This window comes from Thamnophis elegans, chromosome 1 (genome assembly GCF_009769535.1).
Source record: "Thamnophis elegans isolate rThaEle1 chromosome 1, rThaEle1.pri, whole genome shotgun sequence".
NCBI classification, from domain to species: Eukaryota; Metazoa; Chordata; class Lepidosauria; order Squamata; family Colubridae; genus Thamnophis; species Thamnophis elegans.
The window spans coordinates 64663561-64911614 of NC_045541.1; the positions used below are offsets into that span (position 1 = coordinate 64663561).

The window sequence follows — 248054 nt, forward strand, 5'->3', positions numbered from 1 at the left end:
AGACTGCTCCACGGAAGAGAGAATGAACAAAAATGTTTCTACTGCTGAGGTTTTTTTTTTCTTTTCTTTTAGAAGATTGCCCTAAGGAACTCTTTTCTTAAGCTTAATTAGTCCATTAAGCAGAACAAAGCGGCGTACTTAATCCCCATTGGACTGCCTTAGAAAGTTTTTCACTCTTGCTTGTAATCTTTTGTGGATTGAGTGATCATAACGCTTCTGTTTTTTTCCGCTTGAGGTGAAGGGATCTCTTTTTTCCTTATTTTCCTTTACCACTTTAACTTTTTGGCTTAAATTAAAACTCTTTTTACTTCAATAAATTTCTTCTTCTACTTGTTGCAATATTATATTGGAGATACTTAAGGAAAGAGGTTTTAAAAGGATCGAATCTGCCACTTGAAAGCCCAAATCTGAAGCTTTTTTTCTTTTGCTGCTGTAACAACTGTTTTCTTTGTTCACTCTTATCTGACTATACTGACTGTAACTGCGCAACAAAAGAACTTGGAACATCTCTTTAAAAACCTGATAAGTCTCAGGTTACAAATAGTGGTGTATGGAAATACCTTGACAAGAATTGGAAAAGGAAAGAAAAATTTTAGAACCCTTTTTCTTTGAAAACCATAAAAGAACATTCGTCTAAAATAAAAATAGATATATTCTTCAAAATCTGTGATAGGCTAGGGTGGCAGGATTGTACCTAACCCTCTTCTTGCTCTTTTCCTATATTATTCCTTATTCTAAAAATGGAGCAATACTCGGATGAAGAAAACTTGTTAATTCAAAACATTTTGGCTGGACTTCAAAACATCACAGAAGGATTCAAGAGATTCTACAAGAAATGGGACAGGCTATGGGATGTCACAGAAAAAGATGATGGGGTTATAGCCCCAGAAATTAAGAAGTGAATGGAAATATAGAAAACAAAGATAAGAACTTTGATGAACTTATAAATGGAGTAAAGGTGAGTGAAAGTGGAAAGAAGGGAAGCTGGAAAAGTGACTTTGATAATTTGGTGTTCCACCCCAATCTTCAAGATGTAGGAGAAAAAGAAAGAGCAAAAACGATGGAGGTAATAAGACAAATCTATTCAGAAACAAACCTGACAACTAAAGTTAAGCTTACATTAATAACAACTCAAGGGCAACAAAACTACATGACAGATCGTTTAAGCTTCAATGTGCAGAGAGAAGTTTTAAACCCTGGAAAGGTTTGGATATAGAATTGACACAAAAACTGGTGAGAGATGAAAGGCTATTTGTTACTGGAAAGATACTGGTTAATAATGCCAATTGATGGAAAAAAGCTAGTTAATATTTGACTGATTATTAAGTAGAGATGATCGTATCTTTTAGAATGTTTTAAATTACCACTGAATGTTTATCCATTAACATAAACTTACTATGATACTAATAGAGAAATATAACTCTAGTTAGGATAAATAACCAGACTACAGAAATACTAACCTACACTCTGGTTGATTGTCAAGTAGAAATGTTAATATTTCTTAGATTGTTTAGATGTCTAATGTTTATTTTCTTAGCCCTTAATTAACTAATTTGGGATTGAGGGAAAAGTCTTATAAATCTTGTTAATAAATAATTGTTTAAAGACAGTTATAAAGTTATAATATTGTGTGTGCCTGGAGAGGAGAGGTGAGATAAGTAGTACATAACTGTCAGGTGCTGCTTCATTTAATAATCAGGAAAGAAACCACTCAACTCATTCTTAGAATTAAGTGTACTTTTACTAATTACAAACAATGAGTAGCAAAGCAAAGCTGAGTCTGAGTAAATTGGTGTGAAAGCAATGGATATCATGTATAATTCAATCCCCTCCCCTTGGCACCCCATTTCATAGTCCAATAATATTTCACCCAACTGTCAGGTGGAGATATCTTCAAAAAGCATCATCAGGCTGGAATGCTGGACAGTTGGCCTTGGCAGGAAACTCCCTTCTTCCACGTGCACAGAGAGATGGTCAGGACATCTTCTAATAACAATCCTCCAGCACATAATAATTCCCCTCCAAATACATGCCCCCCTCCCCATTTCAATGGCAGCCGAAGCAGCAGCGAAGCAGAGGCTGACATCCTACCCCCCTCCAGAAAGGGCAGTCACACCTGCAGAAATGAAAGAACACAGACAAACAGACGGACAACATGACACAGAAGAGAGAAAGGGGAAGGGGGAAAGGAAAATTAGCAGTCCATATAGAAATCAGGGCTTGTCAGGGTAAGTAGAGTAGAACTTGCAGAGCAGACGAGGAGCTCGAATATGGGACTTGTCAACCCATTCAGTGTGAGATGGGGGAAAATGTTTCCAAGCCACAAGGTACTGAATACGGTTCCTCCGTTTACGAGAGTCCAAATCTCCCGGACTCAAAATGCTGCTCTATCTCTATCAAAGCGGGGTGGGCGAAGGCGGAAGAGGAGTCCTCAACAGAGAAGTATGTTCAGGTTTCAGGAGATTAACATGAAAAAAAAGGATAAACCCGGCTGAGATGCTTAGGCAATTGGAGGCAGATGGAAACAGGGTTGATGATCTTGATAATTGGAAACAGGCCAACATATTTTGGGCCCAAGTTCTTTGACTTTTGAGTTGTTTGAAGAAACTTAGTGGATAAATAAACCCGATTACCAACCTTATAGTCATGGGGGTTAGACCGTTTCCTATCAGCCTGCCTCTTATGTGCGTGGTGTGCGGCATCCAGTGCTCGGTGCGTCAAAGGCCACATCTCCCAAAGGCGATCACTCCACTCGGAGAGTGAGGACACTTGTGGTTTCTCGCGAGGAATCTCCGGAATGGGCACAAAATCTTGCTCGTATACAACACGGAAAGGGGTAAAGCCCGTGCTACTGTGCACGGAATTGTTGTAAGCCACTTCAGCATGAGGCAACAATTCCACCCATCATCTTGCTGGTAGTTGATGAACAACGAAGATATTGCTCCAGCACAGAATTAGTCCTCTCGCAGGCCCCATTAGTCTGAGGATGGTGGGAGGAGCTTAAGCCCTGGGTGGAGCCAATCAGTTTCAGGAACTCTTTCCAAAATAGGGAGGTGAACTGAACACCCCTATCTGAAATGAGGCAGTCGGGCACCCCATGCAAGCGATATATATGTGAGATGAACATCTTAGCCAGAGATTTGGTGGAAGGGATCTTGGAGCAAGGAATGAAATGAACTTGCTTGGAGAATAAGTCAGTAACAACCCAGATTACTGTGTTTCCTTGACTCTCCGGAAGTTCAACAAGGAAATCCATAGAGATATCCTTCCACAGGGCTTCCAGGTGAGCTACTGCCTGGAGCAATCCTTGGGGTTTTCCCGGAGGGCGTTTTGCAGCGGCACAAATGAGACAACTAGCCACATAAGACTCAATGTCTTTTTTCAACGAGGGCCACCAAAATTGTCTCTTAACCAGGTGCAAGGTTTTGACGAATCCAAAGTGTCCAGCCATGCGAGAGTCATGAGCCCGTTGGAGGATGATGGTTCTAATGGACGCAGGGATGTATAATTTTGCACCAATCCAAGCCAATCCATCTTTCATGGTGCATTCATTCATATGTTGCTGGAACCATTCATCCTTTGTAAGGGCCCCCTTTAGTTCAGAGATAAAGTCTTTGTGACCTCTAGCTTAGAAGTTGTCTGACTTCTAGTGACAACAGGAGCAGCCAGACTTCTTGTGGGAATGACAGGTTGGACCACACTGAGCTTTGAACATTTGTACTGCGGAAGCCTGGACAAAGCATCAGCCATAAAATTCTTCCCTCCCGGAATGTATTTAAAAGTAAAATTGAACCTATTGAAATGTTGAGCCCAGCACATCTGTTTGCGAGACAGCTTCCTGGGGGTTTTCAACGCCAGGTCGTCAAAGTCCAACGAACAGCAAAAGCCTAGTTTTCCCAAATAGCCCAATGTCTCTCAGTGTTGGTCAACTTGCGAGAGGTGTAAGCGCAGGGCTGTAATTTACCTTGGGCATTTGCTTGAAGTAGTACTGCCCCCACCGCCACATCACTGGCATCAGCCTGGACCACAAAAGGTGTGTCCATGTCTGGTGTTTCAGGACCGGTTCCTCTGCAAACAGGCGTTTCAACTTTTCGAAGCAGCCTGACACTCCATAGTCCAGTTCAACGGTTTGCTAGGTTTTGGCTTAGCTCCTCCTTTCGATTTAAGGAGGTTATGATAGGGAGAGCTATCTTAGCGAATGAGGGAATAAATTGACGATAGAAGTTAGCAGACCCCCAAAACCTCTGCAATTGCTTACGTGTGCGTGGGGCCTCCCATTCGGTGACAGCCTTGACCTTTGCTGGTCCATTTCTATTCCTTGTGAGAGATCCGATAGCCCAGGTAATCAACCCTCTCCTAATGAAATTCGCACTTGGACAATTTGGCATAAAGTTCTGCAGCGCAGAGTTTCTTCAGAACAGTGCGAACAAGCTTTACGTGTTCTTCACGTGTTTCTGTGTAAATAAGGATATCGTCTAAATAGACCATCACACCTTTGTAAAGATGGTCATGCAAAACCTCATTAATTAGTTGCATGAAGACTGCTGGTGCCCCCTGGGGGCCAAATGGCATCACTCGAAACTGGAAACAACCAAGGGGGCAGTTGAAAGCAGTCTTCCATTCGTCTCCCTCCTTAATTCTGACCTGATAGTATGCTTCCCATAGATCCAATTTAGTGAAAATTTTCCCCTTCCCTAGTTGGGCTAGCATGTCCTTCATTAGTGGTAAAGGGTAGAGGTTTTGGGCAGAGATGCAGTTCACGTTTTTGAAATTCACACATAATCTGAAGGAGCCATCTTTCTTTTCTCTGAACAACACTGTGGCAGCTACCTTGGGCCTTGCTGGTTCAATGAAGCCCCTTTCCAAGTTTTTATCAATGAATTTCCTCATTTCGTCCATCTCCCTCCCTTGAATATATTTGGGGTTTTGGGAGCTTCACCCCAGGTAAAATATCAATGGTGCAATCTGTGGCTCTATGTGGGGGCAACTTATCAGAAGATTTTTCACTGAAAACATCTTTCAGGTCCCAATATTCCTTCGGAATTCTTTCCTCCCCCTCAATTTTTTCCTGCCCTCTGGCCGCCAGTTTGGGGACAGTTTCATCAGACTCTGGAGCCTCCATCTTCCCCTCAGGGGGTGTGGCAGACCGCATCCACAACCACCCATCTCTCCAGTTAATGCGTGGGTTCCATCTACGGAGCCAGGGGAGTCCTAAAATAAGGGACTCGGTGAGAGGGTCGTCAAAGTGTCTCCTCATTGCTGCCATAAAGTCATCAAAATTCCTCAGGAGAGGGAGTCACTATTATGTAATCCGACCATCCAGTCAGCTGCTTTCTTCTCTAGGGCCATTAACACTATTCTTACTTTAGCTTCATCAGAGTCCAGATCAGGCCCATATATTTGCATATAATTCCAGACCTGAATTATAAACAACCCCAAACCACTGGGTTCTCCATCATACTTTACGCTTAAGGGTGGGACCTTAGCCATCCGGCGTCGCCTGCCCCCCCTGCTCTCGGAATGTCTCTAGTTGCAGGGGGAGAGGTCGGTGCTGGGTTTTCTTGTGCACATCCCCCTTCGCCCCCCGCCCCAGTCTCCCGTAAGCTAAGCAATGGGTACCTTCTCTCTAGTTCCTCCGCTGGTCCCCTTTCCACAGCACTCTCTCGAGCCCGGCGTTCACCCCACGCCTCTTCGAGGAGTTTCATGGCTTGGGACATCTTGTAGTCTTCATCCTTAGAGCCACGCCAGTCAGCAGCTGGTTTCCTGGGCCGCCTCCTCGTGACTCCAGTTAGTGGTTCATCAGGTTCCTCTTTCTGTCCTACTCCCCAAGTCCACCTGGGTCGAACTCTCAGATCGGCCAGCATTTCTGTTAATGATGGTGCTGCCGTTGCACCCATTTCTTCTTCCTGGCTGTCATGTAAAGAGATCTTTTTTTTTCTTCTGTGAGGGCACCCCCTCGGAAGGTGTTCGCTCCAGTTGGGTGCAAGGTGAGACTCAGCTTAATGTCAGGTGCTACTTCATTTAATAATCAGGAAAGAAAACCACTCAACTCCATTCTTAGAATTAAGTGTACTTTTACTAATTACAAACAATGAGTAGCAAAGCAAAGCTGAGTCTGAGTAAATTGGCGCGAAAGCAATGGATATCAATGTATAATTCATCCCCTCCCCTGGGCACCACATTTCATAGTCCAATAATATTTCACCCAACTGTCAGGGGGAGATATCTTCAAAAAGTATCATCAGGCTGGAATGCTGGACAGTTGGCCTTCGCGGGAAACTCCCTCTGCCACATGCGCAGAGAGATGGTCAGGACATCTAATAACAATCCTCCAGCACATAATAATCCCCCTCCCAAATACCATGCCTCCCCTCCCCATTTCAATGGCAGCTGAAGCAACAGCGAAGCCGAGAGTTAACTACAATAATAACAATGAAATGTTAATGGACAATATTTAATGATACATGCAGATGTGTTACCGGGGGAGGGGGATGGGGATGCTCAGATATCCTACTTAACCGAATTAATTTAGAACATGTCATAATGGTACTGGAGACTCTATTGAAATTGCAAATGAACGCCAGTAGGTGGTTGTGTCTTCTAATATAAATGATTCTAGATAAAAACATGTTTAGACACTGGTAATCAAATGAGAATTATGGTATAGGGATAGTAAAATATATAACTTTTCTTTCTTGATTTAAAATGTATGATTTGAATGAAGTATATGTAAGGACTGGTGGAAGAAACGCACGAAATATATTTGTAACCAATCGATACGTTTTCAACAAGAAAGATGATTTTTTAAAAAAATTTCTTTCTGTTAATTAAAACAATAAAAAAAAATTCTCAAAAAAAAAGAACATCCATGTAACAGCAATTCCTCCCGTCATAACAAATTTCACTGTAAACAAATGCTTCACTAGTTTATTGAAATAGCAATGGCACTTAGACTTATATATCACTTGACAGGGTTTTACAGCTCTCCTAAGTGCGTTACAGATATCAGCATGTTGCCCCCAACAATCTGGGTTCTTATTTTACCAACCTCAGAAGGATGCAAGCTGAGTCAACCTTGAACCAGTGAGATTTGAACTGCCGAACTGCTGGCAATCAGTAGTCAGCAGAATTAGCCTGCAATACTGCATTTTTACCACTGCACCACCATGACTCTTCGAAATCCCCCCGATTTTAATTCTATCATTTTCATATCTTTATATATCTACATAGATTATTAGAGTAGTGGTTTCTTTTGTTTTTCGTTTCTAATACTTTTCTCATAACTTTCTCACCTACCCACTTAATGATTTTTCCTCTTAATATACAAACCATTTTGTTCATTTACTGTGCATGGAACTGTAGCACTAATAGCTGATGGAACCAAGAGTTAAAGAGACTAAATTTAATGCATATTTAAATAAGAGACTTGTTTTAACAAACATTATTTTTAAACAAAGTGGGAATGCCTGAAGTCCAGGCTACTCCAGGTTTCAATATGGGATTGTTCCTAAGATTTTCCATTTTCCTTCTTTTATAGCAATAGGAGTTATTTGCTTTGAGAAAAAAGAAAAAGAAGATATTCTTTAGTGTAAGTGTTACTAAACATACAGCTCTCTTAAGAAGGCACTTCTCCCTCTGAAAAATAGGACACAAGATACTTGGAAACTGCTTCTGGATTTTGTGCTTGAGATGGAAAAAAATGAAATTTTGAATTGGGATTTTGCTGATTAGATAAATTAAATAAACAGCACATATTAAGAATGTAAAATTAAAAAACTGAGACTGCAATGATGTTATTCGACTATTGCACTAAAAAGAGTCAAGAAGTCAATGCTTTTTTTCCCCTTTCACCTTTACTCTGCACCTATCTATCTCCCCCTTTCATTTTCCCCACTATTTTCATGTTTATTTGTATTAAACTTTGATAAGTGCAAGAAGATTATTTAAAAAATAGAACACACAGGCATTCACTTCATGATAGTTCAGATGTATGGCTCTTCTACTAGCAGACATCCTCTTTTATTCAGGGAATAATTTTAGGGAGGCCACAAGGCCAATGCTACTTCAGACTGAGCCCTCATGTTGGGTTAGACCAGTGGTTCCCAAACTTGGCAACTTTAAGGCTTGTGGACTTCAACTCCCAGAATTCTCCAGCCAGCAGAGCTCTGCTGGCTGGAGAATTCTGGGAGTTGAAGTCCACAAGCCTTAAAGTTGCCAAGTTTGGGAACCACTGGGTTAGACTGCCAAGCTAACTGAAATAATCACATGTGGTGATAAAAAAGGTAAAACAGCAGTACTTTTCCTCTTCCTAGCATTGGGATATTCAATGGGTGTCAAATTGGTGGCCTGTGGGCCAGATGCATCCCGTGTAAGCCACGCCCACTCCAGCTCTGTGAAGGGGGGGAAAAATGCCACAATACATCACGTGACAGCACACGACGCCACGAGTTTGACATCTGTGGGATATTGTTTATCCAGCAGCTCTGAATTAGTCAATTCTCTCTAGGGAAGAACCAACATCAAGAGCCTCTACCTAGGGACTGTGATCAACTTCTGCAACATTTGTGTTGAAAAATGCCCTCTGGAACTCATTCCACACGCCCTCCCAATAAATTGGCTATGTCGAAAAGAGCATTGAAAACCTGGCTGTTTTTCCCAGATTGTGGGTTAAAATGGGTTAGTTAATACTCTGTGACTGATAGTTTGTTTCGTGATTGTCTTTCTCTAGGATTTGGAGTTTTATTTATCTTTTATGATTGTTTTTGCCGTGTGCCAGTTGTAGTCATTGTACAGTTGGACAACCTATTAAATTTCTAACAAAGAAACAAAAATAAGTTCATGCTCCCTATGTTGTTCTCCAAGCAAAGATAACCATCAGGTTTTTAAAAAAAACAGAGTTAACCTCACAGCTCAGTCCGAAGTCAGTGTGAAGTAGGCTGAGGATAATTAGATTTCTCCAGAACTAGAGGAAGCCCTGCTGAGTTCAGTGAGACATAACTCTTGTAATTAATTAAAGTTGAATGAAATAGAAGCAATACGGGCCTTAACACATTTTTCTTCTCACTTTCCCCTGCCTTGAGATCTATGGTTAGTTTATAATGTCCCCATATGAAAAATACAAAGAGGTGACATCATAATCAGGTCAAACTTCCCATTGGTTCTTGTGTTGCTACTGCTGTTTTGCAAAAGAAAAGGAATTGAGTGATTGGCTATTGCTGAATTCCTTTCCCTTTACCTTCTGATCAGTCAGCAACTGTGTGTGTGTGCAGGTGTGAGCTGACACCTGCAAGATCTCAGAACTGGGCCCAACATGCAGCCAGGACAGTTTTTTTCCTCTACAATAAGGTACCCAAGTGCTTTGGGTTTTGATAGGTGGATAGCAAATGCAAAACTAGCCCATAAGAGAAAAAGGAAATCCAGTGCAGGGCCTGTATAGAGAATTGTACATGTACTCAGCTTGTGTGGATTTTTACTTTTCTCAAGTGAAAGTAATTGTGAGAAATTTACTTTCCTCAAAGTGTTCATCCTCTTCCTTATAGAGACTAGTAGAAATGTGCCCCCTGTATTGAGATCCGAGTGACAGTTCTTTCTAGATGACTTTATAGAACATTGTATTAAGTAGGAGCTAGGTACTTTTACAATATATTATTGTTAAATGAAGTAAATAAATCAATATTAGTACGCAGACTTGAAAAAGAAAAAAAAAAACGATAATCCAAATTCTCCTTTTCTTGGAGATGGTTGCTAGCATGATAAAGATTATCCTGGTTTGTTTCATGGACAGCTTAGATTCTATATTCAAATCGCGTTGACTTCGTTGTATTGTGTGACCCCAGGGAATCAATTTAGAAGCCAAGTTGTGCGACCTCAGCTCCGGTGTGACTGTGCAGATTAAGCAACGAAAATCTTAACGTGCTTTGTCCAACTGTTAATTATCCCCTTTTTTCTCAGCCACACAAAACATGAAAATCTGAAGCAGCAAATTCCAATTAGGCACTGTTCTTATCTGAATTAATAGCTTCAAAATGGGCAGAAGGACCAATAGTAATCGAACTGAACTGCTGATAGGTACAAGAGAATGAAGGGTGTTAAAACGTTAATGGTTTTTTTTAAAAAAAGTTTAATGTCCTAATAAAGACTCACAGAAAGAGAGTGAAATGGCAGAAGATCCAGTTCATGCTGGAAATAGAAACACCACCCTACATTGTGATAGGGACCTTTGTTTTCTTCAAATGTATCTTGATTCCCCCCCCCCCCCCTCAATCTTCCCTTAGTATCTAAGACTAGTGTTACTCAACCTTGGCAACTTGAAGAGATGTGACTTCAACTCCTAGAATTCCCCAGCCATCCGTGTTGGCAGTGGAATTCTGGGAGTTGAAGTCCATACATCTTCAATTTGCTATGGTTGAGAAACACTGATCTAGAGATTAGCTCAAGGGATAGGTGTGGTATCAGCAGTTTTATAATTACCTTGCTCCATCTGCAAACGTTCTGTCTTTCTATCTGATAATAAAAATGCTAACATTAATAGGGGACACGTAGGTTCATTCCCCACCCCCCATGTCTTTGGAAAAGCTAAATATATATTTGAAGTCGCGTGACACTTCTTCTCTGTGTTGTAGGATCAACTATCCAACCATTTGCGTCTCCCTATGAGCCTGCCCAACCTGGTGAATGGCCATGACCACCTGTAACTTTCAGTGAAACTCAAAGATTTTGGTTGAACATCTAGAGACTTCTAATACATATCTGTTTGACTGTGTTTGACTCACCGGGTTCTGCAGAAAACATCTCTTCAACATGGTGGAGTACTATGAAGCCCTGGGCCTTCCAAGACTGCTTCCTAGATGATATTAAAAAGCGTAAGTACTTTTGATTTAAATCAAAAATTGATTTCATCAATAACCTTGTGGTTACCTTATTCCTAAGGTGATGTTATCCTCCAGCCAATCGACTAATGTAGGTACTTTGACAAGGAAGAAATTAGTTTTTAGTGAACCTCTTCTTGTAACCGATATTTCACTATTTAAGCAAGAAGAGATAGGCAGTGATGTGCAGGTGAGCTTCATGGCCGGGGAGGCAAGCGCGAAGCCCCGGTGAAGCCCCGGCACAGCTTTAAGATTTGTGGACTTCAATTCCCAGAATCCTCCTCCAGTCATGTTGTGATGACGTCATCTGCATGGATCTGCTCCACTTCGCTTTATTCACGGGTGGGGAGGGCTGCCGCTGAAGATGCCGACGAGCCCCCGCCGCCCCCAGAATAACTTGCTGCTGCCTCCTCCTCCTCCTCCTCCTCCAACAGCACCACCACATTTTCTGCCAGGCGCTGCGGCCTTTTTTCCTGCTCCCAGCTCCCTCCCGCAGACTCATGGCTCCTCAAAAGCATGGCAGAGGAGGAGGGGCAGGAGTAACCGCGGAGCCCAGCTCAGGTGCTCCGAGTGAAGGGGAGACTGCCGCTGCCATGGGCGGGGGCACCGGTGGGACCTTTGCAGCTTCACCTCAGCCACAGCATCAGGCAGCAAATCCGGCAGTGCTGTTGAGGAGGATGATGTGGCAGCAGAATATTCCGGTGGCAGCGGGGGCTTTGGGGCTTCACTTCAGCCGCAAGTGCCCGGGAGCAAGCGGCTAAGACTGGCCACCCACAAAGGACCTCCCCGGGCTTGCTTTGTTGAACACGGGGCGACTGAGGCTTAGTTTGAGGCTACTTTGAGCAGGCGCGGCTGGCGCACACTACCCGTCAGTCACCCCGCACTCATTCAAAACAAGTCTGGGAGATCCTTTGCAGGCGGCCAGTCCTTAGCCACCTGCAAAGGACTTCCCCGCGCTTGCTTTGCTGAACACGGGGCGACTGATGGTAATGAGCGGCGCAGCCAGCACCTAGGAGGTCCTAGGAGACCTGCTGTGCCACGGTAAGCGCCTGCTGCCATCCCCGCGCCCGTGCTTAGTAGATTTTCTGAGGCCCCTCAGCTTCTGGAGCCTGTGACCGCCCCTCATCTCCCAGGCTGGCTCAGTTGCCCAAGCAGCCTCGCTTTGCCGCCCACCCGTCACCTCCAGTCCTCCCTCGCCCTCTCCGCCCGCCGGGATGGAGCACATCAAGCATGTCCGGCTGAATGGCCGGCCCGGAAGGCATGCACTTTAAAGTGCATGCTGCCTCGGCCCGCCATAGAGTGAAACATGTCCTGGTTTGTGGCCGGGAGGCACACTGGTACTTTAAAATGCATGCTGCCACCCCGGCCATACAGCAGGGCAGCGGCATGCACTTTAAAGTGCTAGCGTGCTTCCCGGCCACAAACCAGGACATGTTTCACTCTATGGTGGGCCGAAAAATGAAAAATAAAAATAAATGTGCCAGCCCGCGCTCCAGCAGAGGCGGGTTAAACACACACACACACACAACACCACCACACACCACACCAACACACACACACTAAAACAAATTACAATTACTTACATTACAAATAATTCTGACATTCCTCCCCCCTGCCCCCTCCCTCTGACCCACATACCTTCCAGCTGCGTCAAAAATGCAAGATTTGGTCTAGCCAGGGCCAGGCAGGCTAGGATAGTTGCTGCTAGAGTCACCACGTGGATGGACTCTCTGCTTAAATGTTTAAAAAAAGCCTCCAAACAAAGTGCCCTCTGCAGAAGGAAGCGAGATAATCACGGCTTCATTTGCATAAGGAATTTTTCGCTTTTTTAACTCTTGCTTAACTCTTAAAATGCGAAAAAATTCCTTGTGCAAAGGAGGCCCATAGTTCTCTCGCCTCCCCGACAGTTAGCACTTAAGCAGATTCAGAGTCACCTGTGACTTGGAGTCTGGCAGCAACTACCTTGGCCTTTTAATTATTTTAAAATTCTTTCCTTTTTCTCATGAGACTGGTGAGGCCCCGCCTCCCCTGCCTCCAGTGACTGCGTTCCCTGGAGATAGGTGTGCTTTAACACTGTAGAGTTTAATTACTTTTTTGAAACTATTTCAGATATACATTTAAGAACACTGTAGCAAGTCCAGGAATCTTATTAATCACACTAATCACCTTAAAAAATTGATCCACTAAAAATATATCCTAGTTTGTTAGATGGCAGATATGGGGTGTTAATAGGCAATTATTTTTTTTAAAAAATCTCTAAAGAAATACAATGCCCATACCCATTCAGTTACGTTATCTTAATTGTATAGTCCTTGTGTGTAGGGTAAAGGGAAGAAAGGCAATATCTCTGGGTTTGTAAAGCTAATTTCAGATAGTTTGGTGCCATAAGCAAAGTATGAGATAAACTCTCCTTCCATAGGAGTCAACAAAATAGCAGGTAGAATTTTACTTCTAGGCAAAATTAGTATTTGGGGAGCACTTCAATCACATCCTAGAGCAAGCAGGCTAATTTAGGAGAAACACACAACTCTGTCCTAAAGGATGGCCAACAAGCCCCAAGGAAGGCTTGAATTTTGTTATGCATGTCATCCACTGTTAGCAACTTTACTCTGAAGCAGCTCCTAATTGTGCCCTGCGCAGGTAGTCCTTGATTTACGACCAGGTGTTAATGTCCATTCCAAGTACAATGGGTGCTCAAAAAAGTGATTTTCATTTGGTCCTCACACCTACAACAATTGCACTGTCCCAAAGTCATTCTGATCAACTTAAAAATCACGGCAAACAAAGGTAGAAAAATCAGACAGGATTTAACAACCACATTGCTTAATCACAGATGTTTACAACCCAATTATGGTCATAAGTCAGCACTACCTGTAGAGGCCACCCTTAATTTGCCATACTATCATTGTGTCACCAGAAGAGCTTGCAAATCTATGCAGGAGATTTCTTTCCTCCTTTTACTTTCTGCTGCAGATCTATTTAAGGCCTGACGTGTATAGAGATGTTACTACCTTATTATAATAAAATGCTTACTAATAGCCTGCTGCAAATTTCAAAATTATATTTGTAAATCTGATAATGCATTTGCTTAATGCACTGTAATAATACTCAACATACCCTCTAACTGTAACCTCTCTCCACTGGAGAGAGATAGCTTCAAATAGTCCGAAGTAAGTCTACCTACTTGACTACTTCTCATCTAGTAAGGTCAGACTAGTGGAGAGGTTGTTGAAGCCTACTTAAAAGAATGGGGGGGGGATTCCCGTGGAGCAGTAATCGTTCCCTTCTCTTGTCCCAAACACGAGGTGACAGGATTGCACAAATCCTTTGTACTTAAGAACTGCTGCCCACATTAGCAACTTTGTAATTTATTCTCTCTCTCTCTCTGTCTTTACCTACCTACCTTCCTACCGTTCCTACCTTCCTACCTTCCTACATTACTACCTACCTACTACCTACCTACCTACCTACCTACCTACCTACCGTGTGTGTGTATGTGTGTGTGCCGGAACACATACACGGATGCTAACTGATTTTGTATCTGTATCTCTGTGTGTGCATGCACATTAAAGGTACAGGAAGAAAGCTCTCAGGTGGCACCCAGATAAAAACCCAGAAACAAACAATTTGCAGAACAGAGATTCAAGGAGATTGCAGAAGCATATGAAGTACTTTCAGATAGTAAGTATTCAAGCTCTCTTTTCATGACTGAAACAGTGCCTCTTGTGGCCTCTTGTATATTTATCTCCCCCCCACAACCCCAACCCCCCCTCTGCAATGTTGGCATGTTTTACTGTTCAATCAAATTCATTTAGTGCCTTTAATGTATTGTCTGAACAATGAAGGGGGGGGGCATTGTGACATGTTGCCATAGTTACTTGTAAGTAGGTGCCTCAAGACTTTATTTCTTGTAATACTAGTGCCTTGAATCCTTAAAGAAGGGTTCATTTTCTCCCACTGCAATCTGGAAGATAATTCCGTCAGTATCGGCAACTGGGAGGTACAATTTGATATTTGTTGCACAACCTGAGTTTCTTAAACGTAGTTGTTTAAGATTTCTTTAAAAGTTCCTGATCAAGAGACAAACCTCTAATAATAGAAAGATGGTGAAATTTTACAGTGAGAATCTTATATGCGCAAAGATAGATAATACCCACAGTGGAAGAATGTAATGAAAAGGTGAGTTAGTGGGGATGGCAAAATGATTGCTTTAATTAAAGAAAATAATTTATTTTTTTTCTGCTTGTAAATTGTTTCTGGACTTTTTACTCAAAATTAAAAAAATGAAATGTTGATTTTAGGTTTGGATAATTAGAATGATTTCATAATTATAGAAATAGCTTGAATATTATGAAAAGTAAAATAAATATTGCGATTGTATTCTTTTTGCATTCTACTGCACCAAAGAAAGTCAGAAGTCATTACTTTTTCCTCTCTTATTTTTCTAACTTTACCTTATAATGAAACTTCATAAAAAAAACTATTTTAAAATTGGAATGTTGTTCTCCCTTTCTCTTTCATGTACCCCCATCAGTTCTTGTGGAACCTTTTTGAAATGCCCTTTTTTCATCTTAGATCTTACACTGTTTCTCCTTAGTACACTTACACAAGACCTATAGGAGAGGTTTCCAAATGCATATAATCACATGGCCTTTGTATCTCCATACCTGGAATTTAAGCAGTGACATTTTCAGATTCTTTCTTGGATTCCATCCATTTGGCACATCAGTCTCCACCTTCTTTATATGTGGGAAGCCAATGATAGCTAATCCTATCATTTATTCTACATCTTTCAATACTTGTTCATTTCATAGAAGCTGGTGCCATTTACCCACATTCTGGAAGGTCATTCATTCATTCACTGATCCCTGCACTGAACTCCATTGGATCAGATTCTTTATTTTTTCCTTAAGACTAAGCCTCTGAGCTCAGCATGCAGGCAGCGGTTGCATTCTTTGTAGCAAAGGTAGTCTGTTCAATGGTCGTTGCCCTGCACATTATTCTTGTGTGCTTATTTATCTTGGTTCTTATGGTACTTATCAATTCTCAAGTTTAGCTGAGGTTGGTGGAATACTAACAGAAAGGCGGTCTTTCTGCATTCATTTACTATTCCTCATAGGTATGGTGGTAAGGGATACGGGGCTCAGTGGCTAAGATGCTGAGCTTGTCGATGGCAGTTCAGTGGTTCAAATCCCTAGCACCATGTAACGGAGTGAGCTCCTGTTACTTGTCCCAGCTTCTGCCAACCTAGCACTCGAAAAGCATGTAAACATGCAAGTAGAAAAACAGGAACCACATTTGGTGGGAAGGTAACAGTGTTCCTGCGCCTTCGTCATTTAGTCATGCTGGCCACATGACCATGGAGAAGTGTTTGGAAAGTGCTGGCTCCTCGGCTTTGAAACAGAGAGGAGCACCACCCCCTAGAATCCAGGAACGACTAGCACATATGTGTGAGGGGAACCTTTACTTATAAGTATGGTGACTAGATGAGACTGTGAAATAAAGCAAGCCAACAAAAAACAGGGTTTCTGAAAACAGATGAAGAGCTAGATAAGGTCCTACTTTTCAACATGATTGCACAATGCTAAGCCATATATAGTTTGGATGAATTTAATTTAGCATGGAGCAAGAATCAAGCTAGGGTTATTTGCAAACCACAGTCAATGTTATATAAACCCAATTCAGCAATCTAGCTTAGTGTATATGTTAAGCAAAGCTTTTCTTTTTTACAGAGAACAACGTGATGTCTATGACCTCTATGGTAAGGATGGACTCATGGAAGAGGTAAGTGATATTTCAACAAAAACAAATGCAGTTACAATTCTAAAAGACAATACATTGGGAGATGAATTTCTTTCTCAACCTTAGGAGTGTTGTGGCCCCAAGCAACCAGCGGAGCTGGCAGCAGATTCAGACAGTGAGGAGGCTGGGAGGAACATGGGCCAGTCCTGGAGTCTGGGGAAGGCTCTGACAAGGGCTCTGTATCGGAGGCAGAGAGGGGTCAGAGCCGTATGCCAGTTATCAGGTGCCTTCAGAGTCAGACATCGATGAGGCAGACAAACAGCTAGAGCCTGTTCCCAGTGTGCACATGTGCAAAGCTGCTACATGAAGAAAACAGCTAAAGGACAGGGCTTGACTTGGGAGTAAGGCCAAGGTGGACGATGAATGGCCCTTTTAGAGGAAATAAAAGAAGAGCAAAAGGGGACTGGAGTTTGCAGGAGACAATTAGTTTGCTTAATTGGTTTGTGACTCTCCGAGACTATTTTGCAGATATTGGCCTGTGAGCTCTCCAGGCCAGATAAGGTCTGTGACTGTAAATCCTCCCTTGAAACACTCTGCAGGATGTGAATGAGAAAAATTCACAGTAAATTAATAAAAGGGTTTTTTGTCAGGATAAGGAGTTTGCTGCATGCTCTTGGGAAGCCTAGGTCAGAACAAAGAGTGCCCAGGAGACATGAACTTGAGAAGGGCATGGAAGTAATGATTTTAAGGCCAAATATCCATTAGAGATGTAAAGGATCCACTGTCCAAAGAGGGGAAGGGGAGGAAACTACAAAGCACCAACTGTGAACTCCACAGAGTTTCAATTTTGCAGCCAGAAAGATTGGTGGGGTTTTTTTAGTGTTGGAATACACTGCAGCTGAATCAGAAATAAACAACGTAAACCAGGGGTGTTCAAACTTGGGAACTTTAAGACTTGTGGACTTCAATTCAGCATGGCTGGCTGGGGAAGTCTGGGAGTTGAAGTCCATAAGTCTTAAATTTCCCAATTTTGGACACCCCTGACTTAAACTGTCAGAGTCACCCACATAGAAGTCTGGAGTTGATTCTGGAGTGATATGATATGAAAAACATGTGCAGAAATGCCTTTAAAAAGAGTTTCAAGAGACAGATATTCTAGTACAGCACTGGATTTCATTTTACCTGGGTCAATTAATATTCAGAACTTTGTTTTTAAAAAAGAGAGCCTCCCCTGCCTTGTGTTCCCTATCCATCACTTCTTATAGCCTAGACATCTTTTTTAAAATACAAGTTTATTAAATTTCAAGAAAATGTAAAGCACAAGATAACTACAAAAAAGGGAAGGAAGTTCAAAGGGGGAAAAGGTTAAAAAAAAGGGGGGAAGAGGACGGGAAGGGGAAATGCCTCAAATTTTCCTCAGTAGAGACAGAAATATTAACCAGGTAATCTCTTATTTTAAGTTAAATATAATATAACTTATATCTCTAAATTTAATTATTCTGAATATCTTTTCTGGGATGGAACATGTCTCAAACATGTTTCGGAATGTGCACCTCAGTATCACAGACCTGGCAGTCCTCTGCTGTTCATTAAAACATGCCATCTTTTACTCGGGTCACCGAGACTTTGAGCACGATTATCCCTTTTTCCAGGTTTGTGCAGAAAAGTAAGATGGCTTTAATGAACAGCAAAGAGGCACTCTGGAGCACTTCTAAATTATTTTTGAAGTCTGCACCGCCCTGATCTTTTCGTTCTTTAACATCTTTCAGGTAGGCCAGGAGGATCTGCTGGGAGCAATATTAGTTCTGAATATATGTTCCATTTCCGCAGTGCCCATGATGTCTTTCGGGAATTTTTTGGGGGAAGGGACCCTTTTTTTGGTAAGTAGTAATCCTGTTTAGCATTCAGAGAAACTCAAAGCCATTTTATCTATTTGTGTAGATAGATGATAGATAATAGATAGATAGATAGATAGATAGATAGATAGATAGATAGAAGATAGATAATAAGAATCTGCAATCTTAAACACTCAAGAGCCATTTGGACCCGTTTCCCACAGAAAGGAAATACTGGGAGCCACAAAACTTGGGTATGTGTGGTCAACTTGACATCACTCACTCCCACCTAGTCACATGACCCCCCCAGGCCACGCCTACCCAGGTTTTGTGGCTCCCGGTGTTTTCTGTGGGAAACAGGTATCTGTTTATGTGTGTGTGTCTGTCTGTCTGTCTTTTTCTCTTTCTATTTGTCTATGTGTCTGTCTGTCTGTCTGTCTGTCTCTCTCTCTCTCTCATCTCTCTCAGGCCAGGCGAGGAGTGACTGGAAGGAGAGGGTGAGGGGCAGGGCCAACCAGTGGTGGGTTCAGCCCACAGGGAGCCAAAGCAGGGGGACAAAAGAGTCGCATGCGGCTCCGGAACTGTTGGTTGCTGACACCTGATACAGATGTATATCCAATTATACATATGTGTATAGTTCATATACAGATAGTCCTTGACTTACAACCACAACTGAGTCAAAATTCTGACAAGACAGTTGTTAAGTGAGTTCTGCCCCATTTTATGACATTTCTTGCCACAAATATTAAGTCAATCACTGTAGTGTTAAGTTAGTAACATGGTTGTTAACTGAATATGGCTTCCCCATTGGCTTTGCTTGTTAGAAGCTTGCAAAAGGGGATCACGTGACTCTAGGACACTGCAGCCATCATAAATATGGGTCAATTGCCAAACATCTGGATTTTGATCAACATGACCATGGGGATGCTGCAACAGTTATGTGTAAAATAGTCACAAGTCACTTTTTTCAGTAACTTTGAAAACATTGTAACTTTGAATGGTCACTAAATGAATTGTGGTAAGTTGAGGACTACTTGTAAAATGCCTGTCCAACAATATACCAGAAACAAGAATGTGCTGTAATTTAGAGAAAACTTTTGGAAAAAATATATTGGAATTGGCACGGGGGAACTGTTATTATAATAACTCTTAAAAAAAACAGTGTCTTTCTTATGTTTCTGTGGTGGCTGTGCAGTCCCAGGAAAAAACAGATTTGGTGGATTGGACTTCTTCAAAGAAATAAAGGAGCAGGCACAACATTGGAATTGGAATGCTGAGGCTTGACTTTCGGAGACCAAACCCCCACTGTAGGGAGGAGGAACCGACCAGGTGGTTCCGCCCCAGGCGACTTATGGACCCCTTGAGGTTCCAGAAGGAGCTTGGGGTTATTCCTGATACGCTCGCCCACAGTCCGGTGGAGACTCTGGTTGCTGCCTGGAACTCAGCAGCAACGGAGTCTCTTGACCGGATTGTGCCACTACGGCCGCTCCGAGGCAGCGGATTCCGGAGGCCGCCTTGGTTCACCGAGGAGCTCCGGGAGAGGGAAGCGCCGGGAAGCGACGCCTAGAGCACCTATGGAGGTCCAACAAGTCCGAATCGAACCGAGCAATTTTGACATCTTGCATCAAGGAGTACATCAGGGCAATTAGGACGGCCAAAAAGATCTTACATGCCACCTTGATTGCGTCCGCTGAGTCCCGCCCAGCGACCCTGTTTAGGATAACCCGCCCCCCTCCTAAATAGGAGGGAGCCGGGGAACCCCCTTGCAGGGTAGGGCTGAGGAATACGTCCAGTTCTTAGCAGACAAAGTTGCTCGGTTCGATCGGACTTTGACTCCGACTTTGCAGATCCAGCCGAGGCACAGGGGGATAATCTGGAATACCATCGCTGGTGAGTTTCAGGATGTTGCCCCTGGGGATGGGACAAGGCCATGAGAGCTGTGAGTGCCTCCCCCTGTGTACTGGACCCGTGCCCCTCCTGGCTGGTTGCTAACAGCAGGGAGGTGACACGGGGCTGGATCCAGGCGGTGTTACCGCCCTCCCTTCGGGAGGGGGTCTTTCCCTCCGCACTTAAAGCGGCGGTGGTGAGACCCCTCCTGAAGAAACCATCTCTGGATCCAGCCGTTCTTAACAATTACGTCCAGTCTCCAACCTCCCTTTGTGGGGAAGGTTGTGAGAAGGTGGTGGCCTACCAGCTCCAGCGGTCCTTGGAGGAAGCTAGCTATCTTGACCCCTTCCAGTCCGGTTTCAGGCCTGGTTACAGCACAGAAACCGCTTCGGTCGCATTGACCGATGATCTCTGGAGAGCCAGAGATGGAGGCCATACCTCCATCCTGGTTCTCCTTGACCTCTCAGCGGCTTTCGATACCATTGACCATGGTATCCTTCTGCGACGACTGCGGGAGGTGGGGGTGGGAGGCACTGTTTTGCAGTGGTTCTCCTCCTACCTCTCGGACAGGTCGCAGTCGGTGTTAGTTGGAGGGCAGAGATTGACCCCTAGGCCCCTAACATATGGGGTGCCGCAGGGTTCGGTCTTATCCCCCCTACTTTTCAACATCTACATGAAACCGCTGGGCGAGATCATTCGGCGGCACGGGATAAGATACCATCAATATGCGGACGATACCCAGCTGTATCTGTCCGCCCGTGCCAACTCAATGAAGCGGTGGACGTGATGAACCGGGGCCTTGAAGCTGTTAGGGACTGGATGAGGGCTAACAAGCTTGTGCTCAACCCGGATAAGACCGAGGGCTGTTGTGTTTCCCTCCCACTACTTGGTTAGTGTTCCATCTCTCAGGCTGGGGGGGTCAAACATTACACTCCTCAGACAGGGTTCGCAACCTGGGAGTCCTCCTGGACCCACAGCTGACCTTCGACCATCATTATCAGCTGTGACCAGGGGGGCATTTGCACAGGTTCGCCTGGTGCGTCAGTTGCAACCCTACCTGAACCGGGAGGCTCTCACAACAGTCACTCGTGCCCTTGTGACCTCTAGGCTGGAATACTGCAACGTGCTCTACATGGGGCTGCCCTTGAAGAGCATCCGGCGACTTCAGCTAGTCCAGAATGCGGCCCGCGCGAGCGATCGTGGGTGCACCTCGGTACACCCACATAACACCTATCCTCCGCGAGCTGTGCTGGCTACCTGTCGATCTCGGGTGCGCTTCAAGGTGCTACTTACCACCCATAAAGCCCTTCATGGTAGTGGATCTGGATACTTGAGAGACCGCCTCCTGCCAATCACCTCCTCGCGACCCATTAGATCACATAGATTAGGCCTCCTCCGGTTCCATCTGCCAGTCAGTGTCGACTGGCAACTACGCGGAGGAGAGCCTTCTCGGTAGTAGCTCCGACCCTTTGGAACGATCTCCCCGTGGAGATTCGCACCCTCACCACCCTCCAGACCTTCCGCACAGCCCTTTAAAATCTGGCTATCCCGTCAGGCCTGGTGGTTTAAAGAATGTAACTCACCCCCACCCGAATGGTATGAATGTTGTGTTCTATTTTTAATTATGTATTGTCCTTATGTGTTATTGTTTGTATCCCCCTCCCTTTGAGTTGTAAGCAGCCCTGAGTCCCCCCAGGGAAAAGGGCGGCCCTATAAATAAATTTTTCAAATACTCAAATACTCAATTGCCAAAACAGGGTCAAATCAACTACAGTTTGTGAAGGGGGATGACAAATCTCTATGAATTATGTTGATATTTCGTTGTATTTAAGTACAATGACAATAAAGATTATACTTATATAAATTTCTGCTGCGTGCTGTTCTACTGTGGATCAGCCCTATTCTAACTACTGCTTTCCAATGAGTAGTTGGTTTCAGAGACTGACATAAGCATTTATTTATTTAACCAAGATTTTTTTTTCACTAAGCCACAATTGGCTGGGTTGACACGGAACAATAAGTTTCAGATTTCAATATAACAGTTAATAAAAATGGTATAAATCTCAAACAACCAACTACATATGGCTTTCATAGTATATTCAACCCAGCTCCTATCTGCTTAGTATGGCAGACCATATCACATTGAAGGCCTATCACTGTATAAACAGCCAGAACCTATGATCACATTTTTATTGATATAAAGTACTTCAGTAGGCTTTTCTGCTTGAGATGCTAAATAATTTGGTCCTTCCTTCCTCCTTTCCCTTCCTCCTTCCTTCCTTCCTTCCTCCTTCCCTTCCTTCCTCCTTTACCTTCCTTCCTCCCTTCTTCCTTCCTTCCTTCCTTCCTTCCTCATGTCAAGTATACAAGACCTAAATTTACTAATTTATATTTTAGGAGATCCTATGGCTTTCACTAGCTGCGTTGGAGGAAAAGGATTCAGTTTTTATTCTTCCTCAACTAACTTCTTCAATGGCAAACAAATCACTACCAAAGGTGAGGAAGGGATTATTTGAAGAACTAACCAGAAGCTCCAAATGTGCTATAACTATTACTTTTCCTCAAATAGCTTTCAGTAGTACACAGTGATTATAAACGATTTGATTATGTGACCAGAAAACCTGGTAAAAACCATTTCCCCAAAACTTTCTGTTATGGCTACCACAGCTCAGCAGACTTGGGGTGCAGCAGGAAAACCCCCCACTCCACTTGTTTCTGATTTTGCTTCTTAACACTTTGTTTAAAGTGAAAGCAACTACTTTTCTCAAAACAAGGTGTTATTTACAAGCTGTTAAAAAAAGCTAGAACGGAGAATCTGATTGTCATCTCTGAAAAAGTATTATTTATTTCCCAGAATTATTAAGGACGGGCAGGAGCGAGTGGAAGTTGAAGAAAATGGACATCTTAAATCTGTTGTTGTTAATGGTAAGAAACTGAAACATAGAATCTTGCTTTGATCCAGCAGGACTTTTAAAAGGAGCTGTAGTCTAGCCTAGACAGTTGAAAATTTTATGCAGTTTGGAGAAGAGCTGCTGTTACTTTGAGTAATGGAGTTTATTTCAGATTACAGTATTGAAATTCTACTTCTACTCATAAATTAAATTAAATTCTATGTATCCACACCAAGAAGATATTCCCACCAGTGTTGGGTTGCCAATTTTTTATTATCGGTTCGGGTGTGCGCACACCACTTCTGTGTATGTGCAGAAGTGTCTGTGCGGGTGGGTGGAGCCTCCCGCCACTGCTACTACTGGTTCGCCCGATCCAGGCCGAACTGGGAGCAACCCACCTCCTAGTTCCACATATTTATTGCTTGCATACTGTCCAACATTTAGGAAGTACTGCATTCCATGAAACTATACCATGATCCACTTAGTTCATTTTTGCATTAATTCACAACAGATTGCCAAGATTTTAGGCTTAGACCTGGAGAGGTTGAAGGTTGAAGCTGATGTGCTTTCATTGAGCTATGTTCTATTCCCCACATGGACAAACATCTCATATATTGATTCCATTTAGTGTATAAGAAATATGTTATCTTAAAGACATGAGTGTAATACATACTGTATGAATGGGCAAAAAGAAGAGTTCTGACATAGAAATTCCAAGATGCAGGATTGGCCCAGTGGAAAATACTCCAGAGTGTTTTAGCACAAAGATTATTTAATTGAGCTGTTTGGGTTTTTCATATGCTTGGAATAAATATTCATGAATGTATACCTGAATCATAGAAGATTTCTCCTAAAATAGTAGCCTACAATGTTAAAAAAATATTAAACTTACTTTTTGGGGAACTGCCAAGTTAAAAAAGAACAATAACCCCATGATTAAAGTAAAATAAATATATCTAAATTAAAGCTAAAGTCAGTAATGGCGACCATAACAGAATAACAAAGTTGGAAGAGACCTAGGAGGTCTTCTAGTCCAACCCGTTGCTTAGGCAGGAAACCCTATACCATTTCAAACAAATGGTTGTCCCATCAATCTTCTTAAAAACGTCCAATGTTGGGGCATTCACAACTTCTGGAGGCAATTCGTTCCACTGATTAATTGTTCTAACTGTCAAGAGATGTCTCCTTAGTTATAGGTTGCCTCCCTCCTTGATTAGTTCCCATCCATTACTTTTTGTCCTGCCTTCAAGTGCTTTGGAGAATAGCTCGACTCCCTTTTTTTTGTGCCATAATAAACCACATGCTCTCTAATGCTGCAACCTGACTTGGGGGTGGGTGGTTCGATTCCTGGCATTACTAGAAAAAAATAGAGTTTTGGGAAACAGTAGACTGTTTTATACCAGAAGACTCAATAGTCTGGCTCAGGCCAAGGCAAGTAACTGTGTTCCAACTGACATTTTAAAAAATGGGGCATTTGAACGTAATGTCAGAACTCCCTTCCTTTTTGCAGGTGTGCCAGCTGACAGAACACCCATTAGGGAAACTGGAGGGCATTTTATTCGTAGGTAAGCCCACCAGGTACAGGTCTTTACCTCAGTTTACTTATGACGACTATGACTCCAATCCTAACCGTAAGGTTCTTAAGGTGAGGCGCATCTTCCCTATTAAAAATACAAACAACACAGGGAGAAGTGAATCTCCTGAAGAGGACAGTAATTCTCACACAGACAGTGAGTCTCACCAAGACGATGAGTTCCAGTCTGAGGATGATGAATCCCATATTGATGAATTCTAGCAGTAACCTCCATATAAATCAGATCTCGTATGCTGGCGGTTAGTCAGGAGGAACATATCGTTGCGCCTGATGTGAATACTGAGAAGACCCAGATGAGAAGAACTAATCAACCAGAAGATATCACGTGGACTCCAGGTGAAAATAGGCACCAGTGTGCTGGGGGAGACTGGCTAGTAAGAAGATGGTCCTTAAAAGAGAGGGGGAAAGAAGAAGAAGAAGAGGAGAAATACTGAAGGATTAATAAAACCCTTAATCAGAGAAAAGAGTTCTTTGCAAAGGGAACATGATCACCCTCACATGTAACAAATCAACTCCACTATGGCTGATGAAGATTCTTGGGCAAAATCAAGTTCCTCTAAGTTTACTTAGCTACCAGTATAGGGAGAACATAAAATTATGGGATCCATTAGGAAGGAGACAAGCAAGGGCAATGGGCTGTTTAATAAAGGTTGGGAACAGTGATTTTGTTTTCAGTATTCTTAATTAGTTCATGTTGGAAGAGATACCTATGTTTTTTCAGAAGAAAAAAAGAATGTAATCATGATATTTGAGTGGGAAGTTTCTTATAATATCAAAATAATGTCAATAAAGCAAAAATATTGTATTTGCTTGTAAGGTAAGCCTCTAGATCAGGGTCCCCAACCTCCCCAAATGGTTTGTGGACCAGCACCACTCTGTGGCTGTCAGGAAGCAGGCCACAAGCAAGCAAAGCTCATTTGTTTACATGCGGGATCCATGCAGCTCACAAACCACACACAGCCCTGATCTGAGGAAAACCCACCCTCCACAGAACTGGTCGCCAGTGCCCAAAAGGTTGGGAGCACTGTTCTAGATTAAAGATTAGGACTGCATGAGCATGCTTGAGATAAAAACTGTCCATAATGTGCTTGTGGCATACTTGCCAAAATATGCCAAACTGACTGGGACTGCCTTCTTCATAAGCAGGAGATGCTGCATGTGCATGGCATAATCAAGCTTGATAATTTAGTTTACTCCTTAATATTAAAAATGTTATATGAAAGTTTTGATTGATTAAAGCTAGATAAGTGGTGGAAGTCAATACCTTATGGACCCTATTGATGTCAGTCATGGCATATGGAAGATTGCAATCTGGAATGTAAGAGGAGTAAATGTTAAAGTGTTAACAAATGAAATAAAAAGAAAAGTAATCTCATTGTATATTTATGGTGTGTATGTGTGTGTATACAACATATATATGTATATGTATATGCGTATATATATGTATATGTGTATTATATGTATGTGTATATATGTATGTATGTTATGTGTGTATGTATGTATGTATGTAGTGTGTATATATATATATATGCATGTATGTATGTGTATATGTGTGTATACATGCATGCATGCATGCATGCATGCATGCATACATACATACATACATACATACATACATACATACATATATATATATATATGATGGTCTTGTATTCGAGTCTTTTTCCATGTAAGATCAATCTTACATGGAAAAAGACCCGAATATAACAAGACCAGCATACCTACACCGGTGATGGAATGATGAAGTGGAACAGCGGTGGATGATAAAAATATAAGAAATTACTACTGTGAAAAGAAATGACCGAAAGCTATTGTATAATATATATGTATAGAAAAATATATTCTAAAGAAAGAAGCAGAACACTTCCAGGTTCTTTGTTTCCATGAAGCTGAACTATCTATTCTTGCTTGCTACAAATTTTCCATGGAGCTGCAAGACTGGAGATTCATAGAATAACTTCTCTAGTGCTTTGGATAGTGTAACATCAAAGCAATGACCATACTAGAAGCGAAAAAAATTAAAAGAATGGATCTGTGTTAGTGTGAAAAGAGATAAAGCAGATAGGGTTGATGGGGGAGAGAGTGAAGACATCCATTCCTGCAAACATCTGGAAAAGCACAGGTAGGCACAGGGATTAATGAGAAGAATAAAGCCCTAAAAGGGGGAAAATCAGCCTTGATGTCCACACAGGAACTAGCTAGCAAGCCTACTCTTCCTCACATGGACGGAAAAGAAAGAAGCAGGGGAATAATGATCCATCAGGTCTCATCATAGCCATAGTTTGGACTGAGTCCCAGTCCAACTTCATTGGCAGTCTGGGGCAATGCAGAGTGGACTTTCTGAAGCTGGCTTAAAAAACAGGTAGGAGCAGGACAGGAGATGATCAATTGTGTGGAATTTCCCTTACACTGTGTTTATTACTTGTGGACACCAATCACAAAACCTGAATGCGAGTGATAGTGCCCCTGACATCACAATTAACCACTCCCTGTCATACCCCAGGTAAGAAGCCTTCAGAGATTATAACTCTGCCTACATGGGAAAAAAGATACTACACAGGAAAATCTTTTTAGCACCCCAAGGTAGGACACAAGCTTCATCAGTTTGGTTGTGTAGTTTTTGGAACTATCTAAAAAGGTCAGTCCTAGATTTATTACATCACCTTGAATTGGCTGAATCGTTTTGGGGGTATTTAAAATACTTGCCTTTTAATAAGACTATAATCACTGTTTCTGTGGAGGAGGCCTTAATACTCATTTGAAGCAAGGCAAGCTTCATTTACAAAATATGCAGGGCTGTGAGGTTCTCTGTTCAGCTTTTCTATGGATTAAAGTGGGAAATGGATCACTGATTCCTATTGCCATTAATGGTTAGAAATCAAGTAAACTGATCTCCACCAGGAAGTCGGTCACCTGATTAGGAACAGATCCTTAGTTTCTCTTTGACTATTGCATTCTATCTGCTTTGCAGTCACTCTGAGTATGGATCAGCTGCAGCTAAATGAATGAGCCAAGCTGATTCAAGAAGTTCAGAATTTTGATAAGTCTTTGAGCTTTGTCGTCCTATACCTAACATGGCACAGATATGTCCTTATAATAATACTTTTTTGTATCTTCCTGATTTTTTTAAATTTGCAGGATTGCTCATCTTAAACACCTCTGGGTGGCTCACAACGATACATCCAAAATCATAAAATTATAAAAACCTACAAAAACCTGGTGCCTCCATCATCCCTTTGAGATGTCTCACAACAAGCCTCAATTATTCTCGTTCTATCCAGCATCTGGTTTCTATGGTCTTCAGAAAGGTTAAGAGCAGTGGTGAAATTCAATTTTTGTTACTACCGGTTCTATGGGTGTGGCTCGGTGGATGTGGCAGGGGAAGGATACTGCACAATCTCCATTCCCACCTCACTCTGGGGCCAGTCAGAGGTAGTATTTGCCGGTTCTCCAAACTACTCAAATTTCTGCTACCGATTCTTCAAACCTGTCAGAACCTGCTGAATTTCACCTCTGGTTAAGAGAGTGGGGACCAGCTGGATCACCAGAAAGTGGTTGTTCCATAAGATAAAAGCAGCTACATAAAAGGCACACTTCTAAGGTCCTACTAAGATTCTCCCTTATGATTTCAGGAATAGGACTTGGAATGTGCCTACCTCTCCAATTTGGTAGGAAGGGCAGATATTCTCAGAGGCAGATAGTCCCACAGATAACCTTGCTTCATGCCATGTAGGGCTTAAAAGGTGATAACTAGTACCTTGCATTCACCTGGGAAGAAACTGGGACCATGAACAGGAGAGGGGTAACTGTATTCTGCTGTATTTTGAATCAGTTGTAGCTTCCGAGTGATCTTCAAGGTCACTCCCATGTAAAGCACTCGGCAGTAATCCAAGCAGATTGGATTTTGCCTTTATCTTGTCCCAGTCTGTCAATGTGACAAGCTTAAATCTTTCTTAACTGTACAGGTATTAATACTTTAGAAATAAAAAAAAATGTTCTGTTTTGAGCCAGGACTTAAAGAATGCATAAAGTAGACAGTCACTTAAAACAGACTTTATTTCTTAGAGCAATCAGCTGTCAAAAGTGGCCACAAGTCAATTTTCTAGGATGGATTATTTTGTAGGAAAATCTTTCCTTTGTTCCTCAAAAGACCACCCTCTAGGAACTTTTTGGAGCTTCAATTGGCTGGACAACCAAGAGGGAGCACTCTGAGGTTGGGCACCTTGAAACATAGAATAATAGAGTTGGAAGGGACCTTGGATAGCTTCTAGTCCAACCTCCTGCTCAAGTGGGAGATCCTACACCGTTTCAGACAAATGGTTGTCCAATCTCTGTTTTAAAAGTCTATAGTGATGGAGCACCCACAACTTCTGAAGGCACTGGATTCCTTTGGCTGGTTGCTATCACCATTAGGCATGTTCTCCTTAGTTCTAGGTGTTTCTCTTTTTAGTAGTTCCCATCAATTGTTTCTTGTCTTGCCTTTTGGTGCTTTGGAAAATAGTTTGATCCCCCTTGTTTTTGTAAAAACTGCTCAAATATGATATCATATCACCTCTAGTCCTTCTTTTCATTAAACTAGACATACTGAATTCCTGTAACCATTTCATGTTTTATCCTCCAGACCCCAATCACTCTGTTGCTGTTCTCTGCACTCTTTCCAGAGTGTCAACATTTTTTTTTATATTGTGGAAAACTGGATGCAGTATTCAAGTGTGATCTTACTAAGCAGTATAATAAAGCTATACTAGAACTTCACGTGATCTTGATTTTATCCCTCTATTAATGCACCCTAGAATTTGTGCTCTCTCCCCCTCTTATTTACCATTTCACCTGGCTTCCTGTTTACTTAACATTGCAGATAAAGTGGCAGTCAGCGTAGGAACTATAAATTAACAATGTCAACGGCATGCAAAGAAAATTTGTACAAGTTGTTTTATAGATGGCATTTTGCACCAGTGAGGTTGGCTAGGATTGTTTAAAGATAAGTTGGTGAAATGCTGGAAGTGCCACCAGATACCTGGGTCATATTATCATATGTGGTGGACATGCTCAAAGCAAAAAAAAAGGACAAAAATACATATGTGGCTGGGGAAAAAAAGCTAAGCAGCATATTGATTTAAAGCCAGAAATTGTTCTTGTGGGATTTTTACCCCAAAATATAGTAAGGGGAATGCATATCTAATTATTCATATATTAACTGCAGCAAGAATTGTATTTGCACCAAAATGGAAAAGTAAAGAGGTCCCAATCAAGGAGAAAGAACAAACTGAATATCATATGACATGGGACTTATTTTATCAATGATTAGATAATAAATATGGAAGTTAGAAATAGGGAAACAAAAGAAAAGATTGTGAAATAAAGAAGATATCTTAAGAGAAAGAAGCAATATTATGATTATTATGTTCGATATTATCATTTTAAATTAATGCTAATGTAATGAATATGTTGTAAATATTTATTATTATTTTACAAATATATTTGTACCCAAATGACACACAGTTTAATTGAAGATGGAATTATTATATTAAAAATTAAAATTAAAAAATGGCAGTCATATAGAAGGAAGAATCATCTGTTCATTAAGGGTGAAATCTCTATAAGGAACGTTTACCTGAATGGGTTGCTGCTTTTGGCCAATTTCCAACCTTTTTGTCAAGTTTATTACTTTTGTTTTAGTTTAAATTCTCACCCTTTTGCCCTGGAAATGGCTATGGGGTTGAAATGTGAGGACCAAGGCAAGATTGAGTGGCAGGGAAAGTTGGATTTCCTTTTCACATTAAATTTGTTGCCCATTGCCTTGAAACAAGGCAGTAACCACATTAACTTGAGGCAGAGACGATAGGAACAAATACACCATATTATATAATGTTATATTTACTTCAGGATAGGTGGATATCACTTAAAGTTCAGCAGTGGGAAAAGGCCTTGTGGTTTAACAGATGCAAAGTGTGCCCATTCATTCAAAGATAGCTAACTGTTATTTTCTTTTTCTTTTTTAGGGCCAGGTATTTCCAGCCACTACCTGTTCCCAGCTTGCATGAGTTTGCCAAGACATTCCAGGGTGCCTTCTGTCCTCTTCACAGGATGGATAAAAGATGGAATAGACTATTACAAGATCCTGGGGTCACTCCAAATGCCTCCCATGATGAAATTAAAATGGCGTAAGTCGGTCTTCCACATGCTCAGCCTTCCAGCTTTTAGTGCCTACTGTGAGCCTGTGGACGATTCCCAAAGCCACCAAGTTTCACTATGTGGGCAGGTAGAATTTCTCTGTACTTTCTGGATATTCTGTTTTTTATCAAGAAATTAATCAAGTATGTTCAATTTAATTTGTTTCAATTTCAGTAGGCATAAATTTTCTATACCTTTTAATAGCTACTATTCTCTGGGTTTTTTTTTCCCTTCTTTAAATTAAAATTAGAGGGTGGGAAGGAAATTAATTTGAGGATTAAGCTTCTTAATCCAAATCAGACAAAAGTCTGAAACATCCTTTTAAAAAGGATCAGCAAACTTGATTTGCCATATACTGTCAACCAACACCCATTATTCCTTATCAAAATGGCCATTGGTGAGACATTTGGGAATTACAAGCAGTAAATCCAGAAAACGAAGTCTTATGAATCCTTGTTTTTAAAACTTCAGTTTAGCAAGATTCTTGGCAAGATTATCTTGTTAAATTATTCATTGAAGCTGATTAAGAATTAGGTTTTTTTTTTCTCAAGTGTACATCATCACTATTAAATAGTAGGGTACAATAGTAGCAATCCACTAGCACAGGGGACATCATGGAAAAATCTACATAGTTTCTAAGAATCAATAATGATTTGATGGCAGATAATCAAACTACAGAGGAAAGGATAAAATTAAACAGGAAACACTGGTAGGTTTTGAGAAACATAACTATGGTTTTTAAACAATGCTAAACCCAAATAACCAACACCCCCAAAAAACCAGTCTTGAAGTGACAATGTTTATGACACCTTGTTTAGTATGTTTAGTGTAGGTAGTCCTTGTTTAGCCACCACATTTCGATCTGGCATCTCAGTTGTTAAATGAGATGGACCCTAAATGAAACCATGACTGTGTTTATAATTTTACTTCAGCTTTTCTTTACACATCTGTGAAGGTCATAAATGGAAGGATTGGTTAAGTTAACCATTGCAATGACAAATGGTTTCTATAATGAGGCAATCACTAAGCAACTACCTAGACCCTGATGACGAACCTATGGCACGCATGCTTTACCACACATATGCGCATGCCTCACACCTGTCAGCTGGTTTTTGGGTCTTCCATGTGCAGGGGGAGCATGTGGGAGATCCCATTTTTGGTCCCAGGAGGCTGCAGGGTGGCCTGCTAGGCCAAAAACAGGGTGCGGGGGGGGGGGGACACGGGGATGTCACGCACACATTGCATTATGGGTACAGGCATGTGGGCACATGCGCTGTCATGCACATACACGCTTTCAGCACGCTATGATAAAAAGGTTAGCCATAGCTGACCTATACTGTCCTTGGTACTAGTGAGTACCAGTATCTGTCCAATATGCTTGCTTCTGATTCTTTGAGAAATATTCCAGAATGAAAGAAAGCTTAGAATGGAATTTATAATTTGCTCAAAAGACTTATTATTTGCAGCCTTCCCTCTAACTGCATAGGTACAGAATGCAGCTGAAGAAGTGGCATCCTGACAAAAACCCAGATAACAAAAAAGAGGCTGAAGAGAAGTCAAAGGAGATAATGGAAGCATACAAAGTGCTGTCAAATGGTAAAGATCCAGCATTTTCATCCTTCCTAGATTAAACTCCCTTCAGGGGTGCCCTTGCTTAGCATTATCAACACATTGATTCAACATCATATCTCTTCCAACTTATGTCTATAACCATGTTGCTTGTATCTTTCAATTTATATTGTTTTTATTTGTTTCCTAATACGTTTTGATAGCTTATTGTAACCTTGACTATCACTAAGTGTTGTATCTTTTTATTCTTGATGAATGTATTTTATTCTCTTATGTACACTGAGAGCCTATGCACCAAAGACAAATTCCTTGTGTGTCCAATCATACTTGGCCAGTAAAAAATTCCATTCTATTCTATTCTATCATTCCAAATGGATGACTGCAATAACTGCAATGACACCTTTTACATGTAATGAGGTTCCCCCCCCCCCAATGGAAATGAGAAAGATAGAACTTTTAGGAAAATGCAAAGGCTTGCAAAGACGTTATGTTTGCATGCACATAAGATGACAGGATGAGAATATGATAGTGTGTTACTGTCCTCCATTTCTTCATAATGCTGTTCATGGATTAGAGTGGGGAAGATATTCTTTTTTATCCTATGATATGCCTTGGCCACTCACTTCAGTTGCCTTCATTTAAAAAATAATAATTCCTAAATTCCTCCTTAATTGCAGTTTTCTCTCACCATGTACATGTATACATCCAAATTAGACTGTGTTGTTTCTCCATGTCATATATTATATGTGGGTACATGCATAATTATGTATATATGTATGTATATATGTATGTACGTATTCATGCATTCATGCATTCAATCATTCATTTTGTCATGTTTATTTAGTGTATATTAGAGATGGTGATCCTTTGAGAGCTGTATGCAATAAAATTTCATTTTAATGTATGCTGATTAGTGTACATTCAAAGTGACAAATTATTGTAAGTTCTAAGTGCTAAATTATCTCCATTTTGGCCGGTATTATTTTTCTTGATATACAGTAAACTTCTATATTTTTCTAGGGTGTATGTGTTACTTTAATAATATAGTTTAAAAATCTTGTAAGAGAACTGAAGTTTTATTCACATGAACTTTTAGGGAGACTCATGGTAGACCTGGATTGCCCTTTTGGGCTGTGTGTTTTGAGTTTTCGTTTTGATTTTAGTCTTTTCAGTGGATATTTATGGGATGATATCATAGAGCATATTCAGTTTGATGTTTTAGGGATTTTTATTGTATTTTATTATCTCGTAGCATGCAAATGTATGAATTAAACATATGACATTTGACAATACACTGAAATACATGGTTTGCCTGTAATATAAGTGAAACAATGAAACCCTTGTAGTTTGCTAGACAATAAGCAGCTTAGCACGATATCACTCTATTATCCAAGAATAGAAAGGAGGATTGTGGGAAAAAGGAACAGAAGCAGGAAGAGCTCTGAGAACATCCGTCTAATCCAGTGTTTCTCCACCTTGGCAACTTTAAGTCCTGTGGACTTCAACTCCCTGGGAGTCGAAGTCCACAGGACTTAAAGTTGCCAAGGTGGAGAAACACTGGTCTAATCACATAAGAGGCATGCTAGGAAGAAGGAATGAGGAGTCAAAACAGGGAAGCAGATTTTTCATCACATGTGCTTATTAATTTATCTAACTCAAAATTAAGAGTGCAAATGAAATGGAAAGTATGCTTTGTTTTGAAACTGGAAAAAAAATTCCATTCCAGAATTTCTGCTGATTCAGATTGGCAAAACAAATCTGAATGTTTTGGCAGTTCTGGATTTTGAATGAAGTTACACGCAGGGAGATCCCTGAAGGACCCTGGAATGAATAGGGTGAATCTAATGCACATCTCCCCCTCTCTCCTGCCCTCCTCAGTGCAGTCTCCCCAATTGGCCGGCTTCCTAATTTTTTAGCATCTTCTCTTCCTTCCCTTTTCTTGGCTGCTATGGCTGTTCATGTGTGACATCTCTGTACTTAAAATCCTAGTTCAGTGATGGCAAACCTTTTAGACACCGAGTGCCCAAACTGCGCATGTGCACATGCCCAACCCAAATGGTGTGTGTGTGCACAAACCTGTGCATGTGTGGACATGCGTGCATGTGCAACAGAGACCCGAAGACCAGCTGGCCGGCGGGGGGCAGGGCATCCCAACACCGGCAGCGTTGCAAAAGGGGTAAGATCTTTTTCTTTCATGAGCTTCTGTTTCATCATTTGCAGGGAAACAGAAGCTCACTAAAGAAACGCCATGGAGATCTGATCTGGGGCGACAGCTCATGTGCCAGCAGAGAGGGCTCTGTGTGCCACCTCTGGCACGCGTGTCATAGGTTGCCATCACGGTCCTCGTTCATTCAAGAAAGAATACTATTAAATCACTATACCTTCTCTAATTCCAAACACAAACAAATAAAATACTTCACTGAAATATAACTGTTACTCATGTATGACAGTGGCTAAGTCATTTTGGTGCCATATGTTTATGTGTTGCTAACTTTCTTAGCTAGTATTGTGTTTAACTATCACAGCCGGTGATTCTCCCTATTTGTCATTAATTCTACTGAAGAATTATCCTGTAGATTGTATCAATTTCATATCCTTGGTTTTTTTTTCCTGCACAAAGCTCCCTAATTCAAGAATGTGGAACAACCTGCCCAGTTGCTACAATTTAGCAATTCAATTACATTCCATTCTGCTAGCCATTATTATTACAACAATTACTGTATTCTACTGTATTACTATTCAATCATTATTATGATTACAATGCCATACTCCATAGTAATATTAGTTAGCAATGTTTTCTTTATGTGAACATTGTATTGTCTTAATTCCTCTCCCTGGAATTTCTTCTTTTTGTTACTCTCCAGCATGTACAGTACTTATAACTTTCCACACTGAGCTTTTTATATTTGCACTTTTCCTTGCTGTCCCTCTATACTGCTTTTCCTTTGGACCATTTACTCAATTGAAGGAAATATACCTTATTTTATTAGGCTGCTTTACTCGGTTTGTTGGTGGCTCTAAGAACAATGTCGTCTCTATTGTCCTCTTATGCCTGTTTCAAAATTGCAGCCTTATTGGCAATTCTGCCCTGCTAATTCTGGGGAGAAAGTTCAAATACAGGTAGTCCTTCACTTACGACCACAAGTGAGCCCAAAATTTATGTTCTTAAGTGAGACATTTGTTAAGTGAGTTTTGCTGCATTTTACAACTTTTCTTGCCACAGTTGCTAAGTGAATCACTGCAGTTAATAAGTTAGTAATAAAGTTATTAAAGGAATCCAGCTTCTCAAATGATTTTGCTTGTGAGAAAGTCGCAAAAGATGATCATGTGACCTTGGGACACAGCAACCGTCATAAACTGCCAAGCATATGAATTTTGATCAGATGGTCATGGGGATGCTGCAAAGGTCGTGATTGTAAAAAATTGTCATAAGTCACATTTTTCAGTACCAGTGTAACTTTGAATGGTCACTAAATGAACTGAAATAAATGGAGAACCTGTAGGAGGGGAAGAAGGCTGCAGTTTTTCCAAACAGCCTGTTCTTCTACATTCCGATCTTCAAAAAAAAAAGAGGAAAAAAGAGGATGCAAGGAATTAGAGCCCAGTGAGTATCTGAGAAGCTTCCAGAGAAACTCTTAAAGTTCATAAACATCTTGAAGACAATGTTTTCAATTACCAGGTGGCAAAGTCAGCATAGTTTTATGAAAAACAAGTCTCGTCAGGGTAATTTTTTGAGAGGATAATTTCCATAATGGATTGTGGGGAGGCTGTCAACATAATGTATCCTGACCAGCAAAACATTTGACAAAGTATCTCATGATCTGCTAATTAGCAAGCCTGTTAAATATGGGCTGAACAGCATCACAATGAAGTAGAGGCATTGTTGTTGTTTGAAATGTGGTTCTCATCAAATTGGAGGGAGGCATTGAGTTGAAAGCCATAACATTCAAACCTGAGTTTTCTACTCTTCTATAAATTTAATAATGATGGGTGAAGAGGTTGAGAAAATAATGTATTAAGTTTGCAGATGACAGAAACCTAGATGGCTCACTGGGAATTGAGCAGCATATAAATTTAATACACTACGGCTGGTCAGGCAGTCAGCCAGATGTTTACACTGGAATTGGCATTTTGATCCATTGAGTCCTTCCTAAGGACCTGGAATAGGCAGGTGTTGTTGTTTAATAATATTAAAGATATTAAAGATATTGTGCAGGATATAAGGTGTTCCAAGTAAAACTGGCTTTTGTAATTGCTTGATGGTGATTTTATTGATGCTGATAGTGTTCAAGTGTTGCTTCAGATTTTTTGGGATTGCACCCAAGGTGGCTATTACTGTTAATACTATCTTTGCTTTCTTTTGCCACAGTTGTTCTACTTCTGTTTGCAAGTCTTTATATCTTACTATTTTCTCCAGTTCTTTCTATTTTCTTCTGCTGTCTCCAGATATTGTAGTGTTCACTATCCACACTTTTTTGTCTGGATTGTTAAATTTGGGGTGCTATGAGGCAGGTGCTTGTCTGTTTGAATTCTAAAGTCCCAGGGCATTGTAGATTCATTTTCTATTACTTTGTATACATATTTTGTGGCCTCACAATTCTTGCTTCAGGTAGTGAAACTATCAAAATTGGTACTAGTGATATTGAAAATTGTGTTCCTGTTCACTAGGTGTGTTCAAGAAGAAGCCAGCTGTTGGGATACTTGAATTTGGATTTCTTTACTGAGCAGGGAGCTGGACTTGATGGCTTAAAAATACTTCTTTCAGTTTTACAAGTTTGTGCTTAAATTGATAAAAGATTCAAATTGCTTGTCTTTTGGCAATCAATAAGAGATCTATTAATTAATTAAAACTAGTTTTATTCTGTAAATAATTAATTTAATATTCAGTATATCTCACACATTTCTGCTTAATGAATTTAAATCTAATCTAAAACTAATAAATATTGTTGCTTCTTATATTCAAATTAATCTATCACAACTTTAAACCAAGAGCTCAACAAATTCTTTATAGATGAGTTAGATTTAGATTTCATTGTCTCTCTTTGTGATGCCAACAGACCCTTATACAATTGTTTCTTTTTTGATTGATATCAGAGTAATAAATGACAGTGTGAGCATACCATTAACATTGTTAAATAATTAACTGACCCTCAGGAATGCACTGCAGATATATCCTTTGCTCAAAGAATAATTTTCTCATGTTATATCTGAAGTATAACTTCTATTACATCTGTTATAAACCTCTTGTACATACTTTCTCCTATGATCACATTATATCCTGAAAAATCTTGTCCATTTTGTTGAGATATTTGCTCCAACAACTGATCATGAGCTGGAATTAATATATTCCGTTCATACACATGAGTCTGATTTTTTTTTTTGTCAGTAACACCACTACCTCTAAAGAATGGTGAGAACAGAGTATCATCTATGATTAACTTTTCATTCATTGACCAATAAGCGTGCAATCAATAAAATAAACAACACAAAACCATTCTCTAAGAGCAAGAACTATTAACAATCATTTATTGGCAAAGCTTTCACATAGTATAGCCAAGTTTTGTTACTTGATTTTGATTATTTAACAGTGCAAACAAATGTTATTCTTGGAAATTTAAATAAAAGAGGAGTAATCAACCGTTGGTGAATGACCCTGTAGACTGGCAATACAGAAGAACATGACCTGTAGTTTCTATGGCATCCATCAGAGATGGACCAAACCGCTAGTGGAATTCAGGCCTGGGTCACAGAACCAGCAGCGACCCAGGCCTGCCACACCCCCGAATCAGTTCTCTCCCACTGCTGGGCCACCGCCAAGAGCCAAGGTGGCGCAGTGGTTAAATGCAGCACTGCAGGCTACTGCTAGATCAGCAGGTCAGCGGTTCAAATCTCACCGGCTCAGGGTTGACTCAGCCTTCCATCCTTCCGAGGTGGGTAAAATGAGGACCCAGATTGTTGGGGGCAATATGCTGACTCTCTGTAAACCGCTTAGAGAGGCCTGAAAGGCCTATGAAGCGGTATATAAGTCTACTGCTATTGCTATTGCTATTGCTATTTTGGTTTTTAGTGACTGCATGTGCGCAATTCACTGTAAATTGTTCTGCACACATGCAAAGAACAATTTACATTGAACAGTGCACGTATGGGTTTCACGCAGGTTGCGAACCGATAGTAAAACTGGCAGCAACCCACCCCTGGTAGCCATATCACAGGAGCGGGGCAGTCTCAGGTTTCATATGAGGTTTTCTTATATTTCCCTTCCAAGAGAGCTATGAAGAGGACATTAACTGGAGCTAAAGAAAAGGCTAAAGAAAAGGATTTGGTTATTTGGTTATAGTCTTTGTGAACATAGAAGCACATATATGAATTGGGTCTTCTTTAAACACCAGCCTGAAGCTTATGATTAATTTCTGCAGCAACCAACTAGAAACATGTGCAGCGTATTCTTTATATTTTATGGCAATATTGTTCCGAACTGAATCAGAATTAGAACAGAGTTGGACAGGCCTTGGAGATCTTCTAGTCCAGCCCGCTGTTCAAGCAGGAGATCCTATACTATTTTTCCCATCGTGTGCCAAAAACGGGAGGAGCGCAGGGGGGTTGTGTGCAAGCGTGCCCACACCCACAATGCTAAGTGCACGCAACCCTGTGTACATGCATGTGCGCATAACCCCCGCCCTCCCCTCCGCTTTTGGTGCACGATGGACCTGTTTTTCACCCTCCCCACGCTCCAGCGGCTTTCTAGGAGCCTGGGGAAGGTGAAAACAGCCTCCCCCGGCCTCCCGGAGGCTTCAGGAGGCTTCCCTGAAACCTCTGGAGGGTGAAAAACAGCTGAAAAAGAAGGCCGAAGTCAGTTGGCCAGCACGTGCATGAGCGCTGGAGCTGACAGGGCAACGCCTCACATGCCCTAACAAATGGCTCCGCGTGACACCTGTGGCACGCATGCTATAGGTTCGCCATCACGGTCCTATACCATTTCAAACAAGTGACTGTCCAGTCTCTTCTTAAAAATCTCCAGTGATGCAGCACCCACAACATCTGAAGGCAAGCTGTTCCACTGGTTCACTGTCCTCACTGTTAGGAACTTCTCCTTAATTCCAGGTTGCTTCTCTCCTTGATTAGTTTCCATCCATTGTTTCTTGTCCTGCCTTCTGGTGCTTTAGAAAATAAATTGACCCCCTCTTCTTTGTGGCAGCCTCTCAAATACTGGAATACTACTATCATGTCCCCCCAGTGATGGGTTCCGGATCTCATTACAACTGGCATCCCCCTTTCAACGATGCCTTCGTGATGCTCCAGCTGCTCGGCAGAGTGTTGCGCAGGCACCGTGTGCTCCATGTGCGGGTGCCGTGCGCTCCATGCACAAGTGCCGTGTGCGCTATGTGCATGCACGGAAGTGCCGAAGAGCTCAAATACAGGTAAGGAGCTCAACTGGGTGGGCCCTCCGGAGCACCGTACCGGAATGGTACCCAGTGCTCCCGGCAGGCACCCCTACACCCATAATGGGGTATACCGTCTGCAACCCACCACTGGGTCCCCCCAGTCCTTCTTTATATCAAATGATGTTGATGCGTTTGATATTGATACAACTGATATTTGATATTGATATAACTATATCATTTAGTTATCAGTTCGATGTGAGTATTGATATAACTGATTTGATATTCTTTGCATTTAATAAGTTTTGCAGCATCAATGTGTTTGAACATTTAAATAATTACTGTTTCTTTGTATAAACACATGGTATTGTTCAGAATCTTGAATAACTCTACTAACTTTACCATTTTTGCATCAGATAACGTCACGGTACATTTTTCCTTTCAGAGAACAAACGTAACCTTCCCTGTTCCCTCAGCGATAAACAGAATGAAACTGGTGAGTAATTTAGCAACTGAGCTGCCTGTTGTCCAAGTCCCACTGGAGGAACACTAAACTCATAAGTGTCTCTGTGGCACATCTCCTGATTTACAGAGTCATACCTGAGAATAAATATCAGAGGATACTTATGAGGAACAGCTGATCACCAAAGAGATATGTTTCCTTATCACAACATGGTATAGCGACATTTAGTTAAAGAAGATATGAATGATATCATTCTGGTCAGTTTTACAATCCCCATTCCACTCTGTTGTCTTCTTTTAGGAATTTTGAAGAATGCAATAACAATACACACTACCCATCATTAAAAAAAAAATATTGTGAGGGAGATGCAGGTCAGTGTCTGATAGTTTATCTTCATAGCCAACATATTAGCCCTGAAGCAGAACTGAAATGGCAAAGTAGCTTTCATGCTTGGATCCAGCCTTGTCTTAACTCCCTTGAGGATTTGAGGCATTGATAGACTGTGGCATCCTGGATCATCAAGCCAACAGCAAAACAATTAAAATACAGATGTGTTTTGCTTTCAAGTGACCTGGCAGATATTGATAAAAAGAAAAAGTGGTATGTTAATATTTTAAGCATATCAGTTTGACTAGAGCAGTGATTGTTTATAATCCGAGTATTCCAAAAGTTCCTACTTAATAAACTGTGCCCCCTGTGTCGTATTTGTGATGATTTCATGACTATGAGCTATAATATCTAATGAAGTTGTACACACAATATCATTCCTGATCCTCCAGACTGTAAACAATTCCTTCTGAATCCTTAAAATTTTAAGGCGTTATCTTGACTCTGAATATTTTTGTGAGGGCATTTATATTTGATTTTAGAAGCAACAGGAAGAAATTGTGGTACATATGGTTCTCGACTTACAACATTTCATTTAGTGACCATTCAACGTTACAATGGCCCTGACAAAAGGGACTTAAGACAGTTTTTCACACTTACAACTGTTGCAACACCCCCATGGTGACCAAAGTTTGTATTCTTGGCAACTGGTTCATAGTTATGACGGTTGCAGTGTCCTTGGGTCACATGATTACCTTTTCACTTTTTATGAATGGGGAAGCCAAATTTACTTAACAACCATGTTACTAACTTAACATTTGAAAATGAGATCACTTAACAAGCAGATTGCTAATTTATCAACTGATTCATTTAACAATTGTGGCAAGAAAGGATGTAAAATGAGACAAAACTCAACAACTGTTTCACTTAGCATCAGAAATTTTGGGCTCAATTGCCATAAGTTGAGCTTTATCTGCATTATCCGCAATGTATATTTATCTAGCTAGCCTGTTTCCTACACTGAACCTCCAAAGTAAAACATAATAAATGAAATGCCTTGAATTATCCTAATGTACTTGTGCAATACTATACTTTCCCACTTAGGCCTTTAGGTATGGAATTCCTTCAGGGGTACATGAGTAGGTAGACAGCTGTGGTCAGGAAGAACACCACAAATATTTGCACCTGGATGGCAGGAATTTAAATGTCCTGAATTGCCCAATTTGTTCTTTAATTAGATTAAAAATCTAGTTTCTTTCAGGTGTGCTGCCTGTTCATGAGAAACCCAAGAACAGTAGCCCAAGAAAAGAGGAATCCCACAAAAAATTGGATAAACAAAGCATTCAAGGAACTGAGTCCGCTTCAGAGAATGACAGCGGTTCCTGTTATGATTATGAAGATTCAACCTTTGAATCTACCAATGTGTCATCCCATTCAGAGGATAATCTCAGTGTTGAATCTGAGGAGGAGTCACATAGTGAATCAAAATCTGAATCCAGTTCTGAAATTAGTGAGTCCAGTGAACTTAGCGCAGACTCAGAATCTGAGTTTCACTATTCAGAACCTTCCAAGTCCCTTCTTATATCTGTGCGGGAGAAGTCCCAGCTAATGACAAACCAAAATACATTATCTATCAAAGAAATAGATTTTCAGGCCAGGAATTATCTCAACCAGAGGCCTGATAGAAGAAATGGATCACAGACTGAGGTGAAAACAGGGCCTGGTGTGAAAAGCGAGCTGCATACTAAGAACAGGAAGTTCAGCCGAGAGCCTCTTAGTGAGAATAGTGAGAATTGCAATGGGAAGAGGAAGGCTCAGGCAGAAAAAAATAGGCCGTATCAAACAAAAATTAAACAGGATGAACACCTAGCGATCCAGATTGGGAGCCCCACGCTACAAGAATTAGAAACTGAAGAATACAGTGGGGAGAGAAAGAGACTTGCCATTAAGAAAAAAGAGCAAAATGAGAAATTTGAACATCACAGCAAGAAAAAAATTCAGAAAGGGAAGACTGACCGTCTTCCTGGTAAGCTGCAAATTAGGAAGCCTCCAACACAGAAGAGCAGATCTTGCCCCAAAGAGGAGCTGGACACCAGAACTGGGCATCCAAATGGACAGAAACAAAGATTTGACCAACCTGATTCATGTCCTGGATATATGAGACCTCTCAGAAAGAATACTGTTTCATTGTCCCCGCAAAGGGGAGGCCGGAATGGGAAGGCAGATGTAGGGCAATCACAAAAAAGTGAGCTGAAAGTTGGTAAGGCAAGATATCCTCAAAATAAAGAGATTCAGACAAGGAGAAGCAAGTTGCATGCCGGGAAGAGCAAGGTCAACATCCAGAAAAATGATTTACATGCTATAAAGATCGGCCAAAAAAGAGAACCACCAGCTGGGAAGAACAAGATAAATGTAGGAAAAAGTGGATGGCCTGATGGGAGAGTGAAAAACCCAGACCCTGAGGCCAGAGAGGGAGATGTGGAGAACAGCAGACCTGCTTACACATGGAAAGTACCAGCTACTGTCTGGTTTGGCCCAGCAGAAAATGCAAGCAGCTTTCCATTCAGCGGGATGACTGAATTACTGTATGGCCAAACAGTTTTATCAGATAAAAGAAAACCATATGGGGCAAATCCAACTTTGCGTAGTAACCAGGGGCCAAACATCCAGTCATGGAGTAAAATAAACCCATTACATCTGAAGAAGAACTACCTTCCACACATTGGTGTCTCATTTCAGGAGAGGAAGACTTGGCCACCACATATAACCAATCCCGCTGAAATATGTACATCAGATGTCTCATCTTCCTGCCCAAGATGTACCCAGTGCTGGTGCAAGTGGTTTCACCATAGTCTGTGAAAATATGCCCAAGTGCTGGACACTTGTTGCAGAGAAGTTTCCACGTACAGCAGCTTTTCAATAAAGAATGGTTTGAAAGTCAAGTTTGGTTTCTATTACAGGTTCCTACTCCACGAGATAGAACAGATGCAGCAAGGGAGCTTCTGGTACTTAGGATAATGTGAAGGAGAGTGAATGAATGCCATGTTTGAGTGTCTCTGTTTTCCTTGCTACTTAAACTAAGATTAAAACAATGCTGCATTTTTTAGACGTGGGGTTCACACAGAATGCTTATGTCTTTAATTCTAGAAACTTACCAGCAAGTATATGCTTGTATAAAAAGAACTAGAGAAAGGGTTGGGTTGATGGGCCTGGATCTTCTCATTCTCTATCACCAATCAGAAATCCCCAGCCAAGTCTCCTGTTTCCCCATCTCTATTCATTGTATTACAGACTGCCTTTGAATGTAGGTTAAAGATTTAGTTCTGAGTGGATATATTTCATATCACGTTAGAAATGTGCATTTCACTATATTTCCTGAGACTTTGAATGGGGGTAATGGAACAGAGCAGAAATGATTGTTCAAATTAATAATAAGAGCTCCCTCAAGATCTATTAGGTTCTCATACAGAAGGGAATGATATCCTACCTTCAGAAATAACTCATGTGATCCAATAGGTTCACAGTATTTCTAGTCTTCTCAATTGTATTCTGCTTTGAAAATGAACATTTTACCAAAATTTTTATTTCTTTTCCAAATGTTACCTATACTTAAAAAAGATGCGAACCTTTTAGAATGGCAGAAGGGTATCAACAAATTTGTATGGGCAGGAAAGAAGCCGAGGGTAAAGATGAAAATAATGCAAGATGTACGTGAGAGAGGAGGATTGAAACTACCTAATTTAAAACTATATTATGATGCAGTGGCATTATCTGTAATTAGTGATTGGACTCATTTAACCAATGATAGAATATTGAATATTGAGGGACACGATCTGGTATTTGGTTGGCATGCTTACCTGTTATTCAACAAAAAATTGGATAAGAATTTTAAAAGTCATATTTTAAGAAATGCTTTACTGCGGGTTTGGAAAAAATACCAATATAAATTAAATGACAAGATACCCATGTGGGCAATTCCTAGACACGCAATTGAAAATATGAATATAGCACAAAAACAGGACAGAATTACTTACAGACAGCTTCTTACCTCGGAAAGGGGGGTATTACAATTAAAATCTTTAGAGGTATTAAAAGAGGAGAAGGTAGTTCAAACATGGTTCCAGTATGGGCAATTACAGGCTAGGTGGAAAATAGATCAAAAAATTGGTTTTATCCAAGTTGAGGATAACTTGTTTAAACAAATAAGAGATCAAAGCTTAATGCATATAAAGAGGATATATAATGTATTAATACAGATGGATTTGGAAACAGAATTAGTTAAAGATTGTATGATAAAATGGGCTCAAAATATTGAAGAACCAATAATGTTGGATACCTGGGAAAGAATCTGGGTAAGAAATGTGAAATTTACACAAGCTCAAAATCTGAGAGAAAATTTTTACAAGATGTTCTATAGATGGCATTTAGATCCTAAAAAGTTGGCTTCTATGTATCCGAATGTACAGCCTAAATGTTGGAGGTGTGGTTCTCTCGATGCTACATATTATCATATATGGTGGACCTGCCAAAAGGTTAAGGCATTCTGGATAAAAATATGGTGGGTTATGCAAAATATTTTTAAAAGAAGGATAAAGTTGACTCCTCAGTTATTTTTACTAGGTATATGTACTGACTTTACAGTGGCAGAGACTAACTTGATTCTGCACCTAATAACTGCAGCAAGACTGTTGGTGGCACAATACTGGAAGAAGGAAGACTTGCCTACAATCCAAGAATGGACATTGAAAGTCACAAACTTAGCCAAGATGGCTAAAATATCAGCATATCTTAAAGATCACTCAAATGAGAGATATAAACGAGACTGGAAAAAATGGATTGACTATATACAAAATAAATACGGGACCAAGAAATTCCAGTTAGCCTATGCTTAAGATCAGAAATGATTTAAACTGTTTAAAGTTAGTTCAGTAAGAAGAAGCTAAGGTCAATGTAGAATGTTATTAATTTCTTTATTTCTTTTTTCTCAATAGATTTTAGACTGTGTTAGTTAAAAATCCATACCATGTACGGGTTCTGGGAAGTCGGGGGGGGGGGAGGAGGAGGGGGGCTGGGAGGTGGTGGAGGGAGGGAGGGGCATACAAAAAAAATTGTACTTCAATGTTTTAATGATTGACGAATGATGAAATATTTGTGTTTTTTAAAAGAAATAAAACCTTTAAAAAAAAGGAAATGTGCATTTCGCTATATTTCCTGAGACTTTGAATGGGGGTAATGGAACAGAGCAGAAATGATTGTTCAAATTAATAATAAGAGCTCCCTCAAGATCTATTAGGTTCTCATACAGAAGGAAATGATATCCTGCCTTCAGAAATAACTCATGTGATCCAATAGGTTCACAGTATATTCTGTCTTTCTAGTCTTCTAAATTGTATTCTGCTTTGAGAGGCAATAGCTCTGAAAAACATTCATAATGCATTCATTTTGGTCTGAGAATAAGCCCAACATTGGGCAGAATGCTTATTTGCATTTTAAATCTGTCTTCTGCTAAGTATCTTTTTGGTGATCCAAGATCAGCATATTTTGCATAAGAAAGGTTGAATGGTTAATTTAATTCCCCACCTGGAAATGATGTAAGACAAATTAATAAATGCTATACAGGTAGGTCACAATTAGTGCAAGTTTGAATAGTGTGGTATTCAATTTAGTACAAATTATAAATTGATAGGTTGTGTTTAATGTGAACCCAAATTCAGTTAACATGAGGTGCAGTTGAGGCTCATACATGTGTAGATGTTATTGGGGTTCTAATCATTGTGATGCAATATGGAGAAAAGGTTCTTTTTGAGGAAAGCTCCAAAAAGAAGTTCATTTTTAAGAACTACAGCAGAATATAGGAGATAGTAGGTATTTTTATTTATTTATTAATTAAATTTATACACCACCCATCCCACTATCCAAAGTTACTTTTGGCAGTTTACGAAAAGTATGCTTTGGATATGAGTTTATTCTCTTTTGTTGTTTTAAAGAATATATTAATAAACTTATTAAAATTATGTTTAAAGAGCGTAATTGCCTATTTTCATCAAGCTGGAGCCAATTACCCCATAGTCCATTCAAATATCATTCAATAGTGCAAAATTGAATAGTGCAGCCATTTTGTGGGATTCATTAACCACTCTAACAGAGACGTACCTGCGTATTAGTCTTACATTCTGAGTAAAAGCAAGAGATGCTTTAAGTATTGTACTTGACAGGAAACATGCAATTCAGCAACATGAAAAATTAAAAGAAACAACTATTAGTTTAATCCACAAGGATGGTGCAGCTATATTTTTCATAAGACAAGCAATGAGAATTAGGTCCTTTAATTTTGTAATTAATGCTTAGAAGTACCATTTGTATTCATTCTTGTGTCTCATTTAGTATTAGACTAATTCTGAGTTCAACAGAAATATTGTCCACCTGGTCATAAAATCCTTTCAACCACTGAGCAACATTTTGAGCAAGTTGATTTTGCCATGCTGGAGAAAGGACTGACATATTTAGTGCACGTTCGGAAGGGAAGTAGAAAAACTCAAATAAAAAAGAAAACAATCGTGCAAAAATCAGACAAGTAGACACTACGTCTGAAATTTGTGCCATAACTTAATAATCAAGTAATTACTGTCATATTCCCACCCTATAATCATGCACATGGATAGAATATATAGTCATGGTGTATGCCTCTGGCATTGCTACTTAGATAATATCTATGACTACACTCTAGCAATGACCAAAACCAAAATAACACAACATAAAGTAACACATGTCAAGAAAAGAAAACATTCAATGCATTGCCCATTTTACTTAGCTGATACTCTTGCCAAGTGCTTGCAGAATACACACAGCTCTCTTTTGATAGAAATTCAAGACTTATTCAGGAAGGAGAAGATTCTTGATAAGCAGCCGAAGAAAGGGAAGGCACTGAAACATGTGATATATGCAGGGGTGGGCTGCTGAGGGGCTGCAGGGCTTTGGGAGAACCTCTAGCTAAGATTCTGTGCAGTTTGGACAACCCCCAAATCCCACTCCTGGCTGGCCTCGCCCACCCCTCCCCTCCCAGGAGTCCCCATGTGGCCCGTTTTATATGTAGGTAAGTGAGGGACACGCACGGAGGCTTGGGGAGAGTACAAAATGGGCCTACCGGAAATTATTCTCCCCTTCACTAAACTGGACGTGAGTGTGGCCAGTGCGTGATGCATCCGGGCTGCGGGTCGCGAGTTTGAAGTCCAGACCTACAGAAACACACAAGGGTGCTTTGTCCCTGCTTTGACCACAACAGTACCTCATTTCAGCCATTTTACTACAATTCAGAGCCAGTGGATATGGTATGCCAAGGGTTTGCTTGAAGAATGCTGCTCTTACTGGAATGGGGCTTCTGCTAAATCCTAAACCTCTTTACTGCATGCAGTATTAAGTATAATTTTGTATCCCCTACTTTACATGTGAATATTTTTGCTTAACATTGTTTTTTTTTTTTTAAATTGACTTTTTATGATATTAGAACCATAATTTCAATGGACTGTAAGTTAAGAGCATTGTTTCTAATTTTTGCAGTAACCTCTATTTTTAAAGAAAAGTTGAACATTATTCTCTTATCACAATATCATTTTTTCTTAGTCTATTGTTCCATTAGTTTACTTCTGTCATGTTTACACTTCTTTTCATTTCTCCGTTTTTGTTGCAAGCTGCCTAGAGTAACTTCATGGCGAGATAGGTGGTAAATAAACTTAACAAATAAATAAAATAAATAACATATTTTGTGGATCCAATAAAGCAGGGGTATCAAACTCAAGACCCAGAGGACAGATCCGGCCCACAGGGTACTTAGATCTGGCCCACGGGGTCACCCTGGAAATAATGAAGGACCAGCCTGCAGTGTCTCTGCCAGCTAAAACACGGCTCTGCTGTTTTTACTGGCAGAGGGTTGCAGGAGGATGTACCAGTCGAAAACAGAGCTCAGGAGCCTGTTTTCTCTGGCAGAGCACTTGGACCACAGGCGCCCCCAACATGAGTGATGTCAAGCTGGCCACACCCACCCTGGCTACACCCACCCCGGCTCCCAAGGTCAAACACAACCCTGATACTGCCCTCAATGAAATCAAGTTTGACACCCCTGCAATAGAGTATATAAACTGAGTGAATAAACTCAGAGTGTCCATGTGTTATTTTGCTGCAGAAACTAAGCAGGGCATCTTTAGGATATCTTTGTTAATTATAATACTTATACCTTCACTACAGAAATTAGTAGACAAGACTCACACTACCTTTTCATTATATCCTTCTATTCATTACATGATAATCATCACTTATTAACATCTAAATCTACAATTTGGCTTATGAATATTTATGTATTATCAAGACATGAACAAGAAGAGAAAAGAACTGTGTTTTGCTCTTTCTTAATTTGTTGTTACATCAGCTGTTACCCACACAAACAGGAAAGACTTGTCTGATTCCTATCCAAACTTAGTTCTCTGTAGCTCACATTGATTCAATGTCTATATACTCATTTTGGAAGACAGACATTCCTAAAGGAAGGACTATTACTGCTGCTTCTGTTTCTGTTTCTACTATTTTCCCAAAGCATCACCTTTTGGCAAATTTATTAATTTATGAATGAAACTCTCCAGCTTTTGTGTTATAGCAGTAGACTTATATACCGCTTCATAGGCCTTTCAGGCCTCTCTAAGCGGTTTACAGAGAGTCAGCATATTGCCCCCAACAATCTGGGTCCTCATTTTACCCACCTCGGAAGGATGGAAGGCTGAGTCAACCCTGAGCCGGTGAGATTTGAACCGCTGACCTGCTGATCTAGCAGTAGCCTGCAGTGCTGCATTTAACCACTGCGCCACCTTGGCTCTCTGCGCCACCTTGGCTGTTATATCAGAGCATGCATAAAATATTCATATAAAAATCCAGAGGGCAGGGATCAGATCTGGCCTTGAAGCTGCTTACTGAAAAGACTTGCCCCATAATTCCAAATGGTTGTACCTCAATTCAAAGAAAATACTAGACAGTGCAGGCTGCAAGACAGCTTAAGTCCAGGCCAGGTCTAAGCCCCCTGAATCCTAGCAAACAATGCCCAAAATTGCATCTCTCAATGGCATATAATAAATATTCCAGTTTTGAATATTTTACAGTTTCATTCATTCTTTTGTTGTTGTTACAGAGCATCACCTATTTCTAGTTACACTTCTAAGAGAGTTATTAACTCCTGAATGTAAACTTTAATGAATGCAAGTTTGGGTAATGCAATATTAAATATATAGCAAACTGTAAATCGATACCGGGTCATATTAAGTGCAATTCAAAGTTCACTTAATGAGAATCTAGTTTGTACACTGTTGTAGTTGGGGATTTAGATGCTGCTATTCTTGGACAACAGGAAGATTCCGTCAGAGGAAAACAATACAAGCTCAAAAAACAAGAGGCTCATTACTAATCAGAGCAAAAATGTGATGTAAATAAATGACATGAAGGTGCTCAAAGCAAAGGTAAAATAGGACAAGATCTCGGAGTGCCTGAATTTATGATGTGCCATGTTATACAACTCAGAGAGGAAATAAAGAAACAAGTAACGTTACATCACCTTTTTGTTGCTTTGCAAACATCTTCAAGATGTTTTTGTTTGTGTGAGTTTATCATTAGGACAAACTCTGTCCTTTGTAAACAATAAATGTAAACAGTAAGTATATTCTTTTTGTCCCTTATTGTAATATTTCATTAATCTACATATACAAATTTATATTTAAATTTTTTCATAGGGGTGTCACAGTGGTGGGATTCAAATAATTTACCAACCAGTTCTCTGTCCTAATGTCCAGCTGGATAGGCGAGGCTCAATGGCCATGTGATCATGTGGGTGTGGCCAAGTCAATGTCACTCAGGTCGATGGGCACTTCACCTTAGTTGTTACAATGGTAATAAGGATTAACTGGAGAGGCAGTTTCTGCAAGCAGGGTAATAAAGATTAGGCTAGAAACAACACCAGAATGTTTCCTTCCTGCCTTCCTTACAGGATTAGCCCTGTAAAGTGGGAAAAAACAAAAGATTTCTTCCAACAACCTGTTCTCTGAACTGCTTAGAAAGTTACCAACCGGTTCTCCCGAATAAGTGCGAACTGGCTGAATCCCACCACTGGGGTGTTAAGCTCTATTTCAGTGAGGACCACATCAGGGTTGTGTTTAACCTGAGGGGGCCAGGGTGGGCCTGGCCAGGGTGATCGTGGCCAGCTTGAAGTCATTTGTCTCGGGGGCACCTGTGGAGCGCGCACTGCCAGTGAAAACAGGTTCCTGAGCTCCATTTTCTGGTGTGGCGGCTTCCTACAACCCTCAGCCAGAGAAAATGTTGCTCAGAAGGGCCGCGGGTGGCACCGCAGGCCAGTCCTTTGCTGTTTCCAGAGCCATATCTAAGCACCCCAGGGCCCAGATCCAGCCCCTGGGTCTTGAGTTTGACATCCCTGGCCTATTGGCTCCCTCAAGTTGGGACCCCATTTTCTATGGATATATTATGATGAATTTGAATAATGTGACCATTTTGTGAGATTCATTAACTGTACTTGCTGACCTGGAGATCCCCCCTCTACTCCCATCTCCCTGGACCATGACCAGAAACCCTGGCTCACACCCCTGACATCATAATCTGCACAAACTTGTCATTGGCTGTAGCACCTGCTGATCAAAAGAGAATAAAGGTAGAAGGATGATGGAGGGCTCCCACTGTCCTTTCCTGTATTCAAGGCAGTCAAGAGGCAGAAACAGAGGCCTTTACAGGTATGAAGAGCCCAATGCATATGGCACAATTTCATTTGTTATTGCTTTCCTGAAACAATAAATACATTGAATGTGGGTGTCCATAGAAATAAGTTCAGCCATTTTTAAGCCATGGCTTAAATATCTGGGGCAATAAATGGGAAAAAAGTAAGAATTAGAGACATTAGAAGGCAGAGTGGAAAAGGAAGTTTTAGTTTGGTTTGATTCTTAACAACTGCATTATTTCACTTTATATTTAGCAGTGCTGTGATGAATGGCTGTGGCTAACAAATCCAGATGTTTGTGAATTGTACAGATCTACAAGGCATATCTTTGATATTTTATAACTCAGCTTGCACACATTTATGTAAAAGAAAACCTCACTGATTTAAATGAAATTTACTTCACCGAAAAGAATATGTGTAGTCAGTGCATTAATTTCTAAGAACTCCTAGCTGACTGCAGAGATTCTAAACCTATTGTAATACAATATCCTACTCTCTCTTTGACTCAGTTCTTTTAGCACAAACCTATAGGGCAAATGATCTAGCTCATTGATAGATCTCATGTTTTATTAGAAAATCCCAGTCCTCAGTATTTCCAGGTGGGATTGGAAAATTTCCTGCCCCTGCAACCAGTCAGTGTTTATAATACAGCATTAGTTGAATCAACCTGATTCAGTGTGAGACACCTTCCTATGGTGCATGAATTATTATTGCCAATTATGGACCTGTGACAGAGGTAGGATAGACATGTGCTACATGACTACTACCAGCAAAATAAAATATAGAGATCAGCAATGATATTTCCCCTACTTTGCAAAAGGTGGCAGGTCTCTTCATCCAGCTCTCATGAGATTGCAGTGGGTTTTCTGGCCATTGTTTTGAATTCAGAACGGGCTTTCCTACAAACGAAGAACTCTTGCAGAATAGCTTGTTTTGAACTCAAAGTAACTGTTTCAAACTCAAAACTAAGAATTTTTAAATGTTTCCAATTCAAAATGTTTTCTCCACCTCTAGTGGAGCTTCAAGATAGTGGTGTCGTGCTTCAAGAAGGAAGGGTCGAAGGTGGTGGTGCTTGTCCTAATTTTTAAGCTAAAAGGAGTGCGGAGGTTCAGGTGGTTAGAACGCTGGGCTGACAATTAGTAGAGACCCAGTTGCTGCCTCATGGCAGGGTGAGCTCCCATCACTTGCTCTAACTCCTGCTGGTCCATCAGTTCAAAAGCGGACAACCAGGAGTAGATAGATGGGTACTACTTTGGTGGGCAACTTAACAGGGACACGAAAAGAGTCCTCAACTGGATACCCCCCCCCCCAGTCAACAATGATGTCACTGTTCAATCCTTTCAACCTGGAAGCACTTTAGTGCAGCAGTCACCAACCTTTCGGATCTCAGTGACCACTAAATTCACAATTTTAAATCCCATGGACCACCATCTCCCAGTCACGCAGCACCAACAAGGGCCGGGAGAATCACCCGCGAGATCCACCAAAAGATGAAGCTTTGCTCCCGCTCTAGAATTTGGAGCAAGTCTCCTTCCCCACCCCTCCCTTCTCAAACCAGGTGAGGAGTGACTGGGAGAGGAGGGTGAGAGGCAGGGCTCAGCCGACAGGAAGCAACGGGATGAAAGAGTCGTGGATTGCTGACACCTGTTGCTTCGGCCTGCCTGCGCCACAAACACCCCCCAAGCCACAACAGCAACATTACCTCATTACAGCAGGCGAGGGCTACACTACTCCTTGCACGTTGGCACTCCTGCAAAGTTGCAAGTTGCCTGTACCTCCCTGTATGGGGGAGATTTCCAGCCTCACCACGAGCTGCCTGGCCGGTCCTATATTTCAGAGAGAGAAAGAGAGTCATCCCAGAACAGCTCCTCCACCCGAGTGACCTCTGCTTTAGTGCTCCCAACACAACAGTACTACTACTACTAGTAAATGAAAAGTAGTGCCATATTTTGAGTGTCTTTGCTGCAGAATTCTTTTACATCTGGTGACTTATCTGTTCTTCTGCAAGTTCAGCTTCCCTCTCATCTTCCTCAGGAAAGGAACTGATATTTTTGGTATAGTCTCCCAGTACTGAGACCTATTTATTTAGAGCATAAGTGAATACTTGTGTACCTGAATGGCCAGACAGCAGTGCAAATCTATAGCGTATATCACAATCAACTCATTTTCTCACTTGATTTTCAGCCGGCCTCACCGAAAAGAAATAACACCATGGTGGATTACTACCAAGCACTCAATGTCCCACAAACTGCTTCTTCAAATGATATTAAAAAAGCGTAAGTAGCCCTTGCTTAGCGATCCCTTTGCCTAGCTGTAAAGCTAAAACTACCTTCCATTTGTGTTTGGCTGCACAGTTACAGCTTTCATGACTTAAAGTCAATGCATATCACCAGTGGTGGGATTCAAATAATTTAACAACCAGTTCACTGTCCTAATGACCATCTAGGAAGGCGTGGCTCGGTGGTCATGTCACTGGGTGAGCGTGGTCAACTCAATGTCACTCAGATTGATGGGTGCTTCCCTTAGCTGTTATAATGTAACAAGAGTGACAGTTTCTGTAAACAGGGCAATAAAGATTAGGCTAGAAACAACACCAGAGTGTTTCCTTCCTGCCTTCCTTACAGGATTAGCCCTGTAAAGTGTAAAAAACAAAGTAAGATTTCTTCCAACAACCGGTTCTCCTAACTGCTTAGCAAGTTAACAACCGGTTCTCCCGGATAGGTGCGGACTGGCTGAATCCCACCACTTCATATCACTGTTTGTACTGTGTATGTTAAAGGTGGTTGGAATTCAACACCTTTGGGAGAGTTCCAGTTTGGAAAAAATTTGTCATTTCTAAACATTCTGAACTGAAAGCTTGAATATACACCCATTTTGAATGTTTGACTGTGCATCCATTTCAACTGTGTAATAGGTATCTTTGAATTTTTTGGAAGTGTTTTGAGATTAAAATGGGGATGTTTCAACATCAAACACTTTGAAAATGCTCTAAATGGCTGGTCAGGCATACAAACTAGCACTCCAAGTAAGGTGTAGTGTTTCAAATTCCAAAATGTTCAGATTCAAAACAGTTTGTGCACTCCTACTACATGTTGTATGAGACAGGATCTACAGCATACAGTTAAGCATTCTTTAGTGTTCTTACTGACATTTTGACTGAGCTCAGCGGTGAAATCCTCTGAAGTCTGTCTGTTCAGTGAGTCTGCTACCAAATGTGCGGTTTGTGCCGGAGGTGCACCCGCGCAGCACCAAAAAAGGAACATTTTGAAGACTTCCAAGTCTGCAAAGGTAAGTAAAACAGTGGGGGGGGGGAATCCATTGTGCCATGCGATTTAGATTAGCTAGAAAGCAGGCAATCCAACGATTCTAGCTAATATAAATTGCATGTCTTACTTAGCTGATTGTCGTGCAGCTGATTGTTGGAAATACTGAACCGGTCGCATTTTTTACTACCAGTTTGGGTGAACCAGTCTGAATTGGTAGCATTTCTCCCCTGAGTGAGATGCAAGGGAGGCTAATGTTTGACTTTTTGTGAGAAGGCAGAGAACTTGGCTTGTAAGCACCAAGAAACACTGTTTAGCCATACATATGAAATAATAGGTACAATGTGATTACCTTTTGTAGGGATTCTGCTTTCTGTATTGCAATAGTAAGCACCTTTAACAAACATATACATTCAGTTAAAGTGACAATTAAAATAGATGTAGTTGTGAGCCATTAGTACCTTCTGGGGAAAATTATTATCAGAGAGGCTTTTCAAATTTCATTTATTTGGCTGTCAATTGATGGTTATCACACTGTCTGAGATTAGAGATGTCATTGTTGGTTTAGCATGAAATGGTTTATCATAATCAGCGCTCTCTCCCTGGAATGTTCTAGGTACAGGAGAAATGCACTGAAATGGCACCCGGATAAGAACCCAGGGAAGAAGGAATATGCTGAAAGAAAATTCAAAGAGATAGCAGAAGCATATGAGGTGCTGTCAGATGGTAAGAGATCAGGAACCTTCTATGTGCTCCATCTTATTTTCAAGAGAGCTCTTCTCTGAATTACTTTACTTTAGTTTTCCTTCCTTGTGTGACACAATAGTAGAACAGTACTCCATATACACAGTAATTTATTATGTACTAGCCATAGCCCAGTATTGTCCGGGTATTTATTTATAGGGGGGAAATATCCAGACCAAACATAATTTCTAATGTTGGATTTTTCCCCCTTACCAGAGGGAGCACCTTGTGGAGTACTGTGAAGCTGTTACCATGGCAACTCCACTGCACTGTACAGTAGAAGCCATTTTACAGCGTACAGTAGAAGCCATTGTAAGACACAATAGGCTGTATCTTAACAGAACACACACCCTGAGGGTTTTTAGGGGTGTCTTACCCCACAGTATTTTTCTGCAGAGGGTAAGTCATCTGTGTACCAAGTTTGGTTGAAATTGCTCGAGGCATTCCAGAGGTATGCTGGAACACACACATGCACGCGCACACACGCGCGCACACACACACACACACACACACACACAACAACCCACGGAGCTTTCCTTAGGTTTCCTGTCTACCCTTTTGGCTGTTTGGCTAAGGAAGAACCAGAGAACAATATCAAGGAACTAAAAGTTATGTTGAATGTTAGCTTCCGTCTACAGTCATTGAGCCTCAGTGTTGAAGGGTTGTAGAAAGGTTAGATATTCAGATGGAATTGTATGACTAGTGAAGTGAAAGGTGAATGTGCTTAAAATAGGAATTTTGACCCCTTCCATTGTCTTTGTTCCAGATTATAAGCGTGACCTTTATGACCTCTATGGAGTTGAGGGTCTTCTAAATCTAAGTACAGGTAAGCATCCTATTCTGAATGAAAGTGGGAAAGAGACCATATTCTCTGTGCATGTATTAAAGTCTTTGGTGCTTTAGTCATGGTGCTTGTCGCACAATTAGCCTCTTATGGAACCTAGTCTTCCCCATGCCACCCTTTAAGAATGGGAGTCCATTTAGCACCCCAGGACAATATCCATCCTGTACATGACATTCTATGTTTGCATCCAGGCAGTTTCTATTCTATCAGGAAATAGAATTTGAGTATGTAGTTTCATGAACATTCCTGTGTCAAAAAGGCCAAGCTGTTCAAAATGAAGAGGGATTTAATATTTAATCAGTACTTCTACAATTGCCCCCTTTGTTTCTCCCCCCCCCATGTGTGTGTGCATGTGTATGCCTGCGTGTGTGTGCGCGCTTGCAGGCACATGTGATGCCCTTATTTTACAGCATCTTAAAGATGTACTCCTTTGTAGTTAGGGTTTTTCTTCCCATCCTCCAACTCAGCATAGAATTCTCTCCGTGCTTATTCTGGCTCTGTGTTCTGACCTAGGCTTTCCCAGCAGCACAAAACCGAGTCCAATAAACCCCTTTCATTTAATTTATAGTGAATTCCTCTCCAGCAAAGTCCCGGCCCACAGTCTTTCAAGATAGTTCACAATTACGAAACCTTTATCAGGCTTGGAGACTGGCTAGGCCAATATTTTTCAGACGCCACAATACTTGGCAAGAATGCAGGAATGAACTAATTGTCTCCTGCAAACACCCCTCCCTTTTCGCTCCTCTTTTATTCCCTATTGGAAGCGCCATTCACCGGCCACCTGTAGCCTTACTCCCAAGTTGACCTTTGTTCCTTAGCCGTTCCCTTCATCTGGCAACTCTGGGAAGAGGCTTCAACTGTTCGTCTGCCTCACTGATGTCTGACTCCAAAGGCAGCTGATAACTGTCAGATGGACCTGGCGCCATCTCTGTCTTCAATGCAGAACACTTATCAGAGCCTTCCCCAGACTCCAGGACTGGCCCACATTCTTCCCCAACCTCCTCACTGTCTGAATCTGCTGCCAGATCTGCTGGCCACTGGTGCGCCACAACACTCTGCTTGCAACCTGCTATGGGCAAAGGGACCATTCCCAGCCCCAGCTGTCTTTAGCAAATCATCTCCTTCCTTTCTTCCTTTGGGAAAGTTGGAATTTATAATGGGTGGGTATCTGATTTGTTTTCTGCAAGGAACGGGAGCATGCCCCAGCTCAACAGGGACCCCTGATCTGTTCACATTTCGAGATGCGGATGAGGTCTTCAGAGAATTTTTTGAAGGACAAGATCCCTTCACTGACATCCTAGGTAAGTACAGCGAGTGCATAGCGGATGTGACATTGAAACCGGCTGTCTTGAAAATTGCACTTCTAGCTCAGTATTGTCATTGTTGATGGGCACCAGATCTCCAAATTTCAGTGGTGAGGTCTTGGCCAGCCCTAGCAGCACACAGGCATCCAAGGTGTGTATAGGTAATGGATAACTTGTGCATAATGATGTTATCATGCAAATGCCACTCCTTAGATAATTGTATTAGATGTCATGACATAAGTAGATAAATATAGCATTTGTGTGATGTCATCATCATATATTTGTCATTTTGATGTCACAAATTTGTTATGGGTGCCCTTGATTATCTTAAACAAGCAGGAATTATTCTAAACTTTAAATATTCTTCATCCAATGCCCCATATTTACCAAAGGAAGAGGTTTAAAAGTGGACATGCAAAATGAAGTTAATTAGGCAAAAGTCTTACTAACTACAAATAGTCACATACTAAGTACAAGAACAAGTCTCATTAGTTAGAAAATAGCTTTGAATGAGCAATTGCTGGGGTGGGCAGGAGGGGATTTGTGGTATGAGTATCCCATAACCTACTTTCCACTCAAGGCAAAATTCTGTTGGGAAGGGTACCTTGCCATCAATTTTTAAGCAGGAATCAGTGTGGTATGGTGGCAACCTTGGTGCTTCCTTCAACCTTGGTGCCAGAGGTAGGTTCCTAATGGTTCCGAACCGGTAATGATATGGTGGCCTGGGTTGCCAGAACTGGCAGCGACCCAGGCCTGCCATGCCCCGAAAACAGTTCCCTGGTCGTCACCACCATCATCTTGTTTTTGAGTTCTGCAAATGCACAGAACAATTTTAATTGAATTGCACATGTGCGTGCAGTGTGCATCCAGTGCATGCAGCACGCATCCAGCGTGTACACACAAAGTGCACGCATGAGCAAACCAGCAGTAAAGCTGGCCAGAACCCACCCCTGCTTGGTGCCACTCAAATACAGTATGTGATTTTCAATTTCCAGAACTCTTAGTAATAATCATGCTGACTAGGAAGCCTGGAAGTCAAAAACCACATTGAAAAAGTATTGGACTAACCCTGAAGAAACCTAGCTTAAAATCCAGGTATAGCCAGAGAAGGTCATGATCCTGGAGCACAATATCTTCCACAATACTGTTAGCATAAAAATTAATGACTGTTGTATGGGCCCTGAGCTTGAAAGAAAGATGGAGTATAAATATAACCATTGAATAATAAACATATCAACAATCAGTCCAGTCTACCTATGCATATGGGTGGGAAATGGGAAGCTCCAATTTGCCTCTGGCAACAAAAGATTTAGAGCTGCTTCCGGACTCAAGCACATAACAATCAACAGACAAGTTGGAATTTTAGTTAAAATTAATCACATAGCAGGAAATCTCCCTGCTGAACAGAACTGGAGGATGGTATTCTTTTGCTTCAGAAAACCTTTGGACAGTGTCCAGCCGCTGCAAGTGATTTACAGCCTGGGACTCAATAAAATTATTTAAAACATTAAAACACAAAGAAAAATCAAACAGGAGATAATGCGGTGGCATTCCTCCCTCAGTTATGTTCTTTTCCTAAAGTAAAGAAAAGGAGGAAAAATCGCTGCTTCTTCTCTACTGCAGGAAAAAGGGAAAAGGAGCCAGAATAATGACAGAAGAGTAGGGGTGTCAAACTCAAGGCCCAGGGGTCGGATTCAGCCCACGGGGTGCTTAGATCTGGCCTGCGGGGCCGCCCTGGAAGCAGTGAAGGACTGGCTCGTGGCGCCTCTACCAGCAAAATGGAGCTCGGGAGGGCCATGTGTTTTCACTGGCAGTGGTTGCAGGAGGCCGTCACAGCTGAAAACGGAACTCAGGATCCTGTTTTTGCTGGCGGAACGCTCAGGCCACCCTAGATGCCCCCAACAAGAGTGACATTGAGCTGGCCATGCCCATCCTAGTCATGCCCACCCTGGCTCCCTGAGGTCAAACACAACCCAGATGCAGCCCTCAATGAAATTGAGTTTGACACCCCTGATGTAGAGACTCAGGAACAAGAGCAACAAAAAATCTGGCCATTGAAGCAACAAACCTTTCTCATTACAGCATGGTTGCCCAAAGCTGTCAATATCCATGGTTGTTGTTGTCACTGTTGTTATTCATAGTTCTATTAGTCAAAATAGCAGTTATTAAATTATTTTCGTATAATAAATATTTGAGCCTTAACAAACATTCAGAAACTTAATGAAGGCATCAATGAGTTGAAGAATTCAGGGGGTCCTGGATACAACCTATTATTTTGTAGAAGTTACAATGAAGGTAGCGCTAATAATTAAAATACAATACAAATTGTTGTTTACACATTAATGAAAAACACAAGACAAGGTTGAAGATAAGCAAGTTTCAATTGCAGCCAGCTATTAATAAAAAAATCCAAACTGTGCCAAGTGCAGGAAATTACAACCACATTATTTCCAGCTGCCAATGTATCAGGTGCTAGATACAGAATACCATATATAGACATTATGTATTGCACTAAACCACATGAACAGAGGTGGGTTGCTCCCGGTTCGGCCGAACCGGTAGTGGTGATTTGACCTGGGTCGCAAAACCGGCAGCAACCCAGGCTGGCCACACCCCCGAATCAGTTCCCTGGTCTCTTCTGCCATTGCCGGCATGTTTCTGCATATGCACAGAACAATTTACAGTCAACTGCGCATGTGCAAGCAATGCACGACAGGGGCGCACGCATGCAAACCGAACCGGTACCAACTAATACAGGAAATCACCCCTGCACACAAAAGTTTACAATTAATATTTTGTTAATCCAAGGAGTTATTTTGTAAATCATGTTGTGTGAACTCACCCAAATTCTAAATTATTTCCTAGACCACGTGTGAACATAGTCATGTTTGGGCCATTCCCAAATAGAAGCTCACCTGAATAGGCTTTTACAACCAACCAGGCCCCACCTTATCTGGAGTTCCATCAGGCCTCCGTTTAATTAACAGACATTCCAATGTTAGAAAAAGGCTTATTGTATTGCAACGTATGTTGCAACTAGCATCTGCAAACAAGATCTTTGAAGTATGTGATGTCATGCACTCTTGTAACAGTCAACATTGCCCTATGATAGCTGAGCAACAAAAGCTTAGCGAAGGTGTCTTGCCTAGAAGCTGTACTCACCTTTAGTATGTAAGCTTAAAACCAGGTCTTTCATTTAGTAGGCTAAAGTTCAACTTTCTATTACCAGATATCTCTTTTCATTGCAATGTATCTATTAAAGAAATTGTTAAAGAATGAGGACCGCGAGCCCTGAGGATTCTTTTTTCTAATGTGACTTTTCAATTTGTGCCAAATTGTGTATGGGTTACTTTGCACAAACTGTATTTGTGTTTCAGAACACGCCCCAATAGTCTTTAGAAGTTAGGTAGGCTGCAGTTGTAGCCCAATTAAAAACAGACAAACTGTTGGGCCGTTTGATTAACTTTTGGGCTCTACTGCTTGTGTGAATGCAGATAGTGACATGTCATCCAAATAGTTCCAGATAGTCAAGAGCTGGAAAAAAAGTGAACCTTTCTGGAAAGATCCTTGATCAGTTCTTGCAAATATAGGAGTGCCTCTCTTACAAAAGTCAACCTCCTGGATTCAAGGTTGTTAAATTTTGACATTGTCTGTCATGGGTATTTTCCTTCTAAATAAAAGTCCTCAAGAGGCATGTGGGAACCAAAAAGGTAGCATACAAAATACCTGATACTGAATAGCTGAAACCTATTTTTCCTCTTTCAGCATTGTTAATCACAACTTAATTTACTTTGAGTACAGTATTTGATCTCCTAGCTATAGGCTTTTTATCTGAATCTCAAGCCTTCATTGAAGGATGCATTTTGTCAATAACAACTTTCATTATCTGTTCAAGCTTATTTAATATAATTGCAGATTTTTATTATTTATACATCATCCAGAATCCTTGAGAGCTAGATGGAATACAGTCATAGTAATAGTATAAATCTACTGCTTGAAACAACCACATCTACCATGTCCTCATGATATCTTCAATTTATTAATTTTCTTTCTTTCTTTCTAGAAGACTTTTCATCCTATACTGATGGACCTGGAGGAATATCTACCTGGACCATGCCAGGAAGTGCTACTTTCTCCTATTGCTCCTATAATGCTCCAGGCCAGACAGGTAAGGCTCTGCATTCTCCCTTCCCTTGTTTTCTCAATCACAGAATAGTCTTTGTGCCCCAGTTGTTGTGTATGATAATTGCACAGTTTTCATTGGAGGATGGCTTCATACTGTATATTGTACCAGGCTAGAGTTTGCTCAACATGGGTTGTGGAAATATAGCTGATTAAATTTATACATCACAGTAATCCACGAACTATTATTTCAAAACCACAATGGCCGGGTTTATATAATAGTTTGAGTCAAGGCTGAGAAACCACATTATGGCTTTGAAAACCAGTTTCTGCTTTTTTAAAAGCTTGGTCTGGCTCCATCTATCCTTAGGGACTTGTGCTATTTTTTCAAATGCTTGAGTTTTTTAAATAAATTAAATTAATAAATAAATCTAATTCCCCCATTACATTTGTATTCCTCTTTGTCTTGTTCCTTGTTCAGCAAAATATATTTCCCATTGACCTGGGAAAACTTCTATCATCTCTTAGGGGATTATTCAACATTTTTATTACTGACCTGGATGAAGGGATTGATGAATTAATCAGGTTATGCAGAGTAAAAAAGTGAGAGGTTTGGGCAACACCCCAAATAACAAAACAAGATGTTGTTTAATAGAAAGAATTGTAAAGTGTTACATTTAGGAGGGGAAATGTAGGGTACACCTACAGGATGGGGAATATATGGCTATGAAACACTACATTTAACAACTTGGGTATGATTACTGACAATAAGCTGAACATGAATCAAAAATATGAAGCATCTGCTAGTTGGGCTAACATAGTTCTGGAGTACACCAGAAGATGAATCATATCAAAGACAGATAAAGTCATTACCCCTCGGTACTCTATTCAGATATACATGGAAAACTTTGAGATTCTAGGCACCACATTTCCAGAAGGATTTCGGCAGATAGGAGAAAGTACAGAGTAAGGTAGCAAGAATGATCCAGGGAACTGAAGCTTTATGTAATGAGAATAAGCTGAAGAAACTTAGGATGTTCAACCTGCAGAAAAGACCAAATGGGGTCATTATGACCATTTTCAGCACAGTGGTGGGTTGCTGCTAATCCTGACCAGTTCAGCCGTACCTGTAGTGGCCTGGAGAAGCTGAGATCGTACTGGTACAGTGGCTCGTTTGTCTCACCCGCCCACCCGCACTCTATAGCTGTATTTATGCCAAAAGGCACACTGCGCACACACGCACAGTGTGCGGACCTTGCGCACCCCGAAAAGCAGCTGGGTGTCGCAGGGGTGGTGGATTGCGCATTCATGCACAGTGCACATCAGGCTTGTGCACGGACAGACCGCAATCAGCGTACCAATAACGACGTTAAGAGCAACCCACCACTGGTTCAGCAGGTACATAAAGAAAAGATAAACAAGAATATTTTCCAGGGCCCAAAAAGCTTGAACCAGAAATAACAAATAAAAAGTGCAACTATCTATATTTTGTTTAGGTTTATTTCATTTAAAAATATGTTTAGTAATAAGAGTGGAACAGTTTATCCTTGGAGGCCATAGGTTCTCCAGCTCTGAATATTTTAAAGAAGCGGCTGGACAGGATGGTTTAATTGGCTGTCCTGCACCTTGCAGAGAGCTGGACTAGATGATGTTTGTGGTGCCATTGTGACAATTCTGTGATTCTGTATCTTCTATCTTGCTGTCTGTTTCTGTCTCTCTTCTCAGCAATAAATGTTGACTTTCCTCCTCCTCCGCCTCCTCCTCCTTCTCCTATTTTTCACTTTTCAGATTTCTATACTACTTTTGGCCCTGGTGCTGAATTCGGAATAGGATTTCGCTCCATCTCCACTTCTACAAAGTATGTCAATGGCAAACGGATAACCACCAAAAGGTGAGGTGATGAGGATGATCATGTAATTCTTGGGGATAGCTAGTTCCCTCAATCATTTCCACTAAAGCCAAGGAACTTTCCCAAAAAATAGTAGTAGATATAATGCTAGGGATTAGAAGCACCAAAATACTTCCTGCTTACAGGGAAGACATTAATGCTACTGTTTAACTTAAAGCAGCTTTCTTCCAAAAGATCACTACTTTTGCCTTGCTTATACCCATATCTTTTTTTTTAAATGATATGTTTTGTAAAAAAAATATTGAAGTTATCCAGGAAGCTTTTCTAAATGAATATTAAAATAATGAAATGAAGATTTCTGGATGTTGATCTGTTTATTTATTAATAGCCAAAAGGAGTTTTTCAGATGTTTAGTTTTATCCTTGTTCATTTTCATGTTTTTCAGTTAGGGATGAATAGATACTATTTATTATATTCTTTTCCCACAATCAAATTATGTGTTTAGATTAAAGTTCATCCATCAATTCTTGGAAATTTTATATAATTGTAAGCTATAGACATGAATTAAAACCTATTTATATGTGATTATGAATACATTAAAGCCTTATACACTGGACCATATTACTATAGCCAAATCAAACTAATAAGTTGAACCAGTTGTGGGATTCAAATTTTTTCCCTACCAGTTCAATTTTTTTCCCTACCAGTTCCACACCTTGGTGGGTGTGGCTTGGTGGGCATGGGGGTCATGTGGCTGAGTGGATGTGGCCAACTCAACATCACTTATGGAAAGGTGGGGCGGTACCACCCCACGAAGTCACGCCTACCCAACACCATTCCCACAGAACCCACAGAAAAGTTCGCCCAAGTCTTCTAGCATTCAACCTGGCTGCTTCTCACCTCCTTCTCATGCTTGCTCTGTTTGTATGAGCCTGAGAAGGAGGAGAGAAGCAGCCACATTGAATGCTGCAGAGAGAAGCCAAACTTTTCTGCCTCCCTTTGTAGCAGAGCTCCTCGGAAGGCAGCTCCTCTGGCTGCCTGTCCCTTTATGGTCTCCCCCCACCTGCAGTGAAGTACCTTAAAGGCTGCAGCTGGTGGCTTTCTTCCAAGCAGCTCTGCTGCGACGCCATCTCTCCGGTGCAGCAGGCCGTTCTCCTGGCTGTGTCCGGCAGCTGGCGGAAAGTGGCACTGGCAGATCATGGGGGGCACATGCATGGCTGACGTGAACAGGGCGGCAATGGCAGCGACGGTCATGGGACTTGTCACTGCCGTCCTTTGTGCTGGCTGCACAAGTGCACCCCATTGCCTGCCAGTGCCGCTTGCAACTGGACCCATCCAGGAGAATGGCCTGCTACGCCGGAGGCACAGTGTCTCAGTGAAGCTGTTCAGAAGGCAGCCGAAAACAACCGGCAGCTGGAGGCTTCCCGCGAAAGTGTCCCTTCCCACCAAAGCAACTGGAACAAAAGCTAGGTGAGCGAGATGGAGGGTGAGTGGGTGACAAGCAGGTGGTGGCTCCAAGGCAAGACTGAAGCCAGGGAATGGCATGTTCCCCTGCCGAGGCGGGCAGTGAGCGGGTGGTGGCTCCAGGGCCAGCTCCCGACCAAAGGCAAAGGGTGATCAGGTGACATGCTTACTTACCTTTGGTGAGCTGAGCAGAGTGAGCGAGGTGCGAAGGCTACTGGCAAAGCACATACCTGGGTTGCATGGTGAAACAAAGGTAACATATATAGGGCTGGGATGGGCGACTTGAGTATTGAGTGGGTGGGTAGGGTGAGTGAGCATCAAGTGAGCAGGCGAGTGGCGACCAGGCGACCAGGTGGGGGGTGAGACCATCCAACAGTTGCTACTGGTTCAGCAATCCAGGCCAAATTTCCTCTACCGGTTCATGTGAACTGGTGCGAACCGGCTGAATACCACCTTTAAGCTGAACATTTCTGAAGAATGTGATGCATTGGCTGATAGTTCTTAGATGGAGAAAGCTACAGATGAAATCACCAATGTTGCTCCTCTGCAAGGAGAGACTCAGGGGTGGGGGCAGGACTGATGGTAAGTGGCCAAAATATTCTGGGGTTGATGTTTCAGTTCCTACAAAAAAAGGAAACTGGGCTATTTTGCAGGATTCTTGAACATGGACAGGAGAAATTAGAAATTGATGAGAATGGTTTGCTCAAAGTGGAAGACGCCCAAGGTAAGATATCTGATCTGGAGAAAACCATTGAATATATATGTACTAGGAAGAAAGATGAAAGGGTTTTGGTGCAAATACTTGCAACAGAGGGAAAGAAGTTACATAACTCACTCTAGTTAAGGACATTTATGGAGACAAGAGGGTACATCACCTCATGATCCAGTGGCATCTATGCAAGCACTAGATAAAAAATGGGCCATATTCTAAATCTGGGGCTCCATATTCTCCTGCCTTTCTCTCTCTGAATCATCATATTTGTTAAATTTTCATATCTCTGCCTGAATCTGGATACACACACACACGTGGCTCAATCCTCATATTTCCCCCACATACTGGAAGTGTAGGAAATGTTGAAATCTAACAAATAGACTTGAAAATCAGAGGCTACACATTTCTGGATTAGACTGCCACAAGCCAGCTTTCCTTTATACATTTCTTTCTTGCCACCAGCATCAAGACATCCTGTAACGGGTGTTATAGGCTTCCCAAGAGCATGAAGCAACTTCTTGTCCTGACAAAAACCCCTTTTATTAATTTACTGTGAATTCTTTTCATTCATATTCAACAAAGTCTTTCAAGGGAGGGTTTACAGTCACAGGCCTTATCTGGCTTGGAGAGCTGCCAGGCCGATATCTGCAAAATTTGGCAAGGAATCTCGGAGAGTCACAAACCAATTAAGGGAACTAATTGTCTCCTGCAAACTTCACTCCCCTTTCGCTTCTCTTTTATTGCCTATGGGAGGGGACATTCATCATCCACCTGTGGTCTTACTCCCAAGTCTGCCCTTGTTTTTAGCTGTTCCTTTTGTCTGGCAACTCTGCGCATGCACACACTGGGAACAGGCTGCAGCTGTTCATCTGCCTCACTGATGTCTAATTCTGAAGGCAGCTGATAACTGGCATACAGCCCTGGCCCTCTCTCTGCCTCCGACACGGAGCCCCCATCAGTGCCTTTCCCAGACTCCAAGACTGGCCCATGTTCCTCCCCAACCTCCTCACTGTCCAAAGAGAGAGCCCCTTCCTAGTTCTGTTCCTACCCAGTTCTGAATAGTATATTTATTTGCAAGGTAGGCCAGCCTTCAATGTTGTTCAGCCAAACTATAGAGTAGATGGGCAAGCTAGGAATCTCAATCTCACACATTTTTATACAAATGCTATTTCTCCAATCCCCTGTGGCTCAGGAAATCTTTCCCCTCCCCCCTCATTTAATACTGTATTGGGGAGTCAGTGTTAGGGGGAAGGGCTTTATGAACCACATAGGGTGACATTAAAGGGAATATGAAGGGATATTGTTCTTTGCGTCCTCTTATTTTTCTCTTTCAGATCCCAGCAGCAACCTGACAGCCACCATTGAACCTATCCAGCAGGAGCAACCTGAGATCTTGAGCTCTGCAGCAGACATGTGGGCTTTACCACGATCGCAGAGTGCTGACTTCTCTTATGCCTACCCTAGCAACGAAGACAAACAATTGCATCGGGCCATGGCCTCTAGTCTGTCTGAAATGGAGAATGTGGGGCAGTACTTAGCACTTGCCCAGGGCTCAAAGAAGAGACGGAGTACCACTCGGCGACCACACACAAGAACTCTGGGACCCGGTGAAGAAGTGGCATCTGCTCCATTGGCCATCAGAGCCAAGAGTCCAGGTGCAGGAGACAACATTGAGAAACAGAGGAAGCACAAGCCACCTGAAGCGCCAAAAGTAGAAGTCGTTGTTGATGTACCAAAGAGCCCAGCAGTGAAAGACTGTGCTGCCCCTAATGACGTGCAGTATGTCTTTCCTGAAATTATTCCTTCCCGCAGAGAGAGGGAATCAATCATGTGCGCCATTCTCTGAATTCAAGAATGCAGGAGGGGAACAACTTATGTCCATTAAATGTAACAATCTGGCTATTGGTATCCATAATTTCATTATACCCTGGAGATGTTCTCCAGATGTTCCTCTGCTAAGGTCCTTCTAATTGGGAGCTACAAGAAATGTCCACAATCAGTGAAATGTATAAATTGAATCTGCGTAATTTGTCCATAGCATAGATTTTAGCATTTCACAATGTACATATCTAAAGAATTCTCAAAAAAAATGTTTTAGAGAAAATTAAGTTAAATCATGGAAGAGTCTGGTTTCCTGAAAAAAAACCCTTCTACAAAAAACAAAAGAATGACACAACACCCTTCTGCTGGATGAAACCAAAAGCCTGCCATATCTAGCATTTTAATCTGCCCCAATTTATAAAAGGAGAGACATAATTCCCAAGTATTAGCATTTACCCCAAAGTAGAGTTTTCCACCAATATTTTAAATAGACAGGTTGTTTTAGATCCGCAGAGACTATGGTAGTGAAACCGAGCAATTAGTTTTCTGTTTGATGTCCCCTTTGCAGAGGTCTTAAATTCAGGCTTACCATCTTTTTTCATGTAAATGCTGTAATTAAATGATGGCGCAGAAGGTGTGCCTGTGACTAGAAACAGGCTGAATAAAAATTCAATAAAACTAAGGAAGCTAGATGAGCTTCTAAGCTAGAGTCTGGCCTTCCACCATCAAATTCTTTCACAAATAAGTATTGACAGAGTTTATGGACCACCACAGACAGCAAGTGTACAATTGGGCACATTTCTGCTTTTTTAAAATAGTTGGTTAGAAAAGAAGTAAATTAAGATACGATACTGTAACCATGCACGTGGAACTTGTTCTACACAATCATTGAAAATGCAGACTCGTTTTTATTCTAGTCATCCTAGAAACATACAGGATGAGTAATTTCAAATTCTCATACAGGTGAAACTCGAAAAATTAGAATATTGTGTAAAAGTTCATTTATTTCAGTAATGCAACTTAAAAGGTAAAACTAATATATGAGATAAGACTCATTACATGCAAAGCAAGATAGTTCATGTCGCATTGAGGCAGTAATTGCTGCAAAAGGGGCCCAAACCAAGTACTGAGTACATATGCATGCTTACACTTTTCAGAGGTCCGATATTGTTCTATGTACAATCCTTGTTTTATTGATTGCATGTAATATTCTAATTTTCTGAGATGGTGGATTTGGGGTTTTCATGAGCCATAATCATCACAATTATGACAAATCACGGCTTGAACTATTTTGCTTTGCATGTAATGAGTCTTATCTCATATATTAGTTTCACCTTTTAAGTTGCATTACTGAAATAAATGAACTTTTGCACAATATTCTAATTTTTCGAGTTTCACCTGTATAAGAAATTCCACTGTAGAACATAAGTTAATACTGTAGATGCAGACTAAAGCCAAAAAAAAAAAATCTGTGTAGAGTGTATAAACTACAAAGTGTGGTTTCTATTGTGCTATGCATTATAAAAGGGAAATCTGATACTTTATTCATCTGCTTAAAAGGCAATAGGAACCCATTTCCATATTATCAAAAACCCAGAAGTTGAACTCACCTTCAGGAAACACTTTTTATCCACTTGTAAGAGACACCATAGTTTATTTAGAAAAGAACCACAAATAAGGGCCAAGAACATTTATCTTGAAAACCATAAGATTTGTTTTAGAGATTGTTCTAAAAAATGAAAAGAGGAGTATACGTTTATATGCTACTGAACGTCACATTCTTTTACTAGGTTCATGGAAAAATTGTCAGTGATACAAAGCTTGATCCTGTACATGTGCAATTACTTTTCCATTCAAATTATTAATTCAAAGGAAGTTGTCCCTATTGACATATGATACATTGGATCAGTGAAAGATATATCTGATGAATGAGCTGATACTTAATTTCTGTATTCCATTATATTCTGGAACGAAAAAACAACTATGAAGGCAGTAGTCCAGCAGACTTGAGAGTTTCCAATTATCTGTAGTAACCATACAAGGCAATTGTGCATTGGGAGTGATCTATAATTTATGAGAGACTTTCCAATTGTCTCAACATGCAGGTCAGACTGCTGATTGAATAAAGCACAATTGACACAATTGACATGTAAAGCCATAGCTGTTTTCACAGAACACATTAAACTGTCAACAACCAAATTATCTTATAGTTCTGTGAATCCAGGCACTTTTTTCCCCTCAACTCCCCAGATATCTGGGGCACCACAATTTAGCCCTCGTATTGCTGATATCTATCTTTCTGCTGCACAAACTCCCCATTTTTTTTTAACCTTTTAAGATTGGGAACTCTGAAGTGTTTGGTCTGACAATACTATAATCATTAAGAATCAGTTTGGTGTTCTGGTGAAAATGCTGTCTGAGAAACTGGAAACCAGGAAACTGACTTCTACTCCCATCTTAGGCATGAAAGCCAGTTGGATGACCTTGGGCAACTCATCTCTCTCTCTAGTCCAGGCCAACCCACCTCACAGTTATAGTGGTGAAGGGAAACAAAAAGAGGAGGATTTTTTTTGGTCGTTTTTTTATTTTATATTGCTTATACATATCAATGCATGAACAGTCTGATACCTGGGTATCATACATTTTAGTACACATAAACATAGTATTACTTATAGTTATTACATTTCATTTTCATTTCATATTGTTTAAACATATCTAATACTACCACCATTCAATTTCTAAATCTCCCTTATTACATATATGTCTGTCTGTCTGTCTGTCTGTCTATCTATCTATCTATCTATCTATCTATCTATCTATCTATCTATCTATCTATCTATCTATCTATCTATCTATCTATCTATCTATCTATCTATCTATCTATCTATCTATCTATCTATCTATCTATCTATCTATCTATCTATCATCTATCGTTCCCTCTTATTTCTATTCCAACTTTTATTCATGTCACCGTTGTATTTAAAGTCATTTTTTTCCTGTCTTCCATCTTTCACCTGCTTTATTATTCATAATAGAGGAGGGAGATTAGGTATGATTGTCACTTTGAGTTGTATATGAAAAAAAGGCAGGATACAAATTTAAAAACAACAGTAACAGCAGCGGCAGGAACCCAAAAAGGTGACTCACTGTTGCCTATTTCTGCCATCCAAATCCACCAGTGTATTCATATTTATTTATTTATTTATTTATTTATTAATAAAATTTATAGGCCGCCCAATCCCGAAGGACTCCGGGCGGCTTACAAAAAGAATAGGAAAAAGAAATAATAAAAAATAAATTAAAATAAAAGACAGATTTAAAATCACAACACATGCACTCGTGTGTATACTATGCAAGCAGACCTGCAAATTTTCATACAACTCTATTTATACTCATAAGATAAAATCTTTTAAGGAAACAGTTTAAGGACTCCGTTAAAAACGTCACTCTCTTGAGTCAGTGTAGGAGATTATACTGCAGGGCTGTTTTGAGTGCTATAAACGCGCTCTAAACCCTTCTTCCTATTCCTACTTCGCATTAATGAAATCCAGTGGGCAGCAAAATATTCAGGGGAGCAAAAAAAGAAAAAAGAAAAAAAGCTAAAATCGAGATCCGTGACCGCACCCCATCAATTTGAAAAAAATGGGAGGGGATGGGGCGACCTAATCAAATCTTGACCATTGGGCAGACATTTCAATCGTGCTCCCATCCCCCTCCCCCCCCCCCCCCAAAAAAAAAAGAGGCACGGCAGCTTCTGGCTGCAAATGCTTAGACACGGTGATGCAGCAAGGATGCCCGCGTGCGGCGCTAGGTGGGGCTCCGCGTGCCCAGCCCGGAGAGGGATCTTAACCAGTTGTTTGTCTGGGTCGGGTTGTCTTTACCTCACCAGTTCAAAGGGCGACGCTCTGACGTTACAATGGGGCTGCGCGCGTTCTATTGGTGGCGGGCCCCGCCAATCATCGGGCGGGCCCAGGCAGGAGCCGGCCTCCCTTTTCACTCACTTGACAGCAGCAGACCGACCGAGGCCGGAGCGTGGGGTGGGGGAAGGAGAAAAAAAAAAACCGCGTTGGGCCGCGCGTAAGAGCTGCTGGTGGCCATGGTGGAATCCGGACGGAGCCTCCTCCGGTGGTAAGGTACGTCCCCGGCATTGGTGAAAGATGGGCTTAGCAACCCACCCGCTGCATCCCTCTGTCCCCCGCACGGTTGGCCGTGCGGCGGCATTAGACGGGGCGCCCTCGGCATCTTAGCGGCACGGAGATCCCTGGAAATGCAGATCTGCTTCCCCCCCGCCCCAAGAAAGGAAAGCAATCGCAGCAGCACTCACTCGTCCAGAGATCGGGAGAAACAGTGGCTCCTACTTGCAAATCTATTGGCGATGTGAATCCCTCCTCCCCAAATCATAGATTCTTGGTGACTGAAATGTTGATGATGGTGATGACTCGCCTTCCTCCCCTTTCGGAACAAGTAGTCTTAGGGATGGCTCGATTCGGCCCCATTCGATATGCGCGCCCAGGGATGGTTACTATTCCCGGTACACTAAAACGCGCCTCGTCCTCCTGGCCGTACTAAGGGGACCGTTCTGAGCTGAGGGAAAGAAAAGGGGTTGCGGGCCCAAGACAGACGCTGCCTGGGGCTGCACTGATTTCCAAATGCATCGATGAGAAACCTCGGCAGCCCCAAAGTAAATGATGGGATGGTTGTTTATTTTGCAATCGGGTGCACGGCGCCCGGCCTGGCTAGCGAGGAGATTCCATTGGAATCCATTAGAATCCTCGAGAAGCTGAAACGCGATCCGCCTCTAAGGCCGGATGTTATCTCTCGGTCCGCTGAAGCAAACAAAACCAAAACAAAAGCAGAGCGAGATCCGCACCCCCCCTTGGTTTTTTTTAAAAAGCAAAATATGCATTTGTCACGCGGGAAAGCGATGCAAGTTCCCCGCGGCAGAGCGCAGGCAGTCCGGGCTCTTTCCATCTCGCACGCAGCAGGTTGCTACTCCGTGTTGTAAACTGGCCTGAGCACGATGGAGCTGCTGCGGAGTATTGGGGTTAAAAAACAACAACACACATCCCTGAAATGAAGAGTTAATTAGAAAAAATAACCGGGAGAAATTGGGGCATGCTTACATGATTTGGAACATAGGCTTGGTGAGATTGGTAGAAGGATTTAATTTCCAGAATAGTAATCTGATAAAATTTGATTAGATCATGATGACTGGTGAAAAGTGACATTTTAAAATTGATATACCATGGGCTGGCCGTTATTATCATGCCTTTCTGGGAAGGCAAGGTTAGAGAAGCTGACAGTTCAGCATTTCCACATATTTCACCCAGAAAAGTATGACTAGATTTTTTCTTTCTTTTTCTTTTTTCTTTTCCGCTATAATTTTGCACCAGTGAGGCTAACACCAATTTCGTTGTATTTATTTTGTACAATGACAATAAAGACTATACTATATTTGAGCCTGGGAAACCATTCTTAGAGCAAAGTATGTGTCTGGCATGTCATTAGAGCTAAAATATCTATGGACAGAGACAAGACAGATCCTAATAGCATTTATTTGCACGCTGCAGGGAACTGGTCATGAGTTCTGAAGGTCCAATTTAATTAGAGTAGACCATTGATGTGTTTGTGGGGGGAGGCATCATCAAGAATTTACAGTGCATAGGGATGCTGAAGGAGCAATAAAGGATGGGATTATTTCTGCTTCTTTTCCAGAGGAGGAAGTCCCCTTTCTGTTGTTGAAGCTGTTTCTGCCTCTGTTACTTCATCACAACAGAGACAAGAAGGTAAGGAAGGAAGCAAAATTTTTGGGAAAGATTGTTTGGTTATTGATTACAGGTATCGCCATCAGATAACAAAAGACTTCTACATCTTTATATGTGATGGGAAAGAAAAGAGTCACATTCCTTTTTTCCCCAGATAGTTAAAAGTCCCGGAGTGCAATCTGCTTTAAACTATTCTATGAGGCAGAGTGAATGCAAAATCTAGGACTAGACTGAAATGTAGGATGGGAGCATTTTTGCTTGTTGCCCCATCTATCCAATCTTTGCTTATTTTGTAGATGAGACATGGATGGAAGAGTGGGAAATCATAAAGGAAATACCAGCAAAGAGGAAACAACGTATCTTGTGTCGGATGTATTAACAAAGATGCAAATGAACTAACTCTGGTCATTTTGTTAAGTCCAAGAAACCATCTTAGTATCTGTACTGCAAGGAGTATGAAGTGAATATTCTGAATTCAGGAGCAATCAGTTGGGTCCATGTGACATTTCATTGTAGGGTGTAACTTCTTTGCAGTCTTCTGATTGTGAGTTTGAATGAGGTAGAAGAGTTTAAACTGAGCTGAACTCCAGAACAAGGCTGCAACATTGCTGGGTCAATAGAGATAGTTCTCATTTAGTGACTGCAATTTCGACCTGCAACTTGGTTGGCAAGCACAGCATTTGCTAAGTGAAATTGCAGCTGTGCTTATGACCTTCAACTTTTCTTACAGATCCGCGGAAGGCCATAAATATGAGGATTGGTCCTAAAATTACTTTTTCATCACTGCAAAATGTTGCTAAATGAGGCAGTTGCTAAACAAGGACTACCTGTATTCTCCTCCCCAAAGCAAGTTTTGGTCTAGTATTGTCAGAGCAGCTGTTCTTGCTCTTCCTGCAACCTTCTATCTCTTAAAGATCTAGGCATACTTCTCATGTCTTTATGGACACATCCAGGTAGTATTTTTTTCCAGGAGTTTTGACTTCCCAATTTAGCCTGCAGCCCTGGGATTTCCTGAAAGCCTTCTATCCCAAGTATTAAAAAAGCCCAGCCCTGCTTAGCTCACAAGGTCAGCCAGGTGCTGCCATCTGTTGAGACATAATAATTGTTAAACTACTTAATGATACTTAGTGCAGAAGATCTGAGCCAACGGCAACCTTTGAGTGATGGGGACTGGGTCATCTTGCGTGCTTCCCTGTTCTGCCTTTGAGTTGGAATGGGTCACAGTGGGATCTGAGATTACCCATCTCTGAGACTCAGGGCAAAATTTGATCATGAAACGTGGATGATTTTTTTGAAAGGAGCTCCCCATTAGTTGAAATACTAATTCTGTGGAATAGATGGTGGCAGTGGCTGAACTAAACAGAAGCAGCTCCCCAGATGGTGCTAAGTAACCCCATGTTGTTGGGTGTAAAGGAGTAAATGATTGCATGTCTGAATTGGGCTCAAGGGGCCAAATTGCAGGTAGAAAAAAACCAGGTGCTAAACACAGGAAGTTGTAAGTGCTTCCAGAGGGATCAGAGAGGATTGTTATAGAAACAAAAGGTAGATTTAGAACCTGAGGTGGGCTTAGCCGAACCATTCAAAAGTCCTGTGTGATATACATCATTTTGCCAATACAGGTAGCCCTCAACTTACAACAGTTCATTTAGTGACTGTTCAACATTAGAACAGAACTGGAAAAAGTGACTTACGACTGCTTTTCACACTTACGAACTGTTGCTGCATCCTCATGGTCACATGATCAAAATTAAGATCCTTGGCAACTGGTTCATACTTATGATGTTTGTAGTGTCCCAGGTTCATGTGATCACCTTTTGGGACCTTCTCACAAGCAACGTCAATGGAGAAGCCAGATTCACTTAACAACTGTGTTACTAACTTAGCAACTGCAGTGATTCACTTAACAACAAGAAAAGTCATAACATGGGACAAAATTCACTTAACAAATGCCTCACTTAGCAATAGAAATTTTGGGCTCAATTGTGGTCGTAAGTTGAGGACTGCCTGTATTAATTTGCACAGGTTTGCCAGAGCCATTTGTTCTGCAAATTAGGGCTGATCTGCACTTCCTCCTTGCCACACATAAGGCCAAGCCACCTATTATTTAAGGAGGGAAAGACAGGTGATGTGGTCTCAGCCTTCCCCTTAGGGGAAACCTTTTCTGCATGTCAGAAGTGGTGTTTCCTCCTCCTGCTCATGTGAGCTTCCTACTGTCCTACACAAATCCCTCCATTCCTGTTGGCATACCCCCCACCCCAGCCCACCCTTCCTTTCCCACTGTCTGCCTTTGACATCCATTGCTTGCCTGTTTTAAAAGACTAGTTGGTTGCTCAACGGTGTTTTTCCCTTTCTTTGACCTGATGGAAATTGACAAGAGTTCTACCAGGTTTCCCTTTCTAGGGAAAGGAAGAACTGAAAAATTGTGGTATTTGTTCCATTCTAATGATACAGTATATGCATAGATTTCAAGCACCTGAAGGCTGCAGAATGGAAAAAACCCATCTTTTTTTAAAAAAAAGAGGAAACGTTACATTAACCAGGGGCAGAGTTATATATTTTTCCTTTAGAAAAGCAACAACGTTTAGGCCTCTGTAATTGAAGATATCATGTTATCCTCTCCCTAAGCCATTAATCCCTTGTAAAGTAGATCTTGGCCCTATAAGAAATAATATTTCTTTCCGTTTACTGGCCAGATCCAGATGGCAAAGGAAGGGATATAGGAAAGGAGTTGGCTCAGGTTTAGTTTCATTGATGCATTTAGGGTGTTGTATGAGAAATAGTTACTTACGAGTGCTATATAATGTATTCAGTGAAGGTCAGCTCTGTAGATAGTTATGGCTGATATAGGCAATTGAATACAGGTGGTCCTCGCCTTACAACCACAATTCAGCCCAACATTTCTGTTGCTAAACGAAAGCGTTAATTTTGCCCCATTTTACAACCTTTCTTGCCACAGCTGTTAAATGAACCACCGCAGCTGTTAAGTTCCTACCACAGTTGTTAAGTGAATCCGGCTTCTCCCTTGACTTTGCTTGACAGAAGGTCCCAAAAAGTGATCACATGATCTTGGGACACTGCAACCATCATAAATATGAGTCAATTGCCAAGGGTCTGAATTTTGATCAAATGACCATGGGGATGCTGCAACGGTTATAAATGTGAAAAAAAGGTCGTAAGTTGCTTTTTTCAATGACATTGTGACTTCACTAAATGAACTGTTGTAAGTTGAGGACTACTAATGTTAAGTATGGGTTGCATCTGAACCATTGAGTTTTCTGAAGGGTTTCATGGCAGGGGTGAAATGCTACCGGTTTAGACTGGTTTGCTCGAACCGGAAGTATAAAATGCTACAGGTTTGCTCGAACTGGAAGTAAAAAAAAATGCTACTGGTTCGGGTGAAACAGTATTTCCGACGATCAGCTATGACGCACGATTTATATTACCGTATATACTCGAGTATAGGCCGACCCGAATATAAGCCGAGGCACCTAATTTTACCACAAAAAAACTGGAAAAGTTATTGACTCGAGTATAAGCCTAGGGTGGGAAATGCAGCAGCTACCGGTAAATTTCAAAAATAAAAATAGATACCAATAATGTTTTTGAATATTTATTTCAAAGAAAAACAGTAAACTAGCGGTGTATTCAATGAAATACTTCACTCACCTCATGATGCTGATGTCCCGCTGTGATGATGATGTCCCGTGCAGCCGCGGGAGCGATGTCCCGCCTCCTATGACACACGGCACAGTGATTCCTATCATTGGATCACTGTACCAGAGGAGGTGGGACATCGCTATGTGGCTGCTTGCCATAACAAGGAGGAGGTGGGACATCGTTGCAGAGCGGCAGGAGGGGGAGGAAGGGGAATCGTAAGACAGCCCTGCATTACATTAGAACGTGAGGAGGGAGGATGGTGCGGTGCGCGCTGCGCGGCAAACTGACACAGAGGGAGGGGAAACTCACAGGGGCACCGGGCCATTCACGAGTGTCACCCAGCGGCATGGCCCCGCCCCTTTTTCTCCTCCATTTCGGGCAAATTTTTCACTGACTCGAGTATAAGCCGAGGCGGCTTTTTTCAGCCCAAAAAGTGGGCTGAAAAACTAGGCTTATACTCGAGTATATACAGTAGCTAGAATTGTCAGATGTCCTGCTTTCTACCTAATCTAAATTGGGTGGCACAGCGGATTCCCCCTCTCTCCCGCTGTTCTACTTACCTTTGCAGACTTGGAAGACTTCAAAATGCTCCTTTTTTTAGCGTTGCGCATGCACTCACCAAACCAGTAGCAGACTTCAGAGGATTTCACCACTGCTTCACAGGCCATCTGGTGACTCTGGACGATCACCCCAAAAATGGTGTGGCTGACATTTCAAAACTTTTGTGGCAGTTCTGAGAGGGTGGGGATTGGAGTGTACTTGCTTTGCCCTTTAAAGCCACCCCTGAGCCACAAACTGCTTTTCAGCTTCTGGGTGAGTTTTATGGGGATAATGGAAACCGGTGGCATGCCAGAGGCAAATTGTTCTCGTTCCCAAGTTTGGGATTCCTGTCCTCTTGTATCTCATCATCTTATTTCACATGTGACAAGTCATTCACTATTGAGGCGTTCTCTTTGATTCTACTTATAATGTGAAAGGAAGTGAAAGAGAAACATTGATACAGAAATAAACATCTCAGATACATGGGTTTCATTTTTACTTTGCGAATGGTTGAACTATTTTCTTTTTAAATAAAGCTCCCTGTGAAAATAGCTAAATATTGCTGGCTGATTTAATGGTTTTGGAACTGATCCGTTGGCCTGTGTTGTCTTCTCCATATCTGGTCATCAGCATTAGGCTTGTTAGACTACAGCTTTTGTCACCCATGAGATTTATGAGAGTTGTGACACTCACATCTGGTAGCTGTGGGCTGGGGAATGCTAGCCCAAAAGGAAAGAGTGCCGTCCCTGGGACAACAGATCCTGCTTAACTTGCTAGTGCTGAATTGCTAACTTAAAATGGATGCATTACAGTCCAGTGTATTGAAGACTACAATATTTCATTTAGGTTGATTAACACTTCTTAATATTTAAGAACCATTTTGGTAGAGGAAGAGATAATGCCTATTATATCCTGTTAGAGTAGAGTTGAGAGTAATAGAGACATGTAAGAGTTTGAATTATTTGAAATTCTAATATAAAAAACTTCAATTTATAAAGCATTTTTAGGAGGATCTCAAGTTTTTAGTTTAGAACAAAATGTTTACTTTAGAACAATCCTGCAAACAGACTGAATTATTTTTTTCCACATAGTGGATAACTTATGAAATTCAGTATAATTTTAAAAATTCCTTTTAGATTAAAAGTTTAAATAACCTTGAAATGTAGGTTTATCCCACAGTTTTTTGCAATACACTAATTTTATGAAAATTACATACAATTATAGTGCACAATAATTAAAATATACAATAAAATAAATAAATAATCTGAGCCAGATGGGTGGTTAGGAAATACAAAATATAAATAAATAAAAATAAAAGCAGTCTGTATGGTAATTAAAATGCTTCTAAGTACCATAACTTAATACATCAATTGATTAAGATTACTGAAACAATATAGTAATCCTCACTTATGGACTGCCTCATTTAGTGACCATTCAAAATTATGATGGTATAAAAGATAGCTTTGTGACCACTCTTCAAATTTGTAACCATCGCAGCATCATGTGGTCGCGTGATTGCCATTTACATGCTTCCCAATTTACTTGTGACAAGCACAGTTAATGCAGAACATGGAAGTAAAATCGTAAGTTGTGGTCACAAATTATTTCACATAATGATCCTGATAATGTGTAATTGACTGGCCTGTTGCGCTCAAGTCATTTTTTCTGCTTAGTGGCCATGGTGCTTAACAATAGAGTTACCAATCCTAATTTTAGTTGTTAAGCAAGGGGTACCTGTAGAAAGATCTGAACTCGAAAAGCCAACATAATTCACAAATAGCAAGGTTTCTTGAGAAGGTTAGAATTGGCAAGAGGGCAGATAAAACGTTGCAGTACAAGCCCCACCCAGTTTGAAGGCAGATACAATGCACATGCAAAAGGGAAGGGGAAAGCCTGCATTGTAATTCCCTGTTCTCCATTTCCCTAATTTGGATACAACCATGCATCCCAGTACTGCCATTGCTCAGAGAGAAGGCATTCCAATACGGAGGGGGGGAATCCCATGGAAAAGGTCTGTTTCCAAGCAGCCACTCTCTACAATGCATAATATGAGAGGACCTGGTGCAGGGCTTCCAAATATGATTTTAGGTGAGAACATCTGGGGAAAGAAGCTTTACTAGTTCCATGTTGTCTTGGGCCATCAAAGATTTTATAAATTGAATTCAGATTGGATGCAAATTAGCCAGTCACTGAAAAAAAAAACAGGCTGAAAAGAGACCTGGTATTTCAGCAAGTCCAAAACATACTTTACTGGAAAGAAAGATAAAGGTTTTATAAAGCCTTCACAATTCCTAGATGTGAATTTTACTGAAAACCAGTAAGGAGATCTCAAACATGCACTGCATGCAAGGAAATCTAAGACGGTTTCTAAGCTAGAAAGGTACTGCAAGGAAGAGTAGGGAAAAATTCAGGACTCTTAGCTGGATATAGGATACATTGGACAGTTTTCATTTTTGCCAAAGGAGGAGTTTCAAATAGTCCCACCAGCCATAGCCACTGTTTTCGTATTTGAATTGTAAGCAAATCCAGATAAATAATACATACGCTTTCATGTTTCCAGAAAGAGGTTATCTTTGTTTCACGAATTCTCCAGCCAGCTATTCTGGGAATTGAAGTCCACAAGTCTTAAAGTTGCCAAGCTTGGAGACCCCTGGCCTAAACTTTTGCATAACACTGTATGTGATGGGTGTACATAAAATGGGAATAAGAGCACAGCAGATAGCACAGGAGAGAAGCCCTTATTCTAAGGTGACCAGATGTCCCGATTTCAGCGGGACAGTCATGATTTATAACAATTTGTCCTGTGTCCCGGGGCGTTTTTAAAAAGTCCTGATTTTCTGGCTTCATGTTGAAAGCCCAGTGGATTTGCTTAAGAAATCCTAACCGGGGCAGACAAAAGACACTCTGTCTAAACCCTCTCTCTGTCTCAGTACTTTCATTGAAGATATTAAAACATTAAAGCAACAAAACGGACCCCCCCCACACCCCTTTTACCTCATTTTATAAGAAAAAATGACACATTACCATAGAGCTGCAGGAAATACTTGGCTAGAGAGGGAAGCGACTGTTACTTCCTGGATTTTCCGGAGGGGAGGGGCACGGAGGTTGGAGGTCGGCTCGTGTTGGAAAAATGGTGACAAAGTTTTTTTGAAAAATATTTCCCTAAGTAATTTCACCATTTTAGTTTGCTCAGTTCTTTGTATTAACATCTATATCATTCTGGATTGACTTGGAGTGCTCACTTGTGCCTGCTGGTAAGTGAGCTGGGTTTTTTTTCTTTTATTTTTTAATGTATTTTAAAATAATATTTTATTTATTGTGCATAGGATTTTTTAAAAGTTTTATTCTGTGTGGATTCTTTGTTTAAATTGTCTTAGACTGTTTAAAAAAAGATTCTATCCAAAATACAAAATACCAGCTGCAGTTATTCACTTAAAAACTGGCAAGAAAGGTGGTATAGTGACCAAAGTTACAATGGCATTGAAAAAAATGACTGATGACCATTTTTCACACTTAACGACCATTTTCACACTTAACGACCGTTGCAGCATCCTCATGGTCACGTGAAAATTTTTTGATGTTTGGCAACAGTTACAATTTATATTTGTAAATTGTAGTTATGTTGAAATAAAAAAAAATTACAATACTATTTTTGCGTTATATGAAAATTTTTGTTGCTCCGTATAAAGTTTTTAATCAAGCCCCCCCCCCCCCTCTTCAGGGTCAAAGGTGTCCCTCTTTACCAATCTGAAAATCTGGTTACGTTACCTTATTCCCATTTTAAGTGTATGTACAAACATGGCATAATTGATATATACATACTACCAACCTATTTTTTAACTTGTGAAGAAGCTCTGAGATAAGTTGGTTAGAGAAACAAATTGCAGTGCCAAAATGAGTATAATTCCATATGCTGCTTTTAGGTTATTCACAGAATTTCCTCTTGTATGGCTTTCTGGTCTTTGGTGGGATAGTTGTCAATTAGTCTGTATGGAGTGCAGAATGGGTTGTGAGCTACATTGGGTGATATTGTGTTAGAAGAGAGAGATAATATTGTTTGGTGTGTTTCACTGACTTGGCGTGTTTCTGAAAAACTCTGATGTGATAACTCATTCTCCTTAGCTTGTTACAAATTATGAAAGTTATTCTCTCGGTTATCCTACTGCACACTGTTAAGAAATGCCTTGTATTCTTGTATTCTCAGTGCCTAGAGACTGTTAGGGGATGGATGGGGAGCAACGGGTTGAAACTAAACCCTTGCAAGACCGAGTGATTCTGGGTTTCGGGTTCGTTGGCTCACAAAGAATTGCCACCTTTGGTCTTGGATGGGGGTAGCCCTGTGCGTAATCTAGGGGTTCTCTTGGACTCACAACTCCTGCTTGAAGAGCAGGTGGTGGTCATGGCCAGGAGGAACTTTGCGCAACTGCGGGTTATGTGCTGTGGTGGGATTCAAATAATTTAACATTCAGTTCTCTGCCCTAATAACAACCAGTTCACCAAACTTCTCAGCAAGTTAACAACCGGTTCTCCTGAAGTGGTGCGAACTGCCTGAATCCCGCCACTGGTTGTGTGCCAGTTACGCCCTTTCCTGGACCAACAGTCTCTATTCACAGTCACTCATGCCCTAGTCCAGCGATTGAGAACCTTTTTTGGCTCACATGCCATAAGTGGGGGGAGTGCAGTGGGGTTGTGCGCGGGCGTGGCACACCCATAATGCAATGCGCAATCCCCCAGTGTGCATGTATGATTGACAGGCGCTCCGTCCCATTTTTTGTATGCTTTTTTCGCCGTCCCCCAGGCTCCAGAGGCTTTATAGGAACCTGAGGAGGGTGAAAACAGCCTTCCCCTCCCCCTGGAGGCCCTCTGGAGGCTTCAGGAGCTTCCCTGAAGCCTCAGGAGCACAAAAAACTGGCCCTATGGGCAAACCGGAAGTTCGGGAATGGACTTCCTGTTTGCTCGTAGGGCCGGTTTAAGCCCTCCGTAGCCTTCAGGGGCCTTCCAAAGGCTTCCCTGAAGGCTCTGGAGGACTAAAAATGGCCCTACGAGCAAACCAGAAGTGACTCAGGGAAGCTCCTGAAGCCTCCAGGGAGCCTTCGGGGGGAGGGAAAGGCTGTTTTCGCCCTCTCCAGGCTCCTATAAAGCCTCTGGAACCTGAGGAGGGCGAAAAATGGCTTTAAAAAAGGCTGAGCTCAGCTGGCCAGCGCGCATATGTGCACTGGCCAGCTGACATGGCAACGCCTCGCGTGCCCTGACAAATGGCTCCGCGTGCCACCTGTGGCATGCGTGCCATAGGTTCGCCATCCTGGCCCTAGTTATTTCCCATTTTGACTATTGCAACACGCTGTACATGGGACTGCCCTTGAAGAGCATCCGGAAGCTCCAATTGGTGCAAAATGCAGCGACCCGCATGGTTTTATGCAGATTCCGGAGTACACATGCACACACCTCTCCTGCCAGAGCTGCATTGGTTGCCGATTTGCTTCCGGGTGCTATTCAAGGTGCTGGTTCTCACCTTTAAAGCCCTTCATGGCTTGGGACCAGGTTATCTAACGGACCATGTCTTGCTGGTCACATCTATCCGACCCATCAGAGCAGGAAGGCAGTGAATGTTGTGGGTCCCATCCCTGAGGGAGATATACTTGGCAGGACCCAGAAAAAGGGCCTTCTCCATGGTGGCTCCCTCTCTCTGGAACATCATTTCCCCAGAGATTAGAATGTCCCCCACTCTAACCCTCTTCCAGAAGGCGCTGAAGACCTGGTTCTGCCAGTGGGCTTGGGGAACCCAGAGTGGGATGGAGCCCATTAAATGGCTCATGTGATCTGCTGAAGGGGGGGGGGAGGAAGAGGGGGGATGATTTTGTTATATTGTACCATATTAATTTATTTGATTCTTTTTGTTAGTTTATATTGTTTTAAATGTGATTTTGTATTCTGCAAGCCGCACTGAGTCGCAATGGGCAAATAAGTGGCAATATAAATTAAATAAAAACAAACAAACAAATAAATAAATTCTCCTCTGTTTTCTAATGTAGTTTCCCTGCATAACGTAGGTGGACAGAATGGTGGATTACTATGAAGCGCTCGGGGTGCCCCGCAATGCCTCTCCAGATGACATAAAAAAGGCGTGAGTTGCATTCTTTCTATTTCTACCAGAGACCATCCACATGCGTGCCAAGATAACACTTTTCACAATCTTGTGCCTAGCGGGTTCCATCATAGACCAGAATCTCATGGAATGGGATCCCGCACAGATATATACTACCCTCTGTGTTGTTATCCACAGGTACAGAAAGAAAGCCCTGCAATGGCACCCAGATAAAAACCCAGATAACAAGGAACATGCTGAGCAGAAGTTTAAGGAGATAGCAGAGGCCTACGAGGTTCTGTCTGACAGTAAGCAAATGCTTTGGCTTTTTTCCCTCATCCCTCAGCCATTTTGACTGTTCTGGTCTCTATCGAAGATACTGACCAAGTAGGTGGGACTATTTACTTACTTATTTGACTTTTATGCTGCCTTTATAGTTTTTATAAATAACTTAAAAGAGCCACCTTACCTATTTCCTCCTCCTATTTTCCCCACAACAACCTTGTAAGTTGGGCTGACAGAGAATTATCTAATCGGGACCTGGTTTTTAGGCTGCTGCCTTAACTACCAGACCAAACTGGCCCTCATTTCTGCAGCATAAGGAGATCTCTTCTTAATGTTAATTTTATCCAGGAAAAGCAAGTTAGAAGGGAATACAGTGTGTTCCCACATCCAGTTTGGGGACTTAACAGTTAAATGAAAGAAGCAAGTGTACTGAGGTTTTGAAGGAGAAAAATTCCCCATGACTCAATTTACAAGTGGAGCACACAAATCTACTTACCATATTTTTCGGAGTATAAGACTCACTGAAGTATAAGATGCACCAAGATTTCCCAGCCCCTAGGAGTACTCTGGAAGCCTCCTAAAGGCTATGCACAGCCATTTTTGCAAAGGGGACTGGGTTTCGGGATGCCAAAAATGCTGTATTCAGTGTATAAGATGCACCCAGATTTCCACCCTATTTTTTTGAGGGAAAAAGGTGCGTTTTATACTCCGAAAAATACGGTAAGTCAAGTTTATTTGAACAGCACTGGGGACAACCATAGGATTTCCGCTCCCCAAAGGAGGGTACAGACAACTTTAAATAATTGTATAGTAAATGCTGATCAGTAATTATGTCAAATGCCAATCAAAACATGGCTTAGATTTTCTGCTTATAGAGGGATAAGCTTATAGAGGGATAAATGGAGGTCGGCACCAGTTAATTTTTGTAGTTACTTTCTAGTTCCTGTTGCAAGTGCTGATTTAAGATAACTTATGAGCCAGGATCTGCAAAGCCTACGCATGCAACCGTTAGAGAGGCTTATTTTCGTTCAGGGACTTTCGTTTGGAGATCTTGGTCCAGGTATTTGTTTTACGCCTTCATATGTGCTCATATTCTAGAACAGTGGTCTCCAACCTTGGCAACTTTAAGACCTGTGGACTTCAACTCCCAGAGTTCCTCAGCCAGCTTTGCTCTGGGCGTTGAAGTCCACAAGTCTTAAAGTTGCCAAGGTTGGAGACCACTGTTCTAGAAGACCTCTGTCTTCAGGGCAAGTTGTTTAAACAAATTTTTAATTTGTTTAAAAATGTAAACAAGTTTTTAAATGGAGTTCTTTTAAGATTAAAATTCCATTTGACCAATTTCTCCCAATTTCATTTCTCAGCTGCACTATGGTTCTAACTTGGGCTGGATGAAATGATGCAAACATTAAGGCAGTATCAATTATCTGAGCACTTTGTGAAAAAATCACGATTACTTAAAACAACTTGGCTTTTTACTACAGCTAGTCCTCAAGTTAAAGGGACATGGTGGCTCAGTGGCTGTTGCTGAGCCTGTCGATCAGAAAGGTCGGCAGTTCAGCGGTTTGAATCCCTAGTGCCGTGTAACAGAGTGAGCTTCCGTTGCTTGTCCCAGCTTCTGCCAACCTATCAGTTCGAAAGCATGTAAAAATGCAAGTAGAAAAATAGGAACCACTTTGGTGGGAAGGTAACAGGGTTCTGTTCGCCTTTGGCGTTTAGTCATGCCGGCCACATGACCATGGAGACGTCTTCAGACAGTGCTGGCTCTTTGGTTTGGAAATGGAGATGAACACTGCCCTCTAGAGTCAGGAACAACCAGCATATATGTGAGGGGAACCTTTACCTTTATCTAGTCCTCAAGTTATGACCACAATTGAGGCCAACATTTATGTTGTCAAGTGAGAAATTTATTAAGTGAGTTTTGCCCCTTTTAGGATTTTTCTTGCTACATTTGATAAATGAATCGCTGCAGTTGTTAAGTTAGTAACACGATTGTTAAGTGAATCAAGTTTCCCCATTAACTTTGCTTGTCGGAGGGTTGCAAATGTTTCACGTGACCTTGGGACATTGCAACTGTCATAAATGTGAGTCAGTTGTCAAGCATCTGAATGTAAATCATGTGACCATGGGATGCTGCAGTGGTCATAAGTGTGAAAAACGGTCATGTCACTTTTTCAGTGCCGTTGTAACTTTGAAACAGTCACTAAGTGAACTGTTTTAAGTTGAGGACTACCTGTATTTCTTGAATGGATATCTGGGCTTTAGCAAGCGCTCAGACCCATTTAATCTCAATAATACTTCTTGTGTTGAAATTGATGCGTTTGACCAATGCTCCTGTTAAAAGAAGAAATGCTTGTTTCAGAGCCACACATTTCTAAAGGGGTAATTATTAATTCAAGTGGTTTCTTCTTTCAGAGGGCAAGCGCGAAGTCTACGACCGATATGGCAAAGAAGGGCTCGTTGGTGCAGGTGAGGATTAGGGTTTTGTTGAACTAACTTGAAGGTAAACTGGGTGCTTCAAGCTGGGTGATTAAAGGAAACATAATAATCTGTACTGCCAAGAAGGGTGGGGACTGATGGGATGAGTGCTCAACAAATGTTGAAAGAAGGAAGTCATTAGCCTCTACTAGTGTACAAAATGTTTCAAATCCAGAATGTTTGGAACTCAAAACATTGTGTTTTAAGTTTGAAATGACTGTTTGGATCTTACTGAAAGGGGACAAATGTTGTTCTGACAATTTTGGGATGCCTATTTCACACACACAGACACACAGAGGGAGAGAGGAGAGAGGTGGGGAGAGAGAATAGACATATGACAAACAGTTATTCATGGGCAGATATGTGGAGACAACTGGGGAAAATCTTGAAAGCAGTTGCACACACCTTTCAAATGCCTTGCATAGTGCAGAGATGGGTTGTCAATTTTTCTATTACTGGTTCGGGCATGCTTGCTTGCCGCTTCTGCACCTGCGTCGAAGCATCTGGGCAGATGGGTGGAGCCTCCCGCCACTGCTACTACCAGTTTGCCCGATCTGGGCCGAACCAGGAGCAACCCACCTCTGGCATAGTGGTTCTACACAGACCTAGCAAGGTGGAGAACAATTGTCTAATTTGTGTGTGAATTTGAGACTTGAAAAGAGAACATGAGAGGGGTCTTCTTTAGTTGTGGAACAAAGCCATCGGATCTTCTGTGCAAATCCAGCTTTGACTAACTAAAATCTCATTGTGTCCAGGAGGTTGCTCTGATTTATTAGCTCTCCATTTTTTTTTGTAAATGGGTTTACCAAAATATTAGGCTTTTGCCTTGTTTTTGGCTTACCAGCTACAAGTCAGTGTTTTTACAATTTGCCTGGGCCTGAAAAAATGGCTAGCTGCGTTCCACTGCTACGTAGCAAATTTATGAGCCACGGTGTAATTTTCCAATATTTCAGCATCTTTGCTTTCTTACACCTACAATACATATCACAGCTTTGTCACATTTTTTCTTTGCTTTTTAAGCAGACATGTTAATACTGTTTTTCACTTGTCCTAGCTGGTTCTGCTGGTTCCAGGCCTCATCCAGGACCGGAATTCACTTTCACTTTCCGTAGTGCCCATGATGTCTTCCGAGAGTTTTTTGGAGGGCGAGATCCATTTGCTGACTTTTTTGGTAAGTGGCTATTTGTAATATTCAAGCTAGGGTTTTTTTTCCCCCCTGGGAGAAGAATGAGAAAGAAAAAGGCTCAGATGTAATTTTCTTTTGATGCAAAACAGCCAGTTCTGAAAGAAGATAAGCGATAGCACTTAGACTTCTATACCGCTTCACAGTGCTTTATAGCCCCTCTCTAAGTAGTTTACAGAGTCAGCATGTTGCCCCCAACAATCTGGGTCCTCATTTTACCTACCTTGGAAGGATGGGAGGCTGACTCAACCTTGAGCCAAGGAAGATCGAACTCTTGGCATTAAGCTGAATTAGCCTGCAATACCCCTGCACCACCACAGCTCATCAAGAAAAGAAAAAAGGAATTGACTAAGATTAGACCAAAAGCATTGAGAATATTTTTCTTGTTTTCCTTCTTGGAAACTCTAATCATTTAGATTACTTTTTCCTATAATGTGGAGGAATCTTCTCACTCACCTTCACTCTCATAAGGACTGAGCAGTTAATTCCAGGAAACACAGGTTAGACCTGGATACAACTTGAGGAGGTTGCTCTGTGGTGGAATATCTTGAGATCTACGGATGTTTCCACCTCTTTGTTTCATTCCAGATGATCCATTTGCAGACTTACGTGGACCTGTACCCCGGCATCCTGCAGCAGGGCCTTTCTTCTCCCCTTTTCCTGCATCATCGGGTAAGAAAAGAACAGTTGGAACATAGATAGTCCCCAATGCATGATCACCTATCAAGATTTCCATTGCTAAACAAGTCAGTTGTTAAACGAATGGCATCCAATTTTGTGACCCTTTTTGCCACTGTTGTTAAGTGAATCATTTGACACGACTTCGTACACAGCTTCTCCCACTGATTTTGCTTGTCAGAAGTCAACTGGGAAGATCACAAATGGTGGTCACATGACCATGGGACACTACAACTGTTGTAAATACATGCCAGTCGTCAAGCACTCAAATTTTGATCATGTGACAGCGGGGGATGGTACATCAATCATCAGTGCGAGAAGCAGTCATAAGTCACAATTTGAGTGCCATGGTAACTTCAAATGGTCACTCAATGAATGGTTGTAAGTCAAGGATCATTGGTAGTTTCTTCCTCCTTTTTGTCTCATGGGTTTGGCCAATTGTTACTTAATGGTTTTAAGTCCTCTTTTGTCTTTGTAACAGCTCCAACCTTCCTGTTTGCCTGGAATCTCAAAATAAAGCTTTGTGTATCAAGTAACAATTCCCTTGCTGGAGTACTTCCTTTTTCCTGGTCCCAGGGATGGCTATGCCATCCCTTGCAAATTATTCTGGTCAGGGGTGGGCTTTGCCCGGTTGCTGGATGGGTGTGGCCATGTTAGGCGTGGCCTGGTCGGCCTCCTGGACCATGGCGGAGGGGGGGAGCATTTTCTCCTTCCCCAGGCTCCAGAGGCTTTCCTCCAACCTCTGGGAGGGCGAAAACTGCCTTCCCCGGGCTCCTGAGGCCCCCTGGAGGCCGGAAACGGGCCTGTTTCTGGCCTTCTGGAACTTCCAGGAGGCCTGTTTTTCCCCCTCCCCAAGCCTCCGTGCAGGCCCTACACTTACCTTGCATCCAAAACGGACCACATGGAAATTCCTGGGAGGGGCGGGATGGGGCAAGGTGGGGTGGGTGGGGCCAGCCAGGGGTGGGATTTGGAGGTTCTCAGAACTGGCCATAATATTCGCTATGGGTTCTCCCGAACCTGGGCAAACCGGTAGCAGCCCACCCTTGATTCTGGTTCTCTCTCTTGTAGAGTTCTTTGCATCTTCACTTGGTCCGGGGCTCAATGCAGGAATGGGCTTCCGCTCCGTCTCCACTTCAACAAGGTTCATCAATGGCAAGCGCATCACTACCAAGAGGTAAGTTTAACTTACTATTTATTTATTTGTCACGTTGGTCACCTATTCTGGACAGTGAATCTCTTTGTGTCTTAGTGTTCGATCTGATTTGTTCTTTGTTCACCTTTCTGTCAATTTGTAAGTCTTGTAGGACAGATTTGGGATCCTCTTCAAGGATGTTCAGGCCCATTCCTTCACCATGTTTCTGGAGCCTGACCAATTTTTGCTTCATTTCTACTGTTTTATTTTTGCTTCTTCTTAAATGAGCCTCATATTATGTAACTTATAGGTGTCAAACTCACGGTGTCACGTAGCTGTCATGTGATGTATTATGACTTCCCCCCCTTCGCGGAACGGGTGGGTGTGGCCTGTGCATGATGCATTCAGCCTGCGGGCCGCCAGTTTGACACCCCTGATACAACTCATGCCTAGTGGAGGCTTGTTGCCATCCAGTATAAAAAACCTGCAGTGAGATGCAGACTTGTTCACTCATTCCAGTAAAAAAAAAAAACAATGTGGTTTGTTTTATTTGGGGCTCAAACAATTTAAGTTTAGGATGCTTTGTGCTCTCAGCCAACCATACTCTACATTTTAAGTAATGATTAAATTGGCAGTTGGTCTTACCTGAACTGCATGTTTAGAAGAAGGCATGGGAGGAGTAATACATGGGCCCTTTCGCCCTGGAGACTGAAGTAAATCTTGAGGCCATACCTCTGTTCCTCCTTCTGACCTCCCAGATTAACCGATGGATCGTAGCAGAGCACCTGGAAGGAAAGGACAGAGACAGCACAAGCACACATCCTTCCTGCCTGGCCCTGCCTGACCACTGAATTAATTCAGGCCCGTGGTGCAGTGCGCCCTAAAAAGGGGGGGGGAGGGACTCCTCCCACACCTTCTTCTAAACATGCAGTTCAGGTAAGACTAACTGCCAGTTTCCGAAGTGAGGCGTGGGAGGAGTAACACATGGGACATACCAAAGCTAGATGTCCTTGGGAGGGATTAATGGGCCTGAGCCCCTTGAGAGTCTAGGACTCCCTGCAGAACCCTCCTGCCAAAGGCTGCTTCCGTGGAGGCGTAAGCATCTAACCGGTAGTGCCTGATGAAAGGCGATGGAGAAGACCAGGCGGCAGCCCGGCAGATCTCCTCTATGGGAGCCTGGGTGGCCCAGGCTGCTGATGTGGCCACACTTCTGGTGGAGTGCGCTGTGATGCCCTCTGGGACCTGAAGTCCTCGAGTCTTGTAGGCTTGTGAGATGGCCGCTCTGATCCACCTGCTAATGGTGGCCGGGGAAACCTTGGCTCCCCGGGTGGATGGCTGAAAGGACACGAAGAGGGCTTCTGAACGCCTAAAGGGCGCCGTGCACATTAGATAGATGCACAAGGCTCTTCTGATGTCCAGCCTGTGCCAAGATCTTTCCCTATCCCTGGAGGGCTACGGACAGAAGTCCGGCAGAACTATTTCTAAAGCCCTGTGGAAGGGAGAATTGACCTTGGGCATGAACGCGGGATCCAGTCTGAGGATGACCCGGTTCTCTAGAAAGGTACAGAAGTCTGCTCTGCTGGAAAGAGCGTTGATCTCGGATACTCTCCTGGCTGAGGTGATGGCAATCAGGAAGACGACCTTAAGGGTCAGGAATTGAAGGGAAACTTCCCTCAAGGGTTCGAATGGTGCCTTCGTCAATGCCTGGAGGACCATGGGTAGGGTCCCAGATGGGGAATCGATGGACCACTGGGGGTTTCAGATTCACCGCTCCCTTAAGGAAGCACCTTAGGACCGGATGTTGGGACAAGGGTGGTGCATCCACCACCACCCCCAGGACCGTGGAGAGAGCAGAGACTTGTCTCCTAAGTGTGCTGGAGGCCAGACCTTTTTCTAGACCTTCCTGTAGGAAGTCCAGAACCTGGGGCACAGAGCCGAAGCTGGGATGATGTCCCTTGCTTGACACCAGTCCGCGAAAGCAACCCAGGAGGCGTTGTAGATGCAAGTTGTGGACTGCCTCCTGGACGCCTCGACGGTCCTAATGACCTTTGCGGAAAAATGTGTCCCTCTCAGCTGTTCCCGCTCAATCGCCAGATGGTCAGATGGAGCCACTCCGGATCCGGATGCTCCAGAGACCCCTGATGCAGGGACACCTCCCCCGGGGGAATCCTCCAGTGGGGAGCTGAGGACAGCTCCATCAGGTCTGCTAGCCAGGGATGGCATGGACAGAGGGGGGCTACTAGAATCATCTCTGCTCCCTCTGACACTAACTTCCTTAGGACCCCGGGAATGAGGGGAAGGGAAGGAAAGGCGTAGGGAAGACCTGGTGGCCATCTGCATCGAAGGGCGTCCGTGTCCATGGCTCCCTTGGACGGGAATCTCGATACAAATCTCAGCATCTGGGTGTTCGCTGGGGTTGCGAGGAGATCCACCGTCGGGTGCCTGAACCTATCGCATATCTGCAGGAAGATGCTGGGATGGAGCTGCCACTCTCCGTTGTCGACCGTCTCCCTGCTGAGCCAATCCGCTTGCTGGTTCTCTGTCCCGGAGATGTGTTCCGCTCTGATGGACTGGAGATGCCTCTCTGCCCAGTTCCCCAATCGGAGGGCCTTGTCGCGAAGGGCCTTGGCTGTTCACGTGGGCCTTGGCTGCCACGTTGTCCATCAGGACCAGGACGTGATGACCGGTCACCATGGTCTTGAAGTGATGTAGGGCCAGATGGATGGCCCTGAGCTCCAACCAGTTTATGTTGTTGCGCAAGTCTGTTGGAGTCCAGCGGCCCTGGGCTATCTGGGCCTCCAGGTGTGCTCCCCAGCCAAACAGGCTCGCATCCGTCGTGAGTACCTTCCTTGCTGGTTCCTTGAAGAGGGACCCCTTGTCTAACACTGGGGTCAGCCACCAATGGAGCGAGAGCAGCACCTGGGGTGACACTTGAACTTTGAAGTTGGCGTCGCTTGTTCCGGCTCTCTGGTATGGGAGCAGGAACCACTGAAGCTCCCTGGCGTGTAGGCGGGCTCAAGGCACAATCCCTATACAAGAAATGAATTTCTCAAGGAGCCTGGAAAGAAGAACTACAGGGACAGAGCGTAATTTGCGAATTTCATGGATGAGCTGCACAATGCTGTCCTTTCGGTCCTGGGAAAGGAAAACCTCCCCAGACACCGAATTTATAATGGATCCTAGGTGTTGGAGACTGGTAGATGGGACCAGTTGGCTCTTCTCTAGGTTGATAGAGAATCCCAGGGACCTGAGAGTGTCGATGGTGATCCCCAGTTCCTGCTTGGCAGTGTCTGGGGACCTGGCTAGGACGAGGATGTCATCCAGGTAACAAAACAGTCGGACTGGGAAGGACCGCAGATGATCCGCGGCCGCGGCCAGCACCTTGGTAAAGGTCCTGGGGGCTGAAGCCAGCCCAAAGGGAAGGGCTCTATATTGAAAATGATTGCCCTCGTGGGAAAATCTGAGGAACCTACAATGTTCCGGGGCGATTCTGATGTGAAGGTAGGCCTCCATGAGCTCGATGGAGGCCAAGAAGATGGATTTCAGGGAAGCCATCTTGAACCTATGGTAGACCACCCTGGAATTGAGCAGTTTAAGATCCAGGATGGCTCTCCACCCTCCTCAGCTTTTGGGGACCAGAAACAGGTTCGAGTAGAATCCAGAACCCTTCTCCTCCTCTGGAACCCTCTCAATGGCCCTGATATCTAACAGGTGCTTGATGGCCTTTGCCTTGGGCAAAGGTAGAATTGAGATTATAGAGCCTCCGCTCATTACCCCCCGGGTTGGGAAATGATCCTGGCTTAACCCACTGGGATTTAAGCACCTCCAGGAACAGCTCCTCCTCCTCCACCGGTGGTCTATGGAAGGGCCCCTTCTTGTTACCCCCGCTAGTGCTAGGCGTGGTAGTCACAGGGCTGGGATCTGGAGGTGTATCCAGGTCTGCTGTGGCCCTGGCCTTGCGAAGTAAAGAACTAAATAAGGAGGGAGGAAAGAGGCCAGCGATGTTGGGGGCCTCTGTTGCCTGGGCATCCTCATCCTCAGAAAACCCCACCTCCTTTAACTCACCCTCCTCTAACTCAGAGGCCTCATTGGCAGTGGAGGGGGAGGGAGACCTGGGCCCTCTGGAAACAGAGGCCCTGGAGCAATCCTGGTGACCCCTGGCCTGGTCCTGGGCAGACCCACTCCTGGAGTTCTGGGGCTGGCGTTTCATCCCAGAAGCAATCCCCTGGGCTATGGCTCTGGCTAACACCTCCTGGAAGCTTGTAGGAAGCTCAGGCAGGGAAGGCTGGAACTCTGGGGGCTGCAGATAATCCCTAGGTTCAGGGGATTGTGGTGCCAACAGCTGCCTGGCCGGACTGGGTGCCCTGCGCCCAAAGGGGTTGCTCCTCACCTCGGATGGATGTGCAGGCGAGGGGGGGGGCGATAGGGAGCTGTGCCCTCTGCCTCAGCCTCTAGGGGAATCTGGGGATGCCACACGGGTCTCTTCGAGGGCCGGAAGCCTGTGGGGGGAGCGAGATCTGGAAGGGGAAGGGCTGATGGTGGCCCTGAACCTTCTAGCGGAGGCCCTGGTGACCCGCACTTCCTTCTCAGAAGTTCCCTTCTTATGGGGCCTGGGGGTGCCTCTCTTGGCGGGGGACCTCCCTCTGGTGACTGGGGGAGCCCTCCTGGAGGTCCCCTCATCCGGATCGGAATCTACCTGTGCTCTGGGCCTGGCACCCCTGTTCCTCACCGCCTCCGCCATTGTACTCACGGTTACGCTGCTCACCACCTCCCTTCTTCTGGCCAGCTTCGCTTAGAAAGCGTGTTGGCTGCTGGGCTTTGCTCTACAGCGTTCCCTGCCGCTGATCTGCGGCCCGAATGCCGGCGCACCGCTTGGATTGGGCGCTCCCCAGAGAGCCAGCGGACTTGGGGCCTTCGAAGCCTCTTCTGGCTTCAGCGGTGTTCTCAGCGCTTTCGGCGTCCATAGAAGGAACACCGGTCACGCGCTCACTCATGTGCTCCTAAGATGGCGGAGGACCAAGATGTCGGTCGCCGATCTGCAACCCAAATCCCTGAAGCTTGGGAGCGTTGGGGGAGGAATCTGCCGGCTCCCCGGTCCTTTGATGGCCTCCTGCATGCGTAGAGTCTCCAAATGCTTTGCGTGGCCTTTTTCCCGCTTACGCAACCGTCCGGTCGCTTGGGATCGCGCTAGCCAGCGGCTTGGCTTGGCTAGCAACGCTGAGCACATCAAGGAAGGGTGAGACGATCTTCAGTAATCTTGCTAAAAAATCTGTAAAAAAGACTCTTGGAGCCTGTAGAATCCTGAAGGATTAGTAAAAAAGGCTGAACACTCCTGAAAAAAAAAAATCCTGGAAAAACCCTTGGTCTTCAAAGTGAGGGAAAGTCAGGAAAAACACTCCTTCTGGGCTGGAGACTGAGGTTAATCTGGGAGGTCAGAAGGAGGAACGGAGGTGTGGCCTCAAGATTTATCTCAATCTCCAGGGCAAAAAGGCTGGGTTAATACCCATGTTTTACTCCTCCCACGCCTCACTTCGGAAATAAACTATGGTTTAGTGCAGTATGGCATCAGGTATCAGAGTTTGTTGCAGAAATCAAATCCAGAAAGCACACACAGATAATTGATTCAACTGCATTCATTAACTTCTCTTTATATATAATATAACACATCAGTGGTGGGTTCTTACCAGTTTGGCCCCGTTTGGCCGAACCAGTAGTGGCATGCTGGCCTGGATTGCAGAACCAGCAGCAACCCAGACTGGCCACGCCTCCAAACCAGTTCCCCAGTTCCCATCTTGTCTTTGGGTTCTGTGCATGCGCAGAACAATTTCTATTAAACTGCGCATGCGCATGAAACGTGGCCATGAGCGAACCAGCAATAACACCGGCTAATACCCACCCCTGGTAAGTAAATATACAATACCAACAAGCAGAGGAGAAAACAGTTTCAGTTCAGAGAGCAGGCCAGTTTAGTTTTGTTTCTCAGCACAGACTTGCAGTTTTAGTACAGAACAGTTGGTCTAAGCCACACCCAAGCACCAAGCCATCTGGCATGGCTCTCAATCACCAAATAGTTCCCATTGGCTGACCCAGTTGCCTGGCCTATACATTGGTTGTCCTTGTTACCATGTCCTGTTCCAGCCAGTCCCCAATGGCTGACCTGTTGCTGTGTCTTATTCCAGTTCATGAATATTCTGAAATCAGGTCCAGTAGTGGGTTTCTACTGGTTCGGTGCGCTTCGGCTGAACCGGTAGTGGCATGGCGGCCTGGGTAACCGGCAGTGACCCAGGCTGGCCACACCTCCGAACTGGTTCCCCGGCAGTCGCATCTTGATTTTGATTTCTGCGTGCAGAACAATTTCTATTGAATTGTGCATGGGCATGTAGCATACATCTAGCGCATGTGCACATGAAGTGCGCCCACAAGATAACTTGCAATAACGCCGTCTAGAACCCACTCCTGATCAGGTCATACTGTACATATTGATTTGCACCAATATCTATCTAGCCCAATCCTGTTAGATACTGGGATACAGCTGTATTTCAGAGTTGGGTGGGACAATTGCCTTGAGCAAGGGCTGTCCTGCAAATATTTTACTTTTTTAATGCCAATATTTTGGCAATTAAACCTTATGGAGTGTAGGGAATGGAGAAACAAGAAAAACGATGGGAGACCTGAATTGCGCAGAGCTTCTTTCGTAGGTGCATCCATTTATATATAATGTTTACTTAGAGGTGTGCAGCATTCAAATTCAACATACCAAGTGTTTGGATGTGGAATGGTCTGCTCCTGTGAGTTGCTCCATAAAGGAGCCATGCTCAAAACACAGCTGCATGGGCTCAGGAAGAAGTGCACTTGAGTTGAGACCCTTGTCCTGTTTTAGATCTGAATACTGCATGTCTCTAACACAAGTGTGATGTGCTGTAACAGTTTCCACACGGTGCCTTGGAATTCCGTTTTGTATTGGGCTGCAATTGCTCTTGGAAAAAAAACATTACATTTACAGTTCAGGTGTGCTTCTGAATGCTGACATGACAGATTTTCTGCCCCGCCCACCTTTTCTTATGGCATTATTGGGTTTTTCCCCTCCTTTTTTCAATAACCACTGTAGGGCTCATTAGATCAGAAAGCAGGAGGTAAGTTTACAAATGATTACACGCATTCTAAGCTTCTGAGTTTTTCAATTAAGGTAATTGACCCTAGTAGCTAGCATTACAAAGCAACAAAGAAACTATTTTCCAGTGTTTTGGCATTGATCACATTTTTAACCAACAATTAGAAGTTTTTGAATCTTGAGGGGCGGAGCTGTCAAACCTGCAGCCCACAAGCAGGATGCGTCACATGCTGACCACGTCCATGCCCGGTTTAGCGAAGGAGGAAAAAAGCCCCGATATGTCACGTGACAATGCAGATTTGGCACCCCTGTGGTAGGGTTTCAATGGTATGCTGTGCCACTGGTGTTAGAGTTGCTTCTTTAATCTGAGCAGAGAGAAAGGAGTAATCCCTTTGAATGATTGGTAAATCAAGATCTATTGCATTTTTATTTTTATATTGGATACCTTGCATGTTTTTTTCTGTGTAAGCTGCTGAGAGTCCATTCAATTGCAGTGACACAGATGCATTTTATTTAACTTTATTACCAGTTTTACTCTTTACTAGTTTAATCATTACAAATGAAGTTACTTCATGAAGATTGCACAACAACCAGCTTTGTGCCATGCTGAGTTGATTTTATTTATTACATGGACTCAAAGTAAGCAGATATGCTGTCCCATGAAATAACGTCCGATTTTAACCTTTCTCTTTTTTATTAGGATCATTGAAAATGGACAAGAGAGGGTAGAAGTGGAAGAAGATGGAGAGCTGAAATCCATTCAGATTAATGGTGAGTAGCTTAGGAGGAAGAGAACTCGGAATACCTTAATAACTTCTTTATAGAAGTGCAGAATATTTTTGGCCTCCTGAGTAACAGAGTGTTGATGGATATATTTAAAAGGTTTCCATGACTACCCATATCACAGCAGTGATTCTGGGCTGTGTAGAAAGTTAAAATAAAACAACCCCAATAATAAATGTCTGAACTTATAAACAACTTGCATTAAAACAAATAGCTGGCTCAGCAAACTTAACCTCTTTTTAAAATATATATATATTTTTTATTCTTTTTAAAGAAAACAACACATACAAAACAAAGCAAGAAAAAAACAACTTTCCTCCATTTCATCAAGCATGTCGTTTGGTTACAAGTTTTTGTGCATCAATTCTTTTTTTTAAAAAAATAATTTTTTTATTTATTTATTTTCAAAACAAACATATATTGTAAAAAGTATATCAGCTGGTTATAAAAAGTTTTTGTGCATCTCTTCCACCGTCATCAAATATAATTCATATTAATTCAAATATCTTAACTCAAATATTTACTATATTGACATCATCATACCTCCGCTTTTATTTGACTACAGTTATTTAAACATCCTTCATCCTTAAGTAACCAAGATTCAATCCATAACCACATGCTGGCATTTCATTTACTTATTTATAAAATCCTCCATTAACATTAAGTCCTCATATCCTGTTTTAGCTAAACATCCATAATATACCAAAGTTTTCTAATCCTCCATGTATATAATTTATTATCATTATCCTTTCTTTATTTAACTATATCCTATATCATAGCATTTCCCCCATTAGATAAAATTTGACTGTATATAGTTTTGTTTTTTTATTATAATTATTATTATTAATAATCTTTATATATAGTCCAAAATATGTCTAACCTTCCCTTCTCATATCCAATTATTACTTATCATAACAGCTCAACATTGTATACATTACTATCATTATCAATTTTTATTTAATTATACCTATTACCAATGGATTTAACTAAGTTTAGCTAATTTTGAATTATACTCTTCCATCTATCAACCTGTATCTCTCCAATAACAGAACAGTTTTATATCTGCTGCCATTTGTGGATCCAATTCTCCAAACATCTTTTTGAACGAGTCTTTGCACCTTCTTGTTAGTGGTATCTCTCATATAATGTTGACACCCTCTTTTTGTTTCCTTTATCAGCTTGTCTTTGATTCTCAGCAGTGATATCAAATATTTTACAAATAGTATTTCATAGTCCCAAAATTCTTTGATATTTTCTTCTCCTTCTATGCCCTGTCCTTTGAAGTAAATTTTCTTTCCATTTAATTCCTCTTCAAATATTCCATTCTTTTTTCCCTCAGAAATAAACCAATTGTCACAAATATCAACAAGCTCAAATTCTTTATCTCCGTTTTCCATTTCAATTTTTTGAATTTCCATCTTATAAACGTCCTCAGTTTTTTCCTCACACTTTGTTGCCAAAAACACCAAATAATCCAATTTTTTCTGAATTCTGTCCTCTGTATCAAACACCCTCTTCAAAGCTGAAAATATAGTCTGGAAAGACGCTTGAAGAGATGCCATGTTTATACGCAGTTGTATTTTTTCTTAAAAGCTCTGAAACATTCACAAGGGAAAGCAGACCACAAAGGGAACAGCTGTACAATCTTATCAGATCTTAAGCTAGAACAGCCAAGCAATAAAAGTGTCAGGATGTAAACAGTCTAATTGTAGTCAATTAGCTTACAGCCAGTTTACAGAGAGTCAGAAGAAATGTTTGAGTAATCTATCCGTTTGAAAAGGTTTACTTAGAATCAATCCATGTGAATAACATTTAAAAAGTAAGATAACCACTGTCCAAAACCATTAGAAAGATCAAAATCGCCGCTAAGTTCTTCTGTTCTTTAATTTAAATTAGTTTAAAAAATTTTTAGGCAGTCCATTTTTCTTTAAACAATAAAATTTTCTTACCAGCTAAAAAACTTTTTCCTTCAAATTGCCCTGACTTTGTCAGCCTTAAAAGACTGGAATTTTTACTGCCAGACGAAGACTTTAAACCTGATTCTCTCGGAGATTTTGCGATATCCCCGAGATCAGCAAGATGTAATTTTCCTGTTCACCATCTCTTCGGGATGATTTAGGTCCGTTAGAACCCCCCAGCAATAAAAGTATCGAGTGCGATCTCAGAGCTTTGAGATCGCACGTCGTCTCGTTACGGCATCCAGGCTCCGCCCCCAATTCTTAAGATTAAGAATAACATCGCTGGTTTTGCATTAAACATAACTGAATATTTTGCTGTCATTGAGCATTATGTGCTCAATGTGCTCTACATGGGGCTGCCCTTGAAGAGCATCCGGCGACTTCAGCTAGTGCAGAACGCAGCCGCGCGAGTGATTGCGGGTGCACCTCGATTCACCCGCATAACACCTATCCTCCGCGAGCTGCGCTGGCTGCCTGTCGATCTCCAGATGCGCTTCAAGGTGCTATTAATCACCCATAAAGCCCTACATGGCAGTGGATCTGGATACTTGAGAGACCGCCTTCTGCCAATTACATCCCTGCGACCAATAAGATCCCATAGACTAGGCCTCCTCCGTATCCCATCGGCCAGCCAGTGTCGGCTGGCAACTACAAGGAGGAGGGCCTTCTCAGCAGTAGCCCCGACCCTTTGGAACGAGCTCCCCGTGGAGATTCGTACCCTCTCCACCGTCCAGGCCTTCCGCATAGCCCTGAAGAACTGGCTCGCCCGTCAGGCCTGGGGATAAGGATAGTTACCCCTCCCGAATGATGAATGTATGTTGCCTATTATTTTATTATATGTTTCTATCTTGATGTCTGTATTCCCCCTTCCCGGTTTTATGTGAGCCGCCCTGAGTCCCCTCAGGGAAAAGGGCGGCCTACAAATACTAATAAAACTCAAAAACTTAATAAAACTCAAAACTCAAATTATGTGTTCAAATTACTATTAATATTCTTTCATTTGTGACAATCCTTATTTCCTTGAATTCATAATTATCTATCGAATAATAGTGTGTCTTTAAAGTATTATAATATCACCTATCTCCAAGGAGAAAAAGCGGAGATTAGAACAAAGAATTCCCATTAATTTATAATATACGTTCATATTTTCAATTGACCATAATGTCACCGATCATCCAGAGTTCCAAAAATAGTTTTCCATTATTAATTATTAATCCATATAGTAGTTAAGTATTTCAAATCATATGATTTGAAATAGCAAACCTAACCTCTTGATTGGCCCAAATGCCTGGGGGAACAGCCACCACATCACCAAAGTGAGCAGGACTGGAATTGGTCTTTTGGGATAATTTGCATGGGGCAGAAAGCATGCATAAAACTTTTAAGTTAATGTGCCTGTTTTGCCCCTTATAGTAGCCCCCTCTAAAATCAATCCTTTTTATTTGTTTATTTATAACCCTGCCTTTTTTATTTTTATGTACAGTATAACTCAGTATCACATCCAGCTTCTATTTTCCCGACAACAACCCTGTGAGATGAGTTGGGTTGAGAGAAAGAGAGAATGGCTGGGCCAAAGTCACTCAGCTGGTTTCATGGTTAAGGCAGGACTTGAACCCAGTGTCTCTTGCTGTCTAGCCTGGTGCCTTAACTGCTAGATCAGAGGTGTCAAACTCCTGTCATCATGGCAGCATCATGTGATGTATCACAACTTTTTCTCCCTTTGCTAAACTGGGCGTGGCCATGGCCACTGCGTGACGCATGTGGCCTGCGGGCTGGGAGTTTGACACCCCTGCACTAGATCAAATTTTTTGCCTATGAATTTGGGACTGTGTGCTAGAGGACACCTGGGGAGCATAGCACATGTGCTGGGAAACTACCTGAGTAGCCACCTGTACTGGGGGTGGGTGGGTGTTGCTGCCAGTTTTACTACCCATTCACAATCCATGCGCAATGTGTGTGCATGTGCGCTGTTCAGTGTAAATTGTTTTTCGGGCATGCGCAGAACAGTTTTCAGTGAACTGCGCAAATGCAGTTACTAAAAACCAAAATGGTGGTGGCGAGGGAACTGGTTTGGGGGCGTGGCAGGCCTGGGTCGCTGCTGGTTCTGCAACCCAGGCCTGAATTCCACTGCCAGTTCAGCCGAATCGGGAGCAACCTGCCTCTGACCCATACAGCTGCCACAGCTGATTCTGCAGATCATATAATCCAAGCCTGCCTGCTACCTGCAGAAATCTGGGGTCTGACAGATTGGATGTCAACACACATCACCTCACATAGCTATACTTGCTGGGGAATTTCAGGCATTGTAATCCAGCAAAGGTTTCCTGGGCTGCTTACTTTCTGGTTAATGCTGTGTCAAGGTGGATGTATGCACATATGCGGTCATATATGCTGGAGGGGGTGGGGGGAAGGGATACTGGAGGATTACTTCCCAGCTATTGGCTGAAACATGCTCCTTGCAGGGATCCCAGACGACTTGGCATTAGGCTTGGAACTGAGCCGGCGTGAGCAGCAAGCGCTACCAAACCACGGGCCAGCAGCATCTCCTCCAGTAACATCACCTCAACGCCCAGCACCCAAGCGCCCATCCCCGAGCTCCTCCCCAGTGATCCTGTACACAGACAGCGATGATGAGGACGAGGATCTTCAGCTTGCTATGGCCTATAGCCTATCTGAGATGGAGGCCAAGAGCCAACACAGAGCAGGTGCGAGAAGCCCCACGAAAAAGCAATCCAAAGGAAAGCCACACTTGCCACAAGGGAATCTTGTCATGGACAGCCAAGCGGGTGGCCCATCCAAAAACCCAGCAGGGTCCCAGGGAGGGGAGGGAAAGGGGAGGGGTAAAACCAGAGACCCTTCACCTAAGAAGAAGGACACTCAGTGCAACCTCCTGTGAGCCCACCAAGACTGTGTTTCATTGGCTGGTACGTTCCGGACCTTGGCCAATGGAGGGTGGGACCTTGAGCATGGCTCTGATTGGTTACTAAGAGGATAGCCTGCAAGTCCATCCAGTCGTTGAGCTGGTACCACCGAGTAAAGGGCAGGAGCAGATTCTGTAACTTGGTATGTGTAATTTGGCACGAAGGGGGTGGGTGGGGTTGTGTAGGCATCTCCTGGGCTATAGAGCCCTGGTTCCTTGTACAAATTCAGGTTGCACCCTCTATTTTGCTGTTTTATTGCATGGCTTAACTGCATGGTCTGACTGTGTGGCCTGCTGTACCAGAGAGATTGTCCTGGGGACTTGTTATTGGCTGCTGCTCCTTGATTACCTTGATTAGTTGAGCCTTGGGTAATATGAGAAGAAAATGTGATATTTAAAACCCAGGGATTTAAAAAAATATTTGGTGGAAGTGACTCAGTTTGGGCCCGTCCTATATGAGGATGATTCTAAGGCACACTTAGGGGTTGGGGCCTTTTACTACCAACACTGTGCCTTCCTTAGCTAATAACTGTCTGATTATCTTTGCACAAAATGCTTAACCAGATCAGTTAAGGACCTAGTGGCTGCAGTAGCATACAATAGACTCGATTAATTCTAATTGTGGTTTTTTTTAAGTGTGTTATTTGTGAGCCCAGCACATTTCACTAGCTCATTATGTGAATCCTAAAAATGGATTAAATTTCTCATCAAGTTAAGCATATTGTGCAGAGTTGTAATGTACAGTATAGTGGAGATTTAAAAACTCAACAGGATTTTCCTTCAAAGACGGTCCAGGATGTTATGAAATCAGAGCAGCTGTTCTCTATGGACAGTTTTCAGTCTTCCAATAGCCCAGTTTGTGAATGTTTTGTCGTGAACGACCGAAAGGGGGGGGGGGGGGAACCAAAGCAAGAAATTTGCCATGCAGATCCATTCGTTACTGGTATCTCCTATTGTGGGTCACAGTCCCATATTTTATCTGTACGGGGGGCAAGGAATCATAGATAATTACATTGCTTACACAACCCTTGTCCTCAAATTGTGGTCTTCAAATCAAATCACTAGTTGAAGAGGCTGTACTACATCTTTTTATTTATTGGCATGGCACTTTTTCCTAGACGCCACTCACTCACTATAACTATTGCTTGTGGGTTTCCTTTCCCCGCCCCCTCCTCCTCCGGTCTTCTTCTGCCTAAGGGTCAGGGTTGGGGGGGGGGGTTTGAGGGCATGGGATCTGGTGGGTTTGCAGTCCTTTGCCTTTCTTTTTCCTTTTGTCTACCCTTGGTGGCAGGCCCTGGAAAAGGCTTCGGTGGATGCTTGATGTAGGAATGTAACTTGTTGGTGCCCTCTTTCTTTCTCTACTGCTGCTGCCGCTTGTCTGCTCACCTGCCCATCCCTCCCTTCCGTGCTTCCCATGCCACAGACCCTGAAGGACAGGCATATTCTGTCTGACACCCCTCCATGCTGCCTCCCTGCAGGTAACCCTCAAATGTTTATTTTAGCTGATCAGTTGAAACAGCATTCATCAGCAGGGCTGTGTATATTTCTAATACTCTTGGCTTTGACTATCCACAAAGGCCAAGATGATCCATTCCTCTCAAAACATTTAAAGAAACAGTACCTCTATCAGCTTTTCTTCCACTTTTGTTTTATTTACCTCCATTTATGATTTTAAAGTTTATTTTTAAAAATGCCTTGTAAAGGCAAGAACAAAGAACATTTACAACTATCTGTATTATTCTGGTTGCAGATACATGTATTTTCTTGGGGAAAATATAAGAATATACACAACCTTGGTCTTTTTGATTGATGGGCCTCAGCCTGCCATTTAACTTGCTTGTTTCTGTGTAATTACCCTATGCTTGCGTTCCTATTTTCTTTGCTTTCCACCCTGACCAAGAGGCAAGAGATTGGGGGAGGATGACAGAGAAAGAAAAAAGTGTTCATGAGGGATCTATTGGCTGGGTTATCCTTTCCTATGTTAGGCCAATTCACAAAATCCAGACAGTATTATATGAAGGCAAGACTAGAATGTATGAGGGTAGCAAAGTGCAGGCAAAATAAACATTTCATTAAATGTTGCTGATACCATCCACGGATGCACAGAAAGTAAATCAGGATTTAGCAAGTGAAGACATTTGCTGTAAATTGGGGAAGATTTTTGACACCTCTTCCAAAATGTCAATAATGGCATTACTAAATTATATAGCCAAGATTGGGTGGGTGGGGAGGGAAGCTTGAGATGAATAGTGAGTAGGTGGTGTGTGTGTGTGCGTCCAAGTGTGCAGGCAAATTGTGAGCGCTATGCAAAGGCAGTAGATCAATATGGGTGAGGTGGAGTGAATGTATTTCACTGGTACGCTCATTACAAGGCTCCTCTCCACAAAAGCTCTTATCTCTATTTTGCATCTAAATGTAAACTGCGTCTCTAATTTTCTTCTTCATTTGGAGAAAGCCAATTTGCAGAATTTGGAGGCCTTAGTTTAGTTAGTTTAGTTTATTTATCTTGTATGCCGCCCACTCCCGAAGGACTCTGGGCGGCTCACAGTAGACAAGGGAAGGGGGGATAAATAGACAAAGACAACACTTTTAAAAAAAACGCAACATTCACAGTTTCCGTGGGGCTGGATGTTTCACAAGCCCCCCGGCCTGCTGGAGCAGCCAGGACTTGGTGGCTTTGCGGAAGGCTGGGAGGGTAGTAAGGGTCCGGATCTCCACAGGGAGGTCATTCCAGAGGGCTAGAGCTGCAACAGAGAAGGCTCTCCCCCGGGGAGTCGCCAGCCGACATTGGCTGGCAGATGGAATCCAGAGGAGACCTAATCTGTGAGATCTAATCAGTCTATGGGAGGTAATCGGCTGGAGGCGGTCTCTCAGGTACCCAGGTCCGATGCCATGTAGGGCTTTATAGGTAACGACCAGCACCTTGAAGCGGGTCCGGAGACTAATGGGTAGCCAGTGCAGCTCGCGGAGGATAGGTGTGACATGGGTGTACCTGGGTGCACCCACAATCGCTCGCATGGCTGCGTTCTGGACTAACTGAAGTCTTCGGACACTCTTCAAGGGCAGTCCCATGTAGAGCGCGTTACAGTAATCCAGTCTTGAGGTCACAAGGGCGTGAGTGACTGTCTGAAGGGCCTCCCGATCCAGGTAGGGTCACAATTGGTGCACCAGGCAAACCTGGGCAAAGGTCCCCCTGGTCACAGCCGACAAATGGTGTTCTAAAGTCAGCTGGGGATCCAGGAGGACTCCCAAATTGCGGACTCTCTCTGAGGGGCGTATAATTTCACCCCCCAGCCTGAGAGATGGAATAATTGGCCAATCTTTGGGAGGGAACATCAGAAGCCACTCGGTCTTGTCTGGATTGAGTGCCTACTTGTTTGCTCCCATCCAGACCCTAACAGCCTCCAGGCACTGGCACATCACTTCTACTGCTTCGCTGAGTTGGCACGGGGCGGGCAGATACAACTGCGTATCATCCGCGTATTGGTGGTACTTAATCCCGTGCCGGCGTATGATCTCACCCAGCGGCTTCATGTAGATGTTAAATAGGAGGAGGCCTTGCTGTCTTCTTTCCACCACCACCCCCACTCCCTTTGCAATAGTGTCTTGGTGGAATAAATATTATGATCAATAAGAAACAAGGGTTACTAGAAAGAGGTGGGAATCTTCTTTACCACAAGTAGTTCATTAATAGCAACTCTTCTGGGGCTCACGTTCCTTATTTTGCATGCTCCAATGCATTCTTCCCTTGCCACACCAAGGTTGAAACAGAGTGGTTCTTGCATGATCTCAGGGGTTTGCAACAACTGCCTTGATGCTAAAGTACTCGCCCTCCCTTTCTTTGGGGAATATGTCATAGCTAAGACACTGCCGGCTGCTGCCCACTTTTCACTGTCGTCTAATTCACTTGGTATCTGTATTTTTCTCTCCCTTCCCCTCCTGCTGTCTCCTTGCTTCTTTCCCCAGGTGTGTTCTGAGTCTGGAAGAGCCATGGGGATTGCCTTTCCAGCATTCGCTCTCGTTGAAGGCTGCTCAGGCCTGGACTTCACTTTCTGTTCTCTCCCTGAATCTGCGGGGGGGACTGGCAAGTGCCGAGTGTGTTTCCCCCCCCCTTCGTTCTTTCTGCTGCATAACATGTAGCACTCACTGACTCAGGCAGGCTATAGCCTGTTTGCTGTAGAAGTAGCTATCTTGCTGCTCCATAGAGCCAAGGCCTTTTATACTTGTGAGCCCTCTTCACTGGTGCTCATTGCCCTCTTAAGAGTGCCTGGCTGAAGAGCGGTGGGTAGTCTTAAATGGTCTGTCCAGAGAGGCAGTGGTGGGTCGAGAAAGCCAGAAACTCTTCATAGGCATGGGCTGCAGCATCATCTTCAGCTGCCCAGGGAAACACGGATTTCAAGACAAACACCATTTGTGTTTGGAGAGTCACATGAATGGGAACAAACAAAGTTTTGTTCGAGCACCAGGGTAGACTCTCATGTTGTGCAAAAGGCAGCCTTAGCACCTTCCCTAACCCGCAATCATATACCGAATGATAACTGAACTCCCAGAATTCCTAGCTAGCACGATGGCCCTGCTATGAGAGAACTGTGGGAGTTGCAGTCCCAGCACATGGCAATGCTGTTCTAAAGACATCAAGTTTCTCCCTTAGAGCAGCAAGGTCTCTTCCAAACCAGTCACTGCAAAGAGAGGAATTCGGACTCTCTTGGTAGCAAGGAAAGGGCTAGGTCTGTGGCTCATCCTGCCCCCAATCCCCCTCCGGCCCTTTTAAGCAAAATTCTCATGAAATAATGGCTACAGATAACACAACCCCGTTCAACATGTCTGTAACTTGGAGTGGATCTGATCTCTTTTGTAATGCAGAGTGCTGGCCTGGTATAAAATGGACGACATTTATCAATAAACTTATTTGCAATTAATGCTGTCTCAAAAATGTTTGCAAAGAGGTTAGGGAGGAATTATTTTGCCCTTTCTGGAATTCGATAAAAAGGCTATAAACGACAGGTAATTCAAAGAACAATTTCTCCCATTTGGTGTCCTGCCTGCTTCCACACAGGATGAGCATAGTATTTCATCGAATTGCAGTAGTATTTAGGCCTTTTTTTTAAACCTCTTCTAATTTATTATCCTCTTAACAGAAGATAAAATCAAGCCTGGGTTGGGTACTTTAAAAGATTGCTTCCATGGTGTTTTAAGGTTATTGTCTCCTATACACTTACCTTTAGATACACTTTAAGAGCTACTTACAGCTTCATAGTTAAAGAATAAAACTAGGTGGAGGAATTAACTTGTGAAAATATATGAAATAGCTTAAATATATATATTTTTAAAAATCAACTGATAATATCCAGAATGCTCATAAAACAAAGTGGTATCCTTGAAACACATGGCTTGCTATGGCAAAAAAGGGCTCGAAGGGAGCCTGGCAGTTAAGGGTCAGAGCCAATCCACCTATTTCACAAAAGGCCATCCGCCATCTCCCACCCGCCCACCCAGATTCCTCCCCACAGGTATCTTCCCCAAGGTTATAATCCTATGGTTGCATATGGGATGGTGGCGATGAGTTTGTTAACAACTTTCTCATTGGATCTACTTGAAACAGTGGTGCACTTTTTCCTGTAGACGCAAGATAACATGACTATTCAGATCATGGGTGTCCCTGCCTATGTATTTCAGGGGTGTGGGGAATCAAGCCAAGGAGGCAGGAAAAGATGGTAAGGCTAGTGCTTAGGTGGGATAAAGTGTGAGCAGAAAAGGCTTAAGTATAGACAGAACCTACTTGGTGTTCCTTCTGCGTGTGAAAGGGCAGCAGACAGAAAGGCAGGAAATATTGTATTTTTAAGAATTTCAAAATTAGATACGTGTTTGTACATATGCCCACCCCCATTGCCAGGCGCACACATAACAAGGATTGGGATAGCACTGTACCATTTGACACCACGTGGGCAAGTCACTGACTCCTTTACATGCCATCCCTTTGGAGCTAATTCTTCTACCTCCAGGAAAATACCTGACACTCCGAGTTGTTATCTATAAAGCTTTTGGCATGAGGAGACAATGCATTTTCCTGCCTGGTTATACACAAGATGGGGAGGCTGGGCTGCAGCTGCACAAACGCGACACAAAACCTTTATTCACATCAAATACAAAATTAGATTCTCTAGAAATGTCTCTTTGTGATAAGTAACACCCAGGAGAAAGTAGGGAGACAACACAGCAATTAGCAGCTGTGGGCCATCTCCCTTAATGTTCCCTTCCTCCATTTAGGGAAGGGAGCAAATGGCCGTGACTAGGCTTGGCTCCAGGCCTGCAGGAAACGGAGAAGGACGACAACAATGGGACAACAATGAGCGCAGAAGCAGTGTTAGGTTCTTTCCCTGCTGTGGGCACAGGATCAGGCGGTAAAATTTAGAGAGAGAAGAATGGAAGAAGGATGAAAACTGGCAATAGACGTAACCTAGCTTCTGCTAAGGCATTACCATTTCTACTCATTCATGTGGGCATTAGGGCTAAGCAGGACACTGAATAGAAAATAGAAATGGGCCCACAGCCCTCCCATTGCAAATCTACTTGCTTTGACCAATGCCCGTAAACATAAAGTAGGCACTTCAGAAAACTGGTCTTTAATGCATCTCACAAGGAGGGGCTAACTCTCCTTTGGACTGCAGCCCCTGTATTGCTCCATGGCACATCCTCTCATACTAGAGGTGTCCTGGCTGTCTAGAAAGGGGACCCAACTCTTCTATCCACCAAGGGCTGCTTCCAGAGAGACCAGGGTGGAATAGGCCTTAGCAGCATGAGGAAGGTTATAAAATGTTGGATGGATGAGACCCAATTGGGCAGGTAGGCAAGGGGCCAACATTTCCACAGGGCAATTAAATGCAGCCATGGTGAACCACATGGAGATGACACATGGTAAAGGGAAAACACCCCAGGCAAGAACACGGCAACAGCAGAGGCAAAGAGTCAGGTTGGGGAATCACCAAGTTGGGCTATGCTGAATAGAGGCTTCATTGGGGCAGAGCCTTCAGGATGGCATTCACTTCCTCTGCCACGGCTGTCAGTGCAAATTCAAACTGGTCCTGGGAACACAAAAGCCAAGTTTATAAAGTAGCATGGGCATAGTCAAGAGTACCAAGAATTTGGGTCCCCTTTTTTTTCCTTTTCTGTACTCCCTTCTTAGAAGGGAGAAGCACTACCATCTCTAATAATATAACTATATAACTATGCTAAAATAAAAAGCAGTTTCTTTTTAACTTTAGTTTGAATCCTTCAAACATAAGTACACTCTCTCTTAATGTCTATGGAGATTCTCAGTCATCCAGGTGATGGTTGTCCCAAATGTGCTTTTTTCAAGAAGCAACTGGACTTTCTGGTTTTTCTTTGAAGATGTTTCGCTTCTCATCCAAGAAGCTTCTTCAGCTCTGACCTTCCATTCCCCACCATCCAATCCGAGCTGAAGAAGCTTCTGGGATGAAAAGTGATGTGTTTTCATAGGAAAACCAGAAAGTCCAGTTGCCTCTTGGAAAAAGCACCTTTTCTCTTCTTTTTTTGATTGAGAGCCTCCTTTTTCCCCCAGACTAGTATGATACACTTAAAGATAATATTTGATATTTACAAATAGCCAGGACATTGATTTGTTATCTTGGACTACATTCACTTAAATACTCAGCTCTTCCATCAAGAGGACTGCATAGAATTCTTGTGAGCAAGGAAGCATTGAGACGTACCTTAGTCTGTACCACACCTGGTCTCTGGTCCCTCACGTGCTCCAAAGTGGCTGCAATATCTATCTCCTTCACACCTAGGATAGAGGTGAAGAGGTGAAAATCAGAAATTGGTGAATAAGGAATATTCTAGGGGGGCATTGGGGATATTTGTATCTGTGCATTGACCCCACATTCAAAATATGTGAGTAGACACAGAAAAAGTTAAAACAAATGTAGGGTAGATGACAGAAAAGATGTGGCCTTCAAAGCATAATTTGAAGGGATCTGATCATTTAATGAGGGCGATGTACAGTATTATATTTGCACTCTTGTGGAATTGGCATGATAAACTCTAGGGAAAAAGAATCACAGTAACAAGAACTTCAGCTAATATATAACTTCATATATTTACTAAGTAGGTAGTAAGTAACTTTGATTTAATAGTAAATTTAATAATTAGTAAATAATCAGTTACATAAATCAATAAATACCTACTAGATAGTAAAGAGGGTACAGCAGCTATCCAGTATATGGAATGGGGCATTATTTTGTCTGCTGGACAAAATGTATGCATAATCTCTAAAAGAATGAATTCATTTCCTCAAGTTTGTTTGACAGCAAAAAGTTGAAAGATGCAGAGAGGCTTTTGACAGATCCCTTCTAAGATCTTTAGAAAGTTAACTTGCGGTTACACAGAATTAGCCTCTTGTGGAAAAAAAGATATTAGTTGGAGGAAAAGGAAAATAAACAATATGGAAGGAATCAACATCATGGGAAACGAGCTATGAAAGGAATATTAAAGAACATGTTTCTATTTCAAGAGCATTATATCAAAATATACATTTTTAAAAAGGGCAGATTCTTCCCAGGAAGAAATCTGATGTGGACTCCAAAAAATCATTGCTGTTACTGCTCAGGTTGCTCTTTTATTTATTTTATGTATTTATTAATATTAGAAATTTTTAAGGACAATGAAAAGAAAATGTTCTTCAGAGACACATGCTTAAGAGGTGTTTTCAAGTATTTTCAAATAGACTGAAAAAGCTATTCTGATTGTGACAAGTTGTATTGCTGAATATCCTAAATACAAAAATTGTACAATTTTCTTTGGGTTGAGAGTTTGGATTTGACCTTAAATAGTACATCAGGAGCTGCAAAAAGGGATGGAGTTAAGAAAAATGATTAAATTCATGAAATATGAATACAGTAATATTTTCCATGCAGTATGACAATTTTCTAATTCTGTCAAATTAAAAAAGCCAGATTTTGAAGGGCCAAAATTTTCACTGAGACATTCATTGTGTGGCTAACTGGACATAGAATCAATTAATGGGAATGTAATCTTTTCTTGTCAAAATAATACCTCTACTGAGGCATTAGAACATAGTATTATGAATGTTTTAGACTTTATATGACTAATGCTTGGTATTAAAAAGAATTTAAGAGGATTCAGAAATGTTTTGCATAGCTACCCAAACCCTAATCCAACTGAACATCTGTTTGATAGTATGCATTATTAAATAAAATATTATTTGAGAGTTCTTTCACAGTGTATATAAATAGGGAGGAAAAACTTATTAATTGAATTTTCAAATGTTGACTTTTCATTTTTGATTTTTGCTAATATTCCTCACTAGCAATTAAAGAATAAGGGGATGGTCAGTTATGGATGAGCAACTGGGCGTGCAACATAAACATAGACTAAGAATAATGACCAGTCTTTGTGATTCAAGGATCTCAAAGGATCTAGGGTGGAGTTCATGCCGATTGGTTAATCTTAAATAACCAAATGTAAAATAATGAGCAGTGAGGTTGTACATTTTTAAATAACAGATTATTCAGGATGACTGAGAGAAAAGAAAGCTCTGGAATAATATACTGTATTTATGATGTCAGTAAAGGAAGATTTTAAGCTTAGAAAAATGGAAAGCATGATGGAAACATACATACATATATTATGTGAAGGAAAATACAGAGGGAAAGCTTTTTGACTCTTATAATAACTAGAATCTGGGGTCATCACTGAACTGAAGTTAAGTAATGGGTGGATAAGTAAATAGAAACATTTCTTTACATAGTTAAACTATCCACTACAGCAGGATGCAGTAACTCCATTAACTGGAGTAGCTTTAAGAAGGCAGGATACGGCTATCAACAGCAGGAATTAGTAATTTCGCTTCAGATTTCTCTAAGGCCTGTTGCTATGGGAACACTAGCTAGGACATTTGCCTGCTGCACCAGACTGGATTTTCTTATGTTGAATTGACAGACTATTTGCAGAAAATGGGTTTATGTAAGTCTCTTCCTTCCACCGTCTCACCTTTTGCCATTCGGTTTAAAACCATGTCAATAAGAATGTATGTTCCAGTCCTTCCTGCGCCATCACTGTAAAAGATAAGGAAACACACTTGTGGCTTCAAACAGCAGCAGGGTACATAATGTTCACCGTTCAATGTGAGGAAGGTCTGGCTCACAGAAATCTTCTGATCTGCTGTAATGTCAATGATCAGCCTTCAGTTTTGACAGTGCTATTTAGTTCTTGGAAGGAGGTCTATGAATCTGAATGGCAGGTTAACCTGCTATCCTTTTCCCGACCAGATTTTTAAACTTGTGGAATGCCTTGGTTATGAGGGACAAGATGCTGGCTCTTTGTCCTGCTTTGCCACACTGATTTTCATAACTTATTTATTTGAATGCATTAGCTCCCAACTCTCATACTCTCATGTACTCATATTCTTGTCACACACCCCCGGCAAAAGATCTCACATTCCTTGTCTGCTTGAAAAGGCCACCAAAGGGGAGCATTTATTTTTTCATGACATTTGTTCAATCCTCTTCAGTTTCTCCTAGTTGCTCTCCCCCATTATTCCCCCTGACCAGGTCATTACCTGCAGTGCACGACGATTGGACATGAGCGCCCCCGGTAGCATTTGTTCACCTTCCTGCCGGAATAATGAAAGGATGGGATCAGATAGATGAACTCTCAGGGAGAAGTCATGTGGATTAAGTCACCCCCTTTTATCCCTGAACAACCAAGCAGGAACAAGCATCAAGGAAAACATTCAGGAGATGAATAGTATTTCACTTACAGCTGGTAGGTTGCAATCTAACATGAAAATTGCATGTGTGTGGAACATTATAAAATCACCTGGAAAACATTCACGCATCTCCTAGAGCAACCGTAACAATACCTAAAATGGCCAAATTATGTGTAGGGATGAAATCCAACAGGAGGCTCAGGAACTAAGGCAAAATATACCATATACTAGTGTTCAGTTTATTTTCAACTAAACCAAGTGTGGATTTTCAGTTGAGTTCACAGGCACCCATTTTTGTTTTACGCATTGGAAATACTTGAAAATGCCAAATTGTTAACTGAATCAAGAGTAAATAATCTGTGGTGAGCCAATCTTATTTTTATGAAGCCTCTGAAACAAGACAAATGGATTTGTGACTTCCCATTCATTCTCGAAGGAAAACAAAACATTCATAGGAAAAATATGTGTGTGCTTCTTTGTATGACTATCTAGTGGAGAGAAAAGGTTGATGATACGGATGTCTTCCCTTATGATGATACCATTATGTTACATCTTGTTTGCAGGCTTTAGTTACCAATCATATTAGAAAGAAAATATCAATGTGTAATTTGCTCCTGTACTAAATGACACAATCTACAGTAAAATACAGTGTTACTTGGTCCACCTGTCATTCTATCCACCAATCATCTTTTGTTATAAATTCCTATTTTGGGGCAGGGCACTATAATATCCCCTAAATAATCCAGCAAACTGACTTCATGCCAAAAAGTCTAAAAAGACAGAAGTCATCCATTATTTCCCTGAAATCTGATATGTTTAATCCTTTCCATTCAATAGCCTAACTAGTGAAACCTGACAATGCCTTCCATGGGGTGGGGAGGTGTTAACCCATGGAATATTTATCTTGGTTTAACTGTTGTATTGGTCCATGTTCCAAACAAACCATCCATGTTCTATAATATTGGAAGGCAAAAGAGGCAAAGAAGAAAAACCTGCCAAATGACATTCAAACAGAAACCTATTTTATTTTAGCTGGAATTTGGTTATCTGGCTGCTTGTTTCCCTTATTTTTCCTGTACTCCCTCGCCCTAAATAACCTCCTTTTCCTATCTGGAGAGTTGGCTTCTTTGGTGAAAAGGTTTGACTGTGTCTTATTAAAAGCTTTCTTTAATGGAAGACTGCCTGGGTGAATAATTCTATCTGATTTTCATAATGTTCTCACAATTCAGATCTGAACTAAACCTGTTTCCCTGGAGCTGGGCTGAATGGAGGCCTTTGGAGGAAGAGCTAAGAACTTCCCTATTGAATGGACTACAAATGCATGCATCAGAAAGGATTTAATCTAATAGATGACAGCTTATTGCACTTTTTGTGTGCGCAAAACATGATGTAATTATTTTGGAAGAGGTTTATTCACCATTCCTCCTAACATACAGTATGTAACAAGTAAAAACTAATACATACAAATTGTTCAGAAGACCAGTGAGGTTGTTGGCATGAAATTCGCTAAATGTTTTCTTTATTATGAACACAATTTAAGTGAGTGGTGTTCCATTTCAATATCAGAGTGCTGATGACGGTGCTAATGATTTATTTGTGGACTACTCCGCAGGCTGTCAGAATATCTAAAAGCTCAGTGGGTGTAATCAGGCGTATGTAAAACCTTTTACAGTTGAATCACTTCCAGAATGCTCAACATTGCTTGTTCCAAGACCAGAAGGGCCCATTGTGAAGTCAGAACATTCTCTGACAGAACATTCTGCTCACCCCCGGGTGACTCTGCTGATACCATACACCCTATATTTCTATTGTGTTCTCTGCTAGCAGGCTGAAATAATTCTTTACCTACTCAGGTGTATTCCCTGGCTATTGTCCGTTCACCCATATCAAGTCATGTGATAGATATTAAATGGAGCTCTAAAAAAATATTTGAAAGTGATATTTAAGTTGTTTGGCTGCTGGTTATTCTAGGACAGTGGGGTCTAGGATGAGAAAGGGAGGCTTAGTTCTACTGTACATTGTTCAAGTGTTGCGACATCTTTTAGGCACTGTGATGTAGAAATACTTAAATTCTGGTGCAGCATGCCAATTTCAGATTCAAAGATGGTCTTTTGAGTGATTTGTAGACCTACCATCCAAATAAGCAGTGAATAGCTGGAAATATATGCATGTTTTTGAAATACCCATGCTGCTGATTGGTAGGTTATAAGAGCAATCAACCAACTCCACTTTTATAGAGATTGACAGCTGGGTTGGTGGAGACTTAAGGATTCTTTGCCCACACAAACCCATTTAAGGCTTTCAGGGTACCCCTTGCTCTATGGCTTTGAACCTTCATTCATCCCTAACTATTATCCAGTGAAAATCTGTATAAGGGGAGAGTACCAGGCTCTCCCCTTTAGGCCCAGTAGGACAAGAGAGCAGGTAATGGACACAACAGCAACCCAGGTTCTCTCCTGTTCCATGCCGCTGGCACAGCAGCCAATGATCACTTTTGTGACTATGCAACTGGGCCAGGATTACTAGCTGCAAATCACAAAAATGACACTGGCAGCTGTGAGGAAGAGAGGAAAGAGAGAGGAAGAGGAGGAGGAGAGGTGGAGAAAGGAAGAGAGCATGGTACAATGCAGTCAGAAAGACCTACGACTGCTCCGTAGTGTATGTTCCACGAACCAAGACTTAAGAGGAAGAGGTACCAAGAGCGATAAACAGGAGTTAAATGAAGATCCTCTGGTTTTAATTTGCCGAGTATGTGTCCTGGACTCCTCAAATGCTCAGGAGGCGGCGTTCTACCTCCATGCCGTGAGGTCCTTGCCTGCCCATTGATTTCCAAGCCTTGGAAGTCACATACACACAGAACGGCACATTTTTAAGCGTCGCAATGCACAGATGTGACGTTATGTTCCAGAGTTCTTCTTTTAACCGCTGCCTGACAGAACAACCCTAAACCTCACCCAATCCCAACTCCCCCCTGCATAGGTACTGAGCCAATTGCTGGCAGAGGGGGGAGGGGGGGAACAGGTGAATCCAAGAAGAGAAGGAGCTTATGAGAGTACCTGGAAAGGACAAGATAGGGAATAAAAGAGATTAGAATAGTGTTGAAAACAGGAAATTAATGAGAGACCAATCACGCCATCATTTTGTTCTAGGTTAAAAAAAAAGGAATAAACCAATTCTCTGATTCCTGATCATGTTTTTTTCAGCTTCTTTTGTATGTTTTTCAAAGTTAGCATAATCTGAGGTTTTTGGAGCAATTGGGAAAACTATTGCTACTTTATTGATCATGCAGGAATGGTATTGCAACCTACTATCTCTACCTTACTGTTCCCTGTCCTCAGAATCTTCTAAATAACGTTCAAATTATGCCTCCCCATATGAAGATTTTTCTGAGGTTATATTATTGTGGTGGTATAGCATCCTACATCACATAGAGCACTTTCAGTTGTTTTACTGAGTCTTATTATGTAGTGCCTTTGTTTAGTATGGTGCTTTGTGATGTGTAACAGCAGTAGTGTAAACACTATACAACTGAGTAGTGAAAAGTTCTTCATCTGTGAAAAGCAACAACAGCACCAGCTTTATCCTCTACCTCCATCTCCCTAGCATGGGGGCCATACATTTATCCAGCCTGTAGGGCTCCAGGCTGGATTTTGCTCAGCTCTACAGCAATTGCCACTTCCAAGCAGAACTGAATGAACCGCAATATGCATAGTTCTCAGAGGGCCTAAATGTCCTAGCTATTGCAGGGGCTTCCAGCAGAACTAGTGCCCAGCTACTCAAAAGCCTTTTTTTTACAGCAAGGATCAGGTTATTGTTTCAGCTGCTGATAGTTAAAAGGAAATCCCACGCAGAGCTTCCATGGCAATCTGTGATTGAATGAGACGTCAGCGATGGGAGTGAGGTCTTTCATGGCTCTAGAAAGATTACTAAAAGGGCCTTTGATGGAGGTCTCTGGGAAGCAAGCAATAGAGGGTGTGTGTGTGTGAAGCAAAATAAGCATCAAACTATGGTAATATTGTGGGCGCGGAGAGAACAAACCTTCACCTTATATTAGGTGAAGAGAGCCCCAAATCCATATCACCATACTCTTTCCAAAGCTCAGTGAAGCATGCCTGCCTCAAAAGAAAGGACTCAGCTTCTTTTTCTGGTTAAAGGTAAAGGTTCCCCTCACACATTTGTGCTAATTGTTCCCGACTCTAGGGGGTGGTGCACTGTCTGAAGATGTCTCTGTGGTCATATGGCCAGCTGCTGCATGACTAAACGCTGAAGGCGCATAAAACACTGTTACCTTCCCTCCAAAAGTGGTCCTATTTTTCTACTTGCATTTTTTACGTGCTTTCGAACTGCTAGGTTGGCAGTTACTTCCTGGTTACTTGTTTTCAATTAGTCAGAATACACAGGCCTCATTGCTGCCTATTGTGTGCCAACCCTTGGATTTTCTGTCTCTGCAGCCCGCTTTCATTTTATAGCAAGACTCCTAATACTGCCCAGGACCCTTTCCCTGACTGTGTTTTGCAAAAGGAAATAAGTGATGAGGTCTGGAGTATCTTCTGAAACTCAGCCAAATCCCCCCCACAAATCATGTCCCCCGCCCTCAGTTCCCAATAGGAAGACAATATTCCCTACCTGCGGAAGTCAAGAAGAGGCCTAGTGGTGGTAGGGATGCCCTCTGCTGGCCAGCTCAGGAAGTGAAATTGCGTTAGAGTCCGTGTCTCCTGTGACTGCACATTCTTCAAGTAGAAACTGCGCACCAGGAAATCCTCACACCAGATGTGCTCTGAGACAAGGTTCACCTGAATGGAGATATCAGGATTTTGAAAGGGAGAGAAGCAGCATGGGATACTTGCAGCCAGCAGTCTCCTTTACATAATAAGTCCTGCCATTTATATACAACCTATTAATTCCCCAACTTCTTTTCCTGTTTTCCTCCAAATACTTGATAATGTATTGGGTCTGTTAAAATGCCTTTTTCTGCCTTTCTTTTCATAAGCAAAATAGAGCAAAATAGATGCAACATGTGCCCATAATTTTGCTGCCCACAATCAGAATTCACTATGGCTTATCTATATCATTATCCAGATGCTGTCTTTCAATTAGTGGTGGGCCATTCAGTGTGCCATTTTGAATCAATCCCCCTCGTCTACAGAATGGGAATTCCAGTCACTGCGATTCGATAATCACATAATGTCAAATATTATAAACATTGTCCTGCTTTCTTCATATCACGAGTAGCACTTTCACAATTCGATACATTATCCCACTTCCGGCTCCCAACACTGTATTGCTCAGGAAAGCTTCACAGTTTGCATAGATGGCTGAGGGGCCCAGGGAGAAAGAGAAAGAAAGGATATTTCCATGTTTTTTTGTGGACTGCCTGAAAATAAAGTATTCACAAGAATGAGGAGATTTCATTAATCTTCCACAGGAGTTTAATTTGCACACCCAGCTGTGTTTAGCCCAACTGCAGAATGCTCATATTGCTTAGGGATGCATCAGAAAAGGACATCATTGCCACCTCAGCTATGACCCTCTTCTCAGTGACTTCCTCACAGCGGAAGAGGAACAACACTTGCCACTTTTTGCTCAGCATTCCAAAGACATAATTGGTCAGCCTTACCTCATAGATGTGGTAAAGTGAGGATCCCTCATCGGGCCAATAGCGGTCACATTGCTTGACGCCATCTTCCACGAGTGGGGTGAGCATGACAATGACTGTGCAACCATTTTCCCATACCATCTACATAGACGGGATAGGCAGGAGATTCAGCAATTATAATACTGTACATTCCGACTTCTCCACATTGAAAGAAGTACAAATGCCATCCCACATGTGAAAAGAGGCAAATGGGGAGAATGTGAAGAGACTAGTTCATGGAATGTCTCTGCCTCCAATTAAAACAAAGCAAAAACAGACATTTAAATTTGCCTGGGCTGCAAAGTCAGCGTGGAAATGTATTGGGTAATAGAGAAGGACTCACTAGAGTATTGGGTAGGTCTAATAAAGGAGGACTCACTAGAGAAGAGCCTAATGCTGGGAAAGATTGTGACGACAGAGAATGAGGTGGCTGGATGGAGACACTGAAGCAGTCGGTGTGAGCTTAAATGGACTCTGGGGAATGGTAGAGGACAGGAAGTCCTGGAGGAGAATTGTCCATCGGATCGCGATGGGTTGGACATGACTTCGCAACTAACAACAACAAGATCTAATGAAATTCTAAATAGGAAGAGGAACTCAGCAGCTTCTCAGCATCAAGTGTGACAATCTATCTTTCTGATGCCTTGCTTGTTATTCATTCATAACATAATTCAAATAAAACTGTATATTTATACATTCATGCTTTGAGGAGTTTGCCACTGGAGATGTTGCTATGGCACACAAACCTGCCCTTGTTTCAGAATGGGAAGAGGGACTCCATGCTCTCTATCGTCTATCTGCCTCTCTTCTAAAGGCTTTGAATATATTGCCAGGGATTATAGAAACCGCCCCCCCCTGTGCCAAAGAAATATCAGTCCAAATGTCTATGGAGATTCTCAGTCATCCAAGTCATTGTTCTCCCAAAGGTGCTTTTTTCAAAAGACAACTGGACATTGTTCTGAAGCTTCTTGGATGAGAAGCAAAATATCTTCAAGGAAAAACAAAGTCCAGTTGCCTTTGGAAAAAAAAGCCAAATTTCAGTCCAAATACCCTATCAGGCAGCATAGGAATGCAATCCCTTTAGAATAAACATCTCCACGGCCCTCTTACCTGCCAAAAATCAGCAATGGTGTGGGACAATGGACCTTGCGTTGCAATGTATGCTGGCATCCGTGGATCATGGTCAATCTGCAAAGAAACAGAGTATGAAGTAAAACAGCTTTCCTCCTCCCCAGTGTTCTGTGAATGAGTACGGACTCCAATTCCTAGTTCTTCTATGCTAGCTGGGGATTCTAAAAGGGGAGGGATAGAAGAGAATTAGACTTGATAATGTAGGCTCAAGAGGATGAGTTGTAAATGAATCTACATTAAAGATCTGTTATCACCATGTAGGTGTTTGGGCACACACCCAGTACTCTCTTGAGCTATAGAAGGTGATGTGGAACACATCTGGTTAGTAGTTATGTTCTGACCGAGGCTTCCCAAGAGCATGAAACAAACTCCTTGTCCTGACAAAAAACCCTTTTATTAATTTACTGTGAATTCTGCTCATTCACAGCTGGCAAAGTCTTTTAAAGGAGGATTTACAGTCACAGACCTTATCTGGCTTGGAGAGCTGACAGGCCGATATTTGCAAAACTTTGCAAGGAGTCTTGGAGAGTCATGAGCCAATTGGGCGAACAAATTGTCTCCTGCAAACTCCACTCCCCTTTCGCTCCTCTTTTATTTCCTCTCGGAGGGGCCATTCATTGTCTGGCCTTATTCCCAAGTCGACCCCTGTTCTTTAGTTGTTCCCTTCATCTGGCAACTCTGCGCATGCACATACTGGGAACAAGCTCCAGCTATTTGTCTGCCTCCCCGATGTCTGATTCTGAAGGCAGTTGATAGCTGGTGTACGGCCCTGGTCCCATCTCTGCCTCTGACACAGAGCCCTCATCAGAGCCTTCTCCAGACTCCAGGCCTGGCCCATGTTCCTCCCCAACCTCCTCACTGTCTGAATCTGGTGGACCACAACAAGTTATTTGATTTTGCTCATTCTGGATAAAGATACTGCAATGGATTCACAGAGCAATCAAACTTGACTTTATTAGAAGTGCAATGTATTACTATGAAATGGTATTTTACAGTTAAATTATCCGCAGGCAGCAAACTAGATGATCAAGATGAACTTGAATGAATTAGACTGAAGAATAAATAATCATGGCCAGCTTGGAGAGGATAAAGAGAGAGAAAAACATCACATCCAGAGAAAAAGATGCTGTCCTATAGCACCCACCTATTGCCCTTAACAGAACACTGCTTTTAGAGAGACATTGTTTAAATATTATATCCTTGATGGAAAGTAGGAAGAATGAGACACAGAATATCTTTCTAAAGTGAGAAAATATGCAGACAGATTGAAAAAGGAGAGACTAGCTTAATGGAACAGTTGTCCAATTGGGAACCGCAAGACTTCACACCAAGAAGTGAGAAAGTCTATCTGCTTCTAAAAGGCAGGTGAGAGACAATTTTGAGGCCTGGCTAACAAATACATCCTGGGAACAGAAGGTAGAGCTGATGGCTGAAGAACAGATGGCATTACACCTTCAAAAAAATGATGTGGCACATTTAATCCAAAGTGGCAGGGCTGAGGGGGCTTTGGGAGTGTCCTTTCTAGCTGAGCAATGGCTGCTCTTCAACTTGGTGAGAAAGGTGGCACAGGCAGCCTCTTAAAAATGGGCCAGTGAGGCAGCATTTGCTTGGATATGGAGTGCAATAGCAAGGGGAGGAACATGGGTGTCTGTCACTCACAATGGGGCTGGCATTAATGAAGTCACTCCGCGATGGGTTGCATTCCATTTTCAACTTGATGCGTGTGTGATCATCTGGGAACAATAGAAAAAGAAACAAGGAGCTGATGGTCTAGTCTGGCCGGAGTAGGAGGAAGCTGGAATTCATGTGAAGCTACAGTGCCATCTCCCCAACACTGAATTGCTGATGCATCTCTAGACCAGCGGTAGGGAATCCATAACCCTAGAATTGCATGTGATTTGCAAATTCTTTCCAAAATAATATTGAATTTCTGGGTTGGGATTTCTTTAAAAAATCAGGCTGCGGCTTCCCTCTATTTGTAGATTGGAAGCTTATGAAAAGAGCATTATTACCCTTTAAATAGGTTGAATATATTTAAGGGGAAAAAAACAACCCACCCCAAGTCAAAGAATGTCAGAAAATATGCCTCTATCTGCTCTTTGATATGACCCTACTCACTTAATGTACTGCCCTTTTTATACTGGTGTCCCATACACCATAGTCTTGCTACACTTCCCTCCCCAATGCCCAGTTAAGCGTGGACCGATAGCCACCGCAGTAGAACCATGCACTGGCTACACTCCAAGCCTTCTGCTAAGCTAGCAAGGAGCAGGAATAAAATGGGACAATCACATCCCTTAGTGCCCATAGGCAGTGCTAGTAGGGACTCACAGGGCACATAATCTGGGTTGCGGTTCTTCTTGACATTGGCTTCACGCTGGGCAGCATCACAAGTGTTTGGTTCTGCTTGGTATGCACACAGTGCTTGCCACTCTTTAGCCAGCCTATCACGATTACGTAGATGGTCCTCCATATATGCCTGTGGGGGCAACAGAACAGTTGTCACATCCTGGACTTAAAAATATACCTCTCCTTCTCCCTCACTCCAAAGAGATTACTAAGATCTATTGAAAGCATTCTCTGACTTGATACCTTCAAGATGTTTGGGAACTGAATTCTCAGAATCGACAATCTCAATACATCTTATGACTGTCACATTGCTGTCAAAATCTAGAGCACTGTTTTTTAACTCACCATCTTTAAGATGTTTGGGCTTCAACTCCCAGAATTCCCCAGCCAGCCATGTTGACTTGACTATAAGTTTACTTACCAGGTTTTAATTTCATTTTAAAAAAAGGAAATAAGTAAAGCCTCTGAAAGTAAAATTTAATTCCTGATGATCTCACGTATACAACTATGCAATCACCAGGCAGCAATATGGAACTATTTTGTTCTGGCCATCGTCTCCTCTCTCTAGAATTCCCTCATGGTCTCCAATCAAATCTATCCTCAGATCCAATCTTGTTTAGCTTTTGAGGTCAGCCGTGGTTGATTAAGTGGGGCCATTTGGTGTTTCATTTCAAAAAATGACACCTAGTATCTATGCCTTCTGTAAAGCTCTATCTGGCAAGCTTGCAAACCCCGTCAAGCTGTCCAAACAGCACAAATATGTAGGGTGTGGGTGCTCCTCACCAGAATCATGTGCCCAGTGGAGATATCCATATTGGACTGCACAGGCTCTTCACACCAAGATGGTGTGCTGCTGTGGGAGCTGGGACTGGCCTGGGGTGCATCGCTGAATTGTGAGGAGACACTGCTGACGCGAGAATTTTCGGCAGGAGCAGGGGGTGGAGGGGTTTCTGCACGGCCAAAGAGGGACTTGGTAGCCATGTGCTGTCGGCAGAGCTCCTGTGGGAAAGAGGACCCAGCTACAACAACCATGCACAGTGGTCACTTAGAGCAGACAAAAGGTAGGAAAAGCAGAGAGTTTGACAGAGCCAAAAGCATTCCAACCATCCAAATATCCTTAATTCTTCCACTCAAGAGATGCAAAAACAGTAGGAAAATAAAGATATAACTGAGTTCACCTCAGTCCAATCCTCCCCAAGGAGCTAGGAGCCATGCCTAGCAGCCATCTGTCCAGGAAGCTTGCATTTGTATTCTGGCACTCAACGAGAGGCTGGAGCTTTTCAGTTTTAGGAATGTGCTTGCCCAACACTCTTAATCACACCAGTTAAAGCCTTCGTAGCTACCGCTGCATATTATGCTAAGCTGGGGCCCTTTGGGGCCCTTGTGCAATCTCGCACAATTTGGAGGAACTCCAAAAATGGCTTCAGTAACTAAATGGAAGGTGCTGGGCATCCCAGCCTATGATTTCTGGTGAACAATGGTGCTCCATATCGCGTGGTCTTGGCAGACTCAGGGATGTCAGAGTTCTCCCCTGCCGTCAATCCCACTGGTACCTGGTATTCATAGGTGCTGTCGGTCGCTCCCTCTGGCCCCAGCCCTGCCAACCGCTCTTTCTCCCGCTGCTTGGCATGCTGGCGCAGACAGAAGACCACAACAGCAGCAATGACGATGCCGGCCACACAGGCCAGTGACACAAAGGTGAGCAGCACCGAGCGGAAAGTGTTGCCAAAATGGGCAGGATGGGGGTAGGTTGCAGCCTCATTGCGCTGTGGAAAGACAGGCATAGAACAGGTGAGCTTGGGGATAAATAAGGAAGCACCTCAGTGGTGGGTTTCAATTTTTTTTAGAACCTCTTCTGTAGGTGTGGTCTGCTTTGTGGGAGTGGCTTGCCAGCCATGGGACCGGGTGGGAGTGGCTTGCCGGCCATGTTACTGGATGTGCGTGACCAACTTGTAAAATGTGGTGAAACTCACTTAACAACTCTCTTGCTTAGCAACCAAAATGTTGGCTCAGAAACCCTGGCATTTGAAGCATGCAAGTTTTAAAGCTGTCAAGTTACAAGACCTTTGCACCCCTAACCCTTTAGAAAAAAAAACCTCAGGGGTGTTCAAACTTGACAGCTTTAAGACTTGTGGACTTCAACTCCCAGAATTCCTCCTCTAGCTCTTCATCTTGATGATGTGCGGACGGGCGGGGGGAGGGAGCTGGAACCGGTTCTAAACAGCACTGTGGATTTGTGGAATCTCTTCTATAGAAGAGGTTAGAACTGACAGGAACTCACCCCTGGCGCACCTCCACCAAAGGAAGATGGTACACAGGGTCTAGTCCAAGATGGGAGATTGGAGCCCTTCAAATGTTGCTAGTGTCTAGTTCTCAGTTCTGTCTCTGCCACAACATGGCCAAGGGCAACAGTAGAGTGGCTGTTGTAGTTCCATCCCATCTGAATAGTCACAGCCATCACTGGTTTAAGCTATTAGTTGCCATTCCATCATCCTGGCATTGTGGAGCCTTATCAAAATTGCTACTGCTCACTGCTGTCCTGCTCTCCTCAGGCTCTGTGCCACCCCCATGACTAAACCTGGAACCTTTGCTGAAGTCTCATTCTATTCTTTCCATATTATGCAGCCAATGTCTTTCTTCTTCTTTCATGCTAGGAGCTGAACAATTTATTTAGGCCCATCTTTTCTCCTGGTTCCATGTCTTTCTTAACTCAAAAGCAGACTTTCCAAACAGGCAACTTGAAGGTTTGGCGTATGAGTCAGAATCCAAAGAACTCTCTCTTGGCCAAACACTATCCAAGCTTTAAAATGCTATGAGGTCAATCACAGGCAAGTCTTACCTGTCCTACACCCATCTGTAGGATCTTTACTCCCACCTCTGATTCCAACTCAGACTTCACCAGGGCTAGAGGAAGGATAGAAATGAACAAGCCATACTAGAGGTCAGAACCTGGGCAATTGAGTGAAGCAGCAATTGAGTGAAGAATAGGAACTGGGAGAAACTGAGTGAACAGAAGCTATGGGATTGTGACTTTGAGATTGGTCTGTTTCTGTTTGGCATGGTAGGATTATTGCATGAGTAGAAAGGATAATACTATGATAGAAGGAGGTCCTTTGCTCTTTTATGGACCCCAAAGTCATCTTTCAAAAGCATATTGATTTTTATTGGGGGGGGGGGAATCACCATAACAAACAAAGTAAAGCAAAACAACCAAGCAAGCCTTCTGCTAAGCTGAATATACCTTTCCTGAAAAAGAGAACATTCTAAAATAATAATATTTACAGTGATACTGATATTAAAAGTAATAGAAATAATAATGTCGTGGCTCCAAGTTCCAAAAAAAGCATACTAATGCCCACTTTGGCATAGAAGGTATCCTGCACCTATTAAACAGGATATTTTAGTGTCCTGATAAGTCTAGGACACAGAATTGGTATAATTGTGACTGCTGATTTGCTCTCAACTTACCTGCCCTATTGGCGACATCATTCAGAGACAAATTTTGATGGTTTTGACGGATGCGGAATGTGAGAGCTGGACCCAACACACTGCATAAGGAGAGATTTGAATTTAGGATTCTGCTTTCACTAACCACATCCTTCTTTCAACAAGCGTGCCTTCTTTGACCATTTCTACTGGATGTCTCTCTTATATAGCAGCTACCCATCCTAATTCTTTACAATGCCCTTTACGTAAGGATATCTTAGTTTTCTTTTCATTTGTGTTTCTGCTAATGAGCCAGGGGACCCAACCCAAAGCCCATCAAGTGGTTTGTCTGATTGCTGTTGCCAGGGAGATGGGGGATGTTCAGTGGTGGGATTCAAATAATTTAACAACCGGTTCTTTGCCCTAATGATTTCTTCCAACAACCAGTTCACCAAACTCCTCAGAAATTTAACTTCGGTTTTCCCGAAGTTGTGCAAATTGGCTGAATCCCACCATTGGGGAGGTTATTGCTTTTTGTGTTATTTTTCTTTTGGGGTTTTATCCTACTAAGATGCCCTGCGTCACCAAGAGTGAGTTGGGAGGCCACATAATATTTTTAGGTAAATAAATAACTCAAGAGTTTGATCGTTTTCACTGAATGTGAAAGATCCCAAGTTGTGCTTTAAAGCCCAGACTATGGTAGTTAAAAATACAGTGCAAATACAGTTGCTAAAAACGGTCCCTGTTCATATGAACAAGGGTTCATTACTTAAGAAAATAATCTGTCCAATTCTGTTCAGATGTAATGAAGAAAAGTTTTTGTGTTAGCCACCCAATAATGAGAACTCACCAGAATAGGAGATATAGCGTAGGAGATTGTATAATTCATTCCAAAGCAATATGGGGACCTACAAGTATGTTGGGATAGCCAACTGGCTACATATTCTGGAAGTTACAGTCCTAATGTATTGAGGAGCACTAAATTGGGGGATCCAGATCCTGAAGATGAAACTCAAATACTTTGGCCACCTAATAAGAAGGAAGGATTCACTGGAGAAGATCCTAATGCTGGGAAAGATTGAGGGCAAAAGAAGGAGTGGACGACAGAGGTAGCTGGATGGAGTCACCAAAGCAGTCAGCGTGAGCTTAAATGGACTCCAGAGGATGGTAGAGGACAGGAAGGCCTGGAGGAACATTGTCCATGGGGTCACGATGGGTCGGACACGACTCCGCAACTAACAACAACAAATTGAGGGAAGTTACCTCAAGAGTAAAAGGAAGTCCTTGTAGACTGTTCATTATGAGAACTGCATCACACTCTGGCTACCTATGTCACCAGTACTTCCTCTGGTTGTTTCTCATTAGATTCCTTCCTTTCCAGAGCAATTCCAAATAATGGCAGACTTGTGGATTCTTGTGGATCCCTAGGTCTCAGCTAAGCTACATCACTTACCTGATATTGATGAAGCTGGCAGTAGATAAGTGAACACGTTCAGCCAGCGTCTCAAGGAGATGAATGCCAACAGCAAGACTTAATGGCCTGCAGGTGGTAGAAATGCAGTAGGTCAAGACTTAATGGCACAGCATGTAGAGAAGAGTTAATAAACAGGAGATAAACAATATCTTTAAGTAATTAATTTTAAGATGTGTGAACTTCAACTCCCAAAATTCCTCAGCCAGCCATGCCAGCTGGGAAATCCTGGAAGTGAAGTCTACATATCTTAAATTTGCCATGGTTGGGAATCCTTGCTTTGGATGTTCCATCTTGGATATTAACCATCACCTGGCACAAACTTTACATAGTCATAGATCTTCTGCTGGTAAAAGTACCTCAACCATGTTAGCCATTTTTGGGGGTTCATATCTGATTTATCCAAGTACCACAATAAACAAAAGAAAAATCTGTATACTTGTGAATCAAACATAACTGGGTCACCCATTAACCTCTACAACCTTCAATTCTATCATAGCACTTCCCTGTAGGTAGAGAGTAAGGAAGATAATCTTGCAGGAATTGTTACTGAAACGAGAGAGGCTGAAACACTGTTTTAAATCCAGAAAAATGAGACAACATTTGGAAGTGGCTCAGACAAAGACCTCCCTAATTCACTGAAGGGGTGGAGGTACAGTACAATCAGACTTCCAAGGGTCTGATATCACAGCCCATCTCAGTCAAAGTAGATTTATCCATCATGTGGATTTGATTTTGTAGCGCAGTCTACCTGGTAGGGCTAACATCCTGGCTTCCAAGACCCACTATTCCACCTTATTTGCTTGACTTCTCCCAACTATATCAATTATATATATTCAGCATCACAATAATTGCATTCAGGTATCACACTGAGCCAGGCTTTATTTTAACCATTATTTGTTAGACAAGCTACAAATGATCAGAGAAAGTTTTTTTTTTAGTAATTTTAATTAATCAAGGCATGCTCATCCAGTTCCTACATTTGGTTTCTCTTCTTTTTCAAACAGTCTTTTTGAGTATCTTTTTGAAATAGGTAAAGGTTTGAGTGGAACTAAAACGCTAGCCAAGAATAAGCCAGAAAACCCAACAAAGATTAATAGGTTATATTAATTCACAGTTGCAATTAAACCCAATATGCAACCAGACTTTGATATTGCAGAAAACTACAAACTATAATTTATTCATTGATTCTATTTTCCACGCCATACCAAGTGAAAAATAAACCAACTGTAGTATGGCTAAACATGGTGCATGTATCCAATCATTGTGCAGAGGCAAATGAGAATAATGAATGTAAGTATCACCCTATTATCTGCTGGAACTTGTCAATGGGCAGCTCAGGTTTCTCCAACCTAGCCCACTCCAGATACATTCATTTTTAATTAGGCTCAGACAGCCTGGGCTAGCAGCCAGCCTAGCCTAGCATGGCTTTGGGGTGATGTAGGATGCACTTGTCTGATCCGAATCCAAGTCATACATGTATGAGTCAAATGCATCCACACCTTGAATAAACCAAGCCATACAGATAGTCCTCAACTTATGACCATAATGGAACTTGCCCACTGTGGTTGTAAGTCATCATCGCAGTTGTAGAGGTGGTCATTCACATGATCAATCCAGTTTTTATGACCTTTTTTGGCATAGTCCTCCTGAAAAAAACACAAGTAAATGCCAGTTTGCCCACAAAAAATGCCACAAAACATGGTGACGTGATTGCGGGATGCGGCAAATGGCTGTGAATGCAGGCCAGATGCCGAGAGCTCAAAATACAGTCACATGGCCATGGGGAGGGGAGGAGGAGATAGCCATTGGAATTTCAGACCTGGGTAATCTGTAGTAACTCTGAATGGTGGCTAAGTGATAGGTCATATGTTGAGGACCCACTGGTACAACTTGCCTCTCTGGATTCGCCCATTTATTTTGCCCCTCCCTCATTTCCCCGGACACACTCTTTCTCTCACTTCTGGTCTGTGACGACGTAGCCATATTCCTCTGCCGCCAATGGTGTCTCTGGCTGTTCCACATCCTTACTGAGTACACCTACTACCATGCGACTCTTCTTCATCATTGCCATCTGCTCCTCAGGGCTGCTGGTATCACTTTCTGCGGGGCTTAAGGGCTTGTGTGAGTCTGGGGGAGATGTTGTCATTGACATAGGGGCCCCAGTTGAGCCAAATGTCTCCCCATGTGCCTGAATTTGCCCCTCTGTGGGAATGACACTGACAGAGTCTTCTTGAGATGGGACTGGCTCCGGCTCTTCCCCATGTTGCATTTCTGCTTCTGTCACCTAAATGAAGACAGAAAGGTCACTCATCGGCACTCAACACTTTAACCAACAACCCACAGCTATCTTGATAACTCCTGCTTGTTACTACAGCCAGCAGTAGAAATTCCCTTCTCAAACCCTGCCTCCGGTTGCTGGTTCCATCCTCAAGTTTGAATTTGTAACAATCTGTTTTCTTCCTCTTCACAAGAGCCACCTATGTTAGAATTGGCTGGGCATGGTTGGTCTCTGAGGGTGTGGGCAAACTATAGTCTAAACGCAGCCCCAGTAAATCTCTTGGGTCCCTTCAAGTGGCCTTTTTTTTGGGGGGGGGGCTTATTTCAGGTGGAGAGAATGAATAGAGGATTTAGGAAAATGTATAGATCACAAATATCAGTTGATCTCTTTATACTCTTGTTAGGAATATAATTCTAACAGTTGGGTTGGCAATATATAAATCATATAGCAAAGCTATACCTGTTTCTTTAAATCATACTGTAAAATGTGATTGGTTGCTGTTTTCCTCAATAAGAGGAAGTCAGAACGACTGTTAGCTCTCTCTGTTTCGTTAAATGCTGGGCTGATCTGATCTGATCTGTTTTGGAAGCTGACTGTTAGAAAGTTCCATGAGCTATTGTAAGTTTTGCAACTGCTAGCAAACTTTGCGTACCGGACTGATTATATGATACTGGATTATATGTTATTTGGATTATCCCTTAACTGAAAGACATTGATGACTGACTGTCTTAACTATGTATGACTTGAACTGTTTGATGGACTCTGACATCTCTATTTCCACAAAAGTAAAAGCCTATTTAAACTGCAGTGTCTCTGTATGCTGGTTTGTGTGTTCTCCAACACAACTCTCACAATGCTTCGCTGAACATACTCGCTCTCCCAACGTGGAGCTTACCTAACACTCTTCCTCAACCTCCTACTAAATTGGGCAGGTCACCCATTCTGGCTATGTTCAGAAACAATTTCCATCACTCTCCACATTTCCTGTGGCCTTTGGAGACTAACAGCTCCTCCCCCAAGTCACAAAAACAAAAGTGACTCCGCCCACATGTAAGTTGCCCAGTTGGGTGCTATGACAGGAGAAAAAAAAATCAAGGGCGACTTAGCGGGATCTACTTCTCTTATCCAGATGTTGGCTCAAGTACAGTGTGTTCATCCAGTGACTAATCAGAAAGCACATTTCAATGTTGTGGGAGGAGGGATTGTAGAGACCCAGAGATTTCCAGGTATATCAAGAAGCCGGAATAATTGAATAACATGGAATAATTGAATGATGATTGACTATAACCTAATATAAATAGCAATAGCAGTAGACTTATATACCGCTTCATAGGGCTTTCAGCCCTCTCTAAGCGGTTTACAGAGAGTCAGCATATTGCCCCCAACAATCTGGGTCCTCATTTTACCCACCTCGGAAGGATGGAAGGCTGAGTCAACCCTGAGCCGGTGAGATTTGAACCGCTGAACTGCTGATCTAGCAGTAGCGTGCAGTGCTGCATTTTAACCACTGCGCCACCTTGGCTCTTCCTATATAATTATTGGAAATGTGTATTATTCAGTCAATATAAGTTGACTGAATGTAATACTTATGATTAATTTTATTAGTTTTATTTGGATTAGAATGTATGATACCCAGGGGCCACACTGTTCACACATTGATTTGATTTTTTTTAAAAAAAAAAAAATAGAAAACCTGGGGGAGGGGGGAAGAAGCTGGTGAACTAACCCGCTTGGATTCCAGAGCCTCCTGTTCAAGTCTTCCAGCTAAGAAAAGAATTAGAGAAGGAAAGTGCTTATTTTCTAAGGTGAGAGGGGAAAAAAAACACTATAATGTGCTTATTTTCAAAGTAGTGAAATAGAAATTAACAATCTATAACTTTCTTCATGTTGTCAAAGTCCCATCATCCCCAGCCAGCTTGGCCAATGGTCATGGCAGTCACAGTCCACCATTAGAGAGTTACTAGTTTCCTACCCTTGCACTTAAGGGAAGACATTCTGCGGAGGTTCAAGCATGTTCTCTGATTGCCATGTCATAGGCTCCAGAGCTAAAATACCAACAGAGGAAAAACAAATTCTGAGGTGAAGCCAGCACAAATTTAAGCCTGGATTGCATGAGCTAGCACAGGGACAGCACAGAATCTCCTCTCTTCAGATTCAGCCCACAGAGTTCCTATTTTACACCCAGACACACAACCTTCCTCCAATCTCTCTCCTCCAGCTACAAAACCATCCCTCCTGCCTCTTTTCTGTTCCAAGTCCCCATCCCTACTCACCGTGTTTATTGGGACTGTGGAGGAACTGAATTACATCCTGTGGTTTAATCCCATAGTTGGCAAATATTGCTGTAAGCCTCTGCACAAGTCTATCTGTGGATAGAAAGGAGGGGAAGGTGTTTTGCTTCTGTTGCCTAATCATCATCAAGGCTTTCAAACCGAGATAAATAAGCTAGATGATTCTTAGAAGGTCACTGAAAAATAAGAAAAGTCTCACCTGGCTCTGTTGGGTGTGCTTGAGACTCTGCTCTGTTTTCAAGGTTGTTACGATTGTCATGAAGAGCATAATCTATCTTGGGATCTTGCTTGTTTTCAGCCCTGTTTCTGGATTTACCTGTCTGTTCCTGGGTTAAATAAAGTGCCCCCAAGTCTTGGAAAAGTTGACTTCCATCCAACCCTTGCTGTTCCCTATAGAAAGGAGCCGTGCTGGCGCTCATGAAGGCCTTGGAAGGAGCAGCTTGGTCTAAGAAAATGGGAGGCTTTGGGTTGTGACCACCAGAACTGCCCTGGAAAGTGCCATCTGGATAGCTGAACTGAAGCAAGAGTACACAGAAAGGCAATTTAGAAACAAATGAAGTCAGTTGTCTTAAACTGAGTCACAATCCTGGTCAATATAACTCATTGGTTCATTTGCAATACTGCAACGTGCTCTACATGGGGCTGCCCTTGAGGAGTATTCGGCGACTTCAGCTAGTCCAGAATGCAGCCGCGCGAGCGATTGTGGGTGCACCTCGTTTCACCCACATAACACCTATCCTCCGCGAGCTGCACTGGCTACCTGTCGATCTCCGGATACGCTTCAAGGTGCTACTTGTCACTCATAAAGCCCTCCATGGTAGTGGATCTGGGTACTTGAGAGACCGCCTACTGCCAATTACCTCCACACGACCTATTAGATCTCACCGATTGGGCCTCCTCTGGGTTCCATCTGCGGGTCAATGCCGACTGGCGACCACGCAGAGGAGGGCCTTCTCGGTGGCAGCTCCGACCCTATGGAACGATCTCCCCGTGGAGATTCGTACCCTCACCACTCTCCAGACCTTCCGCACAGCCATTAGAACCTGGCTATCCCGCCAGGCCTGGGGCTAAGATTGTACCCTCCCGAATGGTATGAATGTTGTGTTTTCTTTTAATTATGTGTTGTCGTATATGTAAAAGTCTGTTTCCCCTTTCCCTTTCAGATGTGAGCCACCCTGAGTCCCCCCAGGGAAAAGGGCGGCATACAAATAAACTTCTGAATCTGAATCTGAATCTGCAAGGGCTCTCCAGGTTTCTGATATGAAGCTTCCCCAAATTTTCTTGGAGGTAGCAAGAGCTATGTTGTCACTGAATTTTTCAAATCGCCAATAAACCCTATTGGCATAACACTGCCACTCTATTCTTTCTCTAAAGTGTCGGCTCTGGCATTCTCCTAGAACAGTGTTTCTCAACCTTGGTCACCTGAAGATGCGGGGACTTCAACTCCTGCTGGCTGGGGGATTCTGGGAGTTGAAGTCCATGCATCTTCAGGTAGGCCAAGGTTGAGAAGCACTGTCCTAGAGGGTGGTATACTGATTTAGCTGTGCAGGATATGTTAAGCAAAGTCACTGGAAAAACCCTCTGGTTTTGCTCCTCTCTCCTTTTTCAGTGTCACCACCCAGGAGGAAACCATCTGCCAATCACACTGTGATTGGTAAATGAATTTGACAGATAGCTAGACTTTAGCCATCTGTCAAAATCTGGTACTGAGACAGATGATCTATAAGGTGACAGAGGCTGCCTGTTAAAACAGGAGAGGCTTCCCTGGGCAGCCCCCACAGCTGCAGGGTGGCACAGGCTGACACACTTTTCCTGCCTTCCTTGTCAGCCATAGTTAGATGCAAACAGGGAAAGGACCTGACACTGGTTTTTTTCGGGCTTCAGACAGGAATCTTTCTGAGTTTTCCTTGAGAATCTTAGAAACTGAAGTTGGTTTATTGGCGCACCATAATTTAGTTACAGAGTGCCTTGCATTTATAGGCCCCATAATCAATTCTATGTTATAAAAGGGGATCTTAGATAATATTAAATTAGAGTATAGGACAGAACAATAAGAGACATGGTGGTACAGTGGTTAGAATGTAGTATTACCAGCTAACTCTGCTTACATTGCCAGGAGTTCAATTCCCTCAATCCTGACCAGCTCAAGGTTGACTCTGCCTTCCATTCTTCCGAAGTCAGGAAAATGAGGATTCAGATTGTTGGGGGCAATATGCTGGCTTTGTAAACTGCTTAGAGAGGGCTATAAAGCACTGTGAAGTGGTATGTAAGTCTGTGGTACATGCTATTGCTACAAAGAACCATGAGACGGTCCAATCAATAGCTTGACTCTTTGTTCCTGCATTCTTCTGGGAAAGAGCTATTATCTTAATTAATGGAACTGTTTTTAAAAAGAAAAAAAGTGGGCGGGGAACCCATCATCTTCTAAGATGCTGTTCATTTCCAAATCTTATCAACCCCACCCAGCCTGATGATGTGATTACGTGATTAGGGGAATGATAGTCCAATAACATCTGGAGGGCCACAGGGTTCCAACCAATTTGAAATTAATAAGCCCTACAGCATCATTCCCTATGCTTTTCATGTGCATTGAATCCAATTCATTCACATCCAGTAAGCAGGCTGAGCAGTGGTGGGATTCAAAAGTTTTTACTACCAGTTCTGTGGGTGTGGCATGGCTTGGTGGACGTGGCTTAGTGGGCGTGGCAGGGGAAGATTACTGCAAAATCCCCATTCCCTCCAGATCAGCTGGGACTTGGGAGGCAGAGAATAGATGGGGACGGGGCCAGTCAGAGGTGGTAATTACTGGTTCTCCGAACTACTCAAAATTTCGGCTACCGGTTCCCCAGAACTGATCAGAACCTGCTGAATGTCATTTCTGGGGCATTCCCCTAGATTCTCAGTAGGTTTATCAAAATACACACACCTGGTAATGAGGGTAAGGAGACAGGAACACATTCTTGTGACCTAGCTCAGGCTGAGAGGCCAGAAGCAATTCCAGATACCTCTGCAGGAGTGCTGGGGGCAGAGGAGGCTGGTGAGCTCCCTGAGTGGAGGAAGGCTGAGATGACAAAGAGGGTCTCCGGGGAACTAGGTGAAGAGGTGGCAACCTGTAAAGGGAACATTTCAGGGTAAAATGTCTGTCCATCCACCTACCCATCCATTAACAGCCTTATATGTCCATCCATTTGGGAAGATTCTGAGTAATCTGTTGTGTTTAGATGAAAACTGGGGGCCAAAAGTTCCCTATTTCTAGTTCAATAATTTGTGCATGGTAACATATGGCCATATCCAATGCCCTGCTCTGCCAGTGTATCTTTCATACAATCAGAGCCAAATTATAACAGGGCCCGTGGAATCCTTCTATCTAGAGGGCACAATTTCGTTCTGCTGTTTAAGTAGCCAACAAAATGTCTTTGATGCAAGTGTGGGAATTTGAATTGCAAAAGCTGTGCTCCTCCCTCACTGTAATACTGATTAGATTGTGGTCCAGGCACCAGCAGTGCGTACTGCAAACATTGGCTGAACAAAAAGATTATTTTCTGGCAGGTGTGGAAGTGGATCACAATAGGGAACAGAATAGAAACTTCCTCTTCTTTCAATCAAATCCTCAACTTGGTAATTAAGAACAAAAGCGAAAAGAATGGCTTCCCAGGGGAGATCCTCCCGCCTCCGAAATTGTCTGTCTTCTGGAAAAGTCTGAAGACAGAGCTCGATGCCACATACAGGCAGTCCTCAATTTACGACCACAACAAAGCCCAAAATTTCCATTGCTAAGCAAAACAATAAAGTGAATTTTGCTTCATTTTATGACCTTTCTTGCCACACTTGTTAAGTGAATCACTGCAATTGTTAGGTTAGTAAGACATTTGTTAAGTCAATCTGGTTCCCTCATTAACTCTGCTCATCAGAAGGTTGCAAAAAGTGATCACATGACCCTGGGACATGGCAACCATCATAAATACATGCTGGTAGCCGTGTCCAAATTTTGATCACATGACTATACAGCTGCTGCAATGGTTGTAGGTGTGAAAAGTGGTCATAAATCCCTTTTTTCTCTGCCATTGTAAGTTCAAATGGTCATTAAACAAATGGCTGTAAGTCAAGGACTACTGTATTTTGTTTAGGGTTTATCTGTGTCAACTTCCATATTCATTGTATTTTTATATCTTATTGTCTGCCAAGAATCTCTAACTGAAGCAGCATATAAATTTGATAAATAAATAAAAAGGAAAAATGTGCACTAAGGCATGATATAAGGTGATTCTCTCTCTCTCTCTCACACACACACACACACAATTCACATAAACACAACACACACACATACACAGAGAGAGAGAGATTTGATTGAGAGAGAGAGATTAAATTAGATAAGATAGACAGATAGGTAGATAGACAGACAGACAGACAGACACTTCTTGGATAAGTAAAAAGAACATGAAGAGGGACCTTTCATTTACAACCCTTATTCATTCTATACTGTGTTTTGGTATGTTTTTTCTTTGTTCCATTTTTAAAAAATATTATATCCTCTCCCTCTTATGTCCACTTGATATTTGATTCACATTTTGGTTGTCTTAAGAGTACCATCCAGTACACTCCTACTTTCCTTCAACAGTAAACTCTACTCACTTCATTGGAACCTTCTCCCAATTAGGTATCCAGCAGCTTATTCTAAACTAGATGCCTTCAGACTTTCAACTCCCAGAATTCCCCAGCCAGCACTGATGGCCATTGATGAGAATTCTAAGGTTTGAAGTCCAAGCGTCTGAAGGGCATATTGGTGAAGGAAGGGCATGGAGATGATTGGTTCTTGGCTTGATGATCAATACACTTACAGCAGCTTTTCAAACAATATTCGCATCTCATTTACACATCATTACACATCATTCTGCTGACCAGGCAGATGGTTGTACTAACGAAAACAAGGGAGATGGTTTATTGTTGAGTGCAACCTAACACTAAACAGCAGATATTTGCTAAGAAGCAGCAGCAGCTACATCCCAAACTATTCTTCCTACCTATCCTCAGCTGCAGAATTCCATGACGATGGAAGGTAAAGCCTAGGGATGTGCTCCATCTCCTGGGCAATCACATACTGTGTTAGGTCATCCTGCCATGATAAACCTGATATGGAAAATAGAAAGTTAAAATAAGTTAGTAGATGGCTACAAAAACTCGAATATTGACTCGAATGCTGAAAAGATACATGTCCTCTGATTCAGGAGCAGGCAGTCCAATAACCTTGAAATGTTTTGTCTTATACCTCTGATCTCTTATGGTTCTCCATGCAGGCCAAGAGTTCAAAACATCTGAGAGAAACTAAATTGTCTATTCCTACTCTAATCACTGAAGAAAGGTGAACTCTAGATATGGTAGATTCTAGCAGCTTGGAATAAACATTTTAATCAATGGCAGACATTCATACACAAGGTTTAAAATAAGAGAGCTTTCCCCCCAAAAATGGTAAAAGAGGCACAGTTTGAATATATCTCTGTAGAGAACTGCAGCTCATAAAAATTAATGCTTTTCATAATCTTTGTTAGCTTGAAAAGATGCCACTAGATTCCTCCTGGACTTTGTATTATGAATCTGACACAGAGAAAAGAAATATTTCTGACTATAGTATTAAGGATGGAAGGAGGCACCCAAAATCTTGCCTGATGCAGGGATAATTCCCTTCCCTATCCTATCCTTAGCTCTTCTCCTCTAACTGCTGATATTCACCTTGTGCCATAAGATGCCGTAGAATATCTTGCAAACGCTGGAGCACTGGTGTGGTGACTTGAAAGTAGGGCTGGTCTCGCAATGAACTTTCTTGGCACTGGCCAAATAAACCATCTGGAAAGATAACAAATTCACGGGATAGTTGTCTATGTGTACCAGAACAACAGAGGTGGAGTGGGGAGAAAGAGAAAGGAAGCACCCAATAATCCCAGGCAAACTAAATACAATTTGCATGGTGAGCTGTATATGGATTTTATACAATGGATCTGTATATGAGCCACTAAAACCCAAAAAGGTTTGAACACATTATACACTTCTTCAAGCTCTGAGGACTTGAGACTGCAGGCGTTTCCAGAAGTAAGCCCTCTTGCACTCAAAGGGACAAGCATTTAGATCAATGTGCACAATAATGGATAATTAACAATGGGGGGGGGGGGGGGTTGTCTCAAATTTAATTGCAACTCAAAGGAATGCTGGGATACGTAGCCTAGCAATGTGGAGATTGCACCCCCAGTATCTGGTGAAATAGGATAAAGAAAATCATTATGCTTTCAATAGTTAAGCAGGCACTCTTGAACTCTCCTTCATTTAATATCAGGAAGACTGATATTTCTATATAGCTGTAATATATAGGTATGTAATATATGTAAAATAATAATGCTAATAACAACTGCCTATATACTCAAGACGTTACCTTAATAGCTCTTAGGTTCTTGATTAGGATTTGAACTGTTTGTTTTTAGTCCATGATTGTGAATTGAATTGAAGATTAAGTCTTAAATATTATTATTATTATTATTATTATTAATAATAATAATAATAATAATAAATATGCAACACAAAGGACAGATTTAATATCAAAGGCATACAGTGACACTGAAAGAAGTTGTCTCAATGAATGAGGGGAGGAACAGACCCTACTGTTGACTTCCCCTCTCCCTGCATAACAGCTCGCAGTTTTCCCCAGCAACAGGCAGGAGTTACCTTCCCTCCCGCTATTTTAACACTTTTGATTGTCTACTAGCCACAAACCCCCTGTGCTATATTAATTTACCTTGCACACAGACTTCCTGCTGAGAGCATAGCCTCCTGTCAAATAAGCAGCCTGCGGGGGGAAAAACACAGAGAGATAGAAAGGGAAAAAAAGATAAGAGATTTTCTCTAAAACGTGGATAGTTCGTTTAGAAATGAGGTTATCTCAGATGACTACCATATCTTCAGTAAAGGCTGAATTTGGTTAAGCAAGTATCAATTCTAAGCATTAGAATTAACAGTAAAATAGGTTTTTTTGCCTTGTTTTTGGCACCACTGGTAACTTAGAAATTCAATTATGCAGTTTTCTGCAGTATTGTGATAGAAGTACACAAAAAAATATAGAGTAACCCTAAAATCCCTCAATGTTTTCAAGGCTCTTCGTACCAATCTATTATTTAATTTTTAGAAATACCCACCGTGGCAGCTAATCTGCACATCCTTGTGATAGCTATGGTCTTTGAGTATCCACATGTTTTCAAAATGTCAAAAGAGCTATTGTCTATTGGCCCTCCCAAAATAGGAACCAACATATAAGTTCTAAATAAGTTGAACTGAATTTTTAAAAATTGTAAAAAAAGTGCAAGCAATTCTTAAATCCTGGAAAGACCTGGCTTGCCAATAAACAGAACATAGCACCATCAACCTTGGACAATTCCTGGGGAGGTTGTGATTGTATGAAAGCTATCAAAAGTTTCCCTAGCCTTACTTGAACCAATGAAGATCCCAGAACATATATGAACCTAAACAGCATTCTTTTCAATTGTGGAAATGCCTCCATTGTAAAAATCTCTGAGCATTTCTCCAATAAGAAAAGTCAGTTTCAAGCTATTCTGACCGTTTTACATTGAAGTACCTGAATTGCGTTCATTGAGGGATAGATAAAAAGATGCTTCGGCAAAATCTCAACAATCATTCAGAAAAAGGATAGGAATTCACACATTAATATCTACTGCAAACTAAGTACCAAACACCACAGAAACTGACAGATGAAGCAAGCAGAAGAAATGGACTTGCACTCTCATTTGATGGAAATATATTTTAATGGGAGAATAATGAAACAAAAATAAATAAATGTCCACATATGCATACTTACATTTAATTTTTTCTATCTGTTTGATTTCTTGTCCATACAGTACAAAGGCAATGATGTATCTATCAACCCACACAGGGTTGAAGCACCTCTAGTTAGTCATGTATATTATTAGTATAACAAACAACTGACTAGAAAAAAAACTATTGCTCATATGTATAAACTTCTTGAGATTTAAAATAGAAGAACGAGTTAAAGAGTAAATAGGTTGAGAATTTTGGTTATAATATACAGATGGATCAATGGGAAAGAATGTGGTTAAAAACACTGAATTTCATATTGAGCTAAAATTTAAGAGAAAATTTCTATGAAATGATGTTCCACTGGTATATAATACCAGAGAAATTATGTAAGTCTTAAATTCTAAAATGTATAATTCTAATCATTGTTGAAAATATGGAAAGCATGAAGGGATATTTTACCATTCATGGCAGACTTGTGAAAGACTGAAAAAAACTGCAAATACATATTATGAGGCTATTGGAGTAGAATTCACATCTTAATACAGAGGATTCTCAAAGTGAATTTAAAGATAAAACCAGAAATTTTTCTTCTGGATTTAATGGAAAAAGACGTGGAGAAAAATGGGAATTTTGATGTTATGTACGTTGACTGCAGCAGGATTACTTGACACACAAAAATGGAAGGACATTTTGATTCCTACAATGGATGAATGTTTGCAAAAGTTGATGGAGTTAGCAGATGGCCAAATTGACTGCTTTGATCAATGAAAAAAATACTATCACTTTCGTTTCTACGTACTTGGAAATTGCTTCTAGGCTTTATGCTTAAGGTGGAAAAAAATGTAACTTTGATTTTTGGTTTTACTGATTAATAGGTTATAAAAGTTATAGAAATGGTTAGTTTATAATATTATGTAAAAGTAAAATGTTGAGGTTTGATGTTATTATCTTATTCTACTGCACCAAAAGGAGTCGGAAATCAATGCCTTTTCTTTCTTTCCCCCCCTTGCTCCACACTTTTCTCTTCCCTTTTTCCTCCGCTACTTTCCTTTGTAGTTTTTATTATATATTATAAACCAATAAATAAATTAGCAAATACATATGATGATGCAAAGAAATTTAAAAAGTAAAATACTGATGAAACCAGATTTTTTTTCCTATTAGCACTTAAGGGTAGTCAATTATAAAAGGTGTATGAAAGATTGGTTTTATACATGGTAACTGCAGAGGGGTGACCATATACTGCAAAGTGGGGGAAATACAATAATATAATAATAACCCATTATGGAGGCTTGGACTGTGATGACAAAATAAGGAGAAATGGCAAGAGTGTCCTGTTTGATCAGAGATGAAACAATAAACACTTTCTTAAAATACTAGAAATCCTTTAGTGGCTTTTTGCTGAAAGCAGACAAAAACAATTTGAAAAAATTGACTTGATGATTTATTGAAAAGGGTTGTTGAAAAGGGTTGAATATAGGAAGAATATAGGAAGAATATAGGAAGAAAAATATAATCTTGATGGGGGAGAAGTGACAATCAGTATACTATGGGAGGGAAAATCAGAAGTTGCTTCTTTAAAAATAATTCATTTTCTTCTCTTATCTACTGCACTTTTTATTTTTTAATTTCATTTCTATTTTTTTGATGTTTACCTTCTTTTTTTTTTAAATCCAATAAAAATAAACAGCAAGTAATTGCTTATTATTAATTTAAAGAATATATCCTCAGTCCAAATATTCTTTTGTTGTTGTTGTTGTTGTTGTTGTTGTTGTTGTTACTGAAAACAGCAACTTCCAATCCTTAAAAAAATTCCTTATTCAAGGGTTGGGAGAACTAATCTTGCAGAAAAAGGAATGTTGGCATGGAAGCATCTGAAATAGTGTATTAAAAATGATAGAAACTGAAACTAAGTTTTGAGGTTTTGAGTTTTAAGTAATTTTAAAGGAAAGAACTAGCACAGAATCTATTTATAGTTCCTAATAAGGTATTGAATTACAAGATGAGTCCACAAATACTTGGCAATCAGAAACCAAAAACAACTTTGCTTTCAAGCTAAAGAAGATGGATAAGTAAGAACTATTCAGGTTTGTCTTCCTGTTATTAAACCTGGAAAACAATATAAATCAATTTTAGTAAACAGGTTTCTAAAAATGGCCTTAATCACATGAGAGATCAGATAGAACTTGGCTTGGTACTGGACAAATTACACAATAATTAAAATGACAAAATATTATTTTCCCTTCCTTAATAGCATATACGTACATCTCATCCCATGTTGGTCAAAAGGAACTTGATCCTAACCTCCACTGAACTACATTGCCACTGCAAGTAACCAGGATCAGCAGTTTAGTTCTGCATTTCAAGTTTATTACATGCTACCTAAACACAAGGATCTGATCTATTAACTGCTAAGGCAAATTGGCTGTTTATGGGACTAGAGTGAATCAAAACTGAAGGATGCATTTTACCCAGCCCTCGGGCTCAGATCTAGTCATCTCCTATAGTGTGGACTATAACTCAATTATACTTCTAAATACTCCTGATTTGGATTTTACTTGAAAAGGTTGTCCTGGCTCTCAAATGTGAAATTTAAACCATTTTTTTTCAAACTGGGATCTGTCCAGATGTGTTTGGATTTCAATTTTAGAGGGATATATTATAGCAGGAAGATATACTTTTGGAGAAGAATGTTTATGAATCCAGCAAATTACATATGGCAACTGGATCACTTTTAACCCATTAGGCATCTGAGGGAAGAAAAATGTACTTAGGTATCAGAGATTTCCAACACAGGAGTCCAAAGCAATCAGCCAAATACAAATGTAACACTGGCTCCTTGTGAGTTAGCTGTCTCAAAGCAGCACTAAAGGGTTTTGATTTTTTGGGGGCGAGGGATATAATCCATTTAAATCAGTGTTTCTCCAACTTGGCAACTTGGGGAAAGAGCCAGTTTTTTAAAGGGCAGCTTGTATGAGGCTGGGGCCATATAAACTTTTGGAAAGATGCTGATCTTATTGCACGATAGAGAGAGGGAGACTTCTGCTAAAATATCCTTAAAATATATTGGATTAAAATTCTCAGAAGCTTCAACCAGTGATGATAAAGGATGGGGAGAGATAGAAACAAACTCTCCTGGAAACTTTATGTCGAGACTGATCTACCTGTTAATTACTTGGTTCATGAAGATGACATTAAATATGGATCCTCTATTACTGAGAAGCTCTTCTTAAGTCCAACCTTTGCAGTCTCAAGCAAACTGCTTCCACAATAGAAGACTTCCACATTTCTGAACGCAGAATTAAGATGATTACCACACATTTGTTAACGTAGCCTTTGATCAAAAGGTGGTAAACTCTTTTTTCTCTTTCCTCCTCCCTGCCCATAAGAATCCATAATAAATAACTGGGTATTCATCCTAGTCCCTCCTGCAAATATCTTCCAATTTGTACTTTCCCCCCTTTCCGCCTCCCCCCCCTTTAAATAAAGTAATTGATTCTTATTTGAGTGATGTGGATATACTGGGTTGTCCTTAGTTGGTTTTTATTCCCCTTAGGGACAAGAGAGGAGATTATAATTACTGTTTTCCTGTCTTCAACCAAAACATTGCTTTGCCTTGTGGGATCCTTGCAGAATCACCGTTTGCAATCTCATAAATATAATAAAAATAATTTGTAGAAATTGTTCAGGTTTATGTAAGAATAGCTAAAATGTTAGATCCCCTGCTTGCAGGAAACAGGATCAAATTAATTAAAAGCAATTAACAGATATCACAGCAGCAATCACTAAAACCAAACATGAATTATTTATTACCTTTGTTTCTTTTTAAGGGGAATGAGTAGAAATTGGTGTTCTTAAGACAAATAAACATTTGCATAATAGGAAAAAAACCTCACCTAAGAATGAAATTGCCTTGAATGCAACATTTTGGCATACTTCCTTTTAATACTGAGCAGGGGATAAGAACTTACTCTAAGCTTAATTAACCATACAGTTAAACAAAGCCAGTCACAAGATGACTGCCAGGAGCTAACCATAGTGCTGAAATGCACCGCAGCCAATCTCTAAAAATTGGAGCTGGCAAAGGATGCTCAGTTACAAAAAAAGAGCAGATCCTCCATTCCTAATGATGTAAGAATGAGTCGGAGGTTAGTAAACCTAAGGCAACACTGACATCTTAGCTGGGCCCTATCACTTTTCTTCAAAAGAAAGAAGAAAATGATAAGGAAGTGTTCACACATCAAAACATCTCTGCAAATTTTCTTGCAAACCCCGCAGAGGAGATGCATCAAGCCCAGGCTCAAATACTTTTCAAAGGGATGGAGAAAACACCTTTTTGTGAAAGTAAAGCCAGATGTAAGGGAGCATTGCAGTGTTGGCTGCTGTGTCCTTTTCTTAGGCTAACCTGGCAGTTTCCTACTTCTCTTTCCAAAAGGGCAACACACTGTTCTATCTATAAAATGTAATGCATGTGAATGGTGATCATGAGAGAAAAGTGGAAGAACACTGAGAAACACGGGGAAAATTCATTTAAGAGTAGATGGATATTTCATAGAACAAATAATTGCCAAGTGTGCTATGATGTCTTTTAAATATATCATAAAATGTAAATAATTCCATCCATCTATCCATCTCCTATTTGTAGCACAGTTTCACATTATCTTCAGTTTATTGCACTTAGAAGGGGAAAACATGCAATATAACTGAGCTACACATTTGCTGTTTAAAATGTGGACTACTCCCACAGAGGTTTCTGTGTATGATACTGGGTCTGGGAGAAACTGCCACATATACATCAGTCACCCATCAAAGATGTTCTCAAATACTAGTACTCCATAATCAAAAACTAACAGCTATAACCATTTAGCCTAGATTGGAAATTTACTGTAATTCTTGCCACTTTTATTTACTCTTTTTGGTTGAAAGGACATAATTGCTCCAAAGCAATTGCTCCATTTTACTCCTTATATTTCCATCACTGTTGAAAACCTTGTTAATTCTAAAGGTACCTGGAGATGTATGTGTGTATGTGTGTGTGTGTGTGTGTGTGTTTGTATACACAAACATATATACAAATATATATATGGTTCAATCAATTACTGCTTGTGGTTTTGTTCTGTGGCATCTTGCTGTTGTGTGTAATCTTTTTTCTTTTAATTAGTTTCCTTTTTTATTAATATACTTATGCCTTTTAAATTTTGTAAGTTGCCTTCCTTTTACTAAAAAAACAAAAATGCTTTAAAACATGAACATTCACAAGATGAGAGACATGGTCAATGTAGAAAATAGAATCCAATTCAATTGTAATACAAAAAATAATGAACCCAAAAACAAATGAATCAAGGATAACAACTAAAAAAGAAAATCAAAATTGTTTCAACTATCAAAAAAGCCACTTCTTGGAAATGCCAGCAAAACCATGGGAACAATATAGATAGTCTTCTACAGAATGCATGGAGAAATATACTAAAACATATTTATAGCATCAGGGTAGAATAATACCATGTCTGCTCCTATTGTAGTTGCAGGAGAGGTTTTTCCTTGCTTTATCCATCAAATTAAATAAAAAAGATGAGGGACAAGAATCAGGGTCCAGGAACCAAAATAAAGTTTAGAACTACAAACAAACATATTCAGATTCATGTATTCTCTTTCTCCAGAGGGCAGGGAATAAAACTAGTAAGTGGAAACTTCAGAAGCATATTTCAACCAGAGTAACACTAAACGATACAGAACACTGGGTCATCTCATCTTAAAAGTTGGTAAAGAATTCTGTCTTGTTGCAGGAATGTAATAATAGGTCAGTCTGCTTTCTCTTGGGATGTGGTAGTTGCAATAATTCTTGCACTGAATGGGATATTTAAGAGTGAAGAGGCTACACAGGGTTTCCCTTCATGGATAGATCCTCCTTTTCTCAACTGACATGAATGGGAAAGGAATCCACACTGCTCCAAGCGCCTTGCTCTTATATCTCAGACTTCAAAATATCTATTTATTTCTGAGATTTAGAGACAACCATAGTTCAAAAAGATTCTAAGCAGCTTGCACCAAATAATACATAAAAATTTAAACATAGCAATAAAATAAAATAAGTGGATCCAGACAAACCCAGTCCCTCTAAGAAGCATTACCTACAATGTCCACAAGCCATAAAAGGGCCATAGTTCTCCTATTATACATCATTTGTACATCATTCTTACTTGAACCAGTGGTGGGATTCAGCCAGTTTGCACCCCTTCGGAAGAACCAGTTGTTAAGTTTCTAAGCAGTTTGGTGAACTGGTTGTTGGAAGAAATCATTAGGGCAGAGAACCAGTTGTTAAATTATTTGAATCCCACCACTGACTCGAACGCAGCTTTGCCAAGCTTAGTCTACAGAAAAATCAAACAGTATCTAAATGGCCAGCTACAACAAAGAAACTCCCATTCCACCAAACTTTTTCATAGTATTCCAAGTGTTATTCTTCACACTGCAAACATTAAGAGGGAATAATGCAAATATATGACATATCTTGGCTAATAAAGGATAATCTTGGAAAAAAGCCAGCAATGTACATTAATCTAAAATCCTGGACATTTTTAGTTAAGATGATTATTTCCCCAATAAAATGTAAACATCCAACTTATCAGATGGTAAATAAAAAAAGTTTTCCTATACTAAAAAAGCAGCCCGACAGTAACATGGATTCGTTAAGGATGACTTTGTAATGTGCTGTCCTCACTGTTGCTCCACCCTAGCTATTGTGTTGCTACGCAATGCAGGCCTTTGCTGCCTGAATCCCTATCCAGAAATATAATTGTGAATTCATGTTATGTAATTATAACACTTTATTCATACTGATGTCTTCCAAGCAGGTTCTGACAATAGTTTCTTCCTCTCCACAGCATTTTTTCCTTTTAAGAAAACTTACCTTTTTTCTTTTAAAGCTTCTGCTGTTTTTAAGTCTTTGACCCACCTTTTGTGTATTATTTTAGATTATCGATGGCTGTTTTGAGGAAAGTGTAAAGATCACCAGCTCCATTGTGAATTCAAATATAATGCAGGCATAGCTTCTTGTGATTGCTACTTTCTTCTTTTTTTTTGAAAATAAGAAAGAGTTTTAAATACAATTATAAATTTACCCCTTTCTGTAAAGTTACATACTGCATTGAAAAACATGGTGGTATGCTCATGCACACATTTGCAGATACATGAAAACATACTTAGGGGGCTAAATATGCTCTAAAATATTCTAATCTTGATTTCCCTCTTTCACTTCCTCATCACGTAACTTCAGATTATGAATATGGAAGATGTATGTATGTATGTATGCATGCATGCATGCATGTATGTATGTATGTATAATTAAAGGACTACTTCTTTTAGCCTAGCTTTTTCAGTTACTTTAGTAAGACACTTTGTAAAAGCTTGGCAGGGGAGAAACAATTAAAAGGAAAGAATAAGCCATGGTCCCAGAGGTGCTGCCTCAGACTATTCCCATTTATATTAAAAGCTATCTCAAAGGGAAACTGAAAACTATAGGCAATGTGATTTTATTCATGTTTTTTTTTCTAAGCATTTCTAATCAAGATAAATCAAAATATCTATGAGTCATACATTCAATTGTGTCAGCGGTTTGATATTCCTGTCGTTCCAATGTTTCAAAATCACATAGCCCATATTAGCTGTCAAGGCTGTATAAAAATCTAAGGAATAATTGAATCTATCAGGATGAAACCAGAATCTCATCAGATTCCACATGTACAAAAGCAGCCCACCCTGGTTGGGAAGGCCAATCTGCTGCTCCTCTAGGAAGCTGTGGATCATGGAAGCAGGTCCTTTAGGTGTACAGCCCTGAACACACATATATGACTTGGGATTTTTAACACTGTGAATTTATGATTCCATAAAAATACTGAAGAAGGTAAACTAGAGAATGTCAGAGAATAAAAATAATAGATCTTTTATCTTCCGCCACCTCCATATGGAATATCACTGCGATCTACTCTGAGTCAGAGTGGGCTAACATAACATACGTTGTACCTCCTCTGACGTCTTTATCAGTATGACTCAGAGGTTTCCAGAGAAGTACCGATAGTATTCTGTAACCAACCATAGCAGCATCTGTGGCCATGTCAACTCACCTATGAGATGAATTCTAGCAACATATTCAGCAAACCAGGCAAACAGGATGCCCTGACAAAGGATCAGATATAGCAATGGCCACCACTTGCAGTTTAATCCAAAGTACCATGGGACATTGGACAATTGGGACAAATTTCAAATGTTAAAATGATAGATGGATGCCACGACAGTCTTTAAAATCCGTCTGCTCCTCCAGGAAGATTAATTTGGTCAGCCTGAACCAGAACTTAGCTGACTGTTTTTTAAAAAAAATATTATTTTGTTTCACGGGGTTATCAAATTGACTAGTAGCTCAAGACAGATTATAAAGAGGATTAACATTAATTGACAAAGCAGTAACAAAACAGTAAAACAACTATCTGGCCAGGAGACAGAAAAACTTAAAATACATTCACTCCAGCAGGTTCACAAATTGTTCTTGCCCAGTGCGTTCTGGAAAAGCCAGGTTTTTGAAAGGGGAGCAGGGATGAAGCCATATGGCCTTGACAGTGGGGGATGCTGTTCCAAAAATCAGGCATGTTGATAGAGGAGATGTACTTCCTGGGTTCTGTAAAATGACCCGCTTATTGATGGGAGCTAGAGCATGCCAACCCTAGATCTTATAGGATGGACGGAGACATTGGAGCTCTGCAGTTCCATAAACACCAAGTCCCTCTGCCACAAAAGGCTGCGTAGTTGACTATTAGCATCCTGAAATATTCTTGGAAGCCAACTGACAACCAGTGGAGGATATGAGCATCAAGGCATGTCCATAACTGCGCTGCTACATTCTGCACCACCTACAGCTTTCAAGTGGTGTTAAAATGTACTCCCAGACAGAGTGCATTGCAATAATCCAAATGAGAGATGATTATGGCCTGAGTGATTAGTTAGGCTTCCAAATTCAGGAGTAGGTGCAATTGGTGCACAAAATTGATTTATGCAAAAGCCCTCCTTCCTGTGGGTGACAGTTATTATTTGAGTGGGAGCAAGAGTCTACCTCTTTGTCTCCCTGTCTCTGTCTCTCTCTCTCACACACACACACAGAGTCCTGAGCTGCATGCCAGTTCCCTCTGACCAAGTGTAGGAGCATCTCTAATGTTGGGTGGCCCCACATGCTTCATTTAAGGAAGGAAACCTCTCTCCAGGTTGGTAAAATAGCAGGAGTTCTATCAAAATAGAGCTTTATTCCAATTAACCCCCATTATTTTCATCTGCCAATTGATCAGGCTGTTTTCAGTTGTGAAATAAGGCAAAAAGACAATGATGTTCCAGTATTATAAAGCAAGTATAAATATTGCACTTCTATCAAAACAGGCTCCAAGTTTCATGTAGCATCAGTCCTGTATTTTTCATCTTTCCCCAAATTTCCTGTTTATTCACTAATTTCAATTGTGCCATAAATTTTCTCTTGGGATTCCAAGTGCCTGAAGCAAAATTCAAACAAGTCGGAACTGGTATATACTATTTTTTGGTATCCCCAAATTCCCGCAGGGAATAACCATGATCATGTTAAAAACCTACAAAAGCTTTCCACCAATCAAGTCAGTGCTTTGTGGATCCTGTTTATACTTTAAAAAATGAAGCTGTATATTGCCATTTTTTTAAAAAAAATTAACATCTTGAATTAATTTGATCAGCCTGACTAAACAGTTGGCCCATATTAGAAGGAAGGAAGGAAGGAAGGAAGGAAGGAAGGAAGGAAGGAAGGAAGGAAGGAAGGAGCGAGCTATTAGAAAAAGGTTTCCTAAAAAAAAAAGAATGATGGAAAGAAGTCCAAATTTCTCAAGAGTCAAAAAACTAAATATGGGATAAGTGGACCCAGCTCATTTGGGAAGAACATCCTCTTCATTTTTGCTTACCCCAATCCTTGTAGGATCTCATAACAAAGCTTGGGTTTCCTCTCTCCAAAGTCTGATATCTACTGGCACAGGGAAAACTCAGGGCTAGAGGAAAAAAGCCCCATGTATACAAAGCTGAGAATTGGTATATTGCAAGAACTCCTGTTAAATGTGCCCCCCATTTCTTTTAGATTGCTTGGAGTCTCTTAAATCACTAATGAAAATATTTATACGCAGCAAGGCTCCAAAAGTTTCAAGGCTCCAAAAGCCATGGATTGCCGATTAGGGGACTCCATCTTGAGCCCTGTCTTTCTATGTTGTAAGACACAGTGTTGTAAGCTACTTTAGGAACCCTTCACCAGATCTCTTCTATTTAAGGCATTTTGCTAAAACCTTATGTGCTTAAAAAGTAGGAAGAATTTCCTGTTTTAAATCTAGACTTTTTGCCAGAGACACAATCCACTGAAATGGAATGGAAATCAAAGCAAGGCAAGGATGTAGCAACATAATATTATAGTCAACCTGCTGTTGATACATATATTAATGCTCATATTCCTTAGTGACAATAACATGTAAACACAATAGCATGTTTGTGAATATGTATGTGTGGCATTTACATAATTTCAGCCAATGGACTGGGGAAAAAATATGGCTTGTAGTCAAAATGTTAAAGGCCCCGATGGTATTTAGCAATGTTTCATTAAAGCACCAAGGAAAAACACTTGTTCAAGAATTGGTCATAGTAGAAAAGAGGGAAAGCAACTCTTCCATTTTTGGAATCTCAAATGTTTTTTTAATAATGACCCATATTATTTCATCTCATTAACTGTGGCTGCTGTAGCTCATTCTATACCACAATATCATTAGAGCTGTTTAAAAATGACTTCTTGTTCCTCTACATCACCAGTGAATGTAATTGATGATCTGATGATCTACTATGTAATCTACTATTCAGGTCTGGGTTACTCAATTAAGCAGGCTGAGGTTCAGGGTTCTCTCTTACATGGGTACCAAGTGTGATACTCTATGGATTATTCTGTTCATCTAGTAGTTATACAGAAACCACAGCAATTAACTACTTAACAAGCTACTTCCAATTATTATTTTTGCCAAAACCATTCTGTGTAGAATGCAGTTGTCAGATGTAACTGACTTGGTTAAAAAATAATAATGCCACAAAAAATTAACATCAAAGTTTGGTCAATGAGCCATTCCAAAAAATTTACTTAGTAAGAGACCTGGCCTAAGGACAGTAAAAGGATGTTTACTCTCTTTGGGAAAGTATGAAATAATATTTAGAAAAATAAAAAGTTTCTCAGCTATCTTAAGCTAGAATAATATGAATGTTGACCATAAATCTTTCAACAAGAATAAAAGGTATGAATCTGACACATGTATGCTGTTCTCTCATTTATAATATCTTCCTTTTTTATTTTTGGCTCAATAAAGGTATGCAGAATAAGACTGTGATCAACCATGAAGGTTCATTATCAGTATTACTAATTTTTTTGTTATTGACATTATTACTGCACTCATCGGGCAAGAACATCGACCAATCTGCCAAAAGCAAAGAAATAATAATGCCCACTTCTTATTCCTGTCATCACTCTCCAATCCAGGCATTGCCTGTTTTATCAACATCAAAAAGAAGATCATTATTTCTGCAAGAGAGAGTTTGGATGGAAGCATAGGTCAGTATCTCTGTAGAAAATATAGCCATACACAATCACCCACCCTGCTGTATTATATCCAAGCTGATAGTTAAACTTCACGATTTATGGAAGAGAAGAGACCAAATGGGATCCCAATCTTCCCACGAGATCTATGTAGTCAATATTTATATTAATGATGAATTTCAGCCCATGTATATTTTATTTTTAGAAGCCTGTCCCTTTTGTTTCTCATATGCCAGCAAACACTTCTGTAAGACTCCATTGGAATCTGTTTCATAAGATGCTGTGGAAAGAAAAGTATTTTCTTTTCAACATTTTTCTTCATCAATACACTGTTTCCAATATAATGTTCTTCAAAAAGGAATGTACTTAGCATCAAAGTAGGACTTTAGAGTTACGCATATGTGATTTAGTACATCCTTCCTGAATGTGATGTGGTAGCTTGGGCCCATCAGCTAACATTTTCTTCCTTGGTAGACAAAACCTCGCCCTCTTGCTAATTCTAAAACTGAATTCATAATCAAAAAGGTTTTTGAAATGACGTTTTATCTGTCGTCTGTACCAGTTTTATAGTGTATAATGGTTCATCCATGGCTCTTCAATCACAGTGGTTCCAAGGCAAGGGTAGGGCAACTTGGTCTTTTCAAATATTTTGGACTACAGCTCCCACAACCCTTACCATTGTCTACCCTGGCTGGGGTTCATCACAGCTGGTATTACAAAATCCCTGGAGTGCCCCAAACTGAACAATTCTAAGCCAAAGAGCATGGATCTGCCTACACCAACCTCACCAAAGGTTCTACAGGGCAGCTACAAGGTGGCAAAGATGAACAACCAGACATGGTAAAGTGCCAATGTCAAAATCCTTCAGTGTTTCATAGGCACTCTGGCATCAGTGAGAAAGGGAAGAGATGCAGAACTAATTCCAAACAGGAATTCCCTCTCAACAACAATTGAGCAGATCTCCAGCAGCAGCAGCCAGAGAGAAAGGGAGGGAGGGAGGAAGGAAGGAAGCTAGGACAGCTGATATTTGCAACAGGCAGCCGGGCCAGGATGGAAAAGTGGAGGGGGATGAAGAGACCATCGAGAATGACGTCAGTGAATTGACTGAGCAGGAAAACACGGCGTATTGGGGGGGGGGGGGCGCTCGGAGGGATCCGCTCTGTAAATGAATACAGAAAGCTGTGCGTGGAGGGGGCCGTGGGAGACACGCAGCTAGCCCAACCTGACAACGCCGTGACGCGAAAATGACAAGCAGCCACGCAAAATGGTGACAATATGCCTTTTGAAGGGAGGGGGGCCGAATCCGCACTTGGGGAAAACTCGCCCCAAAAGCGGAGGGGAGGGGGAAAGAGCTTGCCTATGCAACAGCAAAAAAAAAAAAAGGAGAGGGGAGGGGAGATGCAAGAAAGGAAAGGGGGGGGGAGGAAGCTGCGCGGTGCTAACTCGGCTAGCGGTGGAGAAAAAAAACACCCCAATATTCTCAGGGGCAAAACAGGATGGAAAAGGGGTGGAGACCGGAGAAATGGTTCGGTTCCGTTTTTAAGGAGCTGGTGCCGGATCTTCTGACGGGTGCTCTTTAAAAAAAAAAAAATAGAAGGAAGGTGCCCGTTTGCCGCCGCTTCCAGGAAAAGCAGCAGCCTGCAGAAAAGGGGAGCGGTAGAAGCCTTCCCCGCCCTTCTGCCCAGTGAACCCCCTTTTCCCCAAATCCTCACCATCTTTGGCGCTCAAAGGCACCCTTTTCAATCCCACCCAGCAAAAAGACGCTTCCCTAATCCACCCCCCACCCCCAAGTTTATTCTGGGGACGCAGATAGAGGGAGAGGGGGGAGAAAATCACCTCTGTCCGGCGTGGAATAGAGAAGGGCGTGCAACTCCATCCAACCATATGGAAGCAAAGGCGCTATGGCTGGTCGCTAGAAAGGGCAAAAAGCGGAGACGCTGACCAGGCGCCTGTAGAGAAGCCGGGGGGAGGGGGCACGATTCGCCCTACCCATTCCAGCTCCGAGCATCCCAACCAAGTCTACCCGGTGTCCTTTTTTTGGCATCTTCCCTCTCCCTCCCGGCAGCTCTTTTCCAAATCGCATCCTCGTCTTCAGTTCTCACCGTGCAGCGCTTGCAGCGGGCGATCTCCAGCAGCGCCGACCGCCAAGAACGGAGGCGGCAACAGCAGCAGCAGAGGGAGGCAGAAACCGTACAGTGCCCGAAGCAGACTCCGCCACCGCCCCATGCCGGTCGCTGCCCCAGCTCACAGCCCGGGCAGCCGCCACTTCCACGGCCGCTGCACCATCCCTACTCAGCGCCCCCTCCAGACCAACACTGGCACGGCACCGCCCCGCCAGCCGACCAATCTCGAGACCCATGCAAAATGGATTCTCGGCCCCATCAGCCTATCGCAGCCCAGGAAAAGGACACGCCTGAATTCGAAACGCGGGGCTTAACTATCTCTGGCCACGCCCGACTTTTAGGGTTACGCCTACGAATTAAAAATAAATAAATAAAATGAAGCCTCACCTCTCCCACCTGCTTTTATACCTGGTGCGTTTCCAAGTCCTGCCAATGCCTCCTCCAATCAATTGTATTACCATTTTAAGTCGACGCCCTTCTGGTTAATCATGTTTCAGCCCTGCATCAATCACAATGCAGGGAAGATGGTAAATTATACCTCCTGCAGGCAGGCATTAAGCATAGCCTAGGTTTGGCTCATTTGAAGCTTCAATGTACTATACCTCTTACAAACCTGAAGGTCTCCTAAGCTTATGCAGCCTGAAGGTTGACAACTATCTACTGTTTCTCACATGGCCCACAGCTAGAGGGGTGAAAGTCTTGGTCTTAGGCCCTAAAACTGGCAAGCCCAGAGCAGCATTATCTCATTTCTTTTCCTCAAATCTTGTAAAGAAGTCCTGATACCTTCATAAAGCAAAAGCAAAACTGTAACCCATACCGTCATTTCTTGGAGAGGACATCTCTGTGGTAACTACATTGCATCTGGAAACATGGTTCCACCCATTTACATTCTGTCTCAATAAATGCTAATGATTCACTACAATAGTAAAGCAGAAAGCCAGCAGTACTCAATTATGGCTTCATGGGTCTTCATTTGCAGTGCAATTACCTTTTTTTTAAAAAAAAAACCGAAATCATAAAGGGGTGACTTTCATGACACTTCTAAGATAGTGTGTCTGTAGTACAGCTGGCTTTCTCCAGCCCCAAAGGAGGTAGTTTTAAAATATAAGGGACATAGAAAAAGGATGCACCCTATCCTCAAAGAAACAGTAAGGATGTACACTTGTGGTACTTATTACTGCACTTTTCTTTTTTAGTTCAAACGAAATAGCAAGAATCAAGTGGTCCCCTTATTAATTTAACAGAGAAGCCGACACAATAGCCTAGCCAGTCTCGGCTCAAGCGTCATTCAGACTCTGCTTCCAGCAGCATCTATAATAGTTAAGTGCATTAGGTTTAAGGTAACCCATCTAAATATTCTTCAAGGATGTTGAAATGCAAGGATGGGTATTTTTTTTTTTAGCATTTTGCCCTTGATGGGAATCCTTTTATGAATCTGCTTCCTTTTTAAACTGCTTCTGTATGCATTCAATACAGCAGGGCTTATTTCACCAGTTAATTTAGTGATTCAGAGGAACTGGAGGGATATTCTCTTATTTTCAGATGATCTACCTTCTATGGGACTAGAACAAAGCTATTGTCACTTCTCTAGGTCTGTTTTGCCATACCCTCAAATTAGGTTGGATGATAACCCAATTCCAGATGTCTCTAAAAAGCACCCAACTTCTCATTTAAACACACTTAAGAAAATGGTAGCAAACAAAATGTGACATTGCCCAGGAATGCCGTTTGGCTTCCTGCCAACTGAAATTTCAACCACTGCAGAAATTTTTCCCATCTATTCAATCCTGAAGACGACAAATTCCAAATAAATCTTAGGAAACTTATTCTAACTCCAGGAGAAGCTTCTAACAGTGGAATCAATTGCAGAGGACAATCAGTCATTGGGACTAGACTGCCACCATCTCTGTGATTCTAAGAATTTGATGGGCAACTATAGAAGCAGGGTTCCTTAAAATCAATTTGATTTCGCTTTGAAAGGCAACAGAACAGCAGCTGTAAAAAAATCTCATATATCCTGAAGAATTAATATGCAGTACTGTGTGTGTTTGGAGTAACTCACTTATCATTTATTCTTGTGGCTGTGAGGTCTAATGGTCCTAATCTGAAATAATTTATAAATTACTATTAACAGCTGCCCAGAGCTGCCCAAAACAATGAGATGGGCAGTATATAATTTAATAATAAATGTTTGTGAAAGTAGAGAAACTCATCTAAGTAAAAACGTACGGTAGTGCCTACAATATTGTCTTTTTACTCTTAATGGGGGGGGGGGGGGGGGAGAAAAAACCTGAAAGGTCATAGCAATTTTATTTCAATCTTGTATGCCACTCAGTATCTTCTACAGGTCATTTTGTTCACAAAGACCAATTATAAACTGATTGTGGTACCACTGAATTGTCAGCAAAACCTGCAACTTTGCTGGCTAGAGAACGAAGGATCAACACACCTCGAGGGTATCAGGGTAGGGAACGCTCATCTGTGATGGCTGATGAATAGAATACGGCGATAGTGGGAGGAAATGTTCTGCTAGCATCTTTGCAGCACTAGTTCTCCTAGTAACATCCAGGTTTGTGACTCTGGATTGCTCTTTTCCCCACACAGCAATATTTTAAAATCTTTCAGATATGCAAAGAGGTACAACATGCAACGGCCCCCACTCTCCCATTATGATGTGATTGCATACTTATAAAGGTCCTCTAAGAACGTAATCTATGCGGAGCAGTTCTGCATACGTGACCTTTGTATGTTACTCGATGAGCTAGCATCGCCTTGCTAATTTCATACAGCCTGTGCAAGCAGGGGATGTGGGAGTGGAAGGAGAAACGGAGGTCTGCATCATTTGGCATTTACCAACACCAGAATGTCATCTGTAATTTTACTTCCCACTTGAAATATTAATCTTATTCCAGGGGCCAGTATTTAAATTTCACCATCTTACTGTTGACAGAAAGGAAAAAAAAGGGGGGTTCAAAGGTTATTTTATGCCTCTCGGGCTCAGCCATAATAATGTAAATATGCCTAAGAGGTAATTTCTGTTCTGAGGCGAGGCAGAAAAACAAATCAAAACTCAGCAAGCCTCTGAACTGCACAGAGGTCACTGGATTAAAGCTGCTTTAATTATTATCCAGCCTAAGGAAAAGGGAGAGCCTCTTTCAGCATTCAGGCTGCCCATCAGCTGCTCAGAAGTGCCTGATCCAAGGTGGGAAACAAATTGAAGAAGCCCTGGGAAGGAGAAAAGAGAGAAGTCAGGGTCAGAGGGGATGCAGAGAAAGGCTCTCAAAGGGAAAAAAAAAGCAGGCAGCTGTCAATACACACAATGGCATCACCATGGCAGCCAGAGAATCGTGAGGCACAGTGTTACCATGGAAACCCATCACTGATTCAAGGCCACCATTGTAGCCATGGCAACATGAAGACAAGATTACAAAGAAGAATTAGAGAGTTGCAAGAACCAAAGCCCAAACCTCAACCCAGCAACTGGGAGTGGAGGAAGGCAGAAATTAGGACCTATTCCTATCTCCCCCCCCCCCAAAAAAAAAACCCCATTTGTTTCTTTCCTTTCACTCCTCCAAATCTGCTACTCCTGGTTGCAAGGGTGCTTATCTGCAAAAGGGCTTTGCTAGCCACCTAGGTATATTTGCTTAGCACAACTAATCTTCACTGGGAGGTGCAGGGCAGAAGGAAAAAGAGGCAGGCTATGACTTTGCGATGCCATCTTCAGCCCCATTTCCAGGGCAGAAACACCCAAGCCATCCCCTACCTTGAAGAGAGTGATGGTCTGAAGGACCCCTGAGGTGCAGCACATCTCACGAATGGAGTGCATAGCTAATTGTGGGCAACCCATATCAAGAACACGTAAACCAAGGTGGGAAGCCAGGATGGGTCCAATGGTTGTGCCACAAGGAGAATCATTTCGAACCATAAATTCCTGCAACCGACATAAGAAGAAAAAAAAAAGGACCCGACTGCTGAGAATCTCTTTGATAGCAATGAAGGAGAGGGGGGAGGGGGCAGGATATGGAACTGAATCTTTCGAATGGATATCGCTGGGGTTTTTAGATCCTTGGCATTGGCCAGTCCAATCCAACAATCAAGTTGAAGTTTCTAACGTGGACTGAACCACCAAGTGAAAATGGAGAAGGGAACATCTTCAAGAGGGAGAAGCCCTTCATTTAGCATTTCACTAGAAAGCCCCAGTATCCATGGTCTTATTTCCCCTGTTCCTAGCAGGTAGGATGATTTGCTCCCAGTGTAGTGATACCCAGTGATATGGTGTAATGCCATTTCCTAATAGTGGAAGCACCATGCAGCATTGGTAGCATGCAGTCCATCTTCCTTAAGCTTGGAAATGAAGTAGGGTCGGGTCCAGTGGTGGGATTCATTTTTTTTTACTACCGGTTCTGTGGGCCTGGGTTGGTGGGCATGGCAGGGGAAGGATACTGTAAAATACCCATTCCATCCTTCCCACTCCACGGGAAGGTTACTGCAAAATCCCCATTTCCTCCCGATCAGCTGGGACTCAAAAGAATAGATGGGGGTGAGGCCAGTCAGAGGTGGTATTTACTCAAAATTTCTGCTACCGGTTCTACAGAACTGGTCAGAACCTGCTGAATACCACCTCTGGTCAGGTCTGCTTAGTACTTGGACAGAAAACACTGGGCTGTACCAGAGATCCTCCCCCATTGTGTTTCCAAAGAAAGTGCATGGATAAAGGGAATCTTTACTTTTCAAAACACTTACTTGTAGAGGGACATTGACACGAGTGGCAATCTCACGAATCAATGCCTCTGTGACAGCAGTGGAGGCATAGCGTTGGTTGCTGTTTATTTTCAGAGCAGGTCCCTGTATAGAAAATCACCAGACTGAAGAGAAGGTTCTCCACTCTGAAAATTTGTTCTTTGTTAATTCTGCCTGGATTTTCGTGAGATGTGCAATTGTTCCATCCTAACAGGAAGGGCTCGACTTGTGCTGCTTCCCACCAGACTCCGAACTCTTAAAATGATACATCTCTTCCACATAAATAATTTACTGACGCAAGATACAGAATCTATAAAAAGAGAGTTTTTCTTCCTATCTGTGTGCTTCTCTCCAACTCTCCCCCGTCTCTTCATCTGGGCGAAGCACAACTGCTTTGTCCTGTTTGCGCTCAACAAGGAAGAAGAAATATCTTCCAATAATCAAAATAATTACCTTTAGCATACTTTCCCATATCTAGGCCACCAAAACAACAGCATAATCTCCAGAAAGTGCTTTTCCACAAGTCATCTGCCATATGGAGTTTTACCTCCTGAGCCCTCCCCAATCCTGAATCTATTCAAAACTGTGAGCATTGTTTTGGGCACTCCCACAGCTGGCTCTCAAATAAGAAAAAAGAAATCTCCATTTCAAGAACGGGTTTTGCATTTGACATCTGCCCCTCAGAGAGTTGTTCCTGTGCGGCTCGCTGAGACGCCTGGCTTTCAAAGCCACGCTGCGGCCAACCAGTCCATGTTGCCTACCTTGTGAAACTGTGGCCGATGGTTCTTATCATGCTTGTCCCTGCGGGAAGGGGGGGAAAAAAAACAGCCTTCAATAAGCATGCTTCCCCCTTGTGCCTGAATTTCAAAGATCAGAGGACCGAAGGAAAGAGGTACTGTCGCTGTAATGCATTCAAGCCATTTTTAATAGATGAGACAGATAGCCCTTTTGACAGAGGCAGTGAAGAAGCCTCTGTGCAGATCCCTCATTAGAACAGAACGTCTGGCCTGGAGAGAGAGGAGTGCTTCAAATGATTAGAATAAAATTACTTTATTCTGTAGCACATCAGCAAGAGGATGAAGGAGGCCATTTCAGCACCAGTTCTGAAACAGGTTTCAAGCTTAGAAAGCACAAGGCATGTAGGGCTGCATAAACCCACTTGCATATTCATGTGATTTTCATCATACAGGCAGTTTTCATTTAATGACTGGTTGCTTAGCGACAGTTTGAAGTTACGGCAGAGCCTCCACTTACTGTATCACCCGGGTTTGCTTTACAAGTGCTGCATTTGCTTTATAAGTGCTGCACCTGTTTAATGGCAGCTACAAAAAGAGGTCATAAAAATTGCTCACTTTTTTGCCTTCACTTATGACTGGTGTGATGGAAATTCTGGGGTCCTTTATTATCATAAGGAAAGGGCTACCTGTACCCTTTCTGGCAATTTTAAGGCTCTGGAAGAAAGATGGTTTGCTTGTGATTCTGCTCCAAATCCTGGCTCAGTCCTTTACAAAATAAGTAAATAGATCCATTCCAGGGGTGGCAATCATATACCTTCCCTACCAGTTCGCAAATGTGAGCGTGCATGCTCAGCCTTACGCGCATGCGCTTTTGGTGAAAAAAGGGCCTAAATGGGATGCCGTAGAGCCGGGGCGGGGCAACCCACGATTTCCACTACTGGTTCAGGCGAACCGCCCCGAACCGGTAGAATACCACCTCTAATCCATTCTAAAGAGTTAGCAACTTTCAGTGAGACCCAAAGTCCAGGAGGAAAATTAACGATTTCTACGCATCCAATTTGTTCCAATAAGTTGGATATGCTGTGGGTTCCATCAACCAAGGAAGATCAGCTGGGAAGGACTAAATGTGCCTTCTCTGTGGTAGCCTCTGCCCTCTGGAACATTCTCCCCTCAGAGCTGAGAATGACCCCACTACCCACAGCTCTGTTAGCCTTTCATAAGGAATCGAAGACCTGGTTTTGTGCCTGGGCCCTTTAGTGTGTTCAGGGCCCTGTTTCCTGGATATGACATTTATGATGACATTTTTTTCTCAGCCATTTCTTGCCATATATATTTATTTTTTAATGATATTCGTAATGTTTTTGTTTTATCATGGGTTGCTGCCCAGAATTACTTGTTTAAGATATATGGGTGACTATAGATATTAAATACGCGCATGCATATCTATAGTGGGAAATCATTCATAATTTGGAGAGGACTGTCAGTCGTCGAACCTCTGTGATTTACAAGTACAGGTAGTCCTCAACCTATGACCACAATTGAGCCCAAATTTATATTGATAAGCGAGACATTTGTTAACTGAGTTTTGCCCCATTTTACAATTTTTCTTGCCCCATCTGCAGTTCTTAAGTTAGCAACATGGTTGTTAAGTGAACCGGATTTCCCCATTACTGTCAGAAGGTTGCAAAAGGTGATCCCATGACCCTGGGACACCACAACCATTATAAATGTGAATCAGTTGTCAATCAGCCGACTGTAAATCACATGACCATGGGAATGGTGCAACGATCATAAGCGTGAAAAACGGTCGTAAGCCACTTTCTCCAGTGTTGTTGTAACTCTGAACAGTCACTAAGTGAATCATTGTAAGTCAAAGACTACCTGAAATCCCAAAGCAATAGGGAGATTTTTAATATCCCTTCGGCTTTCCAGATATGGGAAAAGTACAACAAAAGCAGCTTACAGGAGAGTCTGAGGGTTTTGTGATTCAAGTAGCTTTCCCTGTTAAGATCCGTACAATCCAAAGGATGGAATTGGGGGTAACACATGTAAAGTAAGTGTCAGCCCCGGTGTGCCTGGCAACCCAGGGCTGCCATTTCGGTGAGGAACTGAGAAGCAGAGATTGCCTTTTACGGAGGGACATGGCTACTGCAACGCTAAACCCACCAAACCGCAGAGCCCACACCAGACCTGTCGCCACTGCTGACATCAACACAGAACAGCTGATGGGTGGCCAAGCGGCTGAAGCCCAAATGGAAGATTGTGGGCATGTGAACTGAGTGTGGCTGATGATGGAACTCTGCTGGCTTCCCTGCTAAATGGCTACTGACTCAGCTTAGGGAAGACTAAAGGGCGGGCGAAGCTAGGGAACAGCTTAAAAAGGTGGGACAGTTACTTGAAGGTTAGTCCTGACTTTGAATTGCCTGTTAATGGAGGTCAGTTCGTGCTAGCCCTTGTGAGGGAGATAAAAAATACTCAATTCAGAACTGTGGTTCTGTGGGGTTTTCCCCCCCATCACTTTTACAGCGGAACCTGACAGTAAGTTCATTGAAAGCAGCTGCTTCCTTGTGATGAAATATATCTGCAAGAATGTCCAATACTGAATGACATGCTTGCCCAGCACTGGTACACTGTCTCACGCTGTCCATTGACAACATACTCACGCATAATTGGGGTGCACCGCATGAGCCATATCTGCACTGATCATGCACGATTTGGGCACCGCTTCCTCAAAGGCCGTGATGTTCTGGGGCGAAGCGGAGATGCGACGAAGGATGAGCTCCGTGAGGAGCGATGCAGCGCCTTGAGCACTTTCTGAACCAACCTACCGGGAAGATGGCATTCAAAAGGTGAACTATCGAGAAGTGTTTTGATGCTAACGTAATTTTAATTGCCATCCCAATTTGGACATCAGTTTCAGAAGCCCCTTACTGCTTCTTATCTATAGTTTATTTTGTCCATAATCCCACTACCGAGTGATTGATAAATTATTGTAGGCAACATGGAACTCTTCGGCACGCTTTTCTGACATCCTCCTTTTAAATCTTCTTTTGGGGGTCAAAACTCTTTTTTAAATGCTCCTCTAAATCAGGGCAATGGCTTAAGAGCCATTGGGAGTGGCTTAAGAGATGAGACTTAAACTCATTTCATTCCTTAAATGAACCCCACCCCAGGCTAAAAAATTTGGTTGCACTCTAGTTACCTCACAGCATCTCCAGCTAGAGCCTCTTTATCATTTTTGGACGTCAAGAGGTTTAAAGTATGCTAAAAAAAAATCTCCCAACCTATATTGTCTATTAGATTTAACCATGTTAAGTATTCCTTCAGATCAGGGTAGGAAATGCTCTTCCTCTAAATCAGAACAATCTGAGAGTGTCTTAAACTAATTTCATTCCTTAAATGAGGCCCACCTCCTGGCTGAGATTTTTGGTCCCATTCGTTTCCTCATAGTACCAGCTAGGGCCTCTTATCATTTTTGGATGTCAAGTGGTTTAAAGTGTGCTTTAAAAAAAAATCTCCCAACCCTATTAGATTTAACCATGTTAAGTATTCCTTCAGATCAGAATAGGATGTTCAACTTCCTATCCAGAAAAAGAGCTTATCACTCACCTCTTCGTTGTCGTAGAGTGCAATCATGCGCACGTTTGGCTCTCGGGCAAGAGTGTCAGGCTCTTCGGTAGATTCAATCAAAGCCTGAAGGTAGACAAGGGACTCAGGTGAACTGATAACACAGGTAATGCCTAAAGATTTCCAAAAATACTTTCTGCCGGTTTTCTCCCTGGCTTATGAGTTAGTATCAGTCAGAACAACACTGGAGCTTCTGGAAGCTTAAAGCCTAGGACAGGAAGTATTTGCAGTTCATAGCTAGATCATTCATTCCAGAAGAAACCTGAATTATACCTCCCACTCAGCAAGGAAGTCTATTTGTAAGTCTTGCCTAAGTGTTCTTCCAAAACGCCCATGTGGAAAAATATACCAGCCTAGGAAAATAGAGTGTTTTGATTTCTTTCCAGTTCCTTTAAGCTGGAGCTGCCACATTACAGCAAGAAGTAGCTCCTCTAAGCCCAATTCTTAACACTACCCTTTTCTACATCAGAAATTCATTGTACTGGTAGAAGTAAGAGGGTAATAAAACTGTAAATAATAGGAACTAATTGCTAAAAAATGCTGACCTCTATCTACATTGGCCAACTAGTTTTGTTCAGTTCCTCCAAATCTTTCCATTTGTACTGCTTCTCTCCTGTCCTTCTAAAGATGCTGTTAAATGTTAATGCTCTATATGCATAAATGTGCAATTACTTCCTCTTCCACATTTAAAATAGCAAGATTATTCCCTTTTTGTGTCTGTTTCCCAGAGAAACCTGGTTTTAATATCTGTTCAGTCAATCAGCCTTTGTGGCATGTTTTGATGGTGTCTACATAGTCAACCTTCATGGAATTTGTGGACACCAAGAGTGTATGCAAGAAAAATGCACTCCATAGTTTGGCAGTGACACTGGAGAAGGTCTCTTGACTGCATTAAGATCTTCAGAAGGCAGACACTCTACTGAAGAACTAACTGGCTGAATAAGGTTGGGCAGATAGGTGAATCTTACTTTTATTTAGGGCTTTAAAAAGTCATATCATCACTTTAACTTATTGCAGGTGACAATCTGGGTCAGTCATTGGGACCAGAGGTTTAATCTTCCGAGCTTCCAGACCGATGCCGGAGGCCATCCTCAAGGAACTTCTTTCTCACCAACCGAGATTGGATCCCGCAATATTATCCTGGGACACGTATTCGTGATTAACTTATGTCTAGTAAACAATTGGGATCAGCAGAGCCTCATAAAGTGTCAACTGGGACATGATTGAGGTGACTCTTGACACTATTTATTTAGATTCTCAAAAAGTCTTTGAAACAATTCATCATCAAAGGCTCTGTTTAACTTTAGTGGCTATGGGTTAAGAGGACCATTTATGGGTTGCTAATTAGTTAAAGAGAAAACGAAGAGTAGGACTACACCAACCTTTATTTAGTGTCACAGGGTAAGAAATGGAATCCCTCCCTCAAGGATTTGAATTGGAACCATTAGTTTTTAACTTAATTAAGTTAACTTTTTATCTTAATCATGACTCTGAGATAAGCAATGGATGGACATATTTGGAGGCAATGCTAAACTTTTAAAGTGGTAAAGAACAAGGATTTGTAAAGAACTCCAGAACATGTCACCATTTATGGGTGAATGGTTAACCAAATGGCACATCAATTCAAGTTAGTTCAGGTTTAATGGAGGAAATCCCACTAACTTCCTATATACACTGATGGCACTTGGTCTATAACTGATCATGCAAAGGAACTTGTGGATGTCAACTCAGCGTGTGGCAGCTATGAAAAAGGCAAATGTCCTGGGTCATTATACCATGTTTTCCCCAAAATAAGACAGGATCTTATTTTCTTTTGACCCCTGAATAAGCACTTGGCCTTATTTTCAGGGAGGTCTTATTATTTTTGAGGTGCATGAGGCGGCGAGTGTGGTCACCTCATGGCTGCTGCCATGTTGCAATATTTTTGGGGAGGGCTTATTTTCAGGGGAGTGCTTATTTTAGCACATGCGCTCAAAAGCTCGATTGGGCTTATTATCTGGGGAGGTCTTATTTTCGGGGAAACAGTGTAGGAAAGTGACATCAAAATTTGAACATCTAGAGAAAGCTGCAGTACATCTAGGTTAGCAGCAGTGAATACAGTTCTGACTTCCACATTTGAAATATGGTTAACAGGATTAGAAGCAGAACTGTTTAGAAAAGAGCAGCCAATTATCTGTATAGATTAGAACATTGGAGAGTTCTTGCCTTGGAGAAGAAAAGCAAAATGCTGGGTTTTATAAAAAACATGGCAGGGAGAAGATAGCGAGTGTGTCCTGTCTTCCTTCCTCAAAATATTAGGACCAGAGACCATCTGAGAAAGCGGAGTGGAAGCGCTTCTTCATACAAGGCATAATTAATCATTACCATAACACATAAAATGGCCACTAATTTGAATGTCAATGAAGACTCAATCACCGAGGCCAATGGTTTCACTAAAGTTTGAATCATAGCAACTGGACCAATTTTGGTTAATCGGAGTTGTTTCGTTGTTCATCCAAGCAACTTCATCAGTCAGAACAAAATTAGTTAGGCAGTGTCTTGTTGGAATGTACCAAATCTTGCCACACCACCTTCAGGGCTTCTCCCCAAGATGCATTGCAATATCTCAATGAAGGTTCAATCAAACGAAATATCTCAGATTAACAATGATTGGTCCAGTTGTTATGGTTCAACTTTTAGGCCAATAGCTTGGTTTTAAACAAGTAGGATTGGAAAAATTCATTGCGAAGGCCAAATAAAGTGGGAGGCTCAATGTGGCCCTCAGGTTGAAAGCAGCATTCCTCCAGATGCTATAGGAATACTGCAGTGACAAGAGCACGTTGCCATCTCCCGCTTATGGGTACTGCAGAGAAACAAGATTGCTAGAATAAGATGGGCCTTGGCCTGATCCAACAGATCTATCTTGTGTACAGGGGATGTGTAAGGTCTGGATGTACATGATGAGCCTTCCCTGGACCAACCATACATTTCATCTGTGCACAGACCCAGCCGAAGTACATTTGGTCCATGCATGGATCTGAAGCGCACATGTTCTGTTAAGAGGTGCTCTAGAACAGAACGCATAGGTCATCTAAGGTCATTCCAGAGCTCAGGAGGAGACTGTGAAAAGTAGAGCAAATAATGTACATAAACTCTCCTGGTCGTCCAAAGCTGCAGTACATACTCAAAACCAGTTATCTGTCCTGGGTGCAGGGGAAGTTGATATTTTACCTCCCTGCTGTCAGGTCCTAGCATGCAACACCATGGAGACAAAGCTGGATGAGGGAGGGGGGTGTTAACAAAATAACTCAGTTCAGCCAGGCTTCAGCGATATGCGCATTAGATGTTTTAATCAGCAATTGACCCAGCATTGAGGAACAGGATGTTTTGGTTGCAGGAGTTATCTTCACTGTTATCTTGCCTTCCTTCATTAAACTAAGTCTGAAGGGGCCTTGCAGGAGGTAGCTTCTCTTCCCTTGTGCCATTCCTTCCCCTTCTATGTTTATCTGAAGGACATTGTTGTAGCCCACAAGCGGCCAGCGGATCTGGCAGAAAATTTGGACAGTGAGGCGGTTGGGGAAGAACATGGACCAGTCCTGGAGTCTGGGGAAGGCTCTGACGAGTCCTCTACATTGGAGCAGAAATGGAGCCAGAGTTGTCTGACAGTTATCAGCTGCCTTCAGAGTCAGACATCAGTGGGGCAGAAGAACAACTGGAGTCTGTTCCCAGTATGCGCATGTGCAGAGCTGCCAGGAGAAGGGAACAGTTAAGGAACAAGAGTTGACTTGGGAGTAAAGCCACAGGTGGATGGTGAATGGCCCCTCCCATAGGGAATAAAGAGGAGCGAAAGTGGAGAGGAGTTTGCAGGAGACAATTAGTTCGATTCATTGGAGAGAAGATCTGTTCCTGAATTCTTGCCAAGTATTGTCTGCTACAGGGTGGCATTTGGAAGATATCAGCCTGGCAGCTCTCCAAACCTGATAAAATCTGTAGTTGTGAAATCTCTTGAAAGACTGTTGGCTGGGACTTTGCTGCAGAGGAATTCACTTTAAACTAAATAAAAGGGGTTTTATCAGGAGGAGGAGTCAGCTTCATGCTTTTAGGGAGCCTAGGTCAGAACAGACATTTTTCCCCTCTGTGTTCCCTGCATCTAACTATCCGGTCTATCTTTAAGCATCAAGCCAAGTTAAAAACAACAGTGTCGTTTCCCAATCCATCCCGCATTACAAGTCCTGCAATAGTGGCAAATAGCTGCAGCTCGGGGAGAGAATGACGGTGGCTTGTGGGTTGGTTTCTGAACATTTTGTTACCAGACTAGGTACCATCTTCAGCGGAATTTAGGGAATATTGGTGTTGTTCTGCTTATAAGGGCTTTGTATGGTCATTAGGTCTTGTGATGGGAGGGTCACAAGTCCTTTCCCAACACACATCTATGTACCAAACAGGTGATCTCGGCTGCATGGCTTTCCTAAGTAGCAATCTCCTTCAAGGAATGGAACCTGCAAAGCCATTTTTTTAAAGCTCAGGGAAGATCATATTGAGCTGAGATTTCTGCCAGGAAGACAAAATGACCGTTGTCTTACCTGAACGGTCCTTCTATGGGTGCTGCGTAGGGAATCCAATCATGGGTTAACTTAGCCTTCTAGCCTTGAGACTGAGTATGTAAATTTCAAAGTCACGCCTCCTCTGACTGGACTTCCGTTTCCTTTCAGTTCTTTACGAAGTCCACCGAAGGAGCATTATGTCAAACATCAATCAAGCCGCAAGTCATCCGGTACTACATAGTCAAGTCCAGTCAGCAACCAGAAGTCACAGAGTCACGATCAAAACGGAGCCCTGACCAGCCGAAACTGCGGGCGGGTTTGGATTCCCTACGCAGCACCCATAGAAGGACCGTTCAGGTAAGACAACCGTCATTCTCCTGTGTGCTGCTCCGGGAATCCAATCATGGGATATGCCAAAGCAATTAAGTCCCAGGGCGGGAGCTAGGCTGGTCAGGCTCCTCCGCAGACGGAAGGACCCTTTGCAACACTCTCCGCCCAAAGGATGCCTCAGCCGAGGCAAAGACATCAATCTTGTAGTGGCGAATAAAAGGTGAGGGGGACGCCCAGGTGGCCGCCCTGCAAATCTCTTCTACAGATGCTTGCGTCGCCCAGGCCGCTGTGGTGGCCGCACTCCTGGTGGAATGAGGAGTGATTCGCCTTGGAACCGGTCTGGAGTGGGTGTCATACGCCAATGCAATGCAAGCTTTCAACCATCGGCCGATGGTGTGGGAGGACACCTTCTGTCCCATTGAAGACGGCTGGAAGGAAACGAACAGAGCTTCCGATCTTCGGAACGACGCAGTGCGCTTCACATAGCGACGAAGAGCTCTGCGAACATCCAGATGGTGCCACTGGCGTTCCTGCGGATGAGACGGGTGAGGACAAAAGTCCGGCAGGACAAGTTCTTGAGTCCTGTGAAACAATGAGTTTATCTTTGGAAGAAAGGTCAGATCCAAACGAAGCACTACCTTGTTCGGGTGGAAGATGCAAAGATCCGCACGAACAGAAAGGGCTGCTAGCTCCGACACCCTCCTGGCCGATGTTATGGCCACCAGGAAGGCTGTCTTGAGTGTCAATAAAGGGAGGCTGATGGAATGGATAGGCTCAAAGGGGGCAGCTGTCAGGGCCCTGAGAACCAAGGTCAAATCCCACATGGGATAACGGTGTACCGTCGGCAGTCGTAAGTTGGAAGCACCCTTAAGGAAGGTTCGAACTCGCGAGTGCTGAGATAAGGAGCGGCCTTGGCCACCCCCGACCACCGTCGACAAGGCTGTGACCTGACGGCGAAGCGTGTTTGGCGCCAACCCCTTGTTGAGGCCGGACTGCAAGAAATCCAGAACTTGTGGCACCGAGGCCTTGATGGGATCGACCCCGGTGCGCCGGCACCACCAACAGAAGGCCTGCCAGGTAGCCTCGTAAATACGGGTAGTCGACGGGCGACTTGAATTGTAGAAATGACTTCGTCCGAATAGTGAAGGGCCGCTAGCATCTCCCGCTCACGTGCCACACGGCTAACTGCAACAGCTGAGGGCCCGGGTGCCGGAGAGCTCCTTGGTTGAGCTGAATCTGGTCGTCCGGAATCCTCCAAGGACGCGAAACGGACAGATGGACGAGGTCCGCGTACCAGGGACGACTGGGCCACATCGGAGCGACCAGCAGTACTTCCGCCTGTTCTGCCAAGATCTTCTGAACGACCGACGGAAGGATCGGGAGAGGAGGAAAGGCATAAAGAAGGCCGGCCGGCCGGCCAACGACTGCGTAGAGCGTCTACTCCCTCCGCCCCCGGAGTCTGGTATCGGGAGTAAAACCGGGGAAGTTGCGCGTTGTGCGGGTGAGCAAACAGATCCACCTCGGGTAGGCCGAAGCGGCGTGAGAGTTCCTGGAAGAGAATGGGGTGGAGCTGCCACTCCCCCTGATCCACAGTCGCTCTGCTCAGCCAGTCCGCCTGAGTGTTGGCTTCGCCCGAGATGTGCTCCGCCCGAATCGATGAGAGTCTGGGCTCGGCCCAATGGAACAACCTTTCCGCTTCCAGCATCAGAGCTCTGGACTGTGTTCCCCCTTGGCGGTTGATGTGGGCCTTGGAGGCCACATTGTCGGTCAAAATTAACACATGGCAATGAGATACAATGTCCCGAAACTCCAGGAGAGCTAGACGGATGGCCCGCAACTCCAGCCAGTTTATGCTGTTCGCCAGCTCCTGATCTGACCAGCGACCTTGGGCCACCGTGTCCAGGGCATGGGCCCCCCATCCAAATAAACTGGCGTCCGTTGTAACTTGAACGCGGTCCGGCTCCTTGAATGGGCATCCCCGGAGGAGCCTGGACGACATCCACCAACGCAGGGACCGCCTGGCCTTGCCCGGGAGCTGCACCTTGATGTGGGAATGACTGGTATGCGCTCTCTGGAAGGGCAGTAGAAACCACTGGAGAGGACGCGCATGGAACCTGGCCCAGGGCACCACGCCGAAGCAGGAGATCATCTTCCCTAGCAGTTTGGACAGCGACAGCAGCGGTACTCGCCGTTGAGATAGCACATGATGCGCCAGGTGGTATATGCTCTGCCTCCTTTCCGGGGACAGGAAAACCTCGCACGACATCGAGTTGATGGTGGTTCCCAGATGGAGGAGGGACGTGGTTGGACGCAGATGGCTCTTGGGCAGGTTGAGGACAAATCCATGGTTTCGCAATGAGTCCATCGTGACCTGTAGGTCTCGGAGGGCCTGATCTCGAGAGGACGACAGCACCAACACGTCGTCTAAATAACAATTGATGCGTATTGGAATTGAGCGAAGGGAGGCTGCCAATACTGCCAGAAGTTTGGTGAACGTGCGCGGGGCCGAGGAGAGGCCGAATGGCAAGGCCCAGTATTGATAATGGCGGCCGTTGAAGTGAAACCGCAGGAACTTCCGATGTGCCGGATGAATGGGCACATGGAGGTACGTTTCTTTGATGTCTATGGAAGTCATCATGTCGCCTTGGCGGATGGAAGCCAATATGCTCTTTAGAGATTGCATTTTGAATTTTTGGTATTTGATATGCTGATTGAGCTGTTTCAAATCTAGGATTGCCCTCCATCCCCCGGAGTTCTTTGGTACTAGGAACAAGATGGAATAAAACCCTAGGCCTTCCTGCCCTTTGGGAACTTGTTCTATGGCCCTGATGGTGAGAAGATGGAATATCTCGGTGTCCATAAGGCGCCGCTTTGACGGGCACCTGGGCACAGGGCACCTGATGAACCTTCTCGGGGGGATGGATAGAAATTCTAGCGTGAGACCCAAACTCACCACTTGAAGGGCCCAGGCGTCTGACGTGAGCTCCGCCCATTGGTGGGCGAAGGCCAAGAGACGTCCTCCTATGGGCCCTACCTCCTGCGAGTCAGCGGTATCTACGAAAGGATCGGTTGCCCGCTCCTCGGAAAGACCGTCTACTCTGCGCCTGACCCTGCTGGCGCCCCCTGTCTCTGGCCCCAGCTCGGTCCTGGCCACGATCCTGTGCCTGGGAGAACCCCCTGGTGTAGCTGGGGACATAGGGGGCGGAAGTAAACCCCGAGTCCCCAGACCGAAAGGGCTGCCGTCTACTATAAGGCTGTGGCCTTCTGGTCACACGGGCGCTCGTGGAGGGAAGCACCTTGCGTTTGTCCCGAGTCTCAATGAGAATGGGATCCAGCACTGAACCAAACAAAGCCCCGCCCTTAAAGGGCGTGGACGCTAGGCGCCACTTAGATTTGACATCAGCTTGCCAGTGGCGGAGCCAGAGCAAGCGGCGAGAAGCCACATTGGAAACCATGGCTCGGGATGCAAATTTTGCCGCGCTAAGGGTGGCATCTGCAGAATACTCTAGGGCCGCAATCAGCTTGGTGACATCCTGATGGAGGCGCAGTTCCTCCGGGTCCAGCCTTTCCTGTAGTTGTCTCAGCCAAACTAAGGAAGTCCTATTAAAAAAGGAAGCTGCAGTAGCTGAGCGCAAGGCCCCCGCTGCTGCCTGATGAGTTTTGCGAATGACCGATTCGGCCTTGCGGTCCTCGGCCTTCAATCCTTCTGAAATTTCAGAAGGAATTAACGCCGGTGAAGCAAGAGCAGCAATGGGAGCATCCACCGTGGGAAACTGGAGGAGAGCCTCCAACTCTGGAGAAGATGTGAATAGCTTCCTATCACCAGACCCAGGGGGCTTAACTGCGGTCGGCTCATCCCACTGCTTCTGGATTAAATCAAGAAAAAGCTTGGGGGATGGAATAAAATCCTGCAGAGCCACCTGCTCAGCAAAGAGCCGCTCGGTGGCATCCAGGCCCACAGCAGCACTTTCTGCAGAAATTGCCTCCCCCATGTGGGCGGTAGTCTTGGCCTTATACAGCAGAGACTTGAAAAGAGTGTGCCTGAAGAGCCCAGGGGCAGTAGGCTGATCCATAGGGAGGCCCTCATCACCAGAGAATTCCCTATCCTGGATTTCATCTTCCTCCACTAAGGGAGATTGTGCGCTAAACACAGAGTGTAAAGGGGAAGGAGGATCCGTTTGCAGGATGGAAGAATCCCCTTGCACTGCTTGAGGAGCCAGGCCTGAGTAGGCCAGAGTAGGCCTGGAGGCCTGGGATCTACGCGCTAATTCCGCATCCACCCCTCTGGAAATAGCCTCTGAGATCATGCTGTAAAAATCAGCAGGAAGGCCCAAATCCTGGCCCTCCAGAGGCCTGAGGCCTGCAGCTGTGGGGGTGAACGTGGCAGAAGGCCCAGCGCGTGGAGGTGAACGAAGAGAAGCTCCACTAGCCTCCGAAATAATTGGGGGGGATCGAGGCCCGAAAACCCCTACCTCAGGAATAGGGCCCTGGGGAAGCTGAATATCAGGGGACCAACCCTGCTCAACGACCCGCACCGGAGACACAGGTTGCTGAATCAGAACCGGAGGGGAACAAATGGGAGCCCCAGATGCCTTGGGGGGAACCTTGGCTTTGTCTTTGCGTTTGTGCGACTTATCCCGAACAGTAGATGAGGCTCGAGGCCTGCTACTAGAGGCCCTGGTCGCGGCCCTACTAGGCCCAGGGCTAGCCCCCCCCTCGCCAGGGGAGCGGGGCTCAGAAACTGGCCCGACAGTACCTTGCACTACCGATTGATCAGCCATGGTATGAATTTGAAAGAGCCCAATCAGCGAAACAAAGGAATGCAATTGAAAAGCACTCGCCAAGAACGCCACGTGGAAGCAGAGACAAAGAGAAGCGACCTCCTTCCTGAGTCAGCAACCTCGAGTGAGGGAAAAGGGAGGGGCGTAAGCAGTGCGCAAACTCAAGCGCGCGAACAAATTCTGCCTTCTCATCCCCAGGCATTATCACGCATGCGTGAAAACGCTTCCAAATAAGGCAACCGGCATCAAAGGCGCGAAATTCAAAGAAACAGCAGGGGAAAATCAGGGGAAAACAGCCGATCCATGTAATCCTCCGGCAGCCGCTCCAGCGAGAGCACAAAGGAGGGAGGCGGGGAGGAGGAGAAGAACAGCTCCGACAAGCCACGGCTTCGGATCTGACCGCGCCCGCAGGCGGGTGCTATCCGGCATGGAAAGCAGCGCTGGGAGACTCAGCTTCCTTGCGCGCTGAACTTAAAGGGAGGACAGGCGGAGAAGCCGTTTGCAAACGGCAAGATCGCCCCACGCTCCAGCTGTAGTAATCCGATATCCCTACAAGGGAAATAGCGAGGGAGGAATCGGCTGGCAGAAAAACTGCCGCCTTACCTCCAATCCAGCAAGAAATCCACAGTGAAAAAACCAAGTAAATCCAGCATTAACCCTGAGAAATTATCAATTAGTCAAGAGAGAATTGAAAATAGGTCTCGTAGGCTTTGGACTGAGTAATAGAACTGAAAGGAAACGGAAGTCCAGTCAGAGGAGGCGTGACTTTGAAATTTACATACTCAGTCTCAAGGCTAGAAGGCTAAGTTAACCCATGATTGGATTCCCGGAGCAGCACACAGGAGAATAGGAGTACATACAGTCCTCTTGAGCACCAGGAACTTTTGGGTCACCAGAGGGTTTGGCTTACGATCCTCACCTCACCTGTTTAGCTCAACCTGCAGGAAGACACTGGTGCATATGGGCCTCCAAAGTGACTTTCATTTAAAGGCTGGTGAAATGCACAGCAGAAAACCAGACAACGCATGGAGAGCAAACAGCATGTACAAGTAGTCCTTGACTTATGACAGCTGGGAGGGAACTTCCATTGCTCAGAGATTTTACAACTTTTTACTGTGGTCAAGCGAATCTATCATTAAGCAAATCTGACTTCCCCCCACACTGGCTTTCCTTGCCAGAAGCTCCCGGGGCAGCCGCAAATGGTGATCATGTGACTTTGGGACGCTGAAACCGTAGTACCCCATTTCTCAAAAAATAAGACCTCCCCGGGTAATAAGCCCAATTGGGTTTTTGAGTGCATGTGCTAAAATAAGCCCTCCCCTGAAAATAAGTCCTCCCCAAAATATTGCAACACAGCAGCAGCCATGAGGTGACCATGCTCACTGCTTCCTACACCTCAAAAATAATAAGACCTCCCTGAAAATAAGGCTAAGCACTTATTTCAGGGGTCAAAAGAAAATAAGACCCTATGTTATTTTCGGGAAAACACAGTAGATTCATGCTAGTTGGCATTTTGATCACATGCCCACAGGGATGCTTCAACAGTTGCGAGAACTCATCATAAGTCAGTTGCTTCAGTAACTAGGAATGGTCGTAAGTCAAGAGAACTACCTGTGACACGGTGTACGTTCCAGTGTAGCCCTTTCCTGGGTGCTGAGTTAGCAGCACAGCAACAAGAAAGCAGAAGTGCCTCCTGATATCCCGTCACTTAAGTTACTTACCTGCAGGGCACAGTAGCAGCTGTGGAGGTTATCCAGTCGAGGAGAGAATATGAATTCATTGAAGGCACCACCCAGTGTCTATTGGGAAGTCGAGGGGCAAAAAAAAAAAAAAAATAGAATGATACAATTGATCTTAGAGGACATCTAGTTTAATGTCTTGCTTGTAGGATCTGCTAAAGCACTTTGGCCTGATGGCTATCTTGTCTCTGCTAAGGGGAAACACATCACTTTCTGAGGTAGCCCATCCCACTAGCTGACTACTGCTATTGTCAAGAAATTCTCAGAATATCTAACGTGAGTTTAAATCCCTACAGATTCAACACAATGGCTCTCGTCTTGCCCTTAGAGATGACAAAGAAATCTTATTTGGCAACCCCATGGACTGCTATTATACTTCCTCTCAATCTTAACCCAGTTCTGTAACCTGCCTAGAATCTATTCAGATTTCAGACAGTGAACAAATCTCATAATCAAACAAATAAACTTTCCTCATAGGATTTGGGTTTCCAAGCCCCTCATTTTCTTGTCTTCAATTGTTTGAGGTCCATTTTGATTGCATTGCAATGCTCAGAACTGGACACAACACCCTAAAAGGAGTATAACCAAGGCAGGCATAACCAAGGCAAAATACAAGAATTATTTCTCATACTCTGGACTCTTGTTCTTGTTAATACAAACATCAGTTACCTTTTTGGCAGCTGCATCGCCCTAATTTGGGAAATGTTTTTGTCCTTCCTAGTACACCCTCATCTATGTATCTCTCATACTCCCTATGTGTGAGCAAATAAATGAAAACAAAGGAGAATGTGAAGCTGGAATAAATCTCAACTTCCTGACAAATCTCACCTAATGGTATTTCTAGAAAATCAAGTTATATTACAAAAGAACATGATTTTATCTTTGTTGCAACTCGCCCTTCAAAACGTAGGGCTGTCTAAACAAAGCCAACTGAAGGAACATCCACCCCAACTCATTACCGTATTTTTCGGAGTATAAGATGCACCTTTTTCCCCTCAAAAGAGGGTGAAAATCTGGGTGTGTTGTATATACTGAATACAGCATTTTTGGCCTCCTGAAACCCCACTCCTTCACCAAAATGGCTGTGCATAGCCTTTAGGAGGCTTCCAGAGTACTCTGGGGGGCTGGGAAGGGCAGAAATGAGCGAAAAACGGGCCATTTTTGGGAGGTCTGCAGAATGCGAACACTTTTTTAAAAAAATTTGCCTCTTCAAAATCTTGGTGAGTCTTATACTCCAAAAAATACAGTATATAGCAATGCAAAAAAATAAAAAAATAAAGCTGTGCTTACTGGGGGTTGGGTATCTACTAAACACAGTTCCATCTCCACCAGTTGTTCAGGTTTCACTTCCAGCTGGGAGCAGAGAAGGGAGATCAGAATTGGAGCATGGCGATTCTGGTAGAAAAAGAGAAGTTAGGAATGCGCAACACCCTGGCAAACACTCTATTGTGACAGAGACAGCCTTTCCCTCACATGTCCCCAGCCAACAGTTTATGACTGAAAACAGACTGATGATTCTACTGCAACTAGAGGTGGGTACCTACCGCTTCAGTAACTCGGCTGGACACACCCCCAAACCATTTTTATCGGCGGTGCCATGGGCGCCACCATCTTGGGTTAATTTTTTTTACTACTGTGCATGCGTACAAAGCACACATCGTGCGCCCCTGAGTGAATCAGCAGTAACAGAAGCTGGAACCTACTCCTGACTGCAACCCCTATCCAATCTATCTTACCTGGAAAGATTGGGTGCAGCTGTCTTCTGTCATGGAGTCTCCCTTCTCCAATATCTCCTGGGCTTGAGTGGCGAGAATTGGAACCCTGTGAAAATCCAATGAATTGGCTGTTATGAGTTGCTCCCTGGAGCATCTTAGAAGCTAAAATTACAGAGCCAGCAGAATTCAGAGCTGAGGAAGCAAACAGAACATCCTGCATGTAGCTAATAAATTATACACTTTTCATCCCCCATAGAAGGTAGTGTACCACAAATCCTGGATTACATCACGTGTTATTCTCAAGCTGCAAAATAATGGGGAGAGATGGGGATCTAGCCCAACTGACCTAAAGGGTGTGATGTTTGGAAAACTATTCTAGATATTTCTCCCATTTTTCTCAGGATGCTCTCTCATCATTACATTCAGAGTACTACTAAAGCACCCAAGAGCTGAAGAATAGCCTGGCTAGTAGTTCACCACTTCTAACAGAACAAGGCTCCTCTGCATATAGATGCAGTTTTCTGAAAGAAAATGTGAGCATGTTTTTTGCCCCTATCACAGTGAGATGAACTCTATTCACCTGGCCGACTCCATCCTTCTATTCAGTTACTACAAATGCAAACTAAGCCCTCAAGTAAAAGTGTGAAGATCATGGTCAGATCCTGAGAGATTTCCAAGCCAAAGGAGAAAGGCTGATGGCTGACTGGAGGAAGAGACAACCTTCACAACGTTTTCCTGAACTTGTAGTCTTCTATCTCCACTTCGGTAACTGCTCCATAGGACTGTAGATTCTCTAGGACAGTAAGAGAAATTGAAAGGCAGGAAGATGGGAGATCACTAAAGATCCACTCCCATCGGTGGGAGCATTCTGATCATTGGCAAAGTAGAAAACCCATGGAGTGAATTGCCAAGAAATGAATGAAACCCTCTCTTTCTAGCAGTCTTTTAGTTGGATGCTCTTGAATGAGGATACTCTTGCTCATGATTTCCTGTAGCAAGCAGGGGACTGGACAGAATAGCAATACTTATTACTCCTCAGGTTCAAGAAATTTCTTCTGAGTAAATCTGGTCCAACATTGAAACTTTACATTTTTATTTTAAGGTGGATTCTTTTTTAATAGTAACTACCTCAACCCAGAGAAATCAAAGGGGCAGTATCGTGTCTGTGTGTGTGTGTGTGTGTGTGTGTGTGTGACAATGTACAGGGGGAAAAGCCTTGAGGCAGACCTCTTGGAGAAGTATTTAGCAACTCAGAATGCCACATTAGCAAAAGCCCTTCCTGAATCCCACCTACAAACTTAGATAAAACAGCAACATTTTTTCCAGAATTGTACCTAATAAAAAGTTACTCTCTATGTGAGTGTGTATGCATGTGGGACAATCAGAACTTTTGTCCACAGCATAGAATTGATCTATGCCAGAGGTGTCAAACTCGATTTCATTGAGGGCCACATCAGAGTTGTGTTTGACCTCGGGGGGCTGGGATGGGCATAGCCAGTTTGATCTCACTCGTGTCGGGGATGCCTGTGGAGGCTCGAGAGCTCTGCCAGTGAAAACGGGCTCCCGATCTCTGTTTTCAGCGACAGCCTCCTGCAACTCTCTGTCAGTGAAATTGGAGATTGGGAGGGCCATGTGCTTCATTTTCGCTGGCAGAGGCACCATAGGCCGGTCCTTCGCTGTTTCCAGGGCAGCCCCGCCGGCCAGATCTAAGCACCCTGCCGGCTGGATGTGGCCCGCGGGCCTTGAGTTTGACATCCTGATCTATAGGATTCAGTACTGCAAGACATAGCACAGAGTACACATATACCTTTAAGAAACAAACAAGATTGTTCCCCAATTGGTGGGGAATAGTAGGGAGACTGGACTATCAACCTGCACCCTGCTTTTTGTGGTTTTCCTACAGCCATTTAGTTTGACAGTGTGGGAACAACATACTGCAATAAATATGGCTTTGGTCTAACCCAGCAAAGCTCCTTTGCATTGCAGCCCTTGCTAGAAAAAAAGTCAATAAAGGGGGCTCCCGAGATCTCTTTTCCTAAAGCCTGACTAGCTGACTGGATCCAACATAACAGCTTCCAAGAAAGGCTCCTTGTTTGAGACAGTACAGGACAAGGACTGTTTGCTCTCTCACAGGTTTTTCTCAGTGTTTGGTCCAAAGCTCTCATTCACATTGCGCTGGAGATGGATGGCCAAATTTGGGATGCGGAGAATGGGCTGTTCCACCTTCACTAGCTGTTGCTCCAGCCGCCCTGTGGACAGCTCCTGCAGTGAAAAAGAAAGCAGTAGAAAACCCCTTGCTGTTTGATCTCCATGATTATAAATCTCATGATGAAAAAAAGGGTAGTCATTCTCTCAAATGCAGAGATTATTTTTAAAAAAAGGTGCTAGAATGCGCAGAAATGGACAAATTAACGATGGAACTAAGAGACAGAGAGGAAACAGAGTACTATAAGACATGGCATAGGTGGTATAATTGGCTTGAAAAGAGATGTAAAATCAACAAAGAAAACATAGAAAATATAATAAAAGATGGTATATATTCAGAAAGTAAGAGATATAATGACAATAGGTTGTAGAATGGAAAACCTGAAATTAGAAAAAAGAAATACCAATAATGGAAAGCTGTAAAAGGGTAATTGTGATTTTACTGTTTAAAAAATGTTGAATAAAAATATTTATTAAAAAAGAAAAGAAAAAAAGAATAGCAGAGGAAAGTTTCTTCAGGAAAGAGCTCCAGCAAGTAATTCTGTCTTAGTGGCTGTCAAAAGAAAATCAGTTCCAATGGCTTGAATAAATGCACCATTGAGCTTTTAACTAAGAACAGATGGGGCGAATTTCATGGCTCTGATTTTTATCAGACCAGTTTTATTTTTAATTTCCCAAGCCCAGTATTTAGTGGGCTGGCTAAAGAGGAAATGTAACAATCCTTAACAACAATGCTACCAAATAGGAAACTGGTGATTTGAAGACAGATCCTTTGTATTATGTCTATTTCAGCCGCAAGTGCTTTTCAAGATGAACTTTTCATTGACCGTTATTGACCTACAAAGCTACAAAAATTCCACAGGATTCTATTTTTGTGTGTGCGCAACATTAAGCAGAAATACTCAAGATGGCACATAACGAAATGTGTGCTGGTTTCGACATGGGAAGAAATACCAAGTTTTAGAACCAATCGTTATCCATCTCCATTCAGCAAGGATATTACCATACTTTAGCACCTTCAGTTCTTCATCTAGAAGTTATTGACTGTTTAATAAACTCTCAAGTCCCTAATACACCAGTTTCACATAATTTGGTTATCCAGAAATATTGGGAATGGAGTTCCCAAAATTGCCACCCATCTTGATGGCAGGAAATTTTGGGAATCACATCTGGAGAATGCAAGGAAGAGATAATCTACACTTGCAGGCTTCTTATTGGCATATTTTTATAGTTGGCATGCTATATTCTGGCTGTAATATTTTAAAACAAGAAAAAACAATGAAAACATCCAAACTAAATGCACATAGTAGCCGAGAGTTGGCCAGTTAGCAATAATTTTTTTTTGTATTTGTATTTGTATTTATTGCACATTTATAGGCCGCCCTTTTCCCTGAGGGGACTCAGGGCGGCTTACAATCAAAGGGGAAAGGGAGTGTAGGACAATACAAAAAGAGATGTGAACAAAAGTAAATTAAACAGTAAAACTCAACATTCACTCGGCATTCGGGAGGGGCGAAAGTAGACTTATCCCCAGGCCTGACGGGCTAGCCAGTTCTTGAGGGCTGTGCGGAAGGCCTGGACGGTGGTGAGGATACGAATCTCCACGGGGAGATTGTTCCATAGTGTCGGAGCCGCAACAGAGAAGGCTCTCCTCCGAGTAGTCGCCAGTCGGCACTGACTGGCGGATGGAATACGGAGGAGGCCAACTCTATGCGATCTGATGGGACGCAGGGAGGTAATTGGCAGAAGGCGGTCTCTCAAATAGCCAGATCCACTACCATGGAGCGCTTTATAGGTGGTGAGTAGGACCTTGAAGTGCACCCGGAGATCAACAGGTAGCCAGTGCAGCTCACGGAGGATCGGTGTTATGTGGGCGAACCGTGGTGCGCCCACGATCACTCGCGCGGCCGCATTCTGGACTAGCTGAAGTCTCCGGATGCTCTTCAAGGGCAGCCCCATGTAGAGCACATTGCAGTATTCCAGCCTGGAGATCACAAGGGCTCGAGTGACTGTTGTGAGGGCCTCCCGATTCAGGTAGGGCCGCAACTGGCGCACCAGGCGAACCTGGGCAAATGCCCCCCTGGTCACAGCTGAGAGATGGTGGTCAAAAGTCAGCTGTGGGTCCAGGAGGACTCCCAAGTTGCGGGCCCTTTCTGAGGGGTGTAAGTTTTGTCCCCCCAGCCTGAGTGATGGTATGTTGGTCAAATTTTTGGGAGGAAAACACAACAGCCACTCAGTCTTGTCTGGGTTGAATATCAGCTTGTTTGCTCTCATCCAGTCTTTAACGGCCTCAAGACCCCGGTTCATCACGTCCACCGCTTCATTGAGTTGGCATGGGGCGGACAGATACAACTGTGTATCGTCCGCATATTGGTGGTATTTTATCCCGTGCCTCCGAATGATCTCTCCCAGCGGTTTCATGTAAATGTTAAATAGTAGGGGGGATAGGACCGACCCCTGCGGCACCCCATAAGTTAGGGGCCTCAGGGACGATCTCTGCCCCCCTACCAACACCGACTGCGACCTGTCCGAGAGATAGGAGGAGAACCACTGCAAAACAGTGCCGCCCACCCCTATCTCCCGCAGTCGGGAGATAAAACCAGGAAAGGGGGCTCTTGACACATTCAGCACCCCGGATTTAGAATATGGCCAGGTTTTAGGGCTTTGTGAAAGGCAACCGGGGTTATGGCCATTCTAATCTCCAAAGGAAAGATGTTCCATAGGGCACCACAGCAGAAAAAGCCCATCTCGTCCCCTTCGGCTGACGGGATCTGCAGCATGCCCATTCTGCTAGACTGAATTGGGATGGCTACAGACGCTTGGAAAAAGGCAATCCCTCAGGTTAGCTGGTCCCAAGCGATTGCATATTATACAAATGAGAGGTGGGTTGCTGCCGGTTTCACTACCGATTCGCACACCCGTGCGTGTGCTGTTCAATGTAAATTGTTCTTTGCACATACATAGAACAATTTACAGTGAACTGCGCACACGAAGTCACTAAAATCCAAAATGGCGGCGGCCCAGTGGTGGCGAGGGAACAGGTTCAGGAGCGTGGCAGGCTGCCGCTTCTGCGACCCAGGCCTGAATTCCATAATTCCATAACTGGTTCTAGCTGCAATTTTATTTTCCCTATTTATTATCAGATGCAACGTGCAATTTCCTGTACTATTTTTTCAAACCTAAATAGATAAAATTAATTTCCCATCATTCCTCCAAGAGCAATCAAACACAGCCTTGCTGAAATTATTTTTAAGATGCGGTAAAAAGATTTTCTTCTCTTTTTCCTCTTGAGTTTTGAAACCCAAGCAACATTTGACACCAGAGGAGTATTTTTCATGGCAGAATATATACTTTGCTCATCTGAGTAACACTGGAAACCTAATTTTGGACACTTAAAATGGGAAGCAAGTTAGAGAGAGGACACTAAAAGGCAAATACTTTAAACTTTCAGTTTAAATCCTTAGTTTTAATGAATTCCCAGAGAATCCTTAAGAGGTTTTGTTGATGTCACACAGTGGTTTCAAAACTAAACCTGATACCTACAGCAGTCTTGCAACTTTTTATACACAAATGTACCTATCTAAAGTTGATGCACAGTGGCTTAGGATTCAGTTGCTCAGTAGCTAAGACACTGAGGCTTGTCAATCAGAAAGGTCGACAGTTCGACGGTTTGAATCCCTAGCATTGTGTAACGGAGTGAGCTCCCATTACTTCTCCCAGCTTCTGCCAACCTAGCAGTTCGAAAGCATGTAAAAATGCAAGTAGAAAAATAGGAACCACCTTTGGTGGGAAGGTAACAGCGTTCTGTATGCCTGCGGCATTTAGTCATGCCGGCCACATGACCATGGAGATGTCTTCAGCTGGCTCTTCGGGTTTGAAACGGAGATACGCATTGCCCCCTAGAGTCAGGAATGACTAGCACATATGTGCGAGGGGCACCTTTCCCTAAAGTTAATATCTATTTATTAGGTATGCAGAGCACCCCTTTAAAAAGACTCTTTTTAAAGTTTAAAAATGGGCATTTGCAACAACATAATTTTTTTAAAGACAAAAGGAAAAAAGGTATCTGGCACCCAATTTAATATAACTTAAGAACAATTTTCTCATCCTATACAGACAGAAAATGAACGGACATATTTTAATTTCCGTCACTTGTTGGCATACTCCAAATTGCAACAGCAGCAATTTTTGTTTCTAGGCATATTAAATGAAGAGAACATTAACTTTTCTGAACATATGCAAATAACATGTTAACATGTTTCAGTACATTAGTACCGTAATCACACCTATATCTCTCCTCTTGTACCAGCATGTCTTAATAACACAATTCGATACAAAAACAAAATCGGCTTTGTTTGGAAGCTCTGTGCTCAGGTGGAGGTGGACAAATCTGCATCTCCAATAAGAAGCAACATCAGATTTTGAATGTATTAGTCATTTTTGGTTTTTAGTTCCATTCAAACAATATTAAAATCAGGCTTTGTACCATACATATGGCCTTATGGACTCTCTCTGTAATATTAATGTTTCTATTTCCAATCAAGAAATGAATATAAAACAGGTTTTCTACACAATAAAGCTCTGAAAATCTATTTTACAACACAAACATTGACATTTGGATGGAGGATTATACGCCAACACACATTTATACACATTTGCATTTAATCCTCCATCAACTTCATTCTGAGAGAACAGTGACTGTTTCACAAAGCAACTGCCAAAAGTTAACAAAAAATCATGAGCAGTTGTTTCTAGTTCGGTAAATCAGATTACTTAAGTTAACCTATACTTTCTCAAGGCACCTTAGATAGGAAAATTGCCCTACTAACTTTTTCCTGTGGGATATCTCTTTTTTGTTGTTTTCTTGGGATCCATGGGAGGAAATCCACTACAGCTGTTGCCACACATTGAGGCAATACAAGAGTAGATCTTTATGTGACATCCTTATAATACCGGATGGAGACAGAAAGTTCTTTTGCAATTGTACAAATCTAAGAATGCAGAAGGAGAGTAATTCAGGCAGGACTGACCTTGAAAATTACTCTTCCAGCCACAGAGAGGTCACGATCAAACCAGGTATTCCAGATACCACCTCCATATGTTTCCACGGCCACCTGGACTGTACCTTCCTGGTTACATGTTGAAGACCGTTTCACCTAGAAGAGACACAACCACAATCTCAAGTCTCTCCCAAGAGCCATGTTCAATTACTATGTGGCATCTTAATGTCATTTTCAAAAGAAAGGGGGTCTAAGTACCAAACCAGAAATCCTTCCAACAAGTATCAGAAATAGTGCCACCATACAGAAAATTGTAGCTGTGAAGAGGAAAAGAAGATGAAGCTGTACTGATTGAAGCACAATCAGAGGAATGTGATAGCAGGGAAAATTAAGACAATCAGTAGAAACGGGGGTGGGGGGAACTCCAGCCAAGAGCAAAAAATGTCAGACAAGGATTACATCATTGCTTACCCGTAGACAGGGACTGTCAGTGTGAGCTCCAACAATTGTGAAGCCATTACCTGGCTGGAATTGTCCTCCCACAGCAAAAGCAACCAACGTTGAAAAATTTCGGGTCACAAAATACTGAGGGGAAAAAAAAAGAGTACAGAAAGAGATGGCGACATCAATATTTTGCTTTGTCCCTCAGGGAAGTTAGCTGGAGGTACTTCCACCCCACCCTCCTTTACTGCGAAAGTCAACACAACTATAAATCAAAGCAAGGTACACAAAAGTCATTATGCCACCCTTCTCCGCACCTTTCTGTCAGGCTTGATATCCCAGTGTTCAGTTTCTTTCAGTTCTTGGAAACCAGCCTGAAGCAGGCGTTTCCGACATTCAGCAACCACTGCCGGAAGGAAGAGCAGAAGCAATCACAAAAGAAAACAGCAAAGGCATCTGGGCAAGAAAGCTTGCTATAAAAGCCCTCCAGAGATCCACAATTCTGGGTGACCTCCAAATTAACAGGATGCCATGCGACTCTACTGGCTATCAGAATTGTTTGACCCAACTTAGGAACAGATGGCGTGATGGCAGTCTTATCCTGGCTACTCTCAGGCAGCCTTCTACCACTTGGGTGGGGCTGCAATTCCCCAGATTGTCACTCAGCTTTTGGACAAGCTAGTTGAGAACTCTGAAAGTTGCAGTCCCAACAAAGTTGGAGGTCAATAAACCTGGAGAGCAATTTTAGGGTTTTATAATTATTAGGAAGATTGTCCTGAGACTGTCAACACAACTTTGACCCTAAGGCTTCAAGATGTGATCTTCCTCTGCCAAGTCTAATGCACTTACTTTGATTTATTACATTTTGGATGGCAGATCAAGACAGAATGTACAAGATGCTTACAAAATGAAATTAGACAATTACTTAAGAAGCAAAGAGGCTAGATAGAAACAAAGTGGTTACATCGGAAATACATGTGTGCATGCAAGAGATGCATATACATATAGTGCAAATACAATGCATTTTGCACCTTGGGATTTCTAAATAGATCCTCATCAGCATAAAACCTCAATATTTACTCTGGGCTTCGTGTTAGAGAATGTATTACTAAAAAATCTTCCCTGTCATAATTTCAGTGCCCTAATTAAGATTCTTTTTTAAAAATTCTAAGAACAGAGCTTTTAATTTTATTGAAATGATTCCATGCTTTAAAAAGAGTATAAGAATATATTCCCAATGGGAGTGCTCCACCCCAGTCACAATGGCAGATGGGGCATGCCGCAGACCCTTTCAGCCAAGGATTTGGGGCTGGCAAAATCTAGAAGAGGAGCCTTTTCTGCTATGGCTCCCACCCTCTGGAACATCATGCCCCCTGAAGTGGATTGTTTTGGCCTTCCAAAAGGCCTTGAAGATATGGCTTTGCCAAGCAGCCTGGGGTCCCATTGGGGATATAGTACTTTGGAGGTGGCTAATGGAGCAGGTAACACCCACTGCCCTCCCTGTGTACACTTTGCTCCCCCCCTCTCCATTCTGGTTAGTTTTATTTGAATTTAATTTTAACTGAATTCAAATTTATTTGAATTTAATTTTATTTGAATTTTAAATTTATGATCCTTATTTTATTAATTTTTTATAGTGCATTTTAGTTGAATGTCTATAAGCTACCCAAGGTTGCTGCAGGTGGGATGGGTGGCTTACAGGTTTAAAAGATTTAAAAAAAACATTTTAATGTAGGAGAGCGGACCTTAACCAAGAACACTGGATGCTAAACATGGATGCAGATATGATAAAACCAGTTGGGCTATTTAATATGAACATCTAGGGTCTTTCCATGTAACTCCCTAACACCAATTTGTGGGTTTTCTGTTAAGTTTCCTGACCATTTTGAAGCAGCCACCATTTCCGGTTAACATTAGCCTGAATTTGTATCCATGGCGCATGCTCATGTTACACTGCCTGAGTAATTTAATCTTTTGTGTGAATGTGCCTACAGTCAGAGACCTCTGCAGAATCTGATACTTTTGTCAAAATGACGAAAGCAGGCGTTTTACTGCAAAGTTCACCCTTTTCATACATTGTGATGGCACATACAAAAGGGGGAAATGTTTACATCGCCTAACCCTTTTGCCCTCCCTTGCAGATGTTCCTGCCCACAATACCTGCATAATATGCAAATTGTGTTTAGCCTTTGGAAATTGTGTTATTTTGCTTCAGAGGTTACAGTTCAGTAATTCTGACGCAAGTACAAAAATGAACATTAGAAGTACATGAACATTCTACTAGCCACTTATAAAAGATAGGAATAATAAGATCTGTCAGCAAAATGCACATATAATTTCTAACTTTTTTTTAAACAGGAAGGAGAGAAAAAACAGCAATGAAAAGGATTGGGCAAAATTATGAATTTTATTCAAATAGTTAAGATAATTTGTTGTTTGATAATGTGCCATTCTAAAGATGGACTCTGCCAACTATCAAATTATAGTAAATCCTATGGGTGTAGGGAAGAAAAGATTAAGGATATTAAAAATTGTATTTGCTGTCTCTGTATATTATTTAAAAAGTGTGAGCTTCTGCTTCAAAGAAGTAATTAAGGTGCCGTTAATGATTCAACAATATAAAATTATGCTAAGCATGGCTTGCAGATAAGACAAGGAGCAAAGTTCTGCAAAAAAAAGATTATGAAGGCTCAGGAAGAAATAAGAATGTTATCCTTTGTCTTACCTAATGCTCACAAGTATGATAAAAGACAAGTTAATAATTTCTCACACTGCAGTGGCACAGAAGAATTGGGACACTAAAAAAAGATTATTTTGCGAGGATGGAGAAAGACAATTGTAGGGAAAACCACAGGAGTTAAGAAAAAGAAATGGTAACAATACTGGCAAATCAAACGCAGAAACATCCCCTATTCTGCTTGCTTTTAATACATTAACTTTAATCCTGCGCGAATACTCCAATGCTGGGTAAAAAAAATCTGAAAAGGGGCAATGAGGTTTTTCATGTTAACTGTGAGACCAGGCCTAAGATTCAAGAAAAGGCATCGTAAACCTGGTTAATAGCCAGGCAAGGGTGCACAGCCACCCCGGGAAGGCCTCTGGTGACACCGGGGTCGGCGGCAAAGGTCCCGATTTCGCCAAATGCTTCTTTCTTACCGTGGTAAGGGGACGGGCTGCGGTGCACAAACTTCAGCAGCTCTTGCGCCGCCGCCTGCACCGCTTGCTTGGAGCTGGTCTGGAAAAGGGGGAACATACCGCAGTCGAATTAGGCGGGACTCACTCGCCCCATCCCGGTCCCTCCAAACGGGTCTCCCCTACGGCAGCCTCCCCGCTGAACTAGCGATCGCCCACCCAAACGGAGCCCGCCCTCCGAGCTCTTCCGAGCGCCCGCTCTTTCCCGCAGCGAACGAGCTTGGGGCCGCGAAAACCGCTTCCCGCTTCTCCTCTACCTGCATGCTGTTACCGGCTCTGCACCCCCCAAGACCAACAAGACGCCGCTATCCGGGGCCACCCCGCCTCGGAAAGAGTGCGATCGGCTCCACCCCGCACCGCTCGGCCTGCTGGGGACTGGGAAGGGAAGCTGTGGGTCGGAGCCCTCTGCAGGTGCCCCTCGGTACGACCGATTGGCTATTAGACTTAACCAAGGAAGGAAATTTCCCGAAGCTATTATAGGCCCTTCTTCTTTCTTCTAAGCGCGTCTGATTCCTGATACGTGACTGGTTTCGAGGTAAGGTGACAGAAGCTGGCCGATCTTGGCTGATTTCAAAAGAGCTAGGCAAGTCAGATCTGGTGTGAATTTGGATGGGAGGCCACCAGGATATCCCAGGGCTGTAAAAGGCAGTGACAAAGCACTAGGATATTCCGCCTCCTAAGCTGTATGAAGTCACAAGGAATTAAGCTTGACTCAAGAGACATTTACAGTATATAGCCTGCTTTCACCTCCATCCCACTCTGAGTTCCCAGAGGCCTGTATAAACTAACTCCTGCTTAATTTTGGTGCCAATGCATTCCTTCAAATCAAGGGTAGGCAATATATGATCTGTGGGTCCCAAACACTTCCATTGGCCCCTTCTAGTCTCCCTTCCCTATCTGACTTTTATGAACACTGTTTTAATTTTTAAAACTGATTTAGGAAGTTGCAAAGAGAAGATCACCTCTAGTGTCATGCAGCAGCAATGTCTTCAGCATGGAAAAAAGTCTTATAGAAAGCTACTTCATCTTCCAGTTTAAGGAAATAATTTGAAAGTTGCCATGCTCACCATTGTCTGTCCTTCAATACCCATGTTGCCATTTTTGTAGTCTGCCCACCATCTGTGGCCCCAAAGATTGCCAATTCATTTGTCTGCTTTATGTCTGCTTTACAAATCACATTTTCTATTCTGTTAACATTTATTATGTATTCTCACCAAGGATCTTTAGGATTTTGTTTCTAGCACTTGAAAAAATTAGTGTCACTGTAATATCCCCTCACACAGAATCTGCCTCATCCAAAAATAAAGTAGAAGTTATTGTCTTCAACAAATATTCACTGCCATCATCTTTTTTCTTCTCATCCAGGGTTATAGCATGATTTTTCTTCCAAAAGAAGAAAAAATATTTCACCTTTCTTTTGTATCAAAAATACCAATATGTCTTCAGCCAATATGTAGTAGTCAGTGATACTCTGACCTAAGCCTTCTAAGGCATGTTATAAGGTTAAGGTTACAACACTTAAAGATACAAACTGACACCAAAATTGTCTTTTGAAACGAATTGGACAAGAGTTGGACAAGATCCAAGAATATCTCCCCCCTCAAAAAAAAAAATCAAAACTCTAATGAATGATTATAGACTTCAACTAGGAATTTGAGTACATGGAATTCCTGAATCATGGATGACTTCACCTTAATAGGAATGGGCTTAAATCTTTTTCTTCTTCACAGTCAACCACAGTTCCTGGGAAGGTTTAAAAGATGAGAATGCCTAACAAACTTTCTTCTTATTTAAAGAAAGAGGAGACCACCCAGCTCGCAATTAATCCAAAACCTGCACTGCTAGAGGTATCAGGAATGGTTTGAAAAAGCCATAATTGAGCTATTTTGTTGAATCCAAGAGATTCCCCTTGACCCTCTCTTTTCCCAGTTGAAACAATTATAATGATAATTGTTTTATGACATTAATTAGGAACTTATGTATTATAAATACTGTATATACTCGAGTATAAGCCTAGTTTTTCAGCCCACTTTTTGGGCTGAAAAAAGCCGCCTCGGCTTATACTCGAGTCAGTGAAAAATTTGCCCGAAATGGAGGAGAAAAAGGGGCGGGGCCATGCCGCTGGGTGACACTCGTGAATGGCCCAGTGCCCCTGTGAGTTTCCCCTCCCTCTGTGTCAGTTTGCCGCGCAGCGCGCACCGCACCATCCCCCCTCCTCACGTTCTAATGTAATGCAGGGCTGTCTTACGATTCCCCTTCCTCCCCCTCCTGCCGCTCTGCAATGATGTCCCACCTCCTCCTTGTTATGGCAAGCAGCCACATAGCGATGTCCCACCTCCTCTGGTACAGTGATCCAATGATAGGAATCACTGTGCCGTGTGTCATAGGAGGCGGGACATCGCTCCCGCGGCTGCATGGGACATCATCATCACAGCGGGACATCAGCATCATGAGGTGAGTGAAGTATTTCATTGAATATACCGCTAGTTTACTGTTTTTCTTTGAAATAAATATTCAAAAACATTATTGGTATCTATTTTTATTTTTGAAATTTACCGGTAGCTGCTGCATTTCCCACCCTAGGCTTATACTCGAGTCAATAACTTTTCCAGTTTTTTGTGGTAAAATTAGGTGCCTCGGCTTATATTCGGGTCGGCCTATACTCGAGTATATACGGTAGTTAAACCAGCACAGTGCTACAAGTTTATGCTTTCTGCAGTAGATGAATGCGCTATCCTTCTGGCAATTAAAAAAATGCTTGTATTATTTGCACAGAGTCAGAATATGGGAGATTGTAAAAGCCTACGTTACCCAAGATGATAATTTCTTTTAGCAATGTTTCTAACCTTTAATAAAGAGTGCTCACATAAAAAGGAAGAAACGGACCAAATAATAATAATAATAATAATAATAATATAGTTCACTAAGAAAAAGAGTTAATGTATTTGAATTTCTGAGTAAAAATAGAAGTGGCTTGATATATAGTAATTAAGTCAGAACAGATCGTCATTTTTTCTAGGCAGTGTAAGTTTTACCTCCATATTCATAATTCATAACAACTTGATTTTAGCATTTTCTGCATGTAAAAGCAGCTGTGACCCTTGTTTTGCTTCAGAGCAGTCTGTCCACACAGATACCCCAGATCTATGATCTTCTAGATCAACATGTTCGCTGCCGTCTAATGCCATATAAGGAGGAACTGGCTTATGCTATGTGCATTCTTATATAAAGGCGGGATAGCACATGAAAACACTTGAACAGTCAATCACATCCAGCACTTGTGCCTCAGTTTTCTGTTGAAAATCAGTATTTTTTTCCCTTTGTAGACATGATAACAACAGGTCATCGGCTTCATTTGCAGTCAGGCTTGTACTGGAAATCAGATTACTCAGTCCCATTCACTTCAAGCGGAACAAAAAGTTAATACAATACTTGCATGCTCCAAGCCTGCAAGCCAAGGGAACAAGGGCTCATCTAGGATAAAAGGTGTGATCTGAATTTCCTCTTAGGAACGTTTTCTTCTAATTTCTTTCTTTCCTTAGATTTAGATACTGCCCCACTTCGGAGGGACTCCAGACAGGTCACAAATTTAAACAATCAATAATATATAAAATACAATATGTAAAAACCAACATATGTCTAGGCAACACGTCTTGTTAAAAGTCTATTATTTGAGCACCCAACAGCTTAGGTTAAAAACACAGCAGTGGCAGCCCATTTCTGGGAAAACTGGAATAGAGACCCAGATAGAAAAATGAAAGTCATCTTACATATAATCACACTGGTGGGTGGGGGAGAAGCATCAGTGATATGCCATTCATAGTTATTTAAGGCTACCAGAGAATTGCCTCATCTTATGATTGGACAAACTGGAAGTCACGTCCGGTTTGCTCGTAGGGCCGTTTTTTGCCCTCCTGAACCTTCAGGGAAGCCTCCCGAAGACCCCTGAAGGCCCTACGGGGAAACCGGAAGTGATGTCGGGTTTGTCCGTAGGTCGGTTTTTCACCCTCCTGAGCTTTATGGAAGCCTCCTGAAGACCCTTGAAGGCTCAGGAGGTTGAAAATCGACACTATGGACAAACTGGAAGTCGCCATTCCTGAACCTCTCGGTTCCCTGTGGGGCTGTTTTTTGCCCTCTGGAGCCTTCATGGAAGCATCCTGAAGACCCCTAAAGGCTCTGGAGGGCAAAAATCGGCCCTACAGACAAACTGGATGTCACCATTCCCAAACTTCCGGATTTCCCATAGGTCCGTTTTTCACTGTCTAGAGCCTACAGGGAATCCTGAAGCCTCTGGAGTGCCTCTGGGGTGGGGGGAAGTCGTTTTCGCCCTCCCCAGGCTCGTAGAAAGCCCCAGGAGCCTGGGGCAAAAAAACCAAGCCAACCATGCCCCATGTAACGCGCTCTACATGGGGCTGCCCTTGAAGAGCATTCAGAGACTTCAGCTTGTCCAGAATGCAGCCGCGCGAGCGATTGTGGGTGCACCTCAGTACACCCACGTCACACCTATCCTCCGCGAGCTGCACTGGCTGCCTGTTGGTCTCCGGACACGCTTCAAGGTGCTAATCGTTACTTTTAAAGCCCTACATGGTATTGGACCTGGGTACTTGAGAGACCGCCTCCTGCCAATCACCTCCCTACGACCAATTAGATCCCACAGATTAGGCCTCCTCCGAATACCATCAGCTAGCCAATGTCGACTGTCGACTCCTCGGGGGAGGGCCTTCTCTGTGGCTGCTCCGGCCCTCTGGAACGATCTCCCCATGGAGATCCGGACCCTCACCACCCTCCTGGCTTTCCGCAAAGCCACTAAGACCTGGCTGTTCCGGCAGGCCTGGGGCTGATGAATTCCTGGCCCCATTTAAACTGTTGTGACTGTTGCTCTGTTTTTAACTTGCCTGTTTTGTCTTTTGTTTGTATTTCCCTTCTCCCTTGCTTGTTAGCCGCCCTGAGTCTCTCGGGATAGGGCGGCATACAAATGCAATAAACATTACAACATTACATTACAAAGCCGGTGTGTGTGTGCTGGATGCATGCACACATATGGGGTGGGTCGCGCACATAGCATTATAGGTGTGGCACGCCAGCGCATGACCCCCCTGCGCTCCCCCCGCTTTTGGCATGGGAGCCAAAAAAGATTAACCATCACTGGTATAGAGCTTCGAATATTAAAATAGTCCCACAAATCTCTCCCCAGTTAGTACTGGTATGGATTTTACTACAGGCTGAGGGCCTAGCAGCTAGAATGTCACTTCTTGTCAGAAGATTTTCAGAGACATCCTTCTGTAGAAAGCAAATGATTTCAGCCCGGTCATTTACGCTTCATTCTGAATTATCTATGATCCATTTGTTTGTTTATTTTGGAAGGCTATCCTGTTCTCAGGAATCTTTTCCAACATCAAAGTTCAAAAGTATCTTTCTATCTTGCATATTCAGAATCCAAATTTTGTTTTGTTAGAGAATCATAAGGAGAAATGTTGCCTACGTAAATCTTTTTTTTTTCACAATATCACAACATCTGAATATTGTTTCCAATCTGCAAGTCTATGGCACATATCTGACTTGTGCTTCCTTTACTATTGATAATCACTCCAAAATGCAATTCTGTTGCTGCTCTGTCATTATTTCTTCTTTGTAATTAATCTTACAATTAATCAATTTTTTTCACTGTGCTCCTTGACTTTATTAAAGTGCGAACATCATTTGCATTTTCCACTTTCAGAGTAGTATCATCAGCATAACATAATTATTGATGGATATGATTTTGAAAAAATATTATTTACTGGTTCAATCCAGTAATTAAGCTTAATATTGGAGTTCTGATTAATGAAAAACACCAGCAGCCATGTGGCCCAAGGGAAATGGCACTATTTCACAGGAAAGTTTTGCAGTAATATTTTTTTTAAAATTTAATAAATGTATGTTGAATGGTATATCATAATTCTCTTCATTTCTGACTCACTAAGGACGTTTATGTAAATGTAAAGAAGGCCTCAGTATTGCAGCTCTCAGGTTAATGATCTAGTCCCCATGTGGGCCCTGGTGATGACAATTTGATTTAGAAATTGTGTGTATAGTTTGCAAGTTCATTGTGTGCAAGAACAATATAAGCCTTGAAAGAAAACTCTTTGTGGGAAGGAAGTGGCTTTTTTAAGCAAGGGGAAAAAAGGGTCAAAAGAAGAAACCACATACTGAATCTTGTGTAGGGCTAAAGCTACTGAAATGTCTGCTGCCATCTAGTGGCTAACTGGATTCTTCCAAATCAGATCTGCTAGCTCTCTCCCCCACTAAAAAGAGGTTTCTCCATCACTTTGGGATTTGCATGCTCAAACCAGTAGCAGCAGTAAGGGCAAAAGAAAATGATTCAAATCACATTGTCAGAACTATGGCATGGCAGCTGATTTACAGAACTGAGCAGAATATAGAGATACCTGATTAGGTTTTGGCAATTTTAATTCTTAACAATATATACCGTATTTTTAACAGATTAACAGAGTTGGAAGGGACCTTGTAGGTCATCTAGTCCAACCCTCCTCCCAAGCAGGAGACCCTACACCATTTCTGACAAGTAGCAGTCCAATCTCTTCTTGAAAGTCTCCGGTGATGAAGTTCCCACAACTTCCGAAAGCAACGTCTGTTCCATTGGTGGATTGTTCTCACTGTCAGAAAATTTATCCTTATTTCTAGGTTGAATCTCTCCTTGATTAGTTTCCATCTATTATTCCTTGTCTGGCCTTCATGTACTTTGGAAAATAGCTTGATCTTGGTTTAGGATCTGCATATGTTTTCTTCAGTCTGTGGAAAGCAGCAGACACATACATAGGGAAGATGCTTCCAAAAAATAAATGTGGATTAATAAAGCAACTTCAATTTAATTTTAATTTGTAAAATATAGCATGATGGCCCCCTGCATGTTAATTCATTTTCTCTTTTAATCACATTCAAAATTACAATTCTATGGCAGAACTTTGGGAAAGTGGTAAATGAGGGAAACATTTGGTTTTGGATCAAGGGAACTGCAAAGCAACAGATATTCTGGAAGCTGTTTAAGAAGTCATTTCCCCAATAACTGGCTTTTAGGTGGTTTAAAAAATAGAATACATGAAATACAAATTAAAAATTTGCTTCTTGTTCCCTGAGGCTGACTCTGGTGTCCACTAGGGGGAGCTGCTGTTGCAACAATATTTTTTCCTGATGGTAAATTCTAGGAAACTGACAGTTCTGCTTGTTCTTCATATCAATCTAACTTTGATTTTAGATACTTTACTGGCACAAGCAAGCAAAGACTGACAATTTATATTGCAAGGAAAAATCAATAATCAGAACATGTGGCCCAGGGAGGAGACATTGTAAAAGCATATATTCCAGCATTTCCATTGTTCTTTCTGAAGACACTCCTCCTTTCCCCACACAGTCCCAACGTCAAAGTGCAGCATTTAAATTTTGCAAAAAAATAAAATCTCGTTCCTGGGGAAAAGTACAGGTAGTCCTTGACTTATGACAGGCCATTTAGCAACTATTCAACGTTATGATGGACCCCTCCCCCTCTTCCCCAAAACCCAATTCCGAAAAATTCCAATGGCAAGCCATGCACTTCCACTCCCCATGGTCAGGTAACTGCATTTTGAGCACTCAACAACCTGCCCACAGTTAAAGTTGTTTACAGTATCCTATGATCATTTGCCTATGGTCAGATGCGGTGCACATCCTATGGTCAGATGCTGTGGCTAAGTGGCTAAGACATTGAGCTTGTTGATCAGAAAGGTCTGCAGTTTGGCAGTTCGAATCCCTAGCGCTGCGTAACGGAGTGAGCTCCCATTATTTGTCGCAGTTTCTGCCAACCTAGCAACTCAAAAGCATGTAAAAATGCAAGGAGAAAAATAGGAACCACCTTTGATGAGAAGGTAACAGTGTTCCGTGTACCTTCGGTGTTTAGTCATGCCAGCCACATGACCACGGAGACGTCTTTGGACAGCACTGGCTCTTCAGCTTTGAAACAGAGATGAGCACTGCCCCCTAGAGTTGGGAACGACTAGCACATATATGCAATGGGAACCTTTACCTTTATGGTCATTTGATTGTGAGCCACAACATTGCTGAAAACTAGCATTTACTTCCAGTTTTCGGCAAACATGTCTCGCAGCAAACCACAAAAGGGGACAACTCACCATGGCAAACTTGCCATGAGAATTCACAGCAGGACAACTCGAATTCAATAAATACAAAAGTTAAATTAATTTTGACAATAATAAAATGTAGTGAATCCGGAAATGCAAGAATTGCAATAATTTTGATGAAAATGTGACCACCAATTATAAAATACCTGAATGAAACAATGAATGCACTGTTGAATTGTCCTGTGAAGAGATGTCCTGCGGCAAATGGGCCACAGTAAGTTGGCCATGGCGAGTTGGCTGCAGTGAGTTGTCCTAGACCAAGTGAACCATGGTTTTGCTTAATGACTGTCGTGTTTTCTTAATGACCATGGCAGTCACTTTACAACTTTTACTGTGGCATTTGTTTAACAGCCACTGCAAAAGTCATAAAACTGGATCAGTCACATCAGGAACCGCTTTATGACTGTCACAAATTACGACCGTAATTGTTAGATTCCATTATGGTCATAAATCAAGGACTAACTCTGTGTGTGAGTGTGTGTGTGTGTGTGTGTGTGTGTGTGTGTGTGTCAATTTGCCAAGAAATCTAAACACTTGCTATGATGGGAGGCCTGCCTGGTCATCAATCTGCCATTCTTTCTGCATATAAATTCCCGCTAAATGCTGCAATACTGCAGCCAACATTTTCCCTCCAACAGCTGCATGGTTGTAGGTTGCAGTGTACAGCCTTTTCACTGCATGTGTGGTAGTGTAGAGAAATGGCTTGCTGAGACCAAAGGCTGTGAGATAGGGCGGATTTAATGCATAATATTGTTTTAAGAAGAGAAAACCAAGTTGGGTAGTTTTTAATAGGGATTGTGAATTTCATTAGAAAGGATAAAGTTAGCTACCCCACCCTGGAACAACACCTCTCAGGGACACCTATATAGGTAGTGATAAAAATCATCACATCATAGGGTTGAAAGGGACTTTGGGCAGAGGTGGTATTCAGCCAGTTCTGACAGGTTCTGGAGAACCGGTAGCGGAAATTTTGAGTAGTTCCAAGAACCGGCAAATAGGCTGACCCCGCCCCTGCTGCCTCCCAGCTGATCTTCTTTTGTTGCCCTGAACAGGAGAACGGAGCTGGAAAGCAGGTTTAATGGGGTGGGGAGGGAATGGGGATTTTGCAGTATCCTTCCCCTGCCATGCCCATAAAGCCACGCCCACAAAGCCACATCACACCCACAAAGCCACACCCACAGAACCGATAGTAAAAGAATTTGATTCCCACTTGGCGGTCTTCTAATACACCCCCTTGCCCTAGGTAGGAGTCCTCATACCATCTCAGACAAATGGTTGCCCCGTATATTTTTCCCCGCCCTCATTTAGCAACTACTTCAGACAGTGATCACTCACTGATATGAAAATGACGAAAGACCTTTGCAACCAAGCCTTATTTTTATGACTTTTGCAAGAAGCTGAAGTAAGATCATAAGCATCATTGCGGCTTCATTTAGTAGCTGCTTGGTTTAATGAACAAATTACTGGCCCTAATTGTAGTTGCTAAAGGAGTACCCCTTGTAGTGCTCATTATTCTGTGATTCTGGAAGGCCCTTAAGACATGTCTCTGGTCCCAGGTCAGGGGTGCAGTGTATTTGTGTTGTGTCTTTATATTGTTACGGTTGCTTTTTAATCCAGACAGTTTTGCTTTGTTATTATGTTTTTAACTCCTTTAACTGTATATTTTGTTACTGTAAACTTCCCTGAGTTGTCATTATTATTTAAATAATAATAGGTAAAAGTAAAGGTTCCCCTCGCACATATGTGTTAGTGGTTCACAACTCTAGGGGGTGGTGCTCATCTCCGTTTCAAAGCCAAAGAGCCAGCGCTGTCCGAAGACGTCTTTGTGGTCATGTGGCTGGCATGACTAAATGGCACAGGTGAACGGAACACTGTTACCTTCCCACCAAAGGTGGTTCCTATTTTTCTACTTGCATTTTACATGCTTTTGAACTACTAGGTTGGCAGAAGCTGGGACAAGTAACGGGAGCTCACTCTGTTATACGGTGCTAGGCATTTGAACGGCCAAACTGCCAACCTTTCTGATCGACAAGCTGAGCATCTTAGCCACTGAGCCACCATGTTCCCGTATAAATAATAATAGCCAGTGATAAATTTAACTATGAAATATCTTAAAGAAATCTAAATTCAGATATCAGGAAACAGTAGGTTAAGGCAAGAATTTTAGCTAATGGGAAAACAGCTCCCATACGCCTCCAAGCCATATGTATCTGTTAGCAATTGCTATAACTTCACGATATAATTATTGGATTTGCACTAGATACATTCCCTAACTGATTTAAATTATTGAATCATTTTCATGATGCAATAATTTACCATGATGCTCATGACATCAATTCCCATCTGTTGGGACACCTAGTTCCATAGAGTGCAAGCACTGAACCTTGATAAAGAGAAGTTTTGTAAATTGAGGTGAGCCACCGCTAAGACATTGTTAGGCAGAATGGTCTCTGTGGCATTGAGATGAGTCTGGTACAAATGCTACAGTAAGTACAGAAAGACTCAAAAGTTTCTCTCAACGGAAACTTTGCTTTAATGATAATCTCGAAAATGTAGAACACAGTCATGTGAGATGTTTCAACTGCTAAAACTCTCATGCCGCAAATGCTAGCCCACTGAGTGCCAAGTTCAGACTTTAAACAACAGCCTATGCAATGGGTTCTCCCAAACTACAGTTCGCAAATGGTTGGGAAAGGAATATTGGAAATTGTGGAAAATTTAGACCCTATAACAGTGATGGCGAACCTATAGCATGCATGCCACAGTGGCACACCAGCCATCAACTGATTTTCAGCCTTCCAGAGGGCTGGGGGAGACCATTTTTGCCCTTCCCAGGCTTCAGGAATGCCTCCAGAGGCTGGGGAGGGTGGAAAACAGGCCCAACGGACCAATCGGAAGTTCATTCCCAAACTTCCGGTTGTCCTGTTGGGGCCGTTTTTTGCCCTCCCCAGGCTTCAGGAAAGCCTCCGGAGGCTGGGAAGGGCAAAAAATAGGTCAAATGGGCCAATCACACCCAGCCCCCTTTCAGAAAAGGATTGTTTCTGAACTTCTGGTTGGCCCATTAGGGGCGTTTTTCGCCCTCCCCAACCTCCCAAGGCTTTCCTGAAGCCTGGGGAGAGTGAAAAACAGCCCCAACGGGACAACCGGAAGTTCGGGAATGATCCATTTCTGGCTTCTGGGAGGCCTCCAGGGGGCCAGGGGAGGCCGTTTTGCACTCTCCAGGCATCAGGAAAGCCTTAGAGCCTGGGTAGGGGTCATGCACGCATGTACGGGGGAGGTGCATATGTGCAGATAGGTGGGGATGATTAAATTGGTGTGGGCACATAGGCGATAGTGTGCACAATTTTGGCACGCCGTAAGAAAAAGGTTTGCCATCACTGCCCTATAACCTGGATCTAATACATGCAAAAGAACGTATCTGGGTGAATTCACAGAGAACTAGTCATACTTTCCAGGACCCCAAAGATTGACTTGTTCACCACCCAATATCCTATTCCTATAGTGGGTAAATAAGAGCCGATGTAGTATTCGTTTGCTTCTTGATTTTCAATTTTCTATTTGGATTAAAGAAGGCAATACTCTATGCAGCATAGAAGAAAAAGTAGAATGCTGACCTGAAGTTCACACATTTCAGTTCCAAGAGTATCAATTCCCACCTCATTAACTTTCTGTTGTCTATCTATGCAAAGGGTGTCACTAACTATCTCAGCTATGATAGATGTCATCCTTTACCATTCTCAAAAACCAATGCTAGATTTAAGTCAGGGGTGGAGCAGAGGGCAAAGTGCCACTCTTTGAAGAACTCAGAATAGCAGACCAACCCTGAAATCCAATCCATTTCAAGCTGAGAAGTCTTCCATCAGATGCTGGAGACACACACATACATGTTATGCCCACCCGCTTTCATTCCATGGGACATCCCCTGCTGCCACTCAAGATGTCATTTCAGCTGCTTAGATCTCCATGACAACCAAAGACAACCTGGGCAAACATCAAAGAGACAGAAATAGGCCACATTGCCGTTCATTGCCCAAGCAGCAACCAGCAGGCTCTTTCCTTCTGAAGGAGGAGGAGGGGGAGGAGAAGAAGAAGAAGAAGAAGAAGAAGAAGAAGAAGAAGAAGAAGAAGAAGAAGAAGAAGAAGAAGAAGAGAGCAGCAGAATACAAGGGACCTAAAATCATATGGCTAGAACTGAATGGAGAAGAAGCAGGCCTTCCCTCTTGCTCCAGTCTCAGTAATTGTACAAAAGATGCTAAGAACAGTTCAAGTCTTTCTAATGCCATTCATGTGTGAATGTACAGTGATACACAAAGTGCTAAAGATTTGATGAAACTTGAGGGCACAGCTGGAAGATGTCTTTGACTTTACAGTAAATGTTCACATTCCAACACCTGTTTTAGTTAAGGTTGAAAGGATGCAACTTTGGAGAAATGCTTGTAGATGTTTTGCTTGGGTTCCTCTTTGCACTTGGGTTTTTCCCTTGAAGACAGGGACTCCTTGAAAGTATGAAAAGATAAGACAATGGGCTGAAATGTAAATCATTTGTGATTTAAACTGAACCACCTATTTCTGTAACAGCAGGAAAGGCCTTTTTTCTTTTGGGAAAACTCATTCAAAGACCACTCATGTCTTAGTCAATCCTTTTAAACTTCTCATTGAATGGCTGTATGTCCTGGTGCTGTTGACTGAGAACAGAGGGAATATAATCCTTTCTGTTTCCAGTATTCACATCAAGTCCCTCTGATGCAGCCAAACAGGTAAAACACAGTCAGCTTTCAAGATAGATGCCTGCCTCTTGAAATGGGCCAGAGGAGGAAACAGACACCATACATTTGATTGGAACTACTGTGTATTTATTGATATAAAATGGAACCAGGATTTTGAAGGCCTGGCAATGTTTTCCTTTCCCTCCCTCTTATAACCTAGTAAACTAGGGGGTAGAATCTGTTAGAACTTCTTTCTAACTGTTTCTCTGTTTCTTGGGCTTAAAGCATACTTTTATTTTTATTTTTGAATGTTTTTGCTTCTGCTTATTTTCTCAAGGTCGTAACTGTGGCTCCCCTGCAGCCCTTTCCCTCTGATTTTTTCCTAGTAGCGGAAAAATCTATTACTGGTATGCATCAGATATAATGACAACTTTTCTGCTTCACATCCAGAGACCCCTTCATTCCAGCAACCTGACCTGTGGTAATCAATATAAGACATGAGAAGCTATATTGAGTTTTAAATTACTAAATTAAATGGAATTGGTATTGTAACTGTCGCAGGATCTGAAAACTGAGGCAGCTGATCTTCAATAAGCCCATTTCCCCATCACTATTTAGCAATACATATTACATTTTGCATGTTAATCTACCCTTAGATTATCCAAAGCCAAGGAAGCCCTACCACCTATGTAGTAGGAGCAACTAGAAGGGATTATATCACTGTGTTGGATCCTCTTTATTCTGCCATGGTCTTCTAAGTGGACATCATTGAAATGTGTGTGGGATATTGCAGATTGAACCTGGGAACTTCTGAGTTTGTGAGTTGCGCTACTTTTGAGATTATATCGCCCCATAAAGTTGAGGTTGAACCTCCCCCAATATATTGGTTAATATTGGTTAATATTTTTTTAAAAATCAGTAGACAATAAAGTTATACTTTTCTAACTCTTCATGTTTGAATTTTGGGATTTTTCTCTTCAGGAACCCTTTTCCCAAATTCATTGTTGAATGAGTTAGAGTGCAAGAGTAGTTGTTGACTAATGATTGTAAATTGGCAACACCTCCAGGTTTAATACCCTGTAGAAGAGCAAAAGAGGGAATTATAAATTGTGAGGGATAAGGAGCAGCTACATCAGGGAGAAAGAAAATTAGCTCTTCCGGAAAGCATTGGGTAATTGATGGTGGCACTGCCGGTAAGATCTATATTATACTCTTTTTGAACAATGGTTTCATTTTATGCTTAGTTTTATTGTTTTTAATTGATTTTGTGTACTTACTGTGGAAGTTTTAAATCCGTACCATGGATGTTTTATTATGTAAATGTTTTTATTGTGATGAATCACCAAGAGTCCTTATTAGATTACAGCGGTGCAAAAAAATGTGACACATAATTAAATAATAAAATGAGCTTTCCTTCCTTATCATCCTTCTGTTGGCCTCAGGGTTATTCCCTGTTTGCTGATGCCTTTTTTTTCTTAACAACAGAGGCGTAGTTCGGCTACTTTGCCTTAAGCAGGGGAATCGTTGAATAACAAATAAAGGGTACAGAATAATCTTTGCTGTAAATTATGCAAATGTTTCATAATTTTTGCTTTCGGTATTAATAACTGTAAGTAATGTTTCTTATTTAGTCAGTTATAGATTTCTATGGCCCCCTCCAGTGTCTCTATATAGCTCTCTCTCTATAACCCCTGTAATATAGTTAAAAATTCTGCAACTAATTAGAACAATCCTAGTGTTCTAGTTAATATTTAAAAATTTTCAAGGACTTTAAAGCTTTAAAAGCCCTGGATGAAAAGAAGAGGCTCGATTGTCTTCCTAAACTGTAATAAGATGGCGAAGGGGCACCTCAATCCCAACAGCTATTTATTCTGTTATCCCCACTCTAGAAAAAACCAAGGATTTGCTGTTTATGTTACATATAACTATGGCCAAGCTGAGAGTTAAGAGTGTGAGGAGACAGCACAAGTATTCTTGGTTCTCCATGTAAGATTTTATACACTCAAATGTGGTCCTTGAATGGGGTCAAGAGAGCAGCTAGCCACTCAAGAGAGTAGCTAGCCACTCACTGCTGATGGTAGTATTTTTAATACTAAATGATGGAAAAATATATAGGTAGTCCTTGACTTACAAGTTACAACCACAATTGAGCTCAAAATTTCTGTTGCTAAGTGACACATTTATTAAGTAAGTTTTGCCCCATTTTATGATCTTTCTTGCCACGGTTGTTAAGTGAATCACTGCAGTTGTTAAATTAGTAACACAGTTGTTAAGGGAATCTGCATTCCCCATTGACTCTGCTTGTCAGAAAGTCGGAAAAGGTGATCACATGATCCCTGGACACTGCAACCATCCTAAATATGAGCCGGTTGCCAAGCATCTGAATTTTGATCACATGACCATGGGGATGCTATAATGGTTGAAACTGTGAAAAATGGTCATAAGTCACTTTTTTTCAGTGATGATGTAACTTTGAACAGTCACTGAGCTGAGGACTACCTGTATACCACACACCATCCATTTTGACACATCCCAAGCCAGCTTCCATTTCCACCTTCCTTCTAAAAGCCCCCGCGCACAAAAGTGCACTGCAGTTTAGATGGAATGTAATGCTGGCCATGAGGAAAGAGGAGGAGAGATGCCAATAAAGCTACTCTATTCTGTTCTGTTCTTTTCTGTTCTGTTCTGTTCTATTTTATTCTATTATTCTCCTCTCCGCTCCTTATTCTATTCTATTCTATTTCATCCCATCCCAAGAGACAAGAATGGAATCACTGCAAAATAGCATACCTTGCCATCTGGGAGAGCAGAAAGAGAAGAAAATCATGCTCGGCCCAATCTTAGATTGTTGGGAAGGTGACCTGAATCTGAGTTTTCATCAGAAAGTGAGACACATTTTGCTTTTTCTGCCAGCACAATGAGAACAGTCTGGTCTGCTGGCTGCTCTTCATTCCTTTCCATGTTATGTCATGTGCCTCCCTACCAATTGCCTGGTATGTCCTCTGGTAGGCATGACCAACCCTGTCCTGGCTCTTTGCCCTCCGTGGAGATTTCATACAGAGCTACTGGGTGCCTGCCATGAAAGGCTAGACATTTTTCTCCCAGATTCAGTAGCAGAAAGGTGAAATGCTGACTGTTGGTCTCTCTTGCTCCAACACTGGAAGCTTTTAAGAAGAGATTGGATAACCATTTGTCTGAAGTGGTCTAGGGTTTCCTGCCTAAGCAGAGGGTTGGACTAGAAGACCTCCAAGGTCCCTTCCAACTCTGTTCTTCTATTCCTATTTCTTTTTTAAAAAACACAGTGAAATTGGCAAAAGTTCTGCCAAGATTCCCCTTCTAAACTGATATAGAACTATTATTGTTGTTTTTACTGGTCATTGAGAGGCATATGTACAGAATGGAAAGCACTTTGCACTTGCTTTCCTGGCATGAATGGGAAGGGAAAGGATGCAGGGTAATTCAGCAACACGGGCAGGGTTGGGATTCTGCCGGTTTGGACCGGTTCAGGTGAACCGGTTTGCTCCCACAATTAAGTGGACCCACCCGCCCCCGCACTATACTGACCTATATCTTCTCAGCTGATTTGCGCAGCAGAGCAGTTTGCCACGCCTCAGCTGTGGTACTCCCTAGCAGTAACGCAGAAGCAGGAGTGAAAATTTAGCAGGTTCTGGCAGGTTCTGGGGAACCGGTAGCGGAAATTCTGAGTAGTTCGTAGAACCAGCAATGCCACCTCTGGCTGGCCCCAGACTGGGGAGGAAATGGGGATTTTGCAGTATCCTTCCCCTGCCACACCCACCAAGCCACGCCCACAGAACCGGTAGTAAACAAAATTAAGTTTCACCACTGCGCAGAAGGTAAGTATTCTTAAAATGGTGCATGCGTGCACAATCACCGAGCCAGTTGTTAAACCAGCAGGACCCCACCACTGAATATGGGAGAAGTGTTTCTGTCCAGAACACACAGCCATTATCATGGCCAAAACTGGAGTTGAAATCCATAAATTAGCATCATTTCCAGTCAATGTAAGCATGGGAGATAGTGGCTGAAGGCTGCATGCAGAACACACACACACACACACACACACATCACAAAATTATCTCTGTGCCAGCCTCCATCTGAAGAGTGTCTAGATAATTCAGTTTCCTGGAGCCATCAGCTTGGCTAAATATAGAATATTGGATACCGTGACCCGTCAAAACCACGCTCGACTAAGCCGCGCCCGATTAAACCGCGTTGCTGACATCATCAACAGGGCAACAACAGCCAGCGCGGAGAAAAAAAGGGCCGCTTTAAATAGCGCTTTGAAAGCAAGGCGATTCAACTTAAGGTAAGGGTTAGGGTTAGGGTTAGGTTAAGGGTTAGGGTTAGGTTTAGGGTTAGGATAAGGGTTTAGGGTTAGGGTTAGGTTAAGGGTTAGGTTTAGGGTTAGGTTTAGGATTAGGTTTAGAGGTTAGGTTTATGTTTAGGGGTTAATTTTAGAGTTTAGGGTTTACAGCGTGCTTCTCTCTCGCGCTGTTGTCGCCCTGTTGATGACGTCAGCTACGCGGTTAGTCGGACGTGGTTTAGTCGAGCGCGGTTTTGTGGTGCAACCATTGGATACCAGCCTATAGTGGTTCAAATTGGCTGCATCCAAAGCTGCTTTTAAATACATCACCACCTTTTTAGATTGCAAGAAACTCTACCTGTCTCAGAGATAATGCACAAACGACAAATCATTGAGAAGACAGTACAATACAGTACACATTGACATTAGGATTGTTCAAAGCACTTGGAAAAGGTGGTTTGCAAAATGCATTATGGTGATCTAAGCATCTATTTCTGAAGTATTAAAGCAGCAGTATCCATTGAAAAATCTATGAAGCTCCTTTCAAGGGTGTCCCTGATCATCTCCATTGATGCTCTTTCCACTGATACTATCAGAGCAAGAAAGAACTGGGAACGGATACACTGTGCAGACAATCGGGGACAATCTTCAAAACGGCTGCAGTATCTTTTCAAAGGATGTGTGTCAAGCCCGAGAAATCAGAAGTCCAGGCAGTTCAAATGAATATATAGGTTTATTGCAAGTTTCAGTTCTCTACAAGAATCTGAACTACTAATAGTCAAAGCAAATTGGAAGTAGATAAACAAAACTCAAGGTGGGCTGGACCTTTGGCATCACGAAGGGACTCGAGACTGATAATGCATTTGACCTCTCCCTCAGCCTGGTTTAGTTGTTTTAGTGCTTCAAAGAAAGGTGGTTTGTTCACTCTTGGTTCATTTTGTGAAGCATCTCTTTGGAACACTTTTAATATTAACAGACATTATAATGATACGGAATTTTCTGAGCCAGCAATGTATTTATTTTGTATTCACTGAAATGAGTTTGCTTATATCTATTTGTAAGGCAATTGTTCAGTGGTGACCCTGAAATAATGGACTTAACAACTGGCCCTTGAAGTTCGGGACATCTCAGCATCCCTGTGGTCATGTTATCACAATCCAGGCACTCGCATGTTCAGCTTGCAGTGAGCCATGTCATGTGATTCTCATTTGTGACTTTCCCTGCCGTCATCCCACAAGCAAAGTCAATGGGGAAACAAGGAGAAAAGTTGCCCCAATAAGTACTTTTCCTTTGAGGAGCCCCACTATGGATCCCAGGGATCTAATACTATATAGCAATCACCCACTCTCCCACGCCATAAGCTTCCACCAGATCTTTTGCAGTCTCTGCCTACCTTCCCATGACTACACAGACCTGCCCATTCTCCCTAGCCCCCCCCCGCCCATGGAACCCCTCCCCCCAAACTCCTTAGCTGTTGTTTCCTGCCTCTTCCCATTTAACAACCTGCATGTCCTGCAGCAGCAACTAAGGCGCTGGGATTGCTGTGCTAAACATGTAGCTCCCATGGCATATTCCTTTCTAACTGCATCTCTTTGTGATGGCAATCCTGCTTCCAATTACCATTGAAACTCCAGGACTACCTTCATTTGATTTCTGAATCTTGGTCAAGGCACCCAACACAGTTGAAACCACCTGGCTTTGGCAATGTGGGATTGGAGGGGAGGATTATCTGGCCGGGGTGATGGGTCTTTGAGGGAATTCCTAGCCTCAATGTCTGTTCAATGACTTGCTGATTTCCAAGTATAACAATCCCAATGGGAAATTCTATTTCCGGGATTCTATTGCCCAGGGGTGATTGGCAGCAGCTGCTGCAGCCTCTCCCTAGTCCCTACCCTATCCCTGCCTGGTCTATTTTGAGAACAGGCAAAGGCAAAGGCAGAGAAGCTGCCAAAAACAGAAATCCCACCTCCACCATCCACGGCTGTCCCCTATCTGTCACTAGTCCAGAGTAATCTACAGACCCCTACTGGGATCTGAAAAGCTAACTATCCAGAGGGACACTTTAGAATAGTAGCATTTGAAACAAAATAAGGGTGGGTGTGTGGGGGGGTGTCCACCCTGCCCTATGGAAGTGATGAAATAAGGAACACCTGTTCATCAGGAAGATAAAAGGTATCTGGCAACCTCAGCAGTGATGTGCGCATATGCATGCGAGACTCGCACACCAGTTTCCAAAACACAGCTATCACCTCACATAGCAACCGACTTCTCTGTGCCCTTGATGTCCAATTTTTATTGCTTCTCCCGCAGACAGTGTAACAAAAATTGCTTCCAGGAATGCCCTCTCCTGCTCCCCCACCCACTGAAAAGAATCTTCTCTTTTGGGATTATCTTCCTCGCTTGCTCGCTTCAATTTTTTTTATTGTCTCGTGGAACTCTTCCCAACTAGCGCTAGAAAGATATTGTGGATAACTCATTCATCACCTTGGACGTTTGCTGACAGTGTTATCGGCTATTCCCAGGTTTAATTTGGAAAGAGAAATGTGCCAGTTTTGTAAAAGTTTCTACCCTTCTCCTGCCTACTTGTCTTCCTGCTCTGTCCTTTCTTCTCTTGGCCTTTTTCATCTCTTTCATCCATCTGAAAGAGGAATATATTCTTTCCTCCCACTTCAGATGGCATTGGTGAGCTTCTCATATATGTCTCTAGATAGCAAAAAGAAAACCCTTCCAAATGAAGCAATTTCTTCTGCAGGATCCAGTCTGAGTCGGTCACTGGAACCAAAGGTTTCTGCAACATTATCCTGGACATGTATATTTACCTTCATTCACAACTTCTTCTGGTTCAAATCCATTGTGGTTTTCCTGCTAGTAACAAGTATGTTGCTTGATGCAGCAGACATATTTAGGACTGATTGATATCATGGAATCAGCACTCTTAAAGTTAGCAGTTCTTTCAGTGAAATGCACCTTAAATCCCAGAATGTAAGGAATATAATCTATCAGGAAATACCGTAGCAAATAATCTTACTAAAGCAATAGAAGCTTTTGGGGTTCTGGAGGGTGAAAGGTCAGAGAATCTGATCCAGGTGGATTCCAGTGAGAGATAAAATGCAACTTTTTCTGAAGATGTGGTCACAGAGGTTTGCAGACTAAAGCAGGATATGCTTGAACCAAGTGGCTGTACAGCACTTCACATTTGCTGGCTTTTGTGCAGCTTCTGGAGTTTCAGCAGACAATGCCCAACTGTTACAGCTCCATTTTCACAGAGGAAGGACAGGTTGCAGATGCAGTGAGGGGCTCTCTATGACGTGAGCAGCCAGAATCCAGTTTGGTTAACACTTCACTCAACTCTCTGCCTCTCTGGGCTGCCTTGGGGTGAGAAACCTGACGTTATTTTGGGCTTCCTTCATATTCTTGACTTGCAACTTTTTAAATGCCCTCTGTTGTGCTAATGGGCACTTCTGAGCAAGTCCTGCCAACCCAACTGAGTGTTCAACTTTCCTCTCAGCACTGAATATGAGCTCAAAGCTGACCAGCCCATTATTCAATTTTATTTCATTTTATTTATTGTACGTTGACCCTGTTGCAATCCAATGGCTGTCAGCAGCTTGCAGGCCCCCCCCTTTAAACCTCTCTTTCACATTTTCTGAGCCTCTCTCACGCTCCATACATACGTAAATAACCATGTATCTGTACACATAATGGGGGAAATAATAGCCAAATTATCCAAAATATTCTCCAGAATATTCAACTGCTAAAATCATTCTCTTCCGCCCATTCTCTTCTTTCTTATGGGACTAATTTTCTATCGTACAAAGAGAGGCAGAATTTCAATAGTTCGCTACTACGGTGCTATACTTTAAAACTCCCTAGTCCTGCTTTAGAAGAATCTAGGCACATTCTGATTTGCACATATGCCTGTCACAGTTGTTCTGAATTAGCAGACACAGAAATTCAAATGCCTCCTTAGTTGGCTTCATGCCACGCAATAATCAAGTTACATTTTCCAAGGCATAGTATGTCAGTTTCACTATCCATAATACTTTCTTGAGAAACATAACTCAATGAGTCCAATGGTGCAGAATCCATCTGTGGCTAGAAATGAACAGAGTTTTCCATGTCACAGCAGAGATATAACATTAGCTTTCGGTCATTTGATACTTCAAGAATAAACTCTTCAGATGACATCGGCTGAAAATTCATAATTCTGAAAGAAACAAAATGTCAAGCTGAGAAGAGGCTGTGATTTCATGAAATTAGGTGATTTGTGGCTAGTCAGAACACGTTTCCAATAAATAGCTTGCTTCAGGCCAGTGGCTCTTAGTACTATCATGTTCTGTGATTTCTTCCTTTCTCCTAAAAAGACATTGTTTTCTGGTTAGAAAGAAGAGGGATAAAGCAGTAAGTAAAGAATAAAGTATTAAGAAGGCAGATATTATCTGACTACTGTAAGATTCTCTATTTGAGGCTGGCTGATGGCAAAATAGAAATGTTGGCCAGAGGCTCTTTATCACAACCATATTATCACCACCATTAACAAAAAAATAGTATAGTATAAAAGTTTGTTGCCTCCATTGGCGATTCATATGCCATCACCAGGATAATGCTAAGAAAGGATGTTCTCTTCGTTTATCTTGTACAGTACAGGGCATGTTAGGGACAGGAATTGGGGGGGACTCCAAAGACTTTGTTTCCCTACCAGCCAGAATGAAAACATACATTAATTGCTCTCCTTAATGTGGGATGGGTCCCAAGATCAGGAGACAAATTTTGACAGGTGGCAAGACTAGTGGATTTAGACATTTGCCAATATTCTGGTTTTGCACAAATGTTTTTTTACATGAGTGTGTTCAGAAGGACCTGAACTCGTACTTCTACTAGAATACTAAATTCATCTTCAGGGGAAGCCCAAATATCAGCTGATGTGCAGCCGCCACCACTGCTGGTCAGATGCCATTCAGACTGAATTGGGGATTGGCTTGGAGACCTGGCAGGTGTTAAGAGAGAGACTAGATTGAAAGAAACTGGACTCTCCTGGTTGACTTAACCAGAAGCCCTTGGAGGACAGTGCCCGGGAACCAGAGGAAAGAAGGATGCCACTTGACCTAAAATGGTCAATAGGTGCTGGTCGAAACACCTATGTCAATGAAGTATTACAGATTATACCCATTGGAAAAATAGAATCAGAGTAAGAGGGGAAAACTCTACTTTAGAATCAGAACAGCTAAGGACTTGAAGCTACCCCTTCTAGAAACTGAAGACCAGATGGTGATATTACACAGAAAAAGGGTTTCCAGGACACGTTATGCTGATGAAGTGCCAGTAGAAAAAAGGCTCTAGCAAATCCTCTTGTGGGAATAATATTTATTTTATTAAATCAAGCATTGAAAGAAACATTCAATCTGCTAAATATTGGTGTTGTGCTGCACAGTAAAAATGCCCTGGCATTTCAGCAAATACAGATCTTGTTCTTAAGACTGTAATTTAGGAGATGAAACATTAACGCACATAGATGAATTTGGATATATCCTATTCTGATCATATTTTGGGCTGGATTTAACAGATTGCCAACATGGTTTTAGAATGATTGCTGTTTGCAAAGACATTTACAGGATCTTCTTCTATGTCTTCTGTGAAATATAAGAAGACTGAGGGCAGCTTTAAAGAGGACAGAAAGGAAAGATAACAACATTTACTGGGACAAACAATGTAAACAGTTGGAAGTGGATTATGTAAAGGGACACACCAGGAATGCATTTATGCAAGTCAAAAGATCCAAGCGCCATTTATTGCTTGTAAAGGCATCATTAAAAATGAGCAAGGGAAAGAACTGTCTAAGCAACAAGGCATCCAAACAGATAGCAAGAATATACAGAAGAGCTGTATGCAGGTTGCAAAGAGGCCCAGTCTCAGGATGAGGAGGAAAGAGAAGTAGAAATAGAACTGGCCATCCTTGAGGAAGAGATCAAATGGGTGATGAGACAACTGCCAAACAACAAGACTCCAGGTGTTGACACTGTCCCTGCAGAATTACTGAGACCTTATCACCCATGGTCTTTAGAGACCTGTGCCAGAAAATTTGAGAAACCAACACCTGGCCATAGGATTGGAAATGCTCTGGGTTCACTCCACTGCTGAAAAAGTGTGACTTTAAAATTTGCTCTATTTATTGCACAATTGCTCTCATCAGCAAGATTTTCCTTAAAATTATACAACAAATGTACCAATCATCAAGGAGAATTACCAGATGTCAACCTGGTTTCTGCAGAAGTCGTGGCATGCGTGACTATACTGCAAATCTGCACTGGATCATGGAAAAATGTCATTAAAATCAAAATATCATTTACATCTGCTTCATTAACTTTGAGAAAACCTTCAATTGTGTTACTCATGAGAAGCTATGGAGAGCCCTACAAGACTTGGGTGTACCAGCACATCTGGTCAAGTTGGTGCAATTACTTTACACAAATCAGGAAGCCACTGTGAGAACATCATAGGGAGACACCGATTGATTAAAATAAGGAAAGGAGTTGACAAGGTTGTGTTCTCTCCTCTTTCTTATTCGCTTGTATGCCAAAATTATCACAAGGAAGCTAGATTTGGAAGAATCAAAAATTGGGGTAAAGATTGGTGAAAGAAATATCCAAGAGTCTTCAATATGCTGATGATACAATTCTCCTCTCAGAAACTAAAGAAGGCTTGGAACAGCTGATCAAGAAAATCAAAGAAGAAAGTGAAAGTTGTCATCTCTTTCTGAACATCAAAAACCTTGAGCTCATGACCACTTCAGGGAAGGGAAACCTCAAATAGAAATTGACGGTGAAGAGATAGAATGCATGGAGAAATTCACTTTCCTAGGATCACAGATAGCTGAAAACGGAGAATGCAGCACAAAAATAAAATGCTGGATTGCATTTGGTCGCACAGCAATGATGAGCATGAGCCAAATATGGAAAAGCAGGGACAAATGTAGATTGGTCTGCTCTACTGTGTTCCTTGTGGCTACCTATGGTTGTGAACGTTGAACCTTAAAAAAGCAAGGCAGGAAGCAAATCGACTTGTTTGAACTGTAGTGTTGGTCAATGTTCCTGTGTATTCTGTGGAACAGCAAAGTTGACTAACCAGCAGAGACTGGAGCACATAACACCAGGCATGTCACTGGAAGGCAACATCACAAAACTGTGTCTCACTTACTTTGGACATGTCATAGGGGAGAAAGCAATTATGTTGGGAAGAGTTGGCAGTAAAGGGAAACCAAGGCTGTCAAAGAACATGATGGCTGGACACTATCAAAGCTGACGCCAGACAGAGGATAGAACAACTCAAAAACGTAGTATAAGATTGGAAGATGTGGAGAGACCTGGCCCATAGAATCACCAAGAGTCGGACACAACTGAATGGATAACATCATCATCACCATAATCATGATTTTATCTCCAATATTTGATATATATCCATGACGCTTTGGGCTGGGGAAATGGACAAATAATTGTCATACATCAATAGAAAAATCAGTCATTTATTTGGTAGTATGTGAATTTTGTTAACATTTGTTTTTTACCAACAGAAAAGCAAGGAAGAGTATTTTTTTTTCAATAATGTAAACTGGTAAAATTTTCTGGTGTTTTGTTTAAAATATAGATTTTCAGGCTTTCCCCTTTTTCCTTCCCTGTTTTCTTTTTCTAATTTTTTATTTTTTTAAAAAAAATTCTATTTTCTTTTTTAATTAGTGTCATATAGACATTGTCAATGTTGGTAGAACTCTGAAAGAACTGTATTTGCATTTTTAATGCCACTGGTTCCTTTGAAAATACTTCTAAAAAGTTACAAGCAGCTTACTCTGCTTAATTCTATGGAAGCTTGTTTATACACAAGCAGAATCAAGGAGGGAGCAATTTGTGACACTGACTGATTCAAGCTTCTTCCCCAAGCATTTGGAAGCATGTTCAGAAAACCACTTGTGCCAAATCTTGGACACCATTTCATCTGTATTTCCAAGCTTGTGTGTGTGTGTGTGTGTATTTGTGTGCACCCATGTGTGCTTTAAATTGCCTGGGAGGGTTCTTGCAGCTTCTTGGCAAGATTTCAAATGTGGTTTGCCCTTGCTTGCTTCCTAGGGCTGAAAGAAAGCCATTAGCCCATTTAGCCTAAGGTCAACAAATTGGCTTCGTGCCTGCATTGGGCAGGACTAAAGCAGTGTTCAGTATTGTGTGGGTCTCCTGGGGGTCCCCCAAGGCTGACTCGGGGGTCTGTAAAGTGCAGTCTATATTGAAAAATAATGCATATTAAAATCCTATCAACAATTTGAGAAGTGCCAGTGGCATATCTTGACATCAGAAGCATGGAATGTTGTAGTGGGTTGGGGATGGAGGCTGACAAGGCAACAGATTGTTTTTGGCCTGGCTCCTGAAGGTTCAGAGACCCAATAGGGCAGAGGTTGAGTGGACTGTGGCCTATTTTCCATCCTTCATTTTGTGGTCCACTCTGGGAATAGGACAGCAGTTGACTTGGCTGTCTATCTGCAGTGAGATGGTTTTAGCTAGAGCCCTGGAGGAGGAACCCTGGCTGAATGGAGGACCTAAATGGTTAAGTAGATGGTGGAAGTGGGAGCAGAAATGGATGGTGGTAATGTGGGAGAATCAATGTTTGTCCTGTGGCTGCCACCTATCCAGCCACATGGTCCATCAGCATCGTAGTAGCTTCTTGTTTCCTCTTTGTAGGACTCAACATTTGGTCTGTTTTGATTTGCTTTTAATGGCTGATGAGCTAAACGAAAGACCTGAAGTGGTGTAGATATGGTGGATTTTGGATAGTTTTCTCGGAGCGGGACCCGGATGGAGCTGATCTTGCCTTCTGCCCTGGATGGGAGATTGTGGCAGGAAAGATCTCCAGTCTGTCAGCCAATGAGAGATGAGGTTTCCAGTGGCCCAGATGAGAGGTGAGGCTAGACATGGAATGAATGAATTTGATGGTGTGGATGAGGAGTAGGAAATGCTGCTGAATGGTTTCAGAAGCATATAGCAGGTAACCTGGGTGGGATCTAATTCCATGTTGTTTATGGTTGGGTAAGATGGGCCCTTTTAGTTTGGGGATGTGAAGAAGTGGGGAGGATGAGGATGTGAGGTCAGTGCAGTATGGATATTTCACATTTATTGTCAACCCTTTGAGATAATCCAGACAAGAAGCATAAATCTGATTCTAAATACTATCTTCATTGTTAGAGTACAGCAGTGGTTCCCAAACTTGGCAACTTTAAGACTTGTGGACTTCAACTCCCAGAATTCTCCAGCCAGCTCTGCTTCTTAAAGTTGCCAAGTTTGGGAACCACTGGGGTACAGTAACAGAATCTTACGAATCTGAAATAACTTCTCCACTCCTCTCCTTCTACTTAAAAAAAAAAACCCTAAGAAAAGCCCCTCCCATGGTATTTCCTGTGTCCAGAGGTGGGATCCTACCCGTCGGACCGGTTCAGCCAAACCGGTAGTAACTTGTGGCCTGGGTCGCTGGAACCAAAAGCACCCCAGGCCTGCACGTCCCCAAACCGGTTCTCCTATGGCACCACCATTTTGATTTTTTGGTTCTGTGCATGTGCAAACAATTTTCATTGCAGAAATGTACTGTTTTTTCCCTTTTAAAAACGTTTTGTGCATGCGCAAACCTTTTTAGGTACAAATGCGCACGCACATTACTGCTGGTTTGGTGAGCAAAATTTTTTGCGTGCCAAACAGGCAGTAATGCCAGCAGCAAACCCCACCCTGCCTGTGTCCCTTCTGCTTCTGCGGGCTGAGATACCCTGTGCATGTTGGTTGTCTAGACCAGGGATATTAAATTCCCGGCCCGTGGACTCAATGCATCATGTGCTGACCACGCCCACACTCGGTTTAGCAAAGTGGGGGAGTCGTGAGATGACGTGAGTTTGACAGCCCTAGTCTAGACTGTGGCTCTTCTTTCTGTCTCCCATGGTCACTTCCACATACTGTTACATATTCCACCACTTTAAAATATTTTTTTAAAAGATAAATATTCTACGAAGGCATCTATTTTAAGTTTAATTATGGTGAATAAGTATAGCCCACCAAAAAAAGATGGGAGGGGAAGCTCTTTGAGGGGGTCTTCTGTATTTTTTTAAAGGTACGAAGTGGCTTCCAGAGAATTTTTTAAAGAAACACTAGACTAGAGGATCCTCAAATTTCTCTCTAACCCTTCCATGCCAAGATTCTTCAGTTCATAACACTCTTTTCTGGCTTTTGAGCACGTTCTTTCTCACATCAGAGGCAGTCCCGATAATCTAAAGGCCAGTATTTTAAACTTTGCCTTGCTCCCTGACAAGAATGATGCTTCCTTTGGCTTATTCAAGCCTGCATGCCTCGTTTCAAAGAGATGGAACATCTGTCTGCTGACTTCCAACTTGACTCCTTTTCAACCCCTGGTTCTCATTCCTTTTAGAGCCATGAAAGGAACCATTAACATTTCCCTAAGTTGGAAATGTCTCTGCTGCCTTGTTCTCTCCTCATTATTGCCTATATGTGAGAATCTCTGAAGCCGGAGCAGAATATTTCCCAGCCATTGTTCCTTGCAGAGTTTTCACAAAGAATACTGTCCTCTTGCATTGAATGAATGGGTGACTATACACTACCTTCCTAGATGGGAAGGGGGGGAAAAAAACAGGGTTGATGGTCAAATGTATTTTGCTTTTCCTCATTGATTTAATTATTGGAGCCATCCAGAGGCATCGGCAGGATTGTCATCAAATGACAAAGGCGATGTCATGCAGTGAGCTCCATCCTTTTTGTATGGTATATGACAAAGTGGAGCTTGTATCATGATGGGGCAACTCTGATTTCATCATTTGCCCTCTCCTTGGACAGCTCTCGATCCATCTATGCTCGTTGTTAGGTAAGCTCCCTGTTGGAGAGCGAGTACGTTCAGAGAAGCATTGTGAGAATTGTGTTGGAGAACACACAAGCCAGCATACAGAGACACTGCAGTTTAAATAGGCCTTTACTTTCGTGGAAATAGAGGTATCAGAGCCCATCAAACAGTCCAAGTCATACACGAATGATTCAGTCAGTCATCAATGTCTTTCAGTTAAGGGATAATCCAAATAACATAGTCCAGTATCATATAAACAGTCCGGTACACAAAGTTTGCTAACCGTTGCAAAACTTACAATAGCTCACGGCACTCAGATCAGATCAGCCCAGCATATAACGAACAGAGAGAGAGCTAACAGCACCCAATCACATTTTACAGTATGATTTAAAGAAACAATTACAACATTGTTACATGATTTATATATTGCCAACCCAACCATTAGATTATATTCCTAACATTTGTGATGGTGAATTTATGGCATACGTGACTCTGCGGGATGCAAGCCATCGCCACAGCTCAGCTCCACCGCGCATTTGCGTGCGCCTCCCACCAACCAGCTGATTTCGGGTCTCTGCTAGGCATACGGGGGAGTGGGGTGCATGTGGGAGAAACGCACACATGTGCAGGGGGATGGGGCATGCAGGGGTTGTCGCACATATTGCATTATGGGTGCATGTGCGCAGGTGCGTGCTATTGTGTGCGCACGCTTTCAGCACGTAACGGCAAAAAGATTAACCATAACTGACCTATGCTAGTATATGCTGTTTGAATGATCTGACAAAGAGAAAGATGATATACATATTGAATATTATATTCTCTCACTTCGATAGTAGTATTTTTAGAAGCCATCCCTCAAATGATGGAAAGAATATACTGATAGTCTTCAACCTGTCACCACAATTGAGCCCCAAATTCTTGTTGTTAAGTGAGACATTTGTTAAGTGAGTTTTGCCCTATTTTACGACATTTCTTACCACAGTTGTTAAGTAAATCTCTGCAGTTGATAAATTAGGAACCTGTTTGTTAAGTGAATCTGGCTTCCCCATTGACTTTGCTTGTCAGAAGGTTGCAAAAGGTGATCACATGACCCTGGGATGCTGCAACGGTTCATAAGTATGAATCAGTTGCCAAGCATCTGAATTTTGATCACATGAGCATGGGGATGCTGCAAAGGTCGTAACTATGAAAAAGTTCATAAGTCACCTTTCTCAATGCAATTGTAATTTGAATGGTCGTTTAGTGAACTATTGTAAGCCAAGGACTACCAGTGGTAATAATATCTATAAGATGAATTTAAGAAACCTGCTGCAGCTAGAGGCTTTGGTTGAGCTCATGTAAAGGCCTTTGAAATATGAATTGTTAGGTGCACAATAAGTGCTATGCAGCAGATGGAATAATACTTTAGAGACCAAGAGTCTCCAACCTTGCAACTTTAAGACTTTTGGACTTCAACTCCCAGGATTCCTCAGCTGGTTGAGGAATCCTGGGAGTTGAAGTCCACAAGTCTTAAAGTGTCAAGGTTGGAGACCTCTGCTTTAGACCTCAAATCATTCCTCAATCTTTTGCCTTACAGGTACGTTGCAAAAACCCAGAATCTCCACTCAACGTGGCAAGAAGCTAAAATTCCTCTGCCACCTCTTCTACTATTACAAGTTTGCCATGGGGTAGTAGATTACCAGTAGACCTCAACTTACACCCATTCATTTAGTGAAGTGTTCGAAGTTACAACAGCACTGAAGAAATGATGATTTATGACTGTTTTTCACACAACTGTTGCAGCATCACAATTGAACTTTGCATGCTGGGCAACTGGCATGTGTTTAGGATGGTTGCAATGTCCCCGTTGTCATTTGATAACTTTTTGCAACCTTTTGACAAGTCAATGGGGAAACCAGATTTACTGAGCAACTGTGTTACTAACTTAACTTGCTTAAAGTGTGGCAAGAAAGATTGTAAAATGGGGGGGGACTCAACAATGGCTTGGAAAGGAAGGTGCTGAGACCTCTCCCCACGATAGAGTTCCTGCTCTCGGCTCCTCCTTGGACCAGAATAAACAATGCTGGCCTCAAATGCACTGTTCCCATTGCCAATCCCCGACTTGCCTCTGTCTCATTCATTAAGGAGAGGCAGCAATGCGGGAGGAAACAACCATCCACCCTACTTTTCAAGGACTGCACCTCAAGGACTGCGCATACGGTGAGGTTTATGGCTGGTGAGGCAAGCGGGCAAAAGCCGCCCTATGTTGGACACAGCGGCAGGGCATTCGGACGCCCCGGCGCTGTGTCCAACATAGAGGCGTCCCGAAAACCGGAAAGCCCCGGTGCTGTGTCCGCCATAGAGGCGAGATGCCTACAAAACAGCATCAGAAAGGGCAGATTATATTAATGAAGACACCCCACACTTAAAGTGGTTCCCCTTAGACAGGAAACGGAAAATGATTATAACATGCCTGCTGAATGGTCAGCCTCCTCGCTTTAACAGTTTGGGTTGCCAAATTCAACTCAGACACTTCGCAGCTGAGGGATTTCCTACTGCCCAATAAATGCGTTTATTTATGGGAATGGTTCCAAAACATAAAAAAAAGTGCCAGCCCGCGTGCCAGCAGAGGTGGGTAAACAAACACACACACACACACCACACACACACACACAATTACTTACAATAATACAATTACTTACAAATTACATTAATTTTGAATTCCTCCCCCTCCCTCCGACCCACATACCTTTTCCAGCTGTTTCACAGAGGATTTCAACTCTGCTCTTGTCTGCCATGATGAAAATGTAAAAATGTAAAGGAAAAAGGCAAGAGCTGCTGAGGTGAGGCTGGGTTAGCTGCTGCCAGAGTCCCCAATGGATGACTCTGCTTAACTGTTTAAAAAAGCCTCTAAAAAAGTGCCCTCTACAGGAGGAGGCGAGAGAACCACCTGCCTCATCTACATAAGGAATTTTTCGGCTTTTAACCCTTGCTTAACTCTGTTCGAGTGATCGTAAAGATAGACTAAATGAGGTACGTGGTTCTCCCGCCTCCTCCTGTAGAGGGCACTTTTTAAGAGGCTTTTTTAAACAGTTAAGCACTAAGCAGAGTCATCCACTGTGACTCTGGCAGCAACTACCTCAGCCTTTTTCCTTTTACATTTTTTTTTCTTTCATGATGACAGTGGTGAGGCCCTGCCTCCCTGACTGCACGTCCCTGGCACCTGTGTACTCAGTAGCCCTTTAAGCGGTCTAGAACTGGTGCAACAGAGGCAGGGAAGTCCATACTAATGTAATTTCAGAGCAAGCTGTTTATCGTGGATTTTAGTATGGACAATCCCAAAGGTGCTTGTTCAAGAGGCAACTGGACTTTCTTGTTTTTCTTTGAAGACGTTTTGTTTCTCATCCAAGAAGCTTCTTCAGCTCTGACCGATGGTGGGGAATGGAAGGAGACAGCAAAGTCCACATTTTGGATAGAGGGGATCATTGGTTTGAAAAAAGGGGTCAGAGGGGCCATCTATGTCAAAATTGAGCAGCCCTCCCTCAACAGAGGGGGAGGAATACGACATTATCTGTCTCCAGTCTACAATACAGTCCTTTCAACAGTTCCAAGAAGGCTCCACACCACTGGTGAAATTCAATTTTTTTTACTACAGGTTCTATGGTCATGGCTTGGTGGGCATGGCATGGGAAGAATACTGTAAAATCTCCATTCACACCCTACTCTGGGGCCAGCCAGAGGTGGCATTTGCCGGTTCTCTCCGAACTACTCAAAATTTCCGCTATCGGTTCTCAGAACCTGCTGGATTTCATCCCTGCTCCACACCCATTTGCACCACTCAGGTGACCCTGATGACACAGATGTCATCCAGGTGGTCTTATGACTTGCTAAAAGAATGCAAATGTCCAGCTTTCTGCAAGGAGTATAAATCCTCCTATTCCCCGCCATCCAGAGTTGAAGGAGCTACTGGATGAGAAGCGAAACATCTTCAAAGAAAACCAGAAAGTCCAGTTGCTTCTTGAAAAAGCATCTTGGGACAACCATCACCTGGATGACTGAGAATATAGACAGTATTAACAATATTTCCTAATAACAGAATAGCATCTATAAAAGGAGCAGGTTTAGCCAATGGGCTACATAGACAAAGATACTTACAAAGGTAAGTATCTGAAGGGACACATATGAGAAAGTTGGTTAAAAATGGGGTTTCCCTAAAAGCAAGGATAAGTCCAGTTATTTCACCACTAACACTACCATCAAATGTTTTCTATTTCTAAGATAATCATAGTCGAAAAATTGATTATATCTGGATACAAGACCACAAAACCACAAAAAGTAACCACAAATTTCCTCAGTGAAGGAAGAAATCTGCCATGGTTAATGTATTGGCAAATAACTGGAAAAATACAAAACAATCTTAAAAGAAGAAGGGGGGAGCACAAAGAAGATGACAGAATGTAAAATACTTATACAGAATCAAGATAATGTATTATGATGTATCTACAAATTGCTATTTAAATATGATACAGAGACAGAACAAATAAAAAACTGTATGATAAAACAGATGCAAAATTTCAAAGAAGCAATAACAGTGGATCAAAGGGAAGACTTACAGAGTGACACTTTAAGGCCACCTTCACTCGTGGGCTGGAGAACTACCTGATTAGCATCACAACCTCTGAATGTCTCTGCATGTCTTTGCTTCACTAACTCTTAACACAATACTTTTGCAAACATTTATTGGACTTCTGAGCCAGAAACATAATTACTGGCACTACCAAGCAGTAATCTGTGGTGCAAATTGCATATAGGAACATAAGAGAAAATAAGGCACCATCAACCAGCTTTCCAATGATACTCTTCAGTACAAACCACTCTACCCAAGCTCATTCTGTCATCGTAATATCTAATATCAACCACTGAATGAGGGATAATATAAATATTAATCAAACAAAGAATCTTTGAAATACAGCTTAAGAAAACTAAATGATAAAAGAGCAAGCTGTTTAAGAGGCAACTGCTAAAGTCCATAAAAGGCAACAAAATACCAAGAAATCAGGTCAGAATCTCCTTTCATGTACATAAAATGCTTTATTTATAATTAAACAACTTCTTTTTCTTCTTTCTAGGTTAAATCGGGGTGGGGATGGTGTCTCAACATTTAAATGTTGTTAAATCATTGAAAATATCCCGAATGAGTGCTGAAGTATTCATGGTGGCATTCAGCAACATCAGAGGAATCTATGACTATATAGCTTAACTAGCACATAAATCATAGTAGGAATTGCAACTCACAAATTAATTACCATATTAATAATATTACCTTGTTTAGTTGCATCACTTTGCTTTGCAGCACTGAATTATGAAAAACACTAAGAATATGATTGCTGGTAACTATATAAGGATGCATTTTGTTGTAAAGCAAATAATAAACTTCCACTAACTTTCTTCTCATGTTTTTACCAATGCCATAGCTTGTGTTATTTTAATGAAAGATTTAGTGTGAAAGCTGTCTTGAAAACAATGGCTAAATGGATTAACAGACTTGTGATTTTTTTAAAAATTAGAGGTCCTTTTTTTGGAGTCTATAAGAAGAAAATAGAATAAGGGAGATGTGATAGTTTTAGTCAAAGGACAAAACTTGAAGGAAAAGAAAAGGGAAGAGGTAGGGAAGGAAGGAAGGAAGAAAGAAGGAAGGAAGGAAAGAAAGAAAGAGGGAGAAACACAAGAAAGAAAGAAAGAAGGAAGGAAGAAAGAAGGAAGGAAGGAAAGGTAGAAGGCGAAGAAAGAAGGAAGGAAGGGAAGGAAAGAAGAAAGGAAAGAAGGAAGGAGGGAAGGCAAGAAAGAAAGAAGAAAGGGAAGAAAGAGAAGGAAGGAAGGAAGGGAAGAAAACTGAGGAAGGAAAGAAAGAAAGAAAGAAAGAAGAAAGAGAAGGAGGGAAAGAAAGAAAGAAAAGAGGGAAGCAAAGAAAGAGAAGGAAGGAGGGAAGGCAAGAAAGAAAGAAATGGAAGGAAGAAAGAAAGAGAAAGAAAGAAAAAGAAAGAAAGAGCAAGCATCAAGGGTGACTGGAAGGATGTTAGTGTTCATGATAGCAACTTGTCTTTGTCTCCATTCTTTCCTCCTCTCACATACAATGTTGGGATGAGGCAATCCCCATTAGGAAATACCTTCCCTTTTACAGTAAGGGAGAAAGCACAGACTGCCCAGGGGGATGAGCTTAATCTTAGCCTTTCTTTGGAGGTGCTCTAGCTGAACTAAAGGAGTCAGGATATAAGGAGGCAATTAGCAAAATGTCATTGTCTTCTCAGCCACGATTTTAGATATGATGGAGAATGTAAAATATGCTACAGAGGCTGGACTGACGCACTCTACCTCCACAACTCTTCTTTGTGAAAATGGTAATTTGGAAGATTAATCCAGGACCACATTAGCAAATCGTACAAAATCTTTGCTAACAGATGGATTCTTTGCAGTTACAATGTAGACTTTTCTAGGTTTTTGTTGGGCAGATGAGTGAGGAATGCCTCCCAAGTAAGCAACCCCTAAAACTTTCTGCTCCAATTTCATGTTTTGGACATGATTTTTTGAATAATTATCTTCATAAAATAAGGAACTGAACAATTCATTGTACATCACAAACATAGAGAAGTACAGAGAATACTTCCACATAATAGTGTTTTTGCTCCACATCCTCCCCAACAAATATTTTAGTCTCTCTCTCTCCATGTATGTATGTATGTATGTATGTATGTATGTATGTATGTATATATATACAGTGTGTGTGTGTGTGTGTGTGTGTGTGTGTGTGTGTGTGTGTTATTGTGTCACAACCCCGGGTATGCCCAAATATGTGAGCATACTGCTTCCCTTTTCTGTCTTTCGGATCACCCTAGGAGCCATCCAGGCAGAAAGCCATTTTTTAATGTTGCCTTTGTTACATTTGTGTTGCATTTGTGCTGATAAATAAAAAAGGGAGACTAGTATAGATCTATTTCAAGCTATTTAGCTCTCATCAGCTAGCCATACCCTTACTGGGGTATGGCTAGCTGATGAGAGCTAAATAGCTTGAAATAAATCTATACTAGTCTCCCTTTATTTATTTATCAGCACAAATGCAACACACACACACACACACACACAGAGAGAGAGGGGTTGTGGTGTATTCGGGTCTTTTCCCATGTAAGATTGAGATTGTCTTGGCAACGTTTTGGCGAGGTCCTACTCGCCATGTGCAGGCGTGGTCGGAGCTGCCGTCTCTCTATAAATCTTGGTTGGGATATGTGGAGTGCTGGTTTTGTTTTGCTGTAAGTGGACTGATTGGCTGTGTGGTAGTGGCAGGAAGTTTGTACTTTCCGACTTGCAAGATTCTGCTAATGTAGCCTTATAATAAAGTAGAAGTAGTGCATCTCCGTTATGTTTCCTGTCTGGCTTGCCTGGGAGAGCTGACATATTCAACCCTTCAGGCTGAAATTGTCCTGAAAAAGCAAAGATTTCAGCCCATTTTGAAGACCTTGGGAGTAGTTTAAGGGTGGAAATGTTCCTATTTCCTTATTTCTACTCTTGATTTTGTAAAGTCAAGCAAAACAAAACCCATGTTGCTTACATTCAGCCATTTTGACCATAAACCTCTGGAGAATGATTGTAGAGTGTTGGCAGGTGGTATAAACCAGTGGCTGAAGTCGCAGCCTACAAATTACAAATTCTCTGTATCTACACTGTTTTTCCTACATGGTTTTATCTTCTATCTTGTTCTATTACAACTACTACACAACCATCAACTTCTCGTGTTATATTTACAAAGCACAATCGGGCCTGCTCAACCGAATTAAGGTGTCAGGTGACGTTGTTCTTATTTTGTTTCTTGAGTACCTTATTGATTCACATAACCTGATGAACGTAATCCGTTTGCCTTTAATTTGCAAGATTTCAGATTTTCCAAGTAGCAGATTACGCTTTAATGCCATAAAACTAGGGAGAAATATGGAATGAAATGGAATGTAATTTTGAATTTGGGAAAAAAATAAAAGACTATATAATGTTGACCCAGATCAAGATGGGTCATCTTGGAGAATGATTGTAGAGTGTTGGCAGGTGGTATAAACCAGTGGCTGAAGGTCGCAGCCTACAAATTACTCCAGGAAGTTACAGCCACCGATGAAGAGAGGCATTGTATAGAATCTTGTGAATTTAAACTCTGCATTAAAGTCTCAATATGCATGTTCATATTATTGGATTTTGTTTAGAAAAAGTAAAGTGTGAGAAAGAGGGAAGCATTTTTATTTCATCTAGTCTTTTTTTCATATGAATTTGAACATTATGCTATGATTTAGTTTGTTCTTTTGTTATTGGACATATGTTCTTCTGGCCAATTAATCCCTAATATTCATACTTAGAGTACCTGAATATCTACAGTAGTGTATACAAAATGTCCTTTCAAAATTATCAATATCATGCTAGTTTAGTTTCCCAAGTAGGCTACTAAAGTTTCCCAGCAAATCTGCTGCCAAAGCCATTTATTCATTTTTTTTCCCCATAAGTAGCCTATTTCTCTTGGGGTGAGGGTGTTTTATTAAACATGGCTTGATTCTCCTACAGAGTCTTATTATGCATTTACAAAAGATCTAAATGTTAATAACCAGACCGAGATCCCAAACTGCCTTATTTAAAACTTTGTTCAAGAATTTGAGGGCACCAAATACAAAATGGGAGGAAGAAGTATGTTGAATATGTTTGTCACCTTGAGTTATTTGTAAAAATAATAAAGACAGGATATAAACAAACAAAATACAATGTTTTGTTCACTCTATTTTCTTGGTCTGTACTGGAACAATAGTCTACATTAGGGGTGTCAAATTCCCATTGTCATGGATTCGTCATGTGACGTATGGTTAATTTCTCCCCACCTCGTTAAACCGGGCATGGGCGTGGCCATAGCCTGACACAGCCGGCTTGTGGGCTGCGAGTTTGACACACCTGGTCTACCTTGTAATACTGTAGATTGGCACCTTCAATATTAACAGGTTACCCACTTTGCCGGGGCTTAAAGACATGTAAATTTTGTGTGTCTGTTTGTAGGTGGCATGACAATGCGATCAAAGTTCCAAAGATGTACATGCAAACAAATAAAAAACAGGCAAAGCCTCAATTGCTCCATCATAGCCAATATCTTGACGAGAGGGAGGGGGAGGGAGGGAGGGAAGGAGAGAGAGAGAGAGAGATGATGTCAGGAGGCAGAGAGAGAAATGGGAGTATATGCTGTGAGGGGGGATATCCAGGCAGATTACATGATTCACTTCCCTGAGGTGAAGTGAGTAGCTGCCAGTTTTGCAGGCCTTAAACAAAGAGGTAGGGTAAGGTGACCAGATTTTAACATTGGTAAAGTGGGACACCATTGACCGGGGGGGGGGGGGGGTTCTTGATTAAAAATTTAAAAAAATGGGACTTTTTTAAAACGATGCGGGATGTGGGACAAATTGTTCAAAAGCGGGACTGTCCCGCCAAAAGCGGGATGTCTGGTCACTTAACCATGATTGAACTAAGGCAATATTCATAAAGAGTACTGTATAAGCAGTTTCCTTTGTGTGTGAGAATTAAGAATGAGAGATCTTGTCATTTGCTACCTCTACTCTATATATTCTTTGACACACAGCTACTGGCATGTTTAGAACTACTATTGACTCTTCTGTTTTGGATTGTACTGGCCTATAAAAGTCCTGTTCTCCAATTTCTTGATTGTTATTCAAGAATATTGAGTTTTATGCTAGCTCTCACATGTCCTACTCCCCTCGCCTTTCATCCAATTTTACAGACTGCTTGGACATATCCCTGCAGTTTTTTGGTGATTGATGTAACATATAATGGTTTCTGTAACCTTTCATTAAAAAAAGACTGAGAATTCAAAGTATAACCTGATAAAACATTACAGATTTTTAAAGAAAAGATTTTGAGGCGGTAGCAAAATGTAGAACTAACATATTACCAAAGGTTTGATGAGGTAGATTTCCCTTTTAAGAAGCCATGCTGATTCTACCTTGCCTAAATTTTTCTTTCTTCTATACATTTACTTATTCTAGCTTTAGTTATATTTTCCAAAAGTTTAACCAGGGCAAACACTAATTTAACTAGTCTGTATAGTGTTGGCTCACCCACTACCATTTCTTTATAAACAGCTGGATTATGCAAACCCATCTTCCTTTCATTGATTGATTTTTCAAGGGAGATATGTCTTTGCATTATAATCATAAATGGATGGTATATACAACACCAGCAGTCTCCAAACTTGACAATTTTCAGACTTGTGTACTTTAATTCCCAGAATTCTTCAGCGGGCCATTAAAGTTGCCAAGTTTGGAGATCCCTGTACAAGACCAAAGAGGTCAAGAAAAAGACATTTCTATAGTCAACACGAGGAGGCACCAACAATATAAAGGTAGTCCTCATATAGCAACTGCCTCATACAAGGTCCATTTGCAGTTATGACAGTGATGAAAAAGTAGCTTTGTGACCAATCTTTGCATTTACAATCTTCACAGGTCTGTAAAGCAAAGAAAAGCTGAAATACTGTAAGCAGTCAGTGTCACTTAACAACCTCTTTGCTTAATGATCAAAGTATTGGTTCCAATTGTGATCACTAAGTGAAACTACCTATATGAAGATTATTTACATGATCAATAAAACATTGTAAAATAAAGTATTCTCAGATAAAAGGCCTTTTTTAACAAAGAGAAATCTGAAATCATAAACTGAATCACACACAAATGATATCCAGTTATGGAAAATTCAAATATTGATTATGCACGAAAACAAAGTTGGGATATGATGCTGAACAGAGCTGAGGACAGAGTTGATGATTTTTCTCCAAATATGCAAGCGACATTCTTGATTTTCTAAGCTTGAATTTATGAGTAGGACTTCCTGTAGATTGTGAATCTGATACGGGAACAGATTCCTCCATTAATTCCCACGTACTATTCATCCATTAAAAGGGGAGTTATTGCTTCTAACTGTCTTGCACCAGAGAACCAAGGACACCTTTTTTTTCCAAGGCCTTTTTTGACCATTTCCATGTCCACGGGTTCACGCACACGGGTTAGAAAGTTGAAGCGCGCCACACGGGGGAGACTTGTGGCTCTTGATCAGGCAGGCAGACCCGAACGAGGGAGGGAGCCTTGCTCCCATTACTCATCAGGAGTTCCACGCACACCGCAGCCCCTCAGTCCGGTGAGGTGGATCAGGTGAGAGGCCCCCTCCTCCGTAGTCTTGGTGCCTCCAACCTCACTTGTGCCTTAATGGCCGAGGGGGGCTCCGGCGCCGCAGAACAGGAGGAGTTCTCCAAAGACCTCAAGGGCTGAGCTATAACTTGCGCAGCTGGAAAAAGAGAGGCAAGGGAGCCGCTGAACCAGCTGCGGGGACGTTCGGAGGAGGACGCGGAGTCTCTCCGGCTCCCTGCCCGCACCTGCCATTGGAGAAATGGCGCAATCTTGGCTGCCTGTCCAGCCCTGGTTCCCCTGAGGAGCCAGTCGGTCCCCTCCCCCGGCCCGCTCAGTGGCGGCTGAGATGAGTTGCAGCTCTGAGAAAAGTTTTTGAGAGAAACGGAGCTTGACAATCGATGGCGTGGGGCGTGGGGTGGGGGAGAGCAGCATGGAGCTTGCCGGCCCCGCAATCCTTTGCCTCGGATGCGTCATAGAGTAAGGTGACCCCCCAAAAATTGGGACTTTTTAAAAACACCACAGGACGCGGGACAAACTGTTCAAAAGCGGGACGTCTGGTCACCTTAAGGGGGGGCCCTTTGTGGAGGACATGGAGGCCATCAATTTTGGCTACTGACCAATTCAGTGACTGCTATTGGTTAATTTCTAGGATCCATAGAACCAGAAAATACAGCGGGAAGAGGCCCTTTTGATTTGTGAGTGGGTTTAAGTGGGAAATAAGGGGTGGCATGATGTCAGGAGGCAGAAAGTGGAATGGGGGTATATGCTGTGCGGGGAGATAATGAATGTCTGGACCTCAACAAGCTGAGCAGCTGTGAGGGCTGAAGAGATGGCATCCTGAGTAATCCTATGAACCAAGAGCAGAAAGAGTTAACATTGCTCCTTCCTCCTGGCTCCGAATAGCCTCTGACAGCTCAGGGCGGCAGGACTATTTAGGTCTTGTGGCTACTACCTGGGAGAATGCAAAGAGGAGGAGAATCAGGAACTTCTGACTGCTAGTTATCAGGCTCCATTCTGGAGGCATGGATAAACAGGGTGATCCACCTCACCCTGCAGGGATCTTGCTGGGTAATTGTCAGTGATTCAGCTTCTCTGAAATGGCTCCGCTTAAAATGACACGGGCTTTTCTTCTTCCGCTTGCTGGAAAAAAGCCGTTTCAAACTGTGATTTGAAAGGTAACAGAAGTGGCTCCAGGACAGGACAGGCACGAGCTGTCATCACTTTGTAGTTAGGAAATGGCTGCAGAGCCCCTGTGCTCTGTTCTTTAGACTTGAGCTACGCGTAGCTTCACTGGGATTCTGCTTTGCTGGGAAAACTTTATTCAGTGTCTTTTATAAATACTTCTCAGATTGGCTTCACTTCAGGGTGGGAGAGCTTGTTGGCCTGGAATATCTTGGTGTCTGTGCACACTGTGCGTGGATTGTAAAAAGCTTATTTCTTTGGCTTTGGAGGACTATAAACAGTGGTGGGTTCGGCCGAACCAGTAGTAGTTTGGTGGCCTGGGTCATTGGAACTGGCAGCGACCCAGGCCTGCCATGCCCCTGAACTGGTTCACTGGTTGGCGGCATCAGCTGCACCATCTTGTTTTTCAGTTCTCTGCATGCGCAGAACAATTTTAATCGCACTGCGCATGCACGCACACAGTGCATCAAGTGCGCACATGAGCAAACCAGCAGTAGTTCCGGCCGGAACCCCCCCCCCCTGAACTACAAATGCCCCCTAATACATCTCCTGCTCTCTTCTGTCTTGTACAACAATCTCTGTCCCACCTCCTTTCCACTCTCCAGGGAGAGTTTTCTATATCCCCTCCTTGCTTCTCCTTTCATATCTCTTAACCGTCATCATCCTCTCTGGAGTTCTGAGTCAATTCCTACGCCCGCTCCTGGGAAAGGACCAGCTGTGATTGCCAAGCAGAACCAAAAAGTGACTGAGTCCGATGATTATTTACTGGCTGCTGCCATCTATCTCCCTCCTCCCTTACTCAACAGAGGAATCCACAGCTGTTCCAAACTGGGAGAGGAGAAGGAGGGGGCTGTTGGATGATGATGTCAAGACTCAGGGATACAAATAGGCAGAGCTCCGGCTGTTGTCCCAATTCTGTCTTCTCACCCAGAACAGCTGCTGCCTTCCTGCCTGTCCCACTGAGCTGCTGCCACCATGAGCTTCTCCACCCAGAGGGTCTCCTCGTACCGCCGTACTTTCGGCGGTGGGGCAGCCACTCCTTCCTTCCCATCCCCTTCTTTCCCAAGGGCTTCCTTCGGCACCAAGGGTTCTTCTGCCAGCTCCATCTCCTCTCGGGTATACCAAGTGTCCCGTAGTGCCGCAGTGCCCACCCTTTCTAGCTTCCGCGCATCCTACTCAGCCCCAATGCGTTCGGCCTATCAAGGTGCCGGCGAAGTCCTCGACTTTTCCCTAGCTGATGCCATGAACCAGGAATTCCTGCAAACCCGTACGAATGAGAAAGTGGAGCTGCAGGAGCTCAATGACCGCTTCGCCAATTACATTGAGAAGGTCCGTTTCCTGGAGCAGCAGAATGCCCTCATGGTGGCTGAAGTCAACCGACTCAAGGGCAAGGAGCCCACGCGCATCGCCGAGATGTATGAGGAAGAGCTGAGGGAACTGAGACGCCAGGTGGAGCTGCTGACTAATCAGCGAGCGCGGGTGGATGTGGAAAGGGACAACCTGATAGATGATCTCCAGAAGCTGAAGCAGAGGTGAGACTGAGACCCATGATTTGCTACCATATTGTTGTTTTTTCTCTAAGCTCATTCCTATTTACGTTGATCTGTAAATTTAAAGTTTCTTCCTAGTCATGAACAGGTACAACACTTCCTAGAGCAGAGATGGAGGAAACAGGAAAGGGTAATGCAAATCACAGCCAGAGAGAGTGGTCTTCCAATTCTGACCTTTCAAATAGCAATGCAAAACTCTCTCATCAAATGTCATATTTGCCAGGCCCTGGGTAAACTGGCACTGATCAACTTTCACCTTGAAGTTGCAAATGTCTTGTGCTCTAACCTGAAATTGCCATCAGAATTAGTAAGAGATATTCTGTCTCACTGGGAACCAACAATATGTACTCTTTGAATAAGGCTCAGAATGTGTCCAATGACGTTCCTCTCCTGATAAACATGTCCATCTTTAGAAAATTAAGAAAGCTTTTGAGGGTTAAAATGATCATCCAGACTAGAAAGGCTAGCACAGTATTTAAAGTCTGCTGAGAAAATATTTGTGAGGTTTATTTTGGCACAGGGATGTGTGCTGGTTAAGAAATCAGTGGTAAGGTCACCAATCCCTGCCTTTTTAGAAAAAATGGATTAAAAGACTGAATTATACTTGTCAAACATCTTTTTTTGGATTTGGACCTCATGGAAAATTACACATGTAATTTTCTTTATGCAGGGAGTGGATGATTCTTCCTTATCAAACACTGGCGTTCTTTTTCTAATGAGGGGTATCTTTAGTTTAATTCCATACCAGTTAGGTCTGCTTTTTCCGTTTGAGTTGCACAGGGGATTGGGTGGAGGGTGGGAGGTGTAATACTCTAAACAATTGTTTACAAGTTCTTGTCAGATCAACTCTTGACTTCTTATGGTAAGGTGAGGATGACTTTTGGTTGCCTCTTTCCATGAGGTAGCTCTGATTTTTTCCCCCTCATGATGTAAATTGTCTATTTATGTCCCAACTAAGTCCTTGTTTAACTCAGGATATATGTGCCACAAGCATACGATGATGATCTATTTCTAGGAGTTTTAAAAGAGTTGAAATAAAGAAAAATGATATCCTGAAGATTAGAAAGAAGGTGGATTTAAAACTTTTAAATTAATTAGTTCCATGTGAGAGCCAGAAGCCAATTTCCTTCTGGGGTTGCACATTAAATATATTAGTGGTTTAGTAATAAAATCCTTTTTCTACAGTGACTTCATTGTACATTTTAAAAATGTACATTAAAGAGCTGATGCAAGTGCAGGTGTCAAGATACCATATTATCCAGCACATCTTCCAAGTCTATAAATCTTTGTTCTAGAACTTTTCTTCTAGTCATGAAGGGGTGGGTGGGAATCCAGTTTCAGTTTATTAGGAAACGTGATTCCCAGTAAGTCATCTAATGGTGGGCTTCACTGTATGTCAGCAAATTCTTCATAACCCCCTGCAGTTTGTACCAGTATAGTAACAGCTTTTGCAGCCCTAATGATCATCACTTGGCTTGACTTATGTAATAGCTGGGTTCATAAATCATGCTAAGTCACGGTTTTCTTTCTCTGTAGGGTTCAGTAGTTGGGTTCACAGGATGTGCCCTGGCACACCTCATACAAGCAATGGAACAGGATAATGCTAGAACAGCAGGAGAGAGATGAAAACAATTCAACAATTTGGAGAAAAAATGGTCTATTCATTAGGAGAGCTTCTGGAAGGATAATCCCTAGGCTCTTACTCTGTGGCCAATCCTCTTGGAGGCTTTCTTTTTTTCCTCCAGATTTAACTCCCTTGTGATTGACAGGACACAAGTGGACCCTGCTAGAAGAAGGCAACAGCCAGAGAGCAAGGCAGAGCATGTTGACAGGAAGTACATATAGATAAGAGAAGGGAAATTCAGACAAAGAAATCAAGGGGCCAAAGTCTTTCAATCAGATATTTATTTTATTCATTAATTAAATTTATTAAGCCTCCCATCTCATTATCGAAAGTGAGCCTGAGTAGCTTACAGGACAATAAAAACATAAATATATCATTTGAATGATGTCCTGGAACTGTGAGCAGATATGCACTGAATTTGGGAATCATCATTTTAATTGTTGGTTCTTTATAGCACACACCAACTGTGATATTTGGCTTGAGTGTTTAGTACTATGGAAAATTAAAAAAAGAACTTCCTTTCTAGTTTGGGTTGTAGCAAATTGAAGGTCCCAGACTTATAGCAATATAGCAAATGGTATCCATTATCCTTTTCTTGTGCTCTTTCCCCCCAAACCACATAAAAAGGAATGGAAGTGGCTACCAAACAGCCTTTCCTAACTTGGGGACCTTATGATCTGGGGAACCATATCTCACCAGCATCCATGCCAACATCTGGAGGCATGAGATAGGGTCAAGTTGATGAAAGAGTTCCTAAATGGAAGACTGCCTATGCAAGCCTTATCACTAGATGACAACAGCTGGAAGTAACAGCTGTTGTAATTGTAGGCACCTATCTGGTTTAAGATGTCAGGAACTTGGACAATTTAGAACTGAAGGTTTGTGGGTGCTGTGTTTATAAACACAAAAATATACAAATATGGATACAATAGTTGAGAATATGGAAACTAGAACTCCAGGGCCATGATTCACTAACTTTAGTGTACAAATCCTGAAGCTGAATCTTTCCCAATCTCAAACCCCATAGAAATATTAGGTTACAGCTTCAATTTCTTCAGCCACTCTGAACAATGACTGTCCTGCTGATTGTGATAAGACTTTATAATCCCACATTCTGAATATCCTCTGTGTGAGGGAGAAAAATGGACTTGGGTGATGCTACACTAATCCCATGTCAAAATACCCGGAAGACAGAGTTTCAGCATCTTAGTAGCCTGTCTGTTTCCCAACACCCTATATATCTTTCATATTGGGTCATCTCCAGAATCCCAGGCCGAGGGGCGTCCCAGGAGTTTTCATGCTGCTTCTTTGCAAGCTTCCAGCTCCTGCTCCAGCTTCTCTCATTAGAGCAAAGCTGTGCTACCCTAAAAGGGAAGGGGGAGTAAGCATTATCCATCAGTGAGCTCATGCCTTTGTGCTTAAGGCTTTGACTAAAACAGGCAATGAGAGGACATGTTCTTGCTCCATTCTCAGCCTGGCCACCAGCCAGATCCCACCCCTTCCCCTTGGAATGCAGGAGAATTGCCTGTTCCTGATGTATATCTTACTAGAGTGGCTGGGGAGTGTGTCAGAGGTTTAGGGCGAAGCACTGGCCTTGACTTCTAAAGCATGAGAGAAAGGCAATGCTGTTTATAGACCATTGAGTGATTTTCCAGTCTGCCCAATGCTCACTTTTCTGCCCTTTTTCAAAGGTTGCAAGAGGAAATCCATCTTAAAGAAGAAGCAGAAAACAACTTAGCTGCTTTCAGAGCTGTAAGTCCAAAATGTTTCCTCCAGGGTGTCTTGGAAAATGAGGAAAAGATTTGTAAAATAGCACAAAGGGAAAATATCAGTTGGCATATTTAAAAGTGCCTGCTTAGCTTTCTTTTGCCCCTTTGTTCCTGGGAAGGCATACTGTGTGTGTGTCTCTCTCCCCCACCCCCACCCCCTTAGCACTTTCTCAGATCTTTTCCAAAGTGGTAGACAATTGGTATTTCAATTCCTAAATATAAGCAATTATTAGGATTACAATTAAGACAAGATTGCTGGAGAACATCAAGTTGCCAGCCTTCTATAGCCCCCTTTTTGAATAATTGCAACACCCCTTACTCTTTTGTCTACAACGTTGTGCAACCTTAAGTGTATATGAACTTTATCGTTCTGCTAGAATATTTAGAATATTCCAAATTATCTGATGTTTTGAATCATTCATAATAGGATCAATATCAGTGCTGGGATTCAAAAAATTTTACTACAGGTTCTGTGGGCATGGCTTGATTGGCGTGCTTCGTGGGTGTGGCAGGGGAAGGATACTGTAAAATCCCCATTCCCTCCCAATCAGCTGGGACTCGGGAAGCAGAGAATAAATGGGGGTGGGGCCAGTCAGATGAGGTATTTACCGATTCTCCGAACTACTCAAAATTTCCGCTACCAGTTCTCCAGAACTGGTCAGAACCTGCTGAATACCACCTCTGATCTATAGGCCACAGGGAGTGGTTTAAGTGCTCCTTCAAGGATACATACAATACAATAGAGCAGCATTTGTCCTCCATTTCAAGGAATTTGGATTTGAGATTCAGGCAATTGCCCCACCATTGTTATGGTTGCCAGAATCTGGAGTGATGCTAGAAAATTATAGTCGCCCTTTTGTTCCAGGATCATGTGAATCGGTTCAGTTGGGGTCCTTCCCACTCATTTCCTGGGCTTCCAGAACTTCCAGTATTGTTGTCATTGGCCAGACTCCCAGATGTTGTCAGTCAAAAATCAGAGGGGGGAGGGGCGCAACCTCTCAGCCTTTTCAGGAGTTAAATGGCAATTAAGATCATTTCCCTGTTCTGTGAAGTTGTGCTCTTTTAATGGGGACCAACCTCTTGAGTCTATTATTACTGCTGAGGTCATGCTCCTCTTTTCTCTGCCGTTACAGGATGTTGACGCAGCCACTCTGGCCCGTATTGACTTGGAGAGGCGTATCGAATCATTGCAGGAAGAAATTGCTTTCCTCAAAAAAGTGCATGAAGAAGTAAGCAGCTGTCTTGTACACGTGTCTTAGTACTTCTCAAAAGGATGGCTTCTAGAATGGAAGGAAGGGTGGGGCTGTTGAAGGGGATGCTGAGGATCAAGCCCAGAATTTAAGCTATAACAGCTTAATTGGGAAAAAAAGGAAGATGGTATCAAGTATCAAAGGTTTCATGTCATCAGACCAACCTTCTCCTACTAGTTGCATCACATTTTCGGTACAACGGCACAAAGTTTCCTAACGTGTTGGGCAAACCCTACCAACACGTGATGTAAACCAAGGTAGTATTATTCGTTTTGGGTTCTGTAAGAGATGGTGCCTATGGAGCAGGAGTTGATGTGATGGACTACTGTACAGTGAAGCAGCAGTTTCCCAAGGAGGAGGGAGCACATTTCAAAAAGGGTGGTAGTGGGGAGACAAAAAGCAGCACAGCTGGGAGCTGGATAGGAGACAGAGAAAAAGAGTAAGGCTAGCCACTTGCTAGAATCTCCCAGGGTGTATCAATTAAGGCGAAAGTAGTAAGGGTTTAGTCTGTCAAGATTCTGTCTACGGTGTGTAAGCAAATAAAGAAGTGAACTCTGTCGGAATGTCCTCCTTGGGTTTAGCCTAATAGGTTCAATGTCTTGTGTGAACTCAGGGAACTGGCTTAATTTAGTAACCCAATGATTTAATCCACCATAGATTAGCGTGTTGGGTGAAATCGTTTATAACTTTCTGAAAGATCATGTTGGAGAAGGATTTGTCACATCTGAAAGCCTTCTTTTGCAGTTTGATGGTCCCCAATATTTTTGAGTACAAGAACTTTTGTCCCTAACCAGTATGGATTAGGGAAGGTGGCTAGTAAGCCTCTGCCTACTGCATTGGCGTGATGGCACACTCTTTGTGACTTCTCCAGGAAATTAGAGAATTTCAATCCCAGCTGCAAGAGCAACAAGTCCAGGTAGAGATGGATGTGTCGAAGCCAGATCTGACCGCAGCACTGCGTGACATCCGTGCCCAGTATGAGAACATCGCTGCAAAGAACATCTCAGAAGCAGAGGAATGGTACAAATCTAAGGTAGGGAGAACAAGCAGTAACACTTGGCTAAAAGACTGGGGATGATTGGAGTGAGTTTTCACTCATGGGATTCACTCGAATTAATCTACATTTGTGCTTCATCTGCTCTTCTTCCCTCTATGTACAGGTGACTGACCTGACTCAGGCAGCAAATAAAAACAACGATGCCATTCGCCAAGCCAAGCAGGAGATGATGGAGTACCGGCATCAAATCCAATCATTCACCTGTGAGATTGATGCGCTCAAGGGCACGGTGAGTGAGCTGCCGCGCCGGATTAATCATGGAGTCAAATTCAGAATACTGGACTTGCATTGAACCATTTCAGGGAGGAAAGTTTTTTTCTTCTTCCCTATGCTCATTGATAACAAATGAAGCATGGAAAAAGCAAACTGCCCAGGGAGGGGGCAGCTGTAGTTTTCCAAAGCTTTCAGATGGAGAGGCCATTCATAATCTCTGAGGGAACCTGACAGAAAATCTGTTTAAGTTCCATGGCCAGCTGAAGACCCTCATGTAGGCTGCCTGGTAAAAGCTCAGCCTATGGCCTCGATCAACAACCTCTTATGCCCCTTGAATGGATGGGAGGGGAGAGGGTGTCTTTTTTATATTCAACAAAAAATGCTAGAAATCTCCTCCTTTCTTTCTCCTCACTGCTTTCCTCCTTTTGACTTCCAGAATGAATCTCTGATGAGGCAGATGAGGGAGATGGAGGAGCGCTTTGCTGGCGAGGCCGGCAATTACCAGGACACAATCCAGAGGCTTGAAGAGGAGATCAGGCATTTGAAGGATGAGATGGCACGGCACCTGCGCGAGTACCAGGACCTGCTCAATGTCAAGATGGCTCTTGACGTTGAGATTGCCACTTACCGCAAGCTGCTGGAGGGTGAAGAGAGCAGGTGAGCACGTGTCTTGTAAGGGTAGCTGCTTAAATCTATTAAGGTTGATAGATGGTTTGTGGGAGGCAGTTTTTCTGATGGAATAATAGCAGGTTTTTACCCTGATTGTGAAGCCTTAGTCTAGCACTGCCACACAATATTCTACTGCAATTCTGGACTGAGATCAGACATCTCACGAGGCCAAAAAGTGGCTTTCTTGGTTTGGTTTATTGTGCTAATTCAACCATTGCTGTGGCTTTGTGTGTTGAACCTAGCCTGTTTATGTGAGGAAACACTAGTAAAAGAGACGTGGCTTATCACAGAATCTGAACTCTGCCTTTGTGCTTGGGGACTAAGAAGGAAATCCATCCTTCTGTTGTGACAGTTGGGAAAGAAATAGACCAGTGAATCTCTTGCAGTCAAATGTTTTTTTTTTTCTCTTTTGGCTGAGCAGTTTGGACTAGTGGGCTTTCATTTTGCGATAATGCTGAATGTGCATGACGATGAAATTTTAGAATTGCAACAGGAAGACTGGAAACCACACTTCAGTATGCAACCCAGAAGAATACAATTAGTTCAAATTTAAGCGGTATTTTTAAAAGGACCATAAGGGATAATGATGGTTGTTTTTTGGGGGAGGGGGGGGCACCGCTCTAAAACATAGGAAATCTGAAAGCAGAAAAGAAAAGACAAGGTTATTTTAACCTCCCTTTCCCTCCCCTTCTTTACAGAATTTCACTGCCCATTCAAACTTTTTCTGCCATCAACTTCCGAGGTAAGTGACATGGATCTGGTCTATGTGGATAAAGGGATCTGTGGGCATGCAAATCACGTGGGATATTTTGTAACGCTAAAGATGGAGCAGAAACAGAGGAAAGCCCCATCCTCAAGGTTCACTTTAGAATGGTGATTCAAAGGAGGATGGAATTACGTGTTTTCATGCCTATCACAATCTGCTCTGCTTATTCCCGAATGAAATGTTTTTGGAAGGAAAATAGGGTTTCAAAGGATCACATTTAGAGGAAGGGGAGAAAGAGATTGATTTTCAATTAAAGACGGTGCCCCTCCCTGTATGTATTTATATTATTTCTCAAATTTAGAAACCGCTCATCTCACTCACAGAGCCACTTTCTAAGACCATAACCTTCCCTCCCACCTCAGGAGTTCCTGAAATGGGCCTGCAATGACAAATATATCTGAAACCTCACAACTGCAAGGAGATAGGCCAGGTTCAGATCAAAACACACTCAGTCAAAGGAAGGATTATCCATCCCAGTCTACCTTCCACTCCAAACCAGTCTCACCTAAAGCTGTTTTTTCTCTACAGTTAATTCTTATAAAGGCTAAAAGGTCATGGCAATCAAGCGTAAATGTTATAGCTGCAGTAATATTAGTTCCAAATTTAAGCTCTGCCTTGATGCTGTGGCCAAACCTAGTAGAACTGAAGAACAGCTTGGAAGATTGTTTGACTTTGGCGTAAATGCTATTGTGTTACCGAGACTGTTCAGTTAGGTTGGCAGGAGCCGGTATGAGGTGCATGTCTGTCAGGGACATGGAGCTAACATAATGCCTATTGTTCGGGCTTCCCAAGAGCATGAAGCAAACTTCTAGTCCCGACAAAAACCCTTTTTATTAATTGAATGTGAATTCTGCTCATTCACATCCAGCAAAGTCTTTCAAGGGAGGATTTACAGTCATAGACCTTATCTGGCGTAGAGAGTAGCCAGGCCGATATCTGCAAAACTTGGAAAGGAGTCTCGGAGAGTCACGAACCAATTAAGTGAACAAATTGTCTCCTGCAAACTCCACTCCCCTTTCGCTCTTCTTTTATTTCCTCTGGGAGGGGCCATTCATCGTCTACCTGTGGCCTTACTCCCAAGTCGAGCCCTGTTCTTTAGCTGTTCCCTTCATCTAGCAGCTTTGCCCATGCGCACGCTGGGAACAGGCTCCAGCTGTTTGTCTGCCTCACCGATGTCTGACTCAGAAGGCAGCTGATAACTGGCATAAGGCTCCGGCCTTCTCTCTACCTCCAACACAGAGCCCTCATCAGAGCCTTCCCCAGACTCCAGGACTGGCCCATGTTGCTTCCCAATCTCCTCACTGTCCAAATCTGCTGCCAGCTCTGCTAGCCGTTGGCAGGCCACAACACCTATCTCCTCTTAAGTCTTGGTGTGAGCACGTGATGGAGAACAGTGAGCCTGGAAGAAAATATCCCTAGCCACAGGCAAATTCTCCAAATACTGTTTTCTCCCATGAAATGCATGCCAGTGTGCACTCATTATCAAGTGATGCTCCTTTCTGTCCTACAGAGACCAGCCCAGAGCAGAGGAGCTCTGAGGTCCATACCAAAAAAACAGTGACCATCAAAACGATCGAGACACGTGATGGGGAGGTAAGCTGACAGTGAGCCCTGATGAAAATCAGAAGGGTTAGCAACACTGCTGCCCAATAGAAAACCCCAGGAAAAATCAATAAAGCTAGTCTCGAATGGGTCATTCCTTAATGTTATGGAGCAGGGGAACATTCTGAGAACAGCTCACACCCTCTTGGTGTGAGACTTATGGAGAATAAGGAACGGGAGATGCATCTGAAGGGACGTAGCCAGATGTAGTTGTCTTCCTTGTTCTTCTGTCCCTACAAAGCAGAAATAGGGAATCCAATGGTGGGAACAAGCAAAGGCCCCACCTGATCGGGAGAAGGCCCAGGACAGTGGGCCTTGGGGCTTTTCTTAACTGAAATCTCTGTCTTTCTCCAGGTGGTCAGCGAAGCCACGCAGCAGCAGCACGAAATGCTGTAGGTCTTGTAACTCCCAGAGCGACTTGACCCATCTCAACCCTCTCCTTCTCGTGTGCAAAAAATCAGGGGATGCCGGTTCCCACACCTTCTCCCTCACACCCCTTTTGTAAGAGCGCCACTGGAGAACCTCACCCGCCCAACTGAATGTACAAGAAGACCTCTGTTCCCCAAAGCCTCTCTCCTTCGGCTCCCTTTCTGCCCTTCCTTTTCTTTTCTTTCTTTTTTGTTCTTTTCTTTTCCTGCCCTTTGGCAGGAGGAGGGCAGAAAGAGAGGTGCAGCTGTGTGTGTGTGTGAGAGAGAGAGAGAGGGTGGTGGTGGTGGTATTCACTTACCTTCCCTACTGGTTTGCAAGTGTGAGAGCACTCGCTCGCTACGCTTGCACACGCCCATCAGCACATGCGCTCAGCCTTCCGCGCATGCGCTTTGGCTAAAAAAAAGGGCCTAAATGGGATGGCATAGAGCCGGAGCGAGTGGGGAGGGCCACCCGTGATTTCCGCTATCGGTTCGGGTGAGCCGGTACGAACCGGCAGAATACCACCTCTGGTGTGTGTGTATGTGTGGTATGTGCATGCATGTGCTAGACGTGAGGCTTCCTGCCCCTGTACAGGGTCTGACATTGCCTGAAAAGAAAACTCCCATCTGCCTTTACATGGTCACACGTGCCCCGAGCCACATATGTGTGTGCTCTGATAGTCATGTGTAGTTACAACCCCAACCTGACTGTGAGTTCCTGCCCCTTCTGGGTCCGCCTGCTGCAGCAGTAATGAGAGCTCCCTGCAGGCCATGCACAGACAGAGGAGAGGGGAGGACGTGTGAGCATAGCCCAGAGAATGAGGCTGAGTCACCTGCCCAGTCTTGCCTCCGGGACCAAAGCCACAGAGTTGCTCCTACCCTCAGGGAGCAGGACTCCTTGCTTGTGGGTGGGTGATGCTTGCCTCTCTAAGCTCAGTGATTGCCCCTGTCCCTTTTGCTATGCTACTGAAGCTCTGTTGGACAAAGTTTTCCCCTTCCTGTCTTGGGGGTAATCCTACAAGTGTAGGCTAGGAAAATTAGGATCTCTACAGGAGAAAGTGAGCGAGGCCTCTCAGAGTAGAAGATTTGGGCCCAGAAGGGGACAAGCCCTCCCACATTCCTGCTGTGAAGTGAAGCTCCTAATTAGGGAGGTGGGATATAAAGGCCACCAGGAAAAGGAGCAAGATGCCAGGGGCAACACACCCACTAGTGAAAGCTTCTGTGCCTGGAGTATGATCCCTTGCCACATCCCAAGTCCGTCCCACAGGGACTGCTGAAAGGCCTGCAAAAGATTGTGCAGAAGAGAAGGAACTGGCAGGTGATCAGGTGATAGAGAGAGCGAGAGAGCAAAGAACAGTTAGTAATTGTGAATGAATGGAGAGAGAGGACACAGAGAGAGAATGAATACTCCTAGCCCTACACCCCCAACACAATACTGGTCCTGCAAAGAGATAAATAAACTACGCAGCACAAAACTTGTTCTATGTTTATATATGTTTTTCCTTTGCTGGCTCTGGCAGAGCAAATCTGATTCAATTTAATCACACACTGGAGGAGGAGGAGAAAGGAAGAGAAGGAAAAGGAGGAAGGAGAAGGAAAAAAGGGCAGGAGAAGGAGAGTCTGTCTGGTTCCAAGAGGCTCCTGTATGGCAGGGGCCTTTCTAATGTGTCCTGCTCCTCTTCCATTTTGTTGGCGTGTTTTTCATTATCCCTGGTTTACTCCAGGCATCCTCCTATTCACTATACTCTGTCCACAGCTGCATTTTGGAAATGTGCTTTCACCAAAGTCTCTCATATATAGAAAGGCCTCCTGTACAGATTCTGCTTGCACTGGCTTCAAAACCAGCCTCTTAATGGTGCTATGGACAGGAGAAGAGACGCTTAAAAGTTCTGCTCTTTGCTCTGCAGCTATGAAAAAGACATCAAGTATCTAAATGGTGATTCTCTGCAGTAGACTTACATCCTCTTATTCTTCAGAAACATCCCATGTAAACCCAAAGAGATTGCAGCTTTGTTTTCCCATCACGTGTAAGTCTGTTTTAGCACAGTCAAAACCTCCCAGTGCTCTAGCTGTGCACAGTTGCACTAAATCTGCCCCAAATCACCCTTTTAGAAATTGTGTCTTTATCCACGTTGTTTAGGAAGTGGCTACTACTTCATGAGACTCTGAGACTTAGAGATTACCCATATATGATAAGGGCCAGTAGTGGGTTCTGGATCCTGTCGCAACCGGTACGCTGTGACGGGGCCGGACGTCCACCTTGGGCACACGCACTGCACATGCATGTGTACGCCACCGCCCTGCGATGCCCCAGCTGCTCACCGAGCGCACAGGCGCCGTATGCTGTGCGCGAGTGCGCAATTGACCTGTTTCCCTCAAATAGAGGTAAGGAATACGGGTGGGCAGATGGGTCCACCGAAACACTGTTCCGGTACGCTGGCTGCTCCTCCTAGCTGCCACCGGTACGGTAATACCAGGTCGTACTGTCCGGAACCCACCACTGATAAGGACCTATACAAATAAGATCTTTTAAGTCTTGTACATTTCCCTCTAACTGTAGCATGAAGATATTTTGCTAATAATATTTTAAGGGCTTATGCTCATGGCTCTGTCCTGATTTCATTCCCAACCCATATCTGAGACTGGCTACCTTCATATTTAGCTGATTTAGATGGGAAGGTGGTTGCCACCTTCTTCTAACACAAGCCTTGTTTCATGAATGATGCCTGGTGTTCAGACAACCTGATGGAAGAAAATGAGTCAGAAGTAGGGGGCTGCCCAGCTTCCTATCGGATGCAGTAATCACATCCTGTCCCCCCTATTTGCAGGCCACTGTCCTGCATGGCTATTTTGACTTCTGGACAGATACGATGCCTGACTTCCGCAGATAGCCATGTGACTGTAATCATGTCATTAATCCAACTAAAATATCATCTTGCCATCTAGTGGTTGTCTGGATTTTGGAAGTAGAGTTTTGGTAGCTGTATTCTCTGTATTGCAAATTACAATGGCCAGGCTTAATATTAAACCAAAATCAAACGACATTATGGTTTAGTATGGTAGGAAGTTAGTACCCTTCCCTCTCCTAGGAAAATGAGATATCAGGAAATATTAAAAGGACAGAATATTTCCCCTAAAAGGGAGGCAAAAATATACACAAACCCTTGTCAATGGGCAATTAAGGCATGGGCCAGCCTATTCTACATAACAAAGAACCACCTCCTTCAGGCAGAGCCATAGTAGGAATTGCCCAAAGGCCTTTCATAACATCATCACCAAGTAAGGCTCAGGACAGCCTACAGAGTTGCCCCTGCATGGCCCCATGGGACTCTGACAACCAATCAGAATACAAACTCAAATTCAAAGCCCAACAGAGGGCATTGTAGGAAGTTAAAACCCACCCCTCTGCTAGAAAACTGAAATATCCTGGAAAATATTGAAAAGGCAGAATATTATATTTCCCTGGATCAGAAATGGAGAAACATGTTTTTAGGCAGGAAACAGACTCACTCTCAATAGCCCCCACTTTCCTTAATGGCCCATTAAAATGCCCCAGCCAGCCTATTTTACATAACAAAGAATTCTCCCCTTCAGTTCCAGGGTGATGGGATCAAGGCATGATAGTATTAGCCCTTTACCCAACCCACCACAGGGCACCTGGGAAAAAGCAATGCTCACCTAAACTTGGACTCAAGCCAGCCTACAGAATTGCCCCTGCATGGTCCCATGGGAGTCCGACAGCCAATCAGAATACATTTCTTACACAGGAACAGGAAACAGAGAAGTAGGGCTGAATAGAGAATAGCAAAAAACCCAGCAAGACCCTTCTTTGCTTTCTTTCTTCTTCATCCAACATCTTGAAGGATGTGATCATCTTTTCTGTTCAGGACTCAAGCCATGTGATCCTGTCCACCATTAAACCATCTTTCCAAGCACCCTCCATGTCTCCAGTGTCTCCCCCCCCCCCCCCGCCCGGAGCTGAACCCAGAAAGACATTTCTTCCAACAGCATAAAACCAAGGCACTCTCAGCATCTCTTCCCTTTTTGCCCAGGATCTCAAGCCATGTGATCCTGTTAATCAATAAACCATTTTTCCAAGCAGCTTCCATGAATCCAGTGTCTTTTTCCCCACTTGGAATTGAACTGGGGTCTGCTAAGCCTTTAACTGGCTCAGCAGTTAAAGATGCTGAGCTTGTCAGTTGGAAAGCTGACAGCCTGGGTTCAAGGCCTGAGCGTAGTATAATCAGGTGAAGTCCCACCGTTGCCCCAAGGCCTGACCACCCACCAAAAGAATGCAAATGTGAGTAGGTTAAAAACAGAGGTGGGTTGCTCCTGGTTTGGCCTGGATCTGGCAAACCAGTAGTAGCGGTGGTGGGAGGCTCCACCCACCAGCCAAACGCATGCACAGAAGCATTGCGTGAGCGCGCCCAAACCGGTAGTAAAAAAATTGGAAACCCACCATTGATAAATAGGTACCACTTTGGTGGGAAGGTAACAGTGTTCCGTGTGCCTTGGCATACAGTCAGCCTGGCCACTTGACCACAGAAGTGTCTTTGGACAACACTGTCTCCCTGGGGTAGGAAATGGAGATGGGCATTGATCCTACAGTCAGACCTCACTGAACAGGGGAAACTTTACATGTACCTTTTATGATGCATAAATCTAATGTTGTGCCTAGGATCCAAACTGAAGACCAATGCAGAGGTTTTAATATTAGTGCACTGACTATGGTTTGTCATTTATTTCACCAACCTCCTGCTTCCCCGTCTGTGTACAATGCTTGAGTATTGTAAGCTTTTCACAGCTCTATTCAGCCACTTGAAAAGTGAAATTTCTCCTCTCCAGGAGGTGGCAGCATCATTCAAATCTTCTCATGATCTAGTGGTAAAGCAACCTTTCTCCAGGCTGTAATTCCTGTTGGTTTGTCTTTTAATCCGGGGAGAAGAGAGGCCTGGACGCCCCCCCCCCTTCTTTCCATTTTGCTGGCCTCCTCACCATCGCAGCCTTCTTCTGGTATTGCTCCTTTGCCCTCCCCCCTTGCTGTCGGGGAGCCTTTACCATCCCCCTACCCAGCACTGACTCTCCTCCATCTTGGCCTGTGACCATCTGCTCTGGCCCGTAACACCTGTCCTCCCCCGACCGCCTGCTACCCGCCACTGCCCCAGATAGTTAGGTAGAGATAGGTAGAGATAGGTATAGGTAGATATAGGTAGATATAGATAGACATAGATAGTTTAAATAGGTTTATAGATAGGTATAGGTATTGGGGCAGCGTCCATCTGATGGTGCACTCGGACTGTGGGAAGGGCTGATAGAGGTTAGAGTTAGGGTTAGGGTTGGGGGTAGAGTTAGGGTTGGGGTTAGGGCTGGGCTAAATTTAGGATTAGGATTAGGTTCAGAGTAGGGTTAAGATTGGGTTAGGGTTAGGGTCAGGGTTAGAGCTGGATTAGGGTTAGGGTTAGGGCGAGGGTTATGGCTTGGGTTAGAGTTAGGGTTGGGCTTAAGGGTTAGGGTTAGGGTTAGGGCTAAATTAGGGCTAGGGTGAGGGTGAGGGTTAGGGTAGGGTTAGGGTTAGGGTTAGGGCTAAATTAGGGCTAGGGTGAGGGTTAGGGTTAGGGTTGGGTTAGCGTTAGGTTAGGCTTAAGGGTTAGAGTTAGGACTAGGGTTGGAGTCGGGTCAGGGCTAGGAGCGATAGATGATGGCAGCCGTAGGGGCGAGGACTTGGCATTGTGAAAACTGGCGCTCTCTCCCCTTCTTGAGCCGCTCAAGCCAGTTTCAGACTTTGGCCCCCCAGACTTTGGACCTTGTATAACCTCAGGAGAGGGAGAAGAGCCACCCCCCTGCACGTGGTCCGTTAACCTTCTTCTGGATCTGGAGGGTATAAGACTGGAAAGTTGCTGCTTGTTAATATTGGATGTCTATTTCTTGCCCTCCTTTATCTACAATCACCCTATAGATTATCGACCTTTGGACCTGTGGCCTTGGATGTCGTTCTGGGGCATTGAGGAAGGGAGAAGAGCGGAGCAGCTCTCCATCTTCATACCATCGTTTTTATATCGCACTAGCACGGTGCTCCGCGAATTTTAATGTATAGTGAGTGTTTGTGGTATGATTGTGGTTGAATGAATGTACCCACTTTTATCTTTCATATTGTTGTATTTGTGTTTTTAAATTGTTTGTGGGGATTGCCTGATTGTATGATTGTGTATGTTTGAGAAGTCTGGGACTATAACCGGGTACCTCCTACACTGAGTGCTTAGCAGAAGTGTTAGGGGGGCCTAGGTTTAATCCCATCCTTAGAATGTATGATTCGAAGGGCCTGCTGGAGAACACGGCGGCTATGGGGGAGGGTGGAGGACCCATGGACACGGGAGTGGGCCGGAGCATTACGGTCCTAACTGGGAGGGGCAGATATGGCGGGGACTTTAGGGCTAGCCATTACCGGGGAAGGAGGGTTCGCTATGTCACAGAGATCCCCCCTTCCGGCCCTATTAGTTCCACTCCAAGGCCAGATGGCGTGAGTAGTCAGGGCCCTGGTCTCAAGCTGCTGTTGCTAAATGCCAGGTCTGTGGTTCACAAGGCTCCCCTCGTCCGGGATTTAATTTTAGACAAGGGGGCAGACCTGGCATGTATTACTGAAACCTGGCTGGGCCCGGAAGGAGGAGTCCCCCTCACTGAGATGTGCCCAGAGGGTTTTCAGGTGCTTCATCAGCTGCGACCCCAGAGAAAGGGTGGGGGAGTGGCCATTGTTATCCGGGGGTCTCTGGTTCCTCGTAGGACCCCGGCTCTGGAGCTTGTCAGGTGTGAGTCCTTATTGGTGAAGTTGGACCTTGGGGGTCAAGTGGGCTTGTTGTTAACGTACCTGCCTCCCAACAGCATTGCAACAGCCCTCCCCTCGCTCCTCGAGTCTGTAGCCAAGCTGGCGGTTGAGTTCCCCAGGCTTACGGTGCTGGGGGATTTCAACCTGCCTTCACTCGGCGAGCACTCTGATGGAGCGCAGGAGTTCATGGCTTCCATGACAGCCATGGGCTTGACCCAAGTAATTCGGGGTCCGACTCACTCAGCGGGTCACACGCTCGACCTCGTATTTCTCTCGGAGCAGTGGAGTTGTGATCTTGGTTTGAGGGGTATCGTGATCTTGCCTCTGTCATGGTCGGACCACTGCCTACTGAGGCTTGACTTTCGGAGGCCAATCCCCCACTGTAGGGAGGAGGAACCGATTAGGTGGTTCCACCCCAGGCGCCTTATGGACCCTTTGGGCTTTCAGACGGCGCTTGGTGTTATACCTGATACTCTCGTCCACAGTCCGGCTGAGACCTTGGTCGCTGCTTGGAACTTGGCAGCGGCAGAGGCTCTTAACCGGATTGTGCCTTTATGGCCTATCCGAGGCAGCGGATCCAGGAGGGCTCCTTGGTTTACTGAGGATCTCCGGGAGATGAAGCGCCAAATGAGACGCCTGGAGCGCCGCTGGAGGTCCAGTAAGTCCGAGTCAGACCGAGCACTGTTAAAAGCCTGCATCAGAGCCTACCTTCTGGCAATTCAGACTTCAAAAAATACATACATTGCCGCTCTGATTGCATCCGCTGAGTCGCGCCCAGCCGCCTTGTTCAGGATAACCCGCTCCCTCCTTTACAAGGCAGAGCTGAGGAGTTTGTCCAATTTCTCGTGGATAAAGTTGCTCGGCTTCGGACAAATCTGGACTCCAATTGCGCAGAGCCAGCCGAGGTACCGGGGGAGGGTCTTGAACGGCATCTTTGGATTGACTTTCAGTTTGTTACTCCTGAGGAAGTGGACAAGGCCATTGGAGCAGTGAGTGCCTCCACGTGTGTACTGGACCCGTGCCCCTCCTGGCTGGTCGCAAACAGCAGGGAGGTGACACGGAGCTGGATCCAGGCGATAATTACCGCCTCCCTCCGGGAGGGGTTCTTTCCTCCCCCCCTAAAGGCGGTGGTGGTGAGACCCCTCCTGAAAAGGCCGTCCTTGGATCCAGCCATTTTAAATAACTATCGTCCAGTCTCCAACATTCCCTTTGTTGGGAAGGTTGTTGAGAAAGTGGTGGCCTCTCAGCTCCGGCGGTCCTTGGATGAAACCGATTATCTAGACTCCTTTCAGTCTGGATTCAGGCCTGGCTACAGCATGGAAACTGCTTTGGTTGCACTGACCGATGATCTCTGGAGAGCCAGAGGCCGTGCCTCCGTCCTAGTGCTCCTTGACCTCTCAGCGGCCTTCGATACCATCGACTATGGTATCCTTCTGCGACAGTTGCAAGAGGTGGGGGTGGGAGGCACCATTCTTCGGTGGTTCTCCTCCTACCTCTCGGACAGGTCGCAGTCGGTGTTGGTTGGAGGGCAGAGGTCGACCCCTAGGCCCTTTAAGTATGGGGTGCCACAGGGTTCGGTCCTGTCACCCCTCCTGTTTAATATCTACATGAAGCCTCTGGGTGAGATCATTCAGCGGCATGGGATAAAATATCACCAGTACGTGGATGATACACAGTTGTATCTGTCCGCCCCGTGCCAACTCAGTGAAGCGGTTGACATGATGTGTCAGTGCCTGGAGGCTGTCAGGGTCTGGATGGGGGTAAACAAACTTGCTCTCAATCCTGACAAGACCAAGTGGCTTGTGTTTTTCCCTCCCAATAATTGGCCATGTATTCCAACTCTCAGGCTGGGGGGTGAAATTATACGCCCCTCAGACAGGGTTCGCAATTTGGGAGTCCTCCTGGATCCACAGCTGACTTTAGATCACCATTTGTCGGCTGTGACCAGGGGGGCATTTGCCCAGGTCCGCCTGGTGCACCAATTGCGTCCCTACCTGAACCGGGAGGCTCTCACAACAGTCACTCATGCCCTTGTGACCTCAAGACTGGACTACTGCAATGCGCTCTACATGGGGCAGCCCTTCAAGAGTGTTCGGAGACTTCAGCTTGTCCAGAATGCAGCCGCGCGAGCGATTGTGGGTGCGCCTCGGTACACCCACGTAACACCTATCCTCCGCGAGCTGCACTGGCTGCCTATTGGTCTCCTGATACGCTTCAAGGTGCTAGTCGTCACTTATAAAGCCCTACATGGTATTGGACCTGGGTATTTGAGAGACCGCCTCCTGCCGATTACCTCCCAAAGACCCATTAGATCCCACAGACTAGGCCTCCTCCGAATTCCATCTGCCGGCCAATGCCAGCTGTCAACTACCCGGAGGAGGGCCTTCTCTGTGGCTGCTCCGGCCCTCTGGAACAATCTCCCCGTGGAGATTCGGACCCTCACCACCCTTCAGGCTTTCCGTAAAGCCGTTAAGACCTGGCTATTCCAGCAGGCCTGGGGCTGCTGAGTTCCATCCCCACTCGAATTGGTATGCTTGTTGAGACCTTTTAAATTGGTTCTGTATTGTTGTTTGTCTTTGTTTTCTTTTCCTTTTATGTTTGAATGTTTATTTTATTTTATTTATATGTCGCCCTTTTCCCCCGAAGGGGACTCAGGGCGGCTCACAACTCAAACCAGGGAAGGGGTGATACAGACAAAATTAAAAATGACACAAAACAATGCTTCCCTTCCCTTCCGGTTTTGTTAGCCGCCCTGAGTCCCTCGGGAATAGAGCGGCATACAAGTTGAATAAAATCACTAAACCACTAATGGCTAATGTCAAAATGTTTTTTTCCCCTGAGTAATTCATAACTCTTGGTTTTTAAGACGTGCAGAGCACAAAGCCCAGGACTGGAAATTTGTTATTGTGTCATCATGCCAGGATTCATACAACTCATCCTTGTGTGATATGAGCATCTTGTCCGATTTAGTTTGAAGCCAATATTTTTTCAGCCAGTTCTAGCAGACAACTTTTCTCATACTGTGTTTATCTTTTTCTTCAGTTCCACTAGCTTGGAATCTTCTAGCCGTCTCTCCCAGATCTTGCTAGCTTTCCTTACATATTGTATGTTTGCGGTTGCTCCAAAGAGCTACAATTAGTGCTTCACGGCCATCCGGGGTTTTGCATCCCTCTGTCCCCATGCATTTCTTCCTGGGTGATGGATGGAGGTGATGGTGGTTCCTTTCAGTGATGGGTTCCTACCGGTTCGGCCAAACCAATAGTAGTTTGGCGGCCTGGGTCACTGGAACCGGCACGCTCCCGAACCGGTTCTCCTATGGTGGCACCATCTTGATTTTCGTTTCTGCGCATGTGCAAAACAATTTTCATTGCACATTTTTTTTTCATTTTTTAACGTTTTGTGCATGCACAAACCTATTTATGTGCAAATGCGCAGGCAAAATTTGCACACAGACTGAAACGGCAGTAATGCCAGCTGCAACCCACCCCTAGTCCCTTTCCTATCTTCTCTCCTCTCCTCTACACAAATATTGAGCCAAGGCCACCTTTATTCCTTTGGCTTCAGACCTTTCCATCCTGCCTGTCTCATCACTAGAACGCCCGGAAGAGTGGTTGGCAGGATTCTCAATGTTCCATTTGCCCAAAGGAAAGCAGACCTTGTATGCCTCGGATCATACTTCTCTTTCTGACCTAAAGCCCCGAGATCTTCACTTCATCCTATGGATCTTGGAGAATATTTGACACAACTATGTGTGAGAGCCAGCATGATGTGTAGCGGT

General features: G+C 42.8%; 5 protein-coding genes across 8 annotated transcripts; 3 read left to right on the forward strand and 2 right to left on the reverse strand.

Annotated features, from left to right (window-relative positions):
- The first annotated feature begins 53699 nt into the window (after positions 1 to 53699).
- Positions 53700 to 67636, forward strand: LOC116503790 (dnaJ homolog subfamily B member 6-like). Its single transcript, XM_032210413.1, has 8 exons — positions 53700 to 53764; positions 55368 to 55477; positions 56262 to 56321; positions 57527 to 57640; positions 61707 to 61811; positions 63554 to 63656; positions 65732 to 65802; positions 67125 to 67636. The coding sequence occupies exons 1-8, from the start codon at positions 53700 to 53702 to the stop codon at positions 67634 to 67636; spliced, it is 1140 nt and encodes a 379-aa protein (XP_032066304.1).
- A 3941-nt stretch (positions 67637 to 71577) lies between these two features.
- Positions 71578 to 107102, forward strand: LOC116509020 (dnaJ homolog subfamily B member 2-like). 2 transcript variants are annotated; one of them, XM_032217908.1, is made up of 11 exons: positions 71578 to 71744; positions 73327 to 73397; positions 83624 to 83697; positions 83857 to 83966; positions 86356 to 86409; positions 87473 to 87589; positions 88190 to 88273; positions 89348 to 89453; positions 97223 to 97293; positions 101726 to 101968; positions 106150 to 107102. In XM_032217908.1, exons 3-11 carry the CDS (start codon positions 83633 to 83635, stop codon positions 106158 to 106160), a joined length of 861 nt encoding a protein of 286 aa, XP_032073799.1. In that variant the 5' UTR covers positions 71578 to 71744; positions 73327 to 73397; positions 83624 to 83632; the 3' UTR covers positions 106161 to 107102. The 2 variants fall into 2 exon arrangements, with proteins under 2 accessions (XP_032073799.1, XP_032073791.1); XM_032217900.1 differs by having other exon boundaries at positions 71579 to 71744; positions 83606 to 83697.
- Positions 106246 to 155839, reverse strand: PTPRN (protein tyrosine phosphatase receptor type N). 3 transcript variants are annotated; one of them, XM_032217878.1, is made up of 23 exons: positions 153052 to 155839; positions 138296 to 138346; positions 137242 to 137355; positions 136536 to 136641; positions 134441 to 134624; positions 131831 to 132029; positions 131497 to 131589; positions 130950 to 130987; positions 128904 to 129229; positions 126925 to 127011; positions 125514 to 125593; positions 124885 to 124949; positions 123599 to 123811; positions 122829 to 123044; positions 122028 to 122175; positions 121356 to 121429; positions 119676 to 119753; positions 118548 to 118667; positions 117557 to 117723; positions 112781 to 112834; positions 112213 to 112277; positions 109914 to 109987; positions 106246 to 109265 (listed from the first exon to the last, which is right to left on the reverse strand). In XM_032217878.1, exons 1-23 carry the CDS (start codon positions 153173 to 153175, stop codon positions 109194 to 109196), a joined length of 2748 nt encoding a protein of 915 aa, XP_032073769.1. In that variant the 5' UTR covers positions 153176 to 155839; the 3' UTR covers positions 106246 to 109193. The 3 variants fall into 3 exon arrangements, with proteins under 3 accessions (XP_032073769.1, XP_032073754.1, XP_032073761.1); XM_032217863.1 differs by having other exon boundaries at positions 131714 to 132029; XM_032217870.1 differs by lacking the exon at positions 138296 to 138346 and having other exon boundaries at positions 131714 to 132029.
- A 315-nt stretch (positions 155840 to 156154) lies between these two features.
- DNPEP (aspartyl aminopeptidase) lies at positions 156155 to 186470 on the reverse strand. The gene is made up of 15 exons (XM_032217890.1): positions 186360 to 186470; positions 186067 to 186145; positions 183228 to 183316; positions 182941 to 183054; positions 182500 to 182625; positions 177396 to 177526; positions 175286 to 175370; positions 174840 to 174944; positions 173532 to 173609; positions 162159 to 162242; positions 161213 to 161373; positions 158574 to 158613; positions 157816 to 157917; positions 156836 to 157003; positions 156155 to 156297 (listed from the first exon to the last, which is right to left on the reverse strand). Exons 1-15 carry the CDS (start codon positions 186363 to 186365, stop codon positions 156247 to 156249), a joined length of 1419 nt encoding a protein of 472 aa, XP_032073781.1. The 5' UTR covers positions 186366 to 186470; the 3' UTR covers positions 156155 to 156246.
- A 40993-nt stretch (positions 186471 to 227463) lies between these two features.
- On the forward strand, positions 227464 to 238935 carry DES (desmin). Its single transcript, XM_032223934.1, has 9 exons — positions 227464 to 228081; positions 231415 to 231475; positions 232626 to 232721; positions 233614 to 233775; positions 233903 to 234028; positions 234449 to 234669; positions 235380 to 235423; positions 236958 to 237040; positions 237404 to 238935. Exons 1-9 carry the CDS (start codon positions 227525 to 227527, stop codon positions 237443 to 237445), a joined length of 1392 nt encoding a protein of 463 aa, XP_032079825.1. The 5' UTR covers positions 227464 to 227524; the 3' UTR covers positions 237446 to 238935.
- The last annotated feature ends 9119 nt before the right edge of the window (positions 238936 to 248054 follow it).

Coding starts and splice junctions, on each gene's coding strand:
- PTPRN (XM_032217863.1), bottom strand. CDS start 153,175: ATGGGGCGGTGGCGGAGTCTGCTTCGGGCACTGTACGGTTTCTGCCTC. Junction 121,430..122,027: donor CAACCCAGATTATGTGCCCT/GTGAGTCCCTAC, acceptor TATTGTTCCCAG/ATGATCACACACGCATCAAG. Junction 109,988..112,212: donor TTTAAACCGAATGGCAAAAG/GTGAGACGGTGG, acceptor CCTCTATCCTAG/GTGTGAAGGAGATAGATATT.
- DES (XM_032223934.1), top strand. CDS start 227,525: ATGAGCTTCTCCACCCAGAGGGTCTCCTCGTACCGCCGTACTTTCGGC. Junction 233,776..233,902: donor AGGAATGGTACAAATCTAAG/GTAGGGAGAACA, acceptor CTCTATGTACAG/GTGACTGACCTGACTCAGGC. Junction 235,424..236,957: donor TTCTGCCATCAACTTCCGAG/GTAAGTGACATG, acceptor TCTGTCCTACAG/AGACCAGCCCAGAGCAGAGG.
- DNPEP (XM_032217890.1), bottom strand. Junction 183,055..183,227: donor ATATCAAGCCTGACAGAAAG/GTGCGGAGAAGG, acceptor TTTTCCCCTCAG/TATTTTGTGACCCGAAATTT. Junction 161,374..162,158: donor CACTCTACGACAACGAAGAG/GTGAGTGATAAG, acceptor TCTTCCCGGTAG/GTTGGTTCAGAAAGTGCTCA.
- LOC116503790 (XM_032210413.1), top strand. CDS start 53,700: ATGGTGGATTACTACCAAGCACTCAATGTCCCACAAACTGCTTCTTCA. Junction 56,322..57,526: donor TCTTCTAAATCTAAGTACAG/GTAAGCATCCTA, acceptor GTTTTCTGCAAG/GAACGGGAGCATGCCCCAGC. Junction 57,641..61,706: donor TCCCTTCACTGACATCCTAG/GTAAGTACAGCG, acceptor CTTTCTTTCTAG/AAGACTTTTCATCCTATACT.
- LOC116509020 (XM_032217908.1), top strand. CDS start 83,633: ATGGTGGATTACTATGAAGCGCTCGGGGTGCCCCGCAATGCCTCTCCA. Junction 87,590..88,189: donor TCCATTTGCTGACTTTTTTG/GTAAGTGGCTAT, acceptor GTTTCATTCCAG/ATGATCCATTTGCAGACTTA. Junction 88,274..89,347: donor CCCTTTTCCTGCATCATCGG/GTAAGAAAAGAA, acceptor TCTCTCTTGTAG/AGTTCTTTGCATCTTCACTT.